At 37.8% G+C, this 276,373-nt stretch overlaps 3 protein-coding genes and 3 pseudogenes across 5 annotated transcripts; 4 read left to right on the forward strand and 2 right to left on the reverse strand.

The window, feature by feature from the left end:
* Positions 1-68,748: 68,748 nt before the first annotated feature.
* Positions 68,749-71,434, forward strand: LOC101148191 (elongation factor 1-alpha 1-like; annotated as a pseudogene).
* A 5,357-nt stretch (positions 71,435-76,791) lies between these two features.
* On the forward strand, positions 76,792-78,525 carry LOC101148562 (ras-related protein Ral-A-like; annotated as a pseudogene).
* A 33,233-nt stretch (positions 78,526-111,758) lies between these two features.
* On the forward strand, positions 111,759-242,925 carry ABCB5 (ATP binding cassette subfamily B member 5). Its single transcript, XM_004045150.5, is given in 27 exon segments — positions 111,759-111,811; positions 115,037-115,088; positions 117,161-117,311; positions 120,518-120,572; positions 131,601-131,792; positions 131,878-132,049; positions 134,165-134,289; positions 134,370-134,547; positions 135,945-136,058; positions 136,378-136,488; positions 138,443-138,568; positions 139,841-140,044; positions 147,087-147,257; positions 167,948-168,109; positions 172,694-172,834; positions 185,404-185,547; positions 186,820-186,924; positions 187,053-187,130; positions 191,729-191,812; positions 209,606-209,809; positions 213,653-213,753; positions 214,932-215,072; positions 225,648-225,804; positions 229,542-229,739; positions 231,911-232,117; positions 240,105-240,251; positions 242,183-242,925. Coding segments are annotated over 27 exon segments (3,771 nt in total). The 3' UTR covers positions 242,381-242,925.
* Positions 135,752-135,827, forward strand: LOC129523949 (uncharacterized; annotated as a pseudogene).
* On the reverse strand, positions 172,041-172,571 carry LOC109027862 (guanine nucleotide-binding protein G(I)/G(S)/G(O) subunit gamma-5). The gene has a single exon (XM_019031827.4). The coding sequence runs from the start codon at positions 172,496-172,498 to the stop codon at positions 172,292-172,294; it is 207 nt and encodes a 68-aa protein (XP_018887372.1). The 5' UTR covers positions 172,499-172,571; the 3' UTR covers positions 172,041-172,291.
* A 25,328-nt stretch (positions 242,926-268,253) lies between the features above and the next one.
* SP8 (Sp8 transcription factor) lies at positions 268,254-273,710 on the reverse strand. 3 transcript variants are annotated; one of them, XM_063708397.1, is made up of 3 exons: positions 273,485-273,710; positions 272,655-272,750; positions 268,254-272,502 (listed from the first exon to the last, which is right to left on the reverse strand). In XM_063708397.1, exon 3 carries the CDS (start codon positions 272,467-272,469, stop codon positions 271,000-271,002), a length of 1,470 nt encoding a protein of 489 aa, XP_063564467.1. In that variant the 5' UTR covers positions 272,470-272,502; positions 272,655-272,750; positions 273,485-273,710; the 3' UTR covers positions 268,254-270,999. The 3 variants fall into 3 exon arrangements, with proteins under 3 accessions (XP_063564467.1, XP_030869052.1, XP_063564468.1); XM_031013192.3 differs by lacking the exon at positions 272,655-272,750; XM_063708398.1 differs by lacking the exon at positions 273,485-273,710 and having other exon boundaries at positions 272,655-273,471.
* Between the last annotated feature and the right edge of the window lie 2,663 nt (positions 273,711-276,373).

Genomic DNA, 276,373 nt, shown 5'->3' on the forward strand with positions numbered 1-276,373 from the left:
AAAAGGAAAAAAAAGCTCCCATGATATATTAATACTGGTGGTCTGATGATGACACTTTGAGTAGTCTACAATGCAACTTGAAGCTCACAGAAGCCCAGAGAAGAAAAGTCTGATAAATTTCTAGTTGAAATAAGACACGATCAAAACTGGCTCAAATTTCAATATTAACCTTTTGAACAGAAACATTGCTATATCATATAATCCTACAGCTAAAATTGAATATACTAAGTCAAGATGAGGAAACACATCTACAGACCTGGGAAGATTGTTTCATATCTTAAGAGAGACAGAAAAAATGTAGGGGTATGTATAGAAGGGAATGTTTTCAAAGATGGCCAGAACAGTATCTTCCATCACTCTTTTGCAATGTTACTTTACTATTAGACCTTCAAGAAGTGATACTTTTTTGCCTTCCACTTGAATCTGGGCTGACCAGAAGGCAATGTTTGACCGATAAAGTGCAATGGAATTGAGATTGTGTAACTCCAAGGCAGAGCCTTAAGAGAATTTCAATGTCTACCATTATCTCTTACTCAGATAAAAGCCAGCGCCAATTCTCAATCATGTGAGTGAAGCCATTGTGGATCTTCCAGCTCCCCCAGAGACCTAACCAACAATACAGGAAACAGAATGGCCTGTCAACCCACAGAATTCTGAAAAATAATCAATTGTTGTTTTAAGTCACTGACAGAAAGGGAAGTTTGCTTTGTAGTAGGTAGATTTGCAGATAACTGCAGTGATGGGTGTCCAGACCTCTCCTCCAGTAGTCTGTATATTTCACTATGCTGTCTTCTCATTCTCCTTTCTCCTACTTCTCATTTGTTCAGTTAACCAATGCATTTTAAAGCATTTCAAATATTCCACATACTACCAACTCAAAGGTTAATAAAAACACACTTGTTACCACTCTCATCAACCTCATAATCAAGAATAGAAAATAGACTAAACAATTGTCACATATTTTGACCAAAGTACTAATATAACTAGTACAGAAGTGGTAAATAGAAACAGTGTGTGCGTGTGTGTATTTGTGTGTGTGTGCATGTGTATATTTTTAGTGGTTACAGAATCATGCATGGGAGAGGAAGAGAAGGTATTATTAAGGAATTGGTGCCTGAACATTATCATAAATTATATACCAGACAGATGAAGGCAATGAGAGAGTAATGCAAATTCACTATCATACCTTTCTCAAATGTATTACTTTTGAATTTTGGTATCACTACTCAAATAGTACATACAGATGTACGATTATATTAATGTGTACATTTACCTTGATTATATCACTAAAGTTATCATTCTCTATAAAAAGAGTATTAGAAGATAAAACACATTTCCGCTTGTATTCTCAATATTTCTCTCTCTAAAAATCTATTCAAAAAGCTGTTTTATTTGCTATTAATGTTCACTTAAATCATGGATTAAATGACAAATCAAACTATTACGGAAAATCTATGGGTTCCTTCATCAGGAATGGGTAATCAAAATGCCCTTGAATAATTTACAATTGAGGTAGGTTCTTTATTGATTAGAGTTTCATTTAAGATGAGAGAAACCTGTAATACAGAATAGAACATATCACTAGCTATTCCTGTGGCTTAAAAACTGTCGGATGATCTGAAAAGTAAGGCAGATTAAGCTTCAGGCAGAATATCCAAGAAGTGTCCAGCCCCAGAAATTGTCTCACTGCTGCTACAACCAGGGACATTGCACCTACCAATGAAGAAAGTTGCTGAAAATCAGGAAATTGGTGGCTCAGGTCTTTGCCGCCTGTGTCACCACCTGAAGAGCAGAATTATGGTCTCTATCCTAATTAACTTAGTTCAAAATTCAAGTTGACCATCAAAGTACCAGATTGGAGGACCCCAAATCACAACTGAAATCTTAGCCACAAGGACATCTGAGAAATGCTTTACTTTTTCTTTTTAATCTCCAAGCATTACAGTACTAGACGTCCCAGAAGAAAGAGGTTGGAATACATGTTTAAGGGAACCAAGCCGCAGGATCCACTACAAAGACTAACCATAATCTTAACAAATGAATAAAGAAGTCAACTGCAGACTGGAAAAATTATACTCTCCTCATTCAACTGTGAATGTTGAAAAGAAGGTCAGATTGATTTATCTGCCATATTAGAGAAGACTATACTCAAGAACCACATCCAAAACCACTAGGACCAAGGAAAGTACACTATTAAGTCAAAATTGTTTGTTAAAAAATATGGACACGATTTTTGAAAAGATTTACACAAACACGTTATATTTCTTTAAAGCTAATATAATGCATTTATTATTTCTTCTATGTTTAACTATATTTCTTTTTGTTATAAATTTAAGTCTGTTTTAATATATTTATACCAAATATTAAAAACTTTTGTTTGATGGTATATTTGATACTCCATAATTTTAATTAATGTATGTTTTGATAATATAACGTTATTCTTTTTACTTTTGAACATTTTAAAATTAAATACTTCAGGGATATTGATAAGAATATATACTTAGTTTCTTAACCTTTTGATTTGAACAAATTGTCATTTCCTTTCATAATGTGCTCACATAACAGAGCCCACTGGGTAAATGCAAGACGAAATAATACTCATAAATACTCCTAAAATCATAAAAGTAAACTATGGCTTATTTACAACAAAACTTTCAGAAAGGACACATTTGGGAAGTTTTAATTCCAAATAAAAAAAATTTAGGTACAAATAATTTATCTGAAAACATGAAAAAGTATTTTCTCAGATGAAGCATATATTTTGTAAATGTGAATATTGGCAAAAATTTAAAATAATTAATTTTCTGGCAATCAAATCTATTCTGAATGACTTCTTGAAGTCTATGAATTTTATTAACTTTCAAATCCCCATCTAGAAAACAGAGTTAAAATCTTATCAAAAGATAAACTGTGAGGAAAGGAAGCTCTGTGGTTCAGTGAAAAGTCAGATATTGTTAACGAGCGTGGACTGCAGCTGTAACACATGAATCATCATAAGAAGCTGAAAGTCTCACTGTTCAGTGCACAAAACTATTAGTCTAATTTGGCCTCAGCTAAGTGGCAGAGAGTTGGCAATGAGCCAGCTGGAGAGCTGGATGCAGTTATAGTGATTAATTGGATTTTTCTTCTATAAAGCATAGGCAGCTAAGGCTTATTCCCACAAGGACAGAGTAATGATACCAAATACAAGGACTAAAGACAGGATTGGTAATGTCTAGAATAAAATTTTGTAGATATTTTTTGCTGTCTTCAAAAACAGAGATCCTAGAAGTCACTTAATGAAATTCAAAAAACCTTCTGCCATGCTTCCAGGCCAGCACCATGGAAAGGATTGATTTCATATGCCCCTCCCCCAAGTACCATCTTGTGGATAATCACAGATTATTGTTATTTCTGAATGCTAGGGCTATGAACAATTTTTTGAACAATTTTTAATAACATTTTTGCTTATCTCTATTATTTTTCAAAATAAACATATTTTTGTAAAGAAAAACCTATAAAATATCAAAAAGGTATTTTGTAACCCTCTTCAAAAAAGCAAGTTTTAAAATATCAGTTATAACAGAAATTTTTTTTTTCTGCTTTGAACTCTGATAAACCTATCTCAATGTAGATTCAACAGAGTCACCCGTGAAAAGAAAATATTGCAGCCTATGGAGTATTTTTATTCACAGCATATTATTTGATGACCACAAAAATTCTATCAAGTAGGTGGAGCGAACGTTATTTTTTCCATTTTACAAAGGAGATTGTAACAGCTCCACAGAAATAAATGTTTTGTCCAAAGATACCATAGCTGGTAAATAGCAAAAACAAATTTCCAGTTTGGGCTCTGTATCATTTAAAAACCAATCTCAATCCCCTCTCCCACATCAAAATAAGCAAACAAAAAATTCCACAAAAATGTTTTAGATTTTAAAAAATCAAATAGTAAAACATGTTTATATGCTACCAGAAACACTCTAAATTGTTTAAAAGAGAGTTCGCCTAAGACGTGATCTGGCAATGCTGAATGGAGGAAGGGAGAGGACTTTCTCAGCACTCTCCTCCATTCCCAGGTAACCAATAAATTTATCCTACCAGGGCGTTAGCATCCTTACTTTGTTGTTCTACCCAAAGCAGTGACACTAATGGAGGAAATATGGCCAGGTAAGAGAAGCCCTTCTGACTGGCTGAGGGGAGTGGCACTTTGGCTGGTAAGAGCCTCTTCAGTTCTCCTTACCATTTTGACAAGCCTTGACTAAATTAGAAGATCAAAGAATATTTACATCAACTAATCACAGTATCGTTATGTCATTGACAAATGATAAAAACCCCAAATACTAAAATTCTCAGGGAATATTTAGAGTAAACAGACAATAGATGATAGAAGGCTTTCTAGTATATTCTGTAACTGTCTCAAAAGAGATTAAAGAAAAGCACATAATAGATGAAGCATTTTAATATTGGAAATTACAATATACATCAAAATGTTCAGGTTGAATATTGAGTAAAATCTTAACAGTTTTGCTCTTATAAAATAATTCACTGAATTGAGCTACATCCTGCAGAAGCTTTTCTGTACAACCTTGCGGTCCCTTTACGTTACAAATGGGATTTTCGTAGGCTATTGCTTCTTTTAACCTTAACAGAAATTTGACATTAAATTAAATTTTCTGCTCATCATCACTGGTCATCAGAGAAATGCAAATCAAAACCACAATGAGATACCATCTCACACCAGTTAGAATGGCAATCATTAAAAAATCAGGAAACAACAGATGCTGGAGAGGATGTGGAGAAATAGGAACGCTTTTACACTGTTGGTGGGAGTGTAAATTAGTTCAACCATTGAGGAATACAGCGTGGTGATTCCTCAAGGATCTAGAACTAGAAATACCATTTGACCCAGCCATCCCGTTACTGGGTATATTCCCAGAGGATTATAAATCATGCTACTATAAAGACACATGGCACACGTTTATTGCAGCAGTATTCACAATAGCAAAGACTTGGGACCAACCCAAATGTCCATCAATGATAGACTGGATTAAGAAAATGTGGCACATATTATACACCATGGAATACTATGCAGCCATAAAAAAGGATGAGTTCATGTCCTTTGCAGGGACATGGAGGAAGCTGGAAACCATCATTCTCAGCAAACTATCACAAGGACAGAAAACCAAACATCACATGTTCTCACTCATAGGTGGGAATTGAACAATGAAAACACTTGGACACAGGGTGGGGAACATCACACACTGGGGCCTGTTGTGGGTGGGGGTTGGGGGAGGGATAGCATTAGGAGAAATACCTAATGTAAATGATGGGTGCAGCAAACCAACATGGCACATGTATACCTATGTAACAAACCTGCATGTTGTGCACACGTACCCTAGAACTTAAAGTATAATTTTTAAAAAATTAAAATTTTCAAATGAAAATTCCATTTCTATAGTGGCCAAAAGCCTTTATATAAATACAGTAAAATGTATTTTCTATTGACAGCCAAAGCACTGCCAGAAACAGCGTCTATGCCAGGAAGGAAATTAAATATTTATTTCAGGAAGGAGAATATTTAATTTTGTTGTGCTTTTGGATTATGATTAATCAAAAATTCCAAATGTGTTCTTATGTGTAGCTTCTGAATATCATCATCTTCTTAACAAAATTAATAAGAATAGACAAAATTTATTAAGAATGATTAGGAGAATGGAAATACAAAGTGTTATGAAAGGGACAAAATTTTCTGTGTATTACCTTCTATTATGCAAAGCAATTAGACACTTTTGTGCCATAAATTTAACATTTGTCCAATGTTTCCAAACTCAGCCATTCCCAAATTTTTAACTGTGTACATCCTTCTGTGAGGGAGCCCAATGGTGACAATATAGATTAGATTTTGAGAATTAAAAATAAAAGGTTAAAAATTTATTTTAGCAATAGAAACACATTCTGTACCTTGGCCAGTTCTAAGCATTTTTAAGATCCTTTAAAAGTAGTATCATCAATTATCAGATATAGGCAGATTGAAATGAGATATTTTTAGCCTCCCAAATTAGCAACAAGAAAAGTCAGGTAATTTCCAATACTAGAAATAACCTGAGGAACTAGTTTCTCTCATCCATTTGGGTGGGAATTTAATTTTGTCCGATCTTCTTGTAAAACAAAATTGAGAATATTTTCCAAGAGTCACAAAAATATTCATGTGATTTGACCTATCTCTATCTCTGAAATATGAAAATGGGAAATTTCATACATAATCACTGAAGAACTATTTTAATAAAAAAAAGACATAAACTACCAAGAGTAGATGGTATGTACCAGTTACATATATATGTATGAAACCTGTAAAATAGTATAGAAAATTGCCTAAAAAGACAAAGTTAAACCACAAGATCCCAATTTACACACATACATGATTACAATTTTATTTACAAATATATAAAAAGAAACATTTCAAAATCTTAGCAATGATCACATTTGGGTGGTAGCAGGGCTATGAATAATTTTTATTTTTTCTTTTTTTATATATTGTATAATAAACATATAACCTTGAATTCAGAAAAATTGAAAACAAAAAATAAAAGAAGTAGAAACATGTGATCTAAGTTTCAGTGTAGCCATAAATTCAATTTTTTCCCTTATATGAATGATATCACTATTGATTCTTAAGGCTTATATATTGTATTTAGAAGCTCTTAGTATATTGATCCACCTCATGACATTGATTAATAATTGAAAAGAAAGACAAATAAAACTAACAAGCATGTCTAATGAGTTAGTAGAGACAGCAAGTGATTAATTTTGCTTTTTATTTCATGCGTTACACTGAATAAGACTGAATCCTTGGTAGAACTGAAGCATTTTTTTCAAATGATAAAATCCAACCCTCAGACACAGTCAGGATAGGATATCTCTAACGGTTTATTTTTGCTCTTCAAATAGTGACCAATCCCAAGGAACTCTGAGATTTGTTCACATTACTTAAAGACGTAGTCCAAGTGCATACATAAAAGTTAATTATATTTAAAAATAAAATTAATTTCCGGGCCAAATTTGATGTAATTTATATTACAAATTTCTGTGGAGATATATAGGTCTTGGTGTCTAATGATTCTATTAGACACAGTATTCTGTGTTTTTTTTCTACTCTTAGGTTATATTTGTAATACACTGATGATGTTAAAATTATATTCTTTTCAGGGAAATCTCAGAAGATCATTTAAAAGCATAATTAATAATTTTTTGCACTAAAAATTGAAAATACTAAATACCAGAATAACAATTACAGCATAAACTATTTGAAGCCAAGATAAGAGTGTTGTTTTGTTTTGTTTTGTTTTTGTTTTTTTGTTTTGTTTTTTTTTTGAGACGGAGTCTTGCTCTGTCGCTCAGGTTGGAGTGCAATGGCGCAATCTCAGCTCACTGCAACCTCTGCCTCCCAGGTTCAAGCGATTCTCCTGCCTCAGCCTCCCAAGTAGCTGGGATTACAGGCGCCTGCCACCACACCTGGCTAATTTCTGTATTTTTAGTAGAAACAGGATTTCACCATGTTGGTCAGGTTGGCCTTGAACTCCTGACCTCAAGCAATCCACCGGCCTCAGCCCCCCAAAATGGTGGGATTACAGGCGTGAACCACCACGCCCAGCCGATAAGAGACTTCTAATAGAACCAATTGAGAGTTACAGAGTCAAATTTCCTACAGGCTTATAAAATTAGAATGACATAACCCAATGGTGACATCTATTGGAAAACCTCTCTAGATTTAATATTCTCAAAAGAGTTTATTAAATCTAGAGTTTACTTGCTTATTATTGACCAATTAATCTAATGTATGTAATTCCGCTACTACAATCTTTGTTTCTATCCCTGTAACTTCCTGATATCCTGATTGGACCTTTTATGAGGGTTTTGGGATATTATTTTAATATTAAATTTTTCTTTTTATAAAAAAGTATGGTTTTGTTATTTGGTCACTTAAACTTTTACCTTTTTATTTGATTAAACTTCTTAAGGTATTAAATAGATTCCTCTGCCAAAATACACTTCAAAATATTTTGCATTTGTAACTGACATTTGGGATTTATTTAACGCAAATCTAATAGTATTCAGGATTAGCCAGTTATGATCATCAGACTGGTAAGATAATTTTCAGCTCTTAAGCAAGTCACTGAGTTCCTGAAGCTCAGTGGAGGAGTGAAATACAGCTCTGGGAACAAAGTCAAGTCCCCAGGGTAAGGTCATCCTGAAGTGGTAAAGAATAAGGAAAGGCAGGGATAACAGCAGGAAGGAAGTTTTTCTGTGGGTCCTGAGAGGATGCTTTTGTGCAGGCTTGGCGGGACATGCTAGAATACACACAGGCATTGAGTGAATTGTCTATTGTCTCTGTGTTTGTGTTTCTACGCACTGTCTGTGAGCCCATGAAAGAAGGGGCTGTGCTAGTTTCTGGTCCACACCCTTTAGTCACAGTATATAACCTATCGAGGTGGCTGCTACCCCACTGGCATTCAATAATAATATTGAACAAATTGATTCCATTTCATCTTTAATATTCCATCACTGTATTTGCTTTAAAACCTAGATTGTTTACTTTTGTTCTTATTTACTATTGCCAACCCCATCCCCATTCCCAGAATGACTATAACTGGTATTTATCTGCCATTGGAGCCTGGAAACAAATACAAGCACCTCCTTATGCCCTCACCCGCAAAAACAGCCCTGTCAAACTGCAAGCCAAATAAAGCAAATAAAATTTAATAATCATTTTTTAAAGCTGCTAAAAAAAAATAGAAGGGACCTTGTTTTTCAAGTTAATTAAACCTCTGTGTTACATAGGTTGTATGAATAAATTTAAATTTTACTTTTCGCCTGTGATGGCAATTGCAAACTGGCCTAAATACTTGGTGATAAATAATTCTTTTCTATTTTCTGTGCACTAAGGATTTACTCTGAGTGCCTAAAAATGATGATAATTCATCCAAAGGTAGAATCCTAGGATTCCTAATCAGAGCAAGGTCAAGAGCATTTGCAGCTTGTACTCTATATAGCTACACTTGCCTTTTTCCCATGCAAGTGCTGAATTTCTGAAAAACAGAAATAAATTAAAATATTAGATGGGATATTTAACATAATACACAAAGGATTGATGAGATTAAGTAATATACTAATTTTCATATTACTTTTAATCTAGATGTACTGAAAATATAATTTTAGTGGCTTTATAAAAAGCACTGACGTAAGCAAAAACTATTTGGGGATAAATAATGAAAAGACATTTCTACAATTTATATGCAAGGAAAGCCTTCAAAGAGGCTGAAATATCTAAAGTCTTGCAAAGTTGACTCGATTAGTCATGACAGGCTATCTGTTGTAATAAACAGCACCAATATCTCAGCTGAATGCAAGATTTATTTCCTGCTCATATCACATTCCTTCGCAGTCATTCGGTTTTTTCCAGTTAGTGCCTCCACCATCCCCTGTGGCCTGAAAGTCTTTGCATCCTCACCATCCACTGCTGTATGACAGAAGAGAGCAAGTGTGGAAGAATCTATACATTTATAGGGGTCAGGCGATGTGTCCAACATACTTGAATTCTAATTCAAAATATTTTTTTATTTAGATGGGGCTACATTTAAAGGCTTTATAAAGCAAGCCAGTATAAAGAGAACCATGAGATAATTAACAATTATCTCTTGTTAATATTGAATTTCACTGATAAGGCAAAAACAAATTTTAAAGAAGTTTGTGAATGACTGAAATGTGGCATCTAAGGTCCATTCTAGGTCAAAATTCTATTACTCCATGACCTGGGTCTGATTTCCCCCACATTCCTCAGTTTCAGGTAAGTCATTTCTAGTTAAGTCTATGTTCCTTGGCCCATGGTTTTTCTGAGCAAAAGTTATGGATATGTTCAGCTAATGGTGTATCCTCAAGATGCAATAGAACCAAGGGGAACTATAAGCATGTGGCACACTGACCACAGTCTGAAGAATCAGTATTTCCATTTCCCAAACATGCTGTGACCTAGAAGTTGTTAAGAAACACCAAGATATGTATATAAACAACCCCTAGACCTGACTGGTTTTAAAGCACCTTATAGCAGAGATGATAGTTTCCTTTTTTTAATGAAATGTCAGGTTTGAAAAATCTAGAGAAATCCATAAAAAAAGCAAAGTGAGGCATTACACATGAGTCATGACATTTTTGACATTTGCTTGTCTCTAAAAGGTTCCTGCTTGGCCTAACAGAATAAACTCAGAAGACTTCTGGCTAAGGGTCATCCACTGTTATGGGCTAATTATCTCTCCCCCAAATGTATATGCTGAATCCCTCATCCCCATTACCTCAGAATGTGACTGTATTTGGAGAAAAAGTCTTTAAAGAGGTAACTAAAGTTAAATGAGGTCACCAGGGTGGGCTTTATTTTGAGATAACTACTGGTTCTTGCAAGAGATTAGGATATAGACCCTCAGACAGGAAAACATGGGGAGAAGATGGCCATCCACAAACTAAGAGAGAGACCTCAGCAGAAATCGACCCTAGTGACACCTTGATCTCAGACTGACTTCTAGCCTCCAGAACTATAAGAAAATGAGTATCTGTTGTTCAAGCAACCAAGTCTGTGGTTCTTTTTCATGGAAGCCTTAGCAAATTAATACACCTGTGTTTACTAAAATTCTACACCTCAGTGTTTTAGAACACATGGTCTTCCAACTCCTGAAGTTATTTCCATTTTCTCTAGAATAGATTAAATGATCATTGTGAACTAAAGACAGCCATGTTATCCAAGTAACTTTTTTTTCTTTTTAACGTTTCAGAGATTAGTCAAGGCTATAGATTCTTGAAGCTGAGCCCATAGTTTCCCAATCATTATGGCACTCTTCCAGGCATCAATACAGAATTGGGTGTTTAGGGTAGGCTTTAAAATACACACAAAAAAATCTCACTTAGAAATCCTTTGTACCACTATCCTTTTGTCTTGAGAGGAATCCCTCTGAGAGACTTGATTCCCAAGTAATACTTAGGTCTATATGGCCGTATGCTAGGGATTCAGCCAATTTGCAGAACTCTCCTAAGTTTAGAGGCTGATCCTCAGAGAGACCTTATCTTTAGAGCAAAAGTCTCTAAAGCACAATTTAGTAAACCACTGTTCACTATGAGTATCCCAAACAGAGAAAGAGGAGGAGAGGGAGGCTGGAAAAGTTTGAATCTGTGTCCCTTTATAAGAGACAATTTAATGTTATTTCTATCCAAAAAACATAAAGAAAAAGTAAGTCTTGAAAGTGGGACACAACATCACACTGAATGGGCAAAAGCTGGAAGCATTTCCCTTGAAAACTGGCACAAGACAAGGATGCCCTCTCTCGCTACTCCTATTCAACACAGTATTGGAAGTTGTGGCCAGGGCACTCAGGCAAGAGAGAGAAATAAAGCACATTCAAACAGGAAACAAAGAAGTCAAACTATCCCTGGTTGCAGATGACATGATCCTATATCTAGAAAACCCTATCATCCCAGCCTAGAAGCTTCTTAAGCTGACAAGCAACTTCAGCAAAGTCTCAGGATACAAAATCAATGTGCGAAAATCACTAGCGTTCTTATAAACCAACAACAGACAAGCCGAGAGCCAAATCACTAACAAACTCCCATTCACAATTGCCACAAAAAGAATAAAATACCTAGGATTGCAGCTAACTATGAAGGTGAAAGACACCTACATGGAGAACTACAAACCACTGCTCAAATAAGTCAGAGATGACACATACAAATGGAAAAACATTCCATACACATGGATAGGAATAATCAATATTGTTAAATTAGCCATACTTTCCAAAGCAGTTTATAGATTCAATGCTATTCCCGTTAAACTACCATTGATGTTCTTCACAGAACAGAAAAAACTATTTTAAAATTAGTATGAAACCAAAAAAGAGCCCAAATAGCCAAGGCAATCCTAAGCAAAAAGAACAAAGCTGGAGGCATCATGCTACCCAACTTCAAAGTATTCTAAAGGGCAACAGTAACCAAAACAGAGTGATATTTGTACAAGAATAGACACATAAACCAATGGAACAGAATGGGGAACCTAGAAATAAGACTACACATCTACAGCTATCTGATCTTCCACAATGCTGACAAAAACAAGCAATGAGGAAAGGATTCCCTGTTCAACAAATGGTGCTGGGATAACTGGCTAGCCATATGCAGAAGACTGAAAGTGGACCCCTTCCTTACACCATATACAAAAATTAACTCAAGATGGAACATAGACTTAAAAGTAAAACTTAAAACTATAAAAACCCTGGAAGACAACCTGGGCAATACCATTCAGAATATAGGCACAAGCAAAGATTTCATGACAAAGACATCAAAAGCAACTGCAACAAAAGCAAAAATTGCCAAATGGAATCTAACTAAACTAAACAGCTTCTGTACAGCAAAAGAAACTATCAAAAGGGTAAGCAGACAACCTACAGAATGGGAGAAAATATTTGCAAACTATAAAACTGACAAAAGTCTAATATCCAGCATCTATGAGGAGCTTAAACAAATTTACAAGAAAAATACAAGCAACCCCATTAAAAGCTGGACAAAGGACATGAACAGACACTTCTCAAAAGAACACATACAAGGGGCCAACAAGCATATGATAAAAAGCTCAATATCACTGATCAGTAGAGAAATGCAAATCAAAACCACAATGAGATACCATCTTACACCAGCCAGAATAGGTGTCACAAAGAAAAGTCAGAAGATAAGAGACGCCGGCAAGGTTGCAGAGAAAAGGGAATACTTAGGCAATGCTGGTAGAAATGTAAATTAGTTCAACCATTGTGAAAGCAGTGTGGTGATTTTGGAAAGAACTTAAAACAGAAGTACCATTTGACCCAGAAATCCAATTATTGTGTATATACTCAAAGGAATATAAATTGTTCTACCATAAAGACACAGCATGTATGTTCATCACTGCGCTATTCACAATAGCAAAGACATGGAGTCACCCAAGTGTCCACCAATTGTAGACTGGATAAAGAAAATGTGGTACATATACATCATGGAATACTATGCAGCCATAAAAAAAAGAATGATATCATGTTCTTTGCAGGGATATGGATGGAGCTGGAGGCCATTATCCCCCTAACACAGGAACAGAAAACCAAATACCATATGTTCTCACTTATAAGTGGAAGCGAAATGATGAGAACACATAGACACAGAGGGGAACAACACACACTAGGGCCTATCGGATAATGGAGGTTGGTAAGAGGGAGAGGATAAGAAAAATAACTAATGGGTATTAATTAGCCTTAATACCTGGGTGATGAAATAATCTGTACAACAAACCATCATGACACAAGTTTACCTATGTAACAAACCTGCATATGTAGCCCTGAACTTAAAACAATGTTTTTTTTAAAGTGAGACATTTTAACATGCATTTATAAACCACAGCAGTGTTTCCCAAAGTGGTTCTCTTGGAACACACTAGAAGGGTTCCGTAATCAAATGGATTAGAAAAATACTGCACTCTCTATCACCCCAGGACTCACAATTTTCATAGATATATAAAAGGCCCCAAAAAATCTTCCAGTTATACACAAAATTTTGAAACCTTTAATTCTCTTAAATCCAGAATTTCTCAAACCAATCTGACCATGAAACCATTATTAGAATTATTAGCAAGCATCCCATGGTACCACGGTTTGGGAATATAATTTAGAACAAGAGTCATAAAGAAATAATCATAGTGATGAAACTGTCTATACAGGTGACTATAGGCATGCACCACCATACCTGGCTAATTATACTAGAGTTAGAATGTAAAAGGAATTGAAATTCCCTTCCTTTAATAATAATAATATTTATTTGTTTTGAGCAAAGCAATGCATTTGGTCATTCAAATATACGATCTCTTATTTCTTTGAATGCTTATTTGATTATATATTTCCTTAACTTCATGTACCATGTTAAGTGCTTAAGCACACGTACAAGCAAGCTCACAGTTCAGCCTTTTGCTTATTTTCAAAAATTTTTGGCATTTATTGGTAGCAGAGTAATGTCCCTTCTAAACTAGGTTAAAAGGCAGCACGAAGAACAAAGAGGGAATCTTCTGTAAGCATGACTTGACTCCAATTACTCCTAACTGAGAGGGCTAAGTAGTTCTGTGTAACCTCTGTCAAAAAAGATGACTGGCTCAAAGAGGTTTGGCCCTTACCCATTGGCAACCATCTTAGTTTTGTGATTGTTTATGCCAAAAACAATCAGCCCAAACCATATGCATTTCAGACAGAAATAAAACATCATCCAAAATGGCATAAAGTTAAGTAAGAAGTTAACTGTTTCAAATAGAGGGACTGTTTTATTTGTTTTACAGTTGTGTATGGAATATTTTCCTACCAGCCTTGATTCTAAAATGCAGTAGAACAGATAAGCTATATTTAAGATGTGAAATTACTAGTAGGTTGATTTTGTTTAATTTTAAAATATCTAACTTGCATATTTTTAAGAATCTGGACTTCAGATATTTATTCACATTTGTCTGAAAATATAGATGGTGCCAAAGCTGGAATATACCCAGAGTGATTCATCACAATGGGGTAGGTAGATGCTAACAATTTCTGACTGGCAGAGACCAAATTACTTCATTATCCCCAATTAACCCCAAAGATTAACAAGCAAATGAACCACCCGCCACCATTGTTTACAAGAGATTTTAAGAGGGTTGAGAGGCAAGCTGGGCTTGGACCATTTCTTGGTAAAGATGTCCCAATCCCATCTCCACCAAACACAACTCAGTCAAAGGAAATTCTCCAATATCTATTACTGCTGAAGAATGTGTAATCTTGTTAATTAAAGGTCTAATTAATTCTATTTGTTAAATATATTACCATGATTTTAACTCATTTTAAGAAATTTTACCACTTACAAAATCAACATAAACATTTAATATTATATGTTCCTTTTCGCTAATAAATCTTATAATTGATGACATCTTAAAATTAAAGAAAAAGTGTTTCATTGACACTTTTTTAAAAGAAATCTTTTAAACAGAATTGGATTCATGTTATATGTTGGTTCATGATACACAGTCCTCATTAGAGTGTGTGTGTTTGTATGCAACTAATAACAGAACATCAAAATACACAAAGCAAAACTAATAGCAATGAAGGAAGTAAACAGCAATTCAGCAATAATAATTGAATACTTCAATACTCCACTATTAATGCTGGATAGAACAGCTAGACAAAAAAAAAAAAAGAAACAAAATTTGAACAAAACTGTAAACATATATAGATGTAGACATCTACACATTATATGTAGGCATCTATAGAACATTCAAGATAACAACAGAATATACATTATTCTCAAGTATACACAGAACATTCTCCAGGATAGACCATATCCTTTAGAACTTATTGAAGCCATAAACCTCAATATGTTCTAAAAGGTGGAAACAACACAAAATATGTTCTCTGACCACAATGGAATGAAATCAGAACTCAATAGCAGAAAAGTATTGGGGGAAATTACAAAAATGTGGAAATCAAATAACACTCTCATAAATAACCAATTGGCCAAAAAAGAAATCAAAAGGAAAAATTACAAAATACATTGAGATGAAAGACAATGAAAACACAGCACAACAAAACTTTTGAGATGCAGCGAAAGCAGTGCTTAGAGGGAAATGTATATTTCTAAATGCCTATATTAGGAAATAATAAATATTACAAATCAATAACCTAGCCTTCCTGCTTATGGCACTGGAAAAGAGCAAACATAAAGCAAGCAGAAGGAAGGAAATAAATAAAGACTATGGCAGAAACTAATGAAATAGAGAATACAAAAACAATACAGAAAATCAATAAAACTAAAAGCTGGTCCATCAAAAAGATCTACAAAACTGCCAAATGTTTGGATAGCTAGAACAAGAGGAAAACAGAGAATACTTAAATTACTAGAATTAGTACAAAAATGGGGATATTACCACTGACTTTACAGAAATAAAAGAGTTAAAAAGCAATACTATGAACAACTGTAGGTAATAAATTAGATAACTTGGATGATATTAACAAATTCCTAGAAACATACAAAATACCAAAATTGACTCAAGAAGCATACTCTGAAGACTACAAACATTGTTGAAAGAAATTAAAGAAGATTGAAATAAATGGAAAAACATGGCCCAAATTCATGAATTGTAAGATTTAACACTGTTGAATTGGTAATACTCCCCAAACTGAACTACATATTCAACACAATTTTTATCAGAATTCTAGCTGACTTCTTTGTACAAGATGACAAACTGATTCTAAAATTCATATGAAATTTACGGGGACTTAGAATAGCCAAAACAAACTTGCAAGAGAAGAACAAAGCAGGACTCACATTTCCTGATTTTAAAAATTAACTACAAAGCAACATTAAGACAACATGGTATTGGCACAAGGGTAGATGTACAGATCAATGGAATATAACTGCCAGTACTAAAATAAACCCATACATCTATGGCCAACTGATTTTTGACAAGGCTGCCAAGATTATCCAATGGGGAAAGAATAGTCTTTTCAACAAAGGGTACTGGGGCAACCAGATAGCTACCATGAGAAGAATGAAATTGGATCCTTACCTCACACATCCACAAAAATTAACTCAAAATGGATCAAACACCAAAATATGAAAGCTACTACTATAGTAGCTTAAGAAGAAAACAAATGGGTAAGACTTTATGACCCTGGATGTGACAATGGATTCTTAGATTTGACATCAAAATCATGAAGTCTTAAAATAAACTTCATCAAAATTCAAAACTTTTGTTTCATCCTCCTTATAAAAGTAATGCTTTCTTTATTTTTTCCTGTTTTTCTTTCCTTTTTTTTAAAGAGAAAATTGTTCAGAGCCACAAAAAACTTTTGTGCTTCAAAGAACACCATCTAGAAAGTTAAAACCTACAGAATATATATGCACTTATATGTGTGCATATGTATGTGCAAATCATATATCAGACAAGGGACTAACTTGTATCTAGAATCTATAAAAACTTATACAACTCAGTAAGAAGAAGACAAATAACCCAATGTAAAACATAGACAAATAGTTTGAATAGACATATCTCCATGGAAGATATACAAATGGCCAATAAGTACATGAAAAGATGCTTCAGAACATTAGTCATCAGAAAAATACAAATCAAAACTACCATGAGATACTACTTCACACCCACTAAGATGGCTAGAATCAAAAAGTCATATTGATAGTGACAGAAGACAGGCAAATTCCTAAGCAGATAGGGATGGGTCCCTGGTAAAACCCAACCTTCAAGCCAAAGACAGTTTAAAGCCTGAAAACTGAGCTGCTGGTTCTGGATAGAGTCCGTGACTGGAGTGAGAACTTCTATCCGCATCTTAGCCTCTCTCTCTATCAGTTCCTTCTGGATGTTGCCTTTTAACCAATTGAATGGTGCTTTTTCCAAAGCCCACCCATGGACCAATCAGCATGCATTTCCCTATTGTAAGCCCATAAAAGCCCTGGACTCAGCATGACAGATGGCTCTCGAGTTGAGACCTGCTCTTGAGGTACATGAATAATGCACCTGCTCTCGAGTCGTCTCTCACAGCTGAGCGCTCTCCTTCCGTAGCTCAATAAAATTCTTCTCTGCCTTACTCACTCTCTGGTGTCTGCCCACCTCATTCCTCTTGGTCTCAGGACAAGAACCCAGAACCTGCCAAACAGTGGGAGCAAAAAGAGCTGTAACACTCCTGCTCGCTGAGCTATAAGAGTGAAGAGCTCTGACATTTCCTGGGGACTCAGACCTTGGGATTCCCCAAGCAAGAGCTGTAACACCCTTTGTGTCTCCATGATTGCTGGCATCTCTGAGTTTTTGGGCACCACCATGTTCCCTTTGTCTAGATGCCAGTGCCCGACATGGAAGCCACTTGTGGCATGCTCAGTCCAGCTGCAGGCTGAGCTGGAGCTTCGGGCTGGCTGCAAGCCAAATGCAGCCTGCCAGGCCAAGCAGGTGGGGGGAGCCCAGCAGTCCCCAAGCAAGGCCTGGGCAGAGGCAGCAGTGGCCACAATTTTCAGCTGGCAAAGTGGCCCTGAAGGAATCCTGTAACAATATAATAACAAATGTCAGCAAGGACATGAATAAATAAGAACCCTCAAATATTGATGGTGGGAATGTAAAATAGTGTCACTGTTTTGAAAAACAATCTAGCAGTTTCTAAAGTGGTTAAATAGAAAGTCACCATATGACCTAGCAATTATATTTCTAGGTATATTCCCAAAAAAAATAAAAACATATATCTACACAAAAATTGTACATGAATAATTATAGCAGCATTATTTATAATAGTTAAAAGGTGGAAAGAACCCAGATGTCCGTCAATGGACAAATGAACAAACAAAATGTGGTATATCCATATAATGGAATATATTTATCCATAAAGAACTGAAGTATCGATACATCATACAACTTAAATAAATCTTAAAAATATTATATTAAGTGAACAAAAGCCTGTCACAAAAGTCTATATATGATATGATTCCATTCATGTGAAAATCCAGAACATAGAAACTAGTAGAAACAGAAAGTAGATTTATGGTTGTTTGGGATTAGAGGTGGGGTATTGGAAGACAGGCAGTAATAGCGAAAGGGTATGGAGGGTTTGTTTTTTTTTTCGAGATGATAAAAATGTTTTAAAATTGACTGTGGTGATGGTTTCACATTATCTTTGAATATTCCAGAACCATTGAATTGTACACTCTAATAGGGTGAATTGTATAGTATGTAAATCCTCTCTCAATAAAGCTATTTTTAATTGATAATTAATATAGGCAAACAAATTGAGGGAACTAGTGGAATAATTAGACAATTTCACCATCATAATGGAAGATTTTAACATATCTCTTCCAGTTATTGATAGATCAAGTGGATTAAAAAAATCAGCTAACTATAGAAAATTTCAACATAAATAACACTGAATGAATGGACCCCAAAATCAGAGTACATGTCCTTCTAAAGCACACATGGAACAGTTACAAACTCAATCATGTTAAGGCCATAGAGCAAGTCCCCAGAGTTTCAAAAAGTTAGGTCACACAAAACCCCATTCTATGACTACCATGCAATTAAGTTAGAAATTAATAACGAAAAGAAATAACAAATTTATCTCATATATTTAGAAACTAACCCACAGGTAAAAAAAGAAATTGTAATGAAAATTTTTTACAACTTTAATATATTTTATCCATTTTTAAGAAATCTGAAATGTGATAAATGTATTAAAGCTACCTATAATAAAAAATTACACAAGTACATACACTGAAGTCTTGAAGTTTCTCAAAGACTGTTATAAGTCAGTATAAGCACCGGATAAGAAGAAATTTCTAGCTGATAGGCAGGAGAAATTACTCAGCTATAGACAAATATTTAGGTATTGCTGGGATACTCAAAAATATTTAGGTATTGCTGGGATACTTGTCTATGAATGGCGCTATGGGTAACAAGCTTACAAAGCCAGACTTTTTAACTCTCCTCCTGTAAATACATGATTCTCAGTATCCATTGACACGGGAAACATGTTGGAGAGTTCCTGATGTTTGTGATTATACTCCCAGCAATAATTATTCCATCCAAAAACGATATTCAGATATAAAGAGCCTGAAAAAACAAGGCTTGATGAGATTTTTTCCTAAGATCTTCCTTTCCCTGCCCAAATTAGTCAAAGTTTAAGTACACCTATTTTAATAGGTCTCCTACAAACAACATCAAACTTCAACACGCAAAAACATACCCATGTTTTTATTTCATGGGGCACTAGTTGATATGATAATTTTATAAATGCTGTAGATATTTTACTCACCTAACTTAAAATAGATTTTTCCTGGTAAGAAATGATATGTTACATACAGAAAAAGTTGTACAAAACTACCTAAAGTACATGTAATTAGGAATACCACCAAATTAAAATACTCTCTTTTTTGTAGACACACTTCAAGTAATATTATTTTTAAAACATTGGTAATAGGTTAAAATATGACACTTATATATCTAATAGATACAATTTCGTTCATTACCAAACTAAAATTTCTGGAGTTTAAATTGTCTTTTGACATTTAGAACAAAACTTAAATGCTAGACGCTAAAACTGTGGCAATGGAGCATGGTCGGCTTTCTGTCCTATACAGGTATCAGTAAGATGAAGTATTTCTGAACTAAAATCTAATAAAAATTTCAATAATATTGTTACTATTTCAAAACCCTTAGGAATGTTTCAAGACGTGAAGAATAGAATTATTTATAGACTGTATTGGCTTCCTCTGAACAATGCTCAAGGAGAGATATATCTCCTTACTTAATGGCTTACAAAACAGGTTATCTTAAATATCACACATGCAATGAGCACATTTCTATTCTATGTTCTCTCTCTAATGAATGGCACTTATAATAAGAATGATTATTCTTATTATATTAATAAGTTAATATAAGTTATAAATAGTTAATCATTGATTAACTATTTTCTTTGTATCGGATGTGTTACATGGTTTACATGTCTTATATATATATACTCATGGCAACAAAACAAAGTAGTTCTTAAGATTATTATTATTATCACTATCATTTAATTTTAAAGATATAAAATCAGGGACCACAAAAGTTTAATTAGTCCAAGGCCATGTACCCAGTAAACATTCAGTTCCAGTTATGCAGTTCCCAAAAGCCTGGAAGATTTCCTCCATTCCATGATTTCATTTGCTTTTCCTTGTTATCAGCCAGCTATAAAACAAAATCCAAATAGGTACGTGTATACCCCAAAGTGAGAAAAATATGATTGCTTTTGACAGTCTTTCAGGCTCCAGAATAAAACACAAGAATTGTGTTGACCTGGAGCAAGAAATTATTTGTCCTACTTTTGGCCTGCCTGCTTTATTTTCCAGTGAAGATCAAATATTTCGTCAGGCCTCCTTTACGGAGTTGTGTTGTTGGTTTATTTTCAAATAGCTTCTTATTCTCAGAGCACACCGGTGTTAAACTTAATTTTGAATAACTTTAAAAGATGAAATAGTGAAAGTATTGTTTTCGATGTGTGCTTTGCCAGAGTCTTCCATAACCTCTTTCTGAGCAGCAGCTGTCAAATTTTAACGTGTGTAACAATGCACATCTATGGACTGGCTGGATTGCCAGGCCTGGAACAAGATGGGGATTTCCAAATGATTCTGAAGCAGGTGATACTAGGATGACCCCTCAAGAAAAGTGATTGCATTGAACATGATTATAACCTTGTTTAAATAATAAGGGTGGCCAGAAGATGAGCTGCAGGGTCAGATGAACCTATAGTTAGGTTTTATTTCTGTTGCTTTCTAGCTCTGATTTAGGACAAATCTTTTAACCCCTTAGCCCGTGTTGTGAGGATTTAATGAGATCAAACGGGAAAGACTTTCACTCTTCCCTTTTAAAGCTCAGATCTTTGCACAACAAATCCAGTTTTCTTTCTATTCCACAATACTACCTCTAAGAAAGGGCAATGTGCTGCCTGCTCCAAACGCTGTGCCTCAAAAATGCTGCCAATCTTCTTAAACTCCTAAGCATCAAGCCAAGGCTATTCATTTCCTTGGTGATTCATCTTAACACTCGTTACTTGTTGAATTTTCCACCGCACCACTTTATTTTGGCATTCCGGGCCTTCTTTTGGCAATAATGCCATTTGTTTGGAGAAATACGGTGAGGGTAGAAATTTAACACTTAACACAACAGTTTATAAGGCGCCATGTTCCAGGCAGCAGGAATTCACCTGAGCTTTGTCACAGAGGCTTACTGCCTCTCTGGTTCCTTTGAATATGGCTGGCAGGTGGCTTAACTCATCTTGGCTTGAGCAGTTTTTGCTCTGGCTTCAAGTAGAAGTAAAGTACCTTTTATTACTGGACACACTTCAGGAGACATAAGTGCCTTGGAAGACGCTAAAAGAGTATGTTCTCTACTCTGGTAATAGCTGTGCTATGGAAGAGGATAGAAAAAACCTTAAAAGTCGGGAATTTATACTTTAATCTTTATGTATCTAGATCCTTGGTGAAATGCAAAAGAATATTCTCTGATTTATTAACTTCTTACAGCCTATGGACTTTCCATCTTAACAGGCCCTTAATTTAAAGCCATTTTCTAATGGAAAGCAAATGGTAGTAAACTTTACAAAAGGATAGAATGGTATAGTCATTAAAACATTATTGAAGTAATATGAAATACTTATTTGAAATGACTACTGGCATCACCAGAAAGGATCTTTAACCTTTCAGTAATTTTATAGTCCTGACTCTTATTTCCAAATTTAGATTTCATCAGCACTAACAGAAAATATAAGAACAGTAGCCTCAGTGCAGGTTTAGTTTATATTTAGGACTTATTTTGCCATCTTTAATTTGCAGTTCTCTAGTAAACCAAAAAAATAGAAACAAAAATTAGGCTTAAAAATTGTTACTAAAACGAATTATGTTGTAGTTATATTTCTTTCAGGCAATAGATTACCCTCAGGAATCTAATTTGTGGCACTTATTTCCTCCAGTCCAAAGTCTGAACTTTGGCTCCACAGCTTCCAGACTGTGCGACATTGGTGATATTCAACATCTCTAACCCTCCGTTTTCTTGTGCATAACACAGGAATAGCAATAATTCCCTCATAGATTATGTAAGCATCAAAAACCAATGCTAAAAGATAGTGAGCACTCAACAAATAATAATTTTTACCACACTACGATATGAATATTTTAAAGTAAATAACAATAAAGATTAAGCAGAATTACAAAGGATGTAATTACATGGGATGTCTAGTTGTTTGAAGAATAGAATCATACAAAGTCAATTGCCACAAGAAGCTTAGAAAGTCAGTGTTTGCATTTCTTTAGAATCAAACACTTGAGTCTTCACTGTTTCAAGGTTGAACTCATCATGCTAGTATTTGATTTTGATGAATTTATTAGTTTTTCTTAGTATAACCATCGTGTTTAAAGCTCTTGCTTATGGGTTCATCTGTGGAAGAACACTGTGTACTTACCACTTCATTAATGAAGAGGTCTTTAGATTTGGAATCTATCCTATTATACTGTAATACCTAAGATTTGAAAGTACATTTCTGTAAGAAAAATGTATTACAGTTATAATAATTTAAGGATGGCATTTTCAGAATGTTAATTGTGTATAGGCAAAATTACTGAAGCCAAAAAATATGCAATGGCTTGGAATTTAATTGCAACTGGGAGACTACCCTTTGGAAAGTGCATGTGGATGGAAATATTTATGAGTTGGCATGGAAAGCTGGCTCAGTATATTTGCTATGGAATAATTTTAACTGTTACCTTGTTTTCCAAGCTGGATTTTATCTGGTGCCTTTTGGGGAGGGTTGAACAAGTCTATCCATTCTCTCTACATGCTGAGGTTGTTGTTTTAGTTTTCAATTTCAGATATGCTTGAGAAGATTTTAATAAACTTTCACAGGAAAAAGATCAAATAAATCAAAACTCCAACATTCTCCACATAAGAGTGACATGATATTTTACATGCTCTATTGTTTCATATACCATCAGTTTTGTACCAGATTCTGGCAAAGAAAAATATCTTGCCTCAATAATTTTTATTTTTTGGACCACCAACAAAAAAAATCCAAAAATAAACAAAAACCGAACCAAGAAAGAAAGCATAAAACAGTAAAAATCAAAACCATGACTTGCATGCTAACTCTAAAAAGAAACCATATAATAAACTTTCTGTTCATTTTGATTACAATCAAATTTTGTCAAACACAGTGGTCTTTCTCACAAAAGATCTAATATCTAAAAATTTAAATTTGTCCAAAGTAACGAACTGATTAATGAGATATAGTTACAATCGATTATTCTGCAGACATTAAGAAATGGCATTCTAAGAAAATACAATGGCATGGGGAAATGGGCATTATATCTTAAAGTGAAAATATATAAAATGTGGTCTTATTTCTGTTTAAAAAGTGGTGCTTATTCACTGGAAAATTGGTTTGTAATTCTATTCGCCAGTTTTTTTTCATGTGGTATAGACTTACAGTCGTTTATTTGCTTTGAAGTTAAATATATTTTCTAAAATTTCTAGTAATGGATATATTAATACTTATCATTGTGAAAAGAAAGAAATTACTATAATAATAAAATATGAAAAACTGGGTATAAGCAGTGGCTACTGTCTCTTCATAAGTTAAGTAGCCTGCTTCGATATTGACATTTCACGCCCAAATTTATGGCAGAGTGTTCAAGTGTGTCCAACCGGGAGAAGTCACCAGAAGAGCCAAGTCATGGACCAAGGAGGAAATGAGCACAGCAGGCACCAGGTGAGCTAGGAACTGCACAACCACAGCAGATTCAGAATCGAGGACCATAGAGAACACTGTGCAGGTCATCCCAGTAACCAACAGGTCTGGAGCCAAAATCCAAAAGATGAAAGACAACTGTTTCTTGCCCAGTAATGTGTTCCATGTTAAAAGGCCCCCTTCTCTCTCTCTCTGTGTTGTTTTTTTTCTCCCTCAAAAGAACCCCCGAACTGTGTGAGGTGTTGTGTCCCAAAGGCAATAAAACTTTAAATCAAGAAACTCTTAACTTAAGAATTCATATTCTCAAGGTCAGTAGAGGAATACTCTGATTTGATGATTCTTAATGAACCAAACGTTTTATTAATTAAATCAAGCCACACATACATACAAATATACATTATTACTTACACATCTTGTTTTTATATGGTTTTATATATCTGTATCAATTTTTAAATCCTGTTATTCCCTGCAATATGTTCAGAACTGCTTAGTGACTCTTTATGAGACTTAGGAGAAGTTAGATTTTAGGAGAGTTCTAGGTGAGTTCTAATTTTCCAGAAATTATACTAGGAAAGTAACTTTAAAATAAATATGTTAAATTCTACAGAAAACCAATGACCTAAATTTAAAGTCTAAACTTGAAACCAGAAGTTTTGACCCTATCTTCAGGGTGCTTTTGTTGTGCATATTGTAAGGAGAAGATCGGGTTATACCCCACTGAGGAATTCCTCAGCTAATGTCTTATAGAACTATAAAGACTCTTCCAATTTACTCATCCTGAGAAAATGATTACTTAATGCATTTACAATCTTTACCTCCAGATTAAAATAATCTCAGTTCAATTTAATTTTCTTTATAGGCTGTATTTCTTTTTTGCTCACCTGTGAATTTCCTTGATTTTTCTGAAAATGAGATGCCCGAAATTAAACCTTGCACTAATACAGTCAGTATACTAATTCATTCTAATGCTGGGAGGATTTCACTCCCAGCACTTTTAAGATAATTAATCTCAGATTATCAAAAGGCAGCAACTTGTAGAGCAGCCTACCTATGGTTACAAAGATAAAATAGAACATGCAAATCAGATGATAAGCTCAACTAGTAATAATATTGTTTATTAAGTGGTAATAGTAAGGACATTGTTTTAATTCATCACACCTGCCATAAATATTTGGCCTGAAGGCTGGCTCTTCAAGCAGATTTCCAGCTGGCTTCCCAGAGAGTCTTATTATTTCCTATTGGCAATACCCAAGGACCAGCTCTTCTTCCAGCACCTTAATCCTGGTCCTAAGGGTCTTTCCTTGCACCTCTTATGAGATGACCCTTGCAGCTCATCTTAATAGCGCTAACCAAAACAGCTACTTAGAGTGCGTGAAGGACCTCTTCAAGGAGAACTAAAAACTACTGCTCAATGAAACAAACGAGGATACAAACAAATGGAAGAACATTTCATGCTCATGGGTAGGAAGAATCAATATCGTGAAAATGGCCATACTGCCCAAGGTAATTTACAGATTCAATGCCATCCCCATCAAGCTACCAATGCCTTTCTTCACAGAATTGGAAAAAACTACTTTAAAGTTCATATGAAACCGGAAAAGAGCCCGCATCGCCAAGTCAATCCTAAGCCAAAAGAACAAAGCTGGAGGCATCAGGCTACCTGACTTCAAACTATACTACAAGGCTACAGTAATCAAAACAGCATGGTACTGGTATCAAAACAGAGATATAGATCAATGGAACAGAACAGAGCCCTCAGAAATAACGCCATATATCTACAACTATCTGATCTTTGACAAACCTGAGAAAAACAAGCAACGGGGAAAGGATTCCCTATTTAATAAATGGTGCTGGGAAAACTGGCTAGCCATATGTAGAAAGCTGAAACTGGATCCCTTCCTTACACCTTATACAAAAATTAATTCAAGATGGATTAAAGACATAAACGTTAGACCTAAAACCATAAAAACCCTAGAAGAAAACCTAGGCATTACCATTCAAGACATACGCATGGGCAAGGACTTCATGTCTAAAACACCAAAAGCAATGGCAACAAAAGACAAAATTGACAAATGGGATCTAATTAAACTAAAGAGCTTCTGCACAGCAAAAGAAACTACCATCAGAGTGAACAGGCAACCTACAGAACGGGAGAACATTTTCACAACCTACTCATCTGACAAAGGGCTAATATCCAGAATCTACAAAGAACTCAAACAAATTCACAAGAAAAAAACAAACAACCCCATCAAAAAGTGGGCCAAGGATATGAACAGACACTTCTCAAAAGAAGACATTTATGCAGCCAAAAGACACATGAGAAAACGCTCATCATCACTGGCCATCAGAGAAATGCAAATCAAAACCACAATGAGATACCATCTCACACCAGTTAGAATGGCGATCATTAAAAACTCAGGAAACAACAGGTGCTGGAGAGGATGTGGAGAAACAGGAACACTTTTACACTGTTGGTGGGACTGTAAACTAGTTCAACCATTGTGGAAGGCAGTGTGGCGATTCCTCAGGGATCTAGAACTAGAAATACCATTTGACCCAGCCATCCCATTACTGGGTATATACCCAAAGGACTATAAATCATGCTGCTATAAAGACACATGCACACGTAGGTTTATTGCAGCACTATTCACAATAGCAAAGACTTGGAACCAACCCAAATGTCCAACAATGATAGACTGAATGAAGAAAATGTGGCACATATATACCATGGAATACTATGCAGCCATAAAAAATGATGAGTTCATGTCCTTTGTAGGGACATGGATGAAATTGGAAAACATCATTCTCAGTAAACTATCGCAAGGACAAAAAACCAAACACCACATGTTCTCACTCATAGGTGGGAATTGAACAACGAGAACACATGGACACAGGAAGGGGAACATCACACTCTGGGGACTGTTGTGGGGTGCGGGGGAGGGGAGAGGGATAGCATTAAGAGATATACCTAACTCTAAATGATGAGTTAATGGGTGCAGCACACCAGCATGGCACATGTATACATATGTAACTAACCTGCACGTTGTGCACATGTACCCTAAAACTTAAAGTATAATAATAATAAAATAATAATTAAAAAAAAAAGAGTGCAGAAGCCTATCCCTGTGAGTGTAGAGACCTCAGAAGACAAAATACATTTTACCTAAGTACAGGCTAACCACTCAATTCATCTTAGCATGAGTCAACACATAAATCCAGGTTTCACAGTCATCTCCAGTTATACTTCCTAGTTCGCTCCCTGTGACATTTGAACCCTTTACATACTGGTGCGTAAACACACCCAGAGAGTCAACCTAAGTGATTTCAAGTAGTCCACTAGGTGGCAGAGGTGTTTACGAGGAAGTGAAGCTCAACAATGCTCAAGTCTCCAATAGTTCAGCAAGCCAGGAAATGAAAGAGAACCTAATTGGAGAATATATGGTATTTCTGAATTACATAATAAATACGTATTAAACTGTGAATCTCCCCCACCCCCAAACACATACCACACTACAGGGGTTTCAATTTTAAACAAGATATGAAAAACCATCAAAAATAGCAGCAGCTACCTAAGTCAGCCAACATTGCTATTTTGAATAATTTTTAAATTATTAATAAACATAATTCATCACATAATTAAAGACAAAAACCACATGGTTATCTCAATAGATGCAGAAAAGCCCTCCAATAAAATTAATCATCCCTTCATATAAAAAACTCCCAATAAACTAGGTATTGATGGAACATACCTCAAAATAATAAGAGCCAATTATGACAAACTCACAATCAGTATCATACTGAATGGGCAAAAGCTGGAAGAATTCCCTTTGAAAACAGGCACAAGACAAGAATGCCCTCTCTCACCATTCCTATTCAACGTAGTATTGGAAGTCCTGGCCAGGGCAATCAGGCAAGAGAAAGAAATAAAGGGTATTCAAATAGTAAGAGAGGAAGTAAAACTGTCTCTGTTTGCAGGTGATATAATCCTGTATCTAGAAAACCCCATCATCTCAGCCCAAAAACTTAAGCTGATAAGCAACTTCAGAAAAGTCTCAGGATACAAAATCAATGTGCAAAAATCACAAGCATTCCTATATACCAACAACAGACAAGCAGAGAGCCAAATCATGAATGAATGCCCATTCACAATTGCTACAAAGAGAATAAAATACCTAGGAATATAGCTAACAAGGCAAGTGAAAGACCTCTTCAAGAACTACAAATCATTGCTCAAAGAAATAAGAAAGGACACAAACAAATAGAAAAACATTCTATGCTCATGGATAGGAAGAATCAATATCATGAAACTGTCCATATGCTTAAAGTAATTTATAGATTCAATGCCATTCCCACTAAACTACCATTGACATTCTTCACAGAATTAAAAAAAACAACTTTAGAACTTCAAACAATACTACAAGGCTACAGTAACCAAAAGAGCAAGGTACTGGTACAAAAACAGACACATAGACCAATTGAACATAATAGACACCTCAGAAATAAGACCGCACATCTACAACCATCTGATCTTCGACAAACCTGACCAAAAAAAAGCAATGGGGAAAGGATTCCCTATTTAATAAATGGTTCTGGGAAAACTGGCTAGCCATATGCAGAAAATTGAAACTGGACCTTTTCCTTACACCTTATACAAAAACTAACTCAAGATGGATTAAAGACTTAAATGTAAAACCCAAAACTATAAAAACCCTAGAAGAAAAGCTAGGCAGTATCATTCAGGACATAGGCACGGCCAAAGATTTCATGATGAAAACATCAAAAGCAATGGGAACAACAGCAAAAATTGACAAATGGGATCTAATTAAACTAAAGAGCTTCTGCACAGCAAAAAAAAAACTATCATCAGAGTGAACAAAGAACCTACAGAATGGGAAAAATTTTTTGCAAACTATCCATCTGACAAAGGTCTAATATCCAGAATCTACAAGGAACTTAAACAAATGTACAAGAAAAAAACAAACAACCCCATTAAAAAGTGGGCAAAGGACATGAACAGACACTTCTCAAAAGAAGACATTTATGTGGCCAAAAAACATATGAAAAAAAGCTCAACATCATTGATCATTAGAGAAATGCAAATCAAAACCACAATGAGATACCATCTCACACCAGTTAGGATGGCAATTATTAAAAAGTCAAGAAACAACAGATGCTAGTGAGGCTGTGGAAAAACAGGAGCACTTTTACACTGTTGGTAGGAATGTAAATTAGTTCAACCATTGTGGAAGACAGTGTGGCAATTCCTCAAAAACCTAGAAACAGAAATACAATTTGACCCAGCAATCCCATTACTGGGTGCATACCCAAAGGAATACAAATCATTCAGTTATAAAGATACATGCACATATATGTTCATTGCAGCACTATTCACAATAGCAAAGAAACAGAATCAACCCAAATACCCATCAATGATAGACTGGATAAAGAAAATGTGGTACATACATACCGTGGAATACTACACAGCCATAAAAAGGAATAAGATCACGTCCTTTGCAGGGACATGGATGGAGCTGGAAGCCATCATTCTCAGCAAACATACACAGTAACAGAAAATCAAACACCATATGCTCTCACTTATAAGTCAGAGCTGAACAATGAGAACACAAGGACACAGAAAGGGGAACAACACACACTGGGGCCTGTCAAGGGGGCAGGGGGAAGTAGAGTATCAGAATAAATAGCTAATGTGTATGGGGCTTAATACCTAGGTGATGGGCTGATAGGTGCAGCAAACTACCATGGCACACGTTTACCTACGTAAAAACCTGTACATCCTGGACATGTATCCCAGAACTTAAAATAAAATATAATTAAATTTTTAAAAATTGTCCCTATTTTTTTATTTTTAAGAGAGTGAACTTTAAAGGAAGTCGTGGGTTACTGATGTTCCACTGACACAGTCATTTATTGAAAATGACTGGAAGTCTGCGTACTTACATGCTCTGGGCCTCTTCCTGTTGTCTGTCATCTGCTACATGTCAAAACTTGTTATTTAATCAGAGCTAACATATCCCTTTCAGCCATGCAACTGGATTCTAGATTTGACTTTGTCACAGTATTTGGAAAGATGTCTCTTTGTTCTTTCTCTGCAGTCTTTATTTAAGCTATCTTAGCAATTATCCTCTTGGTTTCACAATAACATCACCTCTACATATGTTCTATGTGATGAAAATAAGTAAGACCTGGTGGAAAGAAACTGAGATTATTTTCACCCAAAGACCTAGATTTGAGTGTTGACTTTGCCACTTATTAAATCCTGGGCATGTTTTCTGACATCTTCAAGCCTTGGTTTTTTTACTAGTAACATGGAGAAAATAGCTAAACTCACAAAATCATTGAGAAGATTACAGGAGAGTATATGGAAAACAACTTAAAGTAGTATATAAATGTAAATAAATATGTGTATGGAACTATGTAAATATATATGCAAATACATATTATCATTTAGTTTTGCCAAATAAAATGTGAAAGAAACATCAGACTCAGGAATATCAACATTGCAAACCTAGAAAGACAAAAAGTGCAAATTTTGCAGGGCTTAACTTAAAAGTTTCTAGAGGACAAACACTTGTGTTGGTGGAAGGCCATGGTGTGACAGGATACAGAGGCTCGCCTGCTGGAGAGCTTTTATGAGCCTTGGCAGCACAGCATAAGAGAACAGATGATTCAGATCCTCTTCTTGTGAAATCAAAATTATGTATTAATAGAATGTGTGCTGTGACTGTTTTCCTTGATACAAATGTAAGGTAATAGTCTCAGAATTTCAGATCTAATTGCTTTGTTTTGGATTCTTGTCATCTAAATTTAATCCTAAAAAATGCATGCTTAATTGGATGATTCTTCATTGTATTGCTTTTTTGTTTTTAATCTACACACAAAGGGTCAGAGTGTATATATTAGAAGTTATATTAAATATTTTAATTTTTCATATAAGACCTTCATATAAAATGTATTTTACACACACACACAAAAAGAGGGTATTCTAAAGCCTCACTATGCCAAGTGTAGACTATAATCCAGCAGCAGCAGCAGCATCACCTTGGAGCCTGTTAAAAATGCAGAATCTCATGCTCTATCCTAGACCCATTAAATCAGAACCTGTATTGTAATAAGAATCCCAAATGATTTATATATGTGTCAACTTTAAAAATAACTGGTTTTGATCATCTGTTAGGTTTAGTTCAGTTGTTATGTCATTTGTTCTATCCAACAATTTTGACTTTCTCTATAACTGCGATAGAAATTAGGAAGTTCCTCCTTTTGGCACTTACACTTTTTTTTTTTTTTTTTACCCCCATACCATGGAATGTGAAGGCATTTGTCTTTGGGTCCCCACTACCTCACCAAGCCTCCGTTCTCTCCCTTTTCATCTTCCTCCTTCCTCCCAAGCTATGTTTCAGATGTGCTGCAATACTCAAAGCTTACATTCAGAGGCTAAGTGTACACTATGTAGGGTCCCAGTTGGGTATTCAGCTTGACTACAGCATTGCTCAAATATTAAATATGGTGATGCTAGGAAGATTTTTAGCCAGGAAGATGTTGAAAAAAGCAGCTAAAAGTGGAAAATATTTATGGCTTCATTAAGATTGGCCTGAGGTACCATGGAACATTTTCTCTCTTAATCTTTTTTCATTATGTAATCTGTTCATGGAATTCCTAATTCTGCATGACATGCCATATGAGTAAATGGGTTTTGCTTATGGATGTAAAGATGGAAATTCAATTTAAATTTAAGGATAAATAAAGAGAGGGAAGAGAAATAGAATTCCATAGAATAGAATGGTAGTTCCTCAGAGGATAGGGGACATAGAATAGGAACTCTAGGTTTCAATATCTAAAGAAAGTTTTGGGGTGCCAAGGGGTGAGAAAACAGTTATGGAGATTTGGGCAAGATTGAACCCTGAAGATCATCATTCAGAGATATGAGGAATCTGGGCTCTTCCCTTAGCATACAAAGCAAGTCTTTCAAGGATTTTTGCAACATGAAATGAGTGCACTGCTGATAGGCTTGTACCATATTTTGAGTTTAGAAATGAAACAGTATTCAAAGTAATAATTTTTAAAGCATTTAAATAGGAAAACACTCAGAACTATATTGCTAAAAACATAACCGTTAAAATATCACAGAAACCAAAATATCACATCATTAAAGTCCCAGCAAAATAATAAAAAAACAAAAAAGAAATATTTTGAAAAATAATAATAAACAAACAAACAAACAAAGTCCCAGCAATTTGACTTGAAAATATTTTGCCATTGGTAATTACAAAGCCTCTTAAATTCTGAAGCTTTCAAGTGCAAAAAAAAAATAAAAAGTGTTTTTCAAATTGCAAATTAGTATAAACAAATGGAAAGAATGACCAAGGATGACTACATATGCCTAAGTATGAACTCACTATAATTAAGAAAACTCATAGCTTTGTGAAGAATTCTATTCTTGAAGCCATCGATTACACTGTAAACTAAAATAGAATTTGCCTTTGAAGAAGTTATTTCAGCCCTCTGAGCCTGAATTTTCCCTTTTATTTAACGCTGCTTACTACCCCCCACCTTGCCGGGCTTAATTCATAGGAGCTAATGACACAATGGTCCTTTTCTCTGACCAACAGTCGAATGGGGACTTTTTCCTCTAATTTTTGAAAAGTATTGCAAAAGCATATAAATAAAATATATTTGTCAAAGTATGTAAGGAATTATCTTTACCAAAAAGCATAACATTACATAAAGTAGATGTTCAGAAAAACCCGGATAGTTAATCACTTTTACTCTAGTCTTTAAAGTCAAATAATTGATGCATAACTGACCGAAACTGTTTGATATCATTAGGTGCAACACTTTAAATCAAATGCAGGCTTTTATATTGGGCAAAAGCCAAGATTTTTGAGTACTCAAAAGGGTATAACATGTGTAAGGCCTTCCACTTATTTATTCTTTATAATTGTATGAGTGTGAAGGAATTCGATTAGCACATTCACATAATTGATTTCTAACCAGAAGGAAAAAGCTAGAAATAAATAAAACCTCTATCTTCCCCCGAGCACATAACTGAAGAGGCAGTTCTCCAAGGGCTGCTGTTTTCATTCCTGACAGGAAGGAAACGCTGAGGGAATCCATTTCCTGTAGCTTCTATGGGCAGTCTCCATGGCCATTATGGAAGTTTCTACCCCTCTTGCTATTAGATGCTTTAAAATGTCATAGATATGCTTTCTTCTTATTTTAAAATACAAAAATAAAAGCCATGGATTAGAGAAAAAGGAGCATGTCTCTCAGGTGGCTGGAAATACACACTTGTTTTTGTTTAAGTCTTAATTCAAAGGCACATTTCACTTTTTTATTCTGAAATAATTTCAAACCTAGAGAAATGTAAGAAGTATACAAAATACTTTTGTACCTTTCACCCAGATTCACCAGTTGTTAACATTGCCACGTGTGTTTCATCTCTCTCTCACTCTGTACTTACATGGACGTATATGTACATATAAAAAAGTTTCTGAGCCATTTGAGAAGAAGTTTTAGACTTTGTATCTCTTTACTCCTTTAATATGCCAGTCTGTGCCTCTTGAGAAAAGAATATTTTCTTACAGGGCTCCAGTACAATGAACAATTTTAGGAAATTTGACTGTGATGCTATTACCTAATCCACAATTCATATTCAAATTTCAACAATTATTCAGCCCCATCAACTTTTAATCAGCAGTTTTAACAAATCATCTGGACATTCCATTTTCTTTAAGAAACAGTGGACAGTCGGAAATTGCAAATAACCATTTTATTTTCCAGAATGCACTAGGTACCAATATAGATATGTTACTAATTTATTGACCAAACATAATAGGATATTTTCTGTTGTCCACATAGAAAAAAAAAAATCCTGAACTAAGGTAAATATCTTAGCTACCTACTAGAAATGGGTTAGCTAGGAGAATATACAAATAACAGACAGAATTAATATTTAATTAATTCTTTTACTATGTGAAAATCATAGAAAAGTGGAAAGGCCCTTTTTCTCTTGAGGCTTCTCTGAACAAATTCAAATATATTTAGAGTCTGTAGAATTCTAACTTCACCAACTCATAAATTTAACTAATCTAATGCCATTTTTCAAAGTTTAACAGTATGAAGATCTGCTGGTAGAATAACAAAGGCCGAAGAACAACAAGCAAAGAGCAGATTGGTTTGGTTTGGTTTTTTTTTTCTTAAAATTTTTTGAGTACAATACTTGGGGAAAAGAAGACTGCCTTCTCCTGAAGATTTCTTAGGGCTTACCCTGAAAGCTAGCCTTCATGCCCTGACAATCCACAATGAGATCACCAACAAGGGAGGAGTGGGAGTAACAATTCAGTCAATAGGGATGCTGCTACGAGGAATCTTTTTGAAAACCCACCGTACTCTTTGTATGGCAGTACAGATTTTTCAGACCTCTTGGGACATCTTCCCAGTATGTCTTTTTCATACGAAAAAGACAACTGTCTTTGTCCCAAGAGGTCAAAGTACTCATGTTAAGGCTGATCCCAGACAACTATACAAAATGCAGACATTATAGCTGTCAGGCCTCTGAGCCCAAGCTAAGCCATCATATCCCCTGTGACCTGCACATACACATCCAGATGGCCAGTTCCTGCCTTAACTGATGACATTCCACCACAAAAGAAATGAAAATGGCCTGTTCCTGCCATTAACTGATGACATTGTCTTGAGAAATTCCTTCTCCTGGCTCATCCTGGCTCAAAAGCTCCCCTACTGAGCACCTGGTGACCCCCCCACTCCTGCCCACCAGAGAACAACCCCCCTTTGACTGTAATTTTCCTTTACCTACCCAAATCTTATAAAACGGCCCCACGCCTATCTCCCTTCGCTGACTCTCTTTTCAGATTCAGCCCGCCTGCACCCAGGTGAAAAACAGCCTTGTTGCTCACACAAAGCCTGTTTGGTGGTCTCTTCACACAGACACGAGTGAAATTTGGTGCTGTGACTGGGATCAGGGGACCTCCCTCGGAAGATCAATAACCTGTCCTCCTGCTCTTTTTATCACTTCCCCTCCTCACACCCAGTTGGGCTTACAGTTTCGTTCCGTGACTAGCCCTCCCCAACCTGCCCAGCAATTTCCTCTTAAAAAGGTGGCTGGAGCTAAAGGCATAGTCAAGGTTAATGCTCCTTTTTCTTTATCCGACCTCTCCCAAATGCTCCCAGTTAGCATTTAGGCTTTTTTCATCGAATATGAAAAACCAAGCCCAGTTCATGGCTCATTTGGCAGCAACCCTGAGACACTTTGTAGCCCTAGACCCTAAAAGGTCAAAAGGCCATCTTATTCTCAGTACACATTTTATTACCCAATCCACTCCCAACTTTAAATAAAACTCCAAAAATTAAATTCCAGCCCTCAAACCCCACAACAGGACTTAATTAACCTCGCCTTCAAGGTGTACAATAATAGAAAAAACTTGCAATTCCTTGCCTCCACTGTGAGACAAACCCCAGCAACATCTCCAGCACACAAGAACTTCCAAATGCCTAAACCACAGTGGCCAGGCATTCCTCCAGGCCCACCTCCCCCAGGAGCTTGCTACAAGTGCCAGAAATCTGGCCACCAGGCCAAGGAATGCCCGCAGCCGAGGATTCCTCCTAAGCTGCATCCCATCTGTGCGGGACCCCACTGAAAATCAGAGTGTTCAACTCACCTGGCAACCACTCCCAGAGCCCCTGGAACTCTGGCCCAAGGCTCTCTGACTCCTTCCCAGATCTTCTCGGCTTAGCAGCTGAAGACTGACACCGCCCGATTGCCTCGGAAGCCTACAGGACCATCACAGACGCTCTGGGTAACTCTCACAGTGGAGGGTAAGTCCGTCCCCTTCTTAATCAATACGGAGGCTACCCACTCCACATTACCTTCTTTTCAAGGGCCTGTTTCCCTTGCCTCCATAACTGCTGTGGGTATTGACGGCCAGGCTTCTAAACCTCTTAAAACTCCCCAACTCTGGTGCCAACTTAGACAATACTCTTTTAAGCACTCCTTTTAATTATCCCCACCTGCCCAGTTCCCTTATTAGGCTGAGACACTTTAACTAAATTATCTGCTTCCCTGACTATTCCTGGGCTACAGCCACACCTCATTGCCACCTTTTCTCCCAGTTCAAAGCCTCCTTCACATCCTCCTCTTGTATCCCCCCACCTTAACCCACAAGTATAGGATACCTCTACTCCCTCCTTGGCGACTGATCATCCACCCCTTACCATCTCATTAAAACCTAATCACCCTTACCCACTCAACGCCAATGTCCCATCCCGCAGCATGCTTTAAAAAGATTAAAGCCTGTTATCACTTACCTGCTACAGCATGGCCTTTTAAAGCCTATAAACTCTCCTTACAATTCCCCCATTTTACCTGTCCTAAAACCAGACAATCCTTACAAGTTAGTTCAGGATCTGCGCCTTATCAACCAAATTGTTTTGCCTTTCCACCCCATGGTGCCAAACCCATATACTCTCCTATCCTCAATACCTCCCTCTACAACCCATTATTCTGTTCTGGATCTCACACATGCTTTCTTTACTATTCCTTTGCACCCTTCATACCCAGCCTCTCTTCGCTTTCACTTGGACTGACCCTGACAACCATTAGGCTCAGCAAATTACCTAGGCTATACTGCCACAAGGCTTCAAAAACATCCCCCATTACTTCAGTCAAGCCCAAATTTCATCCTCATCTGTTACCTATCTCGGCATAATTCTTATAAAAACACACGTGCTCTCGCTGCTGATTGTGTCCGACTAATCTCCCAAACCTCAATCCCTTACAAAACAACAACTCCTTTCCTTCCTAAGCATGGTTAGTGCAGTCAGAATTCTTACACAAGAGCCAGGACAACACCCTGTAGCCTTTCTGTCCAAACAACTTGATCTTACTGTTTTAGCCTAGCCCTCAAGTCTGCATGCGGTGGCCGCCACCGCCCTAATACTTTAAAAGGCCCTTAAAATCACAAACTATGCTCAACCCACTCTCTACAGTTCTCATAACTTCCAAAATCTATTTTCTTCCTCACACCTGACACATATACTTTCTGCTCCCCGGCTCCTTCAGTTGTACTCACTCTTTGTTGAGTCCCACAATTACCATTGTTCTTGGCCTGGACTTCAATCCGGCCTCCCACATTATTCTGGATACCACACCTGATCCTCATGACTGTATCTCTCTGATCCAGCTGACATTCACCCCATTTCCCCATATTTCCTTATTTCCTGTTCCTCACCCTGATCACATTTAGTTTATTGATGGCAGTTCCACCAGGCCTAATAGCCACTCACCAGCAAAGGCAGGCTATGCTATAGTATCTTCCACATCTATCATTGAGGCTACCGCTCTGCCCCCCTCCACTACCTCTCAGCAAGCCAAACTAGCTGCCTTAACTCAAGCCCTCACTCTTGCAAAAGGACTACATGTCAATATTTATACTGACTCTAAATATGCCTTTCATATTCTGCACCACCATGCTGTTATATAGGCTGAAAGAGATTTCCTCACTACACAAGGGTCCTCCATCATTAATGCCTCTTAAATAAAAACTCTGCTCAAGGCTGCTTTACTTCCAAAGGAAGCTGGAGTCATTCACTGCAAAGGCCATCAAAAGGCGTCAGATCCCTTTGCTCTAAGCAACGCTTATGCTGATAAGGCGGCTAGACAAGCAGCTAGTTCTCCAACTTCTGTCCCTCACAGCCAGTTTTTCTCCTTCCCGGCCAGTTTTTCTCCTTCCCATCGGTCACTCCCACCTACTCCCCCGCTGAAACTTCCACCTATCAATCTCTTCCCACACAAAGCAAATAGTTCTTAAACCAAGGAAAATATCTCCTTCCAGCCTCACAGGCCCATTCTATTCTGTCGTCATTTCATAACCTCTTCCATGTAGGTTACGAGCCGCTAACCCGTCTCTTAGAACCTCTCATTTCCTTTCCATCCTAGAAATCTATCCTCAAGGAAATCACTTCTCAGCGTTCCATTTGCTATTCTACTACCCCTCAGGGATTGTTCCAGCCTCCTCCCTTTCCTACACATCAAGCTCAGAGATTTGCCCCTTCCCAGGACTGGCAAATTGACTTTACTCACATGCCCCGAGTCAGAAAACTAAAATACCTCTTAGTCTAGGTAGACATTTTCACTAGATAGGTAGAGGCCTTTCCTACAGGGTCTGAGAAGGCCACCGCAGTCATTTCTTCCCTTCTGTCAGACATAATTACTCAGTTTAGCCTTCCCATCTCTTCGCAGTCCGATAGTGGACTGGCCTTTATTAGTCAAATCAGCCCAGCAGTTTTTCAGGCTCTTGGTATTCAGTGAAACCTTTATATCCCTTACAGTCTCCGTGTTCAGGAAAAGTAGAACAGACTAAAGGTCTTTTAAAAACACACGTCACCAAGCTCAGCCACCAACTTAAAAAGGAATGGACGATACTTTTACCACTTTCCCTTCTCAGAATTCAGGCCTGTCCTCAGAATGCTACAGGGTACAGCCCATTTGAGCTCCTGTATAGATGCTCCTTTTTATTAGGCACCATTCTCATTCCAGACACCAGACCAACTTGGACTGTGCCCCAAAAAACTTGTCATCCCTACTGTCTTCTGTCTAGTCATACTCCTATTCACCGTTCTCGACTACTCATACATGCCCTGCTCTTGTTTACACTGCCGGTTTACACCGTTTCTCCAAGTCATCACAGCTGATACCTCCTGGTGCCATCCCAAACTGCCACTCTAAACTCTTGAAGTAAATAATCTTTGCTGGCAGGACTATGCTGAATGTCCTTAGGCACTCTCTAATCAGATGTCCTGGGTCCTCCCAATTCTTAGACCTTTAATACCTGTTTTTCTCCTCCTCTTATTCCATTTAGTTTTTCAATTCATACAAAACTGTATCCAGGCCATCACCAATAATTCTAAATGACAAATGTTTCTTCTAACAGTCCCACAATATCACCCCTTGCCACAAAATCTTCCTTCAGCTTAATCTCTCCCGCTCTAGGTTCCCACACCGCCCCAATCCCGCTGGAAGCAGCCCTGAGAAACATCGCCCATTATCTCTCCATACTACCCGCAAAAATTTTCGCCATCCCAACACTTTACCACTATTTCATTTTATTTTTCTTATTAATATAAGAAGACAGGAATGTCAGGCCTCTGAGCCCAAGCTAAGCCATCATATCCCCTGTGACCTGAACGTACACATCCAGATGGCCGGTTCCTGCCTTAACTGATGACATTCCACCACAAAAGAAATGAAAATGGCCTGTTCCTGCCTTAACTGATGACATTATCTTGAGAAATTCCTTCTCCTGGCTCATCCTGGCTCAAAAGCTCCCCTACTGAGCACCTTGTGACCCCCACTCATGCCCACCAGAGAACAACCCCCCTTTGACTGTAATTTTCCTTTACCTACCCAAATCTGAGAAAACGGCCCTACCCGTATGTCCCTTCGCTGACTCTCTTTTCGGACTCAGCCCGCCTGCACCCAGGTGAAATACACAGCCTTGTTGCTCACACAAAGCCTGTTTGGTGGTCTCTTCACATGGATGCGAGTGAAAATAGCCACTTCCTTGAACAGAAGACTTGTGGAACAGGAAATTCTACCAGCTTTCAGAAAAAATGGACAATATTTGACTTTGTAAATGCATAAATACAATGTTTAATTAATGCTTTTAACCAAGTTAGAACATTCTAGTCAAACAAACATGACTCTAAAGTGTGACCTAATTACAATGCTACTGAGATGAACATAGCTCTGTAAGTGCCAAATATTTAAAATCTCAGTTTCTTATTTATTTGCTTGGATAAAATTTTTATTTCTATTTAAACTTTCAGAATTTCGGTCACTAAAATATCAAACTTATTCATATATAAAATGAAATCTCTTGTGTTACTAAAAAAGAGTATATCTACTGATTACATCACAACTATATTATACTATATGTAAGCTGCACAACTTTATAAAGCATATATGCCCAGTAAGTATTTATAGCTAAGGAATTTTCCATTGCAATTGCTATTGCACTTTAAAATTGCATATATATTTAAAAGCTTTTCTACCAATTCAAAATTTAAAAGGTAATTTTTAAAGAGGTATCTAGGCCCTCCCCTAAAAAAATTGTCTGTGTAATTTATCAGTTTTTAAAAATTTAATAAGAAATTTGTTCTTATATATTTCTGACTCAATTTAAATAGATTTTTTTCTTTCATTTAAATATCACTTTTTTAAAAAAACTAATAGCTGGGAATTATGCACACAACATTTATAACCATTTACTACATCTGTGTGGCTATATAAAGAAGTTTTCTATTCATTTTGCGTTATTACATTATATATATTTTTATTAAACTCATTTTGTTGTTAAGAAAAGTACCTTTAGCTAAGTTACAGATAAAGATAGCAATTTAATTGGGCTTGGCAAATAATGAAATATAATGTTCATCCTGTAGATAAGAAATTTTAAATAAAGTAAAACAGCAAAATGTCAAAACCAAACCAAATGGTGATACCTCATTTCTGCATCATATTCCCATAAATAATGTGGGAAAGAGAAGAAATGTAATACAGTACATAAATCTTAATCCTTGGCTCATTCTTAGCTTTATCTTTTAGCATAATTAGGCCAAGTTTTAATTTTTTAAAAAATCTTTCTTAAATTGTATTATCTGCTGATGCTGTCACCAGCAATTCTCTTTCATGTCAAAATAAAATATACTGTACTGGATAAAGCATCCCAAAGCCATACCACCTCACAACAGCCCAATCTACACCCTTCCTGCCCAACTCATCCAACCACTCACATCTTTAATTGTGATATTTGATCCCCAAGTCAAAGTTATAAAAAGAATGGTCAACTAGAAAAAAAATCTAAATCTCTTTGGGTTAGAGTCTTTGAAAACATGCCAACAGCTACTGGACACAGATGAAGACTTTTAGTTTTTACACACAATAGAAAACCATTACAGATCCAATAAAAGTCAGAGACATCCTTTATTTTCTGTTGTTTAAAAGCTTTACTGCATCTTTTATGAAGGGAACAGCTACCTTTAACATTAGTTTGATGTCTATTTGCATGGAGCAGAATTGAGGGCACTTACTGAGAAGAATGAACCATAAGTGCTACATTGTCTGGTTGTATCACAGGCCAGGCACGGTGGCACAGACCTGTCATCCCAACACTTTGGGAGGCCGAGGTGGGTGCATCACGAGGTCAAGAGATCGAGACCATCCTGGGCAACGTGGTGAAACCCCATCTCTACTAAAAATAGAAAAATTAGCTGGGCGTGGTGGTGCGTGCCTGTAGTCCCAGCTACTCTGGGGGCTGAGGCAGGAGAATCGCTTGAACCTGGGAGGCAGAGGTTGCAGTGAGCCAAGATCATGCCACTGCACTCCAGCCTGGTGACAGAGTGAGCTCCGTCTCAAAAAAAAAAAAAAAAAAAGCATAAGGAGTAGGAGCTGACTTCACTACAAACTAGAGTAGCTTACAAGCAAACAATATAAATAAAATGAGGTGAGTTCCCTGCTTCCCGAACTGCTTAAGCTGCACTGACCAGTTCTTTTCACCGAAAGTACCTGCCATTTTGAGTAAACTCATGTCAACTATTTGTTTTCTGACTCATAAAAAAAAATTTCTAATCTAGATTATTATGCTTCTACTGTGTATTTTTCTACAGATTGAAGATCTTTATATTTTGTTTCCAAAAGTATAATATCATAAATGTTGACAACTTTGCTAGGTCACCATTTAGGGAGGGAAAATACAGTGAAAGATGTTCTACTGCTTTTGGACTCCAAAACAGCTTAAGTTTGTATTAATTCCATCAAAGTATTCATCAGCATTATGTACCAGAATCTGACAACTTGCTTTTGAATTCCAACTCTAATATGGGAAAGATATCAAAAGAGAGATCTTAACCTTTCCCAGTCTCTTTTACGTCATTCATACATAATACTTAGCTCACACTGTTGTGAGGATGAAATTCAAGATAATGTATTACTTTTGCTGTACGTAATAGTACTCGACCATGCTTTTGGCTGCAAGTACCAAATTCCTAACTGACAACATTCTGAACTTACATAGCAAGGAGCCTGAAAGTAGGTGGTGGCACACACAGGCTCAGTGACTCAGCACTATCGAGGTCACATCTCTGTTAGGCTCTTGGCCTTTTTCTCATGTCTGTAAACTCGTGGTCACAAGATGGCTGCCTTATTTCCAATCATCACTTCAGTGTTCTCTAGCTAGTCTCCCCCTAGATCTCATTACCTGGAACTACATCAGATACTTAGCTTTAAGAGAAGCTAGAAAAATTAGCATTTATTGCACTTTCACAGCTTCTATAGTGAATGTGCCCAAGGGAAGGGATGGTGGGAATGGGTGTTGGAAAAAAATAACCAACAGCATCTGCCATATTTCCTTTGAAAAGCTTTGAACAGTATGTGAAGTAACGTTATTAAATTCTCTTGTAACAAAATATTTTGTTTTTATTCTACATAGTGTACATTTATGCCTCTCCTGAAGCTGCTTACTTTATCAGCTTCCATAAGTCTCTCTGACCCGACTCTCAGCAGCAAGAAATAGCATGTGGGTTTTTGTTTTTGTTTTTTTTTCCACAAAAGCTGATTAGTCTGCCTTCCATAAAACCTGGCACAGGCAAAAAAAAAAAAAAAAAAAAAAAAAAAGAAATAGAGGAGGTGCATCCCACAATTACCTTAAGGAAGATAAAAACAAACATATCCAATTATTGTATTAAAAGCAATTTCTTAAACTGGCTAGCCATATGTAGAAAGCTGAAACTGGATCCCTTCCTTACACCTTATACTAAAATTAATTCAAGATGGATTAAAGATTTAAATGTTAGACCTGAAACCATAAAAACCCTAGAAGAAAACCTAGGCAATACCATTCAGGACATAGGCATGGGCAAGGACTTCATGTCTAAAACACCAAAAGCAATGGCAACAAAAGACAAAATTGACAAATGGGATCTAATTAAACTAAAGAGCTTCTGCACAGCAAAAGAAACTACCATCAGAGTGAACAGGCAACCTACAAAATGGGAGAAGATTTTCGCAACCTACTCTTCTGACAAAGGGCTAATATCCAGAATCTACAATGAACTCAAACAAATTTACAAGAAAAAAACAACCCCATCAAAAATTGGGCGAATGATATAAACAGACACTTCTCAAAAGAAGACATTTACGCAGCCAAAAGACACATGAAAAAATGCTCATCATCACTGGCCATCAGAGAAATGCAAATCAAAACCACAATGAGATACCATCTCACACCAGTTAGAATGGCAATCATTAAAAAGTGAGGAAACAACAGGTGCTGGAGAGGACGTGGAGAAATAGGAACACTTTTACACTGTTGGTGGGACTGTAAACAGTTCAACCATTGTGGAAGACAGTGTGGTGATTCCTCAGGGATCTAGAACTAGAAATACCATTTGACCCAGCCATCCCATTACTGGGTATATACCCAAAGGATTATAAATCATGCTGCTATAAAGACACATGTACACATATGTTTATTGCGGCACTATTCACAATAGCAAAGACTTGGAACCAACCCAAATGTCCATCAATGATAGACTGGATTAAGAAAATGTGGCACATATACACCATGGAATACTATGCAGCCATAAAAAAGGATGAGTTCATGTCCTTTGTAGGGACATGGATGAAGCTGGAAACCATCATTCTCAGCAAACTATCGCAAGAACGAAAAACCAGACACCGCATGTTCTCACTCACAGGTGGGAATTGAACAATGAGAACACATGGACACAGGAAGGGGAACATCACACACCAGGGCCTGTTGTGGGGTGGGGGGAGGGGGGAGGGATAGCATTAGGAGATATACCTAATGTTAAATGACGAGTTAATGGGTGCAGCACACCAACATGGCACATGTATACATATGTAATAAACCTGTACGTTGTGCACATGTACCCTAAAACTTAAAGTATAATAAAAAATAAAAATAAATAAATAAATGAAAGCAATTTCTTAAAATTTTAATTTGGTAATAATGTTAATAAATAATTTACATATGGTATTTTCTTTAAATAACTATTCTATAATTAGTTGAATGTAGCAAGATGTCATGCCTGAGTCTGCAAAACCTGATTCCCTGCCTTGCGTGTTGCTTCTGCTGGGTCACACATGCTTACTTAATCTTTATTGCCATCTTCTGGAGGATTTGTTTTTATATGCAAATTGGTAATACCAGGCCAATACAACTCTTTTCTTAGAGGGATCCGGAGCCACAGGCCCTTTCAGTGTCTCAAAGCACTGAAAATAATAGATCAAATGTCATAACCACATGGGCTGTGGAGGCAGTGCACCTCAGAGAGCATCTCAGAAGTAACAGGAAAGCCAAATGTCCAGAAAAACAGCTCCCTATTTCCAAGCAGAGGCTTGTATTTTCACAGTTAAAGTTCCTCTTTATGGAAGCCTTCATGATATAAGGCTTTGACCCACGCCAAACTGCGGGCACCACTGGAAATAATAATATTTGAAACTAATTCAATCAATTCTATTTGAGCATAAATGAGTTTTGAATGCTTTCCTATTATGATGAATGAGGTGCAGAGGTGAAGAACACAATACGTGAGTAACATGAATATCACATCTCTGAGCATCACCCATTACTGCCCTGCTGCCCGAAAGGTATACTTAAGAGGACCACAATTTGGGGCTGGAAATACCTAGGCAAGGTGAAACCGAACTGTGAATTCAAAGGGAATGAATAATATGGCAGGCAAGGAAGTATGGCAACCATGCTTTGTAAGCAGTTCACATGCAGGAATCCGATCGCAATCCATGGGGCATCCCATAAGACAAGCTGAACATTGCTAGGAAATCCACCGATGGCAATGGTCAACTTTTAGGTGGAAAGGCTAACAGCTAACACCAGAGACGACTATCTGCAGAGAATAGCGCTCCAGCCACCTAGCCAGGGCTTAAGAGTAGGCTGTAGCCTCTGAGTCCCAGGCTATTTTTGCAAGATTATTCTGACAGAGAACAGACCTATGACAGTGCATCTCAACTTCCTTACATCTTGCTATAAAAAGAAAATCATGGTATTTTTATCCTGAGAAGCAATGGATGAAGCTACTCATAGCAAAGGCTCTGACCATGCACCACACCTGTAACCCTCTACCTCCACATGACAGATAGGAAGCTTCAGTCTGCAGAAAGTCTGAAGCTTGGTTCTCTAAATGTGGCCTAAAGACAGAGCCAGAGGGAAGGAAGTAAGAGGATCCTAAGGTTCAGACTCAGGGTTAGTGAGGGATCCAGTGTAACTGAGCTCTGCTTAGAAGGCAGATGGCTCTGATCGTGCAAAGAAAAGACTTGAAGAGGACACTGAAATGAGCAGAGCAGGGGGAAAGAAGAGGGAGCAAACAGGCTTGGGAAGTCAGAAAATTAAGCTTGCATAATTTCACCTAGGCTCAACAGTTGCAGTGTTCCCTTTAAAAAGAAAACATAATCATATTGTTCAAGCATTCATTCATGCAACAAATATCATTGAATCTGTACCACATGATTAATATAGTTTCAGCAATAAAAATATACCCATGGGCAAAACAAACACGATCAGGTCTCTAACCTACAAGCTTGAGTCTACTGAGGAAGCTTGATATTAAGTAGTAAGTTCAGACTTTTTTCTCACACATTATGGTAAGTACTATATGGGAAAAGAACTGGATACTTGCTCTGAGAGAGAACAATAAAACCAAGAAACTAAGTACTTTAGATTAAGAGATTAAAAGATGACCTTTTTGAGGAAGGTATATTAAGGTATTCTAAGAAGACGCAGTAAGAAAACATGAGCAATTCTTTTAAAATACTTTAAATATAAACAAAGTTTATTATTTATATATTATATATACATACAATATTATATATCGTTATGTGTGTAGTAATACATAGTAATATATACAGATGCAGGATGATTGTACAACAGCTAATGACAGACAACTAAAGCCTAGTTAAAAAAAACTGCTTATACTATGAAATATGAAACACCATTACTGGACTCTTACTTTTCTTCTTATGTAGAATAACAGTTAATATTTCATAAAAATATTTAAAGACTCAAGAGAAAAAGAGGGAAAAGAAGTTGCCAGATTTTACTTCTAAATGTATATACTTTTATACCTATGTGTTTCTACAAAAGAAATACTTTATCTTGGTTAATCTTTATGCAATCTTAATATATAACAGCTGAAATCTGACCAAATAAACTTAAATAGGCTCCATGTTCAAGGGCAGAGTTTTCAAGCTGATAAAAACATTCTGCGCACTAGTGGATGCACCTAGCTCTGAGAAGAATGTCAGTGTAATTGCAAATATTTACAGAATAAGCAGAGAAATTCATTCTGCTATAATATACAGTCTAATTTAAAATGTAGTCAATTCCTAAAAGAGGGTAAAAATTCTAAACTTTGAAATGATGCAACAGGAGGTTAGTGGGCTAATTTTGCTTTTGTATACAAAAGTTTGTGAGCATCTAGAAGGAAATATAAAGCGGTGATCTAAGTTGCTAGTTATGTATCATGTACAATTTGTGAAAATCCACTCAGTGTACATGAATGATTTGCATAAACTTTTCTGCTTGTATATTATATGTCAATTAAAAGTGGCTCATTTGTTGTTTTTGTTTTGTTTTTAGTTTGAGGGGGAAAAATATCAAGTTCAGGGAAACTTTATCTGGGACACTAGAACAAACTCCTAAAAGGAAAGCTCAGAGTAACTTTCACAAAATTGGAAACTAGTTGGTAAGACAGTTCCAAGTATATTACTTATTTTAAATAAATATACAAGGGGGGATATACAAGAGGTGCACAAAAGCAAATAAAGTCAGAAATCATTGTATTTACCTAAAAGAAAATTTCACTGTAACTGCAGCCTTTAAAAATCAGTGTCATGCTTTAATCTGTATTCTAATCATATTATAGCTTTATCTCACATATGGTCTTCATTTGCAACACCTGGAAAGTTTTATATTTGTGCTTTTGCAATTTCAATCACTGATGCCTACGGCAACTACTCATAAAACTGTAAACACTGCACTTGCCTCTTTCAGTTATAAATAAAGAAGAAAAGTAATTGGATGCTTATGTCACAGGATTCTTGGGGTGTTTCTTTTCCAGCGGGAAAAGCTCTGTAACCGGTGGTGTCTTTGCCCGAGTTTTGCTTGAGCCTGCTGGGCTCATTCTGCCCACTCTGCCCGGCAGCCTGCGCTCACCTCATGCTACCAGCCTGGATCCCATGCCTGCTAAAGGTGAGCCACATGCAGAGTGGCGAGGGGTGTATGGGTGAGCAAACGTGGGGTCCGGCCACTGTGCACAGCCAGGCACACTGGCTGCCGAGGGACACGAAGCTGAAGGCGCCAACACAGGTGTCGGCTCCCTGTGAAGCTGCGGCTGGACCAAGCATACTGCAAGCAGCTCCCACTGCTGGCAATGGGGAACGTGGTGACGCCCAGAAGCTCGGAGACTGTAGGAACCGCAGAGTTCCTGGCTCGGGGAGCTCCTCGATCTGAGCTCCCTGAAGGGCCACAGCTCCTCTCCTTCTCTCTTCTCTCCTCCTTGTCACCGCAAGGTGGTGGGCAAGGGGCGTGTTTCAGCCCTGTTTGTGTTACGGCTCTTTGAGTCCCACCATCCCACGGATCCCAGCTTCTTCTCCCACGCCCAGGAAGAATGAGGTATGCGGACAACTGGAGGGTGAATAAGGTGAGGAGGTGGTTTATTGAGCGATAGTACAGCTCTCAGGAGACCTAAAGCGGGTAGCTCTTATCCGCAGGCAGGTAGTCCCAAAATCTGCTCAGGCCTCAGCTGAGAGGAGACCCACAGTGTGTAGCTCCTCTCTACAGGCAGTTTGTCCTGATGTCTTGCTCAGCCCTCAGCTGAGAGGAGACCCACAACGGGTAGCTCCTCTCTACAGGCAGGTCATCCTGGACATCTGCTGTACTCAAGTCTGGCTGAATCTGGGTGATTCTATGGGTTTCAGGTGGAAGGAAGGGTGTGCTGATTGGTTTATGGGTAGTCATGGGCAGGCTTGAAAAAAGCACCTTAAGTTCTCCCTTCGGTGGGCAGAACTGGCAGCCCAGCCCTGAGACTTCGGGCCATCCCAGGCCCGAAGGTGGGGCTTCACCAGGCACCTGCCCCTTTCTGCCCAGGAGCCTGTCTGCCTCCCACCCTCAACCTATGGCCACCAGCACCCAGGTTGTTTGTGACAAGGTGCCTGCAGGTCCACACCAAGCCACCATCAGTCCCCCCGGCCTCCCTCCTGTGCTCGTTTGCACCCAAAGTCCAGAAGGGGCCGAGGAAGCAAGAGACTGGCATGTCAGTGCTGCCCCTAGCATGCGCACACCCGGCCAAGTCATGACAGCACCAGCACTCAGCCTCAACTTTGCTCTGAAATCAGAGAGGGGAGAAGCCAGGCAGTGGAAGCAGGCATTTCCAAGCTTGCAGGGGCAGGGGGCTTTCCCAGGCCCCCAAGAGCACAGGAATACCAGGTTCGCAGCCACAGCTGGGTGGCTGCAGCTGCGCTGGGGAGGGAGGGGCTCCCGCCGCTCCAAATAGGAAGGGGTGGGGCTTCTGCCTGTTCTGGCTCCTGCTGGCTCCATGGAGCGTGTAGCCCTGCGTAGCCCTGGCCCCACCTCCCCAGCTGCAGACAGTGTCTTTGCAGCAGCCATTTCAGATGGGCCGCGGGTGCCAACACTTACTCCTCAAGCACAATGGAGAAAAATCTGAAGTTGCACGTACTCAATATTTATGAAACAATCTAAGTTAAATTTTAAAGTATTCATCTTTCTTGTGACCCATTTTGCTGTTCTTTTCTCTTTTTTATGTATTTCACAGATACTTTCAGACATGAAACAACTTCTTTCGAACAACTTCTTTCATCTTCTATTCTTACTCTTTTGAATATTTTCCATTTACTAATACATTTTCAAGATCTTAATCCACTTAAAATTTTGGATTTCCATGTCACAGATAATTATTTAAGAGTAAGACTCTTCTCCATTTTATCCCCCACCACCAACTGATGCCATGAATTTTCCTGAGACACAGAAAATTGATGAATATTTTAATTAGTAGTTAATTCCCCTTTGAATGTGTAGCAGCTATGAAGTCCTAGGCAAGAACTGGGCTCAAATTTATCTCCTAAGTGATATATCATCACTCTTAGAAAACGTTTTAAGTAGTAACCTATGACATAAATTAAACAGATTACAGAAATCATTTACTTGTGAAAAAAAGAAAAGTAAAAGGCAGAGTTTGTGTACTGTGGAAAATTACAGATTTCGACATCCATTATCGCTTTCATGAATGAAGCCTTAAAGTCATTGAAGAGAAAAAAATTCCCTGAGTATTTTCTAATGTTGCTGTTTGTTCCAACAGTTGCTTCAGATCATACAATCAATCCTTCATTCACTTTGTTTGTGAAACTAGTTACTCATGGTCACTCAATTTCCTTCATATTGAATCCTAACAGAGGCATTGACCAGGACTATTGTTCTCAAAGGTTAAAATACCCCATGAATGACTACGTCATTGCCAAAGTATGTCCAGGTCATGGAAACAAACTCAACAACATGGCCAAAGACTCCTGGAGGAGGGACGGAAGACCTGAATTTTGATCTGGTCTTTCTTACTAACTAAATGAGAAAAACTCAGCCAACTGTCCTATCTTGAGCGTTTGCCCTAAATATAATTTTGTAAATAAAAAAGCACTGTCTAATGCAGGTTTTTCTTAGATGTGTTTCAAAGCACTAAACTGTTTCATTAAAATTTTGAGCAATTCTGAGATATACATCCCCTTCTTGGAGGTTCACAAGGAACATTATTAATATAGTAAAGTTTCTGAGAATTCCTGTAGTTCTGCTTAACTTTGTTCAACCCACACAAAATGTTTTACATGTTTTTGTAACCTAACACCCCTTACCATCTGTGGAGCCTTCATTGAGAGTGCTGTACTGGTAATTTTCAAACTATGCTCTGTAGAATCCTTTTAGGGATTGCCAGAAAATGTGGTAAGAAGTGGAGAGCAGGAAGGTGGACAGGAAGCAGTCAGCAGGCAGGACTTTGGGACCCCAAACCCCAATTCAACCTTTTTACTCGGAGTACTCAAAATATAATATTCTTTCTATATAATAGATCCTTTAATCTTTAACAGATTTTTAATATATTTAATGAAATCTTTTAATCTATTTACTTTGAGGGCTCAAAATATAATATTCTAAAATTCTCTGACTTAGAAATGATTTATTTCTAGTATGCATTATCGTGCTGAGATTTTTATGAGATTTCACAGAAAAGCTCCACAGTGTTTCCAAGATAGTGTGTATTAGTCAGAGTTCTCTGGAGGGACAGAACGAATAAGATATATGTATAAATGAAAGGGCACGATCGGTTCTTGTAGTAGGTTGAATTATTGCTCATGATTATTCATTCCTGCCCAAACCTTGCTGTGCTTTCCTGGAGGCAGAATTTACTTCCTTGCCCCATTGACTGGGGCTTGGCCTTGTGACCCACTTTGGACAGTGGAATGTGAGTGTCTTACGTGCTTTTGTTGACCTCTCTTCATGATGAGACAAGCATGCCCCAGCTAGTGGGTATTCATCAGCCAAGGCCCAGGAATTAGACGACATGTGAAGCCCAGTGAGACCAACAAAAGTACAGTCAACCCACAGCCTTCTGGTAACATGAGCAAGAAATTAGCGTTTATTGTTTATTGTAATAAACATAGAAAAGTAATAAAAATGTAATGTTTATTGTAAGCCTCTGAAATTTAGGGGTTGTTTGTTGACAGCAGAAGCTGATGGCTACAATTCTAAAACAAGGGTCTGCAATATTACCCTTGAATAACTTTAAACTAGAAAATAAGATCCAAGAAAGAAGATGCTGAATTTATTAAGTTTTGTGATTAACTTATATAACTCTGTTTAACATTCAATAATATCATCTTTTCTCTCTCTATGCCCAGATACTATTTTTCTCCCTCCAGGGATAAATGTTTTACTTTCCCATGATTCACAGAACAATTAGAGGTTAACAACAACGCCAGTAAAATTCATTATACATAGTTTTCCACCAAGAGAATCACAGCCGACACTACTTTGGGGTTGAGATTTAATGAGAAAAATTTTAATGTGTATTGTCTATGCCTATGATTGTTTATAGATCACTTAATCAGGTCAAAATTAAAACTCAGCTATGCTTAATCAAGTTGTAAATCAAACAAGAGCCTTCCTACCAATACACATAAAAAGAAGGCCAGAAAAAAAAGCTATATTTATTTCATTCTAAAAATTAAATTGAAACCACATCCGCTAAACCAGGTACACAAGGAATGAGTAAACTTTTGCTTTACTCAAGTTCTTTAGATTTACAGGACAGTTATACAAAAACAGTGTCCCATAATGTATGGAATGACCATGGAATGATTCCACTTAATAGAAAGTACAGTCAGAAAAACACTTAAGAGAAAAGTCTACCAGTAAGGTATCCATCTACTAGGAAATCAGTAAGGAAGGGCTTATGAAAGTAATCTGTTCTTACTGAGTTAACCATGCCCACAAAAGAGCCATAAAACCAAGAACAAAATTATATAAAAACAGTAAGAGACAAAACAGTAGAAGGTAAAAATTTTCTAAGAACTGAATACTGATAATGAGTGTGATGCTTACAGTTTGTGATTCCTTTGAAAAATCATGAAAAAGGAATTTGTGATCCACATGGGAGAAATTTTTCTTACATAATTAAAAATAACATTAACTACTATTTATTAAGCACAGCAAATGGTTAAATGTAATCATGTAAGTAGGGCACAGCTATCTGGCACAGTACACGGCATGCCCTTTGTATAGAAGAAGAGAGGAAAACTCTAAGAGTTCAAGTCACATGTTCTCACAACTATTAAAAAGTGGATTTTTAAAAAATCAACAAAATTGACAAGTCCTTAGCCAGATTAAGATTAAGAAGAGAGACAGAAAGAAAGAGACAGAGAGAGAGAGACAGAGAGAGAGAGAAGACTCTACTAAAATCAGAAATGAAAGAAGGGATAGCATAAGCAATGTCACAGAAATAGAAAGGATTATAAGAGAATAGCATAAACAAATTAATGCCAACAAACTGGATAACTTAAAAGACATAGATAAGTTCCTAGAAATACACACCCTATCATGACTGAAGCATAAAGAAATAGAAAACCTGAACAGACATATAAGTAGTAAGGAGGCTGGATGAATAATCAAAAACTTCCTAATAAAGAAAAGCTCAAGATCCCATGGCTGCACCAGAGAATTCTACCAAACATTTAAAGAATAATTAGCAATAATCCATTTCAAACTCTTCCAAAAAAAAAAGTAAAGAAGGGATATGCCCAAACTCATTCTATGAGGCTACTATTACACTGATACAAAAGCCAGAAAAACACACTACAAGAACAGAAAACTGTAAACCAATATTTCTGCTGCATATTAATGCAAAAATGCTCAACAAAAACAGTCAGCTCTCCTTATCCATGGATTCCACACCTACGGATTCAACAAACCATGGGTTGAAAATATTCAGAAAAGAAATATTCCACAGATTTCCAAAATAACTAAACTTGTATTTGCCACATGCTGGGTACTACATTGAATTCACACAAATGAAATTATGTTCAGGCATTGAATTAGGTATTGTAAATAATATAGAGATGATTTAAAGTATATGGGAGGATATGCATAGATCATATGCAAACACTATATGGCATTTTATTTAAGGCATTTGAATATCTGCAAATTTTTGGTGTCTACAGAATTTCTGGAACCAGTCTCCCATATATACCAAGGGACTACTGCGCTAGCAAATTAAATTCAACAGAACATTAAAAGGATTATATGCCACAACTAAGTGGAATACATTCCCAGATTTCAACATACAAAAATCAATCAATGTAATATACCGCATTAATCAAGGATGCAAAGCACATTATCATCTCAAGTGATGCGGAGAAAGCATGTCACAAAATTCAACACCAATCCATGATTTAAAAAAAACAAAACTCTCAACAAACCAAGAACAAAAGGAAACTACCTCAACATAACAAAGACCATAAATGAAAAGCCCACAGCTAACATCCTAATTAGTGAAGAAAACCCCAAATCTTTTTCTCTAAGATCCTGAACAAGACGAGGTGGCCTGCTCTCATCATTTTTATGCAACATAGCATTGGAATTCCTATCCAGAGCAATTAGGCAAGAAAATGAAATAAAAGACATCCAAATTAGAAATGAAGAAGTGGAAGTATCTCCATTCTCAGATGAGATGATCTTATATGTAGAAAACTCTAAAGATTATATTAATAAAAACTGTTGGAACTAATAAAAGAATTCAGCAAAGTTACAGGATATCAAATCAACAGGTAAACTACATGCTAACAATAAACAATTCAAAAGGAAAACTAAGAAAACAATTCCATTTACAATCATGCCAAAAGAATGAAATACTTAAGAATAAAGTAAGTAGGTGAAAGACTTCTACTCTGGAAATTACAAAACATTGATTTAAAAAATTAAAGACACATACAAATGGAAAGACATTTGGAGTGTCTTTCCATTGTTCATAGTTTATGACATGTTCATGGTTTGGAGGACTTAATATTGTGAAGATGTCAATACCACACAAAGAGATCTACAGATTCAATGCAACCCCATCAAAACCCAAAGGTATTTTTATAGAAATAGAAAAAAATATTCTAAAATTCAGAAGAAACTACTAAAGACATTGAATGTCCAAATCCATCTTGAGAAAGAACAAAGTTGGAAGTCTCACACTTCTTAATTTCAAACATATTTAAAAGCTGCAGTACACACAAAGCAGTGTGGTGCCGGCATAAAGACAGAAATATAGAACAATAGAATAGAAATTCCAGAAATGAACCACTGCATATATAGTCAGACGATTTTTGACAAAGGTGACAAGACCACTTAATAGGGAAAAAAATAGTCTATTCAACAAATGGTGATGGGAAAAGTAGATATAATCATACCAAAAAAATAAAGTTAGACCCTTACGTTGTACCATATACAAAAATTAGCTCAAAATGAATTAAAGACCCAAAAGTAAGACCTAAAACTATAAAACTACTAGAAAAGAACACAGGAGAAAAGCTTCATGAGGTTGGATTTGGCAATGATTTCTTGGATACGATGCCAAAAGCACAGGCAGCAAAAGTAAAAATAGACAAATGGGAGTACAATTTCTGTGCATCAAAGGACACAGTCAACACAGTGAAAAGACAACATAGGAATGGAAGAAAGTATCTGCAAATCATGTATCTGATAAGGAGTTATTATTATCCAGGAAGGATAAAGACAACAAAATAACTCAGCAACACCACCAACAACAAAAAACAAATAACTTGATTTTAAAACGAACAAAGAACTTGAATATGCATTTCTCCAAAGATGATATACAGATGGGCAACAAGCATATGAAAAGATGTTTGATATCACTAATCATTAGAGGAATGCACATCGAAACCACTATGAGATATCACCTCACTCCCATTAGAATGGTTACCATAAAAAAGTAACAAAATAACAAGTGTTGGCTAGGATGTAGAGAAACTGGAACCCTTATGTACTGTGCACAGGAATGTAAAATGGTGCAGCCACTGTATGAAACTATAGCAGTTCCTTAAAAAATTAAAAATTGAATTACTATATGACCTAGCAATTCTACTTCTGGGTATACATCCAAAAGAATTGAAAGCAGAATTTCATAGAAATATTCACATACTGGTGCTCAGAGCAGAATTATTCACAGCAGCCAAGAGATGAAAGCAACTCAAATGTCCATCTATGGATAAAAGGTTAGATACAGAAAATGTGGTATACATGGATAATGGGATATTATTTAACCTTAAAAAGGAGAAAAATTCTGTCACAATGCTGCAACATGCATGAACCTTGAGGACATTATTCTAAGTGAAATAAGCCAGTCCCAAAAAGACAAATGCTATCTGAATTCACTTACATGAAGAATCTAAGTTAGTCAAATTCATAGACACAGAAACTAGAACGGTGTTTGCCAAGAATTTGGAGAGAAGGGGGAAAAAAGAGGCGCTGTTTTTTAATGAGGATAGAGTTTCAGTTTTGCAAGACGGAAAAATTCTGAGATCCAGTAAAATATGCAGTTGCTTAATATAACTGATCAGAATGCTTAAAAATGGTAAAGATACTACATTTTATGTTATGTCTTTTCTTTTTTTTACATGGAGAGAGAATTCAAATACAATGTTGATAGATGTTTTCCTGCAACATACACTGAAAGGAGAATGAAAGGAAAAACAAGCAGTCCAGGTGGAATAAAAGAAGTGGGCAGATGCATCGCAAAAAAGCTAAAAACCTTGAAAAAAGATTAGATGAATGGCTAACTAGAATAAACAGTGTAGAGAAGACCATAAATGACCTGATGAAGCTGAAAACCATGGCACGAGAACTATGTGACGTATGCACAAGCTTCAGTAGCCGATTCGATCAAGTGGAAGACTGAAGAACAAATCAATGAAATGAAGCGAGAAGAGAAGTTTAGAGGAAAAAGAGTAAAAAGAAACGAACAAAGCCTCCAAGAAATATGGGACTATGTGAAAAGACCAAATCTACGTCTCATTGGTGTATCTGAAAGTGACAGGGAGAATGCAACCAAGTTGGAAAATACACTTCGGGATATTATCCAGGAGAACTTCCCCAGCCTAGCAAGGCAGGCTAACATTCAAATTCGGGAAATACAGAGAATGCCACAAAGATACTGCTCGAGAAGAACAACTCCAAGGCACATAATTGTTAGATTCACCAAAGTTGAAATGAAGGAAAAAATGTTAAGGGCAGCCAGAGAGAAAGGTCGAGTTACCCACAAAGGGAAGCCTATCAGACTAACAGTGGATCTCTCGGCAGAAACTCTACAAGCCAGAAGAGAGTGGGGGCCAATATTCAACATTCTTAAAGAAAAGAATTTTCAACTCAGAATTTCATATCCAGCCAAACTATGCTTCATAAACGAAGGAGAAATAAAATCCTTTACAGACAAGCAAATGCTGAGAGATTTTGTCACCACCAGGCCTGCCTTACAAGAGCTCCTGAGGGAAGCACTAAACATAGAAAGGAACAACCAGTACCAGCCACTGCATAAACATGCCAAATTGTAAAGACCATCAAGGCTAGGAAGAAACTGCATCAACTAACGAGCAAAATAACCAGCTAACATCATAACGACAGGATCAAATTCACACATAACAATATTAACCTTAAATGTAAATGGGATAAATGCTCCAATTAAAAGACACAGACTGGCAAATTGCTTAAAGAGTCAAGACCCATCAGTGTGCTGTATTCAGGAGATCCATCTATGTGCAGAGACACACATAGGCCCAAAATAAATGGATGGAGGAACATCTACCAAGCAAATGGAAAACAAAAAAAGCACGGGTTGCGATCATAGTCTCTGATAAAACAGACTTTAAGCCAACAAAGTTCAAAGGAGACAAAGAAGGCCATTACATAATGGTAAAGGGATCCATTCAACAAGAAGAGCTAACTATCCTATATATATATGCACCCAATACGAGAGCACCCAGATTCATGAAGCAAGTCCTTAGAGACCTACAAAGAGGCTTAGACTCCCACACAATAATAATGGGAAATTTTAACACCCCACTGTCAACATTAGACAGATCAATGAGACAGAAAGTTAACAAGCATATCCAGGAATTGAACTCAGCTCTGCATCAAGCAGACCTAATAGACATCTACAGAACTCTCCACCCCAAATCAACAGAACATATATTCTTCTCAGCACCACATTGCACTTACTTCAAAATTGACCACATAGTTGGAAGTAAAGCATTCCTCAGCAAATGTAAAAGAACAGAAATTATAACAAACTGTCTCTCAGACCACAGTGCAATCAAACTAGAACTCAGGATTAAGAAACTCACTCAAAACCACTCAACTACATGGAAACTGAACAACCTGCTCCTGAATCACTACTGAGTACATAACAAAATGAAGGCAGAAATAAAGATGTTCTTTGAAACCAATGAGAACAAAGACATAACATACCAGAATCTCTGGGACACATTTAAAGCAGTGTTTAGAGGCAAATTTTTAGCACTACATGCCCACAAGTGAAAGCAGGAAAGATCTAAAATTGACACCCTAACATCACAATTAGAAGAACTTGAGAAGCAAGAGTAAACACATTCAAAAGCTAGCAGAAGGCAAGAAGTAACTAAGATCAGAGCAGAACTGAAGGAAATAGAGACACAAAAAACCCTTCAAAAAAATCAATGAATCCAGGAGCTGGTTTTTTGAAAAGATCAACAAAATTGATAGGCCGCTAGCAAGACTAATAAAAAAGAAAAGAAAGAAGAATCAAATAGATGCAACAAAAAAATGATACAGGGGGTATCACCACCGATCCCACAGACAAACAAACTACCATCAGAGAATATTATAAACACCTCTACACAAATAAACTAGAAAATCTAGAAGAAATGGATAAATTCCTGGACACATACACCTTCACAAGACCAAACCAGGAAGAAGCTGAATCCCTGAATAGACCAATAACAGGCTCAGAAATTGAATCCATAATTAATAGCCTATCAACCAAAAACAGTCCAGGACCAGATGGATTCACTGCCGAATTCTACCAGAGGTACAAAGAGGAGCTGGTACCCTTCCTTCTGAAACTATTCCAATCAATAGAAAAAGAGGGAATCCTCCTTAACTCATTTTATGAGGCCAGCATCATCCTGATACCAAAGCCTGGAAGAGACATAACAAAAAAAAAGAGAATTTTAGATCAATATCCTTGATGAACATCAATGCAAAAATCCTCAGTAAAATACTGGCAAACCAAATCCAGCAGTACATCAAAAAGCTTATCCACCATGATCATGTTGGCATCATCCCTGGGATGCAAGGCTGGTTGAATATATGCAAATCAATAAACGTAATCCATCATATAAACAGAACCAAAGACAAAAACCACATGATTATCTCAATAGATGCAGAAAAGGCCTTTGACAAAATTCAACAACCTTCATGCTAAAAACTCTCAATAAACTAGGTATGATGTGACATATCTCAAAATAATAAGAGTTATTTGTGACAAACCCACAGCCAATATCATACTGAATGGGCAAAAACTGGAAACATTCCCTTTGAAAACTGGCATAAGACAGGGATGCCCTCTCTCACCACTCCTATTCAACATAGTGTTGGAAGTTCTGGCCAGGGCAATCAGGCAAGAGAAAGAAATAAAGGGTATTCAATTAGGAAAAGATGAAGTCAAATTGTCCCTGTTTGCAGATGACATGATTGTATATCTAGAAAACCCCATTGTCTCAGCCCAAAATCTCCTTAAGCTGATAAGCAACTTCAGCAAAGTCTCAGGATACAAAATCAATGTGCAAAAAACACAAGCATTCCTACACACCAATAACAGACAAACAGAGAGCCAAATCATGAGTGAACTCCCATTCACAATTGCTTCAAAGAGAATAAAATACCTAGGAATCTAACTTACAAGGGATGCAAAGGACCTCTTGAAGGAGAACTACAAACCACTGCTCAACAAAATAAAAGAGGACACAAACAAATGGAAGAATATTCCATGCTCATGGATAGGAAGAATCAGTATCGTGAAAATGGCCATACTACCCAAGGTAATTTACAGATTCAATGCCATCCCCATCAAACTACCAATGACTTTCTTCACAGAATTGGAAAAAACTACTTTAAAGTTCATATGGAACCAAAAAAGAGCCCACATCGCCAAGTCAATCCTAAGCCAAAAGAACAAAGCTGGAGGCATCATGCTACCTGACTTCAAACTATACTACAAGACTACAGTAACTGAAACAGCATGGTACTGGTACCAAAACAGAGGTATAGACCAATGGAACAGAACAGAGACCTCAGAAATAATACCACACATCTACAACCATCTGATCTTTGACAAACCTGACAAAAACAAGAAATGGGGGAAGGATTCCCTATTTAATAAATGGTGTTGGGAAAAATGGCTAGCCTTATGTTGAAAGCTGAAACTGGATCCTTCCTTACACCTTATACTAAAATTAATTCAAGATAGATTAAAGATTGAAATGTTAGACCTAAAACCATAAAAAACCTAGAAGAAAACCTAGGCAATACCATTCAGGACATAGGCATGGGCAAGGACTTCATGTCTAAAACACCAAAAGCAATGGCAACAAAAGCCAAAATTGACAAATGGGATCTAATTAAACTAAAGAGCTTCTGCACAGCAAAAGAAACTACCATCAGAGTGAACAGACAACCTACAGAACAGGAGAAAAATTTTACAATCTACTCATCTGACAAAGGGCTAATATTCAGAATCTACAAAGAAGTTAAACAAATTTACAAGAAAAAATCAAACAACCCCATCAACAAGTGGGCAAAGGATATGAACAGACACTTCTCAAAAGAACACATTTATGCAGCCAAAAGACACATGAAAAAATGCTCATCATCACTGGCCAACAGAGAAACGCAAATCAAAACCACAATGAGATATCATCTCACACCAGTTAGAATGGCGATCATTAAAAAGTCAGGAAAAAACAGATGCTGGAGAGGATGTGGAGAAATAGGAACACTTTTACACTGTTGGTGGGACTGTAAACTAGTTCAACCATTGTGGAAGACAGTGTGGTGCTTCCTCAAGAATCTAGAACTGGAAATACCATTTGACCCAGCCATCCCATTACTAGGTATATACCCAAAGGATTATAAATCATGCTGCTATAAAGACACATGCACACGTATGTTTATCGTGGCACTATTCACAATAGCAAAGACTTGGAACCAACCCAAATGTCCATCAATGATAGACTGGATTAAGAAAATGTGGCACATATACACCATGGAATACTATGCAACTATAAAAAATGATGAGTTCATGTACTTTGTAGGGACATGGATGGAGCTGGAAACCATCATTCTGGGCAAACTATCACAAGGACAGAAAACCAAACACTGCATGTTGTCATTCATAGGTGGGAATTGAACAATGAGAACACTTGGACACAGGAAGGGGAACATCACACACCGGGGCCTGTTCTTGGGTTGGGGGAGGGGGGAGGGATAGCATTAGGAGATATACCTAATGTAAATGACGAATTAATGGGTGCAGCACACCAACATGACATATATATACATATGTAACAAACCTGCATGTTATGCACATGTACCCTAGAACTTAAAGTATAATAAAAATAACAATAATAATAAAAAGAACTACTGCTAAGATCACAAAAAAAAGGAAGTGGGCAGATAAAGGACAGCTCGATAGGTAAATTTTTTAAATGACAGTTAACAGTGATAGAAAGTGAGAGATGTTGAGTAAGTACCAATATATACAGGTGCCTGTAGTTCAAATGCCAGAATATGTACACTTATAAGACATTTAAATGACTCAAAAATGTGTTTCCTTCAAAGACTTAGTACTTACTTCATTATCACTGTGTTAGTTTTCCAAGGCTACCATAGCAAAATACCACAGACTGGTATTTTCTGGCAGTCCTGGGGGCTAGAAGTCCAAGATCAAGGTGTCAGCTGGTTTGTGTTCTCCTACATCCTCACTCCATGGCTTGCAGATGGACACCACCCCACTGTGTCTTCACACGATCATCTCTTTAAGCACATGCATCTCTTACGTCTCTGTATATCCTAATTCCCTCTTTTATAAGACCGCCAGCCAAATTGGATTAGGCTGATCTAACATAACATAACAGCCTGATCTAACTTTCTTTACCTCAAATTCCTTGTCTCCAAATAGTCATATTCTGAGGCATACTAGGAGTTAGGACTTCAATATATGAATTTGGGAGGGAAACAATTCAGTCCACAGCAATCACACATTGAGTTGAGTTGACTTTCCTAGTTACTTATGCACGCTATCAACCAGAGAAAATAAGAGACTATAATCCTTTTATGTTTTTGCATCACCATCCACTTATCCTTCCAACCATGTTTTTTGAGGCACTTACTATTAACATTCACAGTTTTACATATTATACATTTCTAGATATCCAGCCTTTTTTCTTTGGTTGGCTGGTTCATTGGTGGGCTGTTTTACGTTTTATTCAATAGCAGAAAAAAAAATTAAAAAGCAGGCCGTCGAAGCCAAGTGAAACTTTGGAAGAACATCTTTATAATTCTGCAAGTTTATTCCCAAGAGATTTTATAACATTGTGGGGCAAGTCTGAAAGCAAAACTTTTCCTCAAAAATTTTAATATTCTGGACTCCAGATGTACTCTAGACTGGGAAGTCCCTAAGTATTTTAAAATAAAATAAAAGAAAGTTACAAACATTTCATAATGTTTAAAAAATATTCTAGATGAAAATGAAGTTAAATTTGTCCCCTGGGGACCAGATATGTTTTCTTTTTTCCGCAGGTTCATTTTAAAGTCATTTCTCTAAGATCTTCAACAGCCATACATTTTCCCTTCTGAATTTTTACCTGATTTACATTCATAAGAAAACTATGTTCTTGCATGCACTGATTAAATTTATCAGTTGTCATCTGACATCAGCAAATATTTATAACAAACTAGCTGAATCAGCTGTATTAACTGAAGACACACATATTTTATTTCTGACAAATTACAGATCAGGGGCTGTCCGTAATTCAAGGGCCTAATTGGTATGTTTAAGTGTGTATTAGTATGTGTGTTTATTTGTTGTTTTAGCTTCTTTTAATGGAAATTTACAGTATTGAGAAAAAACACAGCTCTCTATGAAGGGCTATGTGTTTAATATATGTGCTTTTCAGTAATATGAGATTGGGTACATTTTTTAATCAGTAAAATGGACTAATATGGGATAATAATTTAGAACAGTATCTAACTGGAGGAGAAAACAAGATTGTTCGAATTTACATAATATTTGAGAGAACCGTCTCCCATACTAAGGACATCTTTGTTTAGATAGATTTAATGTTTCTAACTATACTTTTTAAAGTATAATCATATTCATAAATTGTACACCGCAAATACTCTTTGTAAAGGCCCAAGTTTTTCTGCCTTTATTTATCTTGCAAATATTCATCTACACTGAATGTTCTTTTAAAAGTTACATATTACATATTTTTATTTGTAGATCAAAGTGCTGAATAAACAATTATCTCTCTGATACACCAATGACATCCTTTAAATATAGCTCACTACATTAAAAACCATTCTAGTTCAATGAGAATATCAGCTATATAGCTCACTACATTATATAGCTCACTACATTAAAAACCATTCTAGTTCAATGAGAATATCAGCTATCAAATTGAATATCAATAATAGTTATATTCAGATGAGGGGACCAGAATGTTAAATTTCAAATGGATTACTAGACTATCAAACTCTTCTCCATCATCCTGGAGATACTGGCACATAATATACTTCTTCTTCTCTGAAAAGTGCAGTAAACAAAGTATAGTCATGGTAGGAATTTAAAATGATACATCAAGGAAAAATTGATGTTGACCCAAATGTTGCTCTCTTTTTTAAACTTTCTTGAAGACCCAGAAGAACCAATATTTTATGACTCCCAGCTTAGATTGGCCCCCCACGTCTATTAAAATAGCCTAAAATGGCAAGTAAAGGGGTAGGCAAGTTGGAGATAGGTTTTATTTAATAGTCAACTTCTACCTAACATTTGGAACATTGATACCTTGTTGGCTGCTGGGATCTTCATAACGAGGTAAGTATGCGCGCACTGATACCAGGAAGTGTTCCAGCCAGTCTGAAACTATGAGAGGAGCAGCTCAGGACAGCTAGAATAAGCCCTCATTCTCTGTGTAAGACTTACACAAGGCAGACATTCTCATCTCAGAATTCCTTCTCTGCCACCTGATGCACTTCTTGACTATTTTTTCTTATCATTAATTTTACGGCTTTATGAAATGTAAATTAATTTTAGTATCAGATTAGGAAAAACTGAAATGAAAATATGGAGTCACATCTAGTGCATCAGAGGATCAAATAAGGATACTTTTAGGTAGTTTTTGCCATTGCTTTCTTTCTTGAGTGAGGAGTTGATTGCACTCATAATTGATTTATGTGTTTCCATTTCACCATTGAAACATTACCAGGTCATCAACGATTCTGCCTTTGGTCAGAAAGCTTCTCCTGCTGTCACTCTTATCTAATCTTATAATGGAAAAAAAATGGCATGTTTTTGGATAAAAGCTGGCTTTCTGACTGCATTGGATGGTTGGCAGGAACTGGAAATAAAACAAGCTATCCAACAACCACATTACTAAGAAGGCAGGCTCCTTTAACAAGATTTATTCCTAATTCTTTTGCGGTGAGAGAGCAAAATATGATAAGAACGAGGATTTCTTCTGATACTGGTTACACTCTGCTCGCCTCACTCTAGAGCTCTGTCATTATCTCATTAATTCCCTGGGACCCAGCAATCACATTTATGTGGATGGTTCTGGCCCAGCTCCTGCTCTGCCCTCCAGACCAGCATTTCAGCCTCACACTTGACACTTCCACCTGGATGTTCTGCCAACAGTGCTGGCTCCAAAGTGTGTGCACCTCTGCCCTCTCCCTGCCTCACTTTCCCTTGCCTTAATAAATCTCCCTTCTCACTTTTCTATTTCCTATTGGCCACCATTATCTGTCACCCATCACTGAAGTCATGTATGGGTTCTTCTTCCATTGCCTCCCACCTAGATTCTCTATCAGCCTCCCTTCCAAGTGAAGCTCCTGTTTTAGTGTGTACTATTGTCAAAGTCTCCAGGCTCTCCTTGTAGCAATCAGTTCTACCTTCTGTTTTAAGACGTGTCTACCCAGAGCACAGCTGTCACAAGCTACCATTGCCCCACATGGTGCATTTGTACAAATCAGGAAAGACACTTGACTTCCGTGTGTCAAGAAACTTCTCATTATATAATACACTTATAACGACTAAAATATGGTCCTACGAAACATAGATATCAACAGGGTCACCAGGTGAATGACACTGTCTAAGATTTTGCAGTGCACAATCTGCACACAACACCCCAGGCAGCCCTGTGATCCTGTCATCCCTCAACTCCATACATTAAATGACCCCTCATCACCTGTGAAAATAAATGCAGACCCGTTAGCCTTGTGAGGAGATGCACCACACCTGGCTTCAGCCTGCATCTCCAGTAGTAGCTCCTATGCCTCACCTCCTCACATACATCTGCTCCACTCTTCTGGCATACTTTCTCAGGACTCACACTTGCCTGTCATCACACCTTTAATCATCTATCTGCCTGGTACATCCTTCCTCCATTTTTTTAACCTGTAAATATTTCACCCATTTTTCAAATGTCATTTCTCCTAAGAAGCCTTATCTTTTCTCCACCCCAAATAGGAAGTGAGCAATTTCTCCTTTGAATCCACTGTACTTTGTTTATACCTCAGTTACAATATGCATAATGTATTGCCTTTTATTATAGTTCCTGGCTTATTTGACTGATATGTGCCCGATGGTAAACTCTTTAAGGTAAAGGTTGTGTCTCATTTTATGATTTCTTCAGCACCAAGTTTAAGATTTTATGCAGAATAACTTTTTAATTCACCTAGTCGAACTAAATCAGTAAGTCTCGCTCCCAATAAGATGATTGATTATAAGCATTCCTATTCCTTGGGAATCTTATCAAAAAGAATTTTTTTATTTTCTATTCAATTGCCAAAAAATGGAATTATAATTATGTTTCTGGTCTTTATATGTGCATTGTATTCCATTTGCTTTACTTCTACAATAACTAGGTAACCTTCCTGGTCTTAGATATATAACACATAAGATATATGTTCACTATTGTATTTTGCTTAACCAAGCAGGATTGAATATGATTCTTTCTTTTCTTTGTTTTGTAAAGTTAGTCTATCCTTGATTTTATAGTCTTCATTTCCCAACGTCTGTACTGTATGAATAAGAAAATTCTTACAAGGAGTTTCTTATTTTTTTAAAAACTGCTATTTTGAGAGCAGCTCACAAGTAATAATATGACAAGAAGTATTTTTGGTCTTCCACCTGCGGAGACTACTATGCCACTGTGGGTTTTAAAGAGATCAAAATCTCAACTGAGTTAAGAGCGTTTAATTCTTTTTATCACTTTGCTGTTAAAACTGTACTTAGTGGTGAGAAAAATAATAATTATTTTTATTAGACTTGGATTAATTGATAAATATGTGATAAATGCATGGCTTTTAAAGATTACAAATGTTTTATGGGACCCATAGATTCCTAGATTCCTAGACCTGTGTCAAAAACTAGACCATGGATGGCAATTAAAGATGGTGATGATCAATGACACAAAGATATAAATGCAAACGAAGTTGGCAATATTTATATTCTAAAACCACCTTAAAGCCCCTGCTATGTCATACTTCCTCTAATGAGGGAGCTTAACAGATAAACACTGACCTTTGTATTCAATTGCCCTCTGAAATGAAAGCAAAGAAAAAGTTTGCTATTCCTCATAAACTAATTTTCTACCTTTTTATCAAATTCAGAATATAGTTTCCCTTTCTGTTTTGGCTTCCAGGGAAATCAGAGTTAACTGAGATTGAGCTCTTATTTTTCAGGCCTGAAAATACATGTAATCCAGATGTTGAGGAACTAACTCATATCGTGGTAATTTTAAACCACAGGGATTTAAAGGTCACTTGGTCTAACATTCCCACTCAAATCTGAAATCCCTCTACAGCTTCTCTGACACGTGGCCATTTTAGCTGCACTTGAATGTTTCTAGTATACACAGCTCATGATTTCATGAAGGAGTTCTTCCCCCAGGGTTAGTTCTAAAATTCAGAAAGCTTACAATGTAGTGAAATTTACTTTTTTCCTTAACTTCCCATTAGTTCTGCCCTCCAGAGCTATACTTGATTAAAAAAAATCCCCCTTTCATATGACTTTTCTCTTTGAATATTTAATTTAAACTGCCTTGCCTTTCCTTAGATTTCACTCCTAGCTCTGCTACTTGCTAGCTGTGAGATCCTGGGAAACTTACTCAACGTCTTTAAGCCTCAGTGTTTCCCTCTGTAACATGGAGATAATAATAGGATCCACTTCATAGGGTTATCTTAAGGAATTTATGAGAAAAAAAACTTGTAAAAGTGCTTAACACATTGTCAGTACTCCCTGTGACTATCTTAAAAGATCTTTTTTCCTCAAGTATGTTCTCTCAGTGGCTTATATGGAAAGCCCTCTTTCTCTCAGTTCATCTGCATTCCTCCATTTTTGTTATTGTTCAAATTGCTCTTTCATAATGCTTTTTCCACCTCCATGGCAAATAATTAGAATGTGACAGTGATGCTGCCAGATCTCCATAGTTCTAATGAGCCCTGCTAAACACACTCAAGTCCTACATGTCTCCCTGTTGAGGTCTACCTTCTCTGCAGGCCAGAGCTCAGCACAGTGTCAAAGAAAACCTGTTGGTGATTGCCTACTTCTCTCTTGGAATCCCTGTTCCTTCATTCTAACCTTCGATCCCCAGGCAGAGATGTAAAATCTGGGCTGCCATGTATACCCTTTCTCATTCAGCTTCTCCCAGGTCTCGCCAAAAATAAATAAATAAATAAACTTACCTGTTCTGTGTTCTTTTTCATCAGTGCCCTCATCTGACCTGGTATTGGTCATCTAGTCTTGCAAACCAGTTGTGCTCTTCAGCTAATAGAAACTCATGGCTTAATTTTTCACCCTTCCAAGAAACAAAAAAATTAATGTTAATTTTAGGCCAAGCTTAGCACCTTGAAACATCCTTGAAATGACTTTAAGTCTTTGATAACACGTGATTTCTTTTTCCTTTTTTTCCTTTGCTGTAGGTATCTTAATAAGTGCATGTGTATGTGTGTGTGCGTGCATGCGTGCACGTGCATGCATACACACAGAGCATTGCAACCTCCTACATCCATTAACAATAGGTGGTATCTTCTTTAGGAAGGCAACAGTGTCAATCTCAGGTAATTGGAAGAGGGTGGCATGAGATGGGCCTCTCAATAAGAAATCTTGTGACATACCTTAATAAGGGTGTCTTCCCCCAAAATACTTGCATTATCTATGGCTTAGTTCAACCCTAAATACAAATTTATTCATGAGTCCATGCTATGAACATACTTATACGTAAGAGATATTTCACAAATGCTGTTTTTTGGGGATGAATATTCACAAATGCTGTTTTTGGGGGATGAATATTTACTATCAGCCCTTGACTTTTTAAAAAATTAAGAAATTAACATAAAATGATAAAGAGAAGATTTTCAAATGCCTTAGGGCTAGATGTTGTGAGATTCTCTTTCCACAGTATTTTCTTAATGCTGTCTTAATGCCAGATTTCAAAATGAATCATCCAAGAAAACTAAAAAGACCCTGTAACAGATTTTTCAATCAAAGTCAACAGAAGCATAACTTTCCTGAATATTTCATGTATCCACCAAAACAGAAAATGGCTGCAATTTCTCTAAAAGTTAGGCTATTCTCTGAACATATCCCCTCAATCTTTCCCATTTAGAAGTTGTCCACACTAAATATGAGTTCACTCTTTGAGTATGAACTTATAGTTAACATGTTCAAATTGATTCTGCTCACTCCGGTTGCTGGCTTTTCTTAGAAACGTCTTCTACTGACTTGTTTTCTACTTTCAGAGATGTGGCAAATTTCAGGAAGCCTATATTATAAAAATGTAATTGGAATAAAGTGAAAAAATAAATCAGCGACTCAAAGGGTTGTTTCAGCTATTAAACCAGACACTTTAGGTCCTCTGTGCCATTCACCATAAAGTCACCATCTAAGTTAATCAAGTTGATTAAGAAGTTGATAATGACTAAGCCGTCAGTAAAGTTCATCTTATATTTTCACAAACATCCAAATTTTTCACTTATAAAACAAGAAATAACAGATTATTTTTCTACAAAAAGAGTTACAGAAACAACACAGACATGTCATGAACAAAAGACATTAATGAGATTTCTTTTGTAGAAATTGGCAGCTGGGAGGGAAAAGTGGATAGGAAGGCATGAGCCAATAATAATATTGAACTGCAGTCAACCAGTTAACTAGTTAACCGGGCTTGCAATCTGATATCCTAGGTTGCAAGAATGTTTCTTACAGTATCCCCCCCAAAATCACACATCCTTAAATATTTTCATTTTTAAGGAGATTAAAGCACTTTTTGAATCAATATTCTACAAATCCTAAAATGTGCCATCATTTTGATGACTATAACAGAGTTTCCCTAAGATATATATTGTCTTGCTCTCTGGAAGCCTCTCTCTACCTCAAGATTTCCTTTCTTTTCTTCTTTGAGACCCGTATCATGAGGCTCTGAACAGTCATGCTCCATTCTCTGGGTCAGCCCCAAGCTACTGAGACCTTACCTCTGACAAGAGTTCACATATTGGTAGTGACTTGCACTGCAGGTATTTTTTTTTTAATCCTTGACAGGTAATGTCTGGGAAATATCTTTGGACTGAAAGTCAGCTGTCTTGAGAGTAATATGCACTACACCACTTATTCACTGTTTGATTCTGGGCAAATCACTGAACTTCACATATCTTCATAAGTGTTTAATGAGAATAACACTTTGCACAAAATCCAGTAAGTAATTATTTAGGGGCTGTTAAAACCAGACATGATCTTGGAGGCTGCACTCCTCTAAACGAGACCTTGTCTCTGCCCTTGAGAGGTTCAGGGTTTAGAAGGAGAGACCGGCATTTGAATTGGCAAGGAGAATAAGGAGCAATAAGTGCCAAGCAGGGGGAGGTCCCAGTGACCTTCCTGGAAAAATGAACATTTCTCAGCATTACTGATAAAAGATATCCCTGGCACTGAAGCTTGTAGCAAAACAGATACAAAGATACGTCAGTTAACATAAAGTCAAAATGTACGCAAGGCCAAAAACTAAGATGAAAATGGTTTGATTATGGCTGCTAGAAGGGTATCCTAGATACATAGCTGCATTTGAATCAATAAAAATGTATTCAAAATTGTGTGAGTGTGTGAGTGTTCAATTTTGGAGCTAGAGTCCTTAACTTTTATAAAATTATAAAAAAAATAAGTGAATGACCCCGAAATGCTAGGAATCAATGCTTTCTAAGGTAGATACACTTTCTAGGAATTATAAGTGAAATGCTTGGGTGAAAGTGTATGTTTGCATGTGTGTGTGTGTGTATAAATATATGCACACGTCATCTTCTGCCACCAATTTACATGCTCCAAAAAATGTTCATGTTTCTGTACTTACTATTATGAGACGTCAAATATGGTAAATGTCTGTGCTTTATGGAGTTGCTGAAAGTGTTTTTTGAGATTTCCAAGTTAAATAATACGTAGCTCCCTTCCAAAACACACAAAAAAATTTGCTTGTATAATCACTATCTCAATGAGGAAGAGAAGTGAAATCTTATAAATTACTCACTTAAACGAATATATTATAAGGTGGCTATATTGGAGATGTCCCACAACCTTTTATCTTAAAAGGAAATATGCAAAGAAAAAATAGTGTCTTTTTTTCTGTTACTGATTTAATGTTGTTCTCAAGCCAAACACTGCTGGATATCAAGAGGAAAAAATATTAAGTTTTCCAAGTAAAAGTGTTAAGTTTCTTCTGATCTAAGAGAGTAGTTTTACAAGGTTTGCATTTTTTAGAGGGAAGAGTGAAATATATAGAAATTAAAGTGGTATGATACCCGGATTTGCTTTAAAATATTTTCACAAGAATGATAAGTTGAGGGGGTGGGGGAGGGAGGGCAGGGCAAGGCAGAATGGGGGAGGGCATAGGAGAAAAAAGAAAAAGAAATAGAAACAAAAAGAGGTTTTTCATAACGATTTTGCAGCCAGAACACGAGTGTTGTGAAAATCACCACTAAATCAAAGCCAAAACGAGAAAGAAATGACTCATATCAACATCGTCATTACTAGATATATAGATTAGGGCAAGTCCACCACTACTGGCCATCTGACCTACAAGTGTGGGGTGATCAACACAAGAACCATTGAAAAGTTTGAGAAGGAGGCTGCTGAGATGGGAGAGAGCTCCTTCAAGTATCTCAGATTTTAGATGAGTGAAACAACGAACTATTGGTGTTAACAAAATGGATTCCACTGAGTCACCCTACAGCCAGAAAAGACATGAGGGAATCATTAAGGAAGTCAGCATGTACATTACAAAAATTGGCTACAAACCTGACACAGTAGCATGTGTGCCACTTTCTGGTTGGAATGGTGAGAATGTGCTGGAGTCAAGTGCTAATATGCTTTGGTTCAAGGGACAAAAAGTCACCAGTAAAGATGGCAATGCCAGTGGAACCATGCTGCTTGAAACTCTGCAATGCATCCTACCAACAACTCATCCAACTGACAAGACCTTAAGTCGGCCTCTCCAGGATGTCTACAGAATTCGTGGTATTAGTACTGTTTTTATGGGCTGAGTGGAGACTGGAGTTCCCAAACCCAGCACAGTGCTCACCTTTGCTCCAGTCGACTTTACAACTGAAGTAAAGTCTGTTGAAATGCATCATGAAGCTTCGAGTGAAGCTCTTCCTGGGGACAATGTGGGCCTCAACGCCAAGAACATATCTGTCAAAAATGTCTGTCATGGCAACGTTGCTGGTGACAGCAAAAATGACCCATCAGTGGGAGCAACTAGCTTCACTGGTCAGGTTATTATCCTCCACCATCCAGGCCAAATCAATGGTGGCTATGCCGCTATTCTGGATTGTCACACAGTTCACATTGCTTGCAATTTTGCTGAGTTGAGGGGAAAGATTGATCACCATTCTGGTAAGAAGCTGGAAGATGGCCCTACATTCTTGAAATAGGGTGAAACTGTTGTCACTAAAATTGTTTCTGGCAAGCCCAGGTGGGTCGAGAGCTTCTCTGACTGTCCTTCTTTGGGTCATTTTGCTGTTTGTCATATGAAACAGACAATTGCTGTGGGTGTCATCAAAGCAGTAGACAAGAGGGCTGCTGGAGGAAACGAGGTCACCAAGTCTGCCCAGAAAGCTCAGAAGGCTAAATAGATATTATCCCTACTGCCTGACACCTCAGTCTTAATCAGTGGTGGAAGAACGGTCTCAGAACTTTCTTTCAACTAGCCATTTAAGTTTAATAGTAAAAGACCCGTTAACGATCACAATGCCTTGTAAAATCTTCAGAAGGAGAATGTTTTGCGAACTGTTTTGGTTTCTTTTTTTCATGTGGCAGTTTTAAGTTATTAGTATTTCAAATCAGTCCATTTCAATAGAAAAAACTTAACTAAAAATCTGTCACAGAATTTTGAGACCCATTAAGGCAAAGTTTAATGAGGACAAAATGAAACAGAAAGTTAGGTGATGTGTCCATGGCAGTATCTTGATGATTCTAGAATCAGAATATATGGCAGTTCATTACACTATTTTCTTTAATGTTTTGATGTTTGAAACCTTTATTAAATAATTTTTCTTTAAAAGAGTATGAGCAGAAAATAATTTATTTAAAGTAAATACTCAGTCTTTCACAGTTCTTTCCTCCTCTGGCATCTGCGCATATGAGGGAGTTTATGGGAAATTTTTGTGCTGAGGGACAGAGGCTTTCACTCCACACCCTCAGGCCTGTGTGTGCTATCTTCTGGGATTTGGGGATTTTGCTTATATCCATGGCTAGGTGGCCTACCAGGGTCATATTGTGTCTGGAATTGGTTCCTTCCGGTGGGTTCTTGGTCTCACTGACTTCGAGAATGAAGCCGTGGACCCTCGCGGTGAGCGTTACAGTTCTTAAAGACGGTGTGTCCAGAGTTTGTTCCTTCAGATGTTCAGATGTGTCCGAAGTTTCTTCCTTCTGGTGGGATCATGGTCTAGCTGACTTCAGGAGTGAAGCCATAGACCTTCATAGTAGGCGTTACAGCTCTTAAAGGTGGCGCACCCAGAGTTGTTCATTCCTCCCTGTGGGTTCGTGGTCTCGCTGACTTCAGGAGTGAAGCCGCAGACCTTCGCAGTGAGTGTTACAGCTCTTAAAGGTGGCGCATCCAGAGTTGTTTGTTCCTCCCGGTGGGTTTGCAGTCTCTCTGACTTCAGGAGTGAAGCCGCAGACCTTCGCAGGGAGTGTTACAGCTCTTAAAGGTGGCACGTCCGGAATTGTTTGTTCCTCCCGGTGGTCTCGCAGTCTCGCTGACTTCAGGAGTGAAGCGACAGACCTTCGCAGTGAGTGTTACAGCTCTTAAAGGTGGCGCGTCCAGAGTTGTTCTTTTCCCCGCCAGTGGGTTCGTGGTCTCCCTGACTTCAGGAGTGAAGCTGCAGACCTTCACAGTGAGTGTCACAGCTCATAAAGGTAGTGCGGACCCAAAGAGTGAGCAGCAGCAAAATTTATTGTGACAAACAAAAGAACAAAGTTTCCACATTGGGAAGGAGACCCTAGCTGGTTGCCGCCGGGGGGTGGCCAGCTTTTATTCCCTGATTTGGCCCGCCCATGTCCTGCTGATTGGTCCATTTTACAGAGCGCTCATTGGTCCATTTTACAGAGGGCTGATTGGTACATTTTACAGAGTGCTGATTGGTGCGTTTTTACAGAGTGCTGATTGGTGTGTTTACAATCGTTTAGCTAGACACTGAGCACTGATTGGTGCATTTACAATCCTTTAGCTACACACAAAATTTCTCCAAGTCCCCACCAGACCCAGAAGCGCAGCCGGCTTCACTTCTCAACATCTCAAATGACTTGTTTTGGTGCTGCTAAGTTGTTGCTAGTTGGTCTGGCTCATTGGGCTCTCATGGTGGCACCTGTTGTTGTCCTCAGCCATTTGCCACCAGAAGGAAAATCTCTCCACTCTTCATCCCGAACTTAGGTCTGAACCACTTCACGTGTCTCACCATCATCTCTACACCACCATGCCCAACACACATACACATACACACTCATGGGGGTTGGGATAGCAGAGGGAATCTCTGAATGCCTTGCATGCCAGGGTTGGCCACGAGGCACCAGGAACCTGAAGTTTATGCCTCAAAAGCTGCTTCTGCTAATACTGCATTACAGCTCTAAATCATGATGTCTTACTCAAGTAAATGTGTAGGTTGCTCTGGAGGATCTGCCAGGGAAAGCAGACCACCAGCCCCGACACCCTCAGCTTTCCCAATATGCATCTGGATTTGCTATGGCAGCAGAGGTGGCCATATGGAGCTGGGGAGGGCCCAGCTCCACTGCCACAATATTCAACCCAAAAAAAGCCACAAGCAAAGACACTACCATTCTCTCTATGTCAAATCATTTATTTAAAAATACATACTGTATTATCTAACTTTGATTCTAAATATGGAAATTTGCAGAACCCAAATATTGCCCCCAATCCTTAGCCCAGGTACATCATTTTGGATAAGTCAGAACCTGAGTGAAAAGATAACTGCATAATTTTAACTCTTCCAGTCCCAAGTTCATCCTTCTTTCTATAGTACCTTCTTAAGCATGTCTTTACTAATTTTTTGATCATACTCCAATCCATATTTAATTAACAATGGAGCTAAATGACATTCACAGGTGTTTTCTATGTCATAGCCACACTGATCTAAGTTCAGTAACCCTGGAATTAGACATAGGGATAAGATATTACATCAGCAATGAGAAGCACCATGAATGAAAATAGATGCTTATTCACTGCAAAGGAAAAATGATGCCTCTGCACCTCTGCACTCTGAAATAAAAATGGTTACTAGAATAATGTTTTTATTTTGTACTTAAGCAAAGAACAAATTAGATGTAAGTTCTAAATAGAAGAAGTCACCAAGGATCCTTTGTATTTCAAGTAAGTTCTTTTTTTGTAGGTACATAGTCATGTAAATTATACATAAATATATATTGCTGAATTAATTTTATTTGAATTCGAGGTGGGCTGTCTTTGGCTATTTTAAATTATCTTGGAAAACTTTGGAAATAACACTAGATTTGACAAAGGAATTCAACTTCAATGAATTATCTTTGTATGTCTTCTCAAATTAGCAAAACTTATTTTCCTCAATGTATCTTAATATATAGTTTAAGGCCTTCAGAACTAAACAATTTCAGCTATACAAAATTCTATGTTTAGTAAATTTGAGTCATGTACCATAAAAATCAGTGTAACTTCTGTTTTATCCTTGGTCATGATGTATTTTCCACAAAGTTTAGCAACTGAAAGTAAAAGAAAGCTTATCTGTTGTGTTATTGTTGGTTGTGTTGGTTGTTATTTGGCTGTGTCCACAGATCACGGGTTTGCCAATTTTTCATTTTCTATGAGCCCTATCTTCCAATGGCCTTCTGAAACTTTATTTCAAGATCTGTTTTCAAGATACACTCAGGAATGCACTGGTTCAGTATTTCAAAGCTCATCACTGAATTCCTAAAGATTACAGTATAGTACCTTGAATTCCCTGGGATTTTCTATACCCCACTGAGTTCCATACCTACTGGATTGACTTGCACTCTTATTGTCTTGAAAATATATTAATAGGAGTTTTATATTTTTAAGTCCATTAAACATTCAGATGGCTGCACTCATAATCTACACCATCTCTTTTTTGATCACTGGTCCAAGGATATAACTTTTATGGGGTCAGCAACTCTCCACAGCTCTTCCTATAGTGTTTCTTACCTCAGAAAATGGCAGTGTTGTTCTCCCAGTAGCTCAGTCTGAAAACCTTAGAGATAGCCTCCACTCTTCTCCTTCAGTCATACTCCACTTCTGGTCCATCAGTTTTATTTTCAAATATACTTCAAATCTAATAACTGTTTACTACCTTCACTACTCCCATCTGGGTCTAAGTCAGCATCACTGCCATGTTAGATTAGTTTCCTAATAGGTCTTCATGCTTCCACCTTGAATACCCTTCCATCACTCCCAACACACACACACACACACACACACACACACACACACACACACTATTTACACCACCGTCAAAACGATACTATAAAATACCTTTACTTATTTATGTAGCACACACTTCCATGGTATTAGTTTGTGCCAGGAACTGCTCAAAACACTTTACAAATATTAACTATTTTAATACTTATTCTAATCCTATGTAGCAGGGACCATGATTATCCCACTTTATAGGAAAGAAAACAGAGGCACAGAGAAAATAATAATAATTTGCCCAAAGTCACCCAGCTAACAGGTCAGAAAACCAGGACTCAACCCCGGCAGTCTTAGCTCCAGACTGCATTCACTCAGAGCATGTCATTGTCCTGCCTGAGAACACCCATCATCTTCTCATCTCACACAGAGTGAAAGCCCGAGTCCCCAAAGGGCTAACTAGAGTCTACATATCACTGGTCTACCTTAGACAGACCATGCAGTCTCCCATCTCAGGGTCTTTGATCCTTCCCTCTGCCAAGAACTCTCATCTTCCATGCATACATTTGTCTCGCCCTCTCTCTTCCTTCAGATTCCTGAGCAAAGACCAGTGAAGACTTCCTAAATTCACACCTATGCCTTGCCAAACTTCTTTACTCTCCTTTATTTTTCTCCGGAGCACTTATTACTGCCTAAATATATGCATTTGTCTGTTTGCTTTTGTCTACCTCCTCCCATTGAAGACATAAGCTCTGTGAGGCAAGGGCTTTGTCCTTTGTTCCCTGCTGCATCTCCAGTGCCTAGAATGTAGGAGGCCCTCAATTACCAACTGTTGGACAACTTCAGAATTATTGAACGAATTACAAAGATCAATGTGTAGAAGAAACATTTGTGAAAGAGGAAGTAGGCAATTTTGACTTCACTCTTTCTACCCTGCCACTTTGACCCCAGTGCTATTTAGCCTGACATTTTAACCCTGCTGTTTGCTTTTTGCTTCAACAGGACCCACAATAAAGTGATTCAACATATATAGATGATTAGATTTGTAATGCCATAAACCAACCCTGGATACAAAGTAATCCTAAAATGTTTGTGGAAGATTATTCCCAGTTTTCTTATGGTTTTGATAAAATTTAAATGTAACACTTTAAATCATGTACAACTATAGTACAACTCCGATGAAAAGCAATAGGGAGAGTTCTCAAAGAACCAAAAATAGAAGTACCATTCAATAAAGAATCCCACCACTGCATATCTATCCAAAAGAAATAAAAAATCATTTCTCCAAAAAGATACCTGCACTCATATGTTTATCACAGCACTACTATTCATAATAGCAAAGATGTGGAATCAACCTAAGTGTCTATCAAAGAATGACTGGATTAAAAAAAAGTGATATATATACACACACACACATATATATACATACACATCATGAAATACCACTCAGCCATAAAATATGTCTTTTGCAACAACATGGATGGAACTGGAGGCCATTATTCTAAGTGAAATAACTCAAACAAAAAGTCAAATACTACACGTTCTCACTTATAAGTGGGAGCTAAACAGCTAAACATGGACATAGACAGTGAAATACACACGGGAAATTCAGAAGGGTAGGAGGATGGGACAGGGTTTAGGGATGAGAAATTACCTAATGGGTACAATGTACACTATTTGGGTGATGGTCACAGTGAAAGCTCAGACTTAACCACTACACAATATGTCCATGTAACCAAACTGCACTTGTATCCCCTAAAATCTATTTAAATAAATAAATCACATATAATTAATATTATTAGTAAAAATAATCAACACAAATATTCTACTCATGGGAAAATTTTTTATAGTTTAAAACTGTCAAAACCTGTATTTCATCAATATAATAGATACCGTGAAGGACGGTGGATCTCCCCAGGGTGGAGCCCCAGAATCATCGTCCTCCTCCGGCCGCCCAAGCTCCTCCGCCACTTGTCAGAGTCCTCCTTCAGCCGTTCCCAGCCCGGGGCCTCCCAGGTGATGAGGGCCAAGTACCCTCCAGCAGGAGCCACACAGCAGTGACTTCCAGACCCTCTGGGGCAGCGGACTGGCTCGCACTGCAGATTCTTCCTAATCCTTTGGTGAAAACTGCAACACAAGAAGGCCGCAAATAAGCCCAAGGGTCAGAACTCTATGGCCTTACACAAAATCATCATGGTGGACAGTGGTGGTGTGGGCAAGTCTGCTCTGACTCTATGTGTCCGGAATTGGTTCCTTCCAGTGGGTTCCTGGTATCTCTGACTTCAAGAATGAAGCTGCCAACCTTCTTGGTGAGTGTTAGAGCTCTTAAAGGTGGCACAGACCTGAAGAATGAGCAGCAGCAAGATTTATTGTGAAGAGCAAAAGAACAAAACTTCCACAGCATGGAAGACAACCCAATTGGGTTGCCACTGCTGGTTAGGGTGGCCAGCTTTTATTCCCTTATTTGTCCCCTCCCATGTCCTGCTGATTGGTCCATTTTACAGAATGCTGATTGGTCCATTTTACAGAGTGTTGATTGGTCCATTTTACAGCACACTGATTGGCACATTTTACAAAACTCTAGCTACAGAGGGCTGATTGGTGCATTTTACAAACCTCTAGCTAGCTACAGAGTGCTGACTGGTGCATTTTTACAGAGCACTGATTGGTGCATTTTACAAACCTCTTGTAAGACACAAAAGTTCTCCAAATCCCCACTTGACCCAGGAAGTCTAGCTGGCTTCACCTCTCACATACAGTTCATGTATGATGAGTTTGTGGAGGAATATGAGCCTACCAAAGCAGACAGCTATCGGAAGAAGGAGCTCAGGATGGGGAGGAAGTACAGATCTATATCATAGATACAGCTGGGCAGGAGGACTACACTGCAATTAAAGACAACTACTTCCACTGTGTCTTCTCTATTACAGAAATGGAATCCTTTGCAGCTACAGTTGACTTCAAGGAGCAGATTTAAGAGTAAAAGAAGATGAGAATATTCCATTTCTACTGATTGGTAACAAATCAGATTTAGAAGATAAAAGGCAGGTTTCTATAGAAGAGGGAAAAAACAGAGCTGACTAGTAGAATGTTATCTATGTGGAAACATCTCCTAAAACACGAGCTAATGTTGACAAGGTATTTTTTGACTCAATGAGAGAAATTCGAGTGAGAAAGATGGAAGGTGACAAAGAGTGGAAAAAGAAGAGGAAAAGTTTAGCCAAGACAATCAGAAAAAGATGCTGCATTTTACAATCAAATCCCAAACTCCTTTCTTATCTCGACTATACTAATAAATATAATTTATAAACATTGCCACTGAAGGCTCAATTGACTGAAATTACTTTAACATTTTGGAAATTGTTGTATATCACTGAAAGCATGAATTGGAACTGCAATGAAATTCAAATTTACTTAAAAAAGAAATTAATATGGCTTCACCAAGAAGCCAAGTTCAACTTATTTAGTAATTGCCAACAATTATCATGGTCCTGAATGTAGAATGGGAGCTTGTGTTTCTGAGGCAGTCTTTCTTGAAATATTAAAGAAGTGAGATGGGGGTGAGGAGAGGGAGGAAAGAGGACTGACTTCCTCTGGTGTTTTATTATAAAGCTTACTTTTTATATCATATTAAAATATCTTGGTCTTCTACTGCCTTGAAAAATGACAATTGTGAACATGATAGTTAAACTGTACCACTTTTTAAAACCATTGTTATGCAAAATTTAGAAGAAAAAGTTATTGGCATGGTTGTTGTATATAGTTAAACTGAGAGTAATTCATCTGTGAATCTGCTTTAATTACCTGGTGATTAAAGTGGTGTAAACTTGTACATGGAAATTTTTGAATATGCCTTAATTTAGAAACAGAAAAATACCCGGTTATATCATTCTGGGTGTGTTCTTACTGACACCAGGGGTCCACTGCCTCATGTGTCCTGGTGAGAAAATATATGCCCAGCATGGAGTACAGCTTTGGTATAGGAGATTCTTGAGAAGTAACTGACTGCTGGGAGCCTGTCTAAATTTAAAATGTGTGCCATACTCTGGTTCTTGAAAATAAGATTCCAGAGCTCTTTGATCACTTTTAATAAACTTCAAGTTCATTTAAAATGAAGGGCCAGCATATACTTTAAGATAATTTTCAGCTGCAAGGATTCAGCACCAGTTATGTTTGAATGAACCCTCTTTTTCTTTAAGATGCTGGTCCCTGGAAATCACTTTCTGCCAGTGGTGAGCATGTAAGTGTTAAGTTTTTGATCTCCTGGGAGCAGGGCACAGGAAGAAAATGTCAATAATGCTAATGCATTTTGCACTGTTGAATGAAGAACACTGTAGCTACATTTTCAGGAGTTAACATCAAGCAGTCAAACCTGGGTACCGTGCAGAAAACATGTTTGGCACACACTGACCAAACATCAGGCTGTGTCACCATTGTGTGGTGTTCCTGCCGGAAGAATTCTAGCACGCTATTTGGGGACATAATTTCAGTGGGAAATACGCCGCTGTCTGATCTTTTTTTCCTCTTTGCAGTGGAACTAGGACAGTTGATTCAACAGAGTATTTTTTTTCCTTTTGCTCAGTCCTGATTTAAACAGGTCAAAGATGTGTTCAGGCATTCCAGGAAACAGGTGTGTATGTAAAGTTAAAAATAGACTTTCTAGGAACTCACTCCTTAGATATTACATCCAGTTTCTCTGTTAAATATTTGTCCTTAAAGGGTTTGAGAGGTACATCTTTCATTTTGTATTTCTCATAGGCTATGTCACGTGCAGAATTCAAGTCACCAGTGTAACACTGGCCAGCGGGCCCAGCAATCTCCATGTGTACTCATTACAGTCTTGTTTAACCAGAGGTCCTAACCACTAACATTGTGACTTTGCTTTGAGACCTTTCCTTTCCTGGGTACTGAGGTGCTATGAAGCCAACTGACAAAGATGCATCATGTGTCTTAGGCTGATGCCACTACCCGATTTGTTTAGTTGCAATTTGAGCCATTTAAAGACCAATAAACTTCTTTTTAAAATATATATATTTAAATTAAATAATATATATGTGATTCACACCCACAAGAGTAGAGCAAGTAATAAGTATACTTTATACAAACAGCCAAAGAAAATAATAGTTAAAACCGTACATTTTAGTCACTTCAAAATATTTACGGGCCAGGCACAGTGGCTCATGCCTGTAATCCCAGCACTTTGGGAGACCAAGGGCAGGTGGATCACCTGAGGTCGGGAGTTCAAGACCAGCCTGACCAACATGGCAAAACCCCATCTCTACTAAAAATACAAAATTAGCCGGGCGTGGTGGCGCATGCCTGTAATCCCAGCTACTCAGGAGGCTGAGGCAGGAGAATTGCTTGAACCAGGGAGGCAGAGGCTGCAGTGAGCTGAGATTGAGCCATTGCACTCCAGTCTGCACAACAAAGAGTGAAACTCCATCTCAAAAAAATATATATATATACATATATAGAGATAGATATAGATATAGATATGTATGTGTGTATCTAGATAGATAGATAGATAGATAGATAGATAGATAGATAGATAGATAGATAGATAGATAGATTACATAGCTTTTGTTGTTCCAGGCACTGTTTTAAGAGCTTTTATAAAAAAGTAACTGATTTACTCTCATAAAATATTTTGTGAGTTAGATGCTAATGCTAATATGATCCTTTTTCACAGACGAAAAGGAAACAGAGAAATTAAGTAACTTGCCCCAAGTGACACGGTAAGCAGTGACAAAGCCAGAGTTGGAACTTATCAATCTCGTTCTAGAGTCTGTTTGATGCTCTGCCTTCTTTCTAATAATCCTTTATTATTGATTAGAAAATTACAAATGTACATCTTCTTATCAGAATTTAGATCTGCAGAGTTTAGCACAATCAAGTTAAACGTGTTAGAATGAGATCATGTTTTTTGCAGGGATGTGGGTGGAGCTGGAGGCCATTACCCTTAGCAAACTAACACAGGAACAGAAAACCAGACACCACAGGTTCTCACTTTTAGGTGGGAGCTGAATGATGAGAACACATGGACACAGGGAGGGGAACAACACACACTGGGGCCTATGGGAGGATAGAGGGTGGAAGGAGAGCGAGAATCAGGAAAAATAACTATTGGGTGCTAGGCTTAGTACCTGGGTGATGAAATAATCCATACAACAAACCCCCATGACACTGTTTACCTATGTAGCAAACCTGCACATGTACCCCTGAACTCAAAAGTTTAAAAAAGAGAAATAATAGCCACAAAAGAAAACTCACAATGGCAAAAGCTCAATCAGCACAGTTTGATATGAACTATGATTTAATAATTGCCAGAATTTCCAGTAATTTCCACCAAAAAAGTTGATGGCAGTGAAAACAACTTCTGAAAACTAAAATTAAAAATTTTTAAAAATTAAGGGACAAAAAGATGCCATGCAAAATAGTTATTAAAGAGTGAAACAGGTTTCATGCAGTTTGCTTTTAGATACCAGCCAAGATGGACTCAGTAATGGTGTGGTAACAGATAGCAACCACACTTTAGTCTTTCTGTGATTTGAAGTGAAAAGCTCATTGATTTTTATTGAAAGTCTCAAGAGAAGGCAATGCGACAGACATGTGGCATGAACGTCATTGTTTGTGGTGTCAAGCATCTCATATTTCACTGGCCACAGCAAGTCACATGACCAGGTCTCCCTTTAGGCAAGTTGTGCCATGCCCTGAATACTCAGAAATAGGAGAGCCACTTATTAGCAAGCAGTTAGTTCAATCAAAATTCATCAGCATGTGGTTCCCAGATAAATATACAAAATTAGCGCTTTGATTACAAGGAAGACAGAGCAGCAGGAAACGTCTGTAGGGCAGCCAACCAACATTTTCTGCCACCATAAATGTTGGCAATAATAAACTTCATGACAAAGCCAGCATTCATTAAGAGCTCAGAAAATGCCAGGCACTGTGCTTCTTATATGTTTTCTTATTTAATTCCCAAGTCCTACAAGGGAAGCACATTATTGCCTGTGTTACAGAAAGGAAAACTGAAGAACGAAGAGTAAAATACTTTTGCAGATCTGGTAAATGTTGAAGCTAAGACAAGAACCTAAGCAGTCCGATTAATACCCCGTCTTAGAACTACTCCCTCATTGTGCTTCCCTTCTGAATTGCACGATTCAGAGCATAAAGAACTTTATCTCTGGATATTGCAGGCTTTGCAAGAGTATTCATCTGTGGATCTTGAGTGCAAAATAAAATTTGACCCTGGTGGTTTAGCTATAACTGGAAAGGACAACTTCCATGACATTTTCTCATAAAGCCCGTTGCCAACATCATCGAGAACAGCATGTGCTCTTCCAGATTACAGTGATAAGAAGGTTGATGTTGCTGAGAGCTGCAAGTCCTGATGAAGCAGCACTTCTCTAGGAGACGGACGTTTCCGCTGGCCTCCGCTGAATCCTGTGCATTGGTTTCTTAGGGAGGAACTGGCTGAAACTGCTGGAAAACCACATCCATAGGATTCATGCTGTTGGAAAGGCTGTCAACAGGAAATGGTCAACAAATTGCCCTAAACCCGCGGAGCTTGCAGAGGGGCACTGCTGCCATTCTGTCTGGACATAGCCATGCTGTCTACTCACTTGAAGACTATAAGACCCCTTCCATTCTAAGGCAGGAGTAATTGAAGAAAAAGGGAATCTCTACCTAAATAAGTTGTATTCAAATTATTCATCTACACCTGGGAATTTACGCCAATCATACCAAAATAAAATATAGCTAGTACAACGTCTGGTGTCTGCTGAGCTGTAAATCTCTGCAACAGGTGCTTGTTGTTATGGGCTGGGAGACACTCATGATAATGCCCTTGAGCCATCAACCCCCTCCAACATACACACACACACACACACACACACACACACACCATGTCTTCCTTATCTTGCCCTAGGTTTTTTTCAAATCAATTGGATCTCTTTCAACACTCTACACCCCCCTTGGATGCTTTCTTTCATCCTTGGGGTACACAAGGGCTCTGTGAGGAGGCCCTTGGGGCTTTTAGTCCAGGCTCTTTATCATTCCGTGGCTGGTCTGCTATTCCAATGCCATGATAACCAACGGATTCTAACAGGCTTCTAGTCTCCCCTGGCTATGCAACAGGTAGGATACTCTAGGATACAACACATCCATTCCTTTCTGTTTGGGAAGTGGGGAGGACAGAGAGGACTGGGCAGGATTTGGGTTTCTCCCACTAACTCTTACATCATCATATGTTGTGTTGATTTGGGCATAATCTCCACGCCTTGCTACCTTCAAGATTTTGTATTCTGATATTCAAAGCCAAGCATTTGAACTTTAAAACACGTTATCTGTCTTAAGCACTTGGCTTTTAAGACTTCTGCCTTTGCTACGAGTTTTAAAACCCATCCATCAATTCAACTAACGTCCCCTTTCTAAGCAGTACCTGCTCTCCCCTTGAGAGCAATGTACAAAGAAAGTTATACAGTGGGGGAAATGTAATGGGTTCAAAGCTGCCCAGTGGAGGAGCAGGAAGGAGGTGTTGAGAACTCTGAATAATAGATCTCAACATATTTTTTGTTAGATCTACTTTCTGGAATGCTGTTTCCTCCTATTTTGAGATTATGCCAGTTTATGTTGCATTTAGTATATGCCAGCAACTTCCATGACTTTAACCTTCAGTCCTCACAGAAACATTATGAGTTGAAGCTTTTATCTTCTTTCACTGATAAGAAAAGGGAGTCTTAGAGACATTCATTAACTTGACGAAGTTCACGAAGGTAGTAGATGGTGGAACCAGGCACTGTGTTAGTCCGTGAATGTACGTAGATTAACAATACAAAGATGACTGCATCAACTGGTGTAGGCATCAAACATGTAAATGAATCTTGGCAGCACATTTGGCTGGGACTATTATTGAGGTTTACACACATAGGATGGCCATTTAACTAAGGGTTATGGAAGACTTCCTACAGAGATTCACACCTGAGTTGATTCATGAAGGATAAGCAGAAAAGTTAGACAAGTGAAAAAAAAAAAAGAGGAAGGGAAAGAAAGGGTATTTCAGGGCCTAGGAATAACATGAACAAAAGCACAAGGGCAAGCTGAAATAGAATGTTTTGCTCCCTGTTTTAGGCTATTTCTCCAGTTACCTACAAGTGACCCAAAATTTCATACCTTATAACAATAGTTATCATGCTCATAAACCTGCAATTTAGCAGGACCTGGTGGGAATAATTCATCTATGCCCTGTCTGGCATCATCTGGGATAGCTCAAAGGCTGGGACTGAATCAACTGAAGGCTCATTTACATGTAAGTTGACATTGGCAGCAGGCTGAGACCCAAGGTGGGTCTGTGGGCTGATAATCCTACACAGTCCTGGATGGCTGATGTGGCTGGGCTTTCTCACAGCATGTCGGCTGGGTTGCAAAAATGAGCATCCCGAGAGATATAAACCACGTGGAAGCCATAACACATTTTAAAATTTATCTTATTTTTATTGATACATAAGATTTGTACATATTTATGGGGCACATGCAATATTTTGTTACACAAATAAAATGTGTAATGATTAAGTCAGGGTATTTAGGATATCCATCCCACGAGCATTTATCATTTCTATGCACTGAGAACATTTGAGGTCCTCACTTCTAACTATTTTGAAATGTACAATACATTCGTAACACATTTTTGACTTAGCCTTGTTAAGTTAGGCAGTATCACTTCCACCATATTCAATTTGTTGAAACAGCCGCAAAATGCACCCAATTTCAAGGATAAGAGAAAAGCCTTCAATCCCGAGAGGGCATAGCAGTGTTTTGGAAAAGCATGTAGACCTGGAAATATGGCTGTGGTCATTTTTCAAATATACAATATAGTATAACTCTAAACATAAAAGAACAATATAAAATGCAAATAGAGCCACTTTCCAAAGCAACTGTGTCTTTCTTGATCTAATCACACTATTAGCTGCATGAGATCATTGATTGACTCATTGCTTACTAAGAGGGGGTTACTAGCTAAAAGCCAAGAAAAGAATTTAAGTCATATGCCAGGCGTCAGCATGAATTATCCATACAGTAGGCTAAGCACAGGAAATCCTGTCATCACTGCACAAAATGCTTGTTGTGTTTTCTTGGCCACATGGCAAATAACCATTCATAAACTTTCTGTAACAAAGACTAATCTAGAAATTGTGTCAGAAGGCCTTGAAGGTACTCTTGCAATTGAAAGACCATTTCAAGCTATTTGTCCCAGCCACCGCAGGGACCTCTTTTACTAAAGGCAGTGTTAATAAATCTTGACCAAAACTTTCTAATGATTTTGCAGAGCCGTTTCAGTAAAGGTCCTTATTATTTGTGGAAATATCTTCAAAATGACTTGAATCTTTTACTTCATTTCCAGGTCCAACAATCATAGCTCCATGCCATTTAATTGTAACAGATTATAAAATGCTATATCTGACAAGGCCCAAAATGCATATGGCTCCATACTGCAGGTCATGTCAATGAACTGCAAAGTTGCTACGCCCTGGCAACTTGGAGGGACACTAAAATGATTAGAACCATCTGTTCTAGAGTCATTAACTCTAAATCCTCAGCTTCTTAGTCACCGCCTCTCCCCTCTGTGGGCTCATCAGAGACCCAACAGAGAAGCAATTGATTCTTCTCTGTCTCCCACAGTGATGAGAATAGACATGATGGAGAGCATATGAGGACATAAGCCCTTTTACCACAGAATTTACATTCTAGGAGTGACAGATGTTACACAATTACACAAGTATGAAATATAAATGAAAAGGGATAAATGCTGTGATGCAAAACCTCCTGATTCTATGAGAGTGTATTGTAAAGAAACTGATGCACACAGAGAGACAAGTAAGGGGAGAAAAGGTGGAGGAAGAGGGGATGGAGACAGAGAACAACTCAGGTGAGAGCCTGAAGCAGGAGGCACGTGATGAGTTCAGGGAACTGAAAGAAGAAAATGGCATAGCACCAGGATGCTTGGACCTGTGGCCCTAGATGACCTGGGGGGCCCTTGCCCTGAGAACAATGAAGGGCCATTCACAAGGTTTAAGTCTTCAGATATTTTAATTCCTTCCATTCAGGAGCACGTCTTCGTCAACTAGAGATAGCCACGTCAGGGCAGCCCAGTCATTTTTTTGTGTTCACCTCACTGGTCTTCTGCTATAGTTTGTTACCTGGACACTGTAGCAGCTGTCCACTTTCTGTAGTGTATGTGTTCTCCCTAATACGACTCTTCCTTTCTCCTGGATCTATACACCGCTGACACTTCATCTTCCTAAAGTGCAATTTTCATCACATCACTCTTCTCAGAAACTTTCAGAGGCAAATTCAGGATGGAAGGTAAATTCAAGCACTCCTCTGTTTTTTCTGTTCCTATACCATCTGTCACCCTCACCAGTAGCTCTACTCTTCCCAGAATGAATCTTCTACTTCACCCAAATTGAGTATTTTTTCCCACCATCACACAAATGCTCATGGCATGCCTCCTTCTTGAAAAGATCTTGCTTTCTTCCTACCCTACTCTTACTCATCCATTAGAGCAGCACCTGAGTCCCATATCTCTGGAAGCTTCCACAGCCAGTGCAGTTTACATTTATTTCTCTCTCTGGATCTGAGAGCTCTTGTTACCTCTGTTCTTCATATTTGTAACTGGTCATAAATGAATGCACACTCTTGTGATATTCTGTAACTGTTTAGATAGGTTTATCCTGCTTCCATCAAGGACACAAGTTTTTTGTTATCAGAAGCCACATGTTCTATATTACTCATAGCTCTTACTTGAAGGGTAAACTTCAGGGAAGAGGACAGGAGTCATTCAAGGATCTACACGTAAACACTGCAGAATGAGCCATTCTATTTCATGAGCAACAATGACATCTAGTGGCTGACAGGTTGCCTAGCTTCTTCTGACTTTAATAATTGGACAAGGCATTTAGAAAGAGAATATTACAGAATATTTAATGAACCCAAGTTATTCCCACCAACTACACTGCTTATGAAAGTATTTCAAATATGGATTTATGTGTTCTGGCTGCCCAAATGCTTCCCCCATCCTCCTGTGGTCCAACGACCCACAAACTACTGGTAAGAGGTCCCCGCGTGTGCTCCTTGCAAACCGCAACTTCCCTTTCCCGGAGGAAGATCACCAGAAATTTTCATGGAGATTATGCGATTTTCAACTTTCTGCTTCCTGTGAAGATAGAGGTTTATGTGGATAAATATTTATTTTGGAAATAAAGTATGTAATTGAGTAGGAAACTTGAGATGATAAATATGATAACCAGAGTAGAAACGCACTTGAAAGCTAAATGAGAGAAAGTCAGTGTGGCGTAGAGGAAGTTTGTGGGCTTTGGCTTCTGAGGGACTTGGGATCGGATGCCAGGTCTTCCCATAAAGTCACGTGATCGTTATGACAGACTGACGTCTCTGGGGCGCCATCTTCGCATCCCAAACATTGAAGGCGACATATATACAGCCTACCGGGCAGCTTTGGGGAGGATTCGATACAATCCTATATAGTAAGATTTCGGCCTGGAGTAGGTAGCCCATAAATAATAGCTATTCCTATGGTTTTACATTTTACTGGAAATAATTGTCCTCCTCTTTCCAATTTGATATTTTTTTAAACCAAAAACCTGTTTTTTTATCTGAAATTGTCAATAACTCATTCTGATCTTCATTTAAATTACCTCGTTGCTTCTGATTTCAGATGTTTATGCTGGAAAATAATGAGGTTGAGGAAAATATCTCAAATCTCTGAAAATGACGTAGGAAATCTAATCTGCCATAGACCTCAAAATCTGAATAATAATGAAGGGTGTAGAAGAACTGGAGCAGACTATAATTATTGTTATATATAGCAGTTGAAAAAGTAACCCTTTTAACTCAAGGAACCTGGCTTTGTGGAGGGAGAAAACAGAACTAGGAATAAATATGTAAACAAATTATCGCAAGAAAATATTGTGAAGTCCTGATTTGTGTGGCCCCCCTGTGGGCAGCACGGGAATCCACAATCACCCTTACAAAATGTTTCCTTAGAAAACATCATCTTGGCCTTCTAAGCTTTACCTGAACCTAAGGTAAAGGAAGAGCTTGTTTCAAAAGTTTACTTTTTTGCTTACTATTTGGAATGTAGCAAACATTTTTCTTATATTAAGTATTATTATATACAATGGTTTATTTCACAGCCAATCCCACAGATTAATGCCAAAGACAGGCTTCAATTACATAACTCCACAAATAGGACTGGTATAGGTAGCAAAAATGGACAGTGATGTTACTTTGGGAATACAGAATAATAGAATTCCTGGGCTAGAAGAAATTTGAGATCTCCATTCTAAATTCTAAGTGAGTAGATAAAAAACACACCTTCTCCCAGTTTCAGCTCTGATGTGGGAGCAAATAATCCTCTCCCCACTTAAGACAAATTCAACCTTCTTCCTCTCCTTCTCAGTATTGTAACAGAAACCACAGGAGGGTGGGGGGAACATGGACAGGAAACCTGCCTCTAATTCTCACTCTTCCATTGTCGGTGGGCGGGGGGGGCGGAAAGGAGTGTTAGTCATCCCAAAATCTCAAGGGCGAAAACAACCCAGATCTATTTCATGCTCACATTAATGACCATTGAAGTTTGGCTGCATCTCTATTCTAATAATTCTTCCTTGTGGGATTCAGGCTGAAGAAGTAGCTACTAATAAGGACATGCTATTCTGATGGCAGAGGGAAAAAAATTAATTGACAGATGAGATGACTCTTGAAGTTTCTGCTTAGAAATGACACAGGCCTCTTCCACTCACATTCATCAGTCAAAGCAAGTTACAAGGCTAAGCCGAGGTCAATGGGAGAGTAAGTACACTCCTCGAAATGGAAGGGGCTCCAGAGAGGGTATAGTAAGGAGGGGCAACAAATAATTTGGACAAATAATCAAATATGCCACATTTATCGAATATAAGCAGACTGCTTAAGATTACTTAGTCCTCAAACTCAACCAAAAATCAGATATAATAACCCTTTCCAGCCTAGTCTCAGGTTTGCTGTAAAGTCAAGCCTATGATTATGTCAAAGATGACCACTTTCAGAGATTCTGTCCAATAGGTATCATGTGGAACCCTGGTGTCTGTATTGTTTAAATGCTCCAGGATTGAGAGGCATTCTGGTTAAGTTCTGATCAATGGTTTCCAAACCTAGCCCTCAGAACCAAGAAAGCTCTTAGAAAATGCACACTTCTTGGCCTTATCCCAAAGATTCTGATTCAGTAGGGCTTGGTTAGAGTTCCAGATTCTGTATTTTAAAAAAGATCCTCAGGAGATTCTGATGTAAAACTAGATAGGGAATCCCTATGCTATAGGATTCTTTTTAGCAACAAAATTCTGTAACTTATAGTCAGTAACTTCCCCCCTCCCCCGCTCTTTTTGTTGTTTTTGGAGGGAGGAAGGGTGTTCTTTGGTGAGCAAGTCTATGCAAACTTAACCACAAAGTCCACCAAGCTGAGAGGCAAAAGAAAGAGGCTGACATATCTGGTTTCTCAGAAAGAAACATTTAATGGGGGCTTATGAACAGAGGCCACGTCACAGGCAGCTGAGAGACAAGATGCTGGATTCCCACCCATACTGTTAGCACTGAGACTCAGGGCTTATATAGCATAGCAAAAGAATGTGTACGACAATCAAAGTCAACCTCAATTGGCAAGAAACAGAATGGCAAGAATTTGGTTAAGGACAGAATTTATGGTAAGTATATCTTTAGGATAATATCAAGGTTGTTTTGACCTAAAGGCATGATTTACAATAAGTACAGGAAAATAGAAATCTTTAGGCATTCCCAGAAGTCAACATGGTGGATTAGCAGCCAAGATGCAGTCACTTTAGCCTCCACAGAGGGATTTTTGTTGCTTTGCTTGTACAACTTTATATTTGAAACTTTACTATTTGTATCCCAATCTAATACAAATTTAGATGGCTGATTTTACCAGGGAAAAGGAGTAGGTACTGACTTGCTCATAAGGAAGCCAAGGACAATTTTCTCCACGAGAGAAAGAGTTAGGTGACAGAAAAGTAAAGAGCAAAGGTGCTTCAAGTGACTATATAGCACTAACTGCAGACAATAATGATGACGGTGGTGATGATGAAGGCTCCCATTTATTCTGTGATCAAAGAGATATTTAACATGAAATATCTCTTTGAATCTTCAGGACAGCCTAGTTAAGTAGGAAATGTTGCAACCACCTTAATGATGAAAGATCTAGGTGCCAGAAACGTTAAATTATGTAGCCCAGAAATGATAAAGCAGGATTCATGCTTACATCTGCCTAACTTCAAAGCTCGGGATCTCAGCCACTACACTGTACAGACATCAGTGTCCCTTAAGCCTTCCAGGAAATTCCATCAGAAAGACCATAGGAAAAGAAAGAGGAAAAGCCAATGATAATAAAAGTGTCAAAGAAGCAATAAATTTCACTTTGTAACACCTCCCAAGTTGCAAAATGCCAGTGGATACCCTTCATTGCTGTGTCCCAGCCAGCTCTGCCCCACCAGCAGACCTCCCTCTCTGCTATTATCCCTGCAGAGGCAATACCCTAGATCAATGACCACAAATATCACCACGCTTTATCACTTACTGTGTGCTTTCATAGCAATCTCATTTACTATCCTCAAAAACACAAGTATTTCATACAGAAGCCAAGAATAATAAAGATTGAGCTGATTTATCTAGATTAGGGTTTCCTAACTTAGGCATTATTGTGCTGGATAATTCTTTGCTGTGGGCTCTGTACTGTGCAGTGTGACGTGTTTAGCAGCATCTGTGTATTCTACCCACTAGTGCACCTCCTCAGCACCTGCCAATTGTAACAACCAAAAATGTCTCCAGACTTTGCCAGCTATCCTCTGCTGGGGGACAGAGTAACCTCTAGCTAAGAACTGTGGACATAAAGTGATGCAGCAAACAAGCAGAAAATATGTTCTGACCCAGATCTTATGACTAACATGGTGTGTGATCCATTGCACCCCTGAGACTGCAATGGAACATTGAATTTTAGAATTTTATGTCATAGAATTTTAGAATCATAGAATTTTTAAGGTCCCACTGACATCCAGGCAACTTCCTTATTTTGCTGATGAGCAAACCAAGGCTTAGAGATGTGAGATCACTATCACAATTCTATGGCTCAAAATATTTTAAAAATAATTTCAAGCAAACATTCCTAAGATTCTTGGCAAAAGTGATATTACTGATACGCATCCACAGTGGGTACATCTTGTCCTGTGGCTGCACCAATTAGCCATCCCATCTGTCAAGAAAGTCTTCCTAAAACATATAGGTTAACTTCATTTATACCAATGCTAAAACAAGTCATGCCATACCTCTGCCACCCTTCATGTTGGAGCCTTTCAGTCACCTATACATGTTTCTGTAGTTCTAGAAGCCAGACTTCCGAGAAGCATAAAATCCATCATAGGTGTTGGGGGAGGTAAAAGGAAAACCACCATTCTGATCAGATGAGGCCATTTGAAAAATGGGATAATGGCTGTACTCAAAGAGACTTCCTTCTTAGCGTTCCATTCTCTGACCCCTCCCTCCTCTTTTGTCTGTATCCTGATCACTTCTACCCTATAGCTGGGGCCTCTACGCAGATCCACTTTTCTCAGAGGCTCACTAGACAGCATTAGGTCTGTGTGGAAAATTATCCTTTTCATCGGGAACCAGTGAGATCTTAGCTAACCTCCTGCTTCCATGCCTGTAGGGGCAACTGTTGAGATACAGTTCTTCATTTATAAATTTTCTCAGGTCTCCACTCACGATATTTGAGTGCTTTGTGTTCCAAATAAAAAAAAAACAATTATTACTTCTGTTTGGCCACACACAGAATTGCAGAACACGTGGACTTGGATGCCAGATGTTGACATAGAGTTCAATTTTTTGTTGCTCCAAATTAAAAATGCCTTTATAATACCTAGTCTATTAAGAATTTAAAGCTGCTAAAGAGTGCCTTTTAATTCCTAAAAAAAGTGATACAATATTAACATATCACATCAGAATAAAGCTAGTGTATAAGAAACCACCAACCCCCAACCCCAGCACACACACACATGCAACAAGTACATCTAATGTATGAATTCAAGCATTTGTCCTGTTTTATAGCGACAGCACAGGAGCTTCCCCTTGTACGAATTAGGTTTTTATTTTCTGATGCTTTGCTATCTTAGGGCCTTGCTGACCTTAAAAAGTCTGTCCCTCCCAGGATTAGTTAATTCTTAGAGATAGAAAACAACTCATTTCGCAGGATATACCTTTTATACAGAAGCCAACAAATCCAGAGCCTGTATTCTCAACCACGTCCTTTATCAGGCTTTCACACTATCCCCCTGCCCTAATCACTGCAGGGCCAGGTACCAGGCAACTGGAGACATTATTCAAACTAGCTGATCCTTTATATATATATTTTTTTCTTATACTTTAAGTTCTAGCGTACATGTGCACAACATGCAGGTTGTTACATATGTATACATGTGCCATGTTGGTGTGCTGCACCCATTAACTCGTCATTTACATTAGGTCTATCTCCTAATGCTATCCCTCCCCCCCGCCACCCCACAACAGGCCCCGGTGTGTGATGTTTCCCTTCCTGTGTCCAAGTGTTCTCACTGTTCAATTCCCACCTATGAGTGAGAACATGCAGTGTTTGGTTTTTTGTCCTTGTGATAGTTTGCTGAGAATGATGTTTTCCAGCTTCATCCATGTTCCTACAAAGGACATGAACTCATCCTTTTATATGGCTGCATAGTATTCAATGGTGTATATGTGCCACATTTTCTTAATCCAGCCTATCATTGTTGGACATTTGGGTTGGTTCCAAGTCTTTGCTATTGCGAGTAGTGCCGCAATGAACATACGTGTGCATGTGTCTTTATACCAGCATGATTTATATTCCTTTGGGTATATACCTGGTAATGGGATGGCTGGGTCAAATGGTATTTCTAGTTCTAGATCCCTGAGGAATCGCCACACTGTCTTCCACAATGGTTGAACTAGTTTACAGTCCCACCAACAGTGTAAAAGTGTTCCTATTTCTCCACATCCTCTCCAGCACCTGTTGTTTCCTGACTTTTTAATGATCGCCATTCTAAATGGTGTGAGATGGTATCTCATTGTGGTTTTGATTTGCATTTCTCTGATGGCCAGTGATGATGAGCATTTTTTCATGTGTCTGTTGGCTGCATAAATGTCTTCTTTTGAGAAGTGTCTGTTCATATCCTTCAGGGTACTGGTACCAAAACAGAGACATAGACCAATGGAACAGAACAGAGACCTCAGAAATAATACCACACATCTACAACCATCTGATCTTTGACAAACCTGACAAAAACAAGAAATGGGGAAAGGATTCCCTATTTAACAAATGGTGGTGGGAAAACTGGCTAGCCATATGTAGGAAGCTGAAACTGGATCCCTTCCTTACACCTTATACAAAAATTAATTCAAGATGGATTAAAGACTTAAATGTTACACCTAAAACCATAAAAACCCTAGAAGAAAACCTAGGCAATACCATTCAGGACATAGGCATGGGCAAGGACTTCATGTCTAAAACACCAAAAGCAATGGCAACAAAAGCCAAAATTGACCAATGGGATCTAATTAAACTAAAGAGCTTCTGCACAGCAAAAGAAACTACCATCAGAGTGAAAAGACAACCTACACAACGGGAGAAAATTTTTGCAATCTACTCATCTGACAAGGGGCTAATATCCAGAATCTACAATGAACTCAAACAAATTTACAAGAAAAAAACAAACAACCCCATCAACAAGTGGGCGAAGGATATGAACAGACACTTCTCAAAAGAAGACATTTATGCAGCCAATAGACACATGAAAAAATGCTCATCATCACTGGCCATCAGAGAAATGCAAATCAAAACCACAATGAGATACCATCTCACACCAGTTAGAATGGCAATCATTAAAAAGTCAGGAAACAACAGGTGCTGGAGAGGATGTGGAGAAATAGGAACACTTTTACACTGTTGGTGGGACTGTAAACTAGTTCAACCACTGTGGAAGTCAGTGTCGCCATTCCTCAGGGATCTAAAACTAGAAATGCCATTTGACCCAGCCATCCCATTACTGAGTATATACCCAGGGGATTATAAATCATGCTGCTATAAAGACACATGCATGCGTATGTTTATTGTGGCACTATTCACAATAGCAAAGACTTGGAACCAACCCAAATGTCCAACAATGATAGACTAGATTAAGAAAATGTGGCACATATACATCATGGAATACTATGCAGCCATAAAAAGTGATGAGCTCATATCCTTTATAGGGACATGGATGAAGCTGGAAACCATCATTCTCAGTAAACTATCACAAGGACAAAAAACCAAACACTGCATGTTCTCACTCACAGGTGGGAATTGAACAATGAGAACACATGGACACAGGAAGGGGAACATCATACGCCCGGGCCTGTTGTGGGGTCAGGAGAGGAGGGAGGGATAGCATTAGGAGATAGACCTAATGTAAATGACGAGTTAATGGGTGCAGCACACCAACATGGCACATGTATACATATGTAACTAACCTGCACATTGTGCACATGTACCCTAGAACTTAAACTATAATAAAAAATAAATAAATAAAAACCCATCAAAAAGTGGGCGAAGGAAACTAGCCGATCCTAAACCTGTTTACCTTGCCCTGCCTTTCCAGAGGAAAGCACAGTAAAGGTTCCTGCTCAAGTTTTCCCCATTTCCTCTGCCTCCTGACAAACCCCAGTGGTTGCCCATGTGGCCCTACGTGGTGGCCATGCCTTCTGTTTCCAGGGATCTGTGAGTATAAACTTCTTCCTTCATGATGGCCATTTTTAGCTCTGTGTGTCTTACCATATCTGATTAAAGCAAGCCCTGGGTTATTTTATTTTATTATTTATTTATTTACTTACTTATTTATTTATTTATTTATTTTGAAATGGAGTCTTGCTCTGTTGCCCAGGCTGGAGTACAGTGGCACCATCTTGGCTCACTGCAACCTCCGTCTCCTGGGTTCAAGCAATTCTCCTGCCTTAGCCTCCTGAGTAGCTGGGATTACAGGCACCCACCACCACGCCTGGCTAATTTTTATATTTTTAGTAGATACCAGGTTTCGCCAAGTTGGTCAGGCAGGTCTCGAACTCCTGACCTCAGGCGATCTGCCCTCCTTGCCCTCCCAAAGTTCTGGGATTACAGGCGTAAGCCACTGTGCCTGGCCCAGGGTAGACAAATTTGGTTCTGCTACTTTAATAGTTGTGTTAACTAGGCAACACTACTTAAGTCTTCTAAGCCTCAATTGCCTCTTGTAACAATGGAGCTAATAAATCAATGATTAATGAGAGTACTGGCATAATAGTAATAATATTTAATGTTTATTGAAGCATCTATAAAATTTTTTCACAGTACATAACTCAGAGTAAGTGCTTCTAGTGGGAACCATTATTATTATTGTTGACTGTAACAGTAAAGCAATAAATTTTTCCCTAATGTAAACAGATAGCTAATGGATAAATGATTAGTCATCATCATACTTGCTTACTTTATTAAGAAACAGAGTAAACATGAAGAGACTACGTAGCTAGGTTCAGATCACAAAATGACTCTGTGGCAGAGTTGGATTTCTGCCCTGTCCAAGACCCAACCCTTCTCCAGAGGGTTCTTTCATTTCACTTAAAATGAAAAACTTTCATTTGGGGAATTCCCTTGCAGAGTTTCATGGTTTTGTCCCAAATTCTCTTGAGTCTGGAAAATTACTTTGTGTTCTTATGTTTAATATTCTGCACTTCTATTAAAGATGGATTTTTGCTGAGTTAAAGGCCCACACAGTTCTTATAGGTTCCAATTTAGAAACAACCCTAAATCTGTTGTGGCTTTGAGTTAGTCTTGGCAGAACACTTCAGGGTGGGTGGGAGGGTTTTTAATGGGTTTCTTTAAAGGGATTCTTTAAAGAGTTTATTTAGGCTCAAACCAAAGTAAACTGACTATCCTATTCCCATAGATTTTTAGCAAGACAAGGGTTAGAATTCAGAGGAAATGTGGTAGGCAGAGTCTACTGAGAATTTGGTTGATATCGTGGGCCATAAAGTGGTAGCAAGACTATGGTGACATTAAAAGAAACTTTCTCACAAAGACATTTTAAAAACTTTTTACTCCTTTATGTTCCCATACTATGAGTTGTTTTGAATATATTAATACATGAATAGTTTATATCTATATATACACATATACATACACACCCATACATTCAAAGTGTTTATATACACACACACTTTGAATGTATTTATATATATATGCTTTGTATAATGTATATACTACATATACTTTGTATAAAGTATATACTATATATACATTCAAAGTATATACTATATATACATTCAAAGTATATATAGTATAGCATATGCTTCAAATATATAGTGTGTATATATATACTTCAAAATACATATAATGTATATATACTATATACACACAAAATAGTATATATAAAGTATATATACATATGTACTATATAAAGTGTATATAGTATATATAAAGTATGTGCGTATATATACTTTCAATGTATAGTGTATACTTTATACAAAGTATGTTTTTTATATATATATATATACACTTTGTGTGTATATATATACTTTGTATGTGTGTGCATATATATACTTTGTATGTGTATATATACATACTTTGTATCAATGCCAAAATACTGTATGATAAAATAGATGTTTTGCTGAATATCAAATCATAAAATGAGCTTTCAGTATCAAAGAGTATCTACATATTGTTATTGACAGGGTAGTAAAAATTTAAAAGTCTAATATAAAGTGAACAATCACAATTTTCAAACACTGCCAGCTGCTAATAGCTCCTGCAGTCACTATACAACGTACCTGCTTTATTAAACAGATATTTGTCTGAGATAAGTGAAAGACAAAAACTTGTTTCTCTAATACTTTCTTATTTTCTTCATAGCTTTTCTATTTTTATTACATCTAAAAATATATATGATTTGGGGATTTATAATCTTCAGTAATATATTTTAGGTCACAAGCATACCCTGCTCTTAATTCTTTTTCATGCATTGTGAAGAATTCCAAATGGGAGATTTTCTTGAATGAAGTCACGGCCCAAATATAGTTTAAAACTTAAAAGTTCAGTATGTTCTATAATAACGATGTTAACATTCTTAATTTTATATCCAATAACTTTATAAAATTTAAAAGAAGAATACCTTTTTGTTTGTATTTTACTGTATCTTTCAAACAAGTAACAACTTTTTTTTTTTTTTCAGATGGAGTTTTGCTCTGTCGCCCAGGCTGGAGTGCAGTGGTGTGATCTCAGCTCACTGCAGCCTCTGCCTCCTGGATTCAAGTGATTCTCCTTATAGTACAAGTCACCAATGTTAGAAATAAAAAAGTGTCCTTTATACATTAAAAAGATAAAAACAGGATATTATAAATAATTTAAAAGATAAAATTCAAAATTTGGAGAAATTCCTTTTGAAATGCATCTCACCAAAAACCGACACAAGAAGAAACAGAAAATCTGAATAACTAAATTCTTACTAAAAAGCTGAAATCCAGTGTTAAAAACTTCCACAAAACAACTCCAGACCCACAGGACCTCATTACTACACTCTTCCAAATATTTAAGAAAGAAATAACACTGTTTTTCCTATAAACTTTTTCAGGGAGTAAAAAGGAAATATTTCCCAACTCTTTTTATGAAACCATTATAATTAGATAAAAATATCACCAAAAAAAATTACAGACAAATTTCTCTTGAGCACAGGTGCAAAAATCATAAACAAAATAACAGCATATGAAACATAACCACATATAAAGAAAATACAAAGAAAACATATGTAAAGAAAATATTTAAAAATTAACCATATATAAAAAGGATAAATATCTTGGCCAAGCATAGTTTATTCCGGAAATGCAGAGATGTTTAACAATCAAAAATCAATTGCTCTAATGTAAGATGTTAATAATAGTGGGGTGGAGAAAAAGGAATGCCTGTACACTGTTGGTGGTAATGCAAATTAGTACAACCATTATGGAAAATGGTATGATTAAAACAAAAACTAATAACAGAATTACCACATGATCCAGCAATTTCACTGCTGGAGATATATCCCAAGGACTTGAAACCAGTATGTCAGATATTTGCACTCCCATGTTCATTGTAGCATTATTCACAATAGCCAAATGATGAAATCAACCTAAATATCCATCATCAGATGAATGGATAAGGAATATGTGGTATGTATACAAGGGAATACTATTCAGTCTTTTTAAAAAAGAAATTCTGTCATTTAAAACAACAAAACAACATGGAGAAACCTGGAGGACATTATGCAAAGTAAAATAGGCCAGGCACAGAAAGACAAAAACCTTACGTGAGGAATCTCATGTGAATTATAAAACAACCAAACTCATAGAACCAAAGAGTAGAATGGTGGTTATCAGAGGCTATGAGGATAAGGAGAAATGGGGAGATATTCAACAAAGGATGCAAAGTTGCAGTTAGATAGGAGGAATAAATGACAAGTATTTAAGGTGACGGCTATGTTAATTAGCTTGCTTCAATCACTCCACACTGTGTACATACATCATAACATCACTGTGTACCCCATGATTATATACAGTTATAACTTGTCAAAAAAATTAAAATTTCTTCAAAAAATAAAATTTGTAAAAAGTAAGGATGAGATTGGAAAACAATGCTAAAAATAATAATGGGAAATTGTGTGCATGTGGGGAAAGGGGTATGTAAGAATTCTGTATCCCATAGGAACTCTCTATCCTATCTTCACAATTTCTTTTGTAAATCTAAACATATCATAAAATAAAAAAGATATTTTAAAAATCAGTTGTTGTAATCTACCACATCGAAAGAATAAAGCAGAAAAATAATATGTGGTTATTTCCATAGAGGCAGAAAAACAGTTGGATGAATTTTACCATACAATTATAATTTAAAACTCTCAGCAAATTAGAAATGAAAGAAAACTTTCTTAATCTGGGAAAGGATAGTTCCCAAAAGTTATAGTAAAAATTGCATTTAATTATAAAATATTATAAGCTATCTCTCTGAGGAAAAGGTTGAGACAAGATACTTGCTATAATCTGTTCTATTAAAAATTAAACAGAATGACCTACCAAATGTAATAATGCAAAAAAATCAAAACAAGATTCTATAATTAATAAATAAAATTAGCATCATAGAAAATAAAAGAAAACAGCAAACCATTAGATTCAGTAACCGAATTACTAGATGCAAGGTTAACATAAAAATCAATTTTAAAATGTTCTGTATTATAGAAATCAATTAGTTCTGAGTGCCAACCACAAACAGAAAACAATTTTTTAAAAAACCATATATACTAACATCAAAGAATATCAAATACCTATGGGAAAATCTAACGATGTATGTGTAAGACAGCTATAGTCAAAACTATAAAGCATTACTTAGAAAAACTACAGAAGACCTAAATAAATTAAAAAATACATTACGTTTATGGATTGAAAAATGCTATATTATACATATATCAATTTTTTAAACATATCTACAAGTTTAAATCAGTTAAAATGCCAGAAGTAATTCATTTGTGGAAAAGGAGTGTTTCATCTTAAAATTTATATTGAAAACAAAGAGACCAAGCACAATCAAGGCAACCGAAAGAACAAAACTGCAGGACTTAAATAGCAGAAGGAAAGACCTATTGCAAAGCTATAGTAATGAAGACAGGACAAGGACAGAGAAATAGAGCAATAGAACAAAGCCGACCCACACATACGTATCATTTGTAACAAAGATGACATATTGAGACAGTTAAGAAAGAAGAACCTCTGTCATAAAAGGTGTTGGGTCAACTGAATATTCTTATTGGGGAAAAAAGTGTATCTACCTCACACAAAAATTAATTTCAGATGGATTTTAGATCAAAATGTGAATGCTCAAATGTGAACTTATACAAGAAAATGTAAGACAACATCTTTGTGACCTTGGAATAAACAAAGATTTCTTTAACAGGAAAAAAAAAAAGGCTAATGGTAAGAGAAAAAATAACATATAGCACTATATTGTTGGAGAATATACATTCATCAAGATAAAAACATCAAGAGAAAAATAATGTACCCCCACAGAATTGGAAAAACATTTGCAATTCATATTCCCAACAAAGAAATCATATAGGGTCCACTTAAAATACTCCTACAAATCAATAAGAAAATTTCAAATAGCACCATATAGTAATGAGCAGAAGACTGACTTGAACAGGCACTGCACAAAAACATATCCAAGTAGCCAATAAAAAAATATATGAAAGAGCGCTTAGCTGTATAAATTACCAAAGAAAAGCAACAAAACCTCAATGTAAATACCACTTGTGTTAGTCCACTTTCACACTGCTATAAAGAACTACCTGAGACTGGGTAATTTATAAAGGAAAGAGGTTTAATTGACTTACAGTTCTACCTGGCTGGGGAAGCCTCAGGAAACTTAACAATCATGGTGGAAGGGGAAGCACGCACCCTCACAGGGTGGCAGGAGAGAGAGAAGGATGAAGTAGGAACTTCCAAACAGTTGTAAAACCATCAGTTCTCATGAGGACTCACTATCACGAGAACAGCATGGGGGAACCTCCCCCATGATCCAATCACCTCCCTCCCTCGATATGTCGGGATTACAGGTCCCTCCCTTGACACATGGGGATTACAATTCAAGATGAGATTTGGGTGGGGACACAGCAAAACCATACACCACTGCACCCACCATAATGACTATTGAAAAGAATCTTTATGCCAAACATTGTTGAGAAAATGGAGCAAGTGGACCTCTCATGCACTGCTGGTGAGCACACAGAGGGTGCAAGCATTTTGACAAACTATTTGGCTCCTTCAGCTAAAGTTAAACACATACATATCCTATGACCTAGCAATTTCACCTTTGTATATATCCAACAAAGATAATATGTTTACCAAAAAACATGCATGATAGTATTCATAATAACACTCTTCCTAATACTCCAAGCCCAGAAATGAGCCAAATGTCCACCAACAGTGGTAGAATGAAAAATTAAACGGTGGTATACTCACAAGATGAAATATTATTCAACAATTACAATGAACAAACTACAACTACACATAAATCCACATGTAAATGATCATCTGATCTTTAACAAGATGCCAGAAATACACAGTGGAGGAAAGATAATCTCTTCAATAAGTGGTCTTGAGAAAACAGATATTCACATGCAAAAGAATGAAATTAGACCCCAATTTCACACCACTCACAGAAATTAACTCAAAATGAATTAAGACTTAAATGTAAAATCTAAAACTATAAAGGTCCTAGGAGAAAACAAAGAGAAAACCTCCCTGATATTGATCTTGGCAGTGATATTTTGAACATAACACCAAAAGCACAGGCAACAAAGGCAAAAAAGTGGCACTACATCAAACTTAAAAGCTCTGCACAGCAAAGAAAACAAGCAACAAAATGAAAAACGGCCAGGCGTGGTGGCTCACACCTGTAATCCCGGTACTTTGGAGACTGAGGCAGGCGGATTACATGAGGTCAGGAGCTCGAGACCATCCTGGCCAACCTGGTGAAACCCCATCCCTACAGAGTGAGACATTCTGCCTGGGCAACAGAGCAAGACTCCATTTCAAAAAAATAAAATAAAATAGAAGACAATCTACACAATGGAAGAAAATATTTGCAAACCACATTTTGAATAATGCGGTAACACCCAAAATATATAAGAAACTCATACAACTCAATAACAAAAAGACAAATAACCCCATTTAAAAGTAGGCAAAGACCCAAATAGATATTTTTTCCCAAATAAGACATACAAACAGCCAGCAGGTACATGAAAAGGTGCTCAACATCAGTAATCATCAGAGAAATACAAATAAAAAACACAATGGGATATCACCTTCTAGCTTTAGAATGGCTATTATAAAAAAGATAAGAGGTAACAGGGGTATGGAAAAAGGGAACCTTGTGCACTTTTGGTGGGAATGTCAATTGGTACTGCCATTATGGAAAAGAGCATCAAGTTTCCTAAAAAAATTAAAAACAGAATTGCCATCTGATCCAGCAATCTCACTTTTAGGTATATACCCCAAGGAAATGAAATCAGTATTTCAAAGAGGTATCTGCACTCCCCTATCCATTGCGGCATTATTCTCACCAGCCAATATATGGAAACAACCAAAGTGTCCATTGACACGTGAATTGATAAAGAAAAGCAATATTATTCAGTCATAAAAAAGAAGGGAACCTTGTCATTTGTGACAACGTGGATGGAACTGGAAGGCATTATGTTGTGTGAAATAAGCCAGAGATATGTGTGAAATCCAAAAAAAGTCAAACTCCTAGAAGCAGACAGTAGCATGATGGTTACCAGAGACTAGGAGGTGGAGGAAATGGGGAGATGTTGGTCAAAGGGTACAAACTTCCAGTTATAAGATGGGTACAGGATGGTGACTACAGTTAATAATTCTGTATTGTATATTTGAAATTTGCTAAGAGAGTAGATCTTAAGCGTTCTCACCAGACACACCCACACACAAACACGTAAATATGTGAAGTGATGGATGTGCTAATTGCAGTAATCATTTCACGATGTATATGTATATCACATCATCATGTTGTAAACCTTAAATATAGACAATAGTATTTGTCAATTATACATATTAAAGCTGAATAAATAAAATAAATTAAAATTATATAATACTCAAAATTCAGCTCCCTCACTAGGCACATTAAAAGCACTCAGTAGCCACATATGTGTAGTGGCTAGGATATTGGATGTGTGGAGAATATCTCTATTATTGCAGAAAGTTCTGTTGGATGGCTCTCCTCTAGAAGTAACACTTTTAGCTACATTACACCACTTATCCTGTGCATTTAGATGACATCATGAGATTTTTAAAGCAAAATTAATTATTCCTTCTGTGCATATGACAATTGCAAGTTTATCTCTAGGTTGGCAATTTTCCTAATTATTAGTGCCACATTTCCATCTGTTTGCCAGATATTTTCACTTGGACACCAATATCAACCCAAATTTGCATATTTAAACTGAATGTTACAATTTCCCCAAAACCAATTCTGTCTCATAACTTCCCTATTACCATCTTTACTACTCTTTTGTTCCAACTTTTACAAGTTTGATCGCTGAACTTATATTTTTTTATTTCTTCTTCCTTGTCCTCTTTACCTACCTACCGCCTTAAAAATACCTCCCAAATAGTCTTACTTACTGCTATCAAACTAGATTTTAATGAGTCTACTTAAATCTTGTCTTTCCCCAAGTCCTTTCAGTATATCCATGGCTATAATGTCAAATAATCAGGTTAATTGTACCAAATACCAATGGCTTTGTCTCTTCCATTCCAGAAAATTATAAAAGTTGTCCTAAAAATTGGTTCAGTGCCTTTTACAATCGTATGTACCTTATCTCTCTCTCCATTTCTGCATGAACAGTCCATCCTATCCAAACCGATCTCATTGCTCTACCATGAGATAATTCACCTTGCATTCCTAAAACTATGCCCTTGTTCCTCCTCCACATTTTTCTACTTACTGAAACCTTAGCCTTCCTCCAGAAACTAACCTCAGGGCCATCCTCATCTGTGGGCGAAACCATTTCAGATCACAATGTTCTTCCTCAGTCTTCTTAGATACTAGAATAGTCACTCTTTGTACTATTCATCACATAACGTCTGTCTTGCCAGGTATATTAGGTTCCCCTAGAGAAATAGAATCAATAGGCCGTGTGTGTGTGTGTGTGTGTGTGTGTGTGTGTGTGTGTGTGTGTGTGTGTAGAGAGAGAGAAAGAGAAAACAGGCTCATGTAATTGTGGTGACTGGCACTTCCAAAATCCACAAGCCAGACTAGAAGGCTGGAAATTCTGGCAAAAAATTGATACCTTGTATCTGAAAGCTTTATCCTATCGTCTTCAGAAGACTTCAGTCTTTTCTCTTAAGGACTTCAACTGACTGGATGGGGCCCACTCAAAACAGCATCTGAGGAATTAAAGTAAGTCAAAGCAAAAGTATTAGAGATTATGAAAACAACTGAAGCTTGTGAAGAATATAAAACACTTCTCCATCTTAGAAAGAATAGTTTGTGGTAAAGATGGAGACAAAAATGTGTGTGTATGAAACTTTTTCATAGTCAAAAATGATCATCCTACTATTATTTTGGTCATTTTAAAGCATCCATACAATTCATATCTTCTTTCTTTCTTTCCCTGTGACAGGGTCTCACTCTGTCACCCAGGCTGGAGTGCAATGGCGCGATGTTGGCTCACTGCAACCTCTGCCTCCCGGGTTCAAGAGATTCTCCTGGCTCAGCCTTCTGAGTAGCTGGGATTGCAGGTGCCCGCCACCATGCCCAGCTAATTTTTTTATTTTTAGTAGAGATGGGGTTTCACCTTGTTGGCCAGGCTGGTCTCGAACTCCTGACCTCAGATGATCCAGCCGCCTTGGCCTCCCAAAGTGCTGGGATTACAGGCATGAGCCACTGCGCCCGGCCATATCTTCTTTCATCTAACCAAAGATCCCATGTTTTCCATCCAACCAGTATATCTTAGCTTTTGTCAGATTATTCTTACCAAGGATGCTTGAACATTAAGTGCATCTCATGATTTCTTCTCACATGGGTATTTTGTCCTATGATTTCCATCTCGGCACATGAACCTAGAAATATTTTTTAAGGCAAAAGTACTTATAAATAAAATATTCTGTCTATTTTTACATTTTCTTGTATGTTCCATAGTACTTGCCATGATAGCATCCACACAGCTGCCAATAAGTAAGAATTGGCTGACTGATAGATTTTGTGTAGAGCAATTAAGATGTTCAGAGTTCTTCTCTCATGTTATCTACTTAGTGCTGGATATTACTACCTGATTATCTCACAAATATCTCAAACTTGACATGTTTCAAGTTAAATTTATCTTCATTTTGAAACATTGGGTAACAGAGAGGAACATGGGGGCAGCCATCATAGTCAACCTGTAGCTTTCCATACAGTGAGGACCTGCTCACTGGCTCACAAATTGCTTTGACCCTGTGTCACTTTGTCTCAGTGCACTTTTCTCTACTATCTAAATAGTATTCCTTCTGCCTGGGATAGTCTTTTTGATCTTTATATAGCAACCTCCTTTTATAATTCAGATTGCAGCTTAAACATTATCTTCTACAAGGGGCTTTCTCTGACCAGATGTATATAAATACCACATTACTCTTCATAAAATTACCGTGTTTTAATTATATACCAAAAACTGACCACTCTCTAATTTTCCTTATTTATGTATGCCTTTTTTTTTAAATTGTGACTCTCCCTGTAATGGAGTCTAAGCTCTATGACAGCAAAGATGCCTAGGCTCTTCAGTGCTTAAAACAGTACCTGGCACAGTATATATCTAAAGAATGAGTAAATTTTTTTAAAAAATCATCTAATGAGCTTGTTTAAAATGTAGATTTTTTTTCCAGTGCATTTCTTTAGATTATCATTCAGTACCTGTGGGGCAAGGCCTAGGTAGGTATCTGATATTTTTAACATGCACTCCAGGTGATTCTGATGCCAGAGGTCCTTTGACAATACTTTAAAACTGTGCTATTAACAGCAGATAAAAACAATATGTTGTCAGCATTAAGGTGTATTTCAAACTTTATTTTTATAATCTTGGATTTAGGAAGATAAAATTTCCTCTAGATAAGTAGTGCCTTCTGTTTCTCAAGGCTTCGTGCTAGATACTATACAGTCATGTTTCTCAAACTTCGATATGCATTACAAACCACTTCGACAATCTTGTTAAAATGCAGATTCTATTCAGAAGTTTTACAGTGAGTCCCAAAAATCACATTTTTATAATGGATTAAAAATATATAATCTAACTGTATGCTGTCAATAAGAGAATCATTTTAGATCTAAAGGCAAATAGGTTAAAATCAAAAGGATAAAAAGAGATGATCCTGCAAATATTAACCAAAAGAGAGCTGGAATGGTTATAGTAATATCCAGACAAGTTACACCTCAAGTCAAAACCTTTTATAAGAGACAACAAAGAACATTAGATAGTGATAAAACAGTCAAATCACCAAGAAGATATAACAACTATAAGCACACAGCCACAAAATATCACAGCTCCTAAATAAACACTGACAGAAGCAGAGAGAAATAAAAACTTCTGTAATAATGGTTAGAAACTTTAATATTACCCTTTTTTGTTAACAGCTTTATTGAGATATAATTCACATATCATAGAATGTACCCATTTAAGATGTACAATTCAACAGTTTTTGTATATTCGTAGAGTTGAGCAGCCATCACCACATTCAATTTATAGTGGTTTTATCATCTTGAAAAGAAACCCTGTATCTCTCTCATTAGCTGTCATCTCTATTTCTCCCCCACCCAGCAACTGCTAACTTACTTTTTTCTCTGTGGACTTGCCTGCTCTAGGCACTTCATATTAATGGAATTATCTAGTATGCTGTCTTTCGTGATTGGGTTATTGTACTTACCATAATATTTTCAAGGTTTATTTATGTAGCATGTATCAGTATTTCATTTATATGGCTATCTTCACCTTTTATATAATTTCACCTTTTATTTTAGATTTAGAGCTTACATGTGCAGGCATGTTTGTTACATGAGTTTATTGTGTGACACTGAGGATTGAGGTGTGAATAATCCCTTCGCCCAGGTAGTGAGCATAGTACTCAGTAGGTAGTTTTTCAGCACCTTCTCCCCTTCCTCTCTCCCACCTCTGATAGTCTCCAGTGGCTATTTTTCTCATCTTTATGTCCATGTGGACCCAAAGTTCAGCTCCCATTTATCAATGAAAATATACAACATTTGGTTTTCTGTTTCCATGTTAATTCACTTAAGATAATAGTCTCCAGCTTCATTTATGTTGCTACAAAAGATTTCATGGCATATATGTGCTGCATTTTCTTTTTTTTTTTTTTTTTTTTTTTTTTGAGATGGAATCTTGTTCTGTCACCCAGGCTGGAGTGCAGTGGCACGATCTCAGCTCACTGCAACCTCCACCTCCCGGGTTCAAGAGATTCTCCTGCCTCAGCCACCCAAGTAGCTGAGACTACAGGCATGTACCAACCATGGCAGGCTAATTTTTGTACCTTTAGTAGAGACGGGGTTTCACCATGTTGTCCAGGCTGGTCTCAAACTCCTGGCCTCAAGTGATCCACCCACTTCAGCCTCCCAAACTGCTGGGATTACAGGCTTGAGCCACCATGCCCAGCCACGGACCACATTTTCTTTATGCAATTCACCTTCGAAGGCACCCAGGTTGCTTCCATGTGTCTGCTATTGTGAATAGTGCTGTCATAAACATAAGAGTGCATGCGTCTTTTGTGTAGCATGTTTTATTTTCCTTTGGAATTGTTGGGTTGAATGGTAGTTCTGTTTTAAGTTCTTTGAGAAATCACCACACTGCTTTCTACAGTGGTTGAACTAATTTACATTCCCACCAGCCTTATATAAGTGTTCCCTCTTCTCCACAGCCTTGCCAGTATCTGTTATTTTTTGACTTTTTGATAATAGCCATTCTGATTGGTGTGAAGCGGTATCTCACTGTGGTTTTGATTTACAATTTTCTCATGATTAGTGACGATGAGCGTTTTATGTTTGTTGGCCACTTGTATGTCTTTTCTTGAGAAGTGTTTGTTCATGTCCTTTGCCCATTTTTAAAGGGGTTATTTGTTTTTTTGCTTCTTGAGTTAAGTTTCCTATAGATTCTAGATATTAGACCTTTATTGGATGCGTAGTTTGCGCATATTTTCTCTCATTTTGTAGGTTATGTGTTTACTTTGTTGATAGTTTCTCTTGCTGTGCAGAAGCTCTTTAGTTTACTTAGGTCCCATCTGCCAATTTTTGCTTTTGTCACAATTGCTTTAAGGATAAGCTGTATATTCTTTGCCAAGACCAATGACAACAAGGATATTTCTTAAGTTTTCTTCCAGGGTTTTTATAGTTTCAGGTTTTACATTTAAATCTTTAATCAATCTTGAGTTAATTTTTATCTATGGTGAAATGTAGGGGTCCAGTTTCATTCTTCTGCATATGGCTAGCCAGGTATCCCAGCACCATTTATTGGAGTCATTTCCCCATTGTTTATTTTTGTTGACTTTGTTAAAGATCAGATGGCTATGGGTGCCCTGCTTTATTTCTGGGTCCTGAATTCTGTTCCATTGATCTGTGTGTCTCTTTTTGCACCAATACCATGCTGTTTTCGTTACTGTAGCCTTATAGTATACTTTGAAGTCAGGTAATGTGATGTGTTTAGCTTTGTTCTTTTTCTTTAGGATTGCTTTTAGATTAGAAAATATCAGAAAGGACAGTCTATTTAACAAGTAAAACTGGATATCCACATTCAAAAGAATGAAGTTGAACTCTTACTTTACACCATATAAAAAAACCAACTCAAAAATAGGTTAAAGACCTAATCATAAGTGTGAAAATTATCCAACTCCAAAAAAACACATGGGAAAAAATTTTTGACATTGGATTTGGCAAAGATTTCTTAGATATGATGCCAAAAACACAGGCAAAAACAATAAAAACGTAGATAATTTTTTCAAGATTGAAAACTTTTGCTTATTAAAGGAAACTATCCAGAGAGAAGAAAGACAATCCACATAATAAAAGAAAATATTTGCAAATCACGTACTTAATAATATCCAGAATATATAAAGAACACCTACAACTTACTACAAAAAAAAACGCCAAAAACCTAATTTTAAAATCGGCAACAGATTTGAATAGACATTTCTTCACAGAAGATATACAAATGAGCAGTAAGCATATGAGATACTCAACATCACTAATCATTAGGGAATTGCAAATCGCAACCACAATGAGATACCACATCACACCCACTAGGATTTCTATTGTCCATTAATCAGAAAATAACAAGTGTTAGTGAGGACATAGAGAAATTGAAACCCTTGTACATTGCTCATAGGAATGTAAAATAATACAGCTGCTATGAAAAACAGTATGAATATTTCTCAAAAAGTTAAACATACACTAACAGCTTGATCCAGCAAGTCTACATCTAAGTATATACGCAAAAGAACTGAAACGAGGATACTCAAACAAATACTTGTATGCCAGTGTTCACAGAAAACATTATTCACAGTAGCCAAAAGGTGAAAACAATCCAAGTGTCCATCAACAGATGTCTCACTTTAAAAAAATGTGCTATATATGTGCACCAGAATAGTATTCAGCCTTAAAAAGGAATAAAATTCTGATACATTGATGAACCTTGAAAACATGTTAAGTGAAATAAGCCAGATACAAAAGAAAAAATATTGTATGATTCCACTGATGTGAGACACCTAGAATAGTCAAATTCATAGACCCAGTAAAACAGAGGTTACCAGAGACTGCCAGTAGGAGATAACAGAAGTTATTGTTTAATGGATATAGAATTTCAGTTTGTGATGATGAAAAAGTTCTGAAGATAGATATGGTGATGGTTATACAACATTGAGTATGCACTTAATCCCACTGAATTCTATACTTCAGATGGTAAAATGTTAAATTTTGTTATGTATATTTTGACAAAATTAAAAGACTTTTAAAAAGTTCTGCATTTTTAATCATGTCTAGGCTGGTGCCTATGCTGCTGCTCTTTGGACCATTCTGAGTAGTAAGACTACGGTCTAGAGTAAAGAATAAAACATGGGGTTCCTCAGGAAAAGGAAACATATCTTTTGATTCTACAAACTAGTAGCTGGCACACCATATAAGCTCAATACTTTTTCAATTCTTCATGAGGAAAGAGAGAAAAATATATGATCTAATAGGGTAACTAGGATTTGCAATATAATGCAGAATGTGTCACGAATATAATACAGATACAAGCAAAGAGCAAAAGGAAATCAGAGAAGGAGGTGATTTTTAGGGAGCAATAATAAGGTAATAAAATCAATGCCTTGCGTAAAGTATTACTCAATAAATATTTCTTGTGCAAAAGTGCTGTTGACTTGTTAAAATTTTACTTATTATAATTAAGAATTCAACCAACTAACCAAAACGATATGGGACTGTACAATAGAAAACCAGGTATACAGACACTATGGCTCTTTTTAAAAAGAGTGTTTATTTGGCTCAGTGAACTTCCTTTGCTCATACTGTTTCCCAAGTGCAGTATGACATGAAGAACACAACGTGCTTTACCTGGATACTTACCAGTGTTCTAATCAGTTACAGCACGATCAGAAGATAAGCTTGGTAAAGCACAGTTATGAAAGTGCAGCTCTTTATTTATGGAGGATAGAATGCATACACGATTTTGGTGTAAATGGACAGATCATGCACTTACCAAGGCGAGGCTTAATTGTTTTGATTTCTTTCTATGGATGGATGCATTTTATTACATAATTGTTAATTTCTATAAAATGCAAATGTTTGAGATTTGTCAATCATTTTATTTTTCTTACATACATGTCAGATTACTGGAGATGGTGTAAAGTCAGTTTAGCAGTTGTAAATATCTCCCATATGAAGTATGACCATTTACTTCTGTAGAAGGAAGAATAAGCCAACAGATGGCTGTATTTGTATTATGCCTTCCTCCTTGGTGCTAAAAGCAGTTCTGATCCACTTTCAATGAGAAGTTTACTATTTGAAAGCTTATTAGCTTTTTCAGATGCTTAGGTACTCTTTAATTAATTTGTAATTCCACTTTAAAGTTTAAAGCCATATCTTTATAATTGTCTTTATTTAGGGTAATATGTTATAGGGCCTAACAAGTGAGAATGAGTCACAACCATCTCTATAGATCCATAATAAAATGATAATTTATAATTTATGAACATAATTGTGATCTTAAGACAAGGTAAGATCCTCAAGTATCATCCCAAGGAAGAGTAAATTATGCTTAATACAATTTTAATGATGAATGGATTTTCAAAATATTCTAATTTTTTGTAACTGTTAATCCAGTTTGTGAAAGCGCCAAACTTTGTTTGGTAAACTAGAAAACCCTATTCCTTCAAACTGCTGGCTAACAAAAACTACTGCATCAGTTTTTTAAAGAGAAAACAGCATGAGGTAGATTAAAAATTTTCACCAATTCCAGTCAAATGAATGGCAAAGTAGGAATATCTAATATCCTGACAAACAGGGCGTTTTCCATGGAATCTGACTTTCCTTCTTTAATTCCAATTCTAACACTTTCATTAGCTCCAAATCTAAGCCTAGAATGAAGCAAGGAAGTTATAAATTCAATGACAACATTTGAATCCATGAACTGCCTAGCCAGAAACTTCAATTGGAGTGGGGGGCTGGGCAGGGTGAAATTCTGAGATGCTTCCTTTTTCAAACTGTGAGAGATGTGGGATGTAAAGAATGCTGTATATCAACTAAGTGATAAAAGTCACATAGCCATGATACATTTGTTAAAATTGTATTTCAGAAGAAGTAAATTGTAAATAAGATGGAAAATTCTGAAAGAGCTGAAGAAATGCAAGAAAATTATCAGAGAAATGGGTAAGCTTTCACTAAGTTCTGTAAGTATGCTTCCACAACTTCAAATATAACTCATCCTTTCCACACCTATAGCAAAAATGTTTATAATTTTTTCCCAAAAGTAGCAATGCTATTTGCATTTTGCTGAACTTCAACATAAGCAGTCTTATAATTAATTTAATAGTGATTTTAGGAACTGCAATAGAATTTATTTATCCAGGATTTATTGATTTAGTGCTTCAGATATCTCCTCTTCTGAATTTCTCATAGTTAATTTCTTGTCCACCATTACACAGAAGAAAGGCACCTGCAAATTTTAATTTCAATTCTCTGTGGACCCTTCATTCCATGTGGTACCTTTAATAAAAGAAAATATTCGATTCCGATTATTTTCTCACTGAATAGATGTCTCTGTGAATATGTATGTTATACAAGTTTCTACACCTGGAATTCATTAATTGAGAGTTTTTAAATGGAAATAGTTTTACATCTATTTTATTTCCACTTTTACCATAATAATTGTGTTGTATTTGGACATACAATCTATAAAACTGGAGAAGATCCCTCCAGGTCATGTAGTTTATTAATTCAGAAAGTAGCCAGAGAGGGCATTCCAGCGATACCATTTTCTTGTGAGTCAGAATCAGAAACTTCCTTAGGCTAAAGCAAATTCCATTTACGAACATTTTGAAAATCAAAAGAACTGCATTCCAAACTTCTCCTTTAGTCTTTTTGTTGTTATTTTCCCAAAGTAAATGTTCTCCTTTCTAAGCACCTTTTCCTCATAAATTCAAAACATTATCTAAAGATGCCCTAGCATCCTGGTGTAAGGCGATGCTGAGGGGACAGGTTTATTTTAGAATACATTTGTGCTCTTAAGCATTACCTGTGGACTGACTAAATCATGCGTTCAGCATATATTCCACAGGAGGCATTGTAACTGGACAGTTAAGAGTTTGGGTTCTGGCGTCAGACTGAAGTTCAATCACTAGCTACATAAACTTGGGTTGTTTTACCCTGTGACTGTTTCTTCATCTTTAAAGTGGTCATGATAATAATACACTACAGACCTCATTGGTGAACCACAAAAACTAACAGGTCAGTAGCAATACCAACAGCAAACTGCATCTATATGCTATCGCCCAGAAAATTAGAATGGGGAGGTGGTTGATTTTTCTAGTTTGCATGACTGGAGAGAATAGGAGAAAACAATATGAAAGAAAATAGCAACAGGAATTGAAGGTAGGGGTTGGATGGGCCCTGAAAAGTGAAATTAGTGAGATATAGGTGTGGGGTCTGGCCATGAAATACAGGAAGGATTCCTATTAGGTGGAGGTGACACAATTGGAGCTAAGAGCAGAATCTTCGCTGCTCTGGGCCATGCTGATTTGCGCTAATGAAAGTACTGGGCCACCAACATCGCTAAGATCCCCTCCAGCTTGCAAACCAGCAACGGGCACGCTAGGACTAGGAGCTAGTGCGGCTGTGACCCGCACAATGGAATCAGTTTCCTCTGGGCGCCTCAGGCTCCGCCCTCGGCCTTTGCCAAAGGACACTTGGCCCCAAGAGCTGTGTAGAGGGAGGAGACCCCCAAACCCGCCCACCTGCCCACATGTTACTTTCTTATCTCAACGCTGATAAAGAGACTTCCACAAGACGACCCAAGCCCTCCTTCGAAACCTTTCCATGAAGGTCAATCGGAGTTAGAAATTATTTCCCTGAAACAACGTTTATCAAGAGAAGAGGGTTTACTGGGTGTTAAGCTTCAAAATCCGCATCTAGAGGTGGGGAAAGGGATTGCAGGGTTTTGCAATGGTAAAGCATTTTTTTGTCATCTCATGCCTCAGCCCAGAGCAAATTGACCGGAACACAAGTAAATTATTAACCTCATGTGGAATAAAATTAAGTGAATTGTCATTTATCAAAGCTGACAGAACAATGCATTATAAAGCAGGAGAGGAGCCGGATGTTTGTCTTCCTGTTGTGTCTGTATAGAAAACTTAAACTGTTCCCTACAGTCTTCTCTTAATGTTTCAGAATTTTGTGCGTGCATGTGTGTGTGTGTGTGTGTGTGTTTGTGTGTGTGTAACTGACAGATTGCTGTGAAATCAGTGGATACAATGTACAGCTTTCATTTGGACCTCCTTGAAATGTGAGCATACAAAGCTAAGAAATGAAATTTTCAAAAAGGGAGACAAAATTAAGAGTACACTTGCTTAATGTGTACCTAATAGAACTCATTTCATTTAAAGCTCAGATTTTGTTACTAAAGGTTAAAAATTGCAATCCACCACTTCATACTCATTATGATGGCTAATACTAAGAAAAGAAAAAGGAATGAACAAGTGTTGGTGAGGATATAGAGAAACTGGAATCCTTGTTCTGGCAGGAATGTAAAATGGTGCAGTTGCTATGGTGCAGTGTGAATGTTCCTCAAAAAATCAGTAATAGGTTTAACATGTAACCCAGCAATTCTACTTCTGGGTATATACTCAAAAGAATTAAAAGCAGTGAGTTGAAGATATATTTGTACACTCATATTCCTAACAGCATTACTAGGAATAGCCAAAATGTGGAAGCAGTCTAAGTGCTCAACAAAACGTGTCAAAAACATGCAATGGAATACTATTCAGCCTTAAAGAGTAGAAAAATTCCAACACCTACTACAATGTGGATGAAACGTGAAGACTTTATGCTAAGTGAATAATTCAAGGATGAACTTTGAAGACAGCCAGACGAAACAGACACGGAAGGAGAAATGCTATATGATTCTATTTTTCTGAGGTGCCCAGAGCAGTCAGATTCATAGAGGCAAAATAGAACCGCGGTTGCCAGGGGCTGGGAGGAGGGGACAATGGGAAAATGTTTAATGTGTACAGAGGTTTAGTTTTGCAAAGTAAAGAGTTCTGTGGGTAAATCAAAATAAATGGTGGCACAACAATGTGACTGTACTTAGTACCTTGGTTATACAATTAAAATTATTCAAGAAGATAAAGTCTACATTATATCTATTTTACCACAACTTTAAAAAATTCTCCTCCAGACACATGTCTTCAAGTTGCTACCCTAACAAGTTTACAGACAACCAGTGACAACTGTCTATCATTAAGTTTATTTTTAAAATTTCAGTGTTGGTATAAATTTGCTACCAAGGTGATATCTGACACTTCTGCAAACTATTAATGGAAAAATTTTGCAAATTATATTCACATTGTAACTGCTGCATTTTGAACTTTTATTTTCCAGAACTGCAGAACAGCCAAGACTGAAAAAGGAAGCAGTTGGATCTATTGAGATAGTAAGTGAAATCAGTTAGAAAGTACATGCATTAGAAGATTTTAGAGACTTGTCAGTAGTGCATAGAATGATTGTGTTTATTAGATTGCATCCATTATTTGTGGGAAAGAGGGAACTAAAATAATTCATTAAAGTATCATTTTCCATAGAAAAAAATATAAACAATCTCAAAATTTTACAATAAAGGATAGGGAAAAATAGCATAACATCCACATAATGACTCAGTGTTTTAAAAGTGTTTTTGGTGTGTGTGTGTGTGTGTGTGTGTGTGTGTATCATACATAAATGTTACAAAAGGATATTTCTGAGTGGTGGGAAATTATCAGTGAATTTTACTGTCTATGTTTACATTTCAGTATATTCCAATGATTCTGCATTGTTATGTGTTGTTATTATTTTTATAGTGTTACAAATCCTTTTAAATCAAAAATAATTATCTAAGTATTTTTTAAAGCCTATGTATCAGAGAACTTGTCTGTACACTTCTTTGAAATCATGTTTAAGGAGCGTTTCATGCATGTGTTCCCAGACATGGTCTTCACCCACTCTAATCTCTGTGTCAGCCTGGCTGTCAATGTTATGTCCCTACAAATATACATGAAACAGCCTGCTTTTTCAAAAGTCAATTAAAAAAAACTGAATAGTAGCAGAACATGGCAAACTTTATCAAGGAGATAGCATTATTCTGGAGAAAGGTGGAGGAGCAGATACTTTCTTAATGTCCGTAATACTGAATGCAATACTGTGGAAGTAACACTATAAATATTTATTAGCTATTGCACTGATGAATGGAAAAATAATATTTTGGTCTCCATTCATAAAATATGCAGTAAGTTCCTCTTGCTGTTATTAAAATCTAATTACATTTTAATACCATTTAAATTTTATTTTGGCCTCTCTCAGTAATATAAACAATCCATATTTTCAATTTTGCTCATGATTTGGTTTTGGACAGATGCTATGGGGACCTACTACACAATAGAATATAAAGCATTCAATAGATGGCTTTCAGGCATTTCTTTCTTATTCAAAACAGCCCTTAAAATTATCATTGACCCCCTTAAATATCCTTATTTACAGGATAGGCATTGTTCTGTGTAGAAAAAAAAAATCTAAGGAATTGAAAATAATCACAAATATAATTCATTACATTTTTACTAGTTAGTTCTGGTCACTGCACTTAGCCATGACATTGCTATGATGCCGGTGAGCCAGAGCGTTGAAAGTGTGCAGATCAACTTTCCATAAGCTAAGATACTGTTGTTGCAGTCTTCAAAATATCTTAACTTATTCCAAAATCAACCAAATGGAATAAAGTTTCTGATTCATACCCACATCTGACCTGACTTGTGTCAGGTATCTACAATTTGTACTGATTTAGCTGCTTTATTAATTTTTATTATTACTATACTTTAAGTTCTAGGGTACATGTTCACAACGTGCAGGTTTGTTACATATGCATACATGTGCCATGTTGGTTTGCTGCACCTATCAACTTGACATTTACATTAGGTATTTCTCCTAATACTATCCCTCCCCCAGCCTCCCACCCCACAACAGGCCCCGGTGTGTGATGTTCCCCACCCTGTGTCCATGTGTTCTCATTGTTCAACTCCCACCTATGAGTGAGAACATGCGGTGTTTGGTTTTCTGTCCTTGTAGTAGTTTGCTGAGTGAGTATGATGGTTTCCAGCTTCATCCATGTCCCTGCAAAGGACATGAACTCATCCATTTTTATGGCTGCATAGTATTCCGTGGTGTATATGTGCCACATTTTCTTAATCCAGTCTATCATTGATAGATATTTGGGTTGGTTCCAAGTCTGCTATTGTGAATAGTCAGCTGCTTTATTTTTTAATGCCTTTAAAGGAGATGGTAAATTCTTAATTTTGGTATTTGTTTTTACTTTAGATATAAATACATATCTATGATTTTATGCATTTATTTACCATCTTAATGTATAAAGTCATGTTTACTAGGTGGCAAAGGCTGTAGGCTGCTGTTGTGTGTGTGTGTGCCTGGTGTGTTTGTTTGTTTTACAGTTGTGGTGCTACCGTGCTTTGTTTTCCTCAGTTCCGCTTTGCTGATGGACTGGACATCACACTCATGATCCTGGGTATACTGGCATCACTGGTCAATGGAGCCTGCCTTCCTTTAATGTCACTGGTTTTAGGAGAAATGAGTGATAACCTTATTAGTGGATGTCTAGTCCAAACTAACACAAGTGAGTATACGATTATTTTTCTGTATCACTGAAGACACAAAAGCATTGAATAAAGCAAACAAACGTTAAGCTAGCAAGGCAGATTATTGTATTGTAAAACAGTATCTGTATAATATGTATTTAAGTCATTTATTCTGCCATGTTGCTGGGCACTAAAGAAACAAAATCTTCATGACCACAGAGGTCTATAATTGAATTAAAATAAATAAATAAATAAGAAACAAAATCCCCTATTAGTCAGGGTTCTCCAGAGAAACAGCATCGATAGGATATGCGTTAGAAACAAAGAGAGAGAGAGACTGCGTGTGTGTGTGTGTGTGTGTGTGCGTGTAAAGAGTGAGATTTTAAAGAATTGGCTGGCTCACATGGTTATAGAGGCTGGTGAGTTCAAGAGGGTGGGCTGGCATGCTGGGGACTCAGCAGAGAGCCAATGTTGCAGTTCAAATCAGAAGGCCATTTGCTGACGTTACGTAGGAATCATCTGAAGCCCACAATAGTTCAGCTTGTCTCTCTTAGAATTCAAATAATTTTTTATCAGAAGTGGTGATTACATCAGGATTTAATCAAACGCTTGGGCCATCCCAGGCCACTAGGATGTAACACATCCTTTAAAAAGAAGAAATCAAAGCCGGGTGCAGTGGCTCATGCCTGTAATCCCGCACTTTGGGAGGCTGAGACCAGTGGATCACCTGAGGTCAGGAGTTCGATACTAGCCTGGCCAACATGGTGAAACCCCGTCTCTATTAAAATACAAAAAATTAGCCAGCCATGGTAGCAGGTGCCTGTAATCCCAGCTACTCGGGAGGCTGAGGCAGGAGAATTGTTTGAACCCAGGAGGCAGAGGTTGCATTGAGCCAAGATTGCACCATTGCACTCCAGCCTGGGCAACAAGAGCGAAACTCCATCTCAAAGAAAAAAAAGAAGGAGAAGGAGAAGAAGAAGAAGAAGAAATAATCAAGTATGATCAAATCTTTCAGTTTAGTAGCTATTTAGGTTCTTGGTTTTTTTTTCGGTAGTAGTTTTTAGCCATGCATGGCACTATATAACACAATGCAGAAGAGAAGCAGAAAATTATAGAACTAGAGACAGATACCCTGAATTGGTGGTGAGAGGAACTAGCAATTAGGTGTGGAAAAGGTGTTTTCATATTGCCCTTATTTGTAGGCATCTTTCGTGTATCCTTTGTAGCATCCTATTTCAGGGTCATGTCTTTCTAGGTGACATTATTCTTTAGGTTTAAATTCCAGTGATTTTCCTATGCACTGATGTAATGACTATGCAGTATTTTTTATCTGGTGGATATTATAAATATTAGTTATTTCCTGATTTAAATGCTTTTCCCCAAATTATACACCGGAAGTACTGTTATAAATACTTATTATAACTGGGAAAAATAACTCATTACAACCTAGACTGTCTTTTCATCAACATTAGCCTTTCTTTGTTCAGTCTACTTCCCTCTGTGCTCTATTTGACTTTAAATTCTAATTTAAACCTAAATTATACCTTCTTGTTTTCCAAAAAGCAAATCTTTAAAGCAAAAAAAAAAAAATCTTTAAAGCAAAAAAAATCTTTAAACTCAAAAGTAAATCTTTTATGTGTACTAATCTTGAGTGGGATAAACCCATTGCTTCCCTCTCTGTCTTTCCATGATCTCCTGCTTAAACAGTTATGATTTTTTAAATATTTTAATAATATAAACAAAATTAAGGATATAAGTGAAAATCTGATATATTAATGATGTAAATTGATGCATATGCTAAATAATTTGTTGTTAAACAAATGGAGCCAATTCACTGAGTAAACATTTACTGATTGTCTGCTACATCTCTATGAACAAATGAATGAATGAATGTGTGAGTAAATGAGCAACCTGGCAACCTAAGGTCATCTGCTTGGGAGTATGCTTTTTGTTAAATTTATTCTGTAATTGATTGCCTTACCTGTTTTGGATAGGCTAGGCACTACATATCTAATTGCTATTGCTGTGAATTCTAATTTTTCTTGTTGTTCAAGGCTTCGCCAGTTTCCTGGTTTTATTGAATGTGGTAAACATATAGAGAAGTTCAATAATGATTTAGATAAATTCATGGATATTATTGGTATATTATAACACATTGTTAAAGAGAAGTAGGGATATTAAAAGGCAAATCTTCAACCTTCTAACATTGATTTTCCAGAGGATAATAGAGCAGGATTATTCGTTCCTATAAATAAAAATATGAATAATAGCTATCATTAGTTGGGGATCCATTTTTGTGTGAGTCCTGAACTTTCCAAAATATTACCTCTATCAATATAATCTACACACTGAGATTATGCCATTTTTATAAGACTGCAGGAACCATTTTTAGAAACAATGTTTATTTCCTTTATTTGCTCAGTTAAATCTCATTGAAATCTCCATTTCTGCCTTATGAATTTTGGTATTTTTTCCTACCACAATTCCAAAAATAGAATAAGGGAGAAATGATTGTTTGCATATAAATAAAGATCATAAGCATTGTAATATGTGATGATGTTATGGTTATAACAGATGAAGAGTCATGATGTCTGCAGTTATTTCAAATGTTGATTATAGAGGTTTAAGGAAGAAAATTGTAATCATGGATATCAACCATGGTTTTGTGTTATTGGTGAAATCAGGACTTTGGTATATTAATCAGTGTACAATATTTTTTTCTACTAGAAGATATACAGAAAAGTTTACAGAGAAAACTTATAACCTTTAAACATTGTTAGTTATGCTCAACATGTTTCATTGAGCTTTCCGTTTTTCCCATGGCTAATTCTTCTAGAACTTTCACACATGTTCTTGCTTTTCTTGGATTTTTGAAATCATTCCCTGGAGTGTTTCAAACTTAATTTAAAGTGTATAATCTCAGGCAGAAGCAGGGAATTTTATAACTCTTACTTTCCTGATTGTTGTCTGATCAGAGATGTCCCAAATAATTCTTTCCAGTTATGAGCTACATGGTTAATGCTTCCTTATATTTTTCCAAGCCGCATGAGTACTTCTTGAGAGCAGACATAATTATTTCCAGTTCTAGGTTAAAGAATAAAAAATGAGATGATGATAAACTGCTTGTGGGCAGTAAATCTGTTGTCTTAAGAGTGCACTATATTTGGTTTGGAGGGCTATCTGTGTAACAGTATGACCAATTATAAATTAATTTCCTCTATATTTTAAATAACCTTTTTTACAGCAAATTATCGGAACTGTACTCAGTCTCAAGAGAAGCTGAATGAAGATATGACTCTGTAAGTCCAAATGAAATGTTAATATCACATTCGTTGAATGATGCTTTATTTAAAGCTTACAAGAAAAAAGCAACTGAAATTTTGTATCACCATTAATATTACATAACAAATGATTAAAGCAAACATTTCCTCTTCTTTCATTAGGTATATAAAATACAATTAGTACATATTTTTTCTTCTACTTGAAAGGTGTATAGGTCGTATGCTTTGAGTTGTAGTTGACAAAGTTGTCATCAGTTTTAAAATTGAAAGGATTTGCATTTTTGTAGCAATTTTGCCTCCTAGTAATATCCTGGGAAAGAAAGGACTTGATTTTCCTTCTAAAAAATTAAATTTCTTATGAGCCTCATTGAAAATTCTATTTCCTTACCATTTGACCCAGCCATCCCATTACTGGGTATATACCCAAAGGACTATAAATCATGCTGCTATAAAGACACATGCACACGTATGCTTATTGCGGCATTATTCACAATAGCAGAGACTTGGAACCAACCCAAATGTCCAACAATGATAGACTGGATTAAGAAAATGTGGCACATATACATCATGGAATACTATGCAGCCATAAAAAAGGATGAGTTCATGTCCTTTGTAGGGACATGGATGAAATTGGAAATCATCATTCTCAGTAAACTATTGCAAAAACAAAAAAACGAACACCGCATATTCTCACTCTTAGGTGGGAATGGAACAATGAGAACACATGGACACAGGAAGGGGAACATCACACTCTGGGGCCTGTTGTGGGGTGGGGGTAGGGGGGAGGGATAGCATTGGGAGATACACCTAATGCTAGATGACGAGTTAGTGGGTGCAGCGCACCAGCATGGCACATGTATACATATGTAACTAACCTGCACATTGTGCACATGTACCCTAGAATTTAAAGTATAATAATAATAGTAAATAAATAAATAAATAAAATTCTATTTCTTTAAACATTAAAAAATCAACAAATACATAGTAAAAATAATAAAATACTTTTTAACATAAAAGTAGTAAGGTTTTACTCACACTAAATTTGGAGACTAATTATTCAGACTATTATGGTAAAGTTGTATCCAAACAAAAAATTGTAAAGTATGAATAATAAATAATTTATAAGGATATTCTGTTTTGTAATTTTAGGTATTAAACAGTATGGATTATTTACTCAACATGTTCTGAGTTTCCTAGGTAGACACTACCTTTCTCAGTATATTGACTGGATTTCTGTACTGCCTCACTAAAACTTTCTGGGTCTTTACTCTAAACCTAAGTGATTCTTATTCTTTTCCCCTCAAAATGAAGACACCATCTTGTCAAGGGACACCCATCACATTGCAGTGACATCTTCTGGGCCTTAATTCTTTTTTTAATTAAAAAAATTATAATTGACACACAATAATTATACATATTTATGAGGTACCTAGTGATGCTGTAATACATATAACGTATAGTGATCAGATCAGATTAATTAGCATATTCATTATCTCAAACATTTGTCGTTTCTTCGTATTGGGAATATTCAGTATCTTTCTTCCAGCTATTTGAAATCATGTAATATATTATTGTTAAGTATAGTCATAGTTAACTATAGCACTATAGGACATTAGAACTTATTTCTCCTATCTACCTATAATTTTAGCATTTACAAATATCTCCTTATCCCTTCCTTCTCTCTACCTTTCCCAGTCTCTAGTATCCTCTGTTCTTCTTTAGTTTTAATTCCTAATATGCCCTGTCCAATATGTTAGCCATGGCCATTTGTGGCTATATAATTTTGTTTATAGATTTAGGGGGTACAAGTGTTACATGGATATATTGCATAGTGGTGAAGTCTGGGCTTTTTGTGTAACCATGACCCAAATAGTGAAACTTGTAGCCATTAAGTAATTTCTCATCTCTTACACCCCCTTTTACCCTTTCAGCCTCTGAGCCTCCAATGTCTATTATTCCACTCTCTATGTCCATATGTACACATTATTTAGCTCCCACTTATAAGTGAGAACATACGGTATTTGACTGTTTCTGAGTTATTTCATTTAAGATAATGGCCTCTTGATCCATCCATGTTGCTGCAAAAAAAAACCATGATCCCATTATTTTTATGGCTGAGTAGTATTCCATGTTATGTGCGTGTGTGTGTGTGTGTGTGTGTGTGTAAACATTTTCTTTATCCATTCATTCATTGATGAACACTTAGGTTGAGTCCATATCTTTGCTATTGTGAATAGGGCAACAATAAACATACAAGTGCAGGTATCTTTCTGGCACAATGATTTCTTTTCCTTTGGGTACATACTCAGTAGTGACACTGCCAAATTGAATGGTATTTCAATTTTTAGTTCTTTGAGAAATCTCTACACTGTTTTCCATGGAGGTTGTACTAATTCACGTTACCCCCAATAGTGTATAAGTGTTCTCCTTTCTCTGCATTCTCACCAACATCTGTTATTATTTGGCTCTTTAATAGCAGATATTCTGATTGGTGTACGACAGTGTTTCACTGTGGTTTTATTTGCATTTCTCTGATGATTACTGATGTTGAGCATTTTTTCATATGCTTTTTGGACATTTGTATGGCTCCTTTTGAAAAGTGTCTGCTCATGTCTTTTGCCCACTTTTTAATGGAGTTATTAAGGTTTATTTTATTGTCATTGTTGAGATGTTTGGGTTCCTTGTAGATTCTAGATATTAGTTTTTTGTTGGTTGCATAGTTTGCAAATATTTTCTCCCATTCTGCAGGTTGTCTTTTCACTCTGTTGATTATTTCTTTTGCTGTGCAGAAGCTTTTTAATTTAATTAATTTCCATTTGTCTATTTTTGGTTTTGTTGCATTTGTTTTTGAAGTCTTAGTCATGAATTCTTTGTCAAGGCCAATGTCCAGAAGAGTTTGTCCTAAGTTTTCTTCTAGTATTCTTATCACTTCAGGTGTTAAATTTAAGTCTTTAATCCATCTTTAGTTGATGTTTGTATATGGTGAGAGATAGGGGTCCAGTTTTATTCTTTTGCTTACAGATTTCCAATTTTCCCAGCACCATTTATTAAATAGGATGTCTTTTTCCCAGTGTATGCTTTTGTTGGCTTTGTTGAAGGTCAATTGGTTCTAGGTATGTGGCTTTATTTCTGGGTTCTCTATTCTTTTTCCTTGATCTATGTGTCTATTATTATACCAGTACCATGATGTTTTGGTTACTATAGCCTCGTAGTACAATTTGAAATCAGGTAGTGTGATACATCCAGCTTTGTTCTTTCTGCTTATAGTTGTTTTGGTTACTAAGGCTTTTTTTTGTTGCATATGGATTTTAGGACTGTCTTTTCTAACTCTGTGAAAAATGACATTGGCATTTTGATAGAAATTGCATTGAATGTATAGATTGCTTTGTCCAGTAAAGTCATTTTAATGATATTGATTCTTCAGATCCATGAGCATGGGATGTTTTCCCATTTGTTTGTATCATCTACAATTCCTCTCATTGATGTTTTGTAGTTTTCCTTGTAAAGATCTTTTAATTCCTTGGTTAAATATATTCTTAGATATTTTTTGTAACTATTGTAAATGGGATTGATTTCTTGATTTGATTCTCATTTTGATCATTATTGGTGTATAGAAACGTTACTGATTTTTGCACATTGATTTTATAACCTGAATCTTGACTGAACTTGTTACCAAATCTAGGAGTATTTTGCTGGAATTGTTATGGTTTTCTAGGTATAAGACCATATCATCAGCAAATAAATAATTTGACTTTCTCTTTTCCAATTTGGATGCCTTTTATTTCTTTCTGTTGCTTGATTGCTCTGACTATAAATATGAATTGATTAAAATTAAATAAAATTTAAAATTCAGTTTCTCATTATCAATCACATGTCAAGCATTAATAATTATATCTTGCTGGCTGCCATACAGTACAGCATAGATATTGAACATTTTTTTCATCATGGAAAGTTCTATTGGATAGTGTTGTTCTGGGCTACAATGTGAATGATGCTCCCTTGAATTGAGTTTTGCTGCAGCCTCAACTTTCTTTGGCTTAAAGTTCTTTTCTTAGCTAATTTTACATAAAATTTATTTATATTGGATCTTTTGAAAATTCTTGATTAGGATCTAGGGTAGTGTTTTATACTGAATTTTTGCTCTTACATTATTAAAGCAGGGCTCTGATGTACAGTCACGAAGTATACTTTTTTTTACAAAAAGTTTAAAATTTTTTTAATAGGAGCATCCACTTAAAAGTAGACAATAAAAGGGACAATCAGATGAAAAGATATGTCTATGTACAGCTATTTAAGGGCTACTAAATTTATAAGGAAACATACTTACCTTTTATAGTACTTGTTATACCATTCTTTTTTTAATATTCATTTAAATAATAAGAAATTTATTACTGAGACCAGCTGCGATGGCTCACTCATGTAATCCCAACATTTTAGGAGGCTGAGGCAGGCAGATCACTTGAGGTCAGGAATTCAAGACCATCCTGGCTAACATGGTGAAACTCCGTCTCTATTAAGAATACAAAAATTAGCTGGGCATGGTGGTGGGCACCTGTAGTCCCAGCTACTCGGGAAGTTGAGGCAGGAGAATCGCCTGAACCAGGGAGTTAGAGGTTGCAGTGAGCTGAGATCACACCACTGCAGTCAAGCCTCGGCAACAGAGCAAGACTCCATCAAAAAAAAAAAAAAGGAAGGAAGGAATTACCTATAATATTCAGTACATTATTATTAATTATAACTATTAATGTATTCAGTATGTTAATATTTTTGAAATATTTGAGATACATATTAAAGAAGACTCTTCAGTCAAATTGGTTTGGAAAACATTATCTATGACAGCCTTCTATCCGATACATAGGATACATACATGACAAATACAGATAGTAAAGGCTTCATTTAGTTAGCTTGGTTTAATCCAAGTTTTCCAAACCTACTAATATTTGATTGTGGAACGTAATTTATTTCTGCTAAAATTGATTAGCATCTGTGGAACAAATATTTTAATGAACATATTTTGGGGACGCATTGATTTGCATAATTTTTTGAGTATAAGGTAATAGTACTTCTTCCATCTGTAATAATCAGGAACTAAAGAATTCTATTCTACCTGTTATTTTCCAAAGAAAGTGACTCAGCTTTATAATTTTAATGTTAAGTCTATGCCCCTGTCTTATTTCTCAGAAAATTTTTCTGAAAATAGTTGAATCTTTTCTTGCTGACTCCAGATTGGAATGACTAAATAGTGCCAGGACTACTGCTGGTCAATATGATGCCTCCTCTTTTGCTGCCAAAAGTTGATTACTTAATTTTTTTTTTTTTCTGAGATGGAGTTTTTGCTCTTCTTTCCCAGGCTGGAGTGCAATGGCACGATCTTGGCTCACTGCTACCTCTGCCTCCCGGGTTCAAGAGATTTCTCCTGCCACAGCCTCGTGAGTAGCTGGGAATACAGGCATGAGCCTCCATGCCTGGCTAATTTTGTATTTTTAGTAGAAATGGGGGTTCTCCATGTTGGTCAGGCTGGTCTTGAACTCCCGACCTCAGGTGATCTGCCCACCTCGGACTCCCAAAGTGCTAGGATTATAGGCGTGAGGTGCCATGCCAGGCCTTGATTACTTAATTCTATGTGAACTTCTAAGCAACTTAATCCTTTTCTTTTGCTACTTCTAATGTATCTAGCATAACCTACTTGAAAGAGAAGGAGCAAACTAGACAGCCAACTCCGTGTTAGATTAGCATATAGTAAGTGCTCAATAAATGAAGCCATTAAATCAGTCTTAATGTGGGTGACTTTTGGAATCAGAAAGCTAAGGCCTCAAGGGTGGCTTCATTTCTTGATGCAAAATTAATTGCCTGGGCTCTGGGGCTACTAAAATTCTTCTTCTCCATCCCAGGTAGTTTGGAAGTCTGATTACTAGATGAATGTGGAGTTAATAAGTAGAGTCCTTCCACGTGGAAAACTCGAGTGTGTTGTTTTGTTTGTTTGTTTATAAGGAATAGTTTTTTAAAAAGTGAGTCAGCGCTTCTATAAAATTATTTTAAATTATTTTTTCTGATTAAATCTTATTTTCACTGCAGAAAATGTGAAAAGATACAAATGCACAAAGAAGACAATTAAATCACTTATACATAATCCCAACACTAATAGATAAAAATATTAATTTCTGTTTATATTATTATAGTATATTTACATGTATAGTGGTACATATATAATTTTAGTGCAATTGTACTATTTATATGATTTTTAATATCTTTGTTGATGTATAATTTATTTAGCATATAGTTTACCGTTTTAATTGTGCAACTTAATGATTTTTAGTAAATATATGGAGTTGTACAGCCATCATCACAATATTTTTAGAACACTTTTATCCTCCTACAAAGATCTTCATTTGTAACCAATCCCTATTCCCATGCCCAGCTTGAGGCAACTCCTTATCTGCTTTTCATCTCAAAAGATTTGCATATTACTGACATTGTATATGCATGGAAATATATAATATGTAAGGTTCTTGTACCTGGCTTCTTTTGTTTGGCATACTGTTTTTGAAGTTCATCCATGTTGTAACAGGTACAATCCTGTAGTAGTAATCCATTGCAAAGCTGTATCACATTTTGTTTATCTCTTCACCAGCTGATGGACATTTGGATTGTTTCTACTTTTTGGCTATTTACAAATAATGCTTCTGTGAACACTGATGTACACTTCTTTGTGTGAACATATGTTTTTATTACTCTTGAGTAGACCTAGGAGTGGAATTGCTGGGTCATATGGTAAATTTAGGTTTATCTCTTTAAAACACTGCCAAACTGTTTTTTCAAAGGGGCTACACCATTTTACTGTCCACCAGCAGTGTCTGAGGGTTCCAGTTTCTCCATGTCCTCATCAACACTTGTTATTGTCTGCCTTTTTTATTACAGCCATTGTAGTAGGTATGAAGGGGTATTATAATATGACTTTAATTTGCATTTCCCTAGTGACTAATGATGAGCATTTAATGTACTTTTTATCTATTCATATATCTTCTTTGGTGAAAAGTCTATTCAAATATTTTACATATTTTTAAATTGTACCATTTGTCTTCTTATTATTAAGTGGTAAGAATTCTTTATAAATTCTGATTGCAAGTTCTTTGTTGGATATACAATTGGCAAATATTTCTTCCCCATCTGTCAGAGTGTACACTTTCTTAGAGGTTTCTTTTGAAAGACAAAGTTTTTAACTTTGGGGAAGTTCACTTCACTAAGTTTTTATTTTACGGATTGCACTTTTGGGTGTGGGAATTTTTTGCCTAACCCAGGATGATGAAGATTTTCCTTTACATTTTCCTGTTGAAATTGCAATGTTTTAACTCTTAAACTTAGGTCTATGATCCATTTTGAGTTAATCTCTGTGAATGATGTGAGGTAATGGTTTAAATTTATTTTTTTTGCATGTGGCTGTCCAGTTGTCCCAGAAACATTTGTTGAAAAAACAATCTTTTCTCAATTAAATTGCCTTGGCACCTTTGCTAAAAATCAACTGCCAATAAATGTAAGAGTCCGTTTCTGTTCTCTAGGCTCTGTTGCAGTTATTGACATGTCTGTCTTTATGCCAGTACTGCACTGTTTCGATTACTGTAGTTTTATAGTTTTAATAAATAAACTCAGGAAGTGTAAGTTCTCCAAATTTGTTCTTCTTTTTAAAAATTACTTTGGCTATTCTGAGTTCTCTACATTTCTATATATATTTTATGATCACCTTGTCAATTTCTACAGGAAAGCACACAGGAGAATTTTGACAGGGATTGCATTGAATCTATAGATAAATTTGGGGAGGATTGTCATCTTAACAACACTGAGTCTCCCAATCCATCAACATGGATTGTCTCTTCATTTATTTAGATCTTCTTTAACTTCTCCTAATAATGTCTTGTGGTTTTCAGTGTATTCATCTTACATTTATTTGATTGTTGCAAACCTTTTCCCTACAGCATTAAAAAAAATTCAACAAGATGATTTGTATTAAGCCTGTAGTGTTCCATCCTATCCTTGAATAGTCCCTCTTACTAGAAAATACAGTAAATTATTTATGATAGTTAATGTTCTATTCAATTTTCTGTGAAAATTGAATTATCAAATTCTGAAGATTACTCTTAGGAGAAATACAGCGTTAGGATCCTGTGAGCCTCTGGTGACAAACTTTTCGTCAACCAAATAATACACAACCTCACTTTATGTGTGCTTTTTTTTAAAAGACACCTTATTTAATGTGTGTTGGTGATTCTTTAACATTGAACTCATGGTCGACAGCACTATGTCTCACTCCCGAATGAAACTTATCTGACACACCTGTTTTCTAGATAGGGCACGTCACAGCCTTCTTGCACTAAGGAACACTAGCCATCAGTTCAGCGTGATGCTTGGGAATCATTATAAATAGCAAAATCATCAACAAAAAGCACAAAAATGAGAAAAACTTGGCACTAAATAGACCATGAAAATAACACTTGCTTACAGTACAAGAGCTGAAACAAGAAGGCAGAGTACGTGTGCATCAGGCAAACCAAATTTTTGGCCACTCTGTGCATGTCCATAAATAACCATGAAAACACCACAAGTATTGACTTGGGACTTAGAAAAAAAACTTTAGCAAGGAAGCAGATTTGCAAATACAGAATTTTCAAATAATGAGCATCAATTGTATTTTCCTCTCCTGTGTTGCTTGGTACTTCACTCTCCTTGATTTCCAAATACCTCACTGGTCTCTTGGCAGATTCTTTCTCTTCATCCCAAGCAACATCTTTGCAGAGTCACTAACAGTCCTTGGCCCTCTTCTCTTCTTTTCCTACACTTAATTCTTCCTCTTCCTGGGTGTTCTCAGCCAGTCCCTTTGTTTTAATTACCACCTGCCTATAAGTTACTGCTTTCAAATCCACTTCCCCAGCCTAGACCCCCTCTCCCGTGCTTCCATTTCTCATTTTCAGCTTCTTACTTGATCTCCATTTCGAGCTTTAACAGGCATTTCTGACTTCACAAGTGTAAATATGAACTCTATGTCCTGCAAATCTTGTCTTTGTCCCAGTCTCTCGCATCTATAAGTGATACCCTCATCACCAGCTGCTCAACTCAAAACCTAAGAAGTTATTCTTGATTTCTCTCTTTCCTACATTCCTCATATCCAATACATTGGCATTTTTTTTCAGGAAGAATCTATTAAACAAAGATTATTTTATTATTGCAAACACACACACACTCACACAAACTATAAAACACTAGTGTGCACCTGTAGTCCCAGTGTTATGTACCATCAGTGCCAGCTACTCACGAGGCTGAGGCAGGAGGATTCCTTAAGTCTAGGAGTTTGAGGACAGCCTGGGCAACATACCCAGATCCCATCTTTTTAAAAAAGCAAATAAACTATAAAGCACTAAGAAATCTAAATATCCATGCTAGAGCAAACAGGTGGCAATTGAACATCCTGGGTCTATAGTATGCTTGAGGGAGACTGTGACTGATTAGATCCCCACAGTAGAGAGAACATCTTCATAGGCAAACGGGGGCTTACCTGTAACAGCTGTTCAAGTTCTCCCTTCTCAGCAAGAATCATGAAAGCTACTTCATTCAAGGTGGGTGTACAGTCTGATGCTCTTCAGGCAGGTCAAATTCTCATAATCTAGAGGATTGAATGGAAAGGACTTTTCTTTTTCAAGATAGGTGTCATTGGAGGCAGCAATGGAGCTTTTTGCTTTGACAGTCTTCCCCGTCATGTGTCTAGCAGAGAAAGTTGGTTGTTCTTGTTCAGGGCGTCCATTAGTCTGGCAGTTTTTGTTTCCAAAATACACCTGAAATCTGTCTGCTTCTTTTCATGTAGGCCGCCATGATCCTCATCCAGGCCCCCATTCTTCTCACCTTGGCCAGGGTGATAGCTTCTTAACAGAACTTCCTGCTTCCATTATTTCTGCTTTCATCCGTTCTGCACAGAGAAGCTGGAGTGGTCTTTTAAAAAGTTGAACAGATAATGCCATCCCATGCTTAGATCTTCCAAAGATCTTCTGCTTCTCCTGGAATAAAACATGAACAATGCACTGTAAAAACCCTAGAATATGCCAAATTCTCCAGCCTCATTATTTCTTACCACTTTGGACTTCTTTTGTTTCTGGAATGTGCTAAACAACTTTTTTCTGACTCAGTCTCTCCTGGGAGAAATGTTTTTCCTCTCCCTGGAATGCACTTCCTGCCCTTTTTATGACTGGCTTAATTTCACGTTTTGGATCCCAGCTATAATATCACTTCCTCACAGAAACTTTTCTTGACCACTCTATTTATCTGCACTAGCTCTCCCAACCCATGTTTACTCACCAGTTATTCTGTGGCCTATCCCCCGTTTACTTCCTTCCTAGAAAAACCTATTTTTTTTTCTCCTTGTGTATTGTCTGCCTCCTGCCAGAATTGGAGGACTTATTATCTTGCTCATGGCTGTGTCTCTAGACCCTCACACATAGTGGGCACTCAGTATACATTTATTAAATAATTACATTTCTTGTCTGATCTCCTACTGTACAATATTTGGATTGTTTTCAGCTTTTCCATATTGTTACAAATGCTGCAAAGACCAGTTATATAGATGAATCTTTGTATATATTACCTTAGGGTGAATTCCTTAAGTTGCATTTGGGGCTGACTATGTATAGTTTTTAAGCTTTTTATCAAATGCTTTTGACTGCTATCATTATTTTTTTACCATCCAGTTCCACCTACAATTACCTTGATTGCCTCAATGGAACTTTTTCATATGAAAGTATTAAAAATACTGAAAGAAGATATAAGTAGCAAGAATGTTTTAAAATACTAATTTCTGATAATAATGTAAAAGATACACTCTATGTTTTACCAGGAAACCTAGATCATTACATTCAATGTACTTCACTCTCATGGCATGTTATTTTTAGTTCTTTTTCTAGTTCTAGCATACATTTCCTCAATCAAATACTGTGATCGATTTTTTTTTGTGTGTAACAAGAGAAAAATGTTGCACTTCAGTCTCACATTCTAATACTCTTTCTTCAGGTTGACCCTGTATTATGTTGGAATAGGTGTTGCTGCCTTGATTTTTGGTTACATACAGATTTCCTTGTGGATTATAACTGTAGCACGACAGACCAAGAGGATTCGAAAACAGTTTTTTCATTCAGCTTTGGCAGAGGACATCGGCTGGTTTGATAGCTGTGACATCGGTGAACTTAACACTCGCATGACAGCGTAAGAGGATGATATTGTAGTACGTTAGCTTTGTTTTCATATGTGACATGTAAATGACCTAACTACATTTATTTGCTTGTTTCAGTGACATTGACAAAATCAGTGATGGTATTGGAGATAAGATTGCTCTGTTGTTTCAAAACATGTCTACTTTTTCGATTGGCCTGGCAGTTGGTTTGGTGAAGGGCTGGAAACTCACCTTAGTGACTCTATCCACGTCTCCTCTTATAATGGCTTCAGCGGCAGCGTGTTCTAGGGTAAGTGAGATGGCTAATGCAATATTGAATGGAAGCAGCAGTGTGGACTAAATGACTCATTGAGTTTGTCAAAAATGGCTTTTCTATTCACTTGCCATGTCCCAAACTACAAAGGGATATTATACACCACAAATACTTTTGATTTTGTTCACCATTAATCCCCTTTCTATCTTCAAGTTATTTGGCTAAAATGAAATGTTTTTAATAGCTTACTAACATTGAAAACATTTCTCTTCATTTAGCAGTCTAACACAACTTCAAGTGGTAGCATGGATAAAGTATGATGTCATTATACATGTGATGTTTAGTTGTTGCTGTTGGGACAGACTTCTTTGCTCTAAATTCACAGATCAACATGATACGATTCATTTCACTGGGTAGAATGGAATAAGAAAATCCTAAAACAATAAACATCTTTTTATATCATCCTCTTAAAGTTTATATATATATATGTAAAGTTTTTTTTGAGGCAAGGTCTCACTTTGTCACACAGGCTAGAGTGCAGTGGTGCAAACACGGTTCACTGCAGCCTCAACTTCCCAGGTTCAAGTCATCCTCCCATCTCAGACCCCAAGTAGCTGGGACTACAGGCAACCATGCCCAGCTAACTTTTCTATTTTTTGTAGAGACAGATTTTCATCATGTTGCCCAGGCTGATCTCGAATTCTTGGGCTGAAGCTATCTGCCCACCTTGGCCCCACAAACTGCTGGGATTGCAGGCCAGTGAGCCACCGCACCCAGCCAAGTTTATATTTCAGTAAGGCTTTCAATTACATTTCAGATTTCTGCTAATATCTATTTTTATGTACTACACAATATGTTTCAGTTTTTAAACTGAAATCAGTTTTAAAACAAATTATGTACTCGCATTCTAAATTACATTTTTAGTACTGTTTTGCTGTAAGTATAACATAAAATTGTAACCTTATCTACAGCCTGGTTTTGAAACCAACACTCTGTGAAATCTAAAAACAACAAATGTATCTATAATATTACTCTTCAAATCATATCTTTTGGCAATTCTACCATTGTATATACTCATCTTCTAGATCGGAGGCACAGTGCTTTAAATTTGGCAACACTAATCGTTCTTTATGGAAATCCAGTTCCTAAAATTTCCAGAGTTTATTTGCTAACAATATAGTAATTCAACCAAACAAGAATTTTCAGCAATAAAAATATTCTATAATGGGCTAATCCCTTAACAATAGGCTTGGAGATTTGGACAGCATGTCTTTACTTAGCGTGACTCCGAGTGTTGACTTTGTAGCCTTTATCAAAATCTTCATCCTCAACTTATTTGAAATGAGGAAGGAAATCTCAGTAGAAAGATTGCCTGCAGTAAGTTAGTAAGATCAGAACCTTAACGTCCACAGAAGAGAAGTAAACGAGGAGTTGTAAAGGAATAGCAGTGGGTAGTCTAAATTCTATTATTGTATTCATTGATCATGAAGAGCAAGCAGGTGAAGGTCAGAGTTATCCAAAGGATGCGATACCAGAGTGGATGGCTTCTAGCTTCCTTCAATTCAACTTGACAATTATCTATTAAATACTTGCTAAGTACAAGGCTTTGTGCCAGGTGGTGTTTCCCCTCTAGTGATCTACTATAGGAATAATTATCTTTAGTAAGTGAATTCAGAAAATAATGAGTATTACGCAGCTTCTGCTACTCTCTCACTTTAACAGTTATCCAAGCATGTCTTATATAAAATCAGCTCCTATTATGTGGAATATATTTTTTAGGTGGATAGACTTGCTATGCGAATAGGCAATAGTTATGAATTCACAGCTCTGAAGGCAGTATCCCCGCTGTTCCCTTTTGTGGAACTGTTGTGTCCATTACAAAATTGTAAAAGGATTATTAAATGGGACATATAATGGAGAAAACGGCATGTGAAATCAGGTAAACCTGTCTAGTCACCAATAGTGATATTTTCCCTTTTCTCTCTGAAATCTTACCTCTTAGTATTTGAAGACAAATTTTTAAAAATACAGAGATAGAGTCTAAAAAAATACCATTAGTCTACTTAGAATTCAAATTCTGCCTGACTTAAATGTTCAGAACATTATTACTACACAGAGTCATTTTTTAAATGTGGTTGTGGTTTATTACAGATGGTCATCTCATTGACCAGTAATGAATTAAGTGCCTATTCCAAAGCTGGGGCTGTGGCAGAAGAAGTCTTGTCATCAATCCGAACAGTCATAGCCTTTAGGGCCCAGGAGAAAGAACTTCAAAGGTCTGTCCTTTTAAATATAACAAGATATGCTTGGTTTTATTTTCCCCAGTGGCTACTAAGTTGTGTTCTGTTTTTGTAAGGTATACACAGAATCTCAAAGATGCAAAGGATTTTGGCATAAAAAGGACTATAGCTTCAAAAGTGTCTCTTGGTGCTGTGTACTTCTTTATGAATGGAACCTACGGACTTGCTTTTTGGTATGGAACCTCCTTGATTCTTAATGGAGAACCTGGATATACCATCGGGACTGTTCTTGCTGTAAGTCTAGTTTGAGAATAAGGTATCTGGCCTGGATAACCTTTCCTTACCTAGTTTAGCCAAAATTCCTCTTTGAAGATAAATATTCAAAGATGAATGTTTTTATTAAACAAATATTTGTTTCCCTCAAATTATCTGTATACACCTTTAAATTGTAGTTATGAATTGACAGCATTTATTCATCCAGCATGTTTTAGTGTCCTCGCTGTGTCAAGCATCTGCATTCCGCTTTTGGAAGAATCATAATTGAATTCCCCACTGGGAGATACACTGAGTTTTGTTAATCTAGCAGTGAAAAAGGCCATTCTCTTGTGAGACTTTTCCTTTCATCTGGGCTGAGATCAGACGGCGTTCTGCATTCACCTTGCTAAATGTCTTCTCTCTGGAAATGGTCTGTAGAGTTTGCACTCACCTCCTCTTCCTCTGTCCTTTCAGCATGTAGTAATTTAAAAAACAGACTACATAGAGCTCTGTCCAATATCACAGCTTGGAGACTTTTAAATTCTTATGGGTTATGTGTTAAATAATAATTTATTCAGTTATCCTCTTAAGTTACAACAATAAACAGATCAGTTCAGGATTAAGAAACATTTGTCTTGAGGAACCAAAATGATCTGCTCTTTATACTTTGATCCTTGTTTGGCCTTTCCATTCTTATAGATTTCTCTTCTTTCCATTAAATTCATCTTTTGAATTTGAGGCATTCATAATTAAGACTTTTAGCTATTCATTTATTTCATATAAAGTGAAATGTGAGCATGAGGATTTTTCACTCATCCTTGCTCCTCAATTTATGTGTGGCTGGGTATCTGACTTACTAAGCCTAAGCATCCTCATCTATATGATAGGAATAAGAGCTCCTAGCTTGAGGGATTCTTTTCTTATTTGACTTTTTGCAGAGATGAGTCTGTCTTAAAATAGACAGCTGCCCCCTAATACAAAAATTCAAAAAGTTTGAGTGAAAACAGTACAATGTCTCTGAGCCAATAAAATCTACTGAATTTTTCTTTTTAAAGTTCGAGGGGTCACCCAACAAGGAGGGGAGTGCAACTCACCATGGGGTTTATACATGGCCAGCACACTTCAGTTAGCAGATTTTTCTGGTCACACATCCCAGCATGTGACAACCACAAGACTATGAGATAATCAAAAGTTGTTCCTTATTAGGAAAAGGCCAAGGATACTTGGATTAATCTGTGTTTCTATCGCTTCTCGGCCTTTTGGCTAAGATCAAGTGTAATCTGTGTTTATTTTTTATTTGGTCATATCTTCCATTCTTTCTTACCTAATTCCTCTAATATCTCTCTGTGAGCCTAAACCAATAATTATATATTACATTCTGTTGTCTTTCTTATACAACTGCAGAAACATAAATATCACTTTGTTTGTTCCTGCAGGTTTTCTTTAGTGTAATCCATAGTAGTTATTGCATTGGAGCAGCAGTCCCTCACTTTGAAACCTTCACAATAGCCCAAGGAGCTGCTTTTAATATTTTCCAGGTTATTGATAAGGTAAGACCTCTTATTGCTTTGAAGAATAACTATCATTACTGCAAGAAGGAGACAAAAAAACATACACACTCATTTTCACTAAAACAATAGGATGGACAAATTTAATGATGGCCAGTTGTTTATGGGAAAGAGAGACTGCCTTTAATTCTTTTCTAAGAGGAGATTGTGTTGCATTGAAACCTTCATGTCTAACTCAATGCACTTCTAAAGCAGAAAGGAAACTGTCATGGAAGAAAACCATCCTTGCACTATTTTTAAAATGTAGAGATTGTCAGTTTACTCCTTTGAAGATTTATAACATTTCCTTTGTTTTTCCAAGAAACCCAGTATAGATAACTTTTCCACAGCTGGATATAAACCTGAATTCATAGAAGGAACTGTGGAATTTAAAAATGTTTCTTTCAATTATCCATCAAGACCATCTATCAAGGTAGGTTAAAACAAATTACACAATTGTGCAGTTTTCTGATATTATCTTCTACTGGCCAAGATCTTCTCTGACATGATTACTTAGGATCACTTTTTTCCAAGATTTTGGCTACTTTGCTTAGAGACTTGAGGAGGTAGATAAATAATGGACAAATAACTCGGGATCAACTGGTTATATTTTGCAGCATTCTTTCTATATTCAACTGACTAAAGCATTTTCAGCTCCGTGAAATTCTTCTACTCTGGGTTTGGGAACACACCTAAATGTCTTGGGTTGACGCTGCCACCTGTTGGTGGTTCCTAGATGCTACCCCACTCAACATACTCATTTTAACCCCCTCGTCTCTAACCTAGGAGAATTATGCACATGTGCCTTTCCCTTCTTCCTTTCCTGGGGCTTTTACTGCACCAGCAATTGTGGCTAGTACTTTATCGCCTTTACACACACGCACACACACACACGCAGCTTATCCTACTCCATCATTCAGTCTTTGACAAGTTCTTGTGAAAATGTGTGTCTTTTTTATTGTCTTCCCCCTTTCACTTCATTAGTGTATTTACCAAAAAAGTAGTTGTTGTTAAAGATTGCACAAGGTGATTACTAATAAAACACTGGCTTCATAGAAAAAGACATGATTTTAAGTGAAATAGATAAAATTACTAGTGTGATCAGTTTCTAATGTCTGCTACAGAATTTGTATAAAGACCTACCTACTCCTACTTCCTTATTTTTTTTCTGATTAAAACTTTGATCGAAATTCTCTTTTCAAAGCTCTTTATTTTTGAAAGTTGTTACTTAATTACCGATTACCGTTATTGGTATAGTATTGACTTCCACCGTTTTTCTTAACAGTACAGTATTTCAAACTACATTTTGCAACTGTATTTGGATTGGCTTCCTAGGGACTTCAGCACCAATTGTGCCATTATATTGCATGGGAAAGTGTTCTTTGGGTTTTAAACAACTATTTTTAAAATGAACTTTTGAAACATAACCCTTTTTGTTAAACTAAAGAATGAAATTTTGGGGGGGGTCCACCTATTTTAAATAAATAAAACAAAGTCTTTCAAGGAATGACCAGAAACCAAATCTAGAGTAAAAGTGCAGGTGTGAGAAGAGGTACTCCTACTGGTGGTCCCCGATTTCTCACCTCCTTCAGAGAACTTTTCTCGGCTTGGCCCTTTGAAGGTTTTGTGTTTGGCTTATGCAAAGGGTCCATTGCTTTACAAATGGTGAGATCAAAGCAAGAGAATTCAAGGGGAGATTCCCCTGTTTAGGGCTATCTACATACAGATGCAAGCAAAGATAGGTGAGAATTTCTCAACAGGATCACTGTTGTCATTTCGAGAGGGTAATTATTGTGAGGCTTCACTCACATTGCAGGTCCCTGGCACACTAAATGCTGTAGCAACCCCAGTCATTGAGAAAATGTTTAAAATGTTCCCTCATGGGTCACCATGAGATCACCAAGGTTTCTAATGATAAACTCTCATCTATCGGGAGCCACTAAGAAACTTTGCCAGCTGTTTTACTTTAGAATATGCTTTGCAATTATGTTAGTATGTCCTAAGGAGAGGCTTCATTAAATAGCTTGTGAAAATATCTGGCAAGATCTCATTTACTTGTTACAAATTAAGACTTTCATTAACTTGATAGTCAAAATTCATATAAAATATTTTAGTTGAAAATGTGAACAGTTTACTAGTTAATATTCTGAAGTACTCTTAATTTAGTTCTCCTCTTTACATAGAAAGATAATGATAGATTCTTTTACTACTATTTTCTGAAATTATTCAGGCTACTATTAAACATGTACATGAAACAAACATAACAAGATCTAAATTTGTTTTTAGAAGAATTTGTTTTTGGTTATAATTATGTATTCATTTTCTGAAAATGTGTCCATTATCTTCTTATTGTGGTTTTATGATTTTCCCTCCATACGTTCCAATAGATTCTGGAAGGTCTGAATCTCAGAATTAAGTCTGGAGACACAGTCGCCTTGGTCGGTCCCAATGGCAGTGGGAAGAGTACGGTAGTCCAGCTTCTGCAGAGGTTATATGATCCGGATGATGGCTTTGTAAGTGCAGCTAGCAAAACCATGCACAGTCCACCTAATGGAATCTAGAAACACCACAGGGCTGGCAGCTCTGTAACTTCATTTTCAACAGTAGAGCTGGGAGAGAAGCCATATTGTTTTCTTTCCTTTGTATCCATTCACTCAGCAAATATTTATTTAGAGCCTACTATGTGTCAGGCACTGTTTTAGGTTCTGAGAATACCTAGGTGAATAAAACAGATAAAAATCTGCCCTCATGAAGTTTATATTCTAATAATCAGAGGCAGACAATAAAAAAATAAGTAAATTATATAGTATGTTAGAAGGGAGGGAATGTTGTGGAGAAAAATAGCATATTAACATCTGTATCCAGCACCTATCAAGAATTTCAAAGTTTGTCCCAGAAGAATGATGTAGAAAACATCTCCACTTTTCTTTTTCTTTTTTTTTTTTTTCTTGGAGCTTACAGTGTTGCACTTAACTTTCTCAGCCTTGTAAGTGGCATAGAGGATAAGACAGTGATATTCAAAAGTGATTAATTCTTAATGCTTCTGTTCAAAGTTTCAACAGTTATTTTGAAAAGAAAATCTACTCCCCTAGAGCCTGGCTTTATTTAAATTTTACTTCATAGTTTTCTTTTGGAGTATCCTAGACCCATGTGACTACATAAATTATTAGATGAGTGTTATGTGTATAAAAGAGTTGCATAGAATATCCATGCCCTGACAGAAAACAAGGGTTGGTAAGAAATAGAGACTTTCTGAGTTAGAATTACCAAACCCTGGCTTCTGTCACGGGAATAAGTTGGGGTAATTGCCAATGGCACCACCTGTGGAGAAGCCAGAGGTCACTTATTATCATGTATAGCAATGAATAGGAGACACTTTTGTCTTTTGCAGAGGTGTGAGATGTTGAAATAATGGCAGCCATTTCCTAGAAGAAATGTAAGGGTCACATCCAAAACTGAAGTTTTTTGTATGTGTCTACATAATAACATTTGCGGAACCTAGAGTATGTATCTTTATAATATCTAACTTGTGGATCTTAGAATAAAGATAATCAGATGATCTGGCAAGGTTTTAGGCCAATTATTCTTTTGCAGTTTTGTTGGTGCCCATCTACCAGAAAAAGTCTACGGACAATATATATGTTAGAAATATTTTATCAAAATATAGTCAGTCATTGATTTCTAAAATATGCTACTTCTCAGCTTATATTTTGGTCTAGTATGAAAGACCCTAAAATCAATACAGTAAAAGGCATCACAACATGGTTCATTCTTTGGATTGGCAGATCACTGTGGATGAGAATGACATCAGAGCTTTAAATGTGTGGCATTATTGAGTCCATATTGGAGTGGTTAGTCAAGAGCCTGTTTTGTTCGGGACCACCATCAGTAACAATATCAAGTATGGACGAGATGATGTGACTGATGAAGAGATGGAGAGAGCAGCAAGAGAAGCAAATGCTTATGATTTTATCATGGAGTTTCCTAATGTGAGTACACTGTGCAGCCTGTGTCCTTAGCTTATGGTGGCAGCACTGCAACATTCCAATATAAGGTAATGAAACAACAACTGATGCAGAATAGTAGGGGTGTGATTAAATTCTGGATTGCCCTAGAACAAGCTTGTCCAACCAGTGGCACAAGATGGCTTTGAATGAGGTCCAACACAAATTTGTAAACTTTCTTAAAACATTATGAGATTTTTTTGCGATTTTTAAAATCTTATCAGCTATTGTTAATTTTAGTGTATTTAATGTGTGGCCCAAGACAATTCTTCTTTCAATGTGGCCCAGGGAAGCCAAAAAATTGGACACTCCTGTATGAAACATCTGTAGAGAAGAATGCATAGTAACAACCTAAAGAAGAAATGCATCATTGAAAGGCCAGAATGAAAAGAATCATATTTTGTTCTGCAATTGAAAAAGAAAAAAATGAAAGATATGTTAAAGCATAACAAAGAAATATGAAACAAAATCATCAGACCAAGCTGAGAAATTGTCTAAAATGTTTATTTGCGAGGCCATCTTGTGGCTGTGAGTGGGAAAGTCATACACACAATGTTCAGATTGGTTCTGTGACAAACCACAAGAAAAACTATGATCATTTTTTAAAGCACAGGAAGCTAACATTGCATAAGAAATGTGAAATCAGGCCGGGTGCGGTGGCTCACGCGTGTAATCCCAGCAGTTTGGGAGGCCGAGGTGGGCAGATCACCTGAGGTTAGGAGTTTGAGACCAGCTTGGCCAAGATGGTGAAACTTCATCTCTACTAAAAAGACAAAAAAATTAGCTGGGTGTGGTGGCGCACACCTATAGTCTCAGCTACTAGGGAGGCTGAGGCAGGAGAATCACTTGAACCTGGGAGGTGGAGATTGAACCTGGGAGGTGGGAGTGAGCTGAGATCGCACCACTGCGCTCCAACCTGAGCAACAGAGTGAGACTTTATGGGAAAAAAAGTGAAATCATATTTGGAAAGCAATATAGTCCCCAAAAGAGTGAAATCATATTTGGAAAGCAATATAGTAAGCTAAAATTATTGCTAACCAGACTTATGAGATCTTAATGGGTACTTAGAATTAATGGGGTGCTGTAAAGCCTTTTTTAGAAAATATTTCCTGAAGTATTAGATCCTCAGCATCACCTGAAATTGTTGTGGGGAGCATCTTGTGACATATGAAAGGTTGAGATTTGCAATTAAAATACATATAAAATTCCACCATCCCAGAGGGTCACAATAACAGAAATGTTTATTTTAATGGGCATATTACACAAACCAAACTTGACTGATTGTAATAATTTTATTCTTTGTTTTTAATTTAAAAAATTTGTTATGCCAGTAATTGTCTCTTGTCCCCATTATTTAGGATCATAATTAGGACATATTTAGGCCAACAAAATCATTAAAGATTTAAGATGCTTCTTAAATCTTTGGGAACACACATTTCCTTTTGTTGATGTTTTGCCCCTTTCAATGACTTCCTTTCCTTAAAACATCAATGCTCTCATTTCCTACTTAGAATTAGGGAGCTTTCTGATGCCTCTTAAATCATACCCTGTAAGTTACCACTTGCTTTTACCAAAAGCCAAATACTACACAAAGATGTCCCTTGCTATAAATCTAATAATAAATTCAGAAGATATAACCAAAATAAATTAAAGATAGTAGCTTACCATGATGAAACCTAAATTCCACAGCCATAGCTAACCAGAAAAATGAGGAAACACAATAATGAATGAAAGTTCCAGAAATGGCTAATTTAGGTAGGTAAAAAATTGGGGAAAGCTATTGTAAAAAAATGTATAACATTACTTCCCTTATAATATACACAGATTTTAAAATTAATGTATAATAATTAGCTGATACTAGTTAGCCTTTCACTCATAAACAACCATGAAATTGGATAAAACATATGAGGCCAAGGGCAGTCATTTCCATGCATTGGATGAGAGGTAATGAAAGACTGATTCCTAACAGAGAGGAATCTCATAAAGGTACTCCATGAATTCTGTCTGGGAACACTGAGCTGAAAGGCAAAGCTCAAATTTCAGGGAAGCTTGGGCAGCTGGAAAGGTGATAAGAAATCACCTGTGGCGATGAGGCAGGGGCAGAAGCCCAGTCTGTATGGGTATCCCTCAGGAATCCTTGTCTGAGGATAAGACTACCTACCCAAGGCTTACCAGAGAGTGGCAGCCATAAAGCTGCAAGCAGAACACTGGATAGAAGTCAGGCAGTGCTGTGGGGGCGTTGAAAGTGCAGCCCAGCTGGAATGGAGAGATCACATTAACACCTTTTTAACACCCCAGGCAAGTAGCTAAAACACCAAAAAAGCCACACCTTAGAAGTCAGGACCACACCTTAGAGTAAGATCTACCTGCCCTAACAAACCCTGAGACCAAGCCATGACAAGATGCCCAGAGAAGAGAGGTTTTGGAGGTTGTGTTCTGCCAAGTTATGTGGCTTTCTACAAATTCACCCCAAGGAAACCTAAAATGAAGATTGCACAAGTTCAAGATCAGTCAGTGCTTGAGTTGCCTACTAGAGACAAAAATCAGCACTGTTTTTTTTTGTTTTTTGGTTTTTTTTTTTCAGAAGAAAACAGAACTCAGAGTCTCTTCAACACAACAATCACAGTACTCAGTACATCATTTACAAAAACCAGACATGCAAAGAAACAGAAAAATATGGCCTGTATGCAAGAAACATAATCCTAAATGTTTATTCTTTAAGAAAAGGGCTTCAAAATACATGAAGCAACAACTGATACATCTGAAAGGAGAAAGACAAATCCACAACTTCAGTTGAGGCCTTCAGTGCTTGATAGAACAAGCAGGTGGAATATCAGCAAGAATATAGATGAACAATACTAACAAGCAGCTAGATTTCACTGGCATTTATACGACATTCCAGCCAACAACAGCAGAATACATTCTTCTCAAGTGCACATGCAACATTCTCTAAAATAAACAATATTCTGGGCCATCAAAACAAACAAAACAAAACTGTAGCTCTTTCAAATAATAGAAAACATAGAAAATATGTTCTCAGACCATAATATAAGTAAACTACACAAATATTTGAAAAATCACAAAAAAACATTTCTAAAGAATATATATCTCAAAAAAGAAATTTCAAGAAAAATGAAAAACTATTCTGAACTAAATCAAAATGAAATTGCAATGTATTAGTATTTGTGAGATATAGTTAAAGTATTGCTCTGAGAGAAACTTATAGTATTTAATGCTTATTTTCAGAAAAGACAAAAGATCTACAGTGTGCAAACCTAATTTTCACCTACAGAAACTAGAGAAGGAAGAGCAAATTAACCCAAAACAAGCAAGACTAAGTAAATAGAAATTACAGTAGAAATCGGTAAAACCAAAAACTGAAAAACATCAATTACTGAAACCAACAGCTGCTTCACTGAAAAGATTAAAAAAAAAAAAAAAGTATAACTGTAGCAAAGCTGAAAAAAGAGAGAGAGAGAGAAGAGAGATGGCCAGTATCAGGAATGAAAGAAGGTACATGACTATTGATTCTAAGGACATTAAAAGGTTAATAAGGAAATATTATCAACAATGTTATGCCTGTAAATTTGACAACTTAGATGAGGGTCAATTACTTAAAGATACAAACTACCAAAACTCCCTCAAAAATAAATAAATAAATAAATAAATAACTTTAGCGTATCTATAATTATTTCAAAAAACAGCTGGGCATTTTTTGAAATAAAGTCCTGTAATCCCAGCACTTTGGGAGGCTGAGGCAGGTGGATCACTTGAGGAAAGGAGTTTGCTACCAGCCTGGACAACATGGCAAAACCCTGTCTCTACTAAAAGTACAAAAAATTAGCTGGGCGTGGTGGTGCACACCTGTAATCCCAGCTACTCGAAAGACTGAGACAGGAGAATCACTTGAACTCAGGAGGCAAAGGTTGCAGTGAGCTGAGATGGCACCACTGCACTCCAGCCTGGGCAACAGAGCAAGACTCTGCTCCCCCGCACCTCCCCCCAGCACCCCCAAAAAAGCTAGATGTCTAAATAACAGCAACAGTTACAAATGAAATTAAAATAAAAAGCAGTATTCACAAAGCATCAAAAGACAAAATGCTTAAGAATAAATTTAATGAAAGACGTGCAAGTCTTCTAGTAAAAACTATAATATGCTGATAGACATGAAAAGATCTAAAGAAATAGAAAGTACCTTATTCATTGATTTAGAAACTCCATATTTTTAAAGATTTGCATTCTCTCCAAGTTGATATATAAATATTGTGCTTTATCAATCAAAATCTCACCAGTTTTTATGTGTATGTGTAGAAATTGACATGTTGATTCCAAAATTTATTCGGAAATTCAAAAGACCAAAAATAGCCACAACAATTTTGAAAGAAAGACCAAAGCTGGAGGACCTAAATATCTAATTTTAAGACAGTAATTAAGATCGTGGTAGTGGCATAATGATGGTTGTATAGATCAGTACAATGGAACAGAGAGACCAGAAATAGATTCACAAATATCTACTAAGTTAATTTTTGACAAGGCAAATGGAACTCAGTGGGGGAAAGAAATATCTTTTCAACAAATGGTGCTGGAACAATTGGTTATCCTTGTGGAAAAAATAAAATGTGACCTTTACTTCACATCACACACAAAAATTAATTTGCCATAGACCTTGTACCAAAATTGTAAAGCGTAAACTTCAAAAATTAAAACTTACGAAAAAATCTTTGTAACTTTGAGAGAGGCAAAAGTTTCTTAGACTGAAAAGCATTACGATAAAAAAAAAAAGATAAACTGGAGTGTATTAAAGTTAAAACCTCCTTTTTAAAAGACATCATTTAGAAAACAAAAAGGCAAGACAGAGAGCACAAGAAAATATTTATAATATACATGTTCGACAAGGACATGAATCCAGAATATATAAAGAACTGCTATAGCTTGATGAGGAGACAAAAAATAGAAATTAAAAATGGGCAAAAATTTGAACAGACATTTTACAAAAGAAGAATCAAATGAACAATACATACATTGAAAATATGCACCATCGTTAGTCACCAGAGAACTCTAAAATAAAATGATAATGAGATACCATTTTACACTCTTAGAATGGCCAAAATTAAAAAGACTAATAAATGTAACTTTTGGTGATGATGTAAGCAATTAGATCTCTCATTCATTCAAATAAAAGTGAAATCAGTATAATCATTTTACAAAGCAATTTGGCAGTTTATTATAATGTTAAACATACACTTATGATTCAGCATTCTATTCCTAGGTATTTATTCAAAAGAAATGAAAACATGACCACAAAAATATCTTGTACATGAATATTCATAGCAGCTTTATTTATATAGCCAAAAATAGGAAACAATTTAAGTGTTCATCAGCAGTAGAATGAACAAATTGTGATAGATCTAATTTTTCTTTTTTCTTTTTTTTTTTTTTTTTGAGATGGGGTGTCACTCTGTCACCTAGGGTGGAGTGCAATGCACAATCTCAGCTCACTGCAGCCTCGACTTCCCAGGCTCCCAGGCTCAGGCAGTCCTTCCACCTCAGCCTCCTGAGTAGCTCATGCCACTACACCTGGCTAATTTTTGTATTTTTTGTAGAGACAGGGTTTCACCATGTTGCCCAGGCTGGTGTCAAACTCCTGGCTTCAACCAATCCACGCACCACAACCTCCTAAAGTGCTGGGATTACAGGTGTGAACCACCACACCCGGACAAATTGTGATAGATCTAGAGTTGCCAGATGAAATACTGGATTCCCAGTTAAATTTGAATTTCAGATAGTGAATAATTTTTTAGCAATATTGCATAAAACATACTTATACTAAAAAAAAATTCATTGCTTTTCTGAATTCAAATGTAACAGCTTTGTGTTTCCTTGTGTGTTGTTTGTTCTTGCTAAATCTGGCAACCCAAGGTAAATTCGTGTTGTGTGGAACACTACTTAGCAATAAATAGGAGTGAACAACTGATACAACATGGATTAATATTAATATCAAAAACATTAAGCTAGGTAAAAGAAACAAGCCAAAGAAGTACATACTGTATGATTTCATTTACATAAAGTTCTAGATCCAGGAAAATTCATGTATAGTGATAAAAATCAAATCAGCGGTATCTGCAGGCATGGTATGGGTTTTGACTGAAAAAAGTGACATAAGGAAACTTACTAGGGCTACAGAAATGTTCTATATCTTTATCGGTATGGTGGTAACATGGGTGTACTCATTTGTCAATACTCATAGAGTTATATCCTTAAGATGGATGCATTTTATTGTGTGTAAATTTCTTCAAAAAGCCCGATTTTTTAAATGTGAAGATCAATCTCTAGAAATTAAAGGTTTAGAAAGAATACTTAAATTTATCTCCGTGAAGAAATAAACTTTGAATCAGGGACGTAACCCAGTAGAATATTACTAGCCATGTTTCCTGGGTGCTAGAAGTTACCCCTACCACAAATATGGAAGACAAAATATCTACTTTGTTAAAGATAAATTTATTTTAAAACAAATCAAAAGAACACCTAAAAAGTATCTCAAGATGGAAAAAACGTTTTAGGGGAAAGTTTGTTTTGGTAGCAATTTTTTTTCATGCTGTTTTTCAGAGTATCCAGGAAAGAAATTGTGGGTAACATACCAAATTGCTAATAAACACTGCAGAAAATAGGTATTTGTATTACAGTGGTTCTTTTAAAGATTTCAAAGCATTCTAAAAATATCTAAAAGAGATTTGGACATTAGTTTAAATTATTATTAATTTTTCTAAATACATTTGATTATAATGCGGTCTAATTTATTTTAGTCCTAGCCAAATTTTTCTTATGTCCTCTCTTCTTTGGGCTCTTTTTTTTTTTTTTTTTTTACAGCGGTTTGTTTTCACAAAGAACAAATCAAAAGACATAAGCACCCAGAGACTGAAGTACTGATTAAGCTGATATTAAAACACAACTGGGATTGTCATTTCCTGTTCTAACCATTTGATCACGCTGCCTTCTGTTTCTGTGCTTCTTTCCTATTTTTCATTAGAAATTTAATACATTGGTAGGGGAAAAAGGAGCTCAAATGAGTGGAGAGCAGAAACAGAGGATCGCAATTGCTCGTGCCTTAGTTCGAAACCCCAAGATTCTGATTTTAGATGAGGCTACGTCTGCTCTGGATTCAGAAAGCGAGTCAGCTGTTCAAGCTGCACTGGAGAAGGTAAGTGAGCAGAAACTTTTCTTATTTCCATACTCCTGGCTCATTATTGTTTTTAAGTACAAGAAAGTATAGATCTGTAGTAGATTACTCAAGTTGAGAGCCCTCTTAAGGTATAAAGGCAGGATGTTAATCCACTGAGAACTTACGTGATGGCTATAGGAAGTGGTTTAGAGGACAGAAAGAGATGCTGTGGTTGGGTGGTGTAAAAATATATACATGAGGCTGATACACAAGCAATCATCCAGTCTATACCTCCGTTCCAAGTGGTTTGCACTTTCCACCTCCCTAGAGTGGCCCGCCACTATCATCACTATTATAACCATGCCCACCCTTTGCTTCTTCTACATACACCTGTGGGATTCTCTTCTCTGACCACTTTTCTTCTTTAGGATACCCCCAGGTATTCATTTTGACCTAATTTCACCTCAAGTGGAGAATCGCTGACCTTGAACCAGCGCCCTTCGACAGCTCTGGCCCCTCAAACCTCACCCTGACCTCCTGCTGACTATGAGCTACTGCACATACCTCAAGGCCATGTGCAGTTGTGGCCCTGCACCAAATTACACTGAATCTAGGAGGGGAGTTGGCAGTGGCGGTATGAAAAACCATTGAACTCTTTTCTCGATGGCCTGACTCCCTTATAAACCAGAGCCTTCAGACCCCTTACAAGGCTTAATGGCACATTTTACTTTGCATTTGCTTGGAAGTGAGTTAAGTGTTTTTTTTCTCTAAGAAAATCGCAGGCTTCTTTTTTTAAAATGCTGACTTTATGGAACCAGAAACGGACACTGGCAGGCTAAATGTCCACTGCTTCTTGAAAAATCTCTTAGTTACTATTATTTAGTAGCAAATCAGATTGTGCAAGTTTGAACGCTTGTTTCCCTCCCATAACAATGCCACATGTTGCTTGTGTGACAAATAATCTTTGTTTACTGTGGACACTTTGGCAATTTGGTTCATCTTGGTACAGAAAATACAAAGACAGGACTAATATTTTATTCATTTTTTATACTTAGTAACTAGGACAGGGATCTGTATTTAGACTATATTCAAGCCTCGCTCTGTCACCCATGCTTGAGTGCAACCTCTGCCCACTGTATTCAAGCGATTCTCCTGCCTCAGCCTCCTGAGTAGCTGGGAGTACAGGCATGCATCACCATGCCCAGCTAATTTTTGTATTTTTAGTAGAGACAAGGTTTTGCCATGTTGACCAGGCTGGTCTCAAACTCCTGACCTCAGGTGATCCGCCCACCTCGGCCTCCCAAAGTGCTGGGATTACAGGTGTGCATCTCCGCGCCCGGCCAGTTACATAAGATTTTTAAAAATGTAATAGGCTCTCTGATTGTTTAGAAGGTTTGATGTTGTGCCCGTAGTCTTTTCATCCACTGGTAATCACTTTAGGTAATCAAAACTAGTTCAGACTTCTAAAATAAATAGTTGCTTGGTGACATGATAAACTAATAAATGTTATTCTTATTGGTTAATGTGAAACATCTATCAAAAGTGAAAAAAGAAGAATGCAGAATGTTTGTAAACTGATTCCAAAATTACACAAAATAGCAACTGTGAAAAAAATGAAGGCAATATATGAAAATAATAACAGCTATGTGGCAGAATTACGGGGGAATTTAACTTATTTCAAAAATTCATTTACCGTCCCTGTTTTTCAGTTGTTTAAAGGAGAAAGAGATTAAATCAATGTAGAAACAGGTGTGAAACTGCTTTATGTATGGTTTGCTGGGTGAGGGTAAAGGGTAACCAATAGGATGAAAAGTAGCATAGTAATCTAGATTAATCGTATACTCTTCGGTTTATTGGAAAATGGCTTATGGAGAAGGGGAGAGTTCAAATACAGGCAGGGTGATGGAAGCTGTAGCACCATGAGAGCCCTCTCCTCTCACCACCATAGACTGCAGTTATGGAACCAAGCCCTTGGAGGGGGCCCTGGGTAAGAAAGGTAGGACATCCAGCAGGTCTCATTCCCGATCAGCTGTCTAAGAGGCCCCACACTCTGTTACATCATACAGCCTAACCCACACAGTTAACAGTTTTCTGCTGCTCAAAATATCCTGCAAGCCACTAACCAACGAAAGAAGACATAATGAAGTGTATCCCTCCTCCCTGGTGACAGAATCTATACCCACTTCGCTCCACAACCTGCCCTCATATATCCCTTCCATCCCCTCCTCTCCATTACTCATTTATCTTCCACTTATACGAAGTTCTAGAACCTGTGAAACTAATCAATGGTATTAAAAAACCAGGTCAGCAGTTTCTTAGGGCAGGGGTGAATTCTAACTAAACAGCAACATGAAGGCACTAACACCCTTTTCCTCACTTGGACTATTGCAGTAGCTAACTGCATCAGCCCATGCCCTCTTCAATCTGTTCTCAACACAGCAGCCAAGTGTTGCTGTTTAAATGAAAATTTGGTGACATCATACTTCTACTTCAAATCATCCAATAACTCCCCACCTCACTCTAAGTAAAAGCCACCACATTCCTTACAGTAAGCACAAGGCTCTATGGAGCTGGGCTCCAAGCTCCTTCTGGAACTTCCCTTCCTACCATTCTCCCCAACAATGCCTGCTTCTTAAACATACCCTCACACTTTTCATCAGCTAACACACAACGCATATGTTTGTTTATTTTGCTATTGTCTCTCTTTCTCCACTTGAACGTAAACTCTCTGGTGGTGAAGTCTTTGAGTGATTAAATGCAGCATCCCCACCTCTAGAACAATGCTGGCCCTTAATAGACAGCCAACACATATTGTTGGATGGACTTCGATGAGTGTGATCCAGGATACTTCTAAGACCAGAAATATTCTTTTTTGCTTTCTTTCTTTTCTTTTCTTTTTTCTTTTTTTTTTTTTTTTTTTTTTTTTTTTTTTTTTTTGAGACTGAGTCTCACTCTGTCACCCAGGCTGGAGTGCAGTGGCATGATCTTCGCTCACTGCAACCTCCGCCTCCTGGGTTCAAGCAGTTATCCTGCCTCAGGCTCCTGAGTAGCTGGGATCACAGGCACGCACCACCACGCCCAGCTAATTTTTGTATTTTTAGTAGAGACAGGGTTTCACCATGTTGGTCAGGCTGGTCTTGAACTCCTGACCTTGTGATCTGCCTGCCCTAGCCTCCCAAAGTGCTGGGATTACAGGGGTGAGCCACCACGCCCAGCGAGACCTGAAATGTTCTTTTCTGGACTCCTGGATTTAGAATAACTACAAACTAGTTTTGTTTCACTAATGTTCAAGAAGAATTTCTAGCGTCAGTGAATAAAGGTTCATGCCATAGGGTGTGAGTTTCACTCTGCTACTTGTTTTGACCTGGTGTGCCAATGCAGCAGGTTTCCAAGCTGCCCCACTAGTAGAAGACATGGCAGTGAGCACCTGCAGGCCCCTGGGGAAGCCAAGGAAACCCACACTGATTCTGTGATAAAGACTGTGAAAGCTCTTTGAAATGTTAAAAGTGGTATGCAAATCTAAGGCATAATTATTATTAAGGGAGTTTCAGCCACACCACATCAATGGAGAACCTCTTTGGTAATTATGAAGGAAGAGTTATCATCACAATATTATTCTTTGAAAATACAGGGTTGCTTTATTGCAGCCCTCACGGGCACGTCTTAACCATCACTGTACTTTCTCCCTATGATGCGCCCCGTTGGTCTTCCTCCGAGACCTCTTATGTTGTATTTATACTACTTAGAGGACTGGACAATAAGGAAATTGGTATGTTACATTAAGCTGTGGGCCACTTGATTAAATTAAGTTCTAAGAACTGATTATCCAAAGTCGAATTAGGTCAGAGTAAATTTTACACACAAACACACACACACTAATGCACAAACATTTTGAATGTGTCAATTAAATATCTCACTCTGTATTTGGAATTTTGAAAAATCATTTATAGCAACACTCTAACAGTTGGGAACAGAAAGGGAATTTCTCCAAGGGAATTTCCTTGGCTGAAATTTAGACAGAAAATCAAAGGTAACACACAGACTACCTCATGCAAAAAACATGATTGGATATTTTATAAACCTGCTTAATCAAGCTCACATTTGTAGGGCTTGATGTTAAATTCTAAGCCACTAACTTCTTTCAGAGTAATGGTTCTTCTCCTTTGATAGATCAGGGCCCCTTTGAGAATCTGATTGAGAAAGGGAAAAATAAACCACCATAACTCTTTAGAGAAGTATACAAATTCACTTATACAAAAAGACTTACATGTACTTTTGAGGGAGTCATAGACCCCCGAAGCCATTTGTGGGTCCTTATTTTAGATGTAACAAAGGAACAAATGGATGATAACAGCTAATCCTCAAAAGACCCATATAAGATTAAGACATTTATTCTCCTGTTTTACAGTTGAGCTGTAAAATACACTGAAGCACAGGGAGGTTAAGTAATAGGTAGGCACAGTGAAGCCAGAACCCGGACCACTCATCCTTCTGCCTCATTCTTGTAACCACCAGGCTATATTGCTTCAAGATTCCACTGCCGGGAGGTGGAGCTAAAACCGATTCCAGATCAGGCTTCAAACCTCTTAATAAACATAGAATTACCAAATTTCACTTCTGAGTATATGCCTAAAATAATTGAAAGCAGGGTCTCAAAGAGATATTGGTATACTAGTGTTCATAGTAGCATCATCTACAGTAGCCAAAATGTGAAAACAATCCAAATGTCTGTTTACAGATAAATGGATAAAGAAAATGTGGTATATACATACAATGGAATACTACCAGTTTTTAAAAGGAAATTCTGATGATGCTAAAACATGAATAAACCTTGAAGAATTATCCTAAGTGAAATAAAACTGACAAAAAAGGATCCATGTTGCTTAATTCTGCTCATATGAGATACATACAGTAGTCAAATTCAGAGATGGAAAGTAGAAGAGTGGTTACTAGGGGCTTGGAGGACGGGAAAGTGGGGAGTTAGTGTTTATAGTTAGTGGGTATAAAATTTGAATATGAGATGATGAAAAAGTTCTGGAGATGGGTAGTGGTGACAGTCGCACAACAATGTGATTAAGATTGTAAATTTTATGTTAGGCTTTTTTTTTTTTTTTTTTTTTTTTGAGATGGAATCTTGATCTGTCACCCAGGCTGGAGTGCAGTGGCATGATCTCAGCTCACTGCAACCTCCGCCTCTCAGGTTCAAGCGATTCTCCTGCCTCACCCTCCAGAGTAGCTGGGATTACAGGCACACACCACCACACCCGGCTAATTTTTATATTTTTGGTAGAAATGGGGTTTCACCATGTTGGTCAGGCTGGTCTCGAACTCCTGACCTCAAATGATCCACGCGCCTCGGCCTCCCAAAGTGCTGGGTTTACAGGCATGAGCCACTGCGCCCAGTCAGGCAATTTTTTTTTTTTTACCAAAAAAAGAGAGAGAGAGAGAGATTAGTAATCTAAGCCTGAGTACAAAAGAACAGTGAAAAAAAATTAATAAATAGAAGAATAGTGACAAAGAGGAATTTGGCCTCTCAGAGTCAGAAGGATCCTTCCCTTTAAAACGGCTATAATGGTAAACTCTGTATTATGCATATTTTTCCACAATTTTAAAAACAAAACACAACTAGCCTTTTTTGGAAAACCACACTCACACTGTCTTCTTGGGAAAGAAATTCAAACCATACTCCAAATCGAAGCTCTCATGTGGGTTAAACCCACTTTTGTTCCCGTAAGTTGTTTATTTTTATACTATTGTATAAATAACTACTAGAATTCTCTTTTATAAATTTAGGTCACTGTTACTTAGCAGGACATTCCAAGGTTTTAAAGAATATACTAAAAGGTCTTCTAAGATATAATAAAATATTTTTCCATGATATGGATAAGCATCTTGGTGATTTTTGTAAATTAAAATTATTCCTAAGCCTTTCCTTCCTCCCAAAATAAGGAAAATGCCTATAGAAGATACTGATTTTCCTAAGTGCTATCAAATAAGTGATCTCAATCTATTATTTATCAAGAATAAAAATAGGTAAGGTATTATGCCCTTATGGAAAAAAATAAACTAATTATTGCAGCATTTTCTCTTCTTACCCACCATTTACTTCATCATTTATTTTTTATTGTAAATTTCTCCACAAATACTTAAATGATTAGCTTGTTAATAAAGTTAAGTAAAGCTGGGAGTGGTGGCTCACGCTGTAATCCGAGCTACTTGGGAGGCTACAGTGGGAGAATCATGTGAGACCAGGAGCTCAATACCAGCTGGGCAACATAGCAAGACCTTGTCTGTAAATAAAATAATAAAATGATTTTTTTAAAGTTCAATGAAGAGAAAAGGTATTAAATGATGATAAATAATTTTGTTATCTCTAATTCTTAACTTTCATGTTAACTTATTTAGAAGTGACAATGAAGAGATTCCAGGCCATAAAAAGAAAACATTTTACCATTATTATGTTATTATTTCACGTTCCTAATTAGGTAGTACACGTGGGTTTATTTTAGCAGAGTTTAGATTTTGAAAGTGTTTCTTTTCTAAAGGGTCTTAACCCAAGCATTCACGCATTCACATGAGTAGATTTCTGCAAGCTGGAAAGAAGGGTCAACGAGCAGGTGAGTCACCCATTAAAAGTGACTTCTAAGTTCCTGATATTTTGCTATTTGTCATCCCCCTTGACAAAAAAGAAAGCATTCTCGGACCAGTGATGTGGTCTGACAGTAACCCCACATTGTTGAGCCCTGGAACCCATGTCGACCCAGAAGAACATTAAGCCAATTGGCTTTCAACATCACAGTCAGGTAGTTAAGAAACAAAAGGCCTATGTTTCCCGTTCAACTACCATGGTGACCTTATTATAAAAGATGACCAGCTAAAATTTGATAGCCTAAAAGAAAAGACACTGAAGAGTAGTGGGAAGTTCTCTGACTGTATTCTTGGAGTACTAGGGTACAAGGGTCTCCAAGGAGCCTCTCAAGGACTGAGAGAGGTGGGGAGGTGAGGTGGACAAGCAGGTAGGGCTGTACCCCCAACTCCCCTGCCAATTCAAGCAATGCAGTGATCCATTTATCTGGATGAGATAGAGATGGAAAGATAGATAGATAGATAGATAGATAGATAGATAGATAGATAGATAGATAGATACATACATACATACATACATACATACATACATACATACATACACATAGATATAGATATACAAGCTTCCAGATGAGCTTCTATTTGTTGAAAGGATTTTGCAGTTTAAAAAAAAAAAAAAAAAAAGTTGGGCCGGGCGTTGTGGCTTATGCCTGTAATCCCAGAACTTTGGAAGGCAGAGACAGGCGGATCACCTAAGGTCAGGAGTTTGAGACCAGCCTGACCAACATGGAGAAACCCTGTCTCTATTAAAAATACAAAAATTAGCCGGGCGTGGTGGCACATGCGTGCAATCCCAGCTACTCGAGAGGCTGTGACAGGAGAATCGCTTGAACCCAGGAGGTGGAGGTTGTGGTGAGCCGAGATCATGCCATTGCACTCCAGCCTGGGCAACAAAAGTGAAACTCCGCCTCAAAAAAAAAAAAAAAAAAAAAAAAAAAGATTGACGATAACAGCACTACATCATGGAGTACATGTCACCGATGAGCCCCAAATCCAACTGAGGCAACCTTTTGGAAGGCAGTGAGTGGGAACTTATGTTCTCCTAGGTTTTCTATGCCACACTTGCCCCCAGGTTACTAGAACTCTCTGTGCTGACACGCTTTCCCAGAAACTGTATTATGCCTGGTAATGGACCCTCTCAAATGCTCGAGGCTTTGTATTATTTTCCTTTCTTTTCCTGCTGCCCTCTGTGTTTACGGCAAGTCCCATAACCATCACTGGTGAGAATCTAGCTGATCTCCTCAGGTCCGTATCTCTGCCTAGCAATTCTGGGAGGGATGTTTTAAAGCACCCTCTTTTTCAAAGTCCAAGATAATGACCTGGTGATGTATGGCTGTGCATGGAATTGTAAAGTAATCTGAAAAATGTCAGCAAAGTGTCAAGTAGAGACCTGTCTTCCTGGTGACCTTTGTTTGGTCAAATACCTAATTGCTTGGCTTTTAGCTTTGTGTAATCTGTGAAGTAGGAGAGGAGATACTAGGAAGTTCTTTCAATATTGTATTTTCTAGAAAAAATAATACAACAAAGACATATTGATAATCTACCACACTATCTACTTTGAGGTATCTGGAACCACAGTGGTATGAATTGCACTATCTCCCTAATCTTTACACTAATTCTGGCTAAAAGACAGCATCAGCTCAAATTTTCCTGATCAGTTTTTTAGCAGGCTTTGGCTGCCAAAATCTCTTCTGTGTTTTAAGTCTGAAGCAATTACTGTTGAATATTTTGTTGTTGTTCACTATGAGGAGTATATCAGTTTTAGGTCACATGAATGATCTAGTAGAGATGTATTTTTCTAGTACACTTGATAGTACCTTGAATATGTACAGTACATGTAGGCCCATTTTATGGACCTCTGAGGCATAGTTTTTTCCCTTTTAAGTTATTAGATATTTCTGTGATTTATTTGATGCACTCAGATACAAATTCATGCTATAATAAGTTAAATTGTAACATAATATCTACCTTAATCAAATGTTTATAGTTTAGGCCAGGAGCCTGGCAAAGTAAAGATGACACAGATGTAATGCTTGATAAGTAAATAAATATGAGAAGAGATATATATTAAAACACCCGTGAAGTGAATCCCCTGTGAAGAAAAGAAGGTCTCTAACAATATAAACCTGTATCAGGAAACCCTGTGATTCTGATTCTATGAACAGAAGGATACATGGAATTCTCAGACCTTTTCTAGTTGCAACCTTTTAATTGTTAGACTTTATATTCTGTCCTCTCAAATTCTCCTTAGACTGTGACGTGTTAATGCTCTCTTTTATATTTTCTAATTAAATTCCATACACATTAATTTGAGAAATGTTGGAGAGTATTGTGAAATCATTGAGCTAATGGGTCACATCATGTGGCTTCATGAATAAGATTTGAGATCTGTTTGCTTTTGGAAAATAACATTTGTAACTTTGAGGAAACAGAATAAATAGGAGATTTATTAAATAAATATGAGCCAGTAGGCTAGGTGCCTGAGTGTTTTCGCCTTCGCAGTTGTCAGGTTTCTAATACATACCAACCCAACAACAGCGTTCTGGGACTCTCTTTTAAAGGGCTGTAGGCAAGTCCCAGGTCTCCAAGACCCAGAATAGAATTCAAACTTGAAGTGTGAAAGAAAGGAGTGGTATCAGCATAGGCTGAATATCTTACCTGTAAAAAGGAAGACAAATCAGACAAACCCAAATTGAGATATTCTACAAAACATCTAACCAGTGTTCTTTAAAACTATCAAGTTTATCAAAAACAAGGACAATCTGAGAGACTGTAACAGCCAAGAGGAGCCTAAGGCGACATGATGACAAAATGTACTGGGATATTCAGGCATGGGGATCCTAGAACAGAAAAAGAACATGAGTTGAAAATTAGAGAAATCTGAATAAAATATGGAGTTTAGATAATGATGTGTCAATAGTGGTTCAGTAGTTGTGGCAAATGCATCATAGAAATGTAAGATGTTAGAACTGGGGGATATTGTGTGCAGGGTACATGGAAGCTTCCTGCACTATCTTTGCAATTTTTCTGTAAATCTAAAACTATTCTAAAAGAAAAAAGAAAAAAAAAGGTTGATGTTAACAGCACTACACCATGGAGCACATGTCACCGATGAGCCGCAAATCCAACTGAGGCAACCTTCTGGAAGGCAGTGAGTGGGAACTCAGTGTTTACTTAAAAAAAACTACTCACATTTTTAACCAATTTTGTTATACCATTCATAAGGGTGTGCTGTATAAGCGAGGCTTAGAATTACCACACCAAAGTAAATGCAAGACTGAGAAAAACAAGAAGCAAGCTGGCCAGGTGCGGTGGCTCATGCTTGTAATCCCAGCACTTTGGGAGACCAAGGTGGGCGGATCACCTGAGGTTGGGAGTTTGAGACCAGCCTGACCAACACAGAGAAACCATGTCTCTACTAAAAATACAAAATTAGGCGGGCGTGGTGGCACATGCCTGTAATCCCAGCTACTTGGGAGGCTGAGGCAGGAGAATCGCTTGAACCTGGGAGGTGGAGGTTGCAGTGAGCCGAGATCGCGCCATTCCACTCCAGCCCAGGCAACAAGAGCGAAATTCCACCTGAAATAAAAAGAAAAAAAGAAAAGCAAGAAGCAAGCAATAAAAACCTGTTCCCCACGTATCAGTCACTCATTAGTTTAATAAAATATTCATAAACTTGACAATATCAGAAAATAAAGAAAGCACTAAGCATGTTAGTGCTTAGTATAACTCTCTTCTACTGTAGGGTAGGTTATACCACAAAAATGACCCATAGAAACTTACATATGCTGATAATTAATTTCCAGTTAAAAATGCCGAAATCTGCCTGTCTACAACTCTATATCACAGTTGTCCCCAATCCACTTTGTCATTATTTTTGCAGGGCATTCATTAAAATGTCTCAGTCTCATTCAGGATTCCTGCAGAACTTTAGAATGACCAGCTGGGCTGCTGAATGTATTTGCTTCTTTTGTTTGACTTTGATTTTTGTTTTTAACAGTTTTTTGAGGTTTCATTGAATATAAGAAACTGTACGTATTAAAACATATGATTGGAAAAATTTTGGCGTATATGTACACCAAAATCTAGATAGTCAGCCATACTTTTCACATGACTTTTGTAACCATTTCACCCTGACCCTCTCCAGCCCTCCTCCCCGATCCTTGGCAACCACTGATTTGCTTACTGCCACTAGAGATTAGTTTGTATTTTCTAGAACTTTATATAAAGGGAGCAATATCATATGTATTCTGTTAGGTCTGGCTTCTCTCATTCAGCATAATTATTTTGAGACTCATCCATGTTGTAGAATGCATCAATAGTTTGTTTCTTTTTATTGATAAATGGTATTCTATTTATGACTATGCCACAATTTAAACTAATCGGTATAGATGCTCAGTTGAATTATTAGGTTTGTTTTCAGTTTTGGGATATTACAGATAAAGCTGTTCTAAACATTCATATGCAAGTCTTTGTATAGACAAGTGCTTTTATTTCTCTTGAGTAAATACCTGGGATTTAAATGGCTGAATCTTATGGTAGGTATACTTTTTACTTTACAGTTAAGTGCGTAACTGTTTTTCTTTTACATTTCTACAAGAGATATATTAAAATTCCAGCTACTCCACAACTTGCCCACACTTCATATGGTCATTTATTTTAATTTCAGCCATCTGAAGAAATGTGTAGTAGTATCCCATTGTCATTTTAATTTGCATTATCCTGATGACTGATGATGTTAAGCATTTTTATGTGCTTATTAACCATCCATATTTTTTCTTTGTTAAAGTGTCTGTTCAAATCTTTAGCCCATTTTATACTGAGTTGTTTGTTTTCTTATTACTGGGTTTTGAGAATTCTTTATATTTCTGGATACAAGTATTTTATCAGATATAGGATTAGAAAATATTTCTCCTGATTCTAGGGTTTGGCTTTCTATTGTCTTAAGTGTGTCTTCCAAAGGCCAGGAATTTTTAATTTTGATGTTTAATTTATTAGTTTTTTTTTCTTTTACAAATCAAGGTTTTGGTGTCATATTTAAGAAATCTTTGAACAACACACACTGTGGCCTGTCGGCAGGGTGAGGGGAGCGAGAGCATCAGGACAAAAAGCTAATGAGTGTGGGGCTTAATACCCAGGTGACAGGTTGATAGGTGCAGCAAACCACCATGGCACACATTTATCTATGTAACAAACCTTCAAGTTCTGAACATGTATCCAGGAACTTAAAGTAAAATAAAATTTTAAAAGAAAGAAAGAAACAAATATTTGCCGAATTTAAGGTCACAAAGACTTTCCTCTGTTTTCTTCTGAAGGTATTATAGTTGTAGTTTTTACATTTTGAGTTAATTATTATATGTGATATAAGGTACAGTTTAAGGTTCCTTTTGTTTGTTTGTTTGTTTTGCATATAGACTTCCAGTTGGTCCTGTAAAATTTGTTGAAAAAATTATCTTTTCTACACTGATTTTTCTTTGCACCTTTGTAAAAAATCAGTTGTTCATATATGTGTGAGTTGTTTTCCAGACTGTTGACTCCATTGCGTCATATTGATGTATTTGTCTGTCTTTGAGTTTATTCTTCTCTTTTGTATTTAATTGGTTTCTGCTTTGATTTTTATTTCTTTTCTTCCATTTTTTTCTTTTTCTTTTGAGTTTAACTTGCCCTTCTTTTTCTTGTTTCTTAAGTTACATATGAAGTCATTTACTTGATAAATTTTATTTGGTTTCAGTATTGGAATATTTTCCAGATATTTTTTCTGTATTGATTTCTAATTTAATTGCATTATGGTCAGGGAGTATTCATGTATGACTTGAATACAAGTAAGTTTATTAAGAGTTGTTTTATGGCACAGATTATGGTCTCTCTTAGTAAATGTTTTGTGTACACTTGAAAATAATGTGCATTTTGCTATTGTTGGATGAAGTGTTCTATAAATGTCAATTGTGTTGAGTTGGTTGATAGTATTATTCAACTCTTCCTTGTCCTTATGGTCTACTTGTTCTACCAGTTACTGAGAGAAGGGTATTTAATTCTTCAACTATTACTGTAACTTTTAGATTTATTCTTGTAATTGTACATATTTTGGTGTCATATATTTTAGAGCTGTGTTATTACACACATAAATATTTAGGATTGTTATGTTCTCTTGATGAATCGAGCCCTTATTCATTAGGAAATAAACTCATTTACTTTGGTTATATCCTTTTCACTTTAATCTGCTTTATCTAATATTAACATAGCCACTCCATTTTTCTTTTACTCTGTGTTAGCATGGTATGAGTTTTTTATCCTTTTAGTCTTAACCTCTTTGTTTCTTTGTATTTAAAATGTGTTACTGACAGATGACACGTAGTTGGGTCTTGCTTTTGTATTCAAACTGAAAATCTCTGACTTTCAATTGGAGTGTTTAGACCATTTACATTTAATCTGATGATTGATAGTAATATTATTAAATTAAATCTGTCACCTTGCTACTTGTTTTCTTTTTTCTATCGATTCTTGGTTTCTGCTTTACTCATTTTCTGTCTTCATTTGGATTAAGTGAGTACTTTTTATGATTTGGTTTTATCTCTTTTGTGAGCTTATTTACAGAACTTTGATATTTCAGTGATGGCTTTAGAGTTTATGGTGTACACATTTAACTTAAGACAATCTACCTTCAAGTGATATTATATCATTTCATGTATAGTATAAAAGCATGAATTAGCATACTTCCATTTCTCCCTTTTTGGCCTTTAAGCTATTGCGATTAGACATCTTACTTCTACATATGTTATAAACTCCATGCCACACTGTAACTTTTAAAATTAATCATTAGTTTTTTAAAAAATTTAAATAGGTAATAAGAAAAAATTACATTTTTCTCCATGCACTATGGAGTTACAATTTCCAATGTTCTTCATTCTTTTGTGTATATCCATATTTCCGTCGATTCCTTTTACCTGAAACCTTTAATGTAGCACAGTCCCACTACTGATGAATAATTTCAGCTGTCATATGTTTTTGTTTCACCTTTAGTTTTGAAAAATTTATTTCCTTGATATAGAGTTTTAGCCTGAAAGTTATAGGGTTTTTTTTCTTTAAATACCTTAAAGATGTTCCTCACTGTCTCCTTTCTTGCATTTTTTTTCTGAGGAGAAATCTGTCATCTTTATGTTTGTTCCTATATATGTAATGATTGAAGTTAAGTTGCTATCAGCTTAAAATAGACTGTCACAAATATAAGGCTTTTATATAAGCCTCATGGTATACAAACAAACAAAAACACCTATAGTACCTCTTACCACTTGCATTCAACAAAGTCCTGAAATTCTTAGCCAGGGCAATTAGGCAAGAAAAAGAAAAACGAAGTGTCAAATAAGAAAAAAAAAAAAAAGTAGGCAGATCATATGATCTTAAAATTTGAAAACTCTAAAGATTACACACACACACACACACACACAAACTGTTAGAACTAATAAGTGAATTCAGTAAGGTTGCAGGATATGAAATCAACATACAAAAATTAGTTGCATTTCTGTCAACAACAAATCTTCTGAAAAAATAACTAAAACATCCCATTTGCAACAGTATCAAAAGAATAAAATACTTAGAAATAAACTTAAGAAGCTGAAATACTTGTACACTGAAAACTATAACCATTGATGAAAAAATTAGAGAAGACACAAATAAAATACATCCCATGATCCTGAACTGGAAGACTTGATATTGTTAAATGTCAGTACTACCCAAAGCAATCTACAGATTTAGTATAACCTCGATCAAAATCCCAATGGCATATTTTACAGAAATAAAGAACTCACCCTAAAATTAATAAGAAACCACAAAAGATATCAAATATCCAAATCAATCTTGAGAAGAAAAACAAAGCTGAAGGCATCACACTTCCTGATTTCAAAATACGTTACAAAGTTATAGTAATTAAAACAGTATAGTACTTGCCTAAAAATAAACATGGAGGCCAATGGGACAGAATAGAAAGCCCAGAAATAAATGTATGCATATATAATCAACTGACCTTTGACAAGGGTGCAAAGAGTACACAATGGGGAAAGGATGGTCTATTCAACAAATGATGTTGGGAAAATTGGATGTCCACATGCAAAAGAATGAAAACTGGACTTTTATCTGCACCATACACAAAAATCAACTCAAAATAGGTTAAAGATATCAATATAAGAACTGTAAAACTTAAAAGAAACTGTAAAACTCTTAGAAGTAAACATAGTGGGAAAGCTTCATGACATTAAGTTTGACAATTATTTCTTGGATATGATGCCAAAAACACAAACAACAAAAGCAAAATTAAATAGGTAGGATTACATCAAACAAAAAGCCTCTGCACCACAAGGGAAATAATCAACAGAATGAAAAGGTAGCCTACAAAAAGGAAAAAAAAAATTGGAAACCATATATCTGGTAAGAGATTAATAACTAAAATATATAAGGAACTCCTATAACTCAATAGTAAAAAACAAAAATAAAGAATAAATAACCTGATTTAAAAATAGGCCAGGAAGTTGAAAAGACATTTCTACAAAAAAGACATACAAATGGCCAACAAGTATGTGAAAAGATTCTTGACATCACTAGTTATCAGGGAAATGTAAGTCAATACCACAATGAGATATCTCCTCACACCTATTAGGATGACTATTGTTAAAAAATAAATAAATAAATAAGTGTTGGTGAGGATGTGGAAAAATTGGAACCCTTGTATATTACTGATGGGAAAGTAAAAAGTTGCAGTCTCTATGGAAAACAGTATGGAGGTTCCAGAAATAATTATAAATAGAATTACCATGTGACCCAGCAATTCTACTACACACACACACACACACACATATGTATACGAATATGCACATTAATTCCAATAATCTGGATTTATTAATATATATTCAAAAGAACTGAAGTCAGTATCTCGAAGAGGTATATACACTCCCATGCTCATTGCATCATTATTTCTAATAGCCAAGATATGGAAACAACTTAAATATTTATTGACAGATTAACAGATAAAGAAAAATATGATACCTACACAAGGAAATATTAATAAGCCTTTAAAAAGGAGGAAGTCCATATGGAACAACATGGATGAATCTGAATGACATTATGCTAAGTGAAATAAGCCAGTCGCAGAAGGACAAATACTGCATGATTCCTCTTAAATGAGATGTTTAAAACAGTCAGACTTGTAGATGCAGACAATAGGATGGTGGCTGCTAGGGACTGAGGAGGGAGAGAAACAGGGAATTGCTGTTCAGTGGGAATAAAATTTCATTTATGTAAGATGAATAAGTTCTACACATTAACACTACAACATTGTGCCTATAGTTGGCAATATTGTATTGTATTGTAAACTTAAAATTTTAAGAGGATAGATCTCATGTGAAGTGTTCTTACCACAAAAAATTAATCTGCACAATAACTCTAAAATAGAGGTAGTATAATTTTCCCTATTATCAAATGAAGACTATAAGACTTAGGGGGTTAAAAAACTTGTCTAAGTCCTCCAAGACAGAAATTGGCAGAAACAAGATCCAAACCCAGGACTTGCAACTCCAGAAAACACAAATGATGAAATTATTGAATACTACATTTGTCATTATAAAAGTCATACACTATAATCTATATATACTGCTTGCCGTTTTGTAGTTAATTACCTTGTAATGTATTAATTATTATTAGTTACATCCATCATGATATTTGTCAGATTAACTGTATTAGGAGATTTTATTGAGACAGTGTGGACTTCATTCCTATATCATTAGTCTTCTTAGTCTGTTGTTCATAAAACTTGTTCAGCTATTCATGCAGTGTGATAATTTGCTTTTAAATTAAAAATATAAAGGGAAATTTGATCCCAGTCATATTATCTCAGTATATACTTTTAGAAAAGAGCTCCGAAGCACAGGTAGGGCTGCTATAGGGGAGCATAACTGTCCTTTCTACCTACTTTTTGTGACAGGAAATGGGGATTAAGGATACAGATTTAGAAGCTGAATAATAATTATAGTCTGATTTTTAGTATCAGACTAAAAATCAGTTATCAATGTCCTGACATCTGTCCTGACTTGGATAGATGTTTAACCATCAGAAAAGACTGCCCTTTGCCAGTAATCCAGCACTTTGGCAGGCAGAGGCAGGTGGATCACCTGAGGTCAGGAGTTCAAGAACAGCTTGGCCAACATGGCAAAACCCTGTCTCTACTAAAAATACAAAAATTAACCGGGTGTGGTGGTGCACGCCTGTAATTCCAGCTACTCGGGAGGCTGAGGCAGGAGAATCGCTTGAACCCGGGAGGTGGAGGTTGCAGTGAGCTGAGATCACACCACTGCACTCCAGCCTGTGTGACAGAGCGAGACTCTGTCTCAATAATTAATTAATTAATTAATTTAATTTATAAAAGTACCCTTTGCCCCTCTTTCTACCTAGTCCCGCTATTTAAATGACTCCTTTAATATCTATATGTGGGAAAAACCAGCTGAAGTAGACTCACATTGAATCCTTTTTACCTCTGTCAATGGTCAAGACCAGCTATGCAGTTGGTGGGGTCCTGCACAAAATGAAAATGTGGAGCCTCTTCTTCAAAAACTATTAAGAACTCCAGAATGACAGCAGCAGAGCATTAAGCCAAGAGTCATGTCCTTCTAAAGCTTTCTTACTTTTAAACAAAAGTGCAATACATGCACATTAAATAAAATTGGGAAAACTGAGATGAGAAAAATATAATCCATAGATCCAATAAGTAAGAACAGGTACTATTAGTATATTGATATATTTCTACATAGGTGTCTTTTTTATGGGAAAATTTTTTACAACATAATTATAATAGGATACATATTTTTCCTGCATTTTTACAGGTAGCATTATATCATACATCCTTTCCACATTATCATTTAATCTTAATAGCCAATGCTTTGGGAGGTTCCCTTCTCTTATAGATTTGGAAAAAAGTTTGAAAGAAATTATCACCTGCTTCATCAAGTTTATCTATTGCAATGAACAGACCTTGTGGAGAGAAGAGGGAAAACCACACTGGGTTTTAGTACCAGTCCTTCCAGTGACTGGCTGAGGCCCTGAACAAGCTTCTTAACTTTCTGAGTTCCATTTTCCTGCTCTATAATAGATAAGAATAAGAAAAGTAAATAGCAGTAACACAGTAATAGTATGAATAGTAACAATACTAGCTGTCGATTGTTGATTCCCTGGCAAATTTGTAGTGCCAGAAGTGTCAGTTATTGTGCTAGGCATTTACAAAAAAAACAAAAACAAAAACAAAAACAAAAAAAAACCACATTACCTCAAGAATAGTCCACAAAATCTTTCAGAGGAAGAATAAGCTTAAAGAGGTAAACTAATAGTTTTCAATACCTGTTTTAAGTCTATAGTAGTTAAGACAGCATAGCATTGGTGCAGTGAGAGACAAGCTAAACAGCCCAATAGCAAATAGAATACAAAAACAGACACAAAACAATTGTCACCTGATTTATGGTAAAGGCAGTTCTGCAGTATAGTAGGGAAATGATGGTCTTCAAAATACGCTGCTGGGACACCTGGTTAACTCTATGGGGAAAATGTACATTGACTTCTACTTGGCATCACATACAAAAACTAATCCCAGGTGTTACATATCACATCCAAATATGAAAGGCAAATGACAAAGATTGTAAGGTAAAACATAGAAAAACATCTGCGTGACCTTGGAGTAAAGATTTCTTAAAACTACACAAAAAGCATAAATTGTAAAAGAAAAAAATTGATAAATTGGACTTCATTAAAATTTTGAAATTCTGTTCATGAAAAGACACCATTAAGAGAGTGAAAAGAAAGCCAGGCACGGTGGTTCACGCCTGTAATCCCAGCACTTTGGGATGCTGAGGTGGGTGGATCACCTGAGATCAGGAGTTCAAGATCAGCCTGGCCAACATGGTGAAACCCCATCTCTGCTAAAAATACAAAAAATTAGCTGGTCATGGTGGCAGGTGCCTGTAATGCCAGCTACTCTGGAGGCTGAGGCAGGAGAGAATTGCTTGAACCTGGGAGGCAGCTGTTGCAGTGAGCTGAGATCATGCCATTGCACTCCCGCCTGGGCAACAAGAGCTAAACTCCATCTCAAAAAAAGAGAGAGAAAGAGAGAAAGAGAGTGAAAAGACAATCACATAAAGAGAAACTTTCATTGTAATACATGGTATTTAACAAAGTTCTCACTTCTACAGTATATAAACCAGTCATGAAAATTGAAAAGAAAAATACAGTTCTAATAGAAAAATGAGAAAAAATGTGGACAATTCACAAGAGAGAATATCTAACTTGTCACTAATCATTTGAAAAGTTGTTCAACTTTATTAGTCATCGAGAAAATGCAAATAAAAATATGATAGTTCTCACCCATCAGACGGAAAGAACCAAGTCTTAGTCAGCATGTAGAGCAACCATGGCCCTCTTGCACTATTGGGGGGTTTATAAAATAGGGCAACCACTTTGAAAAACTATTTGGCAGAATCTAATGAAGCAGAGCATATACACACTTTATGACTCAGCAATTCCTCTCCTAGGTATAACACTAGAACTGTGTACATATGTTCATCAAATAAACATTTACAGCAACCTATACATAGTAGGGGGAAAAAAAACCTTAAAAACTATCCAAATGTCAATCAGGAACAGAATGGATAAATAAGTTGTGGTATAGTCAAGCAATAGAATACTGTGTGGCAATAAGAATAAATTATCCGCAACTCTATACAACCAAATGGATGAATCTCAAAAACATAATGTTGAGTGAAAAGATCCAGATACAGAAGAGTATACAATGCATAATCTCATTTATATAAATTACCAGAAAATCAAAACAAGTTATGCTGTTAGAAATCGGGATAGTGGTGACCCTTGGTATAGGTGAGTGCTAAGAGTGACTTGAGGCCGACCGCAGTGGCTCACTCCTGTAATCCCAGCACTTTGGGAGGCCGAGGCGGGTGCATCACGAGGCCAGGAGATCGAGACCATCCTGGCTAACACGGTGAAACCCTGTCTCTACTAAAAATAAAAATAAAATAAAACAAAATAAATAGCCGGGCGTGGTGGCGGGCACCTGTAGTCCCAGCTACTCAGGAGGCTGAGGCAGGAGAATGGCGTGAACCCGGGAGACGGAGCTTGCAGTGAGCCGAGATTGCACCACTGCACTCCAGCCTGGGTGACAGAGCCAGACTCCGTCTCAAAAAAAAAAAAAAAAAACCGACTGACTTGAAAAGAGCATGAGATGGACTTGTGGGTGCTGGTAATGATGAGATTCTTGACCTGGATACTATGATACGGGCAAATTCCGTTTGAAATGCACTGATCTGTATGTACCCTTATGTGCACTTTTCCACATATTAATGATACTTGTAAAAAAGTTAAAAATATATATTACTTTTAATTTGTACCCAATTAGTTAAGTAATATCCCCATTTTAAAGATGAAAACAATTAACTTTCTGACTTTCTTTTTATTGTAATTTCTATTGGCCTTCTTATTCTATTAAAGTTTCCAAATTTCTCTGTCCAAGGATAAGATACTTTAATATTTAAAACAATACTGCAACAAAGATTTCTTCTTTCCCTCCCTCCCTCCCTTTCTTTCTTTCTTTTTCTTTCTATCTTTCTTTCTTTCTTTCTCTCTCTCTTTCTTTCTCTCTCTCTTTCTTTCTTTCTTTCTTTTTCTTTCTTTCTTCTCTCTTTTTTGAGACGGAGTTTCCTGTTGCCCAGGCTGGAGTGAAATGGCATGACCTCAGCTCACTGCAACCTCTGCCTCCTAGGTTCAAGCGATTCTCCTGCCTCACCCTTCCAAGTAGCTAGGATTCCAGGTGCCCGCAACCAAGCCTGGCTAATTCTTGTATTTTTAGTAGAGATGGAGTTTTACCATGTTGGCCAGGCTGATCTCTAACTCGTGACCTCAGGTGACCCACCCTCCTCGGCCTCCCAAAGTGCTGGAATTACAGGCATGAGCCACCATGCCGGGTCAACAAAGATTTCTTAAACAGTGCAAAGGTTGTTATTTCTACCAATGTCTATATATTTTCTACGCATTTTATTCTGTAGGCGAGCAAAGGTCGGACTACAATCGTGGTAGCACACCGACTTTCTACTATTCGAAGTGCAAATTAGATTGTGACCCTAAAGGATGGAATGGTGGCGGAAAAAGGAGCACATGCTGAACTAATGGCAAAACGAGGTCTATATTATTCACTTATGATGTCACAGGTAATGCTTATGTGACATAATGCTATGTCAGCAGGGTTTAACATTTCAGAGATCATACCACACTAGAAAACAAAAGTTGCAAATTATAATCTTAAATTTCAAAAAGCAACCAAGGTTTATAGTTCCTCAGTAAAGAAATTGAGTGTCTCAAATCCTCAGTGTTGTGCTCAATAATATGATGAAAGTTGAAGAAGTAATGGGTACCTGGTACCTAATATCTGCCAGGCACACTTCAAATAGGCTTCAAAACTTGTATGTGGCCGGAAAGGGTGGCTCACACCTGCAATCCCAGCAATTTGGGAGGTCGAGGCGGGTGGATCACGAGGTCAGGAGATCGAGACCATCCTGGCCAACATGGTGAAACCTTGTCTCTCAAAAACACACAAAAATTAGCTGGGTGTGGTGGCGTGTGCCTGCAATCCCAGCTACTCAGAAGGCTGAGGCAAGTGAATTGCTTGAACTAGGGAGTCAGAGGTTGCAGAGAGCCCAGATTGCGCCACTGCACTCCAGCCTGCCAACAGAGCGAGACTCCATTTCAAAAAAACGAACAAACAAACAAACAAAAACTTGTATGTGGCAGATACTGTGATCTTTGGTTAGAACACAAAGAAATATAACACACAGTCCTTACTTAAAGACTTAAAACTCAGCTACAGAGGCAAATTGCAAAATTGTGCATATAGATATTATTAGTTGTAAAAAGAAAAAGCAAGATTGATGGGGAGAGACAGAGCTATATTACCCACAAAAGGCTTCATGGAAGAGGTCTTTAAGGTTAAAAGGTGGGAGTTGGGGGTGAACATGAAGGACAAATTCAGGTAGGCAGAACAACAGCATAGAGGTAAGAAGGAACTTGGTGTGCGACTGAAACAAAAAGGAGGTAGCTTTCCTTAAGTACTTATGAGTGTTGAGGGTATAATGGAAAAGAGTTGGATAATAAGCATCAGATCATGGACATTCTTAGAAGCCAGGCAGAAGGGTTGAGACTTAATGTATGTAGGAAGCACCTAAGACAATGCCTGGCACACAGTGGGCACTTAATAAACATTTGCTGAATGAAGGGATGCACACGTAAAACCTTACTGTGTGCATGCTACCACATCACCACAGATGGACCAGAAAGCTCATACTGGGCAATCAAGCAGGGGCATGATGATGCTGGAGGCACACGGCAAATTCCCCTTCTTTAGGATCCATACTTGCGTGTGTCATGGATCCACCCTACTGGATTTCACATAACTTTCTCATTAGGGCACATTAATATGAGTCATGGGAATTAGGATCTAGCTCCCTTCTTTGTTCTAGCCCAGCTTTCTTCTCTTGACCTGGAAGGCATCCTTTTTTCGAAGGGCTCTTCTACAGATAACTGATTTCAACCCTTTTTGGTCTTCTTCAACTTTCTGATAATATCTTTGATGTCAATATTATTATTTTATAAATTAGGAAATTTAGAAAGTTATGAGCCTCCATCTCCTCATCAAGTTTATAACTTCAAATTTCAAACCCTAACTTTCTCCATTGTGCTAAAATGAAATATTTCTGAACATACCCTAAGAAGCAATAACAGTAAAATAGGTTTGAAAATGTAGTTTTTATTAATTGAAAAACTGTCTGATTCTGATTTTATTTCATATTAGTTCACATTTTGTGTCTCAAAAATAAAAGTGAGGTGTTATTTGATAACCGAATTTTTATTCCACAGTAGACCTAATGATTTACGAGGTTTAATATTTTGAAACTAATATGAGTTGGAATAATAGGAAATAACTGGTTGAATTAACCCTATTTTAAGATTTTTTTAAAACTATTAATACTAGTATAGTCAGATCTTTCTTTGGAGTAGTACGTCTTTATTTTTTATTGTAATTAAACTAAAAATCCATTATAGGTCTTAAGTTAAATGCTTTCACAATGTATGAAAAGCAAAAGTGGTGTGTTTGTGGGATGAATGTGTAAAAATTTTAAACACCTTATTTAAAATGGATTAGTATTCTCTGATTACCTAAAATGATGTCCAATCAGATATAACAACACCATTTTAAATATTAATACTAAGTATAATATTCTAAGCATGGTACAGTAAATGTAACATACATAATATCTACACAAACAAGTAACTCACTTTTGAAGATCTGCACATTCTTATTTGCCAAGATTGACTGCGGTATCAAAATGTGTCAGTTTTGATAATTCATGATTATCACAAATATCACAGTTAATGCTGCTAAAATAATCCTGAGAAGCAATATAGCAATGTGGTTAAGATGATGAACTCTGTGGTCACTACAAGTTGACTCTACCACTTAATAGTTTTAGGTCCTTGAGCAAGTTATTTAAATTCTCAGTGCATCGATTTCCTAACCTTTAACAAGAGGGAAATAGTAATAACCTATTAATAAATTATTGTGAGTATTAAACAGGCAAAATAATATGAAGTACTTAGAATTATTGTTAGTGTAATAAATTTTAATATGTTATTGACATTAACATTATGTGATCAAACTTTTTAGAAAAGTTCAAACTATGGAGACTAATATTATAATTATTTACTTAGACTGCCCATGATTATATACATGTATATTGCTTTAGTGAGTTTGTATGTGAAAATGAAATATAAACAAGTAGAGATATACACATATCAAAACTTATTGTCATCATTATTTTGTCCAGCGACCTTCTCAAGAAAAGAAAATTTCCTTGACTTATTAAAGCACCTTCTCAGAAAATGTATTATGAAGAGAGGTCAAAGTTTTATTTTAAACTTGCCACAAAGTGAGAAACTCCTGGGGGCAGGGGAGAAAAGCCAAACAAGGCAGGACATGACGGCTGGTTCCTGTAATCCCAGCTACTTGGAAGGCTGAGGCAGGAGGACTGCTTGAGCCGAGGAATTTAACACTAGCTTGGGCAACACAGTGAGACCTACTCTCTAAATAAGTAAATAAATAATAAAAACAAAAAATAAAAAATTTCAAAGCCATATAAAATATTTCTTTCGTGGCAGAGACATTTACAGGAAAAAAGAGAAAATGATAGCAAAAAGGAATGCCTGATTAAAGATGTTTGGATAGTCCGGGGCTGGTTAAAGTTCATTGTCTCTTTAAATGACTGATTACGGTTGTTAGGCTTATCAAAGAATCACGGTGTCCCTGGAAACTCTTCCATGTGCACGTTCTCCTTGTGCACCTAAATCGACCTACATTTTCCATCTCTTCCCCACGTTGGCCAGACCTGCTGGCAACTTAGCTGGGCTTCTCATTTCTTTTGTCCTTCTCCTCCCATCTCTTCCTGGGAAAGTCACTGATTTGCTCATACCACATTCAGATGAACAGAGAATCTGTAGCTCCTTTATTTCACTAAAGTGGTCTTCTTAGTAGAGACAGGGTGTTACCATGTTGGCCAGGCTGGTCTGAAACTCCTGGCCTGAAGTGATCCGCACGTCTCGGTTTCCCAAAGTGCTGGGATTACAGGGGTGACGACTGCACCTGGTCTTTAATGTTAATTTGATTGCTTTGGAATTTCTTATTGTTGAGGAGTAGGCCCTGTTAGTTTTGTGTTTTGTTCACAGTTCAGAATGGGTAGCAGGGGCAGGCCTGGAAAGCATGATTGTCTCCCAAGGTCTCTCTCAGGCCCAGCCTCACATATAAGTACCCAACTAAATACTACAAGGTCATAAGCCCCAGAAATGGCTAGGAGGAAGGCGTCAGAAACAGTATCTTCTGTCTCAAAAAGCTCCTCTTACTAAGATCTCTCCTTGTTAGTGATATAATTGCTTGGATTAAGGCATTGTTTTCTGCAGGTGATTATGCACGTCTTTGGAAAAGAAAGGACAATGAGCTATTGTCAGTCACTAACATTTTAGTATGAGATAGACTTATCAGCTCTCTATCAAGCCTGAAAGCTGTTCAGCAAGAACTACATTAGAATATGCCACTTTCTTTTTTTTTTTCATACTAAGTTTTATTGTATGCTGCTGCCAGTGTATATAAAACAATTACCCTTGTGAAATAGAAATTCATGAAAATTCAGAGAGGTAGATGTTAAGGACTGATGAAAGTAGAAGTTTGTATATTATGGCACATGTGTTACAGGGATAAGCTTTTGTACAGGCTTCAAATGTAGCTCTCTTGAATATTCACTGGATCATAAGGAGTGGTTTGGGAAACCTTTGAAAGATTCATTTTACTACAAAAAGGAACAGACTTTCTGGGGTCTGAAGGGATTTGTACTTGAAGATACTCCAGTCAGCAGAGGGTCATGTTGAGCATTCTGCAGACAGAACTGTTTCAAGTCTGCAGCTGCCTGGGAAACTTTTACGCGGTTGAGTCCGGCCTCCAGCCGGAGCTGTTGAACCACTTTCTTCATAGCGGCGACGCTGGAGGAGCCAGACATGGTGCACGCGACGGCCGGGCCGATTCGTGGGTCGGTGGGTCGTGTGCCGTGGGTCGGCGGGGCCAGACAACTCAGCGGCAGAATATGCCACTTTCAATAGCAAAGGCGATAACAGCTTTAAAGAGATGCTTAATAAAGTTTCGTTGAATTTTTAAGGCATTCTTATAATGATAACCTATATTTTCTTCCTGTAAGGATATTAAAAAAGCTGATGAACAGATGGAGTCAATGACATATTCTACTGAAAGGAAGACCAACTCACTTCCTCTGCGCTCTGTGAATAGCATCAAGTCAGACTTCATTGACAAGGCTGAGGAATCCACCCAATCTAAAGAGGTAATGGCTCAGCGATCAACCAGTTTTTCCTGCATGCTTTCTAATTTTGATTTAATCCTTACAAAATTTAAAATTTATTTACAGTAAAATATTACTGTAGCACTAAGCTCACAAAACATGTCTTTCCCAAATTTCACTCTAGCATCAGTGTGACACTCTAGGTAAGGCTGCCTAATCAGGCTGCATTTATATCAGAGGTCCTTCTTTATTGGGGAAAAAAAAAATCTCATGAGACTGTTACATGATGTTTTTCCTATGAAGCAAACCATAGGTTAAAACAGGGCCTCAGCAAATGTGATACAGATACCAATGGTGATGCTCAAGATTAATTTGAGTCAGGTCAGAGGCATAAATGCATGCCACTCCCGGAATGCAGATAGGCCCAGCACATATACCACCCAGGCTTGCAGTCCCAGGGCACAACCTGAAAAGCCTTGCTCACTTGGATGGGAGTATTTCTTCCCAAGCTTACTGTGCCCACTCCTACCCCCAAGCCCCCAGGCTCTGCCTGAGCCCCACATCACCTGCTTTGACTCTCCTTCTGCTGATACCCCTCATACCTTCCAGCAGTTCCCATCTGCACCTGAGGTCTCACTTTTCTGTCTCATTTCCACTTTCCTTCTCTTAACATGCCCGACACCTGCTTTGAGCTTCCACCGCACATCCTGAACATTCTCTGCAGCACCCTTTTACAACACATCCTTCCATCTTAATCTCACCTTAACCCATGCTTCTCCCAGCCTCCGCATTCACTGAGCTCCAGCCCTCTTCCCAAACCCAGTCGATCTTTGCTAGCCCCTGGTGCTCTGTAACCTCACATGCCTTGAAATCCCTCACCCTGGCCCCTGTATCTCAGCTTCAGTCCCCTAACCTCCAGCATCCATACCATCTCACACCTATCCTTGGCCCATTGTTTCCTCCCAAACTACAGTTTCGTTCTTCTCCTTGGGACTGACAGAGACTTGAGATTGAATCTCCTCTTAGCCCGTCTTTATGCCCACTTTCCTTGGTCTCATCTGTCAATTATCTGCCTGAAGCCCCTGGATTATCTGCCCCAAAACCACTCTTGCCCTTCTCTGGCATTGCTAATCTATTGCTTTTAATTTTAGCTACAACTCTTTCCTTTTAGGTATGTGGTCCTCTATAGCCATTTACACTTAGACATTTTTCCTTTTCTGCTAATTTTACTTTTTTAAGTCCATTTAAATAAATAAGCATGCAAAGAAAAATAATGGTATAGATGGTATACCATATGACAAATGTATGTTAAGAATATAGTACAAGAAAGTTTGTACTGAGACACTAGGCAAGAGTGGAGGAAACACTGTGTTAAAACATCTATTGATAGCTGCTGGACCCACCTCAGCAATTGCTGAAACACTATGGAAATCCGCCTCTAGGTCTAAAAATTCACCGTATTTATGAAGTGGATTTTCAAAACCTAAGAAAGATAAAAAGCAGAAAATTAAAAAGGAATTTCCAGATTTCTGGACAAAATGATATAATTGGTTTACAATCTGATACAACTACGTGCTCCACACATGGAAATGATAAAATATAAAATGAGAAAAAACAATAAAATATATCTAGGCTCTAAAACAGGAGGAATATCTCTTCACACCAGAACTAGAGCAAAAGCACAAAGTGGTGAGCTGGACAATAGTCACAGACCTGCTCTGAAAAGGAGGCTGAAAAACCTGGTTAGCCAATGCCTAGAGCTAAAGCTTATAGAAATCTGTGAGCCTGGGGAAGCAGGAAACAGAGAAAGTGTCCTACAACCAAGAACCGAAATAAGCTAAGGAGTGACTCAATGGCCATATTTTTAAGGGACTCTTTCAGACTGTGGTAATCCAGTGAAAAATAAACAAGGAAGTGAAGAGACTGTAATAATCAATACTGAGCTGGGGACAGTGACAGGTCTATCATAATAGCTACAAGAGAGGTTAAGGTAGAAGGATTGCTTGAGCTTAGGAGTTCAAGGCTGCAGTGAGCTATGATCATGCCACTGTACCCCAGCCTGACTGACAGAGCAAGAACCCATCTCTGAAATAAATAAAAATAAAATAAATAGGCCAGGTGAGTGGTTCACGCCTATAATCCCAGCACTTTGGGAGGCTGAGGAGGGCAGATCACTCGAGGTCAGGAGTTCAACACCAGCCTGACCAACATGGTGAAACCCTGTCTCTACTAAAAATATAAAAAATTAGCTGGGGGTGATGGCACATGCCTGTAATCCTAGCTACTCGGGAGGCTGAGGCAGGAGAATTGCTTGAATCTGGGAGGCAGAGGTTGCAGTGAGCTAAGATCATGCCACTGCACTCCAGCCTGGGCAACAGAGTGAGACCCTGTCTCAAAAAACAAACCAAAAAACAAAATAAAATAAAATAAACAAAGATCAATAATGAAATGAAAAAGAAATGGAGCAGTATTTTAGAACAGAGTTAATGGGAGTTCTATTAGTCTGGGTCCAGTCAGGAGATAGAAAGCAAACAATGAAAGAGAAAGTTTAGTATAATGAATCATTAAGAGGGGATTGTAGTATGGGGAGTGGGGTAGCGAAAGTTAAGACATCTCTACCATCTCACACCAGTTAGAATGGCGATCATTAAAAAGTCAGGAAACAACAGGTGCTGGAGAGGATGTGGAGAAATAGGAACACTTTTACACTGCTGGTGGGACTGTAAACCAGTTCAACCATTGTGGAAGTCAGTGTGACAATTCCTCAAGGATCAAGAACTAGAAATACCATTTGACCCAGCCATCCCATTACTGGGTATATACCCAAAGGATTATAAATCATGCTGCTATAAAGACACATGCACATGTATGTTTATTGCAGCACTATTCACAATAGCAAAGACTTGGAACCAACCCAAATGTCCATCAATGATAGACTGGATTAAGAAAATGTGGCACATATACACCATGGAATACTATGCAGCCATAAAAAAGGATGAGTTCATGTCCTTTGTAGGGGCATGGACGAAGCTGGAAACCATCTTTCTCAGCAAACTAACACAAGGACAGAAAACCAAACACGGCATGTTCACACTCATAGGTGGGAATTGAACAACGAGAACACTTGGACACAGGAAGGGGAACATCACACACCAGGGTCTGTGGTGGGGTGGGGAGACGGGGGAGGGATAGCATTAGGAGATATACCTAGGGTAAATGACGAGTTAATGGGTACAGCACACCAACATGGCACATGTATACATATGTAACAAACCTGCACGTTGTGCACATGTACCCTAGAACTTAAAGTATAATAATAAAATAATAATAATAATAATAATAAAAGAAAGTTAAGACACCTCTAAAGAATACAGAAGTAGCAGATAAAAGTAGCACCCCACTACCCCTGGAGTGAAATACAGCACCCATCGATGATCCCTTTCTTCTCTCCCAGCAAGGCAGAGAGGCAGGCATCAATGGAAAGGGCACAGCTGTGGTTCACTGGATGGCAGAGCAGTTGCTGTGGTACCTTGCTGGTGGGGCTTGCTGGAAATCTGCCCTCAAGGGTGGCAAGGGAGGTCTTCCACAGGATGGTGCTGAGCTTCAGAACCTGTCAGGTGCTGGGGAAACTACTGGCCACTGGGCACTACTGGAACAAGAAGCTAGCCAAGACTGTCATCTGCAGGAGTCTAGGGCAGTTCTGCATGCGGGAGGGTGCAGGCATTAGTGACCTGGCTGAGACATAGGACTGTGCTCATAGTTAGGCCTCTGTAACCTAAGCCAAGAGCTAGAGAAAGCACCCAGTGGCCACACAGAAGAGAAAGCTGCACTCTGCAGGCACCTGCCTCTGAAAAACTATGCAGGCAGAACAGAGGAGAAAAAAACCATCCTGCAGGAGCTTTCCCAAGGAGCACCAGAAAGATCAGGAAGAAAAACCTCCTCCTGCAATGTCTTTGCTGCACCCTCTACTGACAGGGCTTAACCTCTTGCCCACTGGTAAAGGAGAAATATTTATTAGGCAAAAAAGTGAATTTGAACCAGAGAGGCAATAAGTCAATAAACAGGACAGGGGTGGTAATATTTCAGACAGGGGCACAGCAAGCATGAGGGCCTGGATTTGGGGGTCCCAATGACTAAGGACAGGGGTAGGCAGAGAGGCGTGTGGGACACTGAGGGACCGGATCATGCAGGGCCTCTTAGGCCATCATGACAAGTTTGGATTCTATTCCTCTAATAAAAAACTTCAGGAGTTTTTAAACAGTGGTTCATGACCTATAGGGAATTTCTGAATAGATTTCAGAGCCCATTAACCTGAATAAATAAAAAATCACAACTTTTTCCCCCCATTAACCCTTGATAGAAATGTAACATTTACTTTGTGAATCTAAGCAACAAACTACAATAGTATTACCAGTATTTGTGACATCATGAACGAATACCACAGAAATTTTAATATAGCATTACCCTTATAGATAATTTAAAATATATTTACACTCATCATTATTATATCTTATGTTCTAATAATGAACCACATTCATAACTGTATCACTACTTTGGGTTACTTGTTAAATATTTTGAATACAATGTTTCAATGGAATTGGCTTTCTTGGAGTCCTATGTATCATTTAGTATATTTAAACATTTCTTCAGGGAAGGATTCCATAGACTTCACCAGTCTTCCAAAGGAGTCCACCAAATAAAACAGGTGAAGCACTGCTGCATTAGAGGGTCTTATTCAGAAGGGCACATGGTCTGATCTACTCCATGTGGCTACAATTTGGAGAACAGTGTGTGGGGGCCAGAGTAAGATGAGGGAAAGCAGAATGGAGAGGAGGTGATGGAGGCTGAATAATGAACGTGATTGGTCTCACTAAAGCTGTCAGCGGCGAAATAAAATATAGATGGATAAAAGAGTAGGACAGGGGAATGAGACTCAGGACCCTGCACCATTTAGATCCGGATAGAAAAAGTCACTAGTGAAGGGATCCTAACAAATGGCTGGCAAAATAAGAGGAAACCCAGGAGAGTGTTGTATCATAGACACCAAAAAAGAAAAGTGGTACAGAAAAAGGAAGAGATCATTTGTGTTAACTGCCGTGAAGAATCACATAAAATTAGAGATTTTCACTTTCAACCAAGATAGATTAACAGGGACTAGATTTACTTTCCTGCTTGATAGAACTAAGAAACTGAACAAAATATGTGACATAATGGCTTCTGACATTGGACATCATGCAAAATAGGATAGTGATCTCTGTGGAAGGAGAAATAAATGAGATGAAAGTTGTCATTGACCCAGTTTAAGGTCTGAGTAGTTTTCAGGCCTCGGAGCCTAGAGGGAAAACACAGACAAAACCCAGTGGACTCTTTTTTTTTTTGAGACGGAGTTTCACTCTTGTTGCTCAGGCTAGAGTGCAATGGCGCAATCTCGGCTCACCGCAACCTCCGCCTCCCGAAGCTTAGTGGACTTTGAGTTGAGGAGACAGAGCTAAGAGTTGACGGAGGCCAAAGTAGCCAGAGGTTTCAGAGCAAAGAACCGGAGAGGAGAGAACTTCTCAGAAAGAGAGAAGCCCAGAGATCTGCAGAGGTTCTCCTTTGAGTCTTCATCCGACTACCGATCAGTGTATTTATTAAGGAAACTACTAGAGGCAGGGTATATATCTACCAGAAAAGATCAAAAGGAGCAATTCTTAGAAGTCACACAGGGCCAGGAAAAGTTCTTATTAAACTAACTGGAGTAGAAAATCTTTAAATTCATTTTTTTCTTTTTTTATTTATTTATTTATGATTATTATACTTGAAGTTTTAGGGTACATGTGTACAACGTGCAGGTGAGACACTGGGTAAAGTGTTAAGAAAGATATTGCCTCAGAGGGGAAAATAATTAGTCCTAGACTAAACTCTGCACTAAACCTAACTAACAAATCCTAATAGCAAGCCTCAAAAGGATTAAACTGTTTCCAAGTAATTTAAATGTGTTCCAGAACAAGGCTCAATAACATTTACGAGAATTCAGAAATACCTAGTCCCCGAAGTTTAAAATTTACAATGTCTGGCATCCATTCAAAAATCACCAGGCAAGCAAAAAAGCAGAAAAAAAATGTACCCAAAATGAAGAGAAAAATCAATCAATAATAGAAATAGACCCGGAAATGGCACACTTAGTAGAGTTAGTAGACATTAAGCATTTATTATGTCTATATTCTGTATGTACATATGTCCCCAAAGGAAGTCCAAATCATTGAAGAAATAATGCTTTAAAAATTTGCCATTTTGATGAAAACTTAAAATCCACAGATTCAAGAAGCTCAATAAATTCTAAGCATAAGAAACATAAGAAATCCTACACCTAGGTATATCATAATCAAACTGCTTAAAACCATTGTTAAGGAGAAAACTACTAAAGCATCCAGAGAAACTGACACAATATAGATGAGGAAAAAGACAAGAAAGCTACAAACTTCTCATTAGAAACAATGCAAACAAGAAGATAATGGAGCAATATTTTTAAAGCACTGAAAGAAAAAGAAAACACCTCAAATCAGAATGCTATTTACAGAAAAATGCCTAATAAAAAGGAAGGCAAAATTCAGACATTTTCAGAAATTAAAGGTTAAAATAATTAACTACCAGCACACCTACACTACACGAAATATTAAAGGAAGTCCTTTGAGCAGAAGGAAAGTGACACTAGATGGAAATCTGAATATACACAAAGGAATGAAGAGTATCAGTAATAGTAAATATACAAGTTACTATAAAAGAATGGTTTGTATATTTACATTTTTGATATGTTTAAAAGCATATTTATTTTTCAAAGAAAAAAGAACATTATATTATGGGTTTTTTTTACACAAGTATTAGTAAAATGTTTGAAAACAATAGCCAAAACACTGGGAAAAAGAAACTAAAGTATTATATTTTAAGGTTCCTAAGTGGTATATAACATTGTCTGAAGGTAGATTGTGATGTTAAGGACAGCCAAAGTAATTTTCTTAGAGCAAACAACATTACTAGGGATAAAGAAGTTTCTTTCAAAATTAAAAAGGAATCAGTTTATCCAGAACTGCAAATAGACAAATCTCCAATTGTATTCAGAGATTTCAACACCCTTCTACTAAATCTTAGTAGAACAAGTAAATAGAAATTCGGCAGAAATATAGATGACTTTAATAGCACTATCAACAAATTTGACCTAATAAACATCTGTAGAAGACTTCACATATTAACAACAGAGTATGTCTTCTTTTCAAATGCACTTGAAACACTTACGAAAATAGACCATATTCTGGACTATAACACGAGTCTCAATAAACTTTTAAAAATTCATGTAATACCAGCCTGGGTAACATAAGGAGACCCTGTTTCTACAAATAATAATAATAATAATAGTTAACCAGGGATAGTGGCATGTACCTGTAGTCCCAGCTACTTTTTAAAAGGCTGATGCAGGAGGATTGCTTGAACCCAAGACTTTGAGGCTGCAGTGAGCTATGATTGCATTACCATACCCCATGTTGGGTAACAGAACAAGATCCTGTCTCAAAAAAAAGAAAAAAAATCAAGAAATGCAAAGTATATTACCTGACCAATATGGAATTAAGTCAGAAGTCAATAACAGAAAGTGGTCTGGGAAACCTTGAAATATTTATAAACTACATAACTCACTTCTAAATAATGCACAAATCAAAGGAAAGATCAAAAGAGAAACTCAAAAGTGTTTTGAATTGAACAAAAATGAACACTGAACATATCAAAATGTATAGGAAGCTTAAAGTGATACTGAGAAAGAAACTTGTACCACTAAACACCTATACTATCTAAAAATCTCAAATTAATATACTAAGTTTCCACCTTAAGATACCAGAAGGAAGAAAATAATAAAGAAAAATCAATCAAATCCAAAGTTGGTTCTCTGGGAACATCAATATTGAACTCACTGAGCAAGAAAAAAAAGAAGATACAAACTGCCAACATCAAGAATGAAAGAGCTGACATCACTACAGATTCTACATATATTAAAAGACTAATAAAATAATCTTATTAAAACATTTATGCAAACAAATCCTACAACTCAGATGAAATGAGCAAATTCCCTAAAGTTTACAAACTACCAAAGCCCACTCAAGAATAAATTGATAGTTTGAATATTCTTACATTTATTTTAAAAAATTGAATCTGTGGTTAAATTCTTTTTTCCCTAAAAAAAAAACAAACAACAACAAAAAAAACTTTAAGCCATATGGCTTTACTGATGAATTCTATTAAAAAAAAAGTCATAAGGAAGAAGTTCTTATTCTATGAGACCAACATCATTACTCTGATATCAAAATTAGACAATGAGATTACAAAAAAATAAAATTATAGACAAATATCAGCCATGAACATAGATGAAAGAATTCTTAACAAAATGTAACAAATCTAATCCAACCATATAGAAAAAGAATAATATATCATCACCAAGTAGGACTGTTCTAAAAACTGAAAAGTTGGTTTAACATTCAGAAATTAATGTAATTCTCCTAATTAAAAAAATTAAAAAGAAAAAACCAATTATCTCAATCAATGCAGAAAACCCATTTGATAAAATACCCCATCCATTTTTGATAACTCTCAGCAAGCAACGAATTAAAAGAAATTCCTTCAACCTGATAAAAGGCAGCTACAAAAAACAATGGCTAACATCATACTAAATGGTGAAAGACTAAGATCGAGAACAAGGCAAGGGCATACACTACATCTGTTGAACATTGTACTGGAAGTTCTGGCCTGTTCAATAAGGCAAGAAAATAAAAGCATCCAGGTAGGAAAGGAACATGTAGGAGTGTCTTTATTCACAGATGGCATGATTACTTATGCAAACAATCTTATGGAATCTACACATACACACACACACACACGTACTAAAACTAATAAAGTTTAGCAAGGTTGTAGAATACGTGACAATATACTAAAATCAATCCCAATTCTATATACTACAAATGGGAAGTGGGAAATTAAAATTAAAAAAAAAATTTTATGTACAATAGTACCAAAATATTAAATTATAGGGAATAAATGTGATCAGAGATTGTAAAACCCACATACTGCAATCTATAAAATATTACAGAGAAAAACTACTGAGAAAAATAGACTAAATAAATTAAAAGATATGTTCAATGTGAGTGAACAAGAAAGTTCAGTATAGTTAAGATGTTCTTTCTCCTCAAATTGAATTCACATGGAAATGCAGAAAGCCAAAATAGTCAAAATAAATTTTTTTTAAAAAGAGCAAAGTTGGAAGAGGGATACTACCTGATTTCAATTCTGTTTCAACTACTATATAAAGCTAATTACTAATTCTCATTTCAATTACCTATAGAACTATAGTAATCAAAACATTTCATTGGCATACAAATAGACAAATAGATCAATTTGTCTATTGATCTATTGTCTATTGATCTATTGAACAGAAAAGAGAGCTGAGAAGTAGTCCCACACATAAATGGTCAATTGTTTTTCAACACAAGTGCAAAGGCAACTCAATTAACAATTTTTTTTTCAAAAAATGATTCTGGATCAATTATATATCTATAGACAAAATAATCAGCCACAACCCATACCTCAAACCACAGATGAAAATTAACTCAAAATGGATTAAAGCCCTTACTGTAAAACCTAAAATAATAAAACTTCTATAAGAAAATGCAAAAAAAATCTTCACGACTTTGTGTTAAGCAAAGATTTCCTAAATATAACAACAAATGCATAATTTATAAACAAAAAAATTGATAAGTCAGACATTACCAAAATCAAGAACTTCATTATTTGTAAAACACTTTAAAGAAAATGAAAAGGATAGACCATAAACTAGGGGAAAATGTTTGTAAATCACATATCTGATCAGGACTTGTATCCAAAAAATATAAAGAACTCCCAAAGCACAATAATAAAAATACAAACAACCCAATTAAATGTCAGCAAAAGATTCGAATAGGCATTTTGCTAAACAAGATGAGCAAATTGGAAATAAGCACACAAAAAGATGCCCAACGTGGTTAGTCATTTCAGAAATGCAAAAAAAAATCACAATGAGAAATCACTATACACCTGTTAGAATGGTTAAATCTAAAAAGACTGACTGTACCAAATATTGGTGATGGTGGAGTGCAACTGGAGCTTATTTAGCTGGTGGGAGTATAAAATGCTAAAGCTACTTTGGAAAATAATTTGTCAGTTTCTTAAAAAGTGAAACATTCACCTACTAAATGATCCAGCCATTTCATTTCTAGATATTTGCTTTGGAGAAATGAAAGTATATGTCCACACACAGCCTTGTCTATGAATGTTCACAGCAGTTTTATGTGTAATAGTCTAAAAGTGGGAACCACTCAAATTTATATCAACAGGTGGATGGAAAATAATTTGTGAGATAGCTATACAATGAAATGCTATGCAGCAATAAAAGGAAATGATATGCTGATTTATGCATCAGCATGGATAAATGGCAAAATAAGTATGTTGAGCAAAACAAGCTATCTGAAAAGGAGTAGATAATGTATGATTTCATTTATATAATGTTCTAAAAATGCAAACTAATCTATAGTGACTGAAAGCATATCAGTAGTTGCAGGAGGAAGGGAGGAAGAGGACTGGCAACTAAGAAGTGTGGAGAGAGGGATGATAAAAAAGCAGGAGAAAACTTCTAGGGGTAATGGATATGTTTATTATCTTGACTTTTTTGATGTTTTCATGAGTCTGTAGCAGTGTTCAAATTTACCAAATTATACATTTCAAATATGTGCACTTTGTTATATGAAAACTATAACTCAAGAAAGCTCTAAGCTGTATCAAATGAAATTTAGAATATTTTAGATATCACTTTTTAACTTTTTAATACTCATGTCATATCTCTTTATGTCTATAATTTTATGTTTTTGTATGAGATTATTTTAACGCATGTATAACCTGTCTCATACTTAAGTAACACAGCCTATTTTATGATTTTACTGAAATTTTTGTTTTATCTTATTTACTTCTTTTCTATCTTGACAACACTATTTAAATGATACCATTTTAAATCTTTTATTGTGTATTTTCCCAGAGGCAAAAGAACATCTTTAAATTACCTATGTAAAGTAGCTCGTTCTATAGGAGGAAGATAGCCCTCCTAATTTCCTGGCTCTGTAATTTACTGGTGTCCTGGCACATGCTAAACCTTAATTTCCTTACCAAATAAGGTAATTTTGTAATGCACTTAGTTCCATGCTCAGTGCCTGATAGTTAGTGTGCAACTTTTTAAATTTTTGTACATTCTTTTGAACAGTGACCTAACTGAAATGTTGTGCCCTTTTTGATGATGAGCTTTAGAAAACTTCAGCAGGAAAGATGATGGATACAATCAAATTATTAAGTAATCCAATATAAATGTGGGTTAGCCACCCTGAAAATGGACTTTAAAGGCATCAGAATTTCAAAGTTCTGTTATCCAAACAACAGTCTGCATTATAGTGGCCACACTGAGAATAGAACAAGAATTATAAACTATTTTATAGTCTTTCTTGAAGAATTCTCTGGTTATTAGGTCCACAAATGTCATTATTTTAAGAGTGAATGCCATGAGGAAGTTTTAATGAATGAAATACCAAAGAATTCACTGTCTACTTTCCTACTCAGAATAATTACTCACCACAAAGCTGTTCAGAAGAATTTTTAAGATTCTGAAATACACTATTTATTGCAGACAAGAGCAAAGAGAGATCGTTATCGTATTATTTATCCTCTGACCACTGTGACCACTACCTCCCCTTGTCACCTTCCACGTATCCTAGGAAGGGCTGGCAGACCCAGAATGACTACTTGCATTGTGCTTTCTCTGTATAAAACCTGAAATTTTGTGTAATATAATCCTTCCTCTGTAATAACATCAGAAACAGCAATGCCTGCTAGCATTTATTGGGTGTTTATTGTTTGCAAATACAGTGAGTCGCAAATGTACTGAATAAAGCTTAACTGTATAAACAATCCTACAAGATAGGAACTGATACCACTCCCCTTGGAAAAATGAGGAGACAGTCTTGGTGAGTTTAAATAATGTGCTCAGATATTGCAATATTTTGCTTGTAAATAAGAACTCCAAAACAAGCCAAGGTATTAGGAAAATGTTTTTGTAAATACATCTTGAAACTTTCCAACTTTCAAGTTTGAGATCGTAATGAAACTTTTACCTTCTGCATTTTCTTTTCTTAGCTTCTGCCTAGATTTTTTTCTTATCCTGTAGTACAATATTCCATCCAGTTTAACAAGAGTAAAGAAAAATACACCTGCCATTTCTTTTGTGACCCTTAATTATTACATGTGAGTTAATTGTACTTTTTAAATTATAGCAACTGAGTGAAATGCCAAAAAGTGATATTGCACAAATAGTCACTTGTGGCAAATCTTCTTTTATTTTATGCTTTAGGGTCATTGTTAATAATATGGGCAGTGAATTTTTTAAGAAAAATATTTTCTACCCTGCTGTCTGTTATATTTGATGTTATACATTATAATTCTGTTTATGATGGGCTAACTTCCCTAGATTCTGTTATGCACACAAACTGGTATTTTTAACCAACATATTTTATTTTTAGATAAGTCTTCCTGAAGTCTCTCTATTAAAAATTTTAAAGTTAAACAAGCCTGAATGGCCTTTTGTGGTTCTGGGGACATTGGCTTCTGTTCTAAATGGAACTGTTCATCCAGTATTTTCCATCATCTTTGCAAAAATTATAACCGTAAGTAAAACAAATTTGCTAATACTTTCAGCAATTTAAAGAAAGTATGACCTGAGAGAACAAGCTTGTATCAGTCTAAACCACAAGGGGAAAATTGGGACTTTTAGTGGGCCGCCCCTAGTGTGGAGTCCGTGATAGGAAGGTTAATTAATGTTCCCAGGAGATAAGCCAGCATCTCTTGTAAAGTGTGTGGCCGGGCCTTGTTGACTGGGCAATCAGTGAAGAAATTGCTTTGTTTTCTAATTTTGACTCCAGTGCTGGATCAGCATTCCAAAACACGGAAGAAATAAAATAGGCAAATACATCTACTTTCCTTTCAATTAGTGGGTATAGTTGCAATTTCTTTTCTTACCAGCCAGCTCAGGGAGAAGAAATAACAAGAGTCTGGGATTTTGCTAAAGGACTCAGGGCAATTGGTGTGTTTAAGGATCTTACAAGATCCATGCTTACTCTTCAGCGTTAACTAAAGTTCTAGCCTGGAACTTCAGTCTCCCTAATTTGCACAGCTATACTTTATCAGTATAAATGCCTGTGTATATATGTTACTAATTTTTAAGAAAAATTCTGGGGGCACATTAAAAAGCCTCACCTTGCAGGTACTACTTAACTAGAAGAATACTAAGAAACTTGATTAAAAATTATTCAAAATAATAATTCAAGTAAACTGATGGTTTCTTGGGAAATATACTGTGATAATAATAGCAGATAGATGACTCATTTTTCAGATCTCATATTTACATAGTTTAAGAGAATTAAAAGCAAGTTATTTTTTATCATAGATAATGTATGCAGATGATAGCATCATGGTGCACTTTTTTCCACAGAAATGTGTGTATAGTTTTATTTTTATGTTGAAATTTATTTTAAGCCGGGTGCAATGGCTCACGCCTGTAATCCCAGCACTTTGGGAGGCGGAGGCAGCCGGATCACTTGAGGTCAAGAGCCTGAGACCAGCCTGCCCAATATAGTGAAACCCCATCTCTATTAAAAACATAAAAATTAGCCGGGTGTGGTGGTGCGCGCCTGTAATCCCAGCTACTCGGGAGGCTGAGGCATGAGAATCACTTGAACCTGGGAGGCAGAGGTTGCATTGAGCCAAGACTGAGATCGCAACACTGCACTCCAGCCTGGGCAACAGAGCAAGATTCTGTCTCATAAAAGAAAAAAAAAAAAGAAATGTATTTTAAAACTCCTGATATACAGAAATTTTCACTTTTTCTGTTTCTTTTATATTTTCCTCCAAACACCTGATAAAAATCTGTTCCTTTTCAGATGTTTGGAAATAATGATAAAACCACATTAAAGCATGATGCAGAAATTTATTCCATGATATTCGTCATTTTGGGTGTTATTTGCTTTGTCAGTTATTTCATGCAGGTAAGCTTTTAATAAACAAGCCTGAGCATGATTACTTTTTGTTGCCATTCTTTCTATTTGAGTTAAAAATATATCAACTAAATGTTATAAAGGAAAAGAACGTAGATTTTTGTTTGTTTGCTTTTCAGGGATTATTTTATGGCAGAGCAGGGGAAATTTTAACAACGAGATTAAGACACTTGGCCTTCAAAGCCATGTTATATCAGGTCAGTGATAAGTTGAATTTTTTTTATTTTATTTAAAATTTATTGTAAAATATTCTAGTTTTAATTCTGTCTCAAGTCAATTTTTGACATAATCTTTCTTTGAAAGCACACTCTTTTTGTTCTAAGCAGCAAAAATCTGATGTCAGAAGTCTTATATTTTTCTAAAAGAAGCAAGTCCAAAAGTGTGACGTTAAAAAAATACAGCTTATAGAAAAGAATGTAGGATCTACTCATTGTTCCTTGCATTCATCTTGACAAATCTTTCTTTTAATGAATGATGTAGTGTTCTGGGATCAGAATGGAAGGCCAAATTAAAAAGGAGAAGTAAGAGCTACCATATCTTGGGAATGTATCTGAAAAGAAGTTGTTAATTTCTCTGGTTCTAATTCATGGGCATAGCTTAAGTTTTTTGACTCTACACTTCTTAAAGCAGCCAATCTCTCTGCCTTTATCAGAAGAGTCCTGAACTCAGATAACATCGGTCTAGCTGCCAGGTCTGCCTGCCTCATGCAGATGATCAGTCCCCGCTGTGAAATAACTAAAAATAGGTGGATCAAGTAGTAATCTTGAGAAGTGAGTCTTGGGGGCAAATGGAAGGAATGTCTCAGACTGGCACCTCTAAAATTCTTTCACGAGGCTAAAATGTATTGGGTTACCCTGAAAGCCAGTAATCATTAGTAGCCCTTCACCTCACTTTCTGTCACAAAAGCTCACCAGGCAGGAGCAAATAGCTTCCTGCCAAGGTGATTTCTTTTCAGAAATAGAGTTACTGTCACTCCAACTGAGTCGTCAAAACCCATTTTTAAGTCTTATGACTTTTTGGAGCAGTGCTCTGAAGGCTGCCATGCAACAACTGTACTCTTAGGGAGCTACAAGATACAAAACGGAGAGAAGCAAGTCGGAGGTTTACCACGGCAACACCGTGCTCTAAAGCAATGGGTGACCTTACACCTTCTGTTCAAAAAGGTCCCATTTCTGCTTCTTGTTCCACATTTGGAGACACTCCTTAATCCAGAAAAACAAAAGTCTACTTGTAGGATCATAAATCAATTTGATGCCAGCACATACCTCTCATGTTAAAGTTGTACATTATTATTTTTTAATTTATGAATACTTTATGTCTTTACTGCAAATATTCCAAGAAATAAGTTGAGACTTTAATTAACTAATACTGTATTTCACATTTGTTGACTATTTCTGCTCATTTTTGTTTTTCTTTAAATTTATCTTTTTCCCTGTTCAAATAAATTTATTTTAAATTTCTAGAAACTTTTGAAAATGTTTCCTGAATGCCTAGATGTTTGTTTTTATACAGAAGAATATAAATTTTAATTTTTCCAAGCATACTTTGAACTTCCTTTCTGTTCATGGAATGCTTTTAGTGGAAGAATTTCAAAGCCATGAGACAGTTTAATGAGAGAAACAGTGGTTAATCTAGTATTTTGATGGTTAATACTGGACATTAATCCTCTGTCTAGCATTAGCCATGTGAATATTAGGACTGTAACATTTTTAGATAAAGTAGCTTCTGCTAATAAGGATGCTTCAAACTATAAGCCATAAACTCTGGGTTTTAAAATATCATGTACATACTTACCAAGACTTGCACAGAAAGTCTATGCCACTTAGCACATGTTATTAAATATCCCCATAAGTTAAGTTGTTTGTTTTCCTTCTTCATCCTTCAGCACTCTTTCTGATTCTTAGCTTTACCTTTTAAAATTGGAGAAAAAGAAGACTAGTATATTTAGCCCTTTCTTTGTAAGCATCTTCACAGTTTTGCTTTGTCTGTAGTAAGGGAAGCTCCTAGTGTGCAGTTTTATCTAACTCTTATTACCTGATTTTTGTCCTAAGATAAGACTTTTTAAAATTTAACAACCGTGCTCAGACTTGCAGTGCTTTTTATAACCATTGTGAAACCTCATTTGAGGTAGAGGTATGTATAGAAATAGGTGTGGTATTTTTCTAGGTATAAAATCCATATTTTATGTGATTACTTTAGATTCTTCCTGTTGAAAAGAATGTTCTAAGTGTTGCTGACGTCAGTCACTGAATAATTCATCGTTCATTGTGTTTCAAAGTTAAGTTTACAATTCTTAATGATAAATCATTACCTATAGAGCTATTGAGTTTTTGAACATGTGAGAAGTTTATTTTTCCCCATTTCCCTCTAAATTAGATTGGCTAAGGCTTCTTGGGGTTCTTTAAATTATGATAGCATTGATGGTGATCACTAAGGGGCTTCAAAATTTACCTAAGCTAATTCCAAAAGGATTTGAGGTAATGAGTCCTGGAGCATGAGAAACAGGTCATGAAACTCAGCTGTAATTCTTCAGTCAGATGGCAGGCCGAACAAGATAATTGATTAAGAACTTAAATAATCTGTACAACAAACCCCCACGATACAAGTTTACCTGTATCACAAACCTACACATGTACTCTTCAACTTGAAAATTTAAAAAAAAAAGTTTTTAACAAAAAATATCCATTGAGGCTAACTAAACAATTAGTATTACATTTAATGGATTTTTTTTTTTTTTTTTTTTCTGAGACAGAGTCTCGCTCTGTTGCCCAGGCTGGACTGCAATGGCGTGATCTCAGCTCACTGCAAGCTCCGCCTCCAGGGTTCACGCCATTCTCATGCCTCAGCCTCCTGAGTAGCTGGGACTACAGGCACCCACCACCACACCTGGCTAATTTTTTTTTTTTTTTGTATTTTTAGTGGAGATGGGATTTCACCATGTTAGCCAAGATGGTCTCGATCTCCTGACCTCGTGATCCACCCATCTTGGCCTCCCTAAATGTTTTCATATATATTGCCTATGCTGGAAAACAATCCCTGGAGTACACAATTGCTGTCTTGCCAAAAAGCAATTTCAGACATCTTGCCAAATGAACATCAGATAATGACTAAGATTAATCACATATATACTTATTCATGGTGTTTTACAGCAAGTTACCATAGAATCAGGAATGTAATATTCAATAATAAATTCTTTTCATATTTTTTACTTTATACTGTATCTAAAAATGACCTGTGCATTCCATGTCATGTTGAAATCTAGAACCAATTAGAAAATACATAAAATATCTTAATTTTGGAGAGAGAGTACACAATAAAAAGCAGGTGATGTCTTTCAGTTCAGCAGTGCTGTGTTTCTTATTGTTGCTGCTGTGTATTCACAGTATGTTAGGCTCTTGCCTGGGATTGTGCGTTCAAAGTGGCTACTGTCTGGTGCAGACTGTAATCTCCATAGGATGCTCTTTGGGCATCTAGGACCCGAAGCTCATGGAGACATCTTCCCAACACAGTGGCTCAGGGTGGTGCTATCATGCCTGGCTCCTACTATATTCCTCCATAAAAGTTTTCATCTAACATATGATATGCGTGATTAAGGCACAGCCCTCAACCTGCTATGCCTTTCTTTTGCCTGTTACCTGGGCCTCAGAGCCCTGGCTGGGTTGCAGTAAGCCAAGATTTTTTTTGTTCTTTACTCACTAAAAATAAACCATCTTTCAGAGACAGTTTCCACATGGTTTTAATCTACAAGAGATATAAGTGGTTCCAGTGAGTGTGAGGAAACATTCAATAGCTATAAGAGGAAATCAGAATTCCTCAGGCTGAGAAGCACTAAGATGTGCTGTCTCCATTTGCTGTTGAAAATAAAATTGGTTATTACATTATACTTTTATTGCTTGTAATTTTGACCTGACTCCTTCTTTAGATTGCATACCTCTTAACTTCAGGAGTTTCACAGCCTTCTGCCCTTTTAGCTTCTCACAACGCCCATTGCTGTAAGTTCTAGGAGGTAATGTGAAGTGTCAGGGAAAATTTTTATTATATGGCCCCTAAAGAGAAAGAGATAGACTTTTTATCATTAGTTAGTTTAGGTAGAAAGTTTTGAAGATATTTCTAAATTGTGTTGTTTATTGCCTTACTTTTTTTTTTTTTTTTTTTTTTTTTTTTGTGAGACAGGGTCTCACTCTGGCATCCGAGCTGGAGTGCAGTGGTATAATCTCAGCTCACTGAAACCTCTGCCTCCCAGGCTCAAGCAATCCTCCCCACCTCATCCTCCCAAGTAGCTGGGACCACAGGTGCACACCACCATGCCCAGCTAATGTTTGTGTTTTTTGTAAAGACAGAGTTTCGCCATGTTGGCCAGGCTGGTCTCGACCCCCTAGACTCAATCCTCCCACCCTGGCCTTCCAAAGTGTTGGAATTACAGGTGTGAGCCACTGCTCTGGCCTTCATCGCCTTACTTTTGAATTATGTCTGCTTTTCACAAATGACTTATGGAATAAAATTACAAATCGCTTGATGGTTTAAAATGACCATTTTAATTTAACATTGATTATTATACTATGTGGTGATGAGTAATGAGTCCAAGCTCTTGGGCTTAAGTTCTTCAGTTTATATATATATATAGATCTTCATGAAAAAAGAAGCAAAAGTCATTCAATCCATAGTATTTTATAGGAATTAAGTACCTGTGAGTGAGGAGGCAGGTAAATGTTTTCTGACTTACAGCAGAAAAATCACAAGTCAGATAAAAAAAAATGATTTTTGACAACCATATGTTAATTCTCCTTTTCTCTAGGATATTGCCTGGTTTGATGAAAAGGAAAACAGCACGGGAGGCTTGACAACAATATTAGCCGTAGATATAGCACAAATTCAAGGAGTATGTATATTGTTTTTATTGTAAATGATGTATGTATGTGGTGTGCACGCATGCAATGCACACATGTGTCTGTGCCTATATGTGAGCTGTGCTGAGATGACACACATCATTAAGGAGGCCAGGTAAGTCTCATGGTTAACAGGTAACTCTCAGTGAAAGACGAAAGGAAGCCTTTCCGTTCGGGATATTTTTAACCAAAAATAGAGAATATTCAGCACCTGTAATAGGATAACTAGAGGACTAAAGAAGAGACCAAGAATAAGTTAGAAAAAAGAGCTCAGAATTAAATAGTTAGATAAGGAAAAGTAACGAAATGAAAACACACACACTTTGAGTTTTAATATAAGAAAAAGGTTTAGTTTTTCCTTCCCCCAGAAAATAAGATTTTAGTTAAAATAATGTCTAACAATTCAGAGTCATGTGTGCAACAGAAATGATTCTGTACTACTTGTTATACAAGTTAAAAAGAATTGTGTAATCATGACCAGTAATATGCATAACCAAGATATTTATATATATTCATAATTAGTGATGGAATGACCAGCATAATGTGTATCAAAGTCATGCTTAAACAGGTGTGGGGAGTAGAGGAGTATACAAGAGGTAAGTAATAATTTGTTAATTTTCTTTTAATTATTTTAACAAAATTCACCTTTGTACAACAAATGGGATCTTAACTGAGAAAAGCAGCAGAAAACAAGGTTTCCTACTTTAAACTGAAGTAAAATAAAGCTTTCTATTTCTGTTAAAATAAAAATTCTAGTAGAGTTATAGGCTTTCCTTTTCCTTATCATGCACTTGGGAGAAAAGGAAAATGTCAATAATTCACTTCTGAATAACAGAAAAATCTTACAAGTATTTATTCTGTTTAGGAATACTGAGATGTTGCTTGAAGCTTTGTTAGCAGAGCAACAAACTGTCAACTAAAGCAACCCATCAGAATTGTATGTTTCTTTTAGAGGTTATTTCCACAGGATATGGCAACCGTTCTAAGTCGTTTTTTTTTTTTTTTAACTTTTGCAAGACCTCTTTGTTTAATATACATCGGCAAGATTGGATTTATATTATCAGAAAATAGAATAAGTGGGTTACAGTTGTGAATATTCACAAGCATTCATCTTGGTTTACAAAGCTAATTTTATGATGGAGAAAGAGCTTGAGAGGAAAGGGGGCATCTTCATCTCTTCCTGAAATTCATTTTGTTAATTTTGAAGGCAAGGTTCTAGAATTTTGTTAGATAGTATTTAGATTTTAAAATAGGGCTGAGGAGTTCAATTTTACTGGCATACTTGAAAAGATGGTGGATAGAATTTCACTTAATAATCAAATAATGGATATAGCATTAACCTCCGTAGCACAATATAATTATCTGATTAACTTCTGAGTTTAGGAATTCCATGGTATACTACTCCAGGCAGAAATATCAATCCCTATAATTCCATTTGAATTCCCACTCCACAAAATTTGCTATTTTTTCTTTAGTGTGTTAATGTTTGTCTCTTACTACTTATCTTTCAAATCTTTTCGGAATCTTTTGAGTGAAACAGGCATTCTTACCAGCAGCTATATTAATATGTGAGACATTTCTTTTAGCAGATATTTGCTTCAACTGAAAAACCAAATTATACTGAAAGACCCAACATTACTGTCCTTACATTTATTAATTGTTACTAATAAATAGTATTGTCCCTGAGGGAAATTATGGGGAATAGTTGTCAACCTGATTATAAGCACCTGACTAATATCATTTCATCACTTGAAACTTTATTGTTGCAGTTATTAAGTGCTGGTCTCACAATAACGTCTAGACAAGTCAAATCTTTTTTATTAGAACTAGTAGCTAGAGAATAAATGGTTGGAATCCTGATGAAAGATTTTAAAGTTGCCAAATTTAAAAAGTAAAACAAGGGGTAAACTGTCCCAGGTTGCAAATGGAGTCAGTAAAACTCTCATGCTGATCAGTAGTGGGATAGCACCTGTGAAGAGCCGCTGTAGTCCAGCCTGGACAACATAGTGAGACTCCATCTCTATATTTTAAAAAATCTAATTTTAAAAATTAAATTAATGAATAAAACAATCGAAGAAAGATTTCAGGAGTGAGACTGTGTCTAATAAAATGTAATTTATAAAAACTCTTACTTTGCCTTATAAAGATGGATTCATATTCAATTTCAATGGAAAGTTTTTCTATAAAAGGAAGAGTTGTTTACCAATCTTATTTGTCCACAAATGAATTCTTCCTCACAAGGACACTGTAGCATAAAGATGAGCTAGGAAATAATAATTTGGGGGTCATATTTCCTATCATATTGACTTAAATAAGTCATACTCCATCTCAATTTCTTCATCATGTAATTTCAGTTACATTTTATTCTATCAAATATATTAGAATGAATGTTCATAAAATAGCTCCTTAATAATAACAAATCTTAGTTTGAAACCTTTAACTCATGACTGTAAAGGTATTCCTCTGGCCATTTTTTAAAGCTTTGATATTTTGAAAGTCATGATAAAAACATGCTAGTGAAATAGAGTCATAGGACAACATGATTCCTAGATAGTTGTCTGAATACAACCAATTTAACTGATATTGTTTTAGCCCAAGGGAATAGCCTATTGCCAGTACATCTGTCAACAGACTATTTTCTGTGTAATATGTGCTTTAATTAAAGCTAAAAGCCATTTTAGATTCTTTTGGAAACTCAATTCTATAAAATTACAAGGTATTATTTCTGTACATTTTGGCGATCTCTTTTCATCAACCAAAAGTCTTATTTCATTTTTGTCCACAAGAAAGTGTGTTATTGACACCACAGTGTGCATTTGATATACCACAGACACATCCAATGCTAGAACCTAGAACTCTTCTCATCAGAGCTATAATATGTTGCCCAAATAAATCGTAAACATTTATTTCACGTATTAATTCCAAAAGCCCAGTGAGTTTACTAGTTAGAACTAAGATATTATTACCTGGACAATGGTAACCTCATTTCTTTTTTTTTTTTTTTTTTTTTTTTTTGAGACGGGGTCTCGCTCTCGCCCAGGCTGGAGTGCAGTGGCGCGATCTAGGCTCACTGCAAGCTCCGCCTCCCAGGTTCACGCCATTCTCCTGCCTCAGCCTCTCGAGTAGCTGGGACTACAGGCGCCTGCCACCATGCCCAGCTAATTTTTTTTTTTGTATTTTTAGTAGAGACGGGGTTTCACCATGTTAGCCAGGATGGTCTCGATCTCCTGACCTCGTGATCCGCCCACCTCGGCCTCCCAAAGTGCTGGATTACAGGCGTGAGCCACCGCGCCCGGCGGTAACCTCATTTCTTGATTTAACTTTTTGACATGGGAAGTGTATAAAACAACTTGACATTACTTTTGATTCAAACAATGTTGTCATAGAAATGACTTTTCCACAGCATAAGGTTGGCGTATAATTGCTGTTTTGTCTTGCAGTTTTAGGTTGAATTAAGAAAGATAATCAAATCTACAGCAGAAGCTAATATCCAGAGGCATTTAGTATTTGATAATAGTGGTTAAGGACGGCTCTTTTAAAAAAAGTTTTCAAGCCAGGTGCGGTGGCTCACATCAGTAATCCCAGCAATTCAGGAGGCCAAGGCAGGAGGATCGCTCGAGCCTGGGAGGTCAAGGCTGCAGTGAGCCATAATTGTCCTACTGCACTATAGCCTGGGTGACAAAGTGAGATCTTGTCTGAAAAAAAATTTTTTTTCAATCTTGGCCTTGAATTCATAACATTGCAAAAAACTTTACCACTGCTAAGCCATCAAACTGCTGAGTGGTAAGGTAAGTCAAAAATTTCCCTTGACAAAAACTCACAAAAATGAAGATGGTTACGTTTACAAGAGCAAATGAACTTAACCATTTACACTACTGGTCCAATAATGCATGATAAATTCAATTACTTGCCATAAAATATATGCTGACAAATAATAATAATAAATAACCGTAGGCTTTAAACACTTTACATTTTCACAAGCTTTGTAAATTTGTCCAACCAAGGCTTGTTTTCTGCTGTACAAATATTTTAACCATCAGTTGTAATGTATCTTAGTAGATTCTACTTCGGATTGTACTTATTTTTTTTCCTCAACTTCTTTGAAAATATTCTCAGCAGTACTTGTTCCACAGAAACTATTTATAGTGCCTAACTTTTCACTTACTTCAAATTCAACGTTGGCTCCTCAAAAAACCAGCAACTGAGCAGTGTCAGTAACATATGTCAATTCATCAAGATCCAGGAAAAACTACTCAAAATAATCTACCTTATTTTTTAATTGACTGTGGATGTTACTCTCAATGTCTGTAACTATGAGCAACTGTTCTCACCAAATGGCAGCCTTATATAAGTTATGCAGTCTGAACACATTTCTTCCACTGCTACAATCAAACATGATATAATTAACTCACAATCCATAAATGACTTTCTTTGCTTGGCCAATGAATAAGCCACTTAAAAATTTACTTTGGTTTCATTCTCATTTTCATATTTTAGTTTTGCGAAGAAATTCTGCTAAGACAAGATATTTTGTTTTATATTTTCTAGTTTTCTGAATGCTGCTTTCCTGTAAGTGGGGAATATTGCGATGAGTGTTCAGTCTGCTAATGTTGACATATTTTGTATTTTTCAGCACTATTTAGTGTCATAGCATAAAAAACACAATGCTGTGGCATCTAATTTGAATACAAAATAACTCACAGCCCACCGTTCCTTAAAAACATGGCATTGAAAGTCCACATTTCTCTTATTTTCTGTTTTGAGATGATGGGTATGCAATGGTATTTTTAAAAACTAGGATAAAGTGTAACAGTACAGCAAAACTCAACATGCTCTCAAATTCTAACCACATCACTGAGATCTGTAGCACGCTGAGCAGCAGGGTAAAGTGATGAGGGAGGCACATATGGTTTCTCTAGCAGCTACCATCACTATAACCTAGGACAGCCTAAACAATAGGTAAACATGACAGTCAGCCAGTTCGTTAAGATAAGGCTGGGCAAGGTGGCTCACACCTGTAATCGCAGCACTCTGGGAGGACAAGGTGGGCGGATCACCTGAGGTGTTTGACACCAGGCTGGCCAACGTGGTGAAACCCTGTCTCTACTCAAACCACAAAAATTAGCTGGGTGTGGTGGTGGGTGCCTGTAATCACAGCCACTCAGGAGGCTGAAGGAAGAGAATCGCTTGAACCCGGGAGGTGGAGGCCAAGATCATGCCACTGCAATCCAGCCTGGGCGACAGAGCAAGACTCTAAAAAAAAAAAAAAAAAAAAAAAAAATAGGTAGCCAGGCGCGGTGGCTCACGCCTGTAATCCCAGCACCCAGCACTTTGGGAGACCGAGGTGGGTGGATCACCCGAGGTCGGGAGTTCAAGACCAGCCTGGCCAACATGGTGAGACCGTCTCTCTACTAAAAATTAGGTGGGCGTGGTGGGGGGCATCTATAATCCCAGCTACTCGGGAGGCTGAGGCAGGAAAATCGTTTGAACCCGGGAGGCAGAGGTTGCGGTGAGCTGAGATCGTGCCATTGCACTCCAGCCTGGGCTGGAGTGAAACTCCATCTCAAAAAAAAAAGGGGGGGGGGGGCATGACTGTGTTTCAATAAAACTTTATTTACAGACACTGAAATTTGAATTGCATACCACTTTTACATGATGCAAAATATTATTCTTCTCTTGATTTTTTCCTAACCATTAAAAAAAATAAAAAACATTCTTACCTTACGGACAATATAAAAGCAGATAGAGGGTCACATTTGGCCTGTAATCTATAGTTTGTCAACCCACGCAATAAAAAATCCACAAAAGAACCTCAAGTGGCATTTTACAAAAGAAGAAATCCATGTGAACTATGCCCTTGTACTTTTATTCTATTTGTGTGTCTGTATTTGGAGTGTGATTCTCATAGGCAGCATATAAGTCTCTTTGAATATCTGAATGGGATATTCAGACCATTTTCATTTAATGTGGTTATCAAAATGATTAGGTTTAAGTCTCTCATTTTGCAATATGCTCTTTATTCCATATGTTCTTTGCACAGTTTTCCTATTTTTCTGCCTTCTTTTGGATTAAAATTTTTTAGTATTCTATTTCATCTCTTTTTGGAGGAGTAAGGAAAGTGATATTGCTAAGTATAATGTTTTGTTTTGTTATTCTAGTGGTTACTTTAGGCTTTATAGTACCCATCTTTAACTTATCACAGTCTACCTTCAAGCAATATGGATGTCAACTTACAGCGTAAGAAACTTAAAATAGTGCAGTACTTCCATTTTCCCCTCCAAATCTTTTGCTATTGTTGTCATACAGTCTCCTTCTATATATGTAATAAACCCATACTACATTGTAATTATTTTTGCTTAACAATCATCTTTTATTAAAGAATTTTAAATAAATATGTAAAGTCCTATGTATTTACTCATGTAGCTAACATTTCTGGTCTCTTCCTTCCTTATTCTAGGTACCTATTTCCATTGGTATCATTTTCCTTCTGCATCCAGGTCTTTTTTCACCTTTCTTAAAGCGTTAAGCTTGATAGTGACTAATTATTTCAGGTTTTTTATGCCGGAAAAGTCTTTATTTCACCTTAATTTTTTTGAAATATATTTCCACCACTTATGAAATTTGAGGTTGACAGTTTTTTCTTTCCATTCTTTCTTTCTTTTTTTTTTTTTCTGAGACACGGTCTCACTCTGTTATCCAGGCTGGAGTGCAGTGGTGTGATCACTACTCATTGCAGCCTTGACCTACCGGGCTCAGGTGATCCTCACACTTCAGCCTCCTGAGTAGCTGGGACTCTGGGCACATGCCACCATGTCCAGTTAATTGTTTGTAGATACAGGGTTTCACCATGTTGCTCAAGCTAGTCTCGAACTCCTGGGCTCAAGTGAGCTGCCCACCTCAGCCTCCTGAAGTGCTGGGATTATGGGTGTGAGCCACTGCACCCAGCCCAGCCCAGCCCAGTCTGTCTGTCTGTCTTTTCTTTCTTTCTTTCTTTCTTTCGTTCGTTCGTTCGTTCTTTCTTTCTTTCCTTCCTTCCTTCCTTCCTTTCTTTCTCTCTCTTTCTTTTTCTTTCTTTCTTTCAAGATATTGCTCAGCTGGGCACGGCGGCTTACGCCTGTAATCCCAGCACTTTGGGAGGCCAAGGCGGGTGGACCACGAGGTCAGGAGATCGAAACCATCCTGGCTAACACAGTGAAACCCCGTCTCTACTAAAAAATACAAAAACATTAGCCGGGCATGCTGGCAGGCACCTGTAGTCCCACCCCAGCCTGGGCGACACAGCAAGACGCCGTCAAAAAAAAAAAAAAAAAAAAGAGAGATTGAGATATTGCTCTACTGTCTTCTCGCTTGATTTTTTTCAACGAAGAATTTGTCATTATCCTTATCTTTTTTCCTCTCAACATAATGTATATTTCTTCCTTTGCTTTTAAGGTGCTGTCTTTATCACTAACTTTGAAATGTGATTGTGATGGGTTTTGATATAGCTTCCTACTTGTTTCTTATGCTTGAAGTTCACTGAAATTCTTAGATTTATGGGCTTATAGTTTTCACCAAATTTTAAAACTCTATTGACCATTATTTATCTAAGTATTTTTTTCTGTCTTTCTAGTCTCACCTCTCCTTCAAGGACTCTAATTCTACATATATTAGGCTGCCTGAAGTTTTACCACATCTCACCAATGCTTTGTTCATTTTTTTCTGCATTTATTTTGAATAGTTTCTATTGCCATGTCTTCAAAACCAATGATCTTTTCTTCTTCAATATTTAATCTGCTATTGATCCTATCATATATATTTTTCACCTCAGATATTATATTTTTTATTTTTAGAATTTTAGTATGGACTTTTTTATAGCTTCCTTATCTCTTAACTATTCTAATATGTAGTATATACATTGGTAGTAGCTTTTTAAATTGATAAGTAAAAGTTTTATATGTTTAGGGTATAAAAATGATGTTTTATATATGTAGTCATTATGAAATGGATAAATTAAGCTATTTAACATATGCATTATTTCGCATACTTATTTTTTGTGTGGTGAGAACACTTAAAATCTATTTTCTTGGTAATTTTCAAGTTTACAATACATTATTATTAATTATAGTTACCACGATATACAATAGATCTCTTCATCTTATTCCTCCTAATTGAAATTGTGTGTCCTTTTACCAATATCTTCTCAACCCCCTGAATCCCCATCTCCTAGAAACCATGATTTTACTCTCTGTCTCTATGAGTTTGGCTTTTTTAGATTCTACATATAAGTGAGATCATGTAGCATATCTAACATTTTGTCAATTCTGGGTTGGTGTCCATGGATTCATTTTTATCCTTATCATAGGTCTTATTTTGCCACTTTGCATGCCTGGGAATTTTTTTTTTTTTCCAGACAGGGTCTCATTTTGTTACCCAGGCTCAAGTGCAGTGGCATGAACACAGTTCACTGTATCCTTGACTTGGGAGCAGGCTCAAGCAATCCTCCTGCCTCAGCTTTCCATGCAGCTGAAATGAGAGGTACATGGTACCACACTCAGCTAATTTTTTTAATTTTGTAGAGACAGGGTCTCACTGTGTTGTCCAGGCTGGTCTTGAACTCCTGAGTTCATGTGATCCTCCCACCTTAGCCTCCCAAAGTGCTGGGATTACAGGTGTAAGCCACCATGCCTAGCCCCCTGCCAATTTCTGACAGGATGCTACACATTGTGAATTTAAAATTTTTGGTGCTGGATATTTTTACATTTCTATAAATATTCTTGGGTTTTGTTGTGGAATACAGTTAAGTTACCTGGGAATAGTTTGAACTTTTTGGGTCTTGGTTTTAAGGTTTGTCAAGCAGGAGTGGAGCCTACTACAAAGGCAAAACCCTTCCACATACTCTACCTAGCCCTGTGCCTCAGAAGGTTTTCCAGTCTGGCTGCTGTTACCAGGCACTAATCCCAGTCCTGACATGTATGCACTGCTCAGCTGAGTACTCAAGAAGGACCCTCTGCAGATATCTCGATTTATCATTCTGTGAATCTCTCTCTTCTCTAGTATTCTATGCTGCAAACTCTAGCTGACTTAGATTCCTGAGATTCTCGGCTTTGTCTGCTCAACTCAGAGTCTGTTGGGCTCTTTGCACTGCCACCTGGAAACTCTTTTAATGTAGTAAGCCAGAGCAACCACAGGGGTCACCTTGTTTGTTTGCCACCTCTGCCCTTGGTTGCCTTATGTTCAGTGTCTTGAAAACCACTGGTTCATGTATTTTGTCTATTTTTTGTTTGGTTTTAGATGAGAGGATAAATCCTTGTTACTCCGTCTTGGCAAGAAGCAGAAATCCTACCATACGGCATTTTATTTCTACAATTGCATACTGAGTTTCCTTCCTTTCATAATTTTCTTATCAAAGTGATATTCCCCACATCTAGCGTAGTACTTAAGACATAGTAGACACTCCATAAATAACTGTTATCTCAAGAATTAAACATGACTTTTTGTTCTTAATTTCAAAAAAAATCTGTATTTTTGTGCCTCTTGCTAAAGAATCTAAGAAAGTTTAATTAAATTTCTTCTGATTCCAGTTTTAAATTCTTCCCAGAGGTACACTATTTTTCTGGGTCTTTAAGACCACATTCCATTTTCCTTCAATTCTTGTAGTACTCCTCGAGGCCAAGAGTCTCTTATTTTCTGTTTATTCTTCTTGGAACAGAAGAAATATATTCAGATCTTTCTCATTGTACCACCAACACCAAAAAGCAGGGTTTGTGGCTTGTTCTCGGTTGCACTGACTGAACATTTCAATAAGTTTGTGGTAATTTAAACTAAAATGAACTATAGAAAGGATATAATTCTATTTTCCAGCAGCAGATTAACACAAGAATGGAAAACCCACGCTTATTAAGCAAGCAAAGGTATGCAACTACAAGCCACTTCGTAGAAAGTTCTTGTGTCCCAAACAAAAAACTCAAATAGAGAAGCCTGTCTCATCAAAAATCTGTCACGTTCACTCTTGGATATTTTTAGAAATTAGGTTGGTGTGTATAGTCCTTAGACAAACTTTAAGTGACATGACTCTCAAATATTTGTCTAGTGTGGCTCTGTGAAGTATTTCTACTTCTTTCCCTAATACACTACCCGAGCTTATACATGAAAACTACAATGCTCAGCATGCTTTGTCTCTTTACTTTTCTTATTTTCTACCCCTTTTATTTATTTATTTTGAGACAGAGTCTCATTCTGTTGCCCAAGCTGGAGTGCAGTGGCGTGATCTCAATTCACTGCAACCTCCACCTCCCGGGTTCAGGCAATTCTCCTGCCTCAGCCTCTTAAGTTGCTGGATTACAGGTGCCTGCCATCATGCCCAGTTAATTTTTTTGTATTTTTAGCAGAAATGGAGTTTCACCACATTGGCCAGGCTGGTTTTGAACTCCTGACCTCAGGTGATCCACCCGCCTCAGCCTCCCAAAGTGCTAGGATTACAGGTGTGAGCCACCGCACATGGCCTCTACTCCTTACTTCATTTCCTTTTGCTTTAATGTCTAGAGCTGGAATGCGTGGTGTATGTGTGTGTGTGCATGTGTGTGTGTGAAACAGGGTCTCACTCTGTCACCCAAGTTAGAGTGCAATTGCATGATCCTAGTTCACTGCAATCTCAAACTTGGGCTGAAGGGATGCTCCCGACTCAGCCTCCCAAGTAGCTGGAACTACAGGTGCACGCCACTGTGCCTGGCTAATTTTTTCTTTTTATGTAGAGACAGAGTCTTGCGTGGTTGCCTAGGGCGGTCTTGAACTCCTGGGCTCAAGTGATCCTCCCACTTGGGCCTCCCAAAGTGCTGGGATTGTAAGTATGAGCCACCGCACCCAGCCTAGAGTGAGCTATAATCTTTTTTTTTTTTTTGAGACAGTCTCTCTGTCACCCAGGCTGGAGTGCAGTGGCACTATCTCATCTCAATGCAACCTCCGCCTCCCGGGTTCAAGCAACTCTCCTGCCTCAGCCTCTCAAGTAGCTGGGACTACAGGTGCCCACCACCACGCCCAGCTAATTTTTGTATTTTTAGTAGAGACGGGGTTTCACCACGTTGGTCAGGCTGGTATCGAACTCCTGACCTCTGGTGATCCTCCCACCTCAGCCTGTAATCCCAAAGTGCTGGAATTACAGGTGTGAGCCACTGTGCCCAGCTGAACTATAATCTTTAAAGTTAATAGAACACAAACAACAGAAGGTAGTGAGGAATCAGGAACTATATTATGGTTACCTAATAGGAAATATCCAAACAGAAAAGAATAACAGCCCCGGTGGATATGTCTTATCCTTTCAACAATATAGATACTGTGCCAAGAATTGAAATCCAAAAAAGTAAAAATCATTGGCTTCAAAATATTAAAAGAAACTACCAAGTGGAAATTAATACATGTATCAAGGTCTACAAAACACAACCCCCATCAGGTAATTGATGACAAGTAATTCTTGGTAATATTTAGATAAAATAAAATTTATATTTAAAGAACAATGAATATCTTATTCTCAACAACACATAATTATAATTTTAAAAAATAGCTCCAATGATTGCACATCACAATATATATAAATTTTATGTAGCTATAGGAGCATTTAGTATTTTTTTGGGAGCACTTTCCAGGAACCAAGGGCAAAGACCAATTTTTTTTTTATTATACCCCAGATTTTAAACACAGTACTTTAGTGGACATTTTAAGGGATAAACACAAAAGCATTACCATATAGTTTTCATGGACACACTTATATGCATTAATAAACATTAAAGATGAATTGTGGGGACATGTATTCAATTCAAAAGACCATAGTAAGGAGAGGAATGGGCCTGGAAAAGAGGAAAAGTTATTCTTAAGGTCAGCTTTACCGTAAGGAAAAGCAACAAAACTTGAAAACAGGAGCTCTTGTCATTTCCCTAGAAGAGAAACTGGACAATCTAGGAGTTCATTCAGAAAAGCAAAGTGGGTGAGGGGTGAACCCTAAAGCCTGTTACCAATACAGCTTTCCCTTGGGAATTCTAGAGTGCCGAACCCCAGCGCAGCCTTAGGGAATCTCCTTTTGCCATCTACTCGATTCCCCAGCGATCTCCTCCAGTCCCAAAGCTTAGATGGCCAAACACCTACCGCCAAAGCCCAGGCTTACAAGCACGTACCCGACGTGAACGCCACACTCCAGACTGGTCTTCCCATCTGGAGCTTGAGATGACCCCGCACCAGGAGCATTTAGTATTTAAGGAAAGACATGGAAGGCCTCCAACAATGCCAAGAACTTAAGGTCCACAGCATCTCACCGGTTGTCTAGTCCATATGACTCTGAAACTTATGGTGGGGGTGGGAGGCAGAGGAGCAAGGACAGTGTGTTAGTCAGCTCGGGCTTCCATAACAAAGGACCACAGACTAGGAGGCTGCAACAACAGACATTCATTTCCTTACAGTTCTGGAAGCTAGAAGCCCAAGAGCAAGATGTCGGCACGATTGGGTTTTACTTCGAGGGCCTTGGCTTGTAGCTGGCTGTCTTCTATGCGTCCTTACAGGATCTTCTCTGTGTATGCAGTGTCTGCTGTGTCCAGATTTCCTCTTTATTTTTTTTTTCTTTTGAGACAGACTTTTGCTCTGTCTCCCAGGCTGGAGTGCAGTGGCGTTATGTTGGCTCGCTGCAACCTCCGCCTCCCGGGTTCAAGCGATTCTCCTGCCTCAGCGTCCTGAGTAGCTGGGATTACAGACACGCACCACCATGGCCGGCTAATTTATTTTTAGTAGAGATGAGGTTTCACCATGTTGATTAGGCTGGTCTCAAACTCCTGACCTCATGATCTGCCCGCCTCGGCCTCCAAAAGTGCTGGGATTACAGGCGCGAGCCACCGCACCTGGCCCAAATTTCCTCTTCTTACAAGAATACCAATCAGGTTAGATTAGAGCCTACCTTAAAGACTTCACTTTAACTTAATTATCCCTGTATCTATAATTTATTTATTTATAATTACCTTATCTCCAAATACGGTAACATTCTTTTTTTTTGAGACAGAGCCTCGCTCTGTCGCCCAGGCTGGAGTGCAGTGACGCAATCTCGGCTCATTGCAAGCTCCACCTCCCGAGTTAACGCCATTCTCCTGCCTCAGCCTCCTGAGTAGCTGGGACTACAGGCGCCCGCCACCACGCCTGGCTAATTTTTTTGTGTTTTTTTTTTTTTAGTAGAGACGGGGTTTCACCGTGTTAGCCAGGATGGTCTTGATCTCCTGACCTCGTGACCAGCCCGCCTTGGCCTCCCAAAGTGCTGGGATTACAGGCGTGAGCCATGGCGCCTGGCCCAAATACAGTAACATTCTGATAAACTGGAGGTTAGACCTAAACATATAAATGTAGGGTCGGAGGGACACAATTTAGCCTATAACATACATCACCATTTATCTCTTTTATCCTTAAACTTCCAGGGGATGAAGTGTAAGTCAGCATTATATGCCAAATGGCATCCCCATTTAGGCCCATGGTTCTTAGAGTTAGTGTATCATACCCTTAAACACTTAACCAGGCTACCTGTCCATCTTAGTTTTCAGTATTTCATAGTTTTCTGAGTGTTTGCTGTTGTGTGTTTTTACTTTTTTGAAATTTCCTTAGATGTTTTAGTGAGAAATTGGAAAATGGTTGAGTCATCACCAGATACAGTCTTGAAACTGAAACCACAAAGTTTTTTAGGAATTAGGCAGAGCCCTGGAGTTATGGTTTTTTTTAATGAAGATGCTAATTTTTTATAGTTTGGTGAAAATTGATGTAATCTTTTAGGGAAGCAATTTGGCAATACCCATCAAGAATGTAAGAGTATATACACCTTTTTAAATTTCTTCAGTGGTTTATAACCTGTTACTATAATCATTTGTTTTGACTCAAATTATCCCAGATGCAGCGAGTGGAAGTCCCTTCAAGTTGGGAGAATTACACCTTTTATGGTGTAATTCTGGTTAGAAATTTAACAATAGGGCATTTGAGTGTAAGTAGGTGTAAATGAGAACAAAGATTTTTCACAAAGATGTTCGTTACATCTTTATTTTTAATAACGAAAGCAACCCAAATTGAAGGCAACCCAAATATTGTTGGAGAATATTTAATGACTGCAGTATAATGTACAAGGATTAAATCAGGATACAAAACTGCATGCACGTAATAAACCAAATCTGAATGTGTATAAGTATTTATGTCTAGAAGTATGTAGATTTTAACTTTATCTAAGCTTTTTCTAATGATCCTGTTTTCATGATCAGAACAAAAAATATATTTCAAACTGTGGTCAATTCTGTCTTTCCAGATAAATAGGGGCCCTCATTTTTTTTTTTAATCCCAGCACTAAAGAACTTTATGTTTCAGCCTATTGCTTAAGTATCATACATCCCACTGAAAGATGATCCATAAGATGTGTAGTTCTTATAAAAGTTATAAAGATAATTCTACATATTTGAAGGTATTTTAAAAATTTATTTTACCTCGTACTATGATGTTTCCAGCTCCTTTTCTATCTTGATATTGCCTCTTAGATCTTTACTGAGTGAAACCAATTTATAATGTGCAAAAATGGGAATGAGAGAAATCGTATCCAAAGTATACACTTTAATGAATATCCTTAATCATTCAACTCAACACTACTATGATAGAGTGGCTAAGAGTGCTGGCCTTCCGTCAGTGTGGGAAAAGGGGTAGGGCTGGGGTTTGCAGCCCCGATATTATGACACCCAGTGTGGTGGCAGCCCCGTGCAGGGAAGCAGAGCCAGAGCAGGGTGAGGAGGGTGTTCGTGCAGGGAAGAGGCAGGAGACATGAGAGCAGATGGGATACCCACGGAGAGATTAATCACATAGATCAATCTATTAAAGACAATGGGAGCCAGTTTTCTCCCTTGTGAAGAGGAGGATAACAAATATGGAAAAGGAGAAAACTGGAAATAACCTTACAATGTTGACTTGGAATTGGAGGTATTGATATGACTCATGAGTTTCAAGAAATATACAGAAACAAATATAGATGTAAATATGTGTTTGTACCTATCAATACACACACACACACACACATTCTCTAGTTTGACCAGTGAATTCTAGTAATAATGAGTACAACCAGCACCATATCTTGACTGCTAAATAAAATTCTCCACTAAAAGAACCCAGGGATCTTTGGAGAAATGATTAATTCCAAAAGTAGGGCAGAGACAGTACAAGATGAAACTGGAAAATCATTTTGTGTCAGAAAGTAAGGACATATTCCAAAACTGATAGGTATATGTCAAAGGACAAAGCCAAAGTGAAGGGACTTCCACTGGCTACATCTGGGACAATTTCAGTCAAAATAAATGATTATAGTAACAGGTTATAAACAACTGAAGAAATTTAAAAGTCATTAGTTCATACTACACTAAATAAGTTGAAAGTTTGATGAGAAATTGGATTTTGACATAGCTTCAAAGTGCCTCAAAACATTTATTAATTACAAAGGGAGAAAGAACAACTTCATAGCGGAGAAACGTGGAAGAAACCATCTTAATTAATTATTACAAGTGAACAATGCCTGGAATGGGACCAATCAAAACTGCGTGCCACTTGATAGGATGCAATGAGAAGAACACAGCATCATTTCTCTAAGATTCTTACCAAAGATGCATAATTTGAATCTAATTGTGAGGAAATATCAGATAAGCTAAAATTGAGAAATTTCTACCAGACATCTGGCTCGCGATCTTCAAAAAAGTCAAGGTCATGAACATCAAGTTAAGAATGAAGAATTATTCCATATTAAAGGAGACTAAAGAGGCCTGACACCTAAATGAAATGTGTGATTCCAATGTAGATATCCTTTCACTATAAAATACATTATTGAGACAATTGATAAAACTTGAAGGAAGTCTAAGCATTAAACAATAGTTATGTAGTTTCCTGATTTTGATCATGGTATTTTGGATAAGAGAGAGAATGTTCTTGTTTATGAAACATCATCTCTAAGTATGCAGGGATGATAGAGTATCAGGTCAGCCACTTAATCCCAAGTGATTCAGGGAACAAAGAGTTCTTTATCCTCCAGTTACAAGCGTATGGCTGCGGGCAGGTTATTTTGTCTGACTACTTTTGTTTCCTCATCTATTGTACGGGACTAGTGATAGTATCCATCTCTTTGCATTGTTATGAGATTAAATAAGATGGTAAAGGTAAAGAGGTTATTTAGTGCCTAGTTAAAGTTAGCTAGTTTTTGAGTACCTTTATATATTAGCTCCAACTATAATATGAGAATTATGGTTACTGTTTATTTTTTACCTTTCTCCTATTTTGGCCCACTTTTAGTGTGTCTTCCCTTTTGCCCTACTGTTTCCTGTCCATGTTGGTTTCCTTTCCATAGCAACTCTTGCCTCTCCAACACAAAGCTTCATGCTCCAAAAAGCACTGAGTCAGACAGCATGGGTTATTCCTTGCATGATTATAATATCTTCACCAAGAGAAAGAGATAATTTGTGTGAACGGTAAATGTACAAAAAATATACAAAAATCTCATTTTTACAGGTTCCATAATGCAAATTTTTTCCATTCAAATAGGAGTTAATAATTCACTTTAGAACATTTTTGAAGGTGATTTAGATTCTATTGTAGTAAATACCTAAGCTAAAGTATAGCATTCTCTTCCTTTTCACTCTCCATGAAATAGAATATGTAAAACCTTCTAAAAGAATTTATATGCATAACTCAAGCCATCTTTTCCAAATACTTAAATTTTAAGTACATGTCAGTTATGCATGTATGTAAAACTGGTACTTTGATGTTATTATTTATTAAAATATTGATTTTCTATAAAATTCCTAGCAAATGTGATTACAGCTTTATAAATAGGAAATAGCAAAAAATGCTTAAATAAAGATAGACTCTTTCTTTAGTTTTTTGTTAATAGTAACTGTGATTCTGTCATTTTCAAACATCAGCTTTATTACCAAGAACTTATCTGTAAGTTAGGGTTGAAGAGGTGGCAGGGTGTTAGTATCTACGTTTATGCACAAATGAGTTGTTTTATTATTGCTGGGTGTTTGGGTGTAAAGAAACAAGAAGAGTGTGGGTATGTACCTATCATTGAGAAGACAAAGGAAATCCTGTAACTTCAGCTTTCAACACACTCAACTTGCACTGGGCTGTAAAATCCTGCTAAACTATTTAAGGAGAGGTCTCAGAGCAACATAAAAGTCTCCCTTTAAGGAGGTAGTATTTAATTTCAGATTGTCTGTTCCTATCATGCTTCTATACAGTCTTCTATGGTATTCCACTAAACTAAAATCCAGTTCATTTGGACATCTCAATATTGGACATCAAGACATAAAAATAAAGTAAAATATTTCCTTAGTTTAGGGCATTTTGAGGCAGGCAGATCACCTGAGGTCAGGAGTTTGAGACCAGCTTGGCCAACATGGGGAAACCCCATCTCTACTAAAAATATAAAAAAATCAGCCAGGCTTGGTGGCGGGTGCCTGTAATCCCAGCTGCTCCGGAGGCTGAGGCAGGAGAATCGCTTGAACCCGGGAGTCGGAGGTTGCAGTGAGCCGAGATTGTGCCACTGCACTCCAGCCTGGGTGACAGAGTGGGACTCCATCCCGGAAAAAAAATAAAATAAGTAAATAAATAAAAATATGTATCTTATTTAATCTCAAAGTATAAATTCAAGGCATAAATTTAAGTATAAATTCTTTTTTAAAAAAGTCTACCTTGTTTTGCAAGGAACTATAATAGGGACTCTTGTAAATGTAAAGTTAATTGAGTTTTTTCCCCCAAAATATGTCTGATTATAGGCAACAGGTTCCAGGATTGGCGTCTTAACACAAAATGCAACTAACATGGGACTTTCAGTTATCATTTCCTTTATATATGGATGGGAGATGACATTCCTGATTCTGAGTATTGCTCCAGTACTTGCCGTGACAGGAATGATTGAAACCGCAGCAATGACTGGATTTGCCAACAAAGATAAGCAAGAACTTAAGCATGCTGGAAAGGTAAAATGAAGACTGTTATCACCATCGTAACATTTAAAGAGAAAAACAGTCAGAACTTTATGATATGTTAACTATATGATGTGTTAACCATCTTTATGATATATTAACTTCATCTCTTAGGGATCTGTAAAGTGATATGTATAGAGAGAGAAATGCAAACAGACCAATTTAGGATAGAAGGTAGACATGTTATAGCAATAGGGTACATGATTTAAAGCACAGGCTCTGGAATCTAATTAGCTGAGTTAGAATCCAGATTCTATGCTAACAAACGTGTGATATGAGCAGGTTATGTCAACCTTTGTAGACTTCACGTTTCTCATCTGCAAAGTGGGAATAATACGAGTATTCACTTACAAATTTTTGTGAATATTGCACAAAACACAATGTTATTATATGCAAATCACTTAGAACAGTGTCTGGAAGACAGTAAGCACTTACTAATGTCAGCCATTATTACTGGGGAAGTTTTCAAACATCATCATTCCCCATTTTCTGGTCATTGAATAATCAAATTTTCTTGAGCAATTCTTCTGAATATTTTATTTTTCAAAACAAACAGGCAATGCAGCAGTTACTGAATGCAAGGCCATGCACTGATATTGATAACCTATAAAACAAGGCTTTAGAGACACAACCATAAATGACCAATTTATTTAATCATTTGGAAAATGCCTGGACGTACAGGTATTTAAGCTTCTTAGGATCAACCATACTCATACAAATAATTATTATATTAGAGACTGAAGGAAACATTATTGTGGCATCATAACACCTAAGAATTGAAAGAGACATCATCTGATCCAACCATTAACCTGAAGTAGGAGTCCCTTGCACAACATCCCTGTCAAGTGTCCATCCCCATCTCCTACCACCTTTTCCTCCAGTGGCAGGTAGTACGTTACTTTCCCAGGCTGCCTGTACTTGGATAGTCTTGGGTGGTAGGCAGTTCTTTTCCTTTTCTTTCTTTTTTTCTTGTCTTATTTATTTATTTATTTATTTATTTATTTATTTATTTATTTATTGGTGGACTTCTATCTTACTCTTCTTGGCTTTCATCTTGGTAGAGGTCCAAAATCTGTTTTTCATGACAGCCCTTTAGCAGCTGAATCGTTGTAAACAAGGAGACTTCTGTTGACTCTACATCCAGGTCTTTAAGATGTTCCTCACATCTGTAATCCCAGAACTTTGGGAGGCCGAGACGGGCAGATCTTTTGAGGTCAGGAGTTTGAAACCAGCCTGGCCAACATAATGAAACCCCATCTCTACGAAAAATACAAAAAGTTAGCCGGGTATGGTGGTGCGTGCCTGTAATCCCAGTTACTTGGGAGGCTGAGGCAGGAGAATCACTTGAACCCAGGAGGAAGAGGTTGCAGTGAGCTGAGATTGCGCCACTGCACTCCAACTTGGGCGACAGAGCACAGCTCTGTCTCAAAAAAAAAAAAAAAAAAAAAAAAAGGTGTTCCTCTCCTAATACTGTTTCAGAGCTCTTGGCTATACTGGTGTACATCCTCTGAATAGCAAAATGATGTTAATATCCTTTATAGTCTGTATCACGGTGAATGTGTCACAATTGGCATAGCATAAATGTCATACATATTCATGAATAGGGATGCCAAGCACATGACTCACTGTAATCTCGTTTGCCTGAGCCTTAGACCTTTCCACCTTTTTTGCACAAGATAAGGACCCTTGGATTGTTTGCTTGTGCTGTATAGTCTGAACTACCTAGCAAATATTCGCCTCAGAGACAGTAAACAGTTGTTTAGACCTCGTCTAATTTAAACATGGCAATAATTAATACAATTTCTAAATTAATGAGGCCGAATTATGTTTTCCTCATCTTATTTTTTATGTCATGAGCTTTTGCTGTATATGTGCCCTTTGACTTTTCCTTTATGTATCATTAGAGCAACCTCAGACTATACAACAAACAACTCTAATCAAATAGGCAATTGGAGGCATTTCCCTGTGGCTTTTAATAAGTCAATTTACTAAACATCAATTCAGAACATAGACTAATAAAATGTATCGGTCCTTCTTCAGTTGCATGTGTAGATTTGGAAAAATTATCAAATGTTTAGTTTTTAAGACTTTGAATGGGCCGGGTGCGCTGGCTTACGCCTGTAATCCCAACACTTTGGGAGGCCGAGGCAGGTGGATCACAAGGTCAGGAGTTCGAGACCAGCCTGACCAACATGGTGAAACCCTGTCTCTACTAAAAATACAAAAATTAACCAGGTATGGTGGCACACGCCTGCAATCCCAGCTACTCAGGAGGCTAAGGCAGGAGAATCACTTGAAGCCAGGAGGCGGAGGTTGCAGTGAGCCAAGATCGCACCACTGCACTCCAGCCTGGGCAACACAGCAAGACTCCATCTCAAAAGAAAACAAAAAAAGACTTTGAATAGCTTAATTAGTTGTCTTAATGACTATTTTCTAAGGGTCTGTAATAATATTCATCCTTTCTCCATTGTGAAAAATTGGAGATTTTTTTTATGTTCATTCCTTTTTTTATCTTCATTCCTTTTGTTTTTCCTCAAAATTTTTTTATGTTCATTCCTTTTGTTTTTCCTCAAACAAGGTTTCAGCATTCTTATCCATTTTCTTCGTATACTATGGAATGTTACAAATGGAGGTTTCTTTAAGTCCATTTTTAAATTAATGAGAATTTAAAACAACCAACATCAAAATTGGGAGCAGAATCCTGGTGTCCTCACGACAGTCCAGAAATCTAGTTCCCTCCTACAACCCAAGTTATTCTTCAGAGAAGGCCAAGTGTCTACCTGGTCTTCTCTGTCCCACAGTCCACTCTGCCAGTCTGGAAACAGAATGTGAAAACAGGAAGTTTCTCTTTCAAGCCAACACATGTTCTCATGTCCGAAAAGCTATTCTAAACCAAAACTCTCTTCCATTTTGAATTCCATGTAATTATGCATTCTCTTTATAAACTATATAAATGTGGAGAAGTATTCATCACATTTGAATTAAATGTCTTTTTACATTCACAGACGCCAATATGAGAAATGGCTTTATCTCATAAAGAATTTTATAACCACATGCCATGTTACTTTCCTGTAATGTTCCTGAGTCCTTTTAAGTTGCTATTTTTAATTCTTTGCTAGAATAAAATAATTATGTGATTACTTTATCTCTGCTATCTTTTTTTTTTTTTTTTTTTTTTTTAGACAGAGAAGTCTCACTCTGTTGCCCAGGCTGGAGTGCAGTGGCATGATCTCAGCTCACTGCAACCTCCGCCTCCCAGGTTCAAGTGATTCTCGTGGCTCAGCTTCCTGAGTAGCTGGGATTACAGACACGTGCCACCATACCTGGTTAATTTTTGTATTTTTAGTAGAGACAGGGTTTTACCATGTTGGCCAGGCTGGTCTCGAACTCCTGGCCTCAAGTAATCCGCCCGCCTTGGCCTCCCAAAGTACTGGGATTACAGTCATAAGCCATTGTGCCTAGCATCTGCTATCTTTTACTTGAATTGTTTCATAATTTGTAGGAAGCTCCTTTGCATGTGAACATAATGCTTACTAATGTTTTACTCTTCTGTCTATGGAACAAGTTTAAATTGAAATTCAGTATAAACTTGAATGGGGCTAAACTTAGATCAGCAGACTAAATCTCAATAAGACATTTTCCTTAAGCTTATTATCCAAAAGTGTCATTTTTCTGTCTTATTTTCTGAGTGGAAAGGAAGCTAAGAATATTTGTCAGGAAAACTTACTGACTTGATATACTTAATATGTCCCCAGTGTGAGTGACTAGAATTCACAAATGGGAAAAGATTAACCATTACTAATTTTATTTCTATATTGTATTGTCCTGTTTTATAAGATAGCAACTGAAGCTGTGGAGAATATACGTACTATAGTGTCATTAACAAGGGAAAAAGCCTTCGAGCAAATGTATGAAGAGATGCTTCAGACTCAACACAGGTGATTATAGATTCATACTGACTTCAAAAACTTAATTTTGTTCTGTAAAGGCAGTACTCTCAAATGACTCCAGTGGTTTGCCTGCTAATTCATTTGCTCTTGAGTCTTTCCTAATAATGTCATGTCATAATTTCTCATATGACTTCACCAAGAGAAACTAGAAGAGGAATTGAGGGCAAGCACAATTAGAATAAATATTTTAGGTCCTCTCACATTACCATTAACTGTCTGTTACTAAGTATGCACATTTTTCTTATTTACCTGAAAGAATATTAATGAAATAACATACGCAAGAAAGAAAATAAAATTGCGGGCAGGGCGCTGTGTCTCACGCCTGTAATCCCAGCACTTTGGGAGGCTGAGGTGGGCAGATCACTTAAGGTCAACAGTTAGAGACCAGCCTGGACAGCATGGTGAAACCCCATCTCTACTAAAAATGCAAAAATTAGCCGGGTGTGGTGGTGCACAATTGTAGTCCCAGCTACTTGGAGGCTGAGGCAGGAGAATCACTTGAACCTGGGAGGCAGAGGTTGCAGTGAGCTGAGATCATGCCATTACACTCCAACTCCAGCCTAGGCGACACAGCAAGAGAAAAGAGCTCGGCCCTTTACATTAAATCCCTAAAATAGTTTACATTTTAAATACGAATATATACATAATAAATGCACTTACACTTTTAATTTTAAACTAGTCCTCCTTATCACATTGACTTAGTGATGCTTTTTATATTACTTTATCAGAAAGATAGCTTTGTACTCTTTTGGACTCATACTTGTAGTTGGCACCACCCTTTAATTTCCTCTATTCTGTTAATGAAAGATTATAACGGAGACTTAGAAAATCCTTCTAAATACTGCTAAACCAAATCTCTAACTCTTACACTAGCCATCCTTTCACGGGCTTTGCCCATTCATTCAACAGTATATAAAGTTAAATTTGTTACACTGAACTAGAGAGTATATGACTATAGGGAAAAGAATTATAACATTATCTGTCTTTTCTCAAAGAATTGTCAGTAGTAAAAAAAAAAAAAAATCACTTTCTCTTTCATCATTCGAAAAATGCCTTTCCAGTAAATTACAACATTTCAAAGTCCTCTCTATTTATTACTCTACAATTATTAAATTGACCTTGCTATAATTCATGCCTCATTATTTGGTAAATTTTGTACATTCCAGAAATACCTCGAAGAAAGCACAGATTATTGGAAGCTGTTATGCATTCAGCCATGCCTTTATATATTTTGCCTATGCAGCAGGGTTTCGATTTGGAGCCTATTTAATTCAAGCTGGACGAATGACCCCAGAGGGCATGTTCATGTAAGTCGTGGAAATAGTCCGGACCTGGTAGCTCACACCTGTAATTCCAACACTTTGGGAGGCTGAGGCGGGTGGGTCACTTGAGGTCAGGAGTTTGAGATCAGCCTGACCAACATAATAAAACCCCATCTCTACTACAAATACAAAAATTAGCTGGGTGTGGTGGCAGGCTCCTGTAATCCCAGCTACTCGGGAGGCTGAGGCAGGAGAATCGATTGAACCCAGGAAATGGAGGCTGCAGCGAGCTGAGATCACGCCACTGCACTCCAGCCTGGGCAACAAAGTGAGACTCTGTCTCAAAATAAATAAATTAATTAATAAGTTGTGGAAATATATAAACCTTGTAAGGGGGTCATGTACTTATTTACCAGAAAAATGTCTAGTTTATAGTGAGTTATCATTTAAATCACATATGTGGAAAAGGTATGCTTGAATTTTTTTTAAGTTGGAATTTTTTTAAATATACATATATTTTTAAATTTTGTATTGATATATAATAGTTACACATATTTTAGGGGTACACATGATATTTTGATATGTTCATATGATGTTTAATGATCAAATCAGGGTAATTGGGAGGAATTTTATTTTTAATTGACAGACAATAATTGTACATATTATATATTTATGGGGTACAATGGGATGTTCTGATGTATGTTAACAGTGTGAAATGATTAAATCGAGCTAAGTGTTTTTGTTATTTAGTCTCTATAAGTACAGCATAACTGGTAAAACACTGATACTGATATAAGGCATAAAATCTGAATTAAATTCCCAGATGAATTGCTCTCTGCTTCAGTTTACTGGAACATGGGAATGTAGGGGCAAAATATGCCTTCTTGTCATTCATTCCTTAGGAAATTTGTGAGACATTATGAAACTCTCAGTGTGGAGATGGCTTCCTAAAGTATGACTGTAAATCAGTGAGGATGAATTATTTGCTAAGCAAATAATCCAGAACAAACACATATAAATGAGTGTTTCCCTTCAAAAATGTCACATTTGGAATTGAACGTGGTGTCCCAGTGAGGCTGCTTCTTCCCAAAGCATTAGGTTGGAGCTCCTATTTTGAAGTTCTGGTCACATAATTATGAATTTATTTGTTTTACCGGAACATCTAATGCTACTGCTAAATTAGAAAAATTAATTTCGAGTATTAATTCTGAGCTGAGAGCCTAAAATATCAGAAATGTTGCTAATCCATCATAAACGTCATTGCTAAGCATTTAGAACTAGAGAAATCCATACAATACTTGACTCAAAAAAGTAACATTATGTTATTTTTAACAAGCCCACCAAAAAAGGCACATCCATGCAAGTATCAGCCTCTTCACAATAATGAATTGGGAGATTACACCTGTTACAAGGATGCTGCCATTTGGCAGAACACACTGGGCACTTCTCTTTGGGTTTTGTTTCCCAAGTCTCGGGACATTACTTTGAATATCCTTATTGTTGGCATATTTGTATTTTCAGGATAGGTTCAATTTGAGGAAATGGCCAAAAGTCATTTAAACCTAAGTAATTTCAGAATAACTTGGAATAATTTTTAGTTTCCATTCACATGAAAATTTATTTATTTATTATGCATTAAGTGAAGTCCCAGGAAGTTTCTTTGTTAGGCACTGATAAGAAAACAGTCCAGAGTTCACCAACCCAGTATTCCTAAATCTTACCTGACACCAAAGCCACTTAGAAGTTTCCTGGAAGCAGATTTCCTTATAAAATGGAATATGGAAATGGAATATCTGTATTTAAAATTTCAACAGAAGGGCTGGATGTGGTGGCTCATGCCTGTAATCCCAGCACTTTGGGAGTCCAAGGCAGGTGGATCACCAAAGGTCAGGAGTTCGAGACCAGCCTGGGCAACCTATGAAATGCTGTCTGTAGTCAAAATACAAAAATTAGCCATGTATGGCGGTGCATGCCTGTAATCCCAGCTACTTGGGAGGCTGAGGCGTGAGAATCACTTGACCCGAGGAGGCAGAGGTTGCAATGAGCCAAGATCACACCACTGCACTCTAGCCTGGATGACAGAGTGAGACTCTGCCTCAAAAAAATTAAAATAAAATTTCAACAGAAATTGCAAGTTCCCTGTCCTATGTTCTCCTAGCCTCTAAAATAGTGTGCACTATTGCCCATGTGAATTTATAAACCACAATTATATTTAGGCTTGGGTTTCATTCTGATTACATAAGACTAATTACTTAGGTAGATTAACAAGAAACAAAATCTGAAATCACATAAATAATTCAGCTCACCAGCCCCCGTTAGCCAGTTTTTCCTTTGTTCTAATATAATCCAGGCACTCCCAAGCTTGAAAGTTGGTTGTAATCCAAAAGTTTGTTTGCAAGCCAATAGTTTGAAACTCAAAACATGTTTTCCTCATGTTGCTCTAAACTTTCTGCAGCCTTCTTCAATCCCCAGGGCCCCATTCCTTCTGTATAACTAGTTTTGAGTATTAGTAGAAAGCAAGCCAACTAAACATATTCATACTAATGTACGATGTTTGATGATTTTCCAAATTCTCACAGAAGAATTTTCATCTCTTTTCACCAATTTCTCTGTCACTACTCTTTCTTTGCTTTGTAATCACACCTATAAAAAAAATAAGAAGGCCAGGCATAGTGGCTCATGCCTGTAGTCCCAACACTTTGGGAGGCAGGGGTGGGTGGATCACAAGGTCAGGAGTTCAAGACTAGCCTGGCCAACATGGTGAAACCCTGTCTCTACTAAAAAATACAAAAATTAGCTGGGCATGGTGGTGGGCGCCTGTAATCCCATCTACTTGGGAGGCTGAGGGAGAAGAATTGCTTCAACCCCGGAGGTGGAGGTTGCAGTGAGCCGAGATCACACCATGGCACTCCAGCCTGGGCAACAGAGCAAGACTCCAACTCAGGAAAAAAAAAAAATTATCTATCTATCTATCTATCTATCTATCTATCTATCTATCTATCTATCTATCTAATTTACTGGATCCTGTTTTTCAGCCAGGCCTCTGTGTGTTGGAGGGCTTTAGAGCTCTCAGACCTTTCATCTATTACACTTTCATTAGTGATCTCATCCAATCTGTCAGTTTTAAATACCAGCTGTGTCCTGACAACTTCCTTCTGTATATTTCCAACTCTGACCCTGCCCTGAGCACAAGATCCTTATCCAATTACTTATGAGACACCTCCACTTGGATGACTAATATCTCAGTGTGTTCAAAACAGAATTTAAGGCTTTTCTCCCCAAAGGTTATCTTCCCCAAGATTTTCTCATCTTAACTAATAACACCAACCACCATCCACACAGTTGTCAGCCCAAAAATGTTGGAGTCATCCCTGTTGCTTCTCTTGCCGTTGTCCACCACATAAATCACTGATTCCTCATGACTCTAATTCCAAAATTCTTCTCATCCTCTTCACACTCATCGAAGCCCCTCCCTGTCCTGACTGGACCACTGCAACAACCTCACCAATGTCCTTGTGTCCATTCTTGCTTCCCTATAATCCATTCTCCACACTGCAGCCAGACTGATCATTTAATGCACAAATCTAATAGCACCAGTTTATTAAAATTCTGCAAGATCTAGATCTTCCCACTGAAATTTGAATAAAGCCAAAGTCCTTACCATGACCTGAAAGACCTTCATGATGGGGCTGCTGCGTTGCTTTCCAATTTCATCCACCTCTATCTCCCATGTTAACTACTCATCAGCCCCACACTTGCCATGTCTGTCCCTGGACCTCCCCATTGCAGGGTCTTCACACTTGCTATTCTCTCCCTGGAATGGTCATTCCCCAGGGCTTTGCTAAGCTACCTTTTTCTTACCACTCAGGCTTCCCCTGCTAAGTCCACTCCTCAGAGGGACTTTCACCGATGGTCCAAAGTAGTTCCCCTAACCCTCCCTCCTCATCACTCTCTTTCCCATCACCATATTTTGTTTACGACACTTATGACACTTATGATTCTATGAAATTATATTTTGTGTTTCCATATTTATGAGTGCATAGACTGAGCACAAGTTGTAACCTATCTTGTTCACTGATGTTTCCCAAAAGCCAAAAACAAGTGGGTGGCACATAACAGACACACAATAAATATTTATTGAATGAATGACTGAATCAAAATTAAGGGGGAGATTTGGAATGGTACATAATTAGGCAGTACAGTCATTTCTGGAAATGTGCCTTTGGAGTCACCTTCACACTTTGAAAACAGGAGTCTGTTTTTCACAAACTTTTCTAATTTTCTTCTTTTCTACACCCATATGTCTAATACCAGGTGCTTTGGCAGGAGGACTGGATCTAAATCGAGGGCAACCATTGATATAAAATATGATGTGTGGAACTGAGAATTTACCTGTACCTACTGAGATTTGTTTAGATTAAAGCTAAGAAAAAATTTCTCAGTCAAAGAATGATACAACCTCAAAATCATGCCAGTCACTTTCATGCCTGCAAATGACACCAGTTAGGATGTTTCCTTTAAGGGGCTTTCCAAGACTGCCAACCATTCCATTACTTATGAAAATTGCTATAACGGCAAACCTTGATTGAATCTTTACTCAGTTTTAAGTATTTGCTGTATATTATCTGTTTAATGCTCTAAACTACCCTGTGAAATACTATGGTTCCCATTTTACAGATGAGAACAATTAAGGCTCAAAGAGGTTACCTAACTTGCTCAAAGTTACATAATCGGTAAGTAGCAGAGCACAGATTCAAGTTCGTGGTTCCAGATTCCAGAGGTTTGGTTTACTCAACGTACATTATTATTATTATTATTATTATTATTATTATTATTATTATTACAAATTCTGTGGCCAAACATTCATAGAATATTTCTGTGAAATTATTTTTTAAATAATTCTTGCTTAGTTTTTCAAACATTCAAATATTCAAAGTTGGGCTGATTCCTCACATATAAATGGAACAGGTGACTTGCTTAGTGCTATTTTATAGCCCTAAAATATGAGAATGAAAAGTCCCCAATATAAAATTTCTTCCCTGAGCTGGCCTACCATACTTCCTGAATTTCTTTTAATTAAATTCATTAAAAGGGGGTCTCTTCTAGATACATAAGCATTTTAACTATCAGAACATATGAAGGACCGTTAACATAAGAGTAACAATTAAAGAATAGTACCACCTTGGTATTTCCCAGTGCCCCAAGGGAAGGAAGAAATAGAGAGCTAACTGAGCTAGAGCCACTGGTATCACTTTTCTTCTCTTTTCTTTTCTTTTCTTTTCTTTTTTTTTTTTTTTAAGTTGGAGTCTTGCTCTGTCACCCATGCTGGAGTGCAGTGGCATGATCTCAGCTCACTGCAACCTCCGCTTCCTGGGTTCAAGCAACTCTCCCACTTCAGCCTCCTGAGTAGTTGGGACTGCAGGCACATGTCACCACACCTGGCTAATTTCTGTATGTTTTGGTGGAGACCAGATTTCACCATGTTGGCCAGGCCGGTCTCAAACTCCGGATCTCAAGTCATCCACCTCCCTTAGCCTCCCAAAGTGCTAGGATTACAGGTGTAAGCCACCACACCCAACCTCACTTTTTGAGTTTCATCCAGTCAGAATACAGACAGAATAAGGGTACCCATACTTTTGGAGTATGGACAAAAGAGAGATTCTCTAGGGATTCTCCTCCAGTATTAAATGTGGTTATTGGCCAAAAGAGCAACATAGCACTATGCATAATGTCAATAGATGAGATTTGTCTTCAACACCAAACAGGATTTGGTCCTAGAGACCAAATGTGGCCCCAACTACCATGAATGTGTCACAAGCTCCCTTTAGACACACTACATTATACCTGGCCTAGAAGACTCTGTACCTTCCAGAATCTAGGATGACAGACAGCTTTCAATCTCATCGACTAGCTAAACCAAAGAAATTTACAAAGAAAACTCCCTCCTACTAGAATTCTTCTTAGATAAAAAGCACTTTGAGCCATTCTCTAAACCAATGGTTTTCCAACTCACCAATCTAGGAGCTGGTTAAAACTGTAGATACCTAGATCTCATCCTGCAAAATCTGATTTGTAGATCTAGTATGGGGCAGGAATCTTCATTTTATCAAACATTCCAGATTACTCCAAGGCATAATTTATAGCTACAAGGATGGATTATCTGTCTCTTTCAAAAATGACATTGTGTCTCAGAAAGGGAGATACACAAAGGGAGTTTTAACAGCAAAATTCTTTAACGTGCTCATAATATTAGTTTGTCAGCAAGGCTTTTTAGAGGAAAAAGCCTCTAAAAGAAAAAAAAAGACAACACGCATGTCTTATGGTAGAAGCCGTCTCTATTTCTACTATCCTAGAAGTTTATCTGAAATGAGCATTTAAAATAAGGTGATAACATTTTCATTCTGCCACCTTACAGACAAGGCATAGGGGCGTTTAGAAAATCTCTTGTTTAGGTTCTCATGCACCCATGTGTAGTAAAACACTCACCTCTCCCTTTGTTAGTCCAGGTAACACATTCTATTTGTTATTTCACTATAAATGTGTAGATTTAGAAGTACAAAATGAGTTTATTTTATCCTGTCTCTTTGTGTTAGTCCCTTTAGGCTGGTTTCCAGCTGATTTGCCTTTTGCAATACCGACCAAGAACCATTCCTAATCAGGAGAGGTTTCTGTAGCCTTCCTTTCCCCACTGCAAAGCTTTCTCTATCTCTGTGAGTTTCTTCCATATTTTCTATCCATATTATCAAGAAGCTAAGCAGAGCATATAGGTAAGAAAGAATCAAGATATGGCAGCCCTCAATACAGTAAAAATAAAAGCCACAGCTTTGAAAACCGCCTGAGAAGCAGAACCAGGCAGTTTATGGGTGTGTTTCCTAGTTCTCTTAAAAACCAAATGCAGTTCTTGACAAGAAACCACATTGTATTTCCAATAATAATGTGATTATTGGCCAAAAGAGCAACATACATGGGTTTTCAATGAGTATTAACAGTTGGTCGATACCTTAACATAATAAAGGATGGACAGAAGGGAGCTAGGTCTGCACCATCATCTTTGCCCTAGGAAGCTGGGCAGCCAGGGAAGAACTGTGAGTGTTATTGTTGTGTTTAGGAAAGCAACACTGGTTACACAAAACAAAGAAAACAGGAAAGACTTCTTTCCATGTTGGCTGCCATGGCAGCCACCTAGCTCTTGCCTGGCTCCTCCCCAGAGATTATCCGGAAGAGACAGACAAGGACAAGATAAGAAGGCTAAATCAACCACTGAAGGGACCTAAAGAAGAGAAATCAAAGGACAGTTGATATCTAGGGCCTTCAGAAGATTCTAAAATGGAAAGCAAGTGGTAACAAACTCCAACATGTAGGAAAAGACCATTCCAGCCAGCTTTCCACTACAAGGAAGACCATGTAGGGGAAAACACAGAGAGGAAGGCAGCTCACGTTCCAACCCTACAATTTCATGGCTTCTGGGCAAATTGCATAATTTTTCTGAGCTAGAGTCTCCTCATTCATTGACTGATAAGTTTCCATTCTATTTATCTCCTAGGTGATTAGATGGTATCTTGTATATGAAAACATTCTATAAGATCCAAAGAACCAAATAAATGTTAGTTGCTTATTTTCTCCTCCTATCTGTTGAGAAAAGGATTTAGGGTGGGAAGAGGTCTCTGGGTTGTATATGGATGATATACAGATGAGCATGGGAATAATTTTAATGACTACCTCTATGGGGAAAGATACTCTACCTTCTAATCAAAGAAAGAAACTTACTGAGTAAGGACTTGGGAAGTTGTGATTTGACCTGCTGTGCTAATCTATTGCTACAGAAGTGTGAGAGCTTTTTTTTTTTTTTTTGTTGCTGTTGTTGCTGTTTTTCTTGAGACGGAGTCTCACTCTGTCACCAGGCTGGAGTGCAGTGGCGTGATCTCAGCTCACTGCAACCTCCACCTCCCGGGTTCAAGCAATTCTCCTGCCTCAGTCTCCTGAGTAGCTAGCATTACAGGTGTGTGCCAACACACCCAGCTAATTTTTGTATTTTTAGTAGAGATGGAGTTTCACCATGTTGGCCAGGCTGGTCTCGAACTCCTGACCTCGTGATCCACCCACCTCGGCCTCCCAAAGTGCTGGAATTACAGGCATGAACCACTGCACACAGCTCCTGTTAGTGACTTTAAAATATTTGTCATGATACCAAATTACTCCTCTTCATATATCCCAAATGGGTGAAACTCCTCAAGACCAACAGTGGCATGAGAGGTTGTTGGCCTGTACATTTCTCTCAGTTAGGTGTTCAGTTCAAATGCCTCCAGGAGTTTAAACCAGATTTGAAGGATCTGGTTTAACTATGTTACGGAGTTACAGCACGGGTTGTTCTACAATAAATACTTGTTGAGTGGAACTAAATTTCAGTTTAGCTCACCCCAGCTAATTGGGTATGATTAGGTAAGGCTAACTTCTGTAGCAGACCAGTTTTTTCCAAGTGTGGGCCTTGGCCTACCTTTATACAGAATCCACCTGGAGAAAAAGCGTAAAGAAGATTACTGTCCCTAGGCCGCGTGCAGTGGCTCATGCCGGTAATCCCAGCACTTTGGGAGGCCGAGGCAGGCGGATCACTAGGTCAGCAGTTCGAGAACAGCCTGGTCAACACAAAAATTAGCTAGCCATGGTGGTGCATGCCTGTAATCCCAGCTTCAGGAGGTGGAGGCAGGAGAATTGCTTGAACCCAGGAGATGGAGGTTGCAGTGAGCTGACATCACGCCACTGCACTCCAGCCTGAATCACAAAGCAAGACTCCATCTTAAAAAAAAAAAAAAAAAGATGAAGAAGATTAGTGTCCCTCACTCAACCCCAGATAGTCCATCACTTCAAAGTCCACACTTCCCCTCCAGGGTCTTCAACATAACCCTCATCGGCATCAGCCCCCATCCCACTTACGTTTCTCTCAGCACTCACTCATTAAAGACGGTATCAGGGCTTTTGCTTGTACTCTCCCTTCTCTAACTGAACCCTTTCTTCCGGCTCCATTCTCCATCCTTTGAGTCATTTACCTCCCACAAACACAAGTTCTGAGTTGAAGGCCCTTCTCCCTTTCTCATTAATATTTCCATTTTCAGAGGGACCTAATAAGGATGTCTGCCTCTAGACATTTATGTCTAATGCTTACCATTACTTTTATAGTGGGAATGTTAGGACAGGTAGAGATTTTAGCATATCTCAAATCATGGGAAGAAGCTATTTTCTCAGTTATTGATTTCAGAGAAGCCTCTACCCCTGTGGGACTAGAAACCAGGTCTCCTAACTCATAATCCAATTATCTTCCCAGCTCACCTGCTGATTCTTGGATCAAACTGAGGCTTAAGTCTGACAGTCTGATTTTTCCTTGCATTAAAAACACATTGAAAAAAAAAAACCTTCTGATTGGGTTACCTAAACTCAGTGACCATTTCTGATGTTTATAGCTGGGTATCAAATAATTCAAATGGCATTTTGAGCTTTAAACACTTTCTGTAAATATCAGTACTAAAAATGCCTTGACATCACTGAACTAAATAACAATTATTTTAGTGTTATTTTTGTTTTTATATTTTATACTGTGTTTGATCTTTGTAAAGCCAACAAGATTCAGGATCTGAGGTCTAGGTCACTGAAGGGATTGCATCAGCATCAACATCTACCCTTTGATAGGCCCCATTGAGGGAAAAATTCACAAGGAGCCCAGACGTGTTTACTTTGCTGTTATCCAGCACTGCAAACAAGCAACTGGGTTCTGTGATGACCTTTTACTGTCTAATGTTTAAATATTGCCAGCGACACTGGTCCAGTTTTAGCCTGATTGTGCCGTTAGCTTTGTTACTAAGATGCATTGTTTTGCATTCTAGTACAGTACTTTCATATCTAAAATGAAATTGAAAATGAGAAGAAAATATTTAACCATGGTCAGGTCCTGTGCCACAGTCGAGTAAATATTCTGTGTGCTTCCAAACATCATTTGCATACTTACCATTTTATAATTAACATGTTTTGAAACTGAGATCATAATTGATAACAAACCTAAAAGATCAAAGTTCTTTCAGTCTTTTTAGTCAGATTTTGCTTTGGGAACCTGAGGAAAATACGATCCCCATGACTTGCTCTCTAAATAATGTAGCATATCAGACAGATAACCAGTCATTTAGCTTCAGTTATCTGTCCTAACTCCATTATATGCAAAACAAACAAACAAAAAATCATATCTACTGTGTAAATCCAGATCTCACTACTGGAGATTCATTCTTCCTATTGTCAGTTGAATTCTCTGTCAAATCTCCAAGCAAGCAAGCCTCATATCAAGATGGCTAAGAAGTTTTATATTCACTAGTTGGGACCTTTGATCTGTGGCTCTAACTGGAAGAGACATTTTTAAGATTACCCAAGCTCCAAAGTTCATTTTGGTGTACAGAGCAAGGAATGATTACTACATGGTAGAAATTTTTAAAGAGATAACTCGGTGGGCCTTCAGCATTAGGGGTGCCGTCTACATCAAAAGATTATATTCGTGTGCCTGCTTTTCTCTTTACTTTTAGAGTTCTACTGTTTTACAATGGATCGGTGGACCTAAGATTCAAATGCTTTATCTTTTGATAGAGTTTTTACTGCAATTGCATATGGAGCTATGGCCATCGGAGAAACGCTCGTTTTGGCTCCTGAATATTCCAAAGCCAAATCGGGGGCTGCGCATTTGTTTGCCTTGTTGGAAAAGAAACCAAATATAGACAGCCGCAGTCAAGAAGGGAAAAAGCCAGTAAGCACAACTGTGATCTTAAATGTCCAAATAAAGATGGCAACAGTAGGAACTGGGGGCCACTAAAGATGGGAGGGAGAGAGGGGGCAAGGGCTGAAAAACTATTGGGTGCTATACTCAGTACTTGTGTGACAAGATCATTCATACCCCAAACATCAGCATTACGCAATATACCCACATAACAAACCTGCACATGTACTCCTGGATCTAAAATAAAAGTTGAAAAAATAAAATGTAATATAAATGAAAAATAAAAATAAAAAATAAATGTCCACTTATTAAATGAAGGCTGTCTTTGGAAAACTCTGCAAAAGATAATGTCATAGTAACATAAAGAGTTAAAAGTTTGTATAAAATAATTTTATGGCTACAAACGGGGAAAAGGGGTCTTGTCTTAATCAAATTTTTACCTCTACTACTAAAATTTATATTTCATATTTTAAAATATATGCTTTTAATTTATATGCCTGATGCTATCAGAATGGTCTTGAAAAAAAAGATTGATTCTTATACTGAATTCTACTGAGAAACTAAAGTTTTGATCTTGGATGAAGATTCGTATTAAGGTTTATTTGTTTTTTTTTTCTCTGATAATATATGCAAAGTAAATAATATTCTGCTGCTTCAGACACCATTTTTCATGGGAAATATATTTACAAACAAAGGGGGAAAAAAAGGAAAGTATACCTATTAAATTGATGCACACAAACAAATTTAGCCTCAAACTCTAAAAGACTGCGAATATTAAAAGAGAAATAATAGGTAGGGTGTATAATTTCAAAATAAATCTCTCAATAATAGTCTTATACAGCCAGGCGTGGTGGCTCACGCCTGTAATCCCAGCACTTTGGGAGGCCGAGGTGGGCAGATCACGAGGTCAGGAGATCGAGACCATCCTGGCTAACATGGTGAAACCCCGTCTCTACTAAAAATTAAAAAATGAAAAAAATTCAGCCGGGTGTGGTGGCACGCACCTGTAGTCCCAGCTACTTGGGAGGGCGAGACAGGAGAATTGCTTGAACCCAGGAGGCGGAGGTTGCAGTGAGCCAAGATCGCGCCACTGCACCCCAGCTTGGGTGACAGAGCGAGACTTGGTCTCAAAAATAAATAAATAAATAAAAAATAAATAATAGTCTTATACATTAAATATATATTCAATTTTAGTACTTTTCTAGACATTTTAATTTTTAAAATAAAAATAGTCCATCAGGTATATACTTAAATGTTTTTAATTTATAATTATTTCCCCCTAGAATTTTAATAGATTCATATGTATGACAGCTTAAAATAACACAGCATTACTAGAGCTACACAATGATTAAGAAGAATGCCTGTTAGTGACAGAAATAAGACTATCTGGAAATTCTCAAAATAGAACGCTTCAAAGATATGTCACAGTCAAAATAAGATTTTGTTCTTGTATTTTGGAAGGTAAAGGATGTAAGAAGCTTTTTTTTAATTTTAAGATTTATATGTATAACAGTATTGCTACTCCTATTTCTTTCTGCAGATTATAACAGAGGAATTGAGTATCTCACTGATCTATGTCCTTACAGAACCATAGGCATGGCATAGACTATGGAAATGTTTCTTATAAAGGCTATAAAATTAATGAATTTAATCCTTATTTTATTTAGTATGTAAATGTTTCTGAATATCACTCTACGCTTTTAAAAATTAAAATTTGGGCAGGGTGTGGTGGCTTACACCTGTAATCCCAGGACTTTGAGAGGCTGAGACGGGCGGATCACCTAAGGTCAGGAGTTCAAGTTTAGCCTGGTTAACATGGCAAAGCCCCATAGCTAATAAAAATACAAAAATTAGGGTGTGGTGGCAAACGCCTATTGTCCCAGCTACTTGGGAGGCTGAGGCAGAAGAATCGCTTGAACCTGGGAGGCAGAGGTTGCAGTGAGCCGAGATCACACCACTGTACTCCAGCCTGGGTGACAGAGCGAGACTACTTCTCAAAAAAAAAAAAAAAAATTAAAATCTGGTCAAACAAAATTGGCAAATATTGAAATTCAAGCTGAGTGATAGGTATGTGGGCCATTTATTAAATTTTTCTCTCTATTTTTATACTTTTGGAGTTTTTCATATTAAATAGAATTAAAAATCGTAAGAATAAATTTTAAATGTATTAAATTTAGAAGTTTTCTAGAATACCTCTATGAGCTATTATACAAAGTACATACAAGAGCTTACATAAAAATAATTGAATTCTTCATGTTTCTGCGGTATTCTGTTTTTTTAAAACCTTTTTTATACAAATGCAGAGAGGGAAGTACACCAAAAAAAATTTTAAAAATAAAACAAAAAGAAATTTTTTATACAAATAATATTCATAGGTTGTAGGGGGCAAATGGAAAATACTGACTACACTAAAATAAACTACTACTACACTACTCTTAAATTTTGGCAAATATCCTTCCAGATTTTTTTTTCTATTTCTAGATCTCTTAACCACATCTTAACATCAAATTCTTTTAACAAGAAAATAATATCATCAAATTTTTTTTGTTTACTCCTCACCCCTACCTGCCCTTGCTTCTTACCTATAATATGATGGGCTCAGAATGGGTCGAACATGACTAGTAAACCTGACTGTAAGGATGTGTTTTAAAATCCAGCCGTCACTACCACCACACACACATGCACACACACACACAAATCCACTACTCCTTAGTTGTTTAGTCTAACAACAAAAATTAATAAGACTTAAAATGCAATTGAGAGGAACACAAAGATCAAAAGAACTTAAAATCTTATGAACCAAATATATAAAGGGAAAGTTAATCATTTAGTGATAGTTCTGGAAAGTCTTTTTTAAACATCCTGGTGTAGATGAGTATTGGTTTAGAAATCATTAACCAGTAAAGAGATTGATGCATAGAGAGAAAATAAATGTTTAGGCAACTGTCACTGCCAAATAATGGTCAATTGAAAATAAAGATAGGGCTGGGTGTGGTGGCTCACGCCTGTAATCCCAGCACTTCGGGAGGCCAAGGTGGGCAGATTGCTTGAGTCCAGGAGTTTGGAACCAGCCTGGGCAACATAGTGAAAACCCATCTCTACTAAAAATACAAAAATTGGCTGGGTGTGGTGGCGCACGCTGGTGGTCCCAGCTACTCAGGAGGCTGAGGTGGGAGGATGGCTTGAGCCTGGGAAGTGGAAGTTGCAGTGAGCCGAGATCACACCACTGCCTTCCATTGGGTGACAGAGCTAGACCCTTTCTCAAATAAAATAAAATAAAATAAAATAAAATAAGAAAGATAAATCAGAATTCAAAACATATTTTACCTTCACTATAAAACATGGCCCAATTTAGAGAAATAACCCTCATACATATAGTTTATGAGAACCCCAGCTCTTCCGAATTAAGTAATAAAGGTTTGTAAAGCACAAACCAAATTAAAAAGAAAAACGCATTACCCAGATAAGCTGGTCAAACAACCAACTGCGGAATGGAACTGTCTGTGCAGCAAAGCTGAAGGAAGCAAGTGGTTTTTAGAAACTCAGTGCAGTAGTGAAGATAACAAGAAACACAGACACAAAAAAATATAAACAAAAGTGACAGAAACCCACTTGCAGTCAACAGCTCTACGGAGATGCATACATGTTTAAAATTAAAAGGGCTATGGAAACAGGCACACTTTTCAAAATGAACTTAGCCAGTATGCTACAGTGTGTTACAACCTTCCCAAGTCATTCTTCTCAACTCTGTCAACTTCCTTTCACAGGACACATGTGAAGGGAATTTAGAGTTTCGAGAAGTCTCTTTCTTCTATCCATGTCGCCCAGATGTTTTCATCCTCCGTGGCTTATCCCTCAGTATTGAGCGAGGAAAGACAGTAGCATTTGTGGGGAGCAGCGGCTGTGGGAAAAGCACTTCTGTTCAACTTCTGCAGAGATTTTATGACCTCGTGCAAGGACAAGTGGTAAGACAGAATTGAAACACACCTAATCTGGGGGTTAGCAGTCCTGTTCTTAAACATTCACTAGGGCTTAAGCATCCCCACTGGTTTGGGTGGGGCAAACAATGCAGAAGTTAAAAAGAAAAAAAATCTCTGTGTCAACCCTTAACTAAGAGGACAAGCAAACCATCACAAAAATGATGGTTAGGACTTTGAAGTGAAGCACAAAGGTCCAAAGATTCTTCAACCATTCTGGCAGCAGAAATATTGATCTTAGCCATGGAATTACTTTAGAACGTGGGTGCTGGAGATCTGGTCTAATGTCCACATCGTGGCTCCGTATTCTGTTCTGGTTTAAGACAGAGAGAACACTGTCCTCCACCTCCTTAGTTCAGGCTTCTGCTTTCCCATCACTCATCCCCACCTCCCAACTGTCAAAACCTTATGCACGGTTAAGGCTTATTGGAATCAGCTCCATGAAGTCATGCCTCTAATATCTAAAATAATGTAATCTCTCCATCCTTCGAACCTAAGGATTGTTTTTCTTACCTGGCACTTGTCTTACTATACCTTATATTGTGGTTTTTCCATTACCTTGTCCTCCCCCCACCACCCACCACCACATCAGCACACCCACACAAAGCTTCCTGTCCTGCCTCCTGCCCGTACAAAAAAGTTCCTAAAACTCAGACTGCCATGTTAGTCCTCATTCTCCTGCAACTTACAGTCTTTTCGCCCTTACAGATTCTCAATGAGTGTTTGCAAAACAGAGGTTAGGGACTCAAGGGAGTCCTAAAGGGCTCCCTTGAACTAGGAGACACTCATCTACTCACACATAGCATAGCACACTCCCTCTTCTAAACCTTCCACAGTTAGAACATACCAGAGTCTATGCCATCAATCAGGTCCTTCATGCCCTGGCCCCTGCCTCCCACTCCAAGCTCCTCTCATATCACTCCCCACGTCATTACGCACTGTGCTTTTTCTGTTTTTTGGGGGGCTTTTGTGCGTTGTTTGTTTTGTTTTGTTTTTTTGAGACAGAGTCTTGCTCTGTGGCCCAGGCTGGAGTACAGTGGCGTGATCTCCGCTCACTGCAACCCCCGCCTCTAGGGTTCATGCGATTCTCATGCCTCAGCCTCCCAAGTAGTAGCTGAGATTACAGGGGTGTGCCACCATGTCCAGTTAATTTTTGTATTTTTTGTAGAAACGGGGTTTCACCATGTTAACCAGGGTGGTCTTGAACTCCTGGCCTCAAGTGATCTGCCCACCTCAGCCTCCCAGTCTCCTCATGTTCTTTAAACACACCTATGAACCTTTCTTTTGCTATTGCCCTGCCCAGAATGTCCCATTTGTAGGCTCCTTCTCACTGTTCATGTCTTAGTCTGAATGTCCTTTCCTTAAGGCCTTCTTGTACAACCCCTTTCTCATGCCTCTCCATACCCTCCCCACTGCCTCAGTCGCTGTACCCTGTTACCCTGTCTTTAGGGTACTTTCCTCTCCTGAGTTTATTGAGTTATTTGTTCATGTGTTTATTGCATGCCTCTCTGCTAAAATATAAGCTACATCCATGGGGGGAGGGGGGACGGATAGCATTAGGAGATATACCTAATGCTAAATGATGAGTTAATGGGTACAGCACACCAACATGGCACAGGTATACATATGTAACAAACCTGCACGTTGTGCACATGTACCCTAAAACTTAAAGTATGATAATAATAAAATTAAATATATATATACATATATATATATATATAAGCTGAAAAAGGGAAAGAGCTTTCTCTTATTGACCACTATTTCCCTGGTACTGGAAGAGTCCCCCTCACGTAGTGAGCATGCTCATCAAATATGAGATGGTGTTGTTAAGAGTGTTGTTATCTATTTATGTGAATAAACATGGCTGTGTGCAAGATGACACAGCTTTACACATGGAGTACTCTATCATCTCCACCTACTTTTTACTGGGCTTTCAGAAAGTCAGGTCCTGTTACAGTGGAGGGGGCAGTAGTGAGTTACATGCTGTTTGCTTCTATACAACATATGATTTATGAGCCTTCCTTGGGTAACTTTATACTTTGAAATAGCTTGAATTCCTATCCTTCTTGTTATGATTTGTGTGTGTTTGAATACAGTGAACTGTAACATGATACAGTTGGGTGATCTTAACACACCATTCTCCAATCTGCTTTTGGCAGCTGTTTGATGGTGTGGATGCAAAAGAATTGAATGTACAGTGGCTCCGTTCCCAAATAGCAATCATTCCTCAAGAGCCTGTGCTCTTCAACTGCAGCATTGCTGAGAACATCGCCTATGGTGACAACAGCCGTGTGGTGCCATTAGATGAGATCAAAGAAGCAGCAAATGCAGCAAATATCCATTCTTTTATTGAAGGTCTCCCTGAGGTAAGAAAATTTCTGAAATCTTGAATTATAAAGCTGCCAAGTAAGGCTAAGTAGCTACTGCGCCTATGCAGTTGTTTTTATGTATTCCTTGGATTATACAATGTATTTATTGCCAGAATCTAAAGTTAGATGTAAAACATGAAGTCAGATGTGAAAAACCAAGTTTGAGATTTTCGTGTGACAATTTTCCTACGACCAAAATGTATTCATATTCACTGGATTAACTTTCACATTTTGTTATTTGCCTTCCATCCATCTGTGCTGTGGCTGGTCCACACTATGACCTCCCCGCCACGGCGGTAGCCTCTTCATCTGCCTTCCAGTCTTGCTCCTTTATCATTTTTCTTCCTCACAGCAATCAGAGGGATCTTTTAAAAACAAATTAGATCCTATCCCTCCCCTGCTTACAACTGCCTCATGGCTCCCCTGTGCCCTTAGAATAAAGCCCACACACCCCATGGGGAGGGGCTGCTGAAGCCTCTGTAATCTGGCCCTGCTGTTTCCCCAGCAACAACCTCACCACACAGTTTGCTGCAGCTGAGCTGGTCTCTCCTGTCTCATGAACATGCCAACTTGCTCCCCACCTTAGGACATTTGCGTTTGCTGTTTCTCCAGCCTAGACCTCCCTTAGGTTGGCTTTTGGCATAGTAGCACCTTAACTTTCTTTTTTTTTTTGACAGAGTTTCGCTCTTGTTGCCTAGGCTAGAGTTCCATGGTGCAATCTCAGCTCACTCAGCTCCACCTCCCGTGTTCAAGCAATTCTCCTGCCTCAGCATCCCAAGTAGCTGGGATTACAGGCATGTGCCACCACGCCCGGCTAATTTTTTGTATTTTTAGTAGAGAAGGGGTTTCTCCATGTTGGACAGGCTGGTCTCAAACTCCCGACCTCAGGTGATCCACCGCCTTGGCCTCCCAAAGTGCTGGGATTACAGGTGTGAGCCATCGCGCCCGGCAAGTAGCACCTTAACTTTCAAACCCTTTCAAATGTTACCTTTGCAGAGGCTTTCCCTAAACATCCTATTTTTAAAAGTTCCCACCAGTCCTATCCCCTATCACTTTGTCTTCAGGGCATGTTTCACAGTCTGAAAATTACCCTGAGCACTTAGGTATTTGTTTAGTGTTTCCCTTCCCTACTAGAGTGTAAGATCCTTTTTTATCACCTCGATGTCTGTATTGGCTGTGACAATTGGCACAAAATCTCAGAAAAGTCAAAAATCTTGGCTAACTGTAGAGAAGCCTTTGGTAGTGCAAGCATTGATACAAATCCAAAAACAGTGCACAGAGAGGGATAATTGTAACTTTAAGTGTTTCTAATATCTGAGTGTTTGCAACACACATAAAATAAATTAAATGAAATAAAAATAGAGATATTTTCATGTAGGGGCGAATTTCTACATGTGATTTTTATAAACTAAGTTTCTATCTCACTTTAAAGGGAGATAGTTAAATTTAACAACCAATATATCAAACAACTAATAATCTAGAGCCCTGTTCTTTGGTGAAGGCCAGTAGTCATCATACTCTCTAACTTTTATACTCCTTCCCTCACCAGCTCTTCTCCATACTACATAGTGCCTACATGTAGAAACAGGATTTCCCTTACTCTGGTAAGGGTTTGCAGTACTAAAGACATAAAAAGGATTCACATATTTTTTATAAATATAGTGACACCGTGAATGTCTTTTAATGGCAACTTCCTTTTTAACCATGACACTCACTGCATTGTTAATTTGTGGTCAGATTGTTATCTGCATAATCTCGATAGTTTGTTTTATGTATTGTGAAATGCTGCCCAATTGATATTTGTACCATTTAACTTTTATTCTTTTTCCTTTGAGACAAGGTCTCACTCTGTCACCCAGGCTGCAGTGCAGTGGTGTGTTCTTGGTTCACTGCAGCCTCGACCTCCCAGGCTCACCTGAGTCTCCCGAATAGGTGGGATCACAGGCACATGCCACCATGCCTGGCTAATTTTTGTATTTCTTGTAGAGATGGGGTTTCATCATGTTGCTTAGGCTGGACTCAAGCTCCTGGGCTCAAGCAATTTCACCCACCTTGGTCTCCCAAAGTTCTGGAATTACAGGCATAAGCCACCACACCTGGCCTTTTATTCTTAAATTGTTTATTATCTTCTTTTTATTGTACCAGTTCTCACATTTACTCAAAACTATATGCTGCAAAAATCCATTGTGCTAACTTTTTACAACAGACTTTGAAAACTAAGATGTTATTTCCTTTAACATTTTTTCTAAAAGAGTAGCTTATTTTTCAGTGTTCTAAATTTTAACTTTAATTTACCTTCATGTCATTGTTCCCCCAAAAACATGTAGAACCATAAGGAAACCTGATACCAAAATAAAGTCGTTAAAAAAAAAATCAAATCAGATAATTCCTAGAAAAGCTGCATATTACTAAATGCCTTCGGTTAGTACCCTGGGTAGAATAAGGCTGCCCTCTTATGCTCAGTTGGCTGGGAAAAACGAAGAGAGGAAATCAGCCACGCATTCCCCAGCCCTTCTGGGAACCAAGAACTAAGCTAAATTTCCACCATAGTACAGCGAGGATGCTGTAACTACCGCATTTTACAGATAAAGAAGTTCAATAACATTCTTAAAGTTGTATAGAAACTCAGCATTTGAACCTGGATTCTTTGTGCTATCCTGAAGGGACGGAAAGGGTTCGTAACCATGGTGGTCCTAGGGTTTCAGAGATGGGAACAAAGGTGCCCTTGCTCCTCCCTTCAGAAGGGCAGTCCAAAGCAACCACCACAACTGTGGATAATGGCACTGGTATACTCAGAGTGACCCTTAGAAACATGTTACAGCTCACACGTAGGTTTTTAGGGAAGAAAAGTGAACATGAATCTTGTAATTTGTTGTACTTCCTTCAGATAGAATTAATTTTTTAGACTGGGTGTAGTGGCTCACACCTGTAATCCCAGCACTCTGGGAGGCCAAGGAGGGTGGATTACCTATGGTCAGGAGTTCAAGACCAGCCTGGCCAACATGGTGAAACCCTGTCTTTACTAATAATACAAAAATTAGCTGGGCATGGTGGCACACGCCTGTATTCCCAGCTACTTGGGAGGCTGAGGCAGGAGAATCACTTGAATCCGGGAGGTGGAGGTTGCAGTGAGCCAAGATCATGCCATTGCACTCCAGCATGGGCAACAAGAGTGAGACTCCATCTCAAAAAAAAAAAAAAAAAAAAAAGGGGAATTAATTTTCTTGAGCAAATAAGTGGAGCCCAGCACTCCCTCCAAATACATGGCCACAGTGGCAGTGTGAAAATGGTGAAGCAAAAGTCTGAAAGAGTTCAGCTCTTCCAGTAACATGCAGTAAGCATAAAATATACACCCATATGTAAAACAGGCATAGGAAGAAAGTCGGCTTCACATAAGACACATTAATGTATTATTCATTTTAATTCTCTCCAAGAATTATTTAGCAAATTGAATTGTGTCACACTTTGCCTTCTGAGGATTTCTTTTACTTTTACTACAAACTTTGTGGATTGACCAATCTGCCATGTCCTGCTTCCTCAAAATTTACTTTCCCTGTCTTCCTTCCTTTCTTTCTCTCTCCCTTTCTCCCTTTCTTTCTCATTCTTGCTTGCTTTTCTTGTCATTTCTTCCTTTCTTTCTCTCTCCCTTTCTTTCTCTTTCTTGCTTGCTTTTCTTGTCTTTTCTTCCTTTCTCTCTCTCTTTCCCTTCCTTTTCCTCCCTCCCTTCCTTCCTCCCTCCCTCTCTCTCTCCCTCTCTCTCTCCTTCCTTCCCTCTCTACTTCCTTCCTTCCTTCCTTCCTCCCTCCCTTCCCCTCCCTCCCTCCCTCCCTCCCCCTCTCTCTCTTTCTTTCTTTTCTTTCTTCACAGGGTCTTGCTCTGTCGCCTAGGCTGAAATACAGTGGCAGGATCTCAGCTCACTGCAGCCTTGACCTCCTGGGCTCAAGGGTTCCTCCCACCTCACCCTCCCCAGGAGCTGCGACCATAGGCTCCTGCCACCTATGCCTGCCTAATTTTTTTTTTTTTTTTCCAAAGATGGGGTTTCACCATGTTGCCCAGCCTGGTCTCAAAGTCCCAGCTTCAAGTGATCCACCCGCCTCGGCTTCCCAAAGACACTGCGTCCAGCCCCATGTCTTCATTCCTCTATCCCAACATCCGTGCATTTAGTCACTCAACACCCAGCTACTGAGCATTTCTTTGCAAACCACTGGGCTTTTATTTAGGGAAGATAGGACAAATAAAGTATAGTCCTACTTTTAGGAATATGAAGCCCAATAGTTAAGATGAACACAGATCAACACATACAAATAATTATAGTGCACAGAAGGTAAACAAACTTCCATCTGAGCCCAGAGGGGAGTAGAATCACTTCTGGCTGGGGGTTCAGAGGAGACCTTTGGACAATTAAGAGGTGATCTGAGTATTGATCAAGTAGAATTTCAGTAGTCAAGGCTTTAAAAGGGCATTCTCTATAATGAGGCAATGGGCACAGCCTGAGCAAAAACATGGAGACAGAAACTATGGCAATGTTTTCATGGAACTGTAAGCCAATTGACAAAGAATCGAGTATATAAAGCTACGGTATTTGATAAGCATGTAAAGGTAAAAAGCTGGCACTTAAATCACAAGGAAAGAAATGTTTAAGTTTGGTAGTTACTAAGGAGTCACTGAAGATTTTTAAACAGGGAACATGTTGGGAATTGGATATTGGAATTACTCATCTAGCAGCAATGTAAATGACGGTAGAGAGTGACAAAGACACAGGCAGCTTGAGAGATCAGTTCAGAGCTATTTCCAGGGATAGGTTTTGAAGGCCTACAACAACAATTACAAAGTGAACTAAAACAAGAAAATTGATTAAAAAGATATTTTAAAAGTGGAATCAACAGGACTTGGCTCAAGATTGTTTCTGGAAAGTGAGCAAGGAAATGTACAATGCACTGAGCAGCCTCATGGAATAAAACACGTAGCAGTGATGAGAGTCCAAAGACTTCCCCCTAGACACACACAGACACACACACACACACACACATACACATACATATACACACACGCCACACACAAATTGTGTATCTTTGATGAAAATTCATTTGGTGGCAAAATGATGTAAGGATATAATATAGTCTTTTATTTATATTTATCCCACTTAGAATAAATAATCAAATACATCTGCACAAAATTCATGTATTTGATTACCAGTTGCTTCCCCAGATCCTTCTGGGGGTGTTAAATAATATATTATCTATTAAATATAGATAATATATCGTATATGTATAATACGTAGACTTTTTTCTTCTAAGGTTGAAAAAAAATCAGAATTCTTAAATACAGATAACTCCAAGGGTTTCGGTAAGGGAGTGTGGATCTGTGTAACAGCTCAAACCAGAAGGGTGCAGAGCAAGGAGTCAATTTAGAACATGCTGAGCGTAATGTAATGCATCCACCACATATCTTATAGAAATATCCCACAGGCATTTGGAAATACAGGCCTGGGGCATAGGACAGAAGTGGAAGCAACACCGCCTTGACCTCAAGGATCCTCTGAGACACACAACAGGTGTGGTTCTCTACTAATCTTCACAGTATCACCCAGTGGCAGCTCTCAGTCAAGCCACATCCTTAAGTAGGACTTTGACCACTGGAACCACCCTGAAAATCCAACCCAGTGCCTGCAGGGATTCTCCAGAATGCAGTTGCTTTAGGATTAGACTCTGGTGTTCCCTCTGGGACACAACTGACTTTTAGCTCCGGTTCATATTAAGGACCCATTACCCCTTGAGTTTCTCATAAAAGAGGTGATTTCGGGGCACTCACCATCCCAGTGATTGCCAGAAAATGGATTCAAATTTTCGGCTAAAGAGAAACTCTGTGGTTCTTTGTTAAAAAACAAATAAAACCATCCTGGCTAACATGGTGAAACCCCGTCTCTACTGAAAATACAAAAAATTAGCCAGGCGTGGTGGCGGGCACCTGTAGTTGCAGCTACTGGGAGGCTGAGGCAGGAGAATGGCGTGAACCCGGGCAGCAGAGCTTGCAGTGAGCCGAGATCGCGTCACTGCACTCCAGCCTGGGCTACAGAGCGAGACTTCGTAAAAAAATAAATAAATAAATAAAATTTAAAAAAATTTAAAAACCTTCATCCAATATGTTCTTTAAACTTACACTCTCCTACAATCCAGGAAAGGCCAAAAACTGCAAAATGATTCCTAGTTTTGTATGTTCTTCAGCTGCCCTAGAAGAATTCATGTACAATTTAAGCTAGGCTGGCAGAAAGGACTATGAGCTCATTATCATTCCCACCTCCCTTCCCAGTTTTTAGTTTAAGATTGAATCCCCTCATTTAAATACGAACTTTGCAGTGTTTGGAAATGAACGGCAGACACAGTTTTATCTATGGTTCCAAATTTAACAAAATGCATTTTAGGAGGAAGGGGCCCAAGGCCTGCTAGTAGTCCCAGATAAACGACAGAGAAAACAGCGAAAGTCTGTATTCTTTGTAGAGCATTCACGTCAGAGAAGATATTTTTACTAGGCTTTAGTAATTCAGACACCCGTCGTTTGCTACAAAGCATGCACCTATGCATGTTAAATTGAAAAGTAAGCTTTCAGATGATGTAGACACATTTTGTTATAAGGTTATACCACAGGTTCGTGACACCAACTCTGTCCAAAATGCACTTCCTGAAGGCAGTCAGATGTGGAGAGAAAGGCAATTCCCTCAAGCTTCTCTAGAATACCAACACAAAATGAACAGCTAGGAATCACAAGCTACATGTGAAATGCTGCTACAGGATTAATCTTTCTGACTACACCCTTGGACCAGCTTTCTCAATGGAGCTGATCCATCTACACACTCTTGTCTAGATACCAAGGGCTTATATTTCTTACAAAAGTGCCAAGGGCCACTAGAAAGCAATGTGAAGCCTTGAAAGGAAGCAAAGTCAATGGGACAATCTAAAAAGCAGGCAAGAACCTGCTTACCCCAACTGTACTGACCAATTGTGATTCAGAGGACCAGGATGGCTTCAAGATTTGTGTGAAATTTTCTTTACCCTTCCATGAAGGGAAACACTGGAGCAATTGGGTTATTAGTAAGTAGGGGAACTATGAAAACACTGTGAAGTGCTAAATGTCACCATTACTACTTAGTGGCCTGAAAAGGTGAATAGACTGTTTCAAGATGCCAACCTGGCCAGGCGCGGTAGCTCACGCCTGCAATCCCAACACTTTGGGAGGCTGAGGAGGGTGGATCACGAGGTCAGGAATTCATGACCAGCCTGGCCAACATGGTGAAACCTCATCTCTACTAAAAATACAAAAATTAGCCAGGCATGGTGGTGGGCACCTGTAATCCCAGCTACTTGGGAGGCTGAGGCAGAGAATCGCTTGAACCCGGGAGGTGGAGGTTGCAGTGAGCCAAGATTGCACCACTGCACTCTAGACTGGGTAACAGAGCGAGACTCTGTCTCAAAAAAAAAAAAAAAAAAGTCAACCTAACTTATTTCCAGGAAGATGCATGTACCACTGAGGCTCCTATCCCAGCATCTGTAAGGATGTGCCCACAGAGGCTCAGCAAGAGCCAAAGTGAAGAAACCTCATAATTTCCTTGTTGTTTTTACTATTGCGAATCATTTTAACCTGAGAATAGTAGGTAGTATAACTTAATGGAAAAGGATTTGTGTTTACTGTGAACTTGTTTCTTGCCAGTAATTTTTTTCTTATGCTTTAATTTGAAAAATTTCTTTGTGGAAGCATAATGGCAGAGGTCTGCTGTCTGATCAGATTGGATATGTAAATGAGATGGTAGTGTTTACTGCGGCTTTAGCATTTATTTGCAACAAAGCCCAAGAATAGATTTCAACATTTGCTGGGTCACAAATTTTCAAGAGTAGCAAAATTTGAAATATTTAGATGGTTCTCGCCCACAGTTGCCATGCTAATTTAAATAACCAAGACTTGCTTTCTTAATTGCATGCTCCTGTGATAGAAATACAACACACAAGTTGGACTGAAAGGAACACAGCTTTCTGGCGGCCAGAAACAAAGACTAGCTATTGCAAGGGCTCTTCTCCAAAAACCCAAAATTTTATTGTTGGATGAGGCCCCTTCAGCCCTCGATAATGACAGTGAGAAGGTAACATCATTTTCTTTTATCTCAGCATATAATACCAAATATAAGCATCCAATAACATGGAGGAAACCAAGGTAAGTTTGGAAAAACAAAGGCCTGGAAAGAATTGTAGTTCTAAGGTCACCAGTTCCATTTAAGGCTTTGGACCTTTACAAAAAGGTCAGTAGGTGGTGGGGAGGTAGGAGACAGTTGAGACAGAGGGAATCTCATGTTCCAGAAAGGTATTCTCACTCAAATTTGTCTCATTATCAAAAGCGGACCAATTTTCAAAATGTTTTTTCATTCAAGGAAAGAGCCCAAGAAAAATAATTTTTCAATTTTATTATTATTCCAGTGATGCCAAACAAACTAATAAGGTAATTAGTATGGGTAAAAGAGTAATCTACACTGCAGGGTCAGAGCCTGAGAGTTATTCTACCTTCTACAGACTCAGCCTAGTTTGAGCGGGAAACAAAGAGGCAAAGTGACACATGAGAAAATACTTGCACAGCAAGCTTCTCCAGCTGTTTGATTTTGCTATGTCCTTATCCCTTAGGAGTTTCTTGCACATGTAGGCACTTATTAAGTAAATGAACATTGGTTAAATGAATGGTAATCATTAATATTTGGAGAGTATGCATTACATGCTATTATCTCAGTCTTCACAACAACATGACGAATGAGCTTCTTGTATTAGTATGCCCATTTTACAGATTAGCACACTAAGGCTTAGATTAAGTAACTTCTCTAAATTCTAATGGAGGGTATCTGACCTAAGAGCCCAGGCAGTTAATCCACCCATGACTGCTGCTTGCAGATGATTATTATTCTTGATTCTCAAAGCAACAGTGTGTTATGAAAAATAAACAACAACTAACTTTTGGGATCAGACACATCTGGGCTGTAATCCTTACTTCATCAGTTACTAGCAGTATGACCTTGGTCTAACCTCAGTTCAGTTATCAGAAAAATAAAAATACTATCACTTTATGAGGTTATTGAAAGAATTTAAATGAGATATCCATCTTGGGAACATTTTATGTATTCAACAAATATGGGTTTTCACCCTCCACTCCCACTTTCTCTATATAGCGTCATAACCTCACTGTTGGCTGAAATGCTATGTTAACAGGACAGTTCTACAGCTAAATCCTACGAAAAACAAAACAAAATCTATGAGAGAAAATTAGATAAATAAATTAGACAATTCTACTTAGGTATACTACTTAGAAATACTACTTCCTGACTTTGAGTTTAGAACTACTCAAAGAAATGATAGTAGAAATTTGAGTAGTATTAGAACTACTCAAAGAAATTGTAGTAGAAATACTACTATAATTCTACTTAGAAATACTACTTCCTGACTGTGAGTTTAGAACCACTAACATATAAACAACTATTTCATTTTTATTCATTCTCACAAATGCTTTTCCACTGAAAGTCTTACATAATTTATCTGTAGCTAATCTTTCTTTTTTTTTTTTTTTTTTTTTTTGAGACGGAGTTTCACTCTTCTCACTTAGGCTGGAGTGCAATGGCACGATCTCAGCTCACGGCAACCTCCACCTCCCAGGTTCAAGCGATTATCCTGCCTCAGCCTCCCAAATAGCTGGGATTACAGATTCCTGCCACCACGCCCAGCTAATTTTGTATTTTTAGTAGAGACGGGATTTCTCCATGTTGATCAGGCTGGTCTCGAACTCCTGACCTCAGGTGATATGCCTGCCTTGGCCTCCCAAAGTGCTGGGATTACAGGCGTGAGCCAATGTGCCCGGCTGTAGTTAATCTTTCTAGATTTCTATTGAGTAAGGTGATTATTTTACAAGTAGGGCAGTTCCTTTGGGGACAAGCAAATAAAGCAAAGAAGGTTATTATATTACCTTAATTGATTTGACTTAGGTAAGTTTACTAACATCTAACTCAAACTGGTGATCACAGGTCTTTCTCTCTTCCAGGTGGTTCAGCATGCCCTTGATAAAGCCAGGACAGGAAGGACATGCCTAGTGGTCACTCACAGGCTCTCTGCAATTCAGAACGCAGATTTGATAGTGGTTCTGCACAATGGAAAGATAAAGGAACAAGGAACTCATCAAGAGCTCCTGAGAAATCGAGACATATATTTTAAGTTAGTAAATGCACAGTCAGTGCAGTAATGCTGTTGAGGTAGCACATATTTTGATGTTCGCGTAATGCAAAGAAGGAGTACTTGATAATTACTTGGCAAGCTTTGATCTCTTTTATTGCATATATCAATACCTAGAATCATGCTACTCAAGTACATACATGTTCTATTCACACACCATCTGACCTTCAGATTTTTAAAAGGAAGCAAAATTTGCTTATTTCATGTAAGTGAAATAATGCTTATATCCTTCACTTTATAAAAATATTCTAGCACATTTGCTTGTAAAGCAGTTTTCTACAAGGTGAATTTATTTCCCATCAACTTCTGCTATAAAATCGGAAATATGTTTCCAGGGGGAATATTATCCAGTTAACCATGTTGAAGGTTTTAGCAAAGGCAGTGTAAGATAGAGTGGGGCCTGTAGCATTGCAGGGAGAGTGTCTGTAACTTGGAATTTTGTTTTGCAGCATATATTACAGTACTTTTGCTAGTCCCTTTTCTCCAGACCGTAGGGATTTCTCTCAATAAGTATTCACTATTTCTCTAAATTTTATTCTTTTTCTTTTGTTGTGCAGGGAATAGAAAGGATTACGATGTAAAATTTCTGGGAGGATTAGGTAGCTATCTCCTACTTCACCAGTAAGTGAAGTGCCTCACATGAGCCATCCCAAAGATTCATTATTCCAAACCTTGGGTTTGGCAGTATAAGTCACAGGCCTGCCTGTTTATGAAAACTTACTTACTTAAAATAAGAGCTACTTTTGGGCCGGGTGTGGTGGCTCATGCCTGTAATCCCAGAACTTTGGGAGGCTGAGGATGGCGGATCACTTAAGGTCAGCAGTTCGAGACCAGCCTGGCCAACATGGTGAAACCCCGTTTCTACTAAAAACACAAAAATTAGCCAATCTTGGTGGCGGCCACCTGTAATCCCAGCTATTTGGGAGGCTGAGGCAGGAGAATCATTTGAACCTAGGAGGCAGAGGTCGCAGTGAGCCGAGATCTCACCACCGCACTCCAGCCTGCGCAACAGAGCAAGACTCCATCTCAAAAAATAATAAATAAGAGCTAATTTTATTGTGGGTGAAAATTTTTAAATGTCTTTCTCTATAATAAAATAATTTCCTTAAATTTTATATATACTTTATCATATATAATGTGTAAATGATTTTAAAGTTCTGTGTAAATAACAATATTGGCAAAATGAGTTACATTTTCAACTTACTTAAATATGTAATGTCACCTGGTGATTTTATCTTTATTCTTCAGTGTATTTTCTTCCATTTACACATTTAGCTAGCCTCTCTAAAGTGTACTCTACCAATAATTGAAATCTTGTTACACAAAATTAAAACCATTTATATATTATGCTGCTTTCTTTAAAATGCAAAATAAAAATAAGATTGGGGACTTGAGAATCAGATGCATCGTTTAGACGCATTGGCGCTGACTGCCATGTGGCTATTTTGCTATTCATGGATATAGAGCTCTTGGTAGCTTCTCTTCCCGGGGTAGGGTAGACAAGAAGAAAATAAAAATATAGTATGGACATGCTCAGAACCTCAGAGCAGGAGCACCACAGGCTCCAATTCTGTAATCTCTCCTAGAGGGGCAAATATGGTACCTGAAATGCCTGCTTACCCTTTGAACCTAACAACATCTGTCCCATACCTATAGATATCAGTAAAACACATTCCCTTCTAATGTATAAACCTGCTAGTTTTTATTTCCATTTTATTTATAATGAGTTTAAAGAATGCTTCACAGGCAGAATTCTCATCAATAAAGCCACTGCCTGCACTGGACCAAGCAACCATGCTGAGAATTGGGGTCCCAAAGAGTTTTTAAGGATTTGTAAGGTTATCAGCTGATGAAGGCAGAAAGTAGGTAGAGATCAACTACTTTTTAGGGGTTGCCACAATTTAAAGGTTTTTCTCTTTTTTTTTTTTTTTTTGACGGAGTTTTGCTCCTATTGCCCAGGCTGGAGTTCAATGGCGCAATCTTGGCTCACCACAACTTCCGCCTCCCGGGTTCAAGCGATTCTCCTGCCTCAGCCTCCTGAGTAGCTGGGATTATAGGCATGCACCACCACACCTGGCTAATTTTGTATTTTTAGTAGAGACAGGGTTTGTCCATGTTGGTCAGGCTGGTCTCGAACTCCCGACCTCAGGTGATCGGCCCATCTCGGCCTCCCAGAATGCTAGTATTATAGACATGAGCCACCACACCCGGCCAACAATTTAAAGGTTTAAAATTGCTGTACTGTTCTTAAAGTTGTGTTTAAAATATATCATTTTCATTAAAACAATAGTTATCAGTTTTATAGGCATGACTTTTTATGACTTTTTAATTCTTGCACTTTTCTTTTCTTTCTTTCTTTCTTTTTTTTTTTTTTTTTGAGACAGACTCTAGCTCTGCTGCCCAGGCTGGAATGCAGAGGTGCAATCTCAGTTCACTGCATCCTTGGCCTCCCAGGCTCTAGAGATCCTCCTACCTCAGCCTCTCAAGTAGCTGGGGCTACAGGCCTGCACCACCACACCCGGCTAATTTTTGTTTTTGTTTTTTTAAACACAGGGTTTCACCATGTTGCCCAGGCTGGTCTGGAACTCCTGGGCTCAAGTGATCCACCCCAGTAGGCCCCAAACGTACTGGGATTACAGGTGTGAGCCACCTCGCCCTGTGTCCTACACTTTCCTTTTCTTTTCTTTCTTTCCTTTTTTTTTTTTTTGGGGAGATGGAGTCACTCTGTCGCCCAGGCTGGAGTGCAGTGGCGCAATCTCAGCTCACTGCAACCTCAGCCTCCCAGGTTCAAGTGATTCTCCTGCCTCAGCCTCCCAAGTAGTTGGAACTACAGGTATGCGCCACCACATCTGGCCAATTTTTGTATTTTTAGTAGAGATGGGGTTTCACCATGTTGGTCAGGCTGGTTTCGAACTCCTGACCTCATGATCCACCCACATCAGCCTCCCAAAGTGCTGGAATTACAGGCGTGAGCCACTGCACCTGGCCCCTACACTTTTCTTAAAGCAAGGTATTCTGTAGCCAAAAAAGAAGCTGAATTAGGCCAGGTGTGGTGGCTCACTCCTGTAATCCCATCACTTTGGGAAGCCGAGGCAAGCGGATCACTTGAGGCCACGAGTTTGATTTCAGACTGGCCAGCATGGTGAAATCCTGTCTCTACTAAACATACAAAAATTAGTGGGGTGTGGTGATGCATGCCTGTAGTCCCAGCTACTCAGGAAGCTGAGGCAGGAGAATCATTTGAACCTGGGAATCGGAGGTTGCAGTGAGCAGAGATGGTGCAATGCACTCCAGCCTGGATGACAGAGGGAGATTCTATCACCCCTACTTCCCACTTCTGTTCCCAGCCCAAAAAAGAAGCTAAATTAGGAATTGATATTTTTATCTAAAATAAATAAACAAAATGGTACTTCAGCAGATGTATTTATTTATTTTTATAATTTTAACTTTCATTTTAGATTCGCAGGTACATGTGGAGTTCCTTTTACATAGGTATATTGCATGATGCTGAGGTTTGGGATACAATTGATCCCATCACCCAGGTAGTGAGCACAGTACTCAATAGATAGTTTTTCAACCTTTGGCCCCCTCGCTCCCCACGCTAGTAGTCCCTGGTGTCTATCGTTGCCATCTTTATGCCCATACTTCAGTAGATTTAAATGTAAGTTTTACATGTTAAATCACTCATTAAATATTTTATAAATTATTAAATAATACCATGCTTAGGTGTATAGCTTACAACTTGGTATTTACTAAAGGGCTTTAAGCAATGAATGCCAGATTATTCAGGGCACCAAATCAGTGAATTTAAGACATGTTGTCTTCTTATAGTGCCTTGGATACAGTAGATACTCAATAAATACTAGGTGATTCAGTTTGAAAAGTCAAAAATCATAGCAGGTATGCATTACTGATATTAAGATGAGCACACACTTACTGAAAAGATGACCTGGTGGGCTTCAGTTGTTTTGCCTCAACAATCATGTATTAGAATCTCCCCGTCATGGGTATTATCAGTCATTGGTGACATACTCGATAGTTTACTTCTAGGCTAGGCTCGTTTAAGTCCATAAAAACTTTTTCTTTCCATTCGGATGGCAATTTTAATTGTAGTTAAATAAATTTTTAATTTTATTTTAATTAATTTTAGCCTTTTATCATAGTTTATGAGTTGGTTTATTTAATTTTGAAATAATTTGGTATTTGAGCATACATTGCCTGATTTATTTTAGAACATTGAGAGACTAATTTCCCACAAGGCTTTTGTCTAGATTAAGGCATATTCCCTAGTTTCAAGGACTTCTGGTCTAAGGCAAACACTGATCTCTGCCAGTCATGACTCATAGCCTACTCCTTACTTGGATTGACCTCAATCCAAACTGTCTGAGCGTCCTTGCCCTTTGCTTCTCCTCTACCTCTGGGCTTGCTTATAGTTATAAAACAAGAGACTAGAAGAAAGAATGAAACACCAGTTTAAAACAACATAACAAGGCCGGACGTGGTGGCTCACGCCTGTAATCCCAGCACTTTGGGAGGCCGAGGTGGGCGGATCACCCGAGGTCAGGAGTTCAAGACCAGCCTGACCAACATGGTGAAACCCTGTCTCTACTAAAAATACAAAAATCACCCGGGCATATGGTGCATGCCTGTAATCCAGTTACTTGGGAAGCTGAGGCAGGAGAATCATTTGAACCCAGGAGGCGGAGGTTGCAGTGAGCCCAGATTGCGCCACCGCACTCCAGCCTGGGCATCACAGGAACACTCTCCCTCAAAAAAAAAAAAAAGAAAAGGAAAGGAAAAAAAAGAAAAAACACCTGGCCTAGAAAATCCTAAATACAATGAAGGCAGCTGTCCAGAGAGATCAAGATCCATCAGAGTCCTCTGTAAATGTTAGTGTGTTACAGCAGGGGACCCCAGTCCCCAGACCACGGACCAGTACCAATCCATGGCCTGTTAGGAACTGGGCTGCATAGCAGGAGGTGAGCAGTGGGTAGGCAAGTGAAGCACGGTAGGAGATGAGCAGTAGGTAAGCAAGTGAAGCTTCATCTGTATTCACAGCTGCAGCCGTTCTCCATGGCTAGCATTACTGCCTAAGCTCTGCCTCCTGTCAGATCAGCGGCGGCATTAGATTCTCAGAAGAGCGCGAACCCAATTGTGAACTGCACATGCGAGAGAGCTGGGTTGCGTGCTTTTTATGAGAATCTAATGCCTGATGATCTCTCACTGTCTCCCATCATCCCCAGATGGGACCATCTAGTTGCAGGAAAACAAGCTCAGGTCTCCCACTGATCCTACATTATGGTGATTTGTATAATTATTTTATTATATGCTACAATGTAATCATAATAGAAATAAAGTACTCAATAAATGTAAAAATGCACTTGAATCATCCCAAAACCACTGCCCCGCTTCCCCGGTCCGTGGAAAAACTGTCTTCCAGGAAACTGGTCCCTGGTGCCAAAAAGGTTAGGGACTGCTGTTACAGTAGCTCTTAGCGATCAAATCTTATCTGTTAAACTGCCCTTTCTTTGTAAGAGGGAAGGCTGCTCAGTGAGTCTTAAAATAATTGAAACACCAATGAGGATACCAGTGGAATAAAAACAATTTAACAAGGATAAGGTATGACACAGATGTCAGTGAAAAGAAACAAAACAACATCACACCTGTTTTAAAACTAACCCAGCCAACCTATTTTATATATTACCACTCCTTAAAACAAGTTATGGTATGTTCTCATGTTAAATCAACTTAGATCATAGCTAATAAACTGATTTGCAGCCTACTCAATGTGTCAGTTTCATAGCATGCAGAGTATATCATAGCGTTACACATGACCTATTCTATGAAAATATTTCCTAGGTTATTGTCAACTTATGTATTCATTGCTTTGGTTCTGAGCTCTTATTCCAAGAGGGTTTGTGAAGTGGAATTACAAATTGATTGGAAATAGTCCAGAGAGGAAACTGGGAAGACTGGAAATGGAGGAATGAGGGTAGAGGGTTTGGGGTATACAATAGCTTTCAAGCCTTTATTTATTTCTCTGCCATTTGTAATAATTACCACAAATTTTAAAGCTCATTTAAAAACCATAATTATAAAAAATGCATGGATCAACCAAATGTCTATAAATAGCACCTCAAGTCTATAAATAGTACCTCAACTTGCCCCCTTTTAGCAAAGCCACACTGATGAAGCCCATATTAACTTCCTAATGCTGCTGTAACAAATTATCACAAACATAATGATGAAATAATACAAATTTATTATCTTACAGCTCTGGAAGTCAAAAGTTTAAAATCCGTCCCTTTGGGCTAAAATCAAAGGTGTCATTCCTTCTACAGTCTCTAGAGAAGAATCTGTCCCTTGTTCTTTTTCCCAGTTCCAGAAGCTTCTAGATGGCCTGCATTCCTTGGACCTCTGCTTCCTTCATCAAACCTCCATCTCTCTCTGCCTCTGCCATCCTTTTACTCTTATAAGGACCCTTATGATCACACTGGGCGCTCATGGATAATCCCATATAATTTTCCCATCTCAAGATTCTTAAACTTAAAAAAAAAAAAATTCTTAAACTTAATCACATCTGCAAAGTCCCTTTTGCCATGTAACATCACATGTTCACAGGTTCCAGGAAAGAGGATGCAGACATTTGCAGAAGGCTGTTACTTAGCCTTCCACAAAGCCTATCTATTTGAATTTTTATTCCATGGAGAAGGCAAGCCAAATTTTTCACAGCTTTGCGCTGAGTAAAAGCTCAATCCAATGTCATCATTATACACAGAAAGAGCAAAAACTCACATATCTGGCCTTCAAGTCATGTGCGTTTTCCATTGCAACATGCTAATCCTACACTGATGCTGGGCCAGGACTTGGAAGGTGTTTGTCTTTCTCTCTTGTGCTACCAAATTCCTCTATTGCTGCTATTTCCTTTTGTCCTAGACTAGATTTATTTACTAAAAGCTTATAGTAAATTCTACTTTTTTTTTTTCTTTTTGAGACGGGCTTTTGGTCTGTTACCCAGGCTGGAGTACAGTGGTGTGATCTTGGCTCCCTGCAACCTCCACCTCTTGGGTTCAAGCAATTCTCCTGCCTCAGCCTCCTGAGAAGCTGGAATTACAGGTGCCCACCACCACACCCAGCTAATTTTTGTATTTTTAGTAGAGATGGGGTTTCGCCATGTTGGCCAGGCTGGTCTTGAACCCCTGACCTCAGGTGATCACCCACCTCAGCCTCCCAAAGTGCTGGGATTATAGGCGTGAGCTCCTATACCTGGCACTAAATTCTACTGTCTTAGCATCATTATTCTTTCTACTAAATAATTTTATTTGCCAGCAAGTTAAAACGGCATCGTTAATACTGTCAGTATATGAGCTTTCACAAACTATTAAGCCAGTACACTTTTGAATTTTCCTAAAACTATTTCAGACTACTGCTTCTAATGATGGCCGATTTTTTAAAATGAAATGGCATGTCACTTTCAGTACATTATCTCAGTTAGTCCTCACATTGACTCTATAATGGCAGATATTATTGATACTATCTATTTTTAAAGAAAACTAAAGCTTAAGGAAATTAAGTAACTAGTTGAGAGTTAGAATCTGATTCAGAAACTTTTCTTTCTAACACCAGAGCCTAGAGTCTTGATTGTAGCACCAAGGTCTTCTGTCCACAATTTATTCAGCAAGATAGCTGATGCAGTCATGGCTCACAGAGTGCACTGGGTCAATGTGAGGACCAAACCAAAATTTTGGCAGCAGCTGCATGGTCTAATTAAATTAACCAGGCACACCCAGAAAATATTCTGTATCCACATCCCTAAAACAAGATTGAACTCAGCTCAAGGTAGGAGATCTGTTTTTCCTTTAGTGTTTACTTACACATATAAGTCTTGGGTATTCAGATACTTTTTGTATGGAGAAAATTGCAGAAATATGAGAATTTCAAGCCAAGAAAAATGGAGAAAGCAGCACACTTCTTAGAAAAAAGCATACTAATTTGACTATAACGTCTGTGGAAATATTCTGAAAAGCATCGCCAGTGAAATTGAGCTTGCTGGACACGTTTTCTTAGTGACTTATACTTAATTATCAAGGTTCAGTTTAATCCTACTAAATGTTTTTCTTTTTAAACTGTGCGAGTATCTGCTTAAAGAAGATGTTAGTTTACTGAGATTTCAGAAAAGCCAAAGTTAAACAATTGGGTGTTTAAAACTGTAAATGCATGCATTGACTGCTGCACTGTTAGACTTAGGGAAAGTCTAATAAGCCAGTCTGTGTATTTTATATTTAAATGATGGAATGCCATTATTTCTGAGCCAGGTAAAATTTGCTACTGAATGGGGGTATTTCATCTAATTAACTTTACTACATCACAGTAAAACAATGCATGGCTGAAATATTTTCTACCCAGTTAAAAGTCAAGAGATTTTAGGAAAGTGGTTGAAACTGTTAAATTACCAGAACATTCTGGACAAATGAAGCAAAAAAAAGGATGGAAGACAGGAGAACAGGAAGGAAGGAAGGAAGGGAGACAGACTGAATATTTGAATACACTCAAACAATTTTTAAAAATGTAATACACACTAGTAATCAGCTTAGGACTGGAAGTATAAAATACTCCACCTTCAAATCCTCTGAAAACCTAAAAAAAAAAGTGATACACATTTAAATTTATTATTTATTTTTTGAGATGGAGTTTCACTCTTGTTGCCCAGGCTGGAGTGCAATGGTGTGATCTCGGCTCACTGCAACCTCCGCCTCCCAGGTTCAAGCGATTCTCCTGTCTCAGCCTCCTAAGTAGCTGGGATTACAGGTGCATGCCACCATGCCCGGCTAATTTTTGCATTTTTAGTAGAGATGGAGTTTCATCATATTGGTCAGGCTGGTCACGAACTCCTGACCTCAGCTGATCTGCCTGCCTCGACCTCCCAAAGTGCTGGGATTACAGGCGTGAGCCACCACACCTGGCCTACACATGTAAATTTAAATTCCTAGTCCTACACCCCCAGTTCAGGCAGAATTACAGCTAGTCCACACTAGTTTCATAAATTCCTTTAATCTCCAGTTTCCTAGAGCTATGTCCCCCTGAGAAGAGATGGGTTAGTGAGTAACAAATTAGCCAAAAAAAAGGGGAGGGCAGGGAGCCTGGCTCTCATAAGAGGCCAAAGGAAAAGAGGAGAAGTGGAAGGTGGTCATCAAGAATCAGAGCATGGTCAACATGGTTCCCAAAGATGCCAAACAAGAAACCTCCAAAGTAACAAAGAGAAGATAAATGTGTTCAATTAATAACTCTGGGAAATCCATGTGGATATTGAGAAATGCAGAGAGAATTGTCAAATGGAATGTTTCTATCACTTAGAAGTAGTAACAATAAGATAATGTGAAATGCCAGGCGAGGTGGCTCATGCCTGTAATTCCAGCACTTTGAGAGGCCGAGGTGGGCTGATCACTTGAGGTCAGGAGTTCAAGACCAGTCTGGCCAACATAGTGAAACGCCATCTCTACTAAAAATACAAAAATTAGCTGGGCATGGTGGTGGACGCCTGTAGTCCTAGGTACTCGGGACGCTGAGGCAAGGGAATCACTTGAACCCGGGAGGCAGAGGTTGCAGTGAGCTGAGATCACACCACTGCACTGGGTCACAGAGCGAGACTCCGTCTCAAAATAATAATAAGAAGAAGAAGAAGAAGAAGAAATAAGCTAGAACTATTAAAATAAATTCATATTTATTGAACACACATATATCAGGCTTAATAAGTGGTTGAGCCTTATAGGCATTAACTTACTGACAAGAAGATACACTCTACTGTTATTCAAATTTTACCAAATGGGGAAACTCTGAGGCACTGGGTAGTTAAGGAAACTTACCAAGGTCAAATAGCAAGGAAGTGACAGAATGAGGATTCAATGCAGAAAAATCTGACTCCATAGGCCACACTGAGCTAATTCATTGTCTCTCTAAGATGGAATTGGAAACAGTAAGGTACTTTTGAGTTGTACATATAGAAGTAACTTGCTGTTTGCCTCCTCCTTACATTGCAAAAATACAAAGGTACACAGTTCTTCTTTGGTTATTTTAACGCAAAACTAGATTTTTTTCTGACTACCCACACTCTGAAAAAAAATATCTTGTACATAATGCAATTACAGCTTGGAAGCCTTAGAAATACAGCTGCTCCAGCAATAACACATTTTCCCTGTGACTCTTCATTTTTCTCTACCTTCCAAAAAACATACTCCAAAGTGTACGGGGAGATTAGACCCTGGCTTCTACACAGAGTGTCTCTCACTGTTGAATCATCCCTGCTATCTTTATTTTCAGGGTATTTATCGAAATTCTTTTGTTCCATTTGCAACCCACTTGCTGATGTATCATTCCTCTCTTTAGTTAAGATTTTAAAAAATCTTGATAGCTTTATCGTGCTAAAACCAAGACAGACTTACAAATATTGAAACTGAAAAAAAAAAGTAGTAACACATGCATTGGGTGAAGTGTTGGCTAAGGTGGAGTCATCAAAAGTGGTTTGGAGCTGTGCACAGCAGTGAGCACCTATAGTCCCAGCTACTCAGGAGGCTGAGGCAAGAGGATTGCTTGAGCACAGGAGTTCAAGGCCAACCTGGGCAACATAGTGAGACTCCATCTCAAAAAGAAAAAAAAAAAAGTGGTTGCAGTTTGCTTACATATAGTGAGGCTCCTAATCATAGGAATGACTTTCTAAATATTGTAAAATAAATACAGCTTAGGACTGGAAGTATAAAATATTCCACTTTCAAATCCTCAGAAAACCTAAAAAAAAGTGATACACATTAAATTTATTTATTTTATTTATTATTTTATTTATTATTTATTTATTTTTTTTTTAGAAGGAGTTTTGCTCTTGTCATTTACAAGTAATGACATTGTTTTAAAATTGGGATGTTTTGTGATGGGCTATCAAATTTTATATATTTTCATATATTACCAGAAGTTCTTATGACATTAGCCTAGACAAAATAAAACCATTTGGAGAGACCACTAATAAATTATATCAGAAACCCAGCATAGACAAACCAGCAAGAGAAGTGCAAATATCACGAAATTTTCATCATGCACTTCTGAAATAGAAAGACAATACACCATGGTTTTTCTCTTATATCTATTGTATTTCAGGTTGCTCCTTCAATGAAAATTGGAATCTTTGCAGAAAATCCAGTCTATCAGACAAGAGTTAACCTTTTCCCACATTATTTTTTTCTATGTAGATTATAGAGCCAAAGATAAAAAACAGTTAGATGTATTCAAGTAAATTCTTCTAAAATGTCTAACATCTTAGTAGAGCATATAAACTAAGGACCCAACAGCTCACCTCTAGCTCTAAGTCTGGGGTCCACTGAGTGGCATCAAAGAGGTACAGTGATGAGCAAACTTTTAAGAGAATGTCCATAGCTGGTGTCAGAATCTCAAAAGAGTTTGTTAATCCAAAAAAGGATGAGAAGCACTGTTCTAGACAAAACAAAACCCTGTCTACAAAATCAGTCACTTTATATACAGAATTCATGAGTAGGAGTTTTAAACTGGAGTATGGATGGAACAATTAATGAAGTTCAATAAATGCTAACTTATTTTCTCTCTTATAATATACAGTAGTTTTAAAAAGACATAGGAGGTGGGGCACAGTGGCTCACATCTATAATCCCAGCATTTTGGGAGGCCCAGGCAGGAGGATCACTTGAGCCTGGGAGTTGAGACCAGCCTGGGCAACATAGTGAGATCTCATCTCTACAAAAAATAAACAAAATTAGCCAGGCATGGTGGCACGTGCTTGCAGTCCCAGCTGCTTGAGAAACTGAAGTGGGAGGATCGCTTGAGCCTGGCAGGTCGAGGCTGCAGTGAGCCACAGTCATGCCACTGCACTTCAGACTGTCTTAAAAAAAAAAAAAAAAAAAAAAAAAAGACATAGGCTCTTGCCTCCATTTTTTAGTTTCTTTTCGGTGTGTTCTGAATTTCTTATGTACAGTTAAAAGAAAGAGCTGTTACTTTTTAAAAAGTCTATCTAGCACCATCAGTGAACCCTTTTAGAATGCTACACAAAATGCAACATTTAAATTTGCTTAATAATCAAGTAACTCTATTTGAAGGAAAAACTAAACTAACCTCTTCCCCCTTGTAATAGTTTTAGACAAAAATAGATAAGATTTAATTCTGGGTAAATACATGTACACATACAGACCAAAGTTTAAGTTATTGTGATACACTTTGAGCATTTTAAAATTATAAAACTATAATGCCTACATACTGTTAAATTTTTAAATAGTTAATTCTAGAGTCAGGGTAGGATGATGGGGTGATTATTTTTTCAAATGACGACTTTTTTCTTAAAGAAATAACACAAGAAGGCCGGGCTCGGTGGCTCACGCCTGTAATCCCAGCACTTTGGGAGGCCGAGGTGGGCGGATCACGAGGTCAGGAGATTGAGACCATCCTGGCTAACGTGGTGAAACTCCATCTCTACTAAAAATACAAAAAATTAGCCGGGTGTGGTGGCATGCGCCTGTAGTCCCAACTACTCGGGAGGCTGAGGCAGGAGAATGGCGTGAACCCGGGAGGCAGAGCTTGCAGTGAGCCGAGATCGGGCCACTGCACTCCAGCCTGGGTGACAGAGCAAGACTCCATCTCAAAAAAAAAAAAAAGAAAAGAAAAAGAAATAACACAAGCAATATTTTACTTTTGTTTTACAATCACAAGTTCTCAAATTATGACTGTGATTCATGATCATGTGCAAGGCTTATTTTTACCCCAAATAAATTACTGATCAATAAGTAAGCATTCAGTATCTGTTGATTTAATTTTTATTTTTAAACAAAAGCAAAAATATTATTTAAAACATCACTATAAGATAAGCTTGTGAGCTGAGGCTGTATTAGAGAAATCGTATTGTCCAAGCTCATCATCCTTTTTCCCTTCTCTCCCCTCAACAACTCAAAGATTGAAGACTTTTTGGTGTTGATATGTAAACATTTCTTGCAAGTGCTAATGAATATGTCATTTTGGTATTACAGAACTTCATACTTGCAGAAGAATAACTCAATTATATAGCATTATATACGAAACTTGACTTAGAAATAATGATTAACTAGATCTGATTTAACTGTTGTATGTTATTTCCCCAATGGCCATAAAATACCAGAAGTTTCATTTTTATTTTTAATTTGTGAGACAAAGTCTCACTCTGTTGCCTAGGCTGGAGTGCAGTGATGCAATCTCAGCTCACTGCAACCTCCTGGGTTCAAGTGATTCTCCTGCCTCAGCCCCCCACCGCTTCCCAGTACCTGGGATTACAGGCACACGCCACCACACCTGGCTAATTTTTGTAGTAGAGACAGAGTTCCATCATGTTGGCCAGGCTGGTCTTGAACTCGTGACCTCAAGTGATCCTCCTGACTGGGCCTCCCAAAGTGCAGGGATTATAGGCATGAGCCACTGTGCCCGGCCCAGAATTTTTAAGTAGATCGTTTTTTCTAGCTATCATAGTTTATTCAAATCAAAGTCATTATCTATGGTGGCCATAAATGAATGATTTTGATTTAAAGGTCAATTTTGTAGTTTCATGCAGCCAGAGACCAAAATATCTACCTAAATCAGTTAACAAAGTAAAATATAAAAATCCTTTTTTTTTTTTTTTTTTTTTGTTTGTTTTTGAGACGGAGTCTTGGTCTGTCACCCAGGCTGGAGTGCAGTGGCGCGATCTCAGCTCACTGCAAGCTCCGCCTCCCGGGTTTACGCCATTCTCCTGCCTCAGCCTCCCGAGTAGCTAGGACTCCAGGCACCAGCCACCGCAACGGGCTAATTTTTTGTATTTTTAGTAGAGACAGGGTTTCACCGTGGTCTCAATCTCCTGACCTCGTGATCCGCCCGCCTCGGCCTCTCAAAGTGCTGGGATTACAGGCGTGAGTCACTGCGCCCGGCTTTAAAATACAAAAATCTTAAGTTTTTTTGGCATTCTGTAGACTCATTGATTGATTGAATTTTTCTTTCTTTGCTTTTTAATCAGTTAAAAGCTTTTTTATCTGTCTTTGTTTCTACAACTGGTCACAAAGTTACAGCTTTTATAGAGGTTGCCACAATAAAAGACACTTAGTAGAATTTAAGATTCAGATATGTTCAATTGAATCTATATTTTAGTATCATATGACAATGCAAAATAATATCCACTCTTTACTGAAACAATAGGTTGTTCCGGCAAAATTCCTTTGTGAAGTAATAACATAAAGTTGCATTTTGCCTACTTACTGTAGTCAATCTAGGACTAATAAAGGGAAAATGACTTTCCAGTCCCAGTTTAAAGGAACTATGTGGTGCAAAGGCTTGAAGTGAGTTTCTGCTTCCAGAATCAGCACTCTTTTCCCACAGAACATACTGCTTGGCCAGATCATCTGCCTCATTTTGTGGTCAAGGGGACTCTCTTTCTCAAAGCAGGATAGCCACAGAGAAACAATTCATGAAAGAGGACATTAAAATGGCAAGTAAACATGAAAAAAAGTTTAGGGCTCTAAAATTTATTAGACAATAATGAGATTCATTTATTTTTTAAAAAAGAACAAAATTATGAATTCAGGGCTGATTCTCTAAACCACTGTTTGTTGGAATATAAACTGCTACATACTTATTGGGGAGTAACCTAGATCTAGATCTAATCTCTATCTAGAGCCTTTAAAATGTTCTTATTCCACAGGAATTCCTTCCTTTGGAAACAATCAGATATTAGAACAAGAAGTCACGCACAAGGATGTTCAATGCAGCCTTGTGTATAATATTGATCATGTGGAAAAAGACTAAATATTCAGTATTACAGGAGTAGGTAAATTTTTAATATATGCATATTTAATACATGCATCCCATACAGTATTTTTAGCCATTTAAGATAAAGCTTGCAGAGAATTTTTTTTTTTTTTTTAGACAGTTTCACTCTGTCGCCCAGACTGAAGTGCAGTGGCACAATCTCGGCTCACTGCAACCTCTGCCTCCTAGGTTCAAGAGATTCTCCTGCCTCAACTTCCCAAGTAGCTGGGATTACAGGTGCCTGCTACCATGCCCAGCTAAATTTTTTTTTTTTTTTTTTGAGACAGTGTCTCGCTCTGTCACCCAGGCTGCAGTGCAGTGGCGGGATCTCGGCTCACTGCAAGCTTTGCCTCCCAGGTTCATGCCGTTCTCCTGCCTCAGCCTCCCGAGTAGCTGAGACTACAGGCACCCGCCACCATGCCCAGCTAATTTTTTTTTTTTGTATTTTTAGTAGAGACAAGGGTTTCACTGTGTTAGCCAGGATGGTCTCGATCCCCTGACCTTGTGATCCGCCCACCTCGGCCTCCTGAAGTGCTGGGATTACAGGCGTCAGCCACCGTGCCTGGCATGCCCAGCTAATTTTTGTATTTTTAGTAGAGACAGGTTTCACCATGTTGCCCAGGCTGGTCTCGAACTCCTGACCTCAAGTGATCTGCCCGCCTTGCCCTCCCAAAGTGCTAGGATTAAAGGTGTGAGCCACTACACCTGGCCAATAATTTTTAATAGTAAGGAAAATTTATTTTAATATTATGGTGGGGAGGGGAAAGCAGGTTACAATCTTGCACATATATGTAAGAAAAAAATCACATAGAAAAAAGATTGTAGGTAACAACACAATTGTTGTGTCTGAGAAGTAGGATCAAGGTAATTTGTTTTCCCTGCTTCTTCACAATTTCTTATATTTTTCAGTGAGCATGCAATTGTCTCTAAAAAAACTTACTGAAATGGACAATCTATGGCTTAGGATGGAGGTGATATGATTAGACAAATTTGTACTTACATATGAATGCTTCCGTTATAATTCACAGAAGCAATTATATTTTTAAAGAAATATTTATTAACCCAAATGAGTATCTAATTGGTTTTATAAAACAAAGTAAAATGGAAAGATAAGTAGGCCAATTTGTGGGAGCCTGTACACTATTTAACTTCCCAGGGAGTGCTACTATCAAGCCAGCCTCCAAAATAAGATTTCCTAAGCTTTCCACTTTCCAGTTTCTCCTGAACCCTCATGGTAATAGCTATATCACCTGGTAAAAGCAAAATCTAAAGAGTAGAGGTCCTTTGAGCCTGGATCCTTGATACATCTTCTGTTTATGGGTAAAAAAATTCCCTGTATTGTTCTTAAGGATTTATCTGATTGGTATACATGGGCTGTTAATATTGTTTTCACTTATTCTGTAATAAGGTATATGAACGCAAGATAGAGGAAGCTTAGATGCCAGGGTCACTCTCCCTCTCATCCTTACTAGCCTGTATTCTGTATAAGCTATACAGACTTTTACTCATTACTTCTGGGCATAATCACAATAATTATCAAGAGATAGAAAACTACTAGAAAAATTAAATTAATAGCATAAATGAACCAGAAAACAAACTGTTACATAAATATAATAGCTTGTTTCTTGAGGAAAATGGCATGAAAAAATGAGTGTTATTACCTCTATTTCCTAAAGCAATACTTCAACAGGAAAAAAAAGAAACTCTCCTGCAACAGAGAACTTCTTAGCTTCTGATTATTTGGCTATAATTTATGGAATACTTAGTAAATAAATTTGATACATAAGAACTAGTGCTACAACTTATATATGACTTCCAGAAATACAGGATTCCACATTTTGTACAAGTTAAGTGAGAGCGATTCAACTAGGGGGTGGCTGTAAAGTACCTAAGGAACAGAATTTGTAAGAGCAAAACTTAATTATAGAGTCTCAACTGCAAAAATATAATAAACAAATGAGATTTTTTTTTTAGATATCTCCTTTTTTACAGCATTAATATTAGAAAGAAGGTGGAGAGGTTGACCAGCAATCATCGGCATAACATTTTTTTCTTGGAAGCTAGGTAAATGTAGGTTTTTCATAAGGTAGAGTAGTACTAGTGTTCTAAATGTATAAGGATAGTCCAGAATGAAGCCAAATGAGTTGAAAAAAAAAGAAAAGCAAAAGAATAATAGGAAAATAAAATGTATATTTTCACCCTCCAGGTAACAAGCAAATCTTAATGTCCTGTATTATAACAAGTAAACCCTCTTTATGTCCTGTATGCCCCTTTTAAAATAGTACAGAATGCTACTACAAGCTTTCGTGAACAGTCACAGGCTACTTTGTTTTTACATAACCCTTTTTTTTTTTTAGGTTTGTGCTTATAGATACGTAAAATTTATTTTTTAAAAAGAAGCAAAAATGAAAACTCAGCATGTTTAGTTAAATTTGGATTTTAAAAAACCAACTAATCATGTTTAGAATAATATGACTCAAATATTGCATGAAGCATATTTATATTAAAAAATGATTTATTGTTTATTTGAAATTCAAATTTTACTGAATATCCTGTATTTTATCTGGCAATGCCAGGTATAGTGAGAATGTACTTTAAATAAAGAATATTTTCTTTTTTGATGAAATGCCTTACAATCTTACTTAAATAAGATAAAAATATATGCAAATATATTACTCCATGGAGTATAGAAGATACATTTATCTAAACTTGACAACAAAACTATTGAGTTTTAAAAGAGTCTCGCTCTGTCGCCTAGGCTGGAGTGCAGTGGTGTGATCTTGGCTCACTGCAACCTCCGCCTCCTGGGTTCAAGGGATTCTCTCGCCTCAGCCTCCTGAGTAGCTGAGACTACAGGCACGTGCCACCATGCCTGGCTAATTTTTGTATTTTTAGTAGATACAGGGTTTCACCATGTTGGCCAGGCTGGTCTTGAACTCCTGACCTCAAGCGATCCACCCGCCTCAGCCACCCAGAGTGCTGGGATTACAGGTGTGAGCCACTGCGCCTGGCAAGTTTTAAAGGTTTCTATACTCTGACAAACTCAGTTTCTTAGCAAAAGTGATCCTAAAGTTTAAGTTTTAAGATACAGGGGGAAATTAATTTAATTAGATTATTTATTTATATTTTTGTAGTAACTACATTAAAGAAAATAATAATGATTAAGTCATTTTAAATTATAGGATAAAAAATAGGTATAAGTGACAAATAGAATATTACTATTTTGGATAATTTGAAGTGAAAATATGGACCATTTAAAATTTAATCTGATGCTTCCATACACAAAATAAAAATGCAAAATGAAACTAAATATGTTTTCCTAGATTTTAGTTAACCATGAAAGAAACAAAACTTCGTTATAAGAAACTATATCTTAAAGACATATCTGTGAGGAAAAGCTTTCTACTTAACTTAATAATTTTAGTACATAGTCTGTCTTGGAGGCAAATCCCAGGTGATCATAAGAAGCTGAAAAAAAAAATGGTCAGCAGTTTTCTAAACTACAACCTACCACTGACTGATAGGTGATACATTTTTTTTTTGCCTTTATTTCTTCATTAAAAAAACTCAACTATATCAACATTGATTTCTTACATTTGACAAGTATACCATCATAATGTAAGATGTTAACAATAGGAAAACCACAGGAACTCTCTATATTATTTTTACAACTTTTCGGTAAATCTAAAATTATTCCAAAATAAAAAGTTTACTTAAAAACTGAAGGGAAAAAGAATATGCCACTGCTTTTGCAGCATAAAATAATAAAAGTAGTTCCAAACCCCTTCATGGACATAAATTATTAATACTATTTCTTTACAGCAGGGATCTATTATACTTCTATTGTGAAAGTAATATTTTCTCTACAAAACAACAAGCAGAACTTCAAGAATGAAAAGTTCACCAAATCTGATTTTCCTGGATATACATACTAAAACACTTAAGTGAACACCTCACTAAGCAATGCATTTCAAATTTAATAATTACATATGAAATGAATTATTAATATATCATATGCTTTCTACTGAAAACTATACAGTATTTTGTAGCCAAAATATTTACGTTTGTTTTAATGATCTCTGTTCATTGCTATGACAACATTCAATTGTGATACTCACTAAAATATGTCAATACTGAGGACACAGGAAGTATAATGTATATGGACCTTAAACTTAACCACTGCAGTTTTAAGTCAAATAGTTATTTACTGGGAGAAAGAGCAAAAGTTACTTTGCCTCATAAGTAAAAAGCCACTGAATTGTCATCTATAAAAACTTTCTTTTCTTAAAGTTTTGGGAGAAATATAATTTAATGTTATAAAAAATATTTTGCCCTAAATAAAAACTTCATTTGTCTATAGAAAATGTCTGTGTAAATTCTGTTAAAGAGGATATATAACTCAATAATATTTTTAAAGCTAAATAACGTGTATGTCTTTTAAACACATTTCCACCTGGTGCTAGCTCCCCTCTCCACCTCCCTGCAATAAGGCCATTGTTTGTTAAATTGAAAGGGGAAAGAACCTGCTTAGAAAAAAAATAATAATCATAAGAGATAGGCATGTAAGAGAAAAATGAAGCATTGATCAGTGTACAAGAATGAGCACAAAACTTCCTGAAATGATGGGAAACCTGATGATAGGGTGCCTACATAATTAGGGACATTAAATTGGGTGCAAAATTGGGCAGTACAAATCCTTTATTTTCAGTTGAACTAGACAATCACTTGAACTTTAGGGGAAAAAAGAAAAAGATCTACTTTCTTTCTTCTATTTCAGCGCTTAAAATGGAGTAGCTAAAAACCTTAAAGCTGGAAGGATTGGTTCCCCCAAAGATGTAAAGATAACCCAAGGTGAATGATTAAGGGTTTTTCAACATTCGCACAGATTTCAGGGTAAAATGAGCATAATGTAAATCAACTTATTGTTTGAGCCCTTTCAAATTAGTTGCCAAGAGAGGAGTGAAAACTTGATAAGCAGGCTCCAGTTTCTGTGTGTTGATTTGGAAATCTTAAAGCTTGAGGGAGCTCAATTCATTTAAAGGAAGACATGTAAAGGGACAAAAAGTAAACAATGAAAATGCTATGCAATGAAGCACTAAAGTGAATGGGGGTATAGAGGATTTTTTTTTAAAAACAAAACAATAAAGAGTTCCATTGTGCTTTTAAATTACAATTTTAGAGAGTTCTTTAAGGGTCTGATTTTCTTTTGAGTATCAAAATGTCATGACCCATTTACAATATCCAAACTGTTGATGCTGTTTTTTTTAATCGAGCTTGGAGGGAAATTAAATATAAATTGATATCTCCAAGAATTAAGTCCACATTTTCTAATAGGCAGGTGGCTATTTTGAGTGAAGCAGCCAAGGCATTTTTCCTTTTAACCTTCCTGCATGGAAAGTCAATTTCTCAACTGCAAACTAGATACCTTCAGAACACTAATGATCAAATCTTATGCCTGCAGCAACTTCGGGTCCGGACTCTCCTAAGGAATCAAACCAAAAAGCACTATTTCACTAAAAGAAGTGAAGATAGTTGGCCAGACTAAATCCAGGTATTTGGACATAAATCTCAGGTGGCTCATCTGCCTTTTCCCAGGAAAATGCGGCCCCAGCTTTCATCAGTGTGTGCTTTGTCTTGATAGAAATGCATAATCATCAAAGCTAAGTATTTTTTTACCTCAAATATAAGATCCTTTAGCACGGATTTTAAAAGTATTCGTAAACCACTTATAAACTACGAATGAAAAAATAAAGGACGACACAGATTTGTAGGGGCAAGAAAGGTGAGTAGGGAAGGACTAGATCATCTGCATCGAGATTTGAAAGACACTTGTGGCTTACTTGCAAAGCTTCATTTAGCATTGAGCGTACGAGGGAAATTCTGTTCCTGATGACAGCGCAGTGGGAATTCCCACTCCAACAACCCATGAAATGTTACTGCATAATTATTCACCTTCTGAGGCCCATTACGACTTATCAGCAGAGAAAGAAATTTAATTTAAACTCACCCCTCTGTGCTAAAGAATGACTGGGACATGAGATCAAAGAGCGAAGCTCTGTCCTCCAGTGGTTTGCAACACCTAGGCACAATAGGGTGAGAGAACGCGGCATTCCAGCGCTTCCCAGCTTTCCGGACCCCGGAGAGAGGGGGTGGGGGTGTGGGCTCACATCGCCGGCTGGCTTGAGGGAGGAGAGTGGTGGCGGCTCCGGAGGTGGACGTGTCAATTATATCCTGGAGCTCCGGGAAGCCAGATTGCTTCTACCGGCGGCTGCAGGGGCTTTGCAAGCGAAGATAGGCGACTCTCCTTCCTTCCCCACTGTGGGGGATTGGGGTCAGAGGAGCCCGTGGATTTAGCCACGAGGGGACATGACTGGAGCCCTGTCACACGCAGGTGTGCGTCTACGAGAGCTCTTTCAATATAAGTGCGGGAGAAAATTTATGCTGCAGCCTCATCACAGGATGCCTTAAATGCATGTACATAGTGCGTATCTAACCACCCATAAAAGCCAAGTTTAATCCTTGGCATGTCTCGAGAATACGAAGTGGAACCCACAGATCCGAACCTGTGCGATGAGCTTCCAAGACCAGAAGGCCTAAGACCTAGAGGCGCCTAAAAGAGTCAGGGGGTGGGGCTGGGAAAGGTTTACCAGGAGCCAGCGCCTTTCCTCAGGCAGCCCGGGGAGAGGCAGGTACATTCTCCAAATAAAGACCTTTAAGGGGAGCATGACGCTCTTCTCCGAAGGGTTGATCTATGTTGATCTCCTTTCAGATGTCACCAGAATAGGGACCTTCGGAATGTTGGTAGCAGTCCCCAAAGACCCAGAGGCCCAGAGTCGGGAGAGAAGAGCATTGGGAAGGAAGCCCATGAGAGGTTGTTGGGTTTTGGGTGCAATGCAGTAGAGTTCTGTTCAACAGGTTCAGTGATTCTACATCTGTGTCCATCCACCTATCTATCCATCACTTTTTCTGTTAGTCCCCAGGGTAGCTAAAGTTTTTTGATATCCTGAAACTAAAAAGGGCAAAGAGTTTTCACAGCCAGTCACACTTAATTGCGCCTTCTTTATGATAACAGTGTGGGGAAAGGTGGGCAAGTTCCTTCACTCGTCGAGTCTGGCAACCCCATGATAAAATGACAAGAATAAATCTTGCCACCTATGGAGGACGATGCACTTTGACGTCGCTGGGGAGAGGAGGCGGGTGCGAGTGAACACAAAGCACTTTGGCCAAGAAAAGAGCACAGGAGGTGAAGAAAGGCAGGCAGTCGTGGGCCAGGACAGAGAGAAATCTGAACAAGTTCAGGAAGAAGAATCTGAGTCTGTCCACGCCGCAGCAGCCTCCGGTGGCACGGGCAGGAAGATCAAAGCGCGGCACCCCGGGACAGGATGGGACAGATTCCCCGGGCTCCGAGGCGCTAGGATGGCGCTGGGCAGCGGGCTGGTGCGGGAAAACTACAGAGCAAGCGAGGGAGGGAAGCGAAGGCAGGGGAATCCCTCACCCCGTCCGGCCCGAATGTCTTTTGAGAGCCCACAGGCGAGAGCGGGGCGGGGGGAGGCTCCCCGCGCCGATTCCCACCGTGGGTTTGCCCAAGGTCAGAGGCCCGGGACTGGCGGGCGCGGGTCTGGCAGGCATTGCCCGCGCTGAGCGCGCTGCAGAACGGGAGCAGGGCACAGGGTGGCGCTCGCTGTCCGTGCAGCGGGCGGAGGCGGCCGCGGCGCCTTTGTGTGCGGTGGGCGCGGCGCTGGGCTGCTCCGGCCCGCAGCCCGAGGGGAGCGGCGGGCCGGGGCCGAGGCCAGGGCTCGCGGGGAGACCCCAGACCACCACCTCACTCTTCGCTGCTACCTGCAGGCGGACCGTGCGGATCGCCAGTTCGGAACCCTCCCCGGGAGGGCCCGGGGGTCTTTCTCAATGTACTGGGCACTTCGAGGAGCTGGGAAGAGGAAAGCGGAGGGTAGCGTTTAGAAAGGCTGGGAAATCCTCCCAGGCTCAAAACCTCTCGGAGAATTCATTCGAAAAGAGAATGAAGGGAACTTTGGGCAGGCCGGACCTCGGCTGAGCGCCCTGCGAGAGAAGCAGAGGTCGCTGCCAGCGTTTCCTCCCGCGCAGCAAGAAACTGGTGCCTGAGAAGCAAAGTTGAGGAATGGGCTTTTTAAAAGCGGCAGCCCCAGGCCGGGCGCGGTGGCTCACGCCGGTAATCCCAGCACTTTAAGAGGCCGAGGCTGGCGGATCACCTGAAGTCAGGAGTTCGAGATCAGGCCAACATGGTGAAACCCGGTCTCTACTGAAAATGCAACAATTAGCCGGGCGTGGTGGCGGGCGCCTGTAATCCCAGCTACAGGGGAGGCTGAGGCAGGAGAATCGCTTGAACCCGGAAGGCGGAGGTTGCAGTGAGCCGAAATTGCGCTGTTGCACTCCAGCCTAGACAAGAGCGAAACTCCATCTCAAAAAAAAAAAAAAAAAAAAAAGCAACATTTCCGGCAGATGGACTTTCAAAAACGGTACTAGAATACCAGGAAAAAGCGACAGCCTGTAGCGGGGCTTTATTCCGAGTTCTAGGTCACCTCAAGCCCTCCCCGCTGTCCCTAGAGCTCTCCCACTGTTCGTTAGGAACCAAAGCAAAATGTATAAGGCTGCTTTCCTCACCGCCAAGAGACTCCGCAGAAAATTAAATTAAATTAAACATGCGCCGAGGGACTAGGGAAAAATAGATCCCCCCTCCCCGCCGCTGTAGCAAATCAACATTTCTGCTCACAGGGAGAGCAGCGAATCTAAAGACATGGCCACTGACGCGCATTCCCTTAAACCGCAGCGGCTAGGGTCCAGGATGGCAAGGAATTAGCGGCTTTCCTTTAATCCGGAAGCAGGGAATAAAGAGGGAGAAAATTCTGAATCGTATTTTTAAAATAACATCAACTATTTATATTGAGCAGTCTTCAAAAGATGACACCCAAAACCAAAGCCCTGACTTTAAAATGGGTACAGCATTACTATATTTCGATTCCTTACTTTAACACCATTTTCTTGAAATACCGGCACAGAATTGATCTGCGCCATTTTTTAAAAAGGAGGGAGATTGGGAGGGAGAGAAGGAGGAAGGAAGGAAGGAAGGAAGCAACTGCAGAAACCATACTTTTAAAAAGAGAGAGAAGGATAAAGACGTTGGTAATATCTGGGTTTTTCTTAGGAGCGTAAAGAGAAATAATGCCTGTTTGGACAGAAGAAGCAAAAATCAGTAGTAAAATGAACAACCACAGTTTATTCAAAGTACCTGCATCAAATCAATCCCTTTTTGAGGCTGTTTGTACAAAACACTGAGCAAAATTCTTAAATTCTTTCATGATAATATTTATCTTTACCATGTTAGGCAAACAGATAATAATCAAATCCACACTTTTTTCCTCCTTTTTCTGCCTTAATTTATCAGCCAAAAAGATCATCTGACCTTTGAGCTAATCCTCTACAATATTTACTTTTTAAAAAATTCCTCTACAAGCCTTCTGTAGCATTCCATTTAATAATCTCACCAAAAGATCCATGAAGGAGATGAAAATGATAGCAAAATTATCGATCTGCCTACTTAGGAGTCCAGTCTCATCACCTACTTGTCTTTAAATTTTAATTTCAGTATTCTCTAACCAAAGGAAGCCCAGTTGAGAAGTTATGCCAAGATTCCGGTAGGAGCAGGGCAGAAGGAAGGCAAACTCATTCAGGAGCTTTTTCCAGCATCAGTTGTTCTGAGAGGAAGTCATCATATTGGTTTAAATTAAGTTTCTTACATAAAATATTTCAGTTGATAATCCAGCCTCAACAAATCACAGTTACACATTTCTCAGTGAAAGAGATCATCCACAAAGAGAGAAGGTGAGGAAGGAAGGAGCCAAAAAAGGAGAAAGCAGGATAGGGAAGAAACATTCAAGTTTGTAGAAGAGATGAGGTAGGAAATGGAAATGGTTGGATTGGCAGCCCTTTCCAGACTCTGGAGGGTGGGCTGATATATGCTGGCCTGACCTCTGGGTCAACTAGTTTAACTCTATCTTGATCTGCCAGACTGGAAGCTTGTCCCTTGGTTCAAAGTGAGACCTGGCCTTTGACTTCACTTGAGTGAGGAGCCTCCAGCTACTGCCAGGAAGTGCTTTATCAGGGACAAAGCAGGAACAAAAAAAAAAAAAATCACAATTTGGTACCTCATCTTCTGTTTTCCCAAAAGAACCCTGCCCACCCTGCAGAAAATTAAGCTAGAAATACTGTTCAATAACCACCAAAACAAACCAAGCAAAGCTAGAAGGGTGAGGAGCCAGAAGGAAGAAAGGGAAAGTTTGCACATCTGTACAGCAGAAAAAATGTCCCCCTTCAATCACCCCAAAGAAATCTTCTTCCAGACAATATTTCTCCTTGTCATAACCCACCTCTTAAATCAATGTTGATTCTGCATGTAATGCAACTGATATTATAAATGTACCAAGCAGCTTTCCTCTTACCTGCCACTACATTTAACTCCTTCAGAACCGCTCTTTCCGAATCCCTCAGCATTGCAACTTTCAATAAAAAAGAAACAACACTTAAACTGTGTTCTGCTTGTTATTCCTAGGAAGAAAGTGACAGAAAGAAACTATTTTACTTTAAAAATCCATTATTTAGAACTATAGTATACCAAAGAATCAGAGTTAACTTGTTTGTCTAAAACCATAGAGACTGGAGGCCTCAAATACCTGTATAGACAGCAGGATTAAAGGTGTCACCTACTTGGACACGAGCTATATTATTCTAAAACATCTTTTATCCCTAATTGCTTTTTCCTCTCAATTTACAGTGCTCATAGCACTTTGTACTTTCACTTGCTTCTATGCATTATAATTACCATATATAGATTTCAATGAAAAATATTTCAGTTCAAGATGTATACCAAGACTATACTTAGGGTGGGGAGATTGCAAACAGAAATAAAGAAGCTAAACTTGTAAGAATCCAAACACACTAACTTTTTATTCAATTTGATTCAAAATAATAATATTAATCTAATAGTGAAATAGTGATATAACATCAATCAACATTTAGAGTATTTTATGTTTCAAAGTATGGCTCAAGGAACACCCATTGCTTAAATGCACTAGACATAACAAGACAGTATTTTTTATTGGCATCATTGACACCTATGAACAATAGCCTAGTAAATAGATTAAGGTTTAACCTTCCTTTTCTTTGGTGGCTGTTTAGAGACTTTAAAAGAACAGATAACTCATTTCAACAGGAATCTACTACTGATATTTACCTCTACATAATCTTTAGCTAAGACTTGGAATGCCAAAAACAAGCTTTTGTTAGCTTGACCTCCTCCACCTCCTAACAACAAAAGTTATCCCCAAACCCATGTTTTTATTTTAGATGTATTGATCTTCCAATGTAAGGCTTGGCCTTTTAAATACTAAATGCAATCAATGGCCAACAACCTGACTCCTTCTGGAGACTGAGAAGGAAAGAGAATGGTGAAATTTCTTTGAATTGTGACTTAGAACAAATTTTAAGAGGTCAGTAAATCCTGATGCTATGAGCTAAATCTACTGGTAAATAATCAATTATATTCCTTAGACACTACAATCTTTATCTTGGTAAACAGAGAAAACACAGCTTTGCCAAATAGATCTTTCCATCTAACATCTTAAAGGTAATTATTTAAATATTACCACAAACAAGGTTATATTTTGTTTAAATTAGACAATTAACTGAAGATAAAATGCACGTCCATAGTTTAAAAAGGGGAAAAAATACAAATTAACTGGCCTAGTCTTTTATCTGAGTTTATTAATACCATTTAAAATATTACAAATAAATCAATTACATTTCATGCATTTAAAATGCAAATCTAAAATGCTCCAGAGAAAGGCTTTTCATTTCAATGTGAAATATCCAAATTATTTCAACATTACAATGAGCAATTAGTTTGCAGAATCTGCAAACATTTAAATGTAGTGTCAGAAGTATTTATTAACAGTTAACAATATTACCTTCAGGAAATACACAAAGGCCAAAGTTAGTCGAGTTTCACTTGGACAATTTATTTAATACATGGGTTTTGGCAGACCCACTTATTATGAAATATAGGAGAACTCTCACTTTAACTATGCCTGAACTGCCAGCAAATGCAAATAAGTACATGCTCCATTAAATTAAATGTCATCCAACATTTATCAAATATTGTCTTAGTTACAGCTTGATACCTATCTAAATTCATATTCGAGCAAAACTAGGCCCCGAAAGTGCGTTTGTGGCTCTGCACCTCCAGAAGTGAGTTCAAAAAACCTGCAGCTCATCAGAACTGCAACAATAACTCTTAATATTTTCTTGTGACAAAAAAAAAAATCAAGTTTACTTCAATATATTTTCAAATATTTACTGGAAGTAATGTACAAGAAAAATACTATACAAAATCGTCTCCTGGACAACTGCACCTCACACCCTTTCACTGGCGGAGTTATATTTAATTGGTAACTAATCTAGAACGATTCTCCAGTTGTACAAACCATTAGGTTCAGATATATTTTACAAAGGTTCTTTTTTATTTTCCCTCTTTTGGTATTTAAACTACAGCCTCGTCTGAAATAAACGATAGCTTCTTCACTTGTTTGTAAGTTTAAATCACACAAAAAAAGTTTAACCCTACGATCTTCAATGAATTGAGAGAATTTACAGAAATTGGTACTACACAAATTGACGGCCGGACTAACAAAAAAGATTGGGAGGTTATGTTTGGGAGTGGTGAAAAAACGAGGTAGAAAAGGACAAACATGGAGATAGTTAATCTGGTCTCACCGGAAAGGAGTATTTTTGCATAAGAAAAAAACACCTACCCTCACCCCCGCCCCCACCCCGTAAGTTAAGTTAATGCAGTCAAAATAACTTTGGGATCAATATTAGCAGTTTCGAGAGAAAGAGTTGCTCCCCGTTAGAGGAAAAAACTATTACAGAAGGGAAACCAAATGGAAGGTTGCTATTTTCCCCTTAGTTTTTTTAAAAATAAAATATATGCTATAAAGATGAAAGAAAGCTGCTGCAGCGATTCGACAAGACTGCCCTTTGCTGAAACTTGCATCGGTTCCACCTCAGGGAACAAAGAAAAAGAGGCAGAGCTGACATTGGGAGATCTAAACTCTACAAACTCTGGGTCTCGGGGCTGCCAAAAGTGCACCCCCACCAAGCCCCGACAGCCTGAGTAGGACGTCCGGCGATGCCCAGGGGCCTGGCAGGGTGCTCCGAAGCCGAGGTGCTCAGGACAGCGGCTCTGGAACCAAGTAGCCGTCTGCCCGGGCGGCGCTGTTCTGCCCAGGCCTCCAGCCTCTCCCTCCCCACCGCTCCGGCTCAGGCTTGCTCAGCCGAGCCGCTCCTGCCCGCGCCGAGGCCCGCGGTCTACCAGGCACTGGATTAGTCCAGCTCTACCTCCAGTGGCCGCTTCCCTCTAAAAGTTACGCCCTTCACAACCTGGGGGTGGAGGAGGGGAGGACGAGGAGGTGAGGACAAGGAGGGGAGAACGAGAAATAAAGGCCCGACGAGGCGCGGGTTCCGGCTGCAACGGGTTCAGGCAGCGTTACCCGTGGAAAGGGAAAGCCAGGGCCCGGGACAGCGATGCGTGTTACTTACTTGTCCATATCCCCTCTACAAAGTTTAAGTCACAGAAGGAAGAAGGAAGAGGAGGGGCAGAAACAGAAAGAGACAGAGAGCGAGTCGGATGCAATAGGGAAAGGCTGGAGTTGAAGTCGGGACAGACAGGGCCCAAGAGGACTCGGTGGGAGGAGGTCGGGGAGAGGGGCGGGCGCAGGGTGGGCGTCACTCTAGGCCGTTGCGGTGCCCGGGCTCGGGGGGCTGCAGCAGCTCTGGGGAGTGGCAGGGCGGGCTGCCCGCGGCGCTGTGCTCGCTGTCGGTGTCGCTGCCCTTCTTGCCGCCGCTACCCGAGCCCGCCGAGCCGCCGCCGCCGCCGCCACTGTGCGTCTTCACGTGCTTGCTGAGGTGGTCGCTGCGCATGAAGCGCTTGTTGCAAACTGGACAGGCGAAGCGCTTCTCGCCGGTGTGGGTCCGCAGGTGCCGCTGCAGCTCGTCAGAGCGCGTGAAGCGCTTGCCGCAGAAAAGCCAGTTGCACACGAAGGGCCGCTCGCCCGTGTGCCAGCGCAGGTGCGCCTTCAGGTGCGAAGTCTTGCCGTACACTTTGCCGCAGCCCGGGATGTGGCAGCTGTGCAGGCCCTTGCGCCGCAAGCTCGCCCCGGCAGGGCCCAGCCGCTCTGCCTCCTGGCAGTTGGGGCAGTCGCAGGTGGCGCGGCCGGAGTAGCGGCGAGCTGAGGAGCGCGGGGAGCCCCCCAGCGGCGCCGAAGGCCCAGCGCTCAACATGGAGCCCCCCGCGCCGGCCAGCGGCGACGGGGCCGAGTCCGGGTAGGAGCCGGGTAGCACTGGCTTGAAGCCGTCCATGAGGTGCTGCCCGGCGGGGCTGAGCAGGTGCGAGGAGGCGCCGCTGCTGAAGGCCGAGTGACTCAGGCCCGAGTAATCCGAGTTGTAGCCTCCGAGCGGCGAGTGCAGCGAGGTTTGGAGCCCCCCGGCGGCAGGGTGCAGCGAGCCGGGCAGCGCAGCCGCGCTGTTCGGGTTCTGCACGTCGATCCAGCCGGCCCCCACGTCCCACCAGCTGGAGGCGCCGGCCGAGCCCACGTCGCCCGCAGCACCCAGGCCCGGGTGCGAGGGCTTAAACCACGACTCGTACGGGTGCGCCATGCCCACCCGCGGGTAGATGCCCTGCAGCCCGTCCACAGAGGTGTGCACCTTGGAGATGAACACCGGCTGGTGGGAGCCGTCCTGCGAGTGCGCGGAGGAGCCGCCGCCGCCGCCCCCGCCGCCGCCGCCGCTGCCCCCGGAAACTCCGGGGGCCTGGAAAACAGAGTAGTCGTTGGCGAAGGGCGAGCTGGAGGCGGCAGCTGCGGCGGCGGCGGCGGCGGCTGCGGCGCTGCTGGAGGTGAGGGAGAAGGCGCTGGAGCCAGGCGAGCCGCCGCAGCTGAACGAGTCGGACACCAGGGCCGCGGCAGCCGCGGCTGCTGCCGCGGCCGCCGCAGCCGCCGAGGACGAGCCGCCGTTCCTGGAGGCCCCGGACACGCCGAAGCTTGAGAGACTGGAACCCACTACGTTGCAGCTGGCGGAAGAAGAGGACGAGGAGCGTTTCCAGGGGTGGAAGCCTTTGCCGAAGGAAGAAGAGCTGTCCGAGAGGGAGGAGGGAGACGGGCTGGGGCTGCCTATCTTATTACAGGTAGCAGCAAGCATGGCCAGAGGAGTCGATCCCAACCTCGGTTCTTCCTGCGAGGAGGAGAGGAGAAGGAGTGGGGGAGGGGAGGTGGGCAAAGGGCCGGTGGGGGAGGAAAGGAAGAAATGTGCATCAGTCCTTCGGTAGCCTCCAAAGCGCCCCACTGCACCCCATCTCTCGCTGCGGCGCGCCGCCACCAACTCACCTGGCACCCCCAACAGCCCCGGCGCCCGGCCGCTTCCTACTCTACAGGAGGGGACAAGTTTGGCTGCCGGCGTCTGATTCGGGAGCAAGCACCACGCTAAAGAAGAGTTTGACAAGTATTCTCACCTAAAACAACACTCTTGCACACAAAGCCCCAGACACTTCGTAACAAACAAGCAAAAAATCCAGATTGGAGAGGAAGGAAGTTTTCTTTGCCGAGAAGCCTGGGGGAAAACCATTGGATTGCTTTTAAGAGCGCTTCCCCTGTAATCCGGAGAGCTTTGAAAAACCTGTTCGGGTCCCCAGAAACCCATCCTGGGTTGTTTCTCCCAGGCCAAAATAAGTCAAACTGTAGGGCTCACTCTTTCTTCCTGCTTTTCTTTCTTTTTTTTTTTAAAAGCATATCTACAATAGTAAAAACGAGACGAGTTCAACATACCTGCGAGACAAGGCGGGCTGCAGAATTTTTTTTTTAAGGGTTAGGGGAAGAATCTGCACTTTGCCCAGAAGGAAAAACTTGCTCTCTTTACCCCCGAAATCGGTGCCTGTAAAATGGGCTGGACGCAGGTCTCCCGGGCAGGGAGCAGCGAGGCGCTGCGCGGTGGCTTGTCTAAATGCCCTTCGAACCTTTTCTTGCGCTGAAAAAAAGTGACTCTGCCCCCTTCTCCCCCTTTTTCTTTTCTCCAAACTCACTTGTATTTAAAGAAAAAAAAAAAAAGCTCTCAATAGAGAGACTGATAGCCCGTGGCCTGGCCGGGGCGACTTTAACCCCCTCCAATCGGCAATAAAAGGAAACTAATTAAACCAGCAAGAGAAAATCCTGAGACTCACCCCTAGAAGTGAAGTTGCCATCACACAAAAGTGCCCTCCTCCTCTCAGAGGATCTTTTTTATATTGATAAATCAGAGGCAGTGTTTTTTTTAGAGGTGTGCAATACAATGATCAGTTCCGCCCATTCCACCACAATTGTAGCTCCCTCTCCGGCTTTGAAGTGCCGCGGAGGCGCGGCCAGCCAATCTGCGGCCTCGCCGGGCCGCGCGGCGCGCGCGCCGTGAGGTCATCGGCGCCGCCGCCTGCCGCCGTGGTGGAAGGGGGAGTGGGAACGGAGGGGGCGGGGGCGGCTGCGTGTGTTACAAAGCGCAAAGCGCGCGCTCGCGTGTATGAGTGTGTGTGTAACAATGTAACTGTGTGCGAGTGTGACCAGGCGTAGGAGAGGACAGTGCGGAGACGGGAGGGAGGGGGGATGGGGTGTGACACTGTAACAGTGACAGTGTGGTAAAGGGGGGGAGTGGAGAGAGTGCAGAAAAGGGAGGGTTGTGTGATAGGATAACTGCGTGTGCGACAAAGCGGGGTAGAGGGACAGAGCAGTTAAGTGTTGAGGGGAAGGGTGTGAGTGTACGGTAGTGTAACTGACAAACCTAGGGAGGGAAGAGGGACTCAATTGGGTGGGGGGTGAGTGTGTTTGGTGTTGGGGGAGAAGGAGGGCTGTGAACATGTGTATTTGTGCGACAGAGAAGAGGGAAGGGTGTGTGTGGGCGCTTGTGTTGTGTGCGCGCACCAAAGCTGGTAGTGGGGAATGGGAACAATGCAATAAAGTGTGTGTTTGTAAGAGAGAGACTGTCGAGCTGAAAAGGGAAACCGACTAAGTTGATGGAGGCTGAGTGAATAAATACTCACAAACGCTGCCCCCGTCGCCAACTTCCTTTGGCTCCTTGTACCTAAAATCTTGAGTGATTTTTTTTTTCTTAACTTGGTAAACAGCGTCACTGCATTTTTGAAGAAGATCTTTAAACCCACCTTTTCTTTCCCGGCTCTCCAACGAAATAGTAGAAAGGTTGAGAGGCTAAGGGGTATTTTTAGGGATGCGTTGGGACGTGGATGCGCGCCTGCGCGCCCGTGAGTTGTTTCTTTGATGCCGTGGCTTTTTTTTCCCCCCCTGAGGTGGAATTCTGCTTTAGAAGTGCACGTCTCACTCTAGGGGAGGAGGTGTGTGTGTCCCGTGGTGTTGAGTAAATTTCAATACAAAAGGATTAGATAGAGAAGAGAGTAAGCGAGGGTCGTTTTTTCTTTGGGTAAGAAATTGAAGAGCGTTTTACGGAATTTAGAAATTTTCACAGAAAACCTCACTGTCTCTTTCTGAGAAAAGAATCAGGACTTTGATCGAAATATATGGGTTGTATTTATCTAAGAATAGAGAGGAGCTTTTGACAAATCTTGGACATTTATCCAGGCGTCAGTGTCTAATGGCGATTGGGCCAGAGATCTGTCTATGAGTGTGTGTGCATGTTAATAGATACACTTAGTTCAAATTCGGTGGGGTTTAGTCATTTGCTTGCCATTTGTGTTATTAGTTGCCTTCAGAAATGCCATTACAATTTCACTGCCACCACAAGGGAACTTAAACCTCAGAAAGCACAACACCAGTGTAGCAAAAAGTCCAGTCTTTGTAGCCCTATTGAATATTCATAAGTTATAAAAACAGTTCATATTTTTAACCAGTTACAAATGCTCTCAGAAGCCTAATTTTAAAATGGAATTAACTAAAATGTGACTAGCTGGACGAACTGTTGTTTTGACTGGGAAAACATTTTTATTTTACTGTTGTGTTTGAACCCCCCTCAAGCATTTCACAGCTTCTAGGGATGTCAAAAAATCTTCCTAGGGTTTACAAAATTTCGAAGTCAAGTTGTATCGTGTAAATTTCATTGAGCAGAGTTGAGACTGATGTTTGTGGTGTGAGAGTGTACATTTCTGACCCTTTTTTAAACGCTGTGGGGATACTGACTGTACATCATATCTATTGATTAAGGGGGTAAGGTATACTCTCATACTTTGAAGTAAGTGTGAAGTAAATTAATGAACTGCTTTCTTTCTCTGAGGGCTGACGCTTACCATAAATGTCGTGTTTCTCCCTGCAAGCCGCTCTGAATGATTTTAGCGTGTTGAGAAGGCGTGACAGGCCAGCCCAGAAGGAGGAAGGGGTGGGGGAAGGAGGGTACTCCGTTTAACAAATAAAAGAGAATTAACTTCATTGCTTTGGTCTCCTTCTGTAATGATATTCATTTTAAGGGCCTAATATACAGTTGTTCAGATTTGGGGTTTAATTCTAATCAATACCATCATCCTCAAAGGTGGAGAAAAACAGCTTTGAGGGGAGGCTCCCATCTATGAATAGTTATTTATTTTATCTTTTTATCCTCCTATCTTCTGGAAGGAAGTGAGGCAGGACTATTAAAAAGTTAAATGCTGATACTGAGAGTAAACAGAGGCGTTAACACTGTTTCCTCAAAAATGCCAGGAATTAGAAAAACACAGCGTCATGTGACTGCAGTTTTGAGCTACCTAATTCTAAGATTTTTCAAGTGTATAAATTAACTTTAGAATCATATGTCATTCTTCCTATAAGTCACAACGTTGGTGTGGATTTAATGAAAATACTGGATTCTTCAATTTGTGTAAGATTGGCTTGCAGCATTTGGGGATTTCCACAAAGGTGTGTATGTGCAACTTTCTTCATTATATATATGTATATATATTTTTTATTAGAAATATATGTATATTCCATTTACTTTCATTTAAAAAGTGAGCTATTTCTTTCATAGTAGCATTGGTCAAAGGGCATTTTTTTCTTGTACCACCCTTCTTTCACTCCCTTCCCAAAAGAAATGGCTAGTGTTTGTGACATGAGGCATAAGGCAGCTGTGTTAAAAAGACAAAGAG

Source organism: Gorilla gorilla, chromosome 6 (assembly GCF_029281585.2).
Source record: "Gorilla gorilla gorilla isolate KB3781 chromosome 6, NHGRI_mGorGor1-v2.1_pri, whole genome shotgun sequence".
NCBI classification, from domain to species: domain Eukaryota; kingdom Metazoa; phylum Chordata; class Mammalia; order Primates; family Hominidae; genus Gorilla; species Gorilla gorilla.

Excerpts from the sequence above, each read along its gene's own strand:
- LOC109027862 (XM_019031827.4), bottom strand. The coding sequence starts at position 172,498 with ATGTCTGGCTCCTCCAGCGTCGCCGCTATGAAGAAAGTGGTTCAACAG.
- SP8 (XM_031013192.3), bottom strand. The coding sequence starts at position 273,505 with ATGGCAACTTCACTTCTAGGG. Across the intron at positions 272,503-273,484 it reads TGGCAACTTCACTTCTAGGG|GAAGAACCGAGGTTGGGATC; the intron begins GTGAGTCTCAGG and ends TCCTCCTCGCAG.